Source organism: Dermacentor silvarum, chromosome 1 (genome assembly GCF_013339745.2).
Source record: "Dermacentor silvarum isolate Dsil-2018 chromosome 1, BIME_Dsil_1.4, whole genome shotgun sequence".
NCBI lineage: Eukaryota > Metazoa > Arthropoda > Arachnida > Ixodida > Ixodidae > Dermacentor > Dermacentor silvarum.
In genome coordinates, this window is record NC_051154.1 from 131,452,638 (window position 1) to 131,740,467 (window position 287,830).

Sequence of the window (287,830 nt, forward strand, 5' to 3'; positions counted from 1 at the left end):
TTTTCTTACTAGTATTGTATGCAACTATTCGAACATGTTCTTTTCAATCACATCATGACAAATTTGAATACAAAGTCTTTGCTGTTTCCGCAACAGCATGGTTTCCGTAGTGGCCGCTCTTTTGTCACCCAATTTAGGGAGCTAATACATGAATTAACAAGTGCACTTGATAAGGGTGTCTTAGTTGATGCAATATTTATTGATGTCACAACGGCACTCGAGCTTGTTCGTCACTCTTCATTACCCGAAAAATTAGCATGGCACAATATAAAATAGATAAGTTATCGCATCGAATAAACAGTACTTAGCTGCACGAAGTCAGGGGGTAATTGTTAATAACGTGCTCTCTAATGAGGTTGGCGTGACGTCAGGGGTAATACAGGGCTCTGTGTTGGGTCCTTTGTTATTTTTTATTTTCAAGGATAAGGAAGCTGCGCAGAGCGTGACTGCTGATTTTTGGTTTATACTCGCAGGGCGTCATTCATTCACCGACTTGCAAGGCCCACGACACGATCGAACTTCTTTCCTGTTCCCGAGAAACTACCACAGCAAGACCAGCATGTCGGCATCATACTGCAGTACTGGTAGATGCTCTTCACGCGCTTTTTACTAAGCTGCAGGCACCGTCAGCTCGAAGCGCCTTACAAGTACTGGGCGTGCTGAATCCAGTGCTCGCAAGCCTTCAGTAAACAACGTGGATTGCTCGTTGTCATAATTTCGGAGAGAATTCAGAAGATTATCGATGTGCCGGTGGAACGCCAGACGCATCATGTCTCCCATTTCATCCTTACGTCGGCACGTTTTCACAAATCGGCTTCCAACCTAACCTATCAAGTTCAATTACAATATCGGCTACTAACCCGCCAACTCTTCAATATCCGGTGCACAAACCAATGACCATTTGTAGCTGCACAAACCACTCTTATGTTTCACCAACTCTTCAACGTGCGGCGACCACAGCTGAGTGATCACGAACATGTGGTGCCATGAAACTAACTAATATCTCAAGCTCAGTAACCGACATCTACAGACCTCAGTGACCAATTGTTGGTGTCGATGCGCACCTCCGGATATAGCGGCACCCTCAGTCTTCTCTCTCCTCCATTTCCTTCTTTTTATCCCTTGACTTCATCTCAGACAGTGTATGCGTTAGCAAACCGGATGCGCGTCTGGTTGACTTCTCTGCCTTTCTTCTCTGCCTTTCTTCTCTCCCTCTCTCTCTCTCTCATGAACGATATGCGCAATGCTCTGTCGTCTTCTGTGCGCTTATTCGCAGATGACTGTGTTTTATACCGAGTGACCCAAGCGACTGCGCTACTTTACAAGAGGACCAAGATAATTTCCTAGGTAAACTTGACTGTGGCGCGAAATGCATTTTGTGAAAAGGGGACCGAAGAGAGGAGACAGTGAAGCGCCAAACTACCAACTGTTTAATGACAGCGTCAGAACATACAGAAAAAAAAGTTAACTTCCGCGCGTGCGCAGAGAGCCGAGGTATGACATGGAACTAACTACATGGTCATGATAACATTTTATCAAGAAAGCACATTTCTGCAGAATACAATGTGAGGATGTGTCACTAACACAATCAGACCCTTTCTTTTTAATAAAGAAAGCTTCCAACAACTCCCTCGAAGTTTTGTCGCCACTTTTGCCCAGAATCGACACTTGCTTATTACCTAGGAAATATCAGCACCAACTTGCCCAAGAAGTTCTTTTGTACCAAGATAAAGCTGTTCAATTGGTGCAAAAATTGGAATAAGCACAGAATTTTGAGAAGACTGTAAGAATGTCATTTACCCTAAATCAAATTACGCATTAGTAATATTATATAATATAAATGACAATGACATTACTCCGGTAAGTGAGTTGAATTAGCTAGGCGTATTTTGAACCACACATTTCTCATGGCACCGCCATATCTAGTACATCACAGCCTAAGTGTGTAGGGTATTATGTTTATTTCTGCGAAACAGCGAAACATTTCCCAATAGAAACTAAGCAGCTTCTATACCAATCTAATGTTCGGTCCATACTTGAGTACCCTTGTACAGTATGAGATCCGTGATTAAAAAAAAAAAGAAAAAAAAACGGCAGAAAACTAGGAAGTGTGCAAATATTAGTAATAAGGTTCGTTTTTAAGAGTTACAGAAGGAATTTTAGGCGTGCCCCTTGCGAAGGAGTGATGGGAAGAAAAGAGGAAGAAAAAACTAAGACTAAAAGTGTTTCAGAATATTTTTTTCCAGAATAGGCATTGAAAAGGACAACTACATATTTCAACCTTTTACTACGTCTCTCCACGAGTAGATCATGCTAACAAGCTTAGGAAATACAAGTGCAATATTGATATTTTAAGAAATTCTTTTTTATTTTCCAGCCGCAATTTCAGAATGGAATCGCCTAACGGACAATGTTGCCACCAATAATTCTAATGCTGTTTTTTACTCCCCGCTGTAGCTTTCTTTTTTCTTCCCGAACCCTGTTTATGATGCTTGTTAATTAATGCGATAAATGCTTTTTTTCTAAAAAATTCTGTATTTCATGATTATTAATGTGTCATGATATGTTTTCATTCTCGAATAAGTATTTGACGCTTGTTAGTTAACATTATATGAAACGCTTTCTTTTATTTGAATCCAGTATTTGATGATTGTTACTTGATGTGATATGACATGATTTATTTTATTTTAATTATGAATCCAGTATTTATGTTTGCTTTTGATATTCATGCGCTCCCTATACATTTCCCATGATTTCAAATTATGCACGGTGAGCCCCCTATAACAATATCCGCAACGGGAACCTCTAATAGATAACAGCTGCGCCTTAGATATGCGGTTTTCATTGAAGTGCTTCGAACTTTTTACTACAAGCACGGAATGACTGTTGTGCATCAAAAATCCACGGCCGTTTATTTTTTTCTGCGCTAATTGCTACGTCTGTAGTTAATTACAAGAAACTACTTTGGGCGAAACGCTTGGGAGTATTATAGCGACATTGCTATAGCGGCCAGGTGCGGTGGAGATTGTCCGCTCCAGAACCCTGTCTTCAAAACGGTTCAAATGTCCACTGGAAAGGTTGTCGGACATTTATTTAGAGAACCATTGAGGCTATAGGCGCAATGAAATATGGAGAGGTTGTTAGGCTTGTCAAGAAGGGTTTGCGAGCAAATTTATTAGCGTACGGGATAATTAGTCACGTTGTGGGAACTTACCAACTCCGACCTCCACCCGGGATTCACCGACGTGAGGCATCGCTTCTATACCGGCTGTGGTTGGGAGTGGCTTTCACGAAGGCGTACTGTGCTTTAATTGGAATGCCCGAAAGTGCTGCGTGCGACGTCTGCGGCAGCGAAGAGAACATCGAACATTTATTGTGTCACAGCGATCGATTTCAGTCGGAAAGACAATCATTATCGAACGCATTGCGACGGCTGGACGATCGGCCGTTGTCCGTGCAGGTGCTGCTTGAAGACCGTCCCCATCGCTCGTCGGCCCACAAAGCTGTGAACGCACTGTTGTCTTTCTTGAGGGCGACTGGGCTATGTGAACGCCTTCGAATTGCTCAGGCCCTCAGCGTGCGTGCGCAAGCTCACCGTGTCCTTGCAAGCTCACCGGCCGCAGCGGTCGGGATTCGATCCCGTGACCTCGTGCTCAGTAGCGCAACGCCTTAGCTAACTGAGCCACCGCGGCGGGTATATTCCCTCTTTCCCGTCCCCCAGAGTAGGGTAGCCAACCAGGAGCATTTCTGGTTAACATCCCTGCCTTCTCTCTTTCTCTACTCCTCCTCCTACGAAAGTTGCGTTAATTACGATTTGGAGCTCTCAGCGGCGCGTCGCTTCGAGACTACCCAATGTATCGAGATGAAACTTGATGTGCTTTGGCGGTGCCGTAGAAAAAATTGAAATTTATGCTAATGGTGCTCCTCTCCACGCATGCTTGCTAATGGACGCCTTCCACGTGAGTACGTGATTTCTTCTCTGTGCGCATAGTTCGCGCAATGCTGTATGCAAAGGGATCATCATTTCAGCTAGAAACTCTGCACAGATACACGGGCGACTCTCTGCGCCTAGAATTATATAGCGCTGAAGGTATCTTACTAGGTTCAGAAGCATTAATTTGCGAGCATCAATGGTAAACAGTCGTGCGTTCAACGCCACCGGCGAAACATATTGACATTTTTCGCGGCGATCCCGTGGTCGCTGCCATGTTTGATCACGTGGTGACGCGTTTATTGCTTGCCTGAACTGTTTCCATTGCCCCCTTGTTTACGATGGAAGTGTATGACGCGAGCACGACTTAGAAAACCTTTGTTTTCGGATATATCCTAGACGGTGACTAGATGGACGACACGAAGCTTTGATCACAGCTTCAGAGAACAATTCAAAAACGCTTTCGGAGCTGATTAAGTTATGTCCAAACGGCGCAACCAGCGTATATGGTGCTTGTTCTAAAAGCGGGGCTAAATATGTATTTCAAGCTATCCAAACATTCCGCTCATAAATTCAGTCAGGATTAGTGTGTTTTGCATTTTGTTCTTTATTCGGCAAATATTTTGAAGCAGTGGCTTGTCAGTTCTGACTCAGTGAAGTTTCTCGGTGCGGCCACTATCTGATTATTTTCTGCCTAATCGCTCACGGGTGTGCTCAGTTACGATAGATTTGTTCTTGCTGCGCACAAGGCTTGAAACGTAGCTGTTCTGTACATTGTAATACCTTGTAGCAAATATATATTACAGCTAGAAACTCGCTTACTCTTGTGGACCGTCACGAAACATTCAGCTTCGACCATTAATTCGTGTGCCATCGGTGTAGTCCGTCATATATTGTGCGTATACAGTGCGCATATATTCAAGTGTGCGCCCATTCACTTATTCTTGATACGTCGGCGATAGAATGGGCGTAAGTTTTCCTTCCAGATACGACAAACGCGTGCGAAACTTACTGTGACAGGAGGAGGCGCTACTCCCTTTGTCATTGTTTAACGAGTGGTACTCACTCTTGCCGACGTTCTGGGGATGAAGCCCAATTTCTTTGAAGGTTAGCGATACAAGGATGAGAAAGTTTCTGTATCTCGAGGAAAGCCGTACATCTCGGAAGTGCCGGTAACACGTTCGGACAGTTGCAGCAGCGGTTCGCGAACTTGGCCACACAGATTCCTTAACATGCCAGTCACTATTTTTGCAGCCAACTACTGCACACGTCTTCAATCCACATGATTCAATCTAGCATGATTGGAGCAAAGTGTACCCGCCAGGGTGGCTCAGTCAGCTAAGGCGTTGCGCTGATGAGCACGAGATCGCGGGATCGAATCCCGGCCCCGGCGGCCGCATTTCGATGAAGGCGAAATGCAAAAACGCCCGTGTGCTTGCGTTGTAGTGCACGTTAAAGAACCCCAGGTGGTCAAAATTAATCCGGAGCCCTCCACTACGGCATGCCTCATAATCAGAACTGGTTTTGGCACGTAAAACCCCAGAAAGAAGAAAGAAGAAGAAGGAGCAAAGTGCGTTAGCGAAAACTCAGTTGCATTTCCGACAGCTGATCGCACAGAAGCAAGGTAGAAGCGGTAATGGCTTCGTATTCGTGCGCGGTCGCTGATGAGACGCATGGCGCCCCGCCGTGAGCGCCATCTCGTTTCTCTAAAACAAACTGGTCCGCGAAAAGGGTCAATATACGGCTCGACTCGGCTTGCGGAGGTAGTGAAGAAAGTACACGAAGGGCTGCGAAAAAGTTCAACGGGAACCGGAAATGTCATTCTGCCGGTAAAACTCCAGCGCTTGCCGTAGGCCCTTCGCCATCTTTGTCTCGAATTGCTGATTGTGAGTTTACACGATCGCATAAGTCTGCTCTGATATATTTTTTAACAGGGTGCGCGTGTTTATTGGAGACCGTGGTAATTTGGACCTGTTCCAGAATGTACCGAACAGGCGAACTTTCACACTTTCTCCTGGTTAAAGTAGTTGATGAATTCATGCTTTGAGCCACTGAATTTTTCTAATTTTGCTTTCGAATGCTTTCAAGCTCGGTTTGCTATTCATTTGAGAGTGTATTGTTTGAGACAAAACAATGAGGCCCTTTATAGTTATGATATATAAATAAATAAATATTTATTAATATACTTATAAGCATTTGTTTCACATGCGAATTTTTATTCTGTACATTGAAGTTAATTGTATACATTGAGCACATCTCCTCTATTTCCTGCTCTCAGTAGTCTGGCGGGAAGCAAGTGACAAACAATAGCGACATTGCGAAAGTGACAGCGACAAAGACCTTACGAAGTGTATAAGTCATCTCACTCAGCTTCCTACGTGTAAAGTTCTCTAATGGCTTATGAAGTTCTCCAACAGCGTCATATGATCAGCCGCATACAACGAAATCGCATAGGAACTAACTTATTTACTAACTCTGTAGGCCAAGGTGGCCAGCCTTATAGTGTTAATTAGCTGACCTTTCCGTCCCTTTATCATCAGTTCTCGGAAATTACACACTTTTTATACTTGTACACGCCACCTCCGCTGCATTAAATTTTCAGCATACTATACGTATCGGTGACGGCAGAAATATCGAGAAAACAGCGCAAACGTTGGTGCACGCGTCCTGTCAATTACACGGTGCAGCAACGAGCCGTGACGCTGAGTTCGTCGTACGAATTTTTCGAAAGATATACCGCTGGCGACGCGACTTGTGCAGACTAGGTTGGCTCGTACGTTATACTTTTCTAAAGAGATCATCTAAAAAGAGGTGATGCAAGGGGTCGCGTAGAGAGCCGAGTATGAAATTGCTCAACGTTATGAGAGGGCGCAGCTCCCGTACCGAGCGGAGTAATGTCATCGAGCGATCTGCGGCGGCCGTAGCAAGTGAGAGGGGCCGATGAAGGAGGTGGGGGGTCCATCGTAATGAATCCGTAGAAAGGGGTGCACACGGGCGAACAAGACTTCCGCTCCTGTAATCGTCATGCGATCTCCACTCAGCGAGAGCCATTTAAGATAGGCTCCTTTCGAGCAGCCAGCGTCGTCGGAGAGGATCCGCGGACGGGAAATCGCCTAATTATACCCCTGGCCGCAGGGCTCCTGCGCGCCCGCTCTCTCTCTCTCTCTCTCACACACACACCGCTGCTGCCTGCGCTGTCGCCACCAACTGCCACCGTAGTGCTGTGGCCGCGAGCCAGTCAACTCCGCCCATTAATCAGGGCGAAGCTCGCGCCGCTGTCACGCTAGATGACACGCACACATTTAAAACACGCAATATGTGCTCGCGGGGCTTAGAATCATGTAGCTGCAGTGATGTGGGGGCCCACCCGGGAACGTGAAATTAGCGCATGCAACGTCGTGAGCGTGCTCTGGCTGCACTGTAGTCGTTCACCATTTGTTGGCAAACTTCTTCAGGCGACAACTCTTTGTAGAAATATAGTAGTTGGCAGTGCGCATAAATATTGGTTAGTGAGCGTTGTGCATGCTTGGCGAGTAGAACAGTAGAATTTCAGAAGTTAACGTGCTGCTTATTTGCAAGAGTAAGCTGTCTATAGCTGACCGGTGATACGATTTCCGTGGGAGGCGCAAAATGCTCCCTTGTTTACGAGGTGAGAATAAAAAAATACCATTAAGGATTAATGTTCCGTATTCTGTCTGCGCGATCAGCCGAATACGTGTTATGACTGTAATACGGGGTGTTACAGCTAACACGGAGTGAGTTAAATAGAAAGCAAAACCTTCTATATAAATGAGACCAGTGTTATATGTTGTTAGCAACCACTTGAAGATACCTTCTTATTTTAGTGTTCTCCTTAAAGAAATAATTAGTAGTGATTAATTACCTAACTTTGTAGCTTTTAACTTTACGTCCATGATGTCAGTGCAAGGTTAGGTTTGTAAAGGGGATTTGTAAACATCACGTTCAGTTGTTTGCAGCGCGCTACCTATCGCGTAGGTACTTCTTCACATTTAAAAGAAATTCCGCAAATATCCTAAAGGTCGACGTATAGCCCGCCGCTTGCATGTGTTTTCCTGAAAGACAAACTGTCTGAATTTTCGAATTTGCAACATATTGTCTACATTTTTATTCTTGTACTGGTATTATTGTTACTGGGGCATCGTCAAGTCCAATGTGCCTTTATTTCTTGTATGTTTCTCTGAAATGTATTCCGATCAACGAAGCACATAACACTGCGTCACGATCTCCCGCATTTCTTGTGTTCTGGAAGCCTTCTTCGTTGACCGTAACTCTAGCTTTGTGCTCGCAAGACGGTCAGTAGCACCACTGCCTGCTACGCCGAGGTGCGAAGGTGAGCACTGAAAAACAATGGTAAAACCCACGCTGCGTAATCGTTTAGCTGTAGGTGCCGAGCGCTGGATGCCCTTGTCTATATGGGTTTCTTCCAGAGTGTGTGACTGCTTTCCAGCAGCATCTGAGTGCTCAAGATAGCCTCCTCAATTTGATAGGCCACATCGAACGCCAACATGCTTATGGCTTTTCTACACTGGCTATCTTTCGTGAAGTATGAAATGCGTATGATAGCGTTCACCAGGGCTCAATAATTGGTCAGCTGGTGGACATGGCCATCACGGGTCACCTTTAGCTTTCACGCGATTACCGTTCTTAGGATATTTCACGCACTTTCTGGTATCAGTGTTTCTATCTATGTCTTTAGCCATTTTCCCGCCAACTTGGGTCACTGGGTAGTCCGCGGTCTAATGGGTGGAACACTGGGCTGCTGTACGGAGGGAACCATGTTCGAAACCAACTCTCAGACCAACTTGGGTCACTAGGTATGTGCCCGTATGTGCGTGCCGCTCTCCAATGGACGTCTTTGACGCCAACTTGGGTCACTGCTGGGTATGTGCCACTGGGTTTGTGACGCGTATCAATGAACCACCTTGACGCCAACTCCTTGACACGTGTCCACGCGTGGAATTCGCGATGGCGCGGCTAGATGGCGCACCGTGTCCAAAGGGATGCACGATATAGGAGCCTGGCTACATACACGCCTCATACATGACGCGTTTAGGTGGTGGCAATACGGGCCGTCGCTACATTGCGTCAGTGCCGATCGCATAAACGTCGACGTTAATTGGGAGACGGTTTTTGTAAATAGGCTAATCAATGACCGACAGAAGCAGGGGAAATTCGGGACGACAATGTGTACCACGACAGCAATCTCGCAAGGCGTCCCACAGTCAAGTGTGTTGTTCTCCATGACATCTATAATGTTGCCATGAATGGATTCCTAGATGCACTGAGGAGTATGTAAGACTGCACACTTGATAATATATGCAGATGGCACATGCCTTTGGCTTTCTAGATAACAATACCAGCACCTGGAAGTGATGGCTTAACGGACGGCTGTGTCTCCGCAAGCCTACCTTGCATCGGTAGGTTCGACCATCTCAGCGGACAAGTCTCATTTTGTACTGTTTTCTGAGCTGCAGTGCAGAGTAATGTAGATGATCTGTAAAGGAGGCACGTCAAATCAACAAGCTAACGTCGTACAATGTTTTGGCATCGTACTTGGCTCCAGCATGTACTGGCGATGCACTGGAGGATCCAGAAGCGTGCTCTGCCCCCCCCCCCCCTTCCCCTCTTTCTTTCGTGGATGAGGGCCACCTATATGGAGCCTGCCCTGAATCCGCCCCTGTGGACACCATCGTTTTGACACTCGAACCATGTCTTAATGCAATACGAAGAATGCCTGGGCCGGTATTTTGTAGCGATGCCTTTAAAGTAATAATGCCTTTTCGCGCTTATCGCGCTTTGTCAGTGGTCAGAGCGACGGTCCGCTCGCGTTATCAACGTTGATATCGTGAGCGGACCGTCGTTCTGACCACTGACAAAGCGTGATAAGCGCGAAAAGGCTTTGTTACTTTAAAGGCATCGCTACAAAATACCGGCCCTGGTGTACGCTGAGGAAATCCTCCTTCTTTGATGTTGAAGTTACATTAATAATGGTGAACTGTGCTCTCTTTCAGTTGCTTCTAATATCGTCGTCCAAGTCCTGGCTCGATTGCCTGGAGCCACCGTGTGGGAGAGGCCTCATGACAGGCTCTTCCTGTGCTACAGAGAGCTGCCAGCAACAAGGTTCTGCGCCAGTCTCAGTAATCTCACCTCCACTGCCTGGCTTCTCAACGATTGTTCTTGCATTTGTGCCGCCTCAGTGATAGCAAATTCAGGGACAGTTTTTATCCAGAGACTTCGGAGACGGACTGAAGCTCACGCTTTTGTGGCACTCAACACACCTCCCGTATACTTAGCATGCGATTTCATAGAAAACTAGAACTTCGGGAGCCACCGTAATCATACAAGAGTGTGGAATCTCAGCTAAATATTCCTAACATTCACACCAAGCGCCTTAAACCTATGGCGCAAGCAAGATATCTGGTTTTAGAACACCTTGAAACGACTTACGACCGTTATCACAACTTATACAACGACGGTTCTGTTGGCAAATAAAGTGGACCTATACTGCATGTGGGCTTAAGTCATTCCGGTTCTTAAGATATCATGGGCTGCAGGCTTAACCGCGTCGTGTACCCTACGGTGTGTGAAAGCGTCGCCATTCAAGCAGCCTTGCAAAAACTGAAGTCCTACCTGGCACAGGTTGTTTTCTTTTCAGACAGCAAGGCAGCAGCTGCAATTACTGCAACGCGAATTCATCGACATCGAATTTTGTGCAAGGTTTAGAACACTGCAAGCTAGTCAAATATTTTACTTTGTTTTTGTGAACGACGCTACTGATCGCGCGTGAAGCGTCTGGGAGCTAGCACGGTCGCAAAAAGAGTGTGTAGGCAGCCTATAGTTGTGAGATATTGCTCACTTTCTATTATGGCATGTATTTTGTGTACACAGGTTGTATTTACGATGCAGCGCTGCGCTTCCCTTTCACTGATACAAGACGCCACCATGGAGCGGGAGCCATTTAGCTTTCTTCATTCGAAAACAGATGGGGGTGTGAGAAGAGGGGCGACATTGCTCGTAAGAACTAGTGGAGTTTCAACATCAGACCTCTCTGTTCGGTATTCAGCAAACAGAGAAAAAAAAGAAAAAGAAAAAAACGAGGGTTCCACAAAAAAAGTCCAACAACGCTATTTACCTAAGAGAGCGCTAGGCTCGAGGAAAAGCTGTATATTAAAGTATATCTCTCTTTTTCCCTCTGGAAAGCATGCTTTCGGAGTAGTTTCAAGCATGCACCGAGGGTGGGGAACGATCGAGAGAACAGCACGTTGGAAACCGCGTTAACCTGGGGTGGAATTCACTAAGCGAACTTACGAACAAATTTTGGCGTAAGAAAAATCTTAGTACAAAAGCGTATTCACAAAGCTAAAACTGTTCGTAAGATCAGCAAGGCTGCGATGCCCGTCGCGGCAAAGACGAAAGCTGTAGTCGAAAAAATGCGTATATGTAAGGGTAGCACATGTGCGAACTTCAGTACTTCCGCCAATAGTAAGCGTAAGTGGATTCACAAAACCTAACGACCGTCGCAGATGACGATTTAAGAAGAAAAATAACTACGATACGGGAGTAGCAGTCTTACGAACATCATTATGTGTATCTGCGCCGCTCGAGCTGACGCACGTAAGTGTTGGAACGCGCTGTTACAGCTGATTAGCCAGAGGCCGCAACTGATAGCCGAGGATGGCGCGTGCTTGTATCTTTGTTGCGTGCTCTGATTTGTCATCTCAAAGTGCATTGAGCAGTTTCAGTGCATAATTGTACTGAGCGTGTGCTGCTGTGGAAGGCAGTAACATTAATGCTGTGCGGCGAACTTCTGCCTGACGTCTGATAGGCTGTGTTTCTGTATGCGCACAGTAAAGTCTGAATTTTCATACTCGTCATGACACTCTATTGAGTGTTAGCGAACATAAGTACGTCCCTGACAACTGCCAAATTTGTCATTGATGTGTTTGGAGCCCAATTATATCGTATTTTTTATTCTAGTTTGAGCTTTCTCTTGCTCATAGGGCTGCGAAGGATTATTAATTTTTCCAACGCTTTGAGGCTATAATTCTCCATGCAAGTTGAAACAATGAAAAAAAAGTTAAAACATTTCCAATTAGCAAAACTTGTTGCTGCTGCACTTTGCTGTCATCTTCCGTGCTGTTAGCTATATAACTCATAGATTTAATTCAGCACAAAGTTGAAGCGACGTAGTGTCTGTGGCCTATAAGGTGTGAACCAAAGTATGCGCACGACGGATGGCAATCCTGTCTACTATGAAATGAAGCGGGACGTCAATACGATAACATAAAAGGAAGAAATGGCGAATAAAATCCCCTACCACCACTGATACGAAAATCATGTGGACTGCTTGAACAACAGTAATGCTGTGAAATAAAATACACCTCACGAACGTAGCGAACAATTGTCGCATGTGATAAGACACACACACACACACACACACACACACACACACACACACACACACACACACACACACACACACACACACACACACACACACACACACACACACACACACACACACACACACACACACACACACACACACACACACACACACACACACACACACACACCACACACACACACACACACACACACACACACACACACACACACACACACACACACACACACACACACACACACACACACACACACACACACACACACACACACACACACACACACACACACACACACACACACACACACACACACACACACACACACACACACACACACACACACACACACACACACACACACACACACACACACACACACACACACACACACACACACACACACACACACACACACACACACACACACACACACACACACACACACACACACAGTGTGTATCTTGGCGTGCCCCAGAGGCCAGTCCTTTCTGGAGCAGCTGTTCCCTCAATGCGGCCTTCATCAAACCCCCTACCAGTGCCCCTGCAGCAGCAAACTGGCGGCTCGGTGAGTGCTGAATGTCATTAAATAAAGCAACGAAATAACCATACCGAGTACGTGCGCAACTTTCTACGCTTGTTCTGTCGGGAACATCGTCGCCTGGCGGACCGGACGCTTCGCCTTCCGTCGACGAAAACGAAGCTCTGCTTTCCGCCGGCGAGGCCGGCGGCTCACCGCCATCGCACGCGGAAACACCTACCGCTCGAGCACGGAGGATCGTTTCGCGCTCTGTTTCACTGAATATCGCTGAAATGCAGTCCTGTTTCCCTGGCGAGCTCTTCGTTGCAAGGTTCAGCGGCAGCAACGGTATCCATCGCGGCGAACGCAAACGCAGCGACCATGCATGCAGCCATGATGCATCCAGCGCCTCAGCCGCTTACGCAAGCGGTGACGTATCATGGCGCATTCTGATTTGCTGAGAGCAATGAAATCTGTGACGACAATGCTTCAGCGCCAAATCTGAGGTGAGAGAAATTGAGGAAGAGATATTTGGTCTTTGTTTCCGAATTTCTCCGCTAATAACTCATATTTTTGCAGCCAACAAAAACTGCATGCATTCCTGAAGGTCCCTCTTTTATTCCAGCTGAACTTCCTCTTTCTCTTTAGTGTCCCTTTAAGTTGCCGCAACCGACAAGGCGCCGGCTAAATGCTTTTTTTTTTTTTTTTTTTTTTTTTTTTTTTTTTTTTACCATCCGGCGAGCGCAAACGCTTGCTGCACACTTGGTATTTGCGCCGTCTCGCATCGTCGCGTTTCTACTTCCAAAACGGCATTATTAGGGCCAGTTACTGACTGACGAAGCAAAATCGCACCTCAATAACTGCTCCGTAGGGCGCGATCCAAGTTTTCCGCGGATTTCCTCTGGTAGCGCGTTATGGCCCATACGCGCTCAATCCGCACGCCCGCTCCGCACGCCTCCGCCCTCTTGCGGACCAGGGCGGAAGGCCAAAAGGCGGATCGTGTCGAAAAAGTCGTCGTTCGCTGCATCCGCACTAGACTGATCTGCACGAGCGGATTGCACGCGCACTCCGATTGGACGACGCGGTCTGTTGACAGCTGGCAACCATTCGGCGGAGCAAAGTGTTCAAGGTTGGCAACTACCTTTGACAGCAGACGACACTGGCATATTTTTGCAGATGCGACTTCAAGTTTCCGCGTCACGGTGAAAATGCGACTCTAGGCTGTCACATTCTGTTCTGCAGCCGCATGTGTTGCATTGGCGCCGTCATCCAAACACCGCATAATCATCCTATCTGCGCCACCTTTAAAAAATGTATTGCAATCGCCTCATGTCGCAACATGGGACGTATTCTCGCACTATCACTTTTAGTGCACGCTGCCTTGGCTGGTTGAGCAAAACCTCTAGAATCATCCAACGTGCCGCGTTCTACGTTACGCGAAAGCGATAGTATCGCCGAGCGATTCGACCAAATACCCCGTGTTCGGTGCGATGGCGCTGTTTCTGTAGTGCTAGTGACAGTTTGCAAGAAAAGAGAACACACGCACAACTGTCACGGAATACAGCTGCGTAGTCGACACGACACCCCTCTTTACTATTCAGCACGCGTCTGAGGCTCCGAGTACACTTTGCTGATATTGACACGTGTACAGTGGTGAGCACTCTTAGGGTGAACACCTCATTAGTATTCTAGTTGTTATAACTTCAACATACCTCCTACTTCAGGGGGGGAATGTGCCGAATAGGACGCCTGATGATGATGCCTATAAAATAAATACTAGTTTCCTTTATTGTGTGCCACACATCAACTGCTATAGGCTCGTCAATACTAATGAGGTGTTCACCCTAACAGTGCTCACCACTGTACGTGTTTATCTTTCACCGGTGACCGCTTTTCACCGACTACCAAATGTTAAACGTTATAGCTAGGCGCAGGACGAGCCTGCATGTTTCCGAAGTTTCTCGAACGTTATCGATGCTTCTATCCGTTGTCTGTTGTCACCGACGCTTACGCAATGTGATAGCATGACGGATGCGAATTGTCTAGAACTTCCTGGAAGACAAGCGGGCACCAGGGAATAATCTGGAACCTTCGATGACTCATGCGTAAAAGCCGACGCGTTTCGCCGCTGATCAGATTTTCGACGATCGCCGAGTGTGTTCGCCGCTATCGTTGTGCTTCGAGTGTAAATACTTGCGTTTGTGGGCATAGGTTCGCCCAATAAAGAATCAGTTTCGTCATACAGTTTTACGACTGTGCAAGCAAATGCTTGCATCTGCTTGTTCATGCTTTTTTTTGCATATATAAAACCACCGAAGACGAAGCGCGGCATAAAACGTGCCTCTCAGAAATTGAATACTTGCTGCTTGTAAGCTTTCCAAACAAAATAAAACCTTAGATGGGCTCAGTCATGGATGAAGTTCTCACAGTGTGTAAAAAGGTTGTGCATAAGTGCTTAACTTGACGCAGCAAGGAATTGAAGGTTAAGCAGCAAGTGTACAATTCATTACGACGGGCATAAAAGCAATATGTAGTCCGTTTCACACTTAGGGGGAAAACGGGCGCTCCAAGTTTTCCCTTTAGTGTGAAACAGACTGTACGTATAGTGGTCACCTTATGCAGACACATACTCATGAGATGTTTTCAAGCAGAATATTTATTTGAAAGCTAATAATAATTTATATTGCTGATAAGACAACTTATTTCGAGTGAAATCAAATAATTACATTCTTTCTTGTCAGCCTGGGTGGCCAATCTGTTGCCCCTTTACTATTTAGAGAGAGAGAGAGAAAGCTCTTTATTGAAAATTCAGAGTGTTCAGCAAGAATATTTTTGCCTACATGCTACTCTGCAGCGAATGGGACGAAGAAGTAAGGCCGTAGAAAAGGGTAAGCAGAAGAAAAATGAAAAAAAAAAAAACATGCAGCTCGTGTCATGTTAGCAATAGAGTAAGTGTTCGAGGTGATGAAGGTAGATGGCCAATGCAAAAGAAAATAAGATAACAGTCCTGATGAGACGATGCGCATGAGTCTTAGTATATACAGCAAACCTTAATACATTAAAGCAATAAGTCCAGGGCTTAGTGCTGTTTTGATGGGCAAAGCCAGGAACCCAACACCCATGTCAATGGGCCTTGGTCGAGCTTTTCTATGTTCATTTTATATCAATGTCGCTCGTCTCTTTAAGCTGGGCACTCCAGCAAGATGTGCTCTAGAGATTGCACGATGCCACATGTAGTTGTCACAACATGGGTTTGTGGACTGGCCATTGCAAAAAAGATTGTTCATGTATGCAACATTCAGTTGAAGCCGGTGAAACAAGGTCTCCAGATGCCGTGGTAGACATTGTGGTAGCCTTGATTGGCGTTCTGTGTTGATGTAGAACAAAAATTTGCAATTACCTGAAGTTGAAGACCATCTTCTATGCCGTTCATTAAGTACATATCGGCTCGCCAAAGCTGAAGCCTCACTTTTAGTGAAAAACACTTTTATAAATTTTATGTGATCATGTCCTTTGCGGGCTAACTCATCCGCCTTTTCATTACCTATTATACTGCACTTATACTAATTCAGCATTTACACAATGTAAAACACATTACCAAAGTGCACAAAAATTAACCAGTACCATGATAGTACCAACAGTACCATGAAAAAAATGCATACCATAACAAACAGTTGGCCAGTACCTGTATTTTATTTGACAGCAAACCAAGATTATTAAATGACTTAGCTTCGCAGTGAGCTCAGTGATCACTCGTGGTGTGAAAAGGTATCTGATGTAGTAAGTGGTTTTGTTTTTGTCTTTCTTAATTAGTAGCTGCTTTAACATGCACATGACAATGAATTGAAGCAATTTAACATGCACATGACAATTTAACATGCACATGACAATGATATGGTGGAAGACAGGCCCGCACAAAAAGTGAGGAAACATTTATTGCCAATTTTTAGTTTCATAACAAACCAACGAATGGTTATTTTGGTTCAGCTTTGTGAATAATGCGCAACGTGTTCTGCCTAAAAGTGCAAGATTGGTGCGCTCCATTATCTATCTATTCACTATTCAAGTAGCCAAATGAATGGTACCCCCATGAACACCGTGAAAGAGATCACTGAAATTTGTAGTCAGGAGGCCACAGTGGCTCAGCCCCTGTACAAAACATAAAATTGTTCCAGAAGAAAACAATACTGGTGAATTGGGTATGCATTCACATGTACTATTCAAATCCGCACATCACAAGTAATCTTTCATTGCTTGCTGCATTGCTCACCATTGTACAGACTTTATTGCAGCGCTGTGTGTTTGTGCAGTAAAATAACTTGACAAATCAAAGCTGTGGCTTTTCAGTACACTGAAAGCAACTTTGTGTGTGGCTTAGGTAATATAATGCTCCTACATATGGGTCAGCTTAGTATCAGTCGATTTCTTTACTAGTTGTTCGCTATTACGCTTGGAACTATACGGTGCCACCAGGCATGCGAGAACAGCTTGGCTATGCACAAACATCCCTTTCCATCACACTTAAATTAAGGTGGTGCAGATTTGCTGGCAAAATGTGCTTATCATCATAACTGCCTAGCATTCAAAAATGCGTTTGAAATGTAAGGGTGATTGCTGGTGTGACATTTTACATTTATAGTGCAAAACCACATCACTGAACAGGAAGGACACCACACAAATACTCGTGTTGTGACCTCTCAGTCATAATGCAAGTAGTTTCCCGAGGTTTCCTCTGTGGTTTTTAGCTGTAAACATGTGAAGCAATCTGTAAATTCGAAAGTGTATTAAGTAAACTAAGACACTATGAAATGCACCATAGCACTGCACGACAAGCAATATAACACTCAGGTGTAAACAATGTTTTGTCACATCAGCTCTTTGTGGTGCATATATATATGCACTATTTGTAGCTGAAAACAGCATGCATTTCACATTTAGAGCTCAAAATGATCAGTGCAAGAGATTTTTAATGCGTCAGACATTGACACGGTCACTTGTCCATTGCTTTGCAAATTGATAGCTGTGTTTGGTGCAACTTGAGTAGCATACATATAATGGACTGCTACATACAACACCCGTTTTTCACTTCTACTTTGACATTCTACCCTCCGACACAGAAGACAAAAGTAGACTGGAATTTTTATTCACATCAATATTCAAAAGGCAAGCAGGTTTTCGGCACCATACGTCTCCATTTTTCTCACATGGCACTTATTGCATGTTCTGAATGTGCATACATTGCCGGTGGAATATCTTCTAATGTGTTCTTTGTTTGACGTATTTACACCTGTATATTTTTTTACTTACCCATAAATTCTCTCTGCTCTACATGTACAGATACCTCCTTCAGTAGGGGTACGTGTGCAGTGCCTTCATTAGTGCAGTAACCGTTATGAAAGCTGTGAATTCATAACATAGAAAGGCTATTAAATATAAACAAGAAACCAACAGGCAAGAGCATCATGACAAGCCAGCTGAGATGGTGGCACTATTGTACAGCTTATTACCCCCTTGTGCTGTCATACGGTTGCAATCCGATAAGCTCACAAAGGTTTGGGTCATTCCCATTTCAAGTGATGAGTGACAGTTGCATAAGTACATCTACATCTGCCTATATCAATGACTTAACTATATGTAGCAGCTTCAGCTGTGTGATTATTGGTGTAGCTGAAGTGATGTATCATACATAGTTTCCGCACACAATCTGATTGGATAAAAGCATGCAGGAATTCGTCTTGGAGCTATTGGTTCAGTGGTAGCTTTCCACTAAATTCGCTGTTGGATAGATTTCACTTCATCGAAAGGCCCAAGTGAAAATGAGCCTAGAAGTCATGACACCAAATGCAGTCACCATTTATGATTGAAGAACATGTGACAGAACGATGATCAGTGGAAATATCTCACTAGTGTGCAAAGTAGTGCAGCTGTGTTCAGTATTTCAGTGCTGGTATACTAAACACAGAACTTTATACGAGTTGTTTAGACGGCATAATCAACAAGACCCCTCTAATAAGTGATGGCAAAGGATAAATAAAAAGCTGCTGCCTCAGGTACTGTCATTGGCCAAAAATATGCATTCTCACATGCAGCAGATACAGTTCATAAACTGGTTTACATACAGGTAAGAAATGTAACCGCATCACGTGATAAAATTTAAATAAGACCAGCTGAGTACCATATAGAGCATCTTTCATGGGGTTAAGTTGTAGTGACAGGTCTTGATATTAGAAGTTGTGCTGTTTTATTCACACGCATGCATGTAAACGCAATGTACGCATGCAATTTGTGTTTACGTGTTACTGTGTGCATAAAATGAACAGCACAATTTACACAATCAATACGTAAATACGAATAAGTTTTTTTACTGGATTAATCACTATTAGTTTCGCAATGATTTCTCACATGCAGCAACTCAACTGCATGCATACGTTAAGCTGATGTTGCTAATATATGCTGGGCTTGGCTACCATTTCCAAAATATGACAAAATAAAGAAATGTCCATGTGTATGACTAAAATTGATGGTTTGACAATATCTTATCTGCCTGGGTAGTAAACTTGTGCAAAAAAAAAATGCAGCACACTGACCAAAACATTGCGGCTAATATAACATAGGGAGCAAATATTCTGCCGGCAGAGTCACTTGGAAAATTTTGCCACCAATTCATTCTCATTGGCTCTCTTCAATCACATATCTAGTGCTGACATAATTGTGAAATTTCTGTTTAGAATATTCTCATGACAGCCAATAGGCACCCTTTTTATTGTGATAGCAGCTTAATTCTCAGGTGCAATGCACTGTGGCCATGAAAATGCTTAAGAATGATGAGGTGAGGCACTTCTTTCCATAGTCTGGCAGCGCAGCTGAAGAATGTTCAGTTAATGAGTGGAAGCATGGCCTGTGCAAAATAAAGATCACCGAGATGGCCACTCATAGCGTCCAACATCCTACATCCACGAATAATAGGTAGCAGTACACTTACAGCTAGATGAAAATGCACCGGAAAAACACCTAATGGACATACTTTGCAGGCTCAAGTCAGTTTAACACACATTGTTTGGTAATGACTGTGGGCAGAACGAACAACAGGATAAAAAATATAGCACTTCCTAGTCAGATAATGCTGGTCCCTGTGATAAATAATGTTTGCATTAAACTGAAGGCTTGTGCCAAAACAGGTGACACGAACCAGAGAACGAAATAGGGTGGATGCACACAGTAACGGCAAACTTTCGTTTAGCTTATTCTGCCTGCATTACTAACGTGACCATAGCTAGCCAGTGAGGAAGAACTCTGGGCAAAATTTCTTGCATGCGGTTCTGCTGGCTGCTAGCAGAATATATCACCACACCTGTGTTGTCTTATTTTTTTTTACATGCATATTGCTTTTTGTCAGGGAACGTAAATTTGTACTTAATCATAAGGAAGTATCCAATACTCATTCATACCATATTCATCTACAATACCACTGGTTTCTTCACAGACTCCGCTTAGTCACCAGCAAAAACCAAGCAGTTAGCATTCTTGGGTATGCAAGCCACTTGCATCACAAAATATAAAGCTATTTCCTTCGTGCAATCTAGAAGTACCTGATATTCACAACACTGCCTACATGATACAAATCAAGGCTGCTAGAAATTTGCATTCACAGCATTAGTGCTCAGGCGCATCCACATTTCAGGACAGCACAGTATGTCTTGACGTATGTAACTATTATGATGTTCCCTATATTACCCTCACCGATAGAAGCATCTTCAAAAGTGCCGTAACAACTTTTGCAACAAACGACACATGTACGAAGCAGAAAGGTCGGTGTGATAGGGCTTCTCTTTCGGGGTACTACGTAAGAAAACGCGATCGGCAACACTTATGCACAGTTCACTTCTTAGCATACGCACATCACATAAAACGAGCACATTTACGCCTAGTACCACTGCGGAACATATATATCCCCGATTTGTAGCTTGCGAACACTTCGTAACAGCAACAACAGAGCTCGAACGTCGCGGTCACCACGGCGCATCGCAGGCGGCAAAACGGCTCACGCAGTATAGCACACGAGGAATGACAGCGATAACGAGGAAACAAATCTTATCGCTACTGATCTTGTCATCACTTCTAAAGGTTGTAAAGGACTGGCGTTTACCACTGCGCGGCAACAAACTGCATACACAGAACACATACAAGTCGCGTACGCTTTGTGCCGATCGGACACTTTTCACTTCGCCACGCCCTGAATATGTGTTGTATACTCAGAACACACGGGTATGTGATGGCCTTCTCGTTTGCAATTCACACGCGAAGCACGGCACAAGAAATCACGAAGTCGACGGCTTGAAATATTTCTTCCGACGCTCGCGCAAACACAACACACTTGCTCCGCTCCGTCTGATTCTGTCGGCGATCGCCCGCACTGATGAAGCCTGGGAGGGTACACCGGCTTGCTGCCTTCAACGACTATCTTCGTGGGTGCTGGATAACTCTAGTAAGAATCACAAGAACGAGCAAAATAGACTGTTTCTGACGCGGCTGTAGCCTAGGCCTCGCGTCACCGCTTCGCTTCGCTTCGAGCAAGCGCCATGTTTGCCGTGATGACGTCCTACGCCGTCCGCCTCGTACCAGCCAATGAGAGACGAGCAGGCATGCGGATGGAAAAGTGCGTCCGCCCGTCCAGACGATCGGACAGGCTTCCGCCCCAGTCCGCATGCATGCGGAGCGGGCGTGCGGATTGAGCGCGTATGGGCCATTAGCTGTCGTCTGCCACGGCAGGCCCGACGTACGCGGCGCCACTGTCGATATCGCGCCTCGATCTCGCTGGCCGCGCCGAGCGCGACAGCGGAACGAAGGAGGAGGGAAGCGGATGGCGCTACTTTTTATATATAGGGGTTTTAGGCTGGTATTTTGTAGCGATGCCTTTCATGTAATAATGCCTTTTCGCGCTTATCGCGCTTTGTCAGTCGTCGGAGCGACAGTCCGCTCGCGTTATCAACGGGATCAGCCGGCCGTGAGCGGTGGATGATAAGACTAGAGTAGAATAAGTCATAATGCCTCGCTATACAAAATCGCGGCCCTGGTCAACATAACGACATGAACAACATAACGAATGGACAGTGGCCTGGGCCAGTATTTTGTAGCGATGCCTTTTATGTAATAATGCCTTTTCGCGTTAATAATGCCTTTTCGCGTTTATCGCGCTTTGTGAGTGGTCGGAGTGACGGTCCGCTCGCGTTATCAACGGGATCAGCAGGCCGTGAGCGGTGGATGATAAGACTAGAGTAGAATAAGTCATAATGCCTCGCTACGAAATCGCCGCCCTGATATCGCGAAATGAACAGTGTGAAGCGTGCACGGCGCTAAGCGCAACCACTAACACGCGTCGTATCAACAAGATCGGCATTGACGTCGCTCAAATTATGCTGCCTCCTGCGCTCTCCCGCTGGCACACAGTTCGATCGCTTAATTCAGTGCGTTTGGATAAAGCTGCGACATTTGTGTGTAATCAGCGGTGTAAGTGTATATCGTATGAATGGTACTGAAGGACTGAACAAATTTCACATCGATGCCATGGTGCTTGTATCATACGGCTGACAACTCAATAATTACTTTATTTATGCGTTTAGCCACAGCGCACGTATCCGCAACTTCTCAGGCTTCGACTCTGCCTAGGTGATAATTCTGGCTTCACATATTTTAATTACCCGCCAGGAAAGGGGATAAATACTAATCGAGAAAGCTATCAGGCAATGAGACACAATCTCTACAATCATATTAATTGCATACTTAGAACAAGTAATTATTTATTTATTTAGAAAGACCTCACAGGCCTACGAATTAAGAGGCATAGGGTGAGGGGGGCCTATATTACAATAGAATACAATTGGTTAAAATATATCGATGCGACTAGGAATCAAACATTGGTACAAAACAAAGAAATTTGCATATAACAAAAACCAGACAGATCTTAAAAAATACAGAAGAAAAAGAAATGAGCAGATAGGCATTGCATAAAAACAGCAAGAAGTAAAAAAAAGTTCCAGTGTAACTATGGTACATAGTTACACATGACTTTATACATTGCGTATTATTGAAAAAGCGAAAAAGAGGAAAAAAAAATAACACAGGCGCAACGCGTAACAATGCATTGAAAATGTAATCGGATTGATAAGTAACCATATACTAACTGACTGCGATCAGTGTGAAGAAAAATGTTTCGTGAAGTTACAACAAAAGGCGTCCTGATTTATGAGCAACGCAATGCTATCCGGAAGGCTGTTCCAGAGACGGTAGCGCGAATTATTGTGCAATCTGTGCGATGTGAAGACGCGGTGTTTCAAGCATGGTAGGGATATTCCGTCAGAGTGAATGAGTTTATGGAATAATGACAGCAATAAAATATCACGGCGAGTACTCAACGACTGCAACGATATTTCGTCTTTGATCTGCGTTATGCTAGACTGGGAGCTGCAATCATTGCCCTATTGTGAATTATTTCTAATGCGTCAATTAGGTATTCCTGATGTGGTGACCAAATGGGAGACGCGTACTCAAGCTGGGGTCGCACGAATGTTAAATAAGCCAGTTTATGCAAGGCAGATAGAACACTGCGCAAGTTCCGGCGCAAGAACCCCAATGATTTGGATGCATTGGCAGAGACACACGTAATGTGCTCAGAGCGTGTTAGGTTAGGTGTACGGTGCACGCCAAGATACTTATATTGTGCAGTCGGGGATATAATACTATTGTTAATGTGGTAGATAAACTGCGAATTAACAGGTTGACAGGTGAAGGACATTGTTTTACATTTTGACACGTTTAGTGTCATGAGCCATATATTACACCACTGGTTCACGATATCTAGGTCTCATTGGAATGCTATATGATCATCACAGTTGGTTATTTGGCGGTAGATTGTGCAATCATCGGCGAGTATTCGTATGCAAGACGATATGTGGTTAGGCAGATCATTTATATAGATTAAAAACAACAGAGGCTATTAGGCTGCGAATGATCAATGGCGATGATCAACGGCGAATATCTGAACAACCTTCAGCTTGCCGATGACGTTGTCCTCTTCAGCAACGCTGGGGACACATTGCAACACTTGATTGAGGACCTTAACAAAGGTAATGTTGAATAACCTGTCAAACGAACAAGGATTCATCATCGGCTGTCAGGCTCCAGAGTCAGGCTCTACGGCCGGCATTACCAAATTGTAACCGGGAGCTCACCGCTGTCGTTGAAAAAAAAAGTACAATCATTCCATTCTTCAAGTACTATCATATCAGGCAGAAACTTCGAGGTTAACAACGAAGCGTGAGGACCGCTGAAACAAGCAATGGAACGAAAAATGTTAGGCCTAACCCTAAGAGAGAGGAAGAGAGCGGTCTGGATTAGAGAGCAAACGATCGCTAGTGGTAGTTGAAATTAAGAGGAAAAATAGGAGCTGGGCAGGCCCCAGCTCCGTAATTTATAGGGCATATAATCGGGGGTCCATCGGAAGTACAGAGTCGGAGCTAGGGGAAAGGGAGCGCTGTTGACGACGGCGGAAAATTAGGTGGGGTAATGAAATGAGGAAATTTGCAGGCATAACTTGAAATCAGCTAGCGCAAGTCAGGGGTAATTAGAGATCGCTGGGAGAGGCCTTCGTCCTGCAGCGAACATAAAAGTACGCTGATGACATTTTACAACATCCAAAATGCGTCCGGAATTGTAACTAACTGTTGTTCTTGAGCCGCAGCTCGCTTCGTACTGCCAGGCCGCATTCGCATGTTTATAGAACGGCGTCTGCGACCGCTTCGATACCACCTTGGCCACGTACTACATGTGCAGTGGCGGCTCCGAACAAAGTGCGTCAGTGTCGCAAGAACGACGACTTGAACCGATTTGATCCGAAACAAGCGAGAATGTCGAACCGCTATATATATATATATATATATATATATATATATATATATATATATATATATGAACGAGAAGAAAGTGAGCCGAGGGGCCCGATTTTTATTAATCATATCATAAGAAGCCAACAAACAATGACACCAAGGACAACATAGGGGAAATTACTTCTACTTACTAATTGAATTAAAGAAATGATAAATTGATGGAAATGAAAACGGATGAAAAAACAACTGTCCGTAGGTGGGGAACGAACCCACGTCTTCGCATTACGCGTGCGATGCTCTCACCATTGAGCTACCGCGGAGCCGTTTTCCCATCCACTTTCTGGGGTATTTATGTTTTACAACTAGAACTAACTCTGGGAGTGTTAGCCAGCGCCACCACTCTCTCTCTCTCTCTCTCTCTCTCTCTCTCTCTCTCTCTCTATATATATATATATATATATATATATATATATATATATATATGCGTGCTTCGTGGACGGTGATGCGCAGTATTCTGACGTGCACTTGAGCGTGCATTCTTATGAGGCACTTATGGCAACGTTGGCGCTGAGCATCGCGGTGATGTTGACTGATTAGCCATCACTTCTATGAGGTACCACTTGGGATATGGCAGACAGTGTAGTTAGAGCTCCAAGCCCTGACATCGCCAGCCTATGATTTATTACCGCCTCCAAATTGAAGTGTGCGCGCATTTGTGCATTTCGCCTCTGTCGGAATGCGGCCGCCTGAAACTGCAAGAACAAACCCTTGACCTGGTGCGAGGCATTATCGCGTTTTATGAGCTGATGAGAAGCCAAGCAGACGCGATCAACGCTGATGCGATGTCAAAGCGTGATAGGCAGCGAAACTTGCAGGTGGTTGTTACGTAGCGAAGTTTTCTTTCATAATTTGGGAGTGTCAATAGCCACAGCTTCTTTCTGCATTTTTTTTTTGAGGGCAGCTTTAATAGCTCTCCGTGCCCTCGACAGTGATCCTATGGGAAGGAAGTGCGCGTTCCGTCGCCGGTTGGCGCTTGACGACGTCGTCGACCAGCCCCATAGACGGTACGGGCTGGCGAGGGAGCTGATATTGAGCTTATGCGCGGCATGAGATGAGAACCGCACCTGCAACCGTGTGCCGCGCGATCACATACCGTCGCGGTGGACGTACGGGTGCAGTGCCCCTTGCCTTGAGGTCATACGAACTGCATATCAGGGAGTTTTGTTTTTCATTTCCGTAATTAGTATCGAAATAAAGACATTTTTTGGCTTTGTAGTATGGTGGTGGTGGAGGTGTTGATGTTGCTGCAGGTGGGGTTAGCCTGGCAGACTTGGCCAGGAAATGCTCCGACTGAGCGTGTCTTTCTGCGCCAAATATGTCACCATATGTCCATTGGTCCTGTCTCTCGCAGAAATGTGAGCCGAATGCGGAACACTTTCACTGAAATTCTTTTGACGGCGGTGCGGTGAACGGGCGAGAGCGGTTGTACTTATCGGCGCTGTAGCAGTCGCCCGGAAAAGGAAGCTGTCGAATAGGTGTGTGCAGTGATTTGCCGTAAGAATATAGCCTCGACTACAGATGCATGTTGTGCGATCATGCTATCAGCTGACCGCACTTATTTAATTTCTTGTCGTTTAGTCCGAGCTCTGTTTCCTCCTCGCTCTCATACGACATCGTAAGTTAAATGCGCTGCCACTTCGGTTGCACCCTTACCTCAGCGTAAGAACTTTTTCGCGAAGAAATTGCGTGCGAACAGCGCAGCTTAGAGAATTCCGCCCCTGTTTCGTGCGCCCGCTTTGACAACGAGCACCACCACCTCAGTAACGGTGTTCAAATTTTGCATAGAAGGCCATTTTTAAAGTTTGGATAGTGTATATTCTGGAAGCGAACGTGAAAGTTAACATTTGGTGGCCATCTTGAGCGGTATTATAGAGCAGAGCACGTTCAAAGACAGATCGGTGAAAAATAGAATAATAATTATAAAAAAAGGCACTGCATGATTTTGCATACGTGACTAACCTAGTGATGTTCCACTTGCTGAAATGGGTGCGCCCAGCCCAATGTAACGTATTTGGAATGCCATGATTAGAGGGAAAGCAAATAAAAGCGAGAGGTGTCGCCAGACCAGGACAATCTGGCACAAGCTTATTGTTGCCGTTGTCAAGAAAACAATTAGTAGGCCAGTTCGCTCCTGCGAGGAATCCGATGAAGACACAGAATACCTCCTCCAACGCTGTAACTGCATATTTTAGGTGTATATTTGACTGCTTGTGTAGATAAAACTTCAGAATAGTGTTTGCCAGAGCTCGTTGGTTGCACAAAGCACGAAGGGTTTCCAGCAGAAAACACTGACAAGGACAGCGTGTGTTGTCGTCCCTTTCTGTACTTGTCAGTGTTTTCTGCTGGAAACCCTTCGTGCTTTGTCTAGATAAGTTTATATTCAAAGTGTTCATTGTGTTTATTGTGTTCAGTTGAATGTCGCGTATGCTAGTTTTGTTTGTAAAACAGCAAATACTGTTTTGATTTAAACAAGTGACTTTTGTAGATATCTGGTTGTAGGCAAACGCCTATTTCATTCCTCGCACCAGGGCGTACGAATACACATCATGATTTGAGAAGTTTAAGCACTGCTCCGATGTTGCCTGTACAGGGTGTTTCACTTCCCTTGAGCCAAGCTTTAAAAATATGCAAATTCTATATAGCTGGACAGAACCAAGGTAGTGTTGTTAACGTCGCTTGGAGACACTTAGATTATTTTTTGCATACCACCTAATTAGATAATTAGTCTTAATTAATTAATAATTGTAGTAGCGTGCGGCAGCCGAGTAGGCGGCAGCCGTACTCAAAGAAACAGCCGTGGCAGGTGCAGAACAAGATGTGTGCGTTTATTCGTTTGACGCACTTTTATAGGCAGCGGTTGCTTATCCGCTGCTGATATCAGTGCACGCGATAACGCAGTGGCGCGTCAGCGCTTGACGTTATCACATTCCTTCCCCCCCAGATCATAGTCTTTATTGATTGGCTTCAGTGACGGAAATCGCGGGAGGCATATCAGTCTGGTGGTTTCCGGGCACGCTGGCTTCTGCGCAGGGTTGGCGGGGAGACGGAAGACTCTTCAGCTTGCGTCTGAGGATGTTCGTTGTCCGCAGCGGGCAGTTGCAATTCCTGCCCGTCTGGTGGTGGCGGGTCCGGGGTTGTTGCGTCATCCGGAAGGGGAGGTAATGCCGTGTCAGCCTCATGATGCGCCTGCTGGGGTGCGGTTTGGGCGGCCTCCTGATGACGTACAAGGTCCTCGGTCCCGGGTGGTCTCGAGGCTTCTGCCCCAATGTCACATCCTGCATGTCGGAAACTGCGCGAGCGCAAATGGTCAACATGAACGTGCCGGACTGTGTTCTGAGTCTCTACCAGATAGGTCACAGGGCTGACTAGCCGCACTACACGCCCTTCCGTCCATGAAACCTTCTCGTGCCTGACCGTCTTCACGTATACCCAGTCTCCTTCCCTGAATGAACGGAAAGTAGATCTCCGTCGGTCATGCTGCCGTTTTACCACTTCTTGCTTGGTCTGCATGTCATCCCGAAACGATGGCCTCAGCAATGACAGTTTCGTGCGCGGCATTCGTTTCAGAAACAGTTCGGCGGGACACTTGCCTGTTGTCGTGTTTGGTGTTGTCCGATACGCCAGCAAGAAATCGTCCAGTCTCGACCGCATTGGTCTGCAGGTGTCTCCTTTCTTGTCGTGCATTAACTGCCTGCGAAGGCCCCTCTTAACAGTTTGCACCGACCTTTCGGCAGCCCCGTTGGATTCCGGATGGTATGGCGGGCTGTACGTGCGTCGGATGCCACAGGCATCGAGGAAATCCTGGAACTCCTGCGACGAAAACTGAGGGCCATTATCAGAAATCAGTTGTTCAGGAAATCCGTAAGCAGCAAACAGACTACGCAAGCGCTCGATAGTCTTCGTAGCTGTAGTAGTACGCATAGGAAACACTTCGATCCACTTTGAAAACGAGTCTACGCACAAGAGGAATGTAGTTTTTTCAAAGTCAAAAAAGTCCACATGCACTCTCTGCCAGCAGCGGGCGGGAAACGGCCATGGCTCAAGCGGAGAACGGGGAGCACTGTTTTGCATCTCTTGGCAAATGCTGCACATTTTTACCGCTCTTTCTATGTCTGCGTCTAGTCCTGGCCACCATAGCAGGCTACGTGCGAGCATCTTCATGCGTGACGCCCCAGGGTGTTCTGCGTGCAACAGTCCCAACACCGCGTCGTGCAACTTTGTTGGCACAATAACACGACTTCCCCATGTGACGCATCCTGCTTCCAGCGATAGCTCCGCACGTCTGTTATAGTACGGTACAAGTTCAGTGTCTTTGACTTGTGCTGGCCATCCTTCCAATGTATATCGGTAGACCTTGCTGAGCGTCGCGTCATACTTGCTCGCTTTAGCAACATCCTTAGCCATCAGTGGCGTAGTCTCAAAAACACAGCAGGCGCATCATCTCAAAAACCGCACCCCAGCAGGCGCATCATGAGGCTGACACGGCATTACCTCCCCTTCCGGATGACGCAACAACCCCGGACCCGCCACCACCAGACGGGCAGGAATTGCAACTGCCCGCTGCGGACAACGAACATCCTCAGACGCAAGCTGAAGAGTCTTCCGTCTCCCCGCCAACCCTGCGCAGAAGCCAGCGTGCCCGGAAACCCCCAGACCGATATGCCTCCCGCGATTTCCGTCACTGAAGCCAATCAATAAAGACTATGATCTGGGGGGGGGAAGGAATGTGATAACGTCAAGCGCTGACGCGCCACTGCGTTATCGCGTGCACTGATATCAGCAGCGGATAAGCAACCGCTGCCTATAAAAGTGCGTCAAACGAATAAACGCACACATCTTGTTCTGCACCTGCCACGGCTGTTTCTTTGAGTACGGCTGCCGTCTCTTGCTCAAGTTGCACTCTTCGGTTAAATCGGCACCTTTCCGCGATCACGGCCTTTCGGGGACTGTAGTGGGTTTTCAACAGAGTCGTGACCTCGTCATACGTTCTGCTGGCTGGGGAGTGAGGTATTAGCAGGTTCTTCAATACTTCATACACTCGAGGTCCTACTACCGTCAAGAATACAGCTAGTTTCTTGCCTTCAGCCACATCATTTGCCAAGACGTAAAGCTCAAATCTTTCCAAGTAGGACTCGAAGCTCTCACTCTTTTCATCAAAATTATCAATTTTTCCCACCTTCGCCATTGCAGCGCCGGCCAGGCTGTCGTCGTCTTCAGCAGCAACAGCAGAAGCAAGTGGCAAGCCGCCGGGATCCCATCCTCGTCGCCAGTAGATGTAGTAGCGTGCGGCAGCCGAGTAGGCGGCAGCCGCACTCAAAGAAACAGCCGTGGCAGGTGCAGAACAAGATGTGTGCGTTTATTCGTTTGACGCACTTTTATAGGCAGCGGTTGCTTATCCGCTGCTGATATCAGTGCACGCGATAACGCAGTGGCGCGTCAGCGCTTGACGTTATCACAATAATCTTCTCAGTTATTATATTTGAATGAAAAGTGTCAATGAGAAATTTATAGAGCAACATGAGAAACTCCCGGTACAGCTTTCTGTTGCTCAATACGTGCTACATAGAAGTGTTTTTCCGAGCGTGAAAGATTCCCGCGAAAACACGCAAAGTGCCTCAAGTGGCCAGTCGCGCGGCAATTTTGCGTGTATTCGCGGGCTTCTTATTGAGCAACAGAAGGCTGTATCGGTAGTTTTTCACGTTGCGCTACAATTTTACATTGACAGTTTTCACCTAATTATAATATTCTTTTACAAAAACAGTGCTCCCCTTCGCCCCCCTTTTAAAAATGATAATAAATATGTATTTCAAGGTGCAAAAAATCCAAAATAGGTTTTGATAGGCACAAAAGGGAAAAACAGGCATTTACATAAAGGGTGTTTCACGTAACTTGAGCCAAGCTTTAAAACTATGCAAATGTCACGTATCTGGACAGAACCAAGGTAATGTTGTTTGCTGTCGCTTGGAGATACTCAGATTATTTTTTGCATACCGCCTAATTACAGCACATGATGTTTTTGTAAAAGAAGCTAATTGCCCGTAAAAGAGAACGCGCTGTGCGTCTTTTAGGTAGAAACGTGCAAAGTCCACTGGGAGGAGGAGGAGAAACCCTTAAACATTGCTGTGTGCGTGTCGCTCTATCGTGTCCCTGTTATTTTTGCGCTGTTTTTTTTTTTCCAATGAATCACCAACACGCCCAAGCTTCCACGCAAAGTCCTTAAAGAGCGAATGTTTTTCACAATAACTTCGATGGCTGCAAACAAAGCGCGGACAATCAGTCCGCTTTCAGCACACACATTCTGAACCAAGAGACATATTTATAATAAAGGGGCTCCCATATTACCAATGCATGGCAAGAAACTGGTCCACAAATTACACCCAATTATCCTGATGTGTTGATGAGCCGCACTCTGCTGCCTGTGTTCCTTACATGGCAAAAATATAGTTTGTGCAGTATCAATAGCCTATACGTAACACAGGAAATTGAAGTCAGAGTCAAGTAAACTGTCAAATATCATAAATTGCAAGAAAGAAAAATGAAACTATACTTCATAATACTCGCAAGGCTAACATTGATGCATGTGATTCATTTCAATTTTCAATTTCTTACCTGTTCTAGGCTACAAATATGCTGCCCAGATGTTAAACACAATTTAATTTTGTAAAAATAACTAAGAATTTTGTCCTCCAACATGTGTTCCCGTTGGTCATGCATATTTTTTTTCCATCATATATATGGTCTGAATTGTGAATTATTTCAATGTTAAACTGGCTTCTCCACATGTAGGGGAAATGCCATAGGCACTTGAGAATGTAATAACACACAATTGTTTGTTTGCATAAACTTCCGGGCTATAGGCATGGAATGAAAATATCAAATATATTGCACCGCTTTGTCTTTTCGGAGCACATTTCCTCCACTGCATTTATAAAACAATGCGCGTTTTGTTTTTATTTTAACGCGTGAGTCTAAAGATACATAAGGAATTTATTTTCAGAGATAATTCGCAATTGCGACGTAAGTTTCAAGAGCTCGTTGATTAGGTTGTCATTTCAGTAATTATTATTATTATTATTATTATTATTATTATTATTATTATTATTATTATTATTATTATTATTATTATTATTATTATAATTATTATTATTATTATTATTTCTTTTTAAAACATATATACATTTAATAAGAAAGGAAAGGCGAGGAGTAGGCTGGCAACTGCCACCGGAAGGGGCACAACGCCTGCCTACTCTTCAGAAAGGAGGAGAAGACGAGAGACCTTCATGCACAGACAAAATAAGCGGATAAGATTGACAAACGATTCGTTATTTCGAAAGGAAAAACTGAGTTTAGCTATGTGGTGTTTAACTATGTAGCTTTAAGGAATGCACATATTGTATACATCGCCGGACAGGGATAATTGGAGATCACTGGGAGAGGCCTTCGTCCTGCAGTGGAAATAAAAATAGGCTGCTGCTGTTGCTAATGATGATGATACATCGCCGGAGGTGACCGCCCCTCATCCAAGAAATACTTTTTACAGTTTTCAAATGTATTTATTTACGCCGTCAGCGCTCGAAGGCATTACAGAAGGGAGCAGGTTGAGCAGGATAAACAAATAATAAAATTATTGAAAAGTAACGTTCCAATCATACAACTTTAGCTGATGGTAAATTTAAAAAAAGTCAGTGCACAATCAGGAAGGCAGCTTTACAATTAAACGCTATTATCTGATATTGCAAACAATTAAAAAGGAACATTAACACATTCAGATTACACAACGTACGCTAGGTAATGTTGTATGAAACTTGCGTTTATTAGTACTCTTTAGGATTTCTTAGGGGAGGCGATTCCATTCAAGGGATGGAATCGGCCAAAAAAAAAAAGCTTAAGAAAGTTAATGTGACTAGATTCGATACATGCTTTATACAGCTGATCAATACGACTCGAACCGCTCGAAAACGTAAACGTATGCTAAACGCCGTAAGTGTAGTTCAAGTTGTGTAGCACTTACCTGAAGTGCCAAAAGCCGTTAGATGTGGTCAAAAATTGGAGGGGCCATGTAGAGGGTTATCAAGGATTATTCTCATTGAAATGAAACTAAAAAAAAAAGAAAAAATATTTATTCACCTTAGCATGGTTGATGGCTACACCTTTTCACATAACAGTAATAATAACAATGGCGTAAATTAAGAATAAACGCTACAAGTTTAGAAAATCAAGCACAATGAGAGCTTAAAACAGTAAGCGAGGTCCTGATGTGATTCCGTATATGCAGTAGCATATAGTTTCCTGGAAGCAGGCAACTGAGAAAGTCGAACGAACGAACGAACGAACGAACGAACGAACGAACGAACGAACGAACGAACGAACGAACGAACGAACGAACGAACGAACGAACGAACGAACGAACGAACGAACGAACGAACGAACGAACGAACGAACGAACGAACGAACGAACGAACGAACGAACGAACGAACGAACGAACGAACGAACGAACGAACGAACGAACGAACGAACGAACGAACGAACGAACGAACGAACGAACGAACGAACGAACGAACGAACGAACGAACGAACGAACGAACGAACGAACGAACGAACGAACGAACGAACGAACGAACGAACGAACGAACGAACGAACGAACGAACGAACGAAATTATTATTATTATTATTTGATTTGTACACATATACACACAAGGACATAAAGGGATTAAGGAGGGAGCAAGCTGACAACTGCCACCGAGAGGGGCACAACGCCTGCCTACTCTTTTAGGAGGAGGGAATAAAGGAAATGAAAATATGAGGAAAGAAATGACGGAGACACAGACAGAACAAAACAAACTACAAATAATGTCTATAAACGCGAGGCCAAGTCAGTGTCCTTCAGAAAAGTTAGCAGGACCTAATTAAGAAAGAAAGAAACAAACATAAATATATATATGTATATATATATATATATATATATATATAAGGCGACAGCCAAGCTGCAGTATAAACAGTACATTATACACTGTCTCAAAACGAGCTGAAGAGGCTTGTGAGGTTTTGATGTGAGCTAATACGCCAATATTTTTACAAAATGTGAAATCAGCCTTCACTATACGAAACGTTACCCACTGTTTCGCGCTGTGTCACAGGACACTTTCACTAACTGCACAGTACATTGCGTAGAACACATAGTGCGGTAACTGATGCATGTGTCTTTAAAAAGAAGAAAAAGAAAGTCGCATGCACGTGCATTGTTTTTCACTGTAATGTGCTTTCGATGACCATGGGCCCAGCAGTTTGGTGAGGGTAATGTATTGGTAAACTTACAAGTGGGGCTGGTAATGAATGCGTTGTGGAAAATTATCCAACTTTTTTTTTCGTTAATTCCTTGTTTAACCCATTTTGAGGATTCCAAAAAGCACCACTGGAGGATTGTTTTGTGCATCGGGTTGAAACTTGGTAAGAACATACTCTGCTGGACGAAGAATCTGCTGGCGAAATTTTAATGTTGTTGGTTGAATGAAAGAACCACAAGGAATTATCAAGGTCCTACTAACGGGTGAGCTCCTTGAGGCTTACTGAGAAACTAAAACATTTGCTGTAAAATAATCATTAGGTATACCATACTAAAATGTGTATAAATATCGCGTGTGCTTTAAAAAAACAAGCTGCTAAAATTTCAGAGTCCTGTGAAAAGTAAAAATAAGACCGCTAAATGAACCAAGTTCCGTGGAAATTGGCGCTTTATAATGTCCCCCCCCCCCCCCACCCCGCTTTTTTTTTTTTTTTTTTTGGAATGATGTACATATTTCTAACTGAAACGTTGCGCACCTGCAGCTCGGACCCTCTGTGTGCTGACACACACACAGGTTCCTTTGGTAGTTCGAAGACGTTAATTTCAGTGCCGTAATTGCATAAGTTGCGTTTTCAAGGTCACCGATGTCGGAGGAACAGCTGCAGTGCGCCGAGGAATAATCAAGTCTTGCCGGCCGTCGGAGGAGCAGCGGCAGCGAACTCGCGCAGCAAGTGACGTCAGCGGTCAAAAAAAAGTATGCCACAGCCAGGCTGCGCGTACTGCAGATTGGCTGCGAGTAAGCAAGCAGCAGCAACGCTGGAGCTGACGTCTTGCGTCCGGCAAACGGAATGAAGGTTTAGGCGGCAAAATTGGTGCCCGCTTCTGCGTAGTCTGTGTATCGAATTGAAAGATTATAGATATGTATATTTGTAGAACATGCTGGCAAAATGTCAGTGTTGTAGGATATTTGCAGGAGCTTTGGAAGCACGGTGTTCAAGAAAGTTCGGCGGAGGGGTGCTAGTCGCACTAACACCTTTGGTAGAAATTGGGTTGTGATTTTGAATGGTCGCACAAGCCTGCCGGGTTTCTGTGTGCCTCTATTGCCTTATTCTTCGTTTACCGTTCTCTAGTTTCTCTTATTCTTTGTTTCTTTCTTGCATCGGAACAGAGACGTAGCCGGCGCCTCTAAGCTAAGAGGCGCGAACCTCCCCATACATACATAAAATAATAGAGAAGAATTAAGGCATGGATTATAGTAGACGGTACTCAGCTTCTGCCTCTCTGAGTACTTAATTAACATCATGGTTGTGTGCAATATATGAGGCCCAATAACAACAACATTATAACTGCAACAATTAGAAGTGAGCGTTTTATATCTCTATAAAGCCATAATAATAACAACACAAAGTTATTCATTCCCTCGGACGCCAGAGACGTTATAGTTAAACCAATAACTGTACCATTAACATGATAGACATAACAAAGGTAGCAGGACTATACTGTCACCTAAGTTTTCGTCCTGTCCTCTTTTATGTGTCTGTCGTGGTAAGGCTACGGCTGTAAGTGAGAACCGACTATAGTATGAGAACATGCTCTGCAGATACCCTAGTGCAGGTAACGTTAGAAGACTTTACTTTGGAGAAGATGTACTTGCAGATGAAATACTAATGAGCGGCCAGTTACGTTTCAGGAAAGAAGCAAATAATCAAAATGAAGTACGCGTGGTGCTCTTTCCATCGGTAAAGACGTTGAAAGAAGGATATGCAGCTTTTGTCGTAGGCATACCAGCCGTCCATTGCCACCGTCAAGTGCGCAGTCAGTGGCCCGTACGTGTGCTGCGAATACTGTAGCACTCCCTGTGTTTCAGCCGTTCATAAATTGAGGACCGTTTTTGTCGTTTTCTGAAAATTCGGGGTACCATGGAGGTTTCATGTATGTGCGCCGCCACACCACCTGACGACAGGGACAGTTTTGCAAACACGCGCGGTGGCATGTCAACTTTTCCACGAAATGTTTAAAATTACACTGCTATGACATCGCGGTAGGTTGCTTGCCTGTATCAGCTACCGAAGCTCATGAGTTCAGCACCCACTGTTGCCAATGCTCATCAGCCGAAATATTTAAGTACAATAGCGCCCACAGACCCATAGCGCTCGTTTATTTTGGCAGTCAGTTGCTTACCTAGCTGTCAATACTCTGGATTCTGGATTCTCTTCACTTCAGAAAAGTTCTACCGCATAATTTACAGCAGTGCACTTCACCGAGCGTAATCTTCTGTATATACTGCACAATACTATGTTCTGTTTTCCATTCACAAAACATATTCTTATATGTTTATCTTGACGCCTGATTCGTCTGTGTTCATTTCACAACATCACCACTGTTCCATGAAGTGGCCAGTGATGTTGAAGAAGGACAATGTGTTTATCTTGACGTCTGATTCGTCTGTGTTTATTTCACAACATCGCCACTGTTCCATGAAGTGGCCAGTGATGTTGAAGAAGGACAATGTGCTACTCATGAAATCGCCTGAACTGAGGCTGCTTTTGTGTGTGTGTGTGTGTGTGTGTGTGTGTGTGTGTATGTGTGCGCGCGTGTGTGCGTGTGCGTGTGCGTGTGTGTGTGTGTGTGTGTGTGTGTGTGCGTGTGTGTGTGTGTGTGTGTGTGTGTGTGTGTGTGTGGTTGTGTGTGTGTGTGTGTGTGTGTGTGTGTGTGTGTTGTGTGTGTGTCCTGCTGTGTTGTTCTTAGATTTAGGTGCGACACGTGGTTCCAAACATAAGCCAGAGCGTGAAGCTTGCAACTGAGAGGGTTTCGATCATCCACCGACAAAAAAAGGTCGACACGCAAGGGGCAGCGCTGAGCTGACCGCAAGGAAGGGAGAAAAAAGAAGGACCGTGGCGGGCAGGCACTTCAGACGCGCGTGTGTTTGATGTATTTTGTTTTCGTGTCTTGGCAGTTTGGCCCGAAGCAAAGGCGATCTTCATCGGCAGATAGAGTGCGGCCAGCCCGGGGCGCCCGACACAAATTCTGGCTGACGGAAGGGGGAGAAGGCGAGGTGGAGGGAGTCCGTCCACAGTGCATCTACGCACTCAGTGGACGGTCGAAGTGGTGGTCCGCGTCGGCGCGCGTCCGCGCGCGTTATATTCATACTAAACTCAGCGGCGTCGGCAGCGGCTCTCCCTCGCGCTCCTTCCCATTGGTCCACTGGGCTCGGGTTTCGCCGGACAAGGGCTCCGGCCCCGGACCCCGGGCTGCAGCTCTCTTCGCGCCGTTCGGGAGGAGGGAACGGAAGGGCGCTTCCGGTAGCCACTTCCGGTACAAGGGCGCGTTGCTGGGCAACGCCGCCGGACCGACCACGCCACGACGCCTGCGGCCCGTCGGCCGCCAAGCGCCACCTCGGCCAGACAAGTGAGGCGGGACCTAGCGGGGACACGGCGGCAAGAAGCATAGACGAAGAACCACTGGGGCACCGATAAACGAGAACTCTGCCAAAAGAGAAAGCTGTAGGGCAGATTGTGATACGCCATTCTTGTTCATATACACCACAAGGCGCTCTCGGGAGAGCTCACCACGTTTTGAAAAAAAAAAAAAAAAAAAAAAAGAAGGTTCTGTTTAGAACCATTAAACTGCTGCAGTTATCCGGATCTCACCGTGATCATGAACCATGTACGGCTCGATTTCATATTCTGCGACGTCCAACGGTTCCCATATGATTGAATTTTGGAGAGCACGCAGAATTCACTGCGTCTTTTTTTTCTCTTTTTTTTTTAGCGGTGCATCAAAGTTATTCAGCGGAAAAAGATCAGTGATAGTGGTTTTAATTTAGTTCTGAACTAGGAAGTTCTACAACTAGAACTTTATTTCTTAATTACACTTGTCTTTTGTGATTGTTGGTCATATGTTTGGTTAGCTGTTTGTAATATTTAGTTAATGACGTAACCTATAGCATTTCACCAATATTTCACCTGCTCGAGTGAAATACAATTGAACAGTATGAGAACTCTGATCCACCATTCGTTTTTTTTTTTTTTTTTTTTGTATACACTATTTAGGATGTTCTACTGGAACTGCACGCGCGCCCTGAGACCGTGCTACTTTTTTATTTTCATTTCAATTGGTAGTTCGCGACACGCTTCTGGAAGGAACGGTCGTCACACTTTGATCTTATCCGAAAGCCAAGCAGAGAAGATCAAAGTGGGCTAGATGTGAAACGCTCAAGTTGCTGAAGCGTTCCGCGAGCTGTCCAGTGAAAGAGTGCATCTTGAAACCTGGCTTATGTGTATTTATGTGGCCTGATTACGTTTGCGTGTCATACATATATGACTTTTTTATCATTCTTGCTACCTTTAGCTCAGTGCCACCTTGTTCCTGCATTTTTAACAGCGGAGCTGTTTAAGCCGAGCGTTAGTCCGTGCAGAGCGAACAGAAAGTGTGGGCCGATCCTGGCGGTAGTGCAGAAAGGGTCCAAGCACAATCGCACATACTCCTGTGAATTAGCGAAGGTGTTTAAGTCTAGCCCAAATACGTGGCCAATACCTTGCGATAGCCAATCGATAGCCAGCCAATAGCTAATCGATAATCGATCATTAATCAATAAATTCCAGGAAATGCTGGGAATGACTTGGTAGTGCTTAGCCTAGCCCAAATACGTGGTCAATACCTTGCGATAGCCAATTGATAGCCCATCAATAGCTAATCGATAATCAATAAATAATAGATAAATTGCTGAAAAGGCTCGGGATGACTTGGTAGTGCTAGGTGCCGATCAGCTCCGCTGTTTCTTTAGCCTTGCGCCACCAGTGCAAGCTACCGTAATTTTTTTTTGTGTACACATGAATTCTAAGTGAGAAAAAGTAGTCGATGTTGATTAATGGTAGCATGTCCTAAAAACTGCATATATATATATATATATATATATATACCGGCGGACCGTGGCCGGACCCCGACCGAAGCGTCGAAATTAAATGTTTTTGCTTTTCTACGTGCGCCTTCACTACTTTTCATTTATATACAGGGTGTCCCGACTATCATGCGTCCAGATTTAAAAATATGGAGAGAGAGAGAGAGAGAGAGAGAGAGAGTGATCGGCTCTTCATTAGAAAAACAGAGATTTTTGCCGGCGCGTATGTAACCGCTGGCATGCTACTTTGTAGAGGGATGAGAAATGGGATTAAAAGATTCCAGAGGAGCGTGGGGAAAAAAGAGAATAAAAATAAATATGAAATGCGCAAGTGGACCTGATACTAATACTTACAGGTAAGATGGCGGGTAAATTTAGGCTTTTCTATATGAAATGGTGATTCTTTAAAGCTTTCTAATTAAACCAATTTCTCACAGGAATTTGAACAATAAATACAAAACCCGCCACTGTTTTGAAGGGCCGGGCATTGGACCTAAGATGCTGGGTAACGTTAACGGATCGTGGCAAATCATGTTCATTTGTTGCTCAAAAAATTGTCTCTCGTCGTGTACGCGGGGCATTCTAGTAATATGTGCTCCATTGTCTCTAAGTTGCCACAGTGATCACAGTAGGGATTAGTGGTACGCCATATGCGGTACAGATAATTGTTCGTGTATGCCATCGTTCAGTCGAAGACGATGGTACAATGTCTCTAAGTGTCGAGGAAGTGGTCGTGGAATTTTGGATCTTATTTCTGGATCAATATAACGCAGAAAGTTATCTTGGTGAAGTGGCAGATTCCAGAGGCGGTCTTTTTCTTGATAGGCAAATATGGAAATGCCACGTAGCTGGACAGAACCAAGGTAATGTTGTTTGCCCTCGCTTGGAGATACTCAGATTATTTCTTGTATTCCGCCTGATTACATAATCAGTCCTAATTAATTAATCAACTTACTAAATATTATAATTACATGAAAATTGTCAATGAGAAAAGTGTAGAGCAACGCGAAAAACTCCTGATACACTTTACTGTTTCTCAATACGTGCTACATAAAAGGGTTTTTCCGAGCGTGAAAGAGCGTGAAAGAAGTCCGCGCGCGTACACGCAATATAGCCGCGCGACTGCCCGCTCGAGGCAATTGCCGTAGCTGAGTTGGTTAAGAGCATCGCACGCGTAATGCGAAGACGTTGGATCGTTCCCCACCTGCGGACAGTTGTTTTTTCATCCACTTTCATTTCCATTAATTTATCGTTTATTTAATTCAATTAGTAGGAACAAGTAATGTCCCCTATGTTGTCCTTGGTGTCGGTGTTTGCTGGCTTATTATATGATTAATAAAAATCGGTTCGCTCGGTTCTCTTTTTGCTCGTTCACACACACACACACACACACACACACACACACACACACACACACACACACACACACACACACACACACACACACACACACACACACACACACACACACACACACACACACACACACACACACACACACACACACACACACACACACACACACACACACACACACACACACACACACACACACACACACACACACACACACACACATATATATATATATATATATATATATATATATATATATAAATAACTCGTACCTCACATATCACTTATGTGCCCCTCTTCAGCGAACCTCTGTCAGCCGACATAGGTCACTGTAGACGCGGTACTCTGTAGGTACCGCTATTCGAAGAAACCTTTTGTCGCCGACTTGGAGTGCCGGGTATGTGCCATTACGTCTGTGCTGTTCTAAAATGCACTTCTTTGATGCTAACTTGGATCACTGCGTATGTGCCAGTAGGTGCGTGCCGCTCCGCAATGATCGTCTTTGACGCCAACTTGGGTAACTAGGTATGAACTACTAGGAATGTGCCGCGCTACGATGACGAGAAAGATCCCTTAAATGTATCTGATTGTGAGCGGAATCCAACCCACGTCACAAGGGTTCCTCGAGGACAGCAACCAGACCCATTAGCTGCGCCACGCCACAAAGGCAGTGGGTACGTGCCGCTCTTCAATAAACCTCTCGCCAACTTGGGTCACTGAGTATGTTCCACTGGGTTTGCGGCAAGTGTGGGAACAATTCTCAGCATTCGCGGGCACCGGTGCGCGGCCCGCTTCTCGTCTCGGTGGCCACGCGTGGAATTCTCGGCAGCGCCAGTAGATGGCACAGCCTGTCCAGAAAGAAGCGCGAGAGAGGAGTGCGGCTGCCGCCGCATGACGAGTTTCGCAGCGTTCGCACGCACTCGCGCGCCAGGTATTGTGGAGGCCACGCGCAGGCTTCGCAGCGGTGGCGCTAGATATTCTCAGGGAAGCACGAAACAGGAGTCCCGATGCCGTATACACGCCTCATACATAACTCGTTTCGACGATGGCAATACCTTGTGTCGCTATAGTGATTCAATGCTCGCGCATTACCATCGACAGTCATCGTGCAGTCATCAGGTGCGATCCAAGCGCCATCTGTTTATAGTGCGCGAACTAACCAGGCGAAAAAGGTCTGCGTAAACTAAAGCGGCACATTGCAAGATCATTGCGCATGAGTTGTTGACTCAACTTGCTGAAAGTGAAGGCTGCGCCTGTAGCAATGTACGATGACGCAACGTAATAGCTAAGATGAGGGTACCGTATTTTGTAATGACTTTTTTCAAGATCCATTCTTCTTGAATTTTTATCATTGCTCCGCCCGTAGCCACGCCTCCGCTAACGCCGGGATGGGCCACTCGGCGGGATGGTTTACAATAAATGAGTTGAATCGAAGGCAAATAATTATCCTACAAACAACAGCTTTAAACAGCGTGACACAGGACACGGAAAAAGAAACTCAGGACCGATTGCTGTCCTTTGTTTCTTTTGCTGTGTCCTGTGTCGCGCTGTTTCAACTTCTTGTTTACAGGACGTGCAAACCAGCCCAAATGAACACGCTGTTAAAGAATTATCCTAACGTGACATGACCCCAGATTTAGGGTTGGATGCATGCATTCAGGTGTGCGCATAAGCAGTCACTCACAATTTCTTTTCAAGAGACACAGTCCTTGCTTCTCATTCGAGTGAATTTGCCGCCTCGTTATTTCCTACTTTGCGACGCATAAAACATCTGTTTTGGCAAGCTCGCTTTCATACATCTCATCATATGCAAGGTGGTCGTGCTGTTGACATGTTGACATGTGATTTGTTATAAAACATGTAAAACGATTTTCGTGATGACGTAAAACATGCTATTTGCGTGCAATGCTAGATCAGGCCGTTAGGTTACCCTTAGTCTAAGCAGCTTCACTCATTTGTGGACGAAAATATTGTTGTTACCCGACTTGCATTATTTTGTTCTGCACTGTTTCGTTTACTCTGCCGGTTTTGAAAGTCGCGTATTGTATTTTGTTATGTCACTTTAAAACAACATTACAAATAGTTACTTCCTCAAGGTGCAATCACACGGGGATGTGATGCCTTGATAAAAAGCAGCGCATGGCGTACTACTAATATTACTGAATTGCTAATGCTGTAAGAATGTCTTCGTTTATGCTTATGTGCCGGTATGAGTATACGAAGATATTTCCTGAAACAAAATGGGAATTATTCTTTTTCCAAGCGCATGGACACTTTCTTCAGAAAAGTGAAGTGCTACCTTGATGGCTACGTGAAGAAAACATTAGGAAAGAAAGGCCACCATGGCTAGCTTTCGTCGGCAAAATTTTACAGACTTATTATACCCCGACGCGTTAAATTATGGGGTTTTACGTGCCAAAACCACCATCTGATTATGAGGCACGCCGTAGTGGGGGACTCCGGATTAATTTGGACCACCTGCCGTTCTTTAACGTGCACCTAAATCGAAGTACACGATACCCCGTCACGTTATTGAACTAAATGAACATTGGTAAATTAACATATATTTTGAATATACCTCCGACGTTCTCTCAGTAGAACTGAACTCCAGACAAATATATTATTTTTCAGCGGCTAGTACATTGTGCAACCACAGTGTGTATCACCTGTCGTCTGAGTATAAGTGCTACCCCAAAAGAGGAGCCATATCGATGTATATCGTCTACTCGGTTTCGCTATGAAATAGCGTGGTGTATGGGCACTGATCTGTGCACGCGGCTATTCGTATACTGCCTCCTGGCAACAACAGGGTCGAAGCGAATGCCAACACAGATACAGGACTAGAAGGGAAAATAGAAACGTAATATAGCGTTTGTAGCCGGTGACGAAAAAGCCCTACAGCTGAGAGCGAAATAAAAATAAAGCGAGAAGACAGGGGGAGCCCTTTTGTCTGAAGAAGCGTCTTAGGCGCCGTCGCCTAACGACCCTGATAGATGGCACTGTCCGCTCTCGGACCCAACGACTTCCGGTAGGCCCCCTGGTGGCGGCAGCGCACGACCGGAAGTAACGACGGAGCCCTCTTTCCGCCCTTCCCCACCACCCCTTTCCGATCCTTTGGACCCCTAGTCCGTCCTCACGGCAGACTTGAAGATGGCGTGGCACAGTGCAGGCTGCAGTTTTGATGATAGCAAGAAGAAAACGTTTTAGGCTCGCTTCCGGACTGCGGGTGGTGAACAGGAGGAGGGTAATGACGGCCGCCCCCATCGCAACCAGCGAGTGCAAAGTTCGTTTTTCATTTTGGCCCACGAGTCTGTCAGGGCGGCGTTTTACTCCAGTGACGCCGGTCGAAGCCACCGCTTTGTGCGCGCGGCCACTTGTGCGCGGGGAAAGGCATCAAAGGCGCGTTCTGACTCACGACGAGCCTGGGAAGCGGCACCACCCCCTTCTCCCTGTCAAAAACGCGGCCACCTCCTCCCATGACTTGTTTACAAACACGCGCTGGCCATCCGTCTCAGTCGCGCCCGTCTAAAGTCGGCCTGTTGAGTCCCGCAAGGCTGCCCGCGGGAGAAAGGAAAACTGCCGCGCCGTTATTTCTTGCGGTCGGGCTCTTCAATGCCGGAGAAGGCAGAGCGGATAGATTAGAAACGCAAAGATGAAAAGGAACGGTGCCTCCGGTGTGCTTCTTGTCTTTTTGGCAGGCTTACGGCTCCGCTGATCATGAGAAGGAAATTTACAGAAGAATAAAATTGGGTTGGGGTGCATATACGGCAGGCATTACCAAATCCTGACTGGGAGCTTAACACTGTCGTTGAAAAGAAAAGTGTACAATCATTGCATTCTAGCGGTGCTAACATATGGGGCAGAAACTTGGAGGTTAACAAAGAAGCTCGAGAACAAGTTAAGGAACGCACAAAGAGCGATGGGACGAAAAATGTTAGGCCTAACGTTAAGAGACAGGTAGAGAGCGCTGTGGATCATAGAGGAAACGGGGATAGCCGATATTCTAATGGACATTAAGGGGGAAATAGAGCTGGGTAGGCCATGTAATGTGTAGGATGGATAACCGGTGGACCATTAAAGTTACAGAATGGATACCGAGAAAAGGCAAGCGCAGTCGAGGACACCAGAAAACTAGGTGAGGTGATGAAGTTAGGAAATTTGCAGGCGCAAGTTGGAATGAGCTAGCGCAAGACAGGAGTAATTGGAGATCGCAATCGTCCTGCAGTGGACATGAATATAGGCTGATGATGATTATGATGACGGCTCCGCTGCGATTCACGTTTGCGTCATGAAAGAGAGAATTCTCGTCACATCAGTCATTAGGGCATTGCTAGCACATGATTGAAGCTGTAATCTTTTTGAAATTAGGTTGTAACTTTTCTGAGGTGAATAAACTTAAATAAAGTAAGGAGTCGCACCGGAAAACAAGAAAATATGGCAGCCAACAAGAAATGCAATAAAGGGCGAACTTTCTTTAAAAGATGTAGGGGACGGGTGGGAGTAGGTAGGTAGGCAGAAGTTAAGTAGAAGAGAATAATACTTTCAAAACATATACCTCCTATTTCCAGACGCACAGTAGAACGACTGTTCAGTTTAAATCTTTCACTGTACTTAGTTGAACGTCTATTATACTTTTATTATGCAAGAGAGGCCCAGCAATATTCTTCTCCGAATCAGGTTTAGGTTTGACGTTGACTGTAAGTTCTGTTTTCTAGAATAGACTGGAAACCGGGTTGCGATAAGGGGCACAAGGTAGATAAGCCCATCGACTGATTTATAATGTGGAGAGCAGATGCGACGCAAAAAAGTAGGGCGGAATTCGCCCTTACTTCCCGCCGTTCGTACGCAATTTTTTAGCCAAAAAAAGTTCTTACGCTAAGATAAAGGTGTAACAGAAGTGGCAGCGCATTCAATTGATGGCGTCGTACGAGAGCGAGGAGGAAAGAAAGCTTGGAATAAATGACAAGGAATGAAGGAAGCGCGGTCAACTGATAGCATGATCTCACATCATGCATCTGTAGTTGAGGTTATATTCTCACAGCAAAGCCCTGCCCACTTCTTTGTTGACAGCTTCCGTTTCCGAGCGTCTGCTACAGCGTCGACAAGCGAAACCACGCTCGCCCGTTCCCCGCACCGCCGTCAAAAGAACGGCAGCGCAATTGTCACGCATTCTTCTCACACGTCTGCGCAAGACAGGACTGATGGACACATGGTGACATATTTGGCGCAGAAAGAGATGCTCAGGCGGAGCAATTGCTGGTCAGGTCTGCCAGGCAACCCCGCCTGTAGCAACATGACCACCACCACCACCACCACCACCACCACCACCACCACCACCACCACCACCACCACCACCACCACCACCACCACCACCACCACCACCACCACCACCACCATTGAGCATATTTCAAAGCGACTAAATGTCTTTATTTCGATACTAATTAAGGAAAGGACAAATAACTGCATAATAAATAGTTCATATGACCTCAAGGCGAGGCCAGCAGCACTTGCGTGTTCATCGGGATGGTATGTGATCAAGCTGCACACGGCTGGCTGCAAGTGCGACTCTAATGCCGCGTATAGGCTCAATTTCAGCGTCCTCGGCAGCCGGTACACTGTCCAAGTACTGTCGACGATGTCGTCGGCGCCAACCGACAAAGAAACGCGCGCTCCCTTCGCATAGGATTCCTGTCGAGGGCACAAATAGCTATGAAAACAGCCCTGAAAGACCAAGGCAGAAAGAAGCCGTGGCTACTGACACTCCCAAAATTATGACAGAAAACTTCGCTGCGTAACATCCGCACGTGCAGGTTTCGCTGCCTATCACATTTTAACGTATTATCAGCGTTTATCGCATCTTGGCTTCTACTCAACTGATAAAACACGATGATGCCTCGCACCAAGTCAAGAGTTCGTTTTTCAGGTTCAGGCGGCCGCATTCCGGCAGAGGCAGAATGCACAAAGGCGCGTGCACTTCAATTTTGGAGCCCGGTAATAAATCATAGGTTGGTGACGTGAATGCCTAGAGCCACTAACTACGGTGTCGGTCATAGCCCAAGTGGCACCTCATAGAAATGAAGGCTAATCAGTCAACATCACTACAATGATCAGCACGAAAGTTTCCATAAATTTACCAGCCTTACAAGAACACACGCTCAAGTGCACGTCATGCAGAATACTGCGCGGCACCGCACAAGAAGCACATAACGGTTCAACATTCTAGCTGGTTTCGGATCAAATCGGTTCAAGATGTTGATCTTGCTACACCGACGAACTTTATTCGGAGCTTTCACTGCACATATATGCAGGGTGTTTCAGCGAACATTGTTCAAACTTTTTGCACAAAAAATTGAAATGCATAATAAACTACTTAACAAAAATTCACTAATTTAGTTTTAACTAATTACCTTATTGCAATTTACAATTGCAACTAATTACCCACATTGCAATTTACAAATTCTGGTCGCGGAGTTCGCAAGGCGGTTTCATTTGTAACGAATTCTCAGGATGACACCAGTTTCGAGTTCATAATTGCCGAACTTTGCGGACGAATGCATTGGAGTTTCCGTTACTTTCGTGTTTCAATGCATAAAACGACGTTTTCTTAAGAAGGAAGGAAGAAAGGAAGGAAGGAAGAAAGAAAGAGAAAGACAGAAGGCAGGGAGGTTAACCAGAATAACGTCAGGTTGGCTACACTACACCGGGGGAATGGGAAAGGGGAACACAAAGATGACAGGGAGAGAGAGGAGGGAAGGAAAGAAGGAAATTAGCGGTGAATTCGCTGACGCGTGTGGTATTGCACTATTAGTCAAAGACGTCACACAAGCCCGTCGTCCTCAAGAAGCACAAAAGTGCCTTGACCGCTTTGTGGGCCGACGAGCGATGGGGGCGGTGTTTCAGCAGCACCTGCACGGAAAGCGGCCTATTGTCCAGTTTTTATAGCACGTTAGCAAGTTTTTGTCTTTCTGAGGTATATATCGTGGACAGTGGCACAGCAGGTGGTCGATAGTTTCTTCGGTGCCACAGACCTCGCATGCTGCACTGTCAGTCGCTCCAATAAATGTAGAGTATGCCTTTGTGAAGGCAACTCCTAACCAAAGGCGACAGAGAAACGAAGCTTCACGTCGAGAAAGTCCAAATGGAGGTCGGAGTTGCCGTGAGGGATTTAATTGATGCAGTAGTGTATGTCTTAAGTTTGGCGAGTTCCTCTTGGTCAGTGAGACACTTCGTGCCAGGTGTCGAAGCTGCCTTGCGACGTCTGCCCTTATATAAAGCTGAATTGGAAAGCTGTGGTCTTCTTGATGTGTTGTGCGAGCAGCGTTATCTGCGGAATCATTGTCACTAATTCTACAATGACCAGGTACCCACTGAAAGACTACCTCGCGGCCTTTTTGTTGGACGTGGTGGTAAAGTTTCACGATTTCGATATCAGAGCTGTTCATGACAACCTTCGTTTTATGCATTGAACGTCATTTTAAGCATTGAAGCACAAAAGTAACTGGCGTTACAGTTACTTTTGCGCTTCAATGCATAAAACGACGGTTTTTTTTAAAGAAAGTAACTGGAACGCCAATGCATTTCTCCACAAAGTTGGGGAATTAATATCTCGATCGAAACTGGTGTCAGTCTGAGAATTCGTTCCAAGTGGATCCACCTTGCGAACGCCATGACTAGAATTTGTAAATTGCAATATGGGAAATAAGGTAATTCGTTAAAAACTTAAATACTGAATTTTTGCTAATTAGTCAAATATGCATTTCAATTTTTTGTGCAAGTAATGTCCGCCTCTTCGAGTAGACCGGCTCATGAACTAGAATTGTGCTATCTGCCACAGGCAACCTTTAAAATTTTTGAATGTGTTCGCTGAAACGCCCTGTAAGCACGTGGCCAAGGTAGGGGTGGTGGTTTTTGAAGCGGTGGCAGACGCCGCTCTGTAAACATGCGAATGCGGCCTGGCAGTACGAAACGAGCTGCGGCTCAAGAGTAACAGAGCGTTGAAATTCCGGACGAATTTCGCATGTTGTGAAACTTCATAAGCGTATTTTTAGATCCACTGCAGGACGAAGGGCCCAACGATCTCTAATTATCCCTGACCTGCGCTAGCTGATTCCAAGTTCTGCCTGCAAATTTCCTGATTTGATTACCCCACCTAATTTTCTGCCGTCTTCGACAGCGCTTCCTTTCCCCTAGCACCCACTGTGTATTTTTATTGAACCGCCGATTATCTGCCCGACGAAATACGTTGCCTGCCTAGCTATAATTTTTCGTCTTAATGTCAACTACCGCTACCCCCGTTTGGTCTCTTATCCACACCGCTCTCTTCCTGTCTCTTAAAGTTATGCCTAACATTTTTTTTTGTAACATCGTTCATTGCGCGGTCCTTAACTCGTTCTCAAGCTTCTTTATTAACCTCCAAGTTTCTGCCCCATATGTTAGCACCGGTACAATGCATTGATGGCACAGAGAGAAAGAGATAAACGGGGTGACAAAAGGCAGGGAGGTTAACTCGAAAAGATTCTGGTTTGCTAACCTGCACTAGGAGAAGGGTAAGGGGAAATGAAAGGCGGAAAGAACAGACGAGATAAAAAGCAGACCCGAAAAAAAAATAGAGGAGGTTGGAAACGTCTATGAGAACTATAGTCTGCCAGATAGTCCACTCGAACGCAAAAACTTCAAGACTGGCTTGACTTACTTGAAGTGTGACGACTGTATAGGCCGGCGTTCCTGGACTGTCTGCTTCGAAAGCAGCCGGTCGTCAAAACGCGAGACAGCTGGGTAGTCACTCGCGACCACGCTGGCAATGATGGTACACTTTTCTTTTCAACGACTGTGATGAGCTCCCGGTCATTATTTGGTAATGGCTGCGGTATGCAATCTGACTCATTTTCATTCTTCTGTAAAAAGCACAAAAGACAGCATAATTCGATCGCTAAATAAATAACAATTTAGAAGTAGGGAAATATTATAGGTCTCTCATAAGCACACATAAGTGCCCTGATATGAGGTGGTACCCTGTATGGTGCAGTTCTTTTTACATCGAACGCACGTTACCAATTTAGAGCAATGAAAGGTTGGCGTCATGTAACATTCTGTATATTGGATCGCAGGTCAGTTTACGACGACACCCTGCTGACCTGTTACACGACACTTCATGGTGGCTTGGATCTTTGAAGTCCATTAGAATGGATAGGGAAAGACCAACCTGACAGGTGCTATTCGCGCAAAGGTTGTTACCCACACATAAGAATATTCGTACGCTTTCCTTTAACACGATTGGCTACAAGAGGATTCATGCGACAAATATTCGCTCCGTACATGAGATGTATTTTATTTCACCGCATCCCGATTGTTCAAGCAGTCCACATGATTTTTGTATCAATAGTGGTACGTGATTTTATTTGCCATTTCTTTTTTTATGGCATCGTATTGACGTTCTGTTTATATCATATACAGGATTGTCGTCCGTCGTACGCATACATTCGCTCACACCATATACTAAATAATGAGCAAAACCGTGGGCACAGACACTACGTCGCTTCGACTTAGAGCTGAATTGAAACTATGAGCAGTATGATAGAAGGCTGAGAACAGCACGGAAGACTACGGCAAATTGTCCAAAAGCAACAAGTTTTAATAATTGGAAACATTCAGGCGTCTTTTTTTTTTCATCCCCCGTGGAGAATTTTTCATCTCGCGCGCCTCAAAAGCGTCTGGAAATAGTGAGAGCGCCAAACATTCTTTAGAACCCCAAGAATGCAATCAGCATTCCCTTTAGGGCAATCCACAAGACTCCATACCAAGCCTGTGGAATTCATAGTCTTACTCGCGACGAAGCGACGTTGTTGTGCCGCATCAGAATTGACTGCGCGTACACCCCAGTTTGGTTATTCTAAACTGGACGCTGCGCTTCCTGGCTCTGTACCTTCTGGGGTGACATTGGCGACATCGAACATATCATTTGACATTGCCCGCAGTTCGACACTGAAAAAAAAAAAAGCGATGGTAGACAGCCTGCAAAAGAGTGGTCTTACGCACAGGACCTTTGAAAACGTCGTTTTCTCTGGAGGGCCGGCGGCAATCACAGCGCAACGACTGCTTATTGTCTTCCTGTAAGACACGGGGCTCATCGACACCCCTGCTCTCAACTCATAGGAGGCTCAGGCGAAACAATTGCCGGCTACGTATGCCAGGCTAACCCCGCCTGCTGCAACACCACCACCATAACCATGCGTAGCCCAATGAGGAGGAAAAGGTCAAACTAGAAAAAAACAACGATAGAAGTGCTCAAAACACATCAATAGCAAACTTGACGGTCGTCAGGGACGGCGACCACACTTTTATTTGCTACAACTCAATAGAGTGTGACGACGAGTAGGAAAAGTCAGGCTATTGAGCGCATAAAGAAACACAGCCTATCAGAGATTAAGCAGAAGCTCGCTGCACAGCATTCTTTTTACTGCCTTCCACAGCAGCGCACGCTCAATACAATTATGCGCTAAATCTGCTCAATGCTCTTCCAGATGACAAATAAGAGCGCATCCCGAAGATATAAGCACGCAAATACCTCGGCTATCATTCGTGAACTCTGGCCAGTCGGCCGCAATAGCGCGTTCCCCCGCTTACCCGCGTCAGCTCGAGCGATGCAGATAGACATAATTACGTTCGCAAGACTGCTACCCTCCTGTTGTAGAAATTTATTCTTGCGTCAGCAGCTGCCAGGTTTGTTTAAATTTTGTGAATCGACTTACGCTTACTATTGGCGCAAGTACTGAAGTTCGCACATGTGCTACCATTACATACACGCCTTTTTTTCGACTACAGCGCTCGTATTGGCAACGGCGGGCATCGCAGGCTTGCTCATGATCTTACAAAGAGTTCTAACTTTGTGAATACAATTTTTTCGTAAGATCTTTTTACGCCAAAATTTGTTCTGAAGTTCGCTTAGTGTATTCCGCCCCATATAACTAAAATAACAAATAAAGAAAAAAGAAAAGATGCTCGAAGGAGCGACCAGCTGTTTATGGGGTTTTGCATATACAGGGTGTTTCAGCGAACTGGTGTCATCTTGATAATTCGTTCCAAGAGGATCCGCCTTGCGAACTCCTCGGCTAAAATTTGTAAATTGCAATATGGGCCATAGGGTAATTAGTTAAAAACTGAATTAGTCGATTTTTGTTAATAAGTTGATTATGTATTTGAATTTTTTGTGCAAGTAATGTCCGCCTCTTTGAGTAGACCAACCAGATCATGAACTAGAATTGTGCTACCTGTCACAGGCAGCCTTTAGAAAATTTTGAAAGCGTTCGCTGAAACACCCGGTATAAACACTTATTGTTGCCTCATGTGAATGGCGTCATACACGTTTCACTCGTGCTATAGCCATGATTGCAGTGCGGCGTACCTATACATGGGCAATGTAGGCAGCTAATGGTAGGCATGACTCTTACATTCACTTTTTTAGAAATGCACAAAACAGCCCATGTAAGATGAAATTTGCGTGAAAAGGGACTCAGATGACGTAGGGTTGTTATCGAGTATCTATATTTATAGGTGGAATGGGAAATGGGTGAAATGGATTAGCCCTGCAGAGTGCATTTAGTCCTATTGAGGTTTCTTTCCTTTTTTTTTCTTTATCCTTTTTATTTCATGTGATCGTGTTGTTTGGGGGGGGGGGGGGGGGGGGACTTAGGAGAAACTAGCTCTTGGGAGTTGATGCTGCGATATGAAATGTATATAGTAGAAGTGCAGTAATTGTGCTTGATGTTTCGGTGCCTTCGGGAGGGCTAAAATTGTAATATTTTTTTATTATTTCATTCCTCTCGACAATTTTTTTTTGCGCTAGAATGGTGTCATTGGCCGCATGGACGCAAATTGCAAAACATTACTGCAGCTCGTACGCTGTCAGAGAAGTTGATCTGCCGTAGCAGTTTATACTCACGTTCAGTTGTATATGCAGTTGAGCGCCTCTACAACAAACGTCTCAACAACGAAATGACCTGTGTAACGAATGAATCATTCTTTCCCGGTTCTATCGTTAGCTGCGTGGTGCGTGGCTTTTACAATGAAGTGACCTGTATAACGAATGATTCTGGAGGACCCAAGCACTTCGTTATAAAGGCTTTCGTCAAAACGGCCTCTTGTGCTTTTTTAGGGGGGGGGGGGGGGGGGGCGTGCATTAACAGAAATTTCTGCAGATCCAACGCACGTCTTGGGATCTACGTGAAGTGAAGCCTCCGGGAAACGGTTACTCAAATGCTACAGATTCGGCCATTGCATTCACGCGTCCTTGGCGTAAGGGACACGCCCGTATGTACTCTCGCGCACCCGCGCTACACAACGTGACACACGCGGAGATCACCTCAAAGAGCTAGTTGACCTTGGTACGATAAAAGTATACGTGCGATTCTGGCCCAATGGTTACCGCATCAGGCTGCTGTGCTGGGGGACCGAGGTTCGAACGCACCATCGGTCACGTCGTTTTATGCGTGAGCTATTCGGAAAGACAGCGGCAACAGCCATGGTCAGGAAATTCCAGAAGCGATCGTAAAAAAAAAAAAAAAAAAAAAAATCGCGCGCCTGCACTTCATGACTGCCCGTCACGGTTTTTAACCTCGCGCGCTGCTTAACGCCAATTTAAATCAGAGAGGTTTTCCCACGTTGCTATGCCAATCTTTATTACGTGTCTGCGATGCTCGGCTGCAATTGAAAGGAAACAAGAATATCGGAAGAGTGGTAAAGAAAGCAAAAAAAAAAAAAACATGAAAATTTGAGCGAAGTGCAGTTTTTCACTTGCCTGTCAATTGCAAACACTAAGTTGAAGATCGATTCACAAACTTTCGTTCACGTGCACCGGTTATTTTTGTTATTTCATTCGCCTTTTTTCATTGCGCGCATCTTTGTGAGACACCAAGAATACATAGACTTCAAAAAAAGAAAAAAGAAAAAAAAATCTCGTGGCATAACAAATTTATTGCAAAATCGTTCCCAAAATCGCAGCTGGACAGAGGACCTCGCTAACGACGAATATGTAATAAGCATTGCACTGCGCGTCAAGCTCGGCCATTGTTATCTCTTTTGCATCTGCAGTAATAGCTGGAGTTTCACTACCTAAAGCAACAACTGAGCTATGAGAGACAACGTTTTCGCCCACCTCGTGTTCTTTGGCGTGCAACAAAACACTCGTCACATGGGAATTCCTGTGCTCTGCCTTTATTCTAATACAACTACCGTGGCCGGGAGTCTTAAGTAAGATAACAATAGAGTGGTATCTACGGGAATGCTAGTGAAAGACACACCTACAATTGGCTGAACACACGAAAGCTACGCAGAATTAACACTCAGAAATTATACTGGTCTTCTTCACTGCATAAGCTCTAATGATGTGACGAAGCCAACTTAAAGCTTATGCAGCACGGCTGTTGAGTAACGTGACCAAAGCGCGGAATGATTATCGACCGAGCTCACTTGCAATACTTCAAAATAGAAAAAATAGATTAACGGAACCAAAAAACACACAGACACACAGACACCCACACACACACAGACACACGCGCACGCACGCACGCACACACACGCACACACACAAGCACGCACGCACGCGCGCGCGCGCGCAGGCAGGCACTGCTGATTAAACAACCTTTGCCTCGCACGACATATGAGTAATGCAGTAAAACATCAAATTGACTGATACCGAAGTTAAAATGGGGATAATTTTTATTTGTCTTGACGTAGTATTCCCCATTCGAAATTGATAGCTGATGGAATGATCCTTGCACTAGCATGATAATAACTCAAGCGCCATAACGTTCACTCCTGTCTATGCCACGCTTTTCTATATGCCCCGCTTGCGGTGGGGCTGTTCCTCCATTGACAACGTTATCGACCTTACAACATAACATTTGCCCAGAAAAAAAGGGAGAAAAATGAAACTGCTGAATAGTCCTTGCTATGTTTTCCAATGTCAGTGGCGCATATAACAATGTTGTCCTTGAAGCCATTCACAGCTTTTCGGAAGTTGTTAGAACTGGTGGGCAGCTGTTTCGATGGTCGTTCAACCATTTTACGCGATTTTGTTTTTTTCACAGACCGAAAATAATCCCGCAGTTGAACATTAAACATGATGTGGTGTCCAATAGAACATGGTATTTAGCCATTAAATGTTAGCCTGATCGGCCCTGCTAAATTTTGAAAGAAGACAGTTCAGCTTTTAATATTTACCGAGAGAACATTTACGTTTGGACTTCTGCATATACTATATTGTGTCAGGAGTCCATGTGGCTCCAGCGAACCGCAGCCTAAAGTCATTGCATAACCAAACACATGGCTTGACCATCTCCACCGCACTGTGCGCGTTAACTGCATTTGCTACCAGTTTCTTCTTATGGAGAGACTGCCCCTTATGAAAGAACTAATCGATTCTTCGGTATTAATTCATTAACAAAACCTACTGTGGAGGGTCCACTGCGTATAGCTAAAGAAAGTGAGTGTCTTTCAAGACGCACATGCTGAAATTAGTGTATAAAGGAAATACGGGCCCCACCTGTCGGCACCATGCAGCTGGTATATATTGCTGTGTTCCGAGCATCTTTACGATACTGGCTGTTGGCATTGTCCCATACATGGAAGTGTAATATTCGCTCACTCAAAGATTTATATATTCAGGCAAATTCTGTAAACATATGTAGTTTACAGAATTGCAATACTTCCGTTTGTTGAGAACTTACATGATTGTAAAATACATGTTAATTCTGTTTGTTTGTTTTTTCGACAGCGATAACTGGTAAACACTCGAAACGGTGTTTTGTTGTGTCGGTCAGTTCGTGGCGTCCTTTCGGTAATGCCGTCGTCATCAGGCCCCCACGTCATCTTCAGCTTCACATTCGCCATACGGTGAAGCCCACCACCGGCGATCGAACTGACGCCATTGCGGCTATACGCAGTTGCGTGCGGGACGCGCTAACCACTGAGCAATTGCCCAGCTTTCGCGCTTGGTAATTTGTGCGGGGTTTTGTGCATCGCGAGAGGCTCTGAGAGTGGTGACGTCTGCGCATGCACTTCGGAGGGCACAGCAGGCGATATTCTGGCGAATGAACACGACATAGTCCCCATCGCGAAGAGGTTATTTTTAAGAAGATAGCGACATTTATTGAGGAGCAAGCAAGCATGCAATCAAGATGGCGGCGCTCAGTGCGAGAAACTGCTGTTGTCGAAACAAAAAAGTTCAGAGCAGAAGGAATATCTGAATTCTGTTGATTTTGTTTGCTTGTTTCAACTTCTGCAACTTTTGTTGTTTTTTGTAAACGTAAATGCCTGATAAAAAGCCTACTTCGAAGAGACACTAAGTTTAAGAGACACTAACTGGGAGAAATTTTGTTTAAAGTGGTCCTGTATTTGAGTGATGGGAGCATTTATGCATAAACTACGTATTTGAATAGATGAGGCCCCAGCTATAGCTTGCACGTACAATAACACGGACTGGTTCGCATACAGTTTTTGTACTTGCACCGTAATCTCGCCACCAAAGAGAGAAACGGGGTGAAGATACACCAAGCCTGTGAGGAAATTAGGTTAGACTGACTTCTAAAAGGGCGTGCGTTTGCTTCTCAACTACTTACAAACTTTGTGTGTGCGTGTGTGTGTGTGTGTGTGTGTGTGTGTGTGTGTGTGTGTGTGTGTGTGTGTGTGTGTGTGTGTGTGTGTGTGTGTGTGTGTGTGTGTGTGTGTGTGTGTGTGTGTGTGTGCGTGCGTGTGTGCGTGCGTGCGTGCGTGCGTGCGTGCGTGCGTGCGTGCGTGCGTGCGTGTGTGCATGTGTGTGACCAGGCAAGAAACGTGATATACTCTCGTTCAAGCGAAGAGTATGACAGTCGGACGAGGAATGCACTCACGGTGTCAGATTCAGTTCATACTGTTAGCTTTGTGTACTATGAAACAAACAAACTAACATACTTCTACTACAGTGGTAGCAAGCATTGAGTGCATGCGGACTGTCGAAGGCAATATCTCAATCTCATGAAGGATACCGGCTTACGGTAGCTACGTGCGAGATGGTGGTATATGTTGAAGATCAATGCCGACAGGCGCCGACGGGGAGGAGAAGAGAAGAAAAGGAAGAAGAGGGTCACGAGCAATAAAATGAATGAATGGAATGCTTGGGCTAGGGCTCGGGTCTTTATTACGCGACAGTGCACAGGTAACGATGACTACTTAAGTTGTCACGGTGGCGAAGGCAAGGGGTGCCTGTGAAATTACCCGGCAGGTTGATTTCACAAGAGGCCTAAGGCTTGAAATTTTGGTGCGGAATAAAGCAGCCGACATGGTACAAATTAATAGGGAACTTTCCATCATGCGGTGTCAAGGTTCAAAGAAGCTGCTGGATAGACCCGCCATGGTCTACAATTATTGTGCTGATCGATTTGGGAAATAAATTGATTGATTTGAGGCTACAGAGTTCGGCTGCTGACCACGATTTCATGGTTCACGTGAAAGCAGCGAAATTGTGTGTCATCAAACGCAAACGTGGCTGCATTCTCAAACGTGGCTGCATACCATCCCGTACAGAGCATGGTAAAAAAAGAAGGGGGGGGGGGAGCGGCTATGTATTAAAGTCGCAATCTAGCTGTAGTGAGGGGGCTCTAAATTAAATCGGAGCATTGTTTTGTACCCGTTGTTTAACGTGTACGTAATATTTGGTACACAAACATTTTGCATTCGGTCCCATCGGAATGCGATCGCCGCGGCCGGGAATCAAGCCCGCGACCTTGTGCCGAGCTGCTGAACACCCACTCAGTCACCGCGGCGATTACGGCATGACTGCTTCTACAAACACCGCGATTAAGCAGTACCGTGGTGGGCAAGTTATCGTTGCGTAAATTTTACCCTCGTTGTCTAGTGCCGTAGAGAGCGGCGAAGTATTCCACCCTGTTGAATAACGTCCGGAAGCGTGCTCCGCTCAGCGGCCTAAACCTCTCGCAATGTCGTCGATGCCCCTTGAGCAGTCTCAAAGTGCCCACCGGTTTTAAAACTGCGCCGGCTTATGAAAGCGCGTCTTCCCATCGCGGCGCGCGCGCAGTGCGCGCCGAGAGACGAGGGGGCCGTGCCCAAAGGGTCGAGGAGGGAGGCGCGGCGAGGGAGGCGAGGCCGGGAGGAGCCGCGGGGGAGAGGGGGCGCAATGGCGAGGAGCCGCTACTAGAGTCCCATCCGGCGCGCTTAGGAAGGAAGGAAGCACCGGATTGGCTCCGGAGGAAATTCCGCCCGGCGCCGGGGGCGCACAACAACGCCGCCGACGCGAGTTGAGCCCGACCGACGGCAGCGACCGCGGCCGGGACCCCTCGCGGCTGCCGGCACCACGCACGCTGACGACGACGCCCCCGACCAGCGCGTGGTGAGTACGTCGCACGGAGCGCGTGCGGATCGCGAGCCGCGGTCCGAGATGTGCTCGCTCCAAGGTTTTGCCCTGGCGCCGTTGTCGATGGGTGAACGTGCGTTTTCGACGCCGAATTGCGTGACATTCGGAAGCTCACCGTCGTTGCACGAGGTCAGTCGGTCATCGCTGGTTCAGCGTCAGCCGTGTAGTAGCCCTGCTCTGAGCTATAGTTAAAAAATTGTCCCGAAGTTCGACTCCCTCCACCTGTCAAAGGAAGCATGTAAGTACTTTGCCGAGAGCGCGCCGTCTTTGGTTGTTCAGGGCACGAAGGAAAACATAAACGCGCCCTAAGCATCCTCAAAGATGACAAAAAATATTATTTATTACCGCTGATGTATTTTAAGTGGCAATATATTTGCACGTCTGTTTTACCTCTCACAAATTTGCACAGCATGCAACATAGAGCAGTCAGTCATGTGCGTGATTCACCTAAAACAGCCATGTGTTTGTTTGAACCCTTTTGGCACGTGTAATTACTTCTGACCGTTATAGACGCCAGAGCTAAGATACTGCATATATATATATATATACATATATATTCGAATATATATAATATATATTCGGGAAAATTTAGAGATACTTACGGTAGGGAGGCATTGGCAGTAGCCGTGAATATGGCGCAGCCTGTCGCACCCGAATCGCACAAGTAAACAGCGAAGACAAAGAGAAGAAGGTATATTTTAAGAAACTTGTATATCTGAGGAATAAGCAGCGTTTCAATACCGCCTCGATAAGTTGTGACAAGTGAATTTCAGTCACTATTTACCGTAGATGTTATCGAGTCTTAAAAACGTTTTATGTACTTGAACTGAACCTTTTAGACTGATGTCATGACATATACGTCATGCAAGTGCGCCGTCTATTCTTGATTTGTTTTCTCACGGTTCAGAACAGCAAATGACGCGATTGAAACAATTACAATAATAATTTGTCCATTTTTATCGCGAGACATTTGGGTCGGCATCGGCCATTCAGATCTGGTGAAGGATGCTTGCTATCACAAATCAGCTCATAGAATCAACATCTCGCGTGAACGGATGATTGAAAATTTGATGGCACGTGACGGTAAGGTTGTATGCGTCTTTTCCTATTAAATGCGATGAATGCTTCTCCTGTATAATCTCTTCTTGAGGTGAAGCGAGCGACCTGAGATACATTAAAGAAATCTCCTTTTTGGCGTTTCTTCTTGGAGGGAGTTCCTGCAGTTATTCGCGCTATAAGAACATCTTCAAATATCTTATACAGCGGCATACGCACCTTGGTACTGCGCATTCCTCAATAGACACTGGTGCGAAGCATGAGGTGGTGACTGAACAAAGATGGAACTGTCATGTTAAGCTCGACAACGTCATACAAGTTTAGGCAGAACATATCTGAACCTTCATGAACTATCAAGACTCGTGCAAATTAAAACGAGCGCAAGAAAAATATTACTGTTCGCGCTACACTTGTTTCGGCAGCGCCAGGAATCAAATGTATGTTTAAAAACAACGTAGCCGTTGCACCTGACTCGCGAATGTTCGTAATAACAATACCAAAATAGCGCTTCATGCGGCTGGCGAGCGTATAGTTATGATCACTGGGGCTGCGATTAACGGTGTTTTACTGTGAGACAGGTAGAGAACAGGGATATTGAGATTTCTAAAGACCACATACATTTAGTCAAGATCACTTCAGTGGTATTCAGTCATTATATTCTGAAAAAGAAATAAGCATGGTTATTATTGCGGCGTGGCACTTACATGGCGTTCAATTACGCAACAGCACTGGCGGTTAGTCGCGATTGTCTGTCTTGTCATTTTGGGGCTGCGTTCGCGCTTTAACATGTAACAGATGGAACGAAGTGATAAGAAAGGGGCTCTGATACATTAATACTTCACTCGTACCGTATGACTCGGTAATCTGAAAATGCAGACGCTAACCAGAATTAGATGCCATCGCGAATGCATCCCATATTTTTCCATGCGATCACGCACCATGCTTTTGCTGTGGCATCAGTATGTCACAGTCATTATGAATAATTCTAGTCAAACATTAACGTTTCCTCTGAAAGGATATAAAAACACCGAACACATGTGTAATCTCTTCTAAAAAGAGCATTGCAGGCTGCTAATGTATTTGGTAGCAATTATGCGTAATGCTCTGTAACGTAAAAAAAAAATCGAGAGAGAAAGAAAGCATGCCACAACGATTGAGTCCAAATAAGCACTTGCTGTTTTGAGTAAACCCCCAAATAAAGCTATGAATAACTTCCCGATATACAAGGTACTCTTGCTTCTTTTTTATGCGTGTTTGACGACAAGGGAGTTAGGGTAATGATAAATTGGGCAATATCATGCTGGTTCATAAATTTAACAAAAGCGCAGATTTGCAACATGCAGCTCTGTAACGCTCACCCACACACTTTTCCCGTTCGTTATGCATCATAACGCATGGAGGTCTTGTAGGGATACATATCTCTGGCGACATGTTTGCGACCTGTGAACTGCTACCGCGATGTTGTCTGTTATTTGTCACTGTTAACACACAGACTAAAAGATATCGTAAAAAGAGATCTACGTTTGTGCAACGTATTCGCATACGGCAGCGCCAGTATAATGTAACGATTTTTTTCGTCCACTGTTCCGTTTAGTAACCCTTCAATCTGACCAGCCGATTGTCTTTATATGCACCGAGCGCCGCTCGAGCCAATGAATAAAGGCGAAAATGAACACAACTGGATTAGGTTCACTATATTGTTTCAGCTCAAGGGTGCCAGGAGCAGGAGCCGCAGTATACAGCAGGCCGGCACGACCTTTATTGTTCCCTGGCCGCCGTGTTTCTCAAAACCAGTGTCACGTACTTGCCGCAAACTGCCATACTGCTGCGCAACAAATGCAGCCAGCCGCAGGCTCCGCTCTACGTTACTTTTTACGAATACTAATAGATATAGTTAGCAGATGTCCTATCGCTGCTTCACAAAGGTGAAGCGAGTGCTCACTGTAGGTGACGAAGGAGGTGCAAGGGCGCCGAGACACACCAAGTGCGCGTGCAGCATCTCAGTGTAAAGGTTTCGAAATAAATTTGACGTCACTTTTTTACAGCTTTTAAACATGACCACACTACTGCATAGGTGGCGTCTCTCATTTCCACGAGAGATATGCGCTTTCGGAGGAGTAAAGTGCAATACTTGCTCGCTACATTGGGCACGCTAGTGAAACATGGATCGTCATATGAACCAGCAGGCGTGAATTACGCTTTCGAGGGAGCAAAAGAAAGGCCGCAGCTCGTTTCTTCGTAGTTTTACGGCCTGCAGACCGCCGCCCATCACCTTTGTGCGCCCCGGAGAACGAGCCGGAAATGTGCATCCTATTGTGACGGTGTCGATCATTCGCCCTTCTCATTTCACACGAGCGGTCCGATAAGCGAATGAAGCGTTTTCTTTTACGCCCTGTCGCAAGAAAGAGGCCGGTGGAGTGGGGGCACCCGAAACACAGACGAAATGCAAAAGAATGTGAATTTAGCCTTTGCTTGAAAAGTGACGTTCGCCTCTCGCACTTGGTACACGAACACATCCAACAATTGGGCGAACAGTGAATTTGTTGCTGCTCGGCGCCCTTCCAGCCCGGGTAACACGGCGGAAGTATATAACGTGAGGCGGGCAACGCTGCGCGCGTGTTATGCGAGCGATAAGCACGCCATCGAAGGCACGTTTTTTTTTTGTTTTTTTTTTCCATTTCCGGTTCTAGAAATGCGGATAAGCGGTGCGCATCGAGACCGTTCCCCACCGACTGCGAACAGCGACGCGACGGGGCCATAGCGCGGCTTGGTTATAATGACGTATGAAACCGGGCTAGCGTTGGCCATGATGAGACAACTGACGAAGTTCGAGAATCTGAATAAATAAATTTTGGTCATTGCGAGACATTGGGCCTGAGAGATGATTTCTTCTCGTGCATGCTTGATGACGGCTCAGAGGCATAAGGCGCAGGGCATCACAAAACACGCACGTAAAAAATCTATGTATGTATATTTATAGTGAAAGAAAGAGCAATGCTGATCGTTTGAAATAGGTATTTGGGAAGTAGCCCTACAACGTCCTTGGTTGTTCTGTCTTGTGTTTCAGCCCTGTTTTATAGTTACTGGCCTCTTTCGCATCATAGTGTGCATAAGAACGTCACTGAATATGAAAGCAACGAGTGACAGAAGTATCAAAGCAAAACACACACACGCACTAAAAATAAAATAAAAAAGAGAAAAACGTCCAAGGAAGATTGGAGCTGAATTCCCGAAGATTTACGCTCGTATTTTCCACTGGCCGGCCGCCTTCGGTAATAACATTTCTAGCATCATGACAGGACAAAATTTGTTCTTATGAACAATTCTAGAGTGATAGCCCTTTGTTAATAGGGGCCCTGTTGTCACACGGTTGACCGAGTGTCGCCGAGCTCACCTGTACTGCGCCGGCGCTAAGAAGTTGGAGGGCAGGGAGAAAGCAAAACAGGCACCTGCATCTGCTAAACAGTCACGTAATGACTTTATGAAAGCTGGAGAAGTTAGCCTGGCTGCATGCAGGCCCGTCATGCTACTCTAGATGAGAAACAGGTCGAAGATGACGCGACACACATTTCATGAACACGCACACACAGCACACGAAAACATACCCAAGCTATTCACGAAAAGGTGTTTCATACAGGCGTAAATAGTGATGGGCCGCTTCCGTATCCTCTGATCATCCAAGACATAGTATAATAATTTGTTTGGTGTCTGAGGACTGCTCCGGCATTTGCAGTTTTTTGGGGCTACGTGAGCGGGTTTCGTTTTTCCCCTGGTATCCATATATTGTTCGTTATTCGCATGTCTTCGCTGGTCATTTGTTGGGTCTAGAACGCGTGTGTATTAGCAACTTGTGCGTACTCTGTTTTTCTTTTGAAACGAGCCCGCATAACATCCACACATGAACAACCCGCCGTGGTGGCTCAGTGGATATGTCGTTCTGCTGCTGAGGTATAGTGGTTTCTATTCCCGGCTGCGGCAGTCGCATTTCGATGGCGCTGGAATGCAAAATGGTCGTGTATACTTAGATTTAGGTGCACGGTACCCCAGGTGGTCAAAACTAACCTGGCGTGCTACGGCGTCTCTCATAGCTCATGTGTTGCTTTGGCAAGTTGAACCTCACAATTTAATTTCTTGGCGCATAAACAGTCCCCAGTACACTTGCCTATAGCGCGGGAGCGGTGTGCGGAAGCATGCGTTTGTGCCGTTCAGTGGAGGTCGCTGAGTAGCGTCAATTTCCTTCTCAGCGAGTGGTGCAGTGCGCAGTCGCGCTACAAAGACAGCGGCTGCAGTGAGCGATAAGTCACGCGAGGCGATAAGGCACGCCATCAATTTCCATTTTGGCGAATGCCGAGGCTCGCTTGGCCTAAAGCGTAGAGCTTCTACTAAAATTACTAGAGAAAACTCTGACGCCGCGATCGTTCAGCTAGCATGGGAATTATGGTTAGTACATGGATTTGACGAAACTTCGTGCTTGTGGCTTCAAACATTCCTGCGGCTTTATTCCTGCGGCTTTAGCAGATCGAGCTGCGCTTTGTCTGCCTTTATTGGCCTAAATTTTGAAGCAATCCTACATCTCGAAACGCAGAAGGCAAGGAGACTTTGCGCACATATAGAATTATTGGAAATTGTTGGATATAAAGCGCATTGTTTTGTTGAAAATGAACAATTTGCCAAGTCACAAGGTCGTTTGAAACCACAAGGATGAAATTTAGGCAAATCCTTGTACTAAGCATGATTCATATGCTGGTTGAGCCGCCATGCTTGCAGCTCCCATAGACACAATAGAGCCACAGTTCCCTCTAGTAATATTTCTAGGAAACTCTTGGCCAATATATAGGGCGGTGTCGCTGATGAAATAGAGCAGTTAAATCACCAACTTAACGCAAAACTATAATGCATGGCTGCTTGCATACGTTGTGAAAGTCCAGTACTAACTTCTGACACGAGCAATTCCACCTGTTGAAAGGCAAAATAGCAGCGGCTGGATGAAGCTTACAACACAGGCTTGAAGAAAGTGGAAGTGACCAAGCAACGGTCAAATGTCCCGACAACATCACCTACTGGGCTTGAATAAGTGTACAGTGTATTGGACAGTGACTCTGCAATGCCAGAAATACATTTTCTGGCTCGTGGGCGCTGCTGGCAACCTCATAGAACCTGTGTCATAGCAACCAGCCCACCATAGGAGCCTCTACTCCGTAGATATATACAAGCTCTCCATGGAGGGCATCGACACCATTGGTGACCAGGGCCGGTATTTTGTAGCGATGCCTTTAAAGTAATAATGCCTTTTCGCGCTTATCGCGCTTTGTCAGTGGTCGGAGCGACGGTCCGCTCACGATATCAACGTTGATAACGCGAGCGGACCGTCGCTCTGACCACTGACAAAGCGCGATAAGCACGAAAAGGCATTATGACATTAAAGGCATCGCTACAAAATACCGGCCCAGATCGCCAACTTCTTGCAACAGTCGCCATTAGGTGCAACACTGAAATCAGATGAAGTATTGATAAAGCAACAGAGTAGCTCGCACGACTGCTTTTTCTTTACCGAGCAAAGCGGATGACAGCATCTGTAATGATGAGTGCGGGGCGCGCAACTTTCCCAAAATCAAGCATTGGAATTGAATGAAATGGTTTTGCCCGGAATGCAGATGAGCCAAGGAGAACTAAACAGTCTATATCAGGAACGAAGTTCGAAGCTGGGCTAGTTTGTTTGCATTCAACATGGCCAACAGTGCACACTGAAGGGAAAAGAGGGAATCGCAACACAGGCGCTGTTTCAACGATTTTCAGCGCATGTCTGTTTTACTTGCCCCATCACTTCACCATTTCTCACGTTGAGTCTTTTTCGGGGCTGCCAAATGTAGTGGTAGAAAGACGTAGCACATGTTGCAAACCAGTCCTTCTCGAAGCTTCATAAATACACATACAGGACGATCTCAATAAACTAACAAATGATGTAAGCAGAGGGTCATGTGAGTTACTGAGTCGAAAACAAAAACCATAGTGCTTAAAGCGTAAAACAATGTCGGTTGAACGTAAAGGCTAATTAAATACCATGTTGATTGAAGACAATTTGAATGAATGACAATGATTGAAGACAAGGGAGTAAATTGGGCTACTTGAGTACGATGAAGCGCGATATACGGGAAAAAGGAAGGGGAGACAGACGGGACAAGCGCTACTAACAACTGTGAACGTTTATTGTAAAATGTCGCTGCATCAGGACAATGCGCGCGTGCGCCCAAGACACTCTGATACCAGCGACAAAAAAAGAGCAGGCGCAAAAAACAAGGCGAAACGGCAAAAATTACATACAACGCGTGAAGAGATTCTATTGTTACAATGGTGAAGAGATCATGTACGTGAAAAGAAAACGCCTTTTGTAACTCCTGATGGGCTTTACCAGTTCAAGGTCATGCCTTTCGGTCTGTGTAATGCCCGAGACACATTCGAGCGAATGATGGAACTTCTGCGTCATGAGTTAGAGTGGTGTACATGCTTGTGTTATTTAGACGACGTAATTGTGATGTAATATGGCAGCGCACTTCGATACAAGGACGTAACACAGTGGTCAAACACGAGCGCTGTACTGTGTTACGTCCTTGTATCGAAGTGCACTGCCATATTACATCATGATTAACCAACTAGCCCACTAGTATGTCTTAAGACATATGTGTTTTTGCCTGCGTTTGATACACACCTCGAACACCTCTCAGCAATTCTTGGCGTGTTCCGCAATGCCGGACTTCAGCTGAGTTCATCGAAGTGCCGTTTTGGCCATCGCCGCATTACGATCCTTGGCCATATTGTGGACGCTGCCGGCATACAACCTGACCCAGAGAAAATTCGAGCCGTGAAAGATTTCCCCGTGCCCTAAGACTGCCATAGATGTTATCAGCTTTGTGGGACTCTGCTCCTATTTTCAAAAAAAAAAATTAAATTATGGGGTTTTACGCGCCAAAACCAGTTCTGATTATGACGCACGCCGTAGTGGGGGACTGCGGAAATTTTGACCACCTGGGGTTCTTTAACGTGCACCTAAATCTAAGTACACGGGTGTTTTCGCATTTCGCCCCCATCGAAATGCTATTTTCGCTGGTTTGTGAAGAAGTTTCCAGTGATTGCGAAACCACTCACAGATCTTCTTAAAACAAGACTCCCCTTTTACCTGGGGTCCTGCACAAGCCACAGCTTTCTGCGAGTTAACTACACTCTTCACAACGCCTCCCATTTTGGCCCACTTCGACCCATCAGCCCAAACCGAAGTCCGCACTGACGCGAGTGTTTACGGAATAAGCGTTGTCTTGGCCGAATCAACGTGGAGCGAACTACGTCATCGCTTATGCCAGGAGGCTGCTGTCCACATCGGAGCGAAATTACTCAATTACAGTACGTAAGTGTCTCGCTCTTGCACAGGCACTCGCAAAATTTCGCCCTTATCTATTTGACCGACCGTTCACAGTAATTTCCGACCACCATGCTCTCTGTTGGCTCGCCTTTTTGAAAGATCTTACAGGCAGACTCGCTCGGTGGGCACTGCTCCTGCAAGAGTATATACCTACACGGTCGTATACAAGACCATGTAGACCATGTATACTGCACAAAGATGCGGACTATTTGTCCCGCTATACCCTGTGCTGCGGCCGACTGTGACGCTTCGCGCACTGAATCCCTTGATTGTGTCTTTTCCGTGAGCCAGTTTCTTAACACCGCTGACGAACAGCGTCGGGATGCCTACTTAAGAGAAATAATCGAGCGCCTGGAATCCTTTCCCAGCGACGCCTCTGTGCGCATGTTCACCCTGAAGGATGGTACCTTATTTTGGCGTAATGTGTATCCTGACGGTCCTGATCTTCTCTTATAGTTATACCATACCACCTGCGCTCCACAGTTCTTCGTGAGCTTCACGACGCCCCAACCACTGGTCACCTTGGTGTTGCTCGCATAAATGACCGCGTTCGCCGTCGTTTCTATTGGCCTGGCCCAGCCCGCTCATTGCGGCTTTATGTCAGCGCCTGTGAGCTCTGACGACGCCGAAAGACACCGTGTACGCTTTATGCTGGGTATCTTCTACCCATCGACGTTCCACCTGAGCCCTTCATCTGTGTCAGCTTGGACCTTCTCGGACTCTTTCCTTCATATGCTTCAGGAAACAAATGGGTTGCCGTTGCTACCGATTACGCGACGCGCTACGCAATGGCATGAGCGCTGGCGACCAGTTGTGCTACAGACTTGGCGGACTTTCTCCTCCGACGTAATTTTAGTGTATGGTGCCCCACGTCAATTGTTGACTGACCGAGGCCGTATGCTTCTGTCGAAAGTCATCGACCATTTGCTGCGCTGCTGTTCCACGCACGTAGAGCAGCATATAATTCCTCCCGCGACGACACTGCTGGATACTTTCCCTTTTAAGCGAAAGTTCATAGGCTCACTTGTGTCGGGGTCGGTGTACGAGTACGCGGTATCATCATCAGCATTGGCTCGAGCGTCGTCTTCTTCCGCAGCTGGCTCGTTGGCGCCCCTCGAGTTGCGCTCGTGGCCGTGCTCTGCACGCGCTCGTGCCACTGCTCCCGCGTTCGTCGTCGTCGTCGTCTTCTTCCACAGCTGGCTTCGTTGTCGCTCATCATTCCAGCGTAGAATTTCACTTCTCATCTGTCGTCGTAATGGGAAGGCTGCGTTTACGGGGGTATGAGCCATTGCTTAAGGGGGCATGAGCCATTCGTTGTCTTACGTGACGGACAGATTTATTTTTGAAGTAATTTCATTTCGAGGAATCGCAAGCGGCAATGGCAGGCGAATGCTGCTAACCACGCCACCGAGCAAACTCGAGACATCGAACAGAAGCGAAAATAGCGACGAGCAGAGAACCGTACAGCGCAACGAAAGGAAAAGTTGCACGAAACAGAAGGAAAAGTTGCACGAAAGGGAAGGAAAAGTAGCAGGTCAGGTAAACACACGACAACCTTCGCTTACCCCCATTTTCGCGACAGGGGAAAGGCTGGTGATTTTTTACCTTTTGTTCTGACGTGAACCGACTTTACCGTTGCACACATTTCTTCCTTCCCCTGCAACTTCGAGTAGTGAATGTGCACTCGATGCCATTGCCCGGACTGATTACGCATGGTAGATAGCCCGTAGTAGGCTTGCTGCTTCCCAAGACAATCAGAAGCGCCTTTACGAACAGCGACACCGCGACGAACATTTTGCTCCGGGTGCCCTCGTGCTACTCTGGTACCCCGCCTGACGTGTGGGTCTTTCTGAAAAGCTCCTCGATCGCTACCCGGGCCCATACCGCGTCCTTCGACAAGTGACTGACGTCACGTACGAGATTGTGTCTGCCAGTCCCACTACATCTTCTGTTCCATTGTCCAGCGACTTCGTCCACGTTTAGAGCATTACGACCCTTCCTCTGCTGTGGGTCCTCAGTGCTTGTGCGGGCTGACCCACTCAAACTTATAGAGCCTTATAATTATAGAGCTCAGGGGTCGATCACGGATGTCGAAAATGTCGCTGTAGGAGGCCAAAACCCGGCAGAGAGCGTCGGCCTGGTCAAGCGAAAGGTCAGATCCAATCATATTTCGAGAAATGGTGTCATCAGAACTTGGTGACCGGGAAACGTCAGCTTCTTCAGGAGCAGTTATGGCGACAACCTTGACGTCATGCTCTTGACAACCTTGATGTTATAGAGCCAGTCGTCGATATTGAGAGTGTCTGTGCCACGAAAGGTTCCAAGATAACGGGGCTGCGACAAGATGACGAAAAGCTTGGTCGTTGATGCTGAAGTCAAAGCGCCGCTCTGTACCCATGGCCGAAGGTAGCACGAGTAGCGCCTGTGACGTGTGTCTGTGTATCTTCTTTGTAATTGTGCCTTCGCGATACAATATGTCGTTATGCACTGTGGAGTTCCGTATTGATTTGAATTATACCGCCCCTGCCCCCTAATGTTACGGAGAAGACAGTACGGGGGAATATATTTAAAAAGACTATTTAGAAGTACTATTTACATAGCAAATTTAGATTGAACATGGTACTGTGGCAAGCCAACCATGATCCAGCAGCCAACGAGTAGCATCTTCGTTCAAACTCGAGTGCAGTGTCCCGGAGTTTGCCATATCAGTGCAAACTGTCAATGATGATGAGATACACGGGCGTACTGAGAAAGTGTTCGATACGGCACAAATTTTATAGTATATGGTGTTTGGCCTTCAAAGAATCATGCACCGCAGGCATCAGTGTGCGAGCAACGCACAGAGGAGACACGGACCGCAGCCGCCAGCGCACGTAGCAGCAGCGCCAGCGCCTCGTGCGGGGGCATGCTGGAGGCGAGCAGCGCGTGTCCGCTCGGCGACTTGGGCAAAGTGGTGAAGCTCGAGGAGTGGGCCGCGGCGGCCGCGGCCCCGCCGGGCGCCTACCGCTACCCGCACCACCACCTGCACCCGCCGACGCCGCAGCCTGGACCAGCACCGGCTGGCCGACAGGTGGGCCGCTACGCCACCAGCGCGGGGGTGCCCGGGGAGCCGACACTCAAGGGCTCCCCGGGTCCCGTGGACTCCTCATTGTTGGCCAGCTTCAGGGACAGGTGAGCCCCACTCAACGTTTCCCTTTCGGCAACTGATCTACATTAGCCAAAGGGCAGCACCCGTACACGAGCATGAGAAGCGACAGTGCAGTGCCGTTCCCCTCGCCGCGCACCTGGTTTAATGTACTTGGTCACATGGGCAACATTGTAAGAATGGCTTCTATGTCGTACGCCAATAACCTATCAGTGACACGCCATGCAATGGGAAATAACGGCGTTTTTTTTTCTTTAGTCTTCGTAAATAATGATGCATTGGCAATAGCTGTAGGACTTCGGTGCTCGAAAGACAACTTCTAGGCTTCATTTCTATACTTCCTTTCTATGGTTCTTGCCCGTGCTTGAGGACGTCTATACTTCCTCTCGGGGGATTGTATGGACGCTTACTCTGCCCGCTTTTTATATTTCGGTAAGTGCATTCTTCTCATGGAGGATTGGTTATGGGGTGCGAGCGGCCGAGCGCAGAAACGTGCCAGAGGCACCGGTACTCTTTCAACCAAACCGCCGCTCTGTAAGATTTGTGTGCTGCCCACCACAAACGCTGAACTTCCACCCAAGCTCGCGCTCTTCTACAGAACATGCAATTGCCGTAAACTGTGTCTACACCCTTCTCCGTTTTTCCCTGACGTATCTTAATTTCCTAAGTTCACTTCATCCTGTGTTCTTTTATTCCCCTGTTGGTCCTTGCGGACTCGCTGCGTGATCGCCATATGTCCACTGCTTCCTTTCGCCTTCTCTACCTGTTGCGCTTCTGCACAGTTTCCATACGGTTACAGCGGCCGTTAACGCCATCGCTCAGACCAACCGAAAATTTAGGCTGGAAACGAAACTAATATTTGCTATTATACTAGTAAAATAAAATAAACAGTATAAAATGCGCGAGAGGGAGAGAAGAAACATCCTTGTTAAGCACCCAGTGCTTTGCCTTGTATCTCCGGGACGGCCCTGATATGGTCCATATCTTATGAAACTGTAAAATATTGGAGACCAATAAGGATGCTCCCCTGCGGCGTAATTACATGTTGGTGATGCGTGACGATGGCCTAAGATATAGTGGAGTTCTGACTAACGGCTGTCACTTGTGACTCATCTAATGCGAGGTAAAGCAAAGAACCGAGTGTCATGTTGCTGCCTGCATCCTCAGCGACATTGTCTGTCTTCTAGGCGCGTGTAGGCCTAATGCGATCATGGTTGGTCGTGCGCAGGTACTTGGGTGCTTCGGCTCCCCCCTTCGGGGGCATGGGTCCGTTCCTGGGACCACCGCCACCCCCGCACTTCCTGGGCTCCGCGGCCGAGTCCGCGGCCTCCAAGGGCACCTCCGAGGTGGCACGAAGACCCGCGGGCCGTGGATCGGCATCGGCCAGCCCTGCGAGCCCCGCTGGAGGATCGTTGGCCCCTCCACACGTCACCAGGCCCGCACTGCCACCCACCGCAACTTCGGCTGCGGGGACAGACAAGAGATCTTTTGCAGCCAATGAACCTTCGTCCGGTGAGTAGCATTTCCACTGTCTCTGGCTCACGCGATGTGACGCACGCACGTCGGCTGTTGTACTGAATGCCATACGTTACATCTCGGGTGCTTGATCTGGATGCTTCTTCAACTCGACGCAGACAGAGACACGTAGCACCCACCCAATAACCAGTATTTGCCGGCACATTTTGGATGTTCGGGTTTCTCCTCGTGTGGGCTTTATTACATTTATCCGCGTACCGTAAAAAAAAAAAAAAAGACGAACAAAAACTGCTTTTGTTTGATAGTAGTGAGTACAGTCAGCCTTATAGGTTACAATTTACAGTTTATACTCTGAACAATACTTTAAAAAGTAATTCCTATTAAAATGCATGTCTTTAGATATAGTACATCGTAATTCGCCCGCTGAATCACGAATTTCAATCTCAGTATTCAACACACACCAAGGTCTAATATTTGGTGTAAATAATCAACTACGGCATACTTTGTGTCTCTGGATGTGCTTCGAGTTACCGATTGGGCTTCCGCAGAATGATTTGCCATATTCTGTATCCCTGTGCTTGGAGTTCTAAATTCGGCCCCACTATGAGATATGCTATCCTCTTGCTTTGCTCAGATGGCAGAGCGATGACCCGCTGCGGTGACTTAGCGGCTATGGTGCTACGCTGTTGAACACGAGGTCGCGGGTTCGAATCCCCGACCGCGACAGCCGCATTTCGATGGGGGCAAAATACACGATGACTAGTGTATATAGATTTAGGTGCACGTTAAAGAACTCGAAGTCGTGAAAATTATTCCAGAGCCTCCACACTACGGCGTGCCTCATAATCATATGCATGGTTTTGCGCTTAACACCCAAGAATATAACCTTTTTTTTTTTCAATGATAAAGCGATCGCCCCGGAAAAGCGTTGGTAACGGGTTAAATCGCCGGAGCAAGACGAATTTCGTTTCAACTGCAAAGTTTTCTCTCTGAGAAACCCGTATGTGGTTCCTTTGATGATTCGTGCTACAGTCGGGTGGTTGACAATTTGCCCTTTCCCAACGAAGAATGCTGCCGTTGACATTTTTAATTTGGCCCGTACTAATAATTTTCATGGGGAAAGACGACTGCAGTTTATTGGCACAAACGCGTGGTGTAGTTTACCATGAGAACTGAAAATGTCAGAAAACCTTACTTCGGCAATAAAAACAAACAAAAAGTAACAGCTCCCGTAAGCATGATGCACAACTTTAATTTTGTCTTCGTTTCCGAAGTTTCAGCTGTATTCCGGATATTTTCCGTGACATTTACTTTTCCGTGATGTGCCTATACCGTTTTTTTTTATTATATGGTATTTAGGCGATGTTGTCGCCTTTAATTGGCGCCGGCTACTCTTTTTCACATAGAGATATGAAAAAAATTTAAAAGAACTACAAAAAGAACTAACAGTCGACTCCAAATCCCATTAACACAAAGTCCATTCACATAAGTACACTAATGCCACACTAATACTGAAAGTCAACTCAGAAACACAGCAACACAGTTACTTCTCCATGATTGCATTCTTGTTTGTTCCACGCTGTATCCACTTACTGTTGTTCTTCACTTCTTCACAATTATCGTCAATGATGCTAGCGTTATGTGCTCATATTCGGTTGCTGACACGTCTTATTTTGTAATAATGATGATATTATTTTAATTATACTCACATTGGTTACTACATGCATGCTGGACATTGTACATGTTTTGCCTGCATGTAATTAATTGTAAACTTGGACCCATGGCTAGTGAATGACAATGGGTCTAAAAAGTGATGTATATGTTCTAAAAAATTATGAAACTGAAAAAAAAACAAATTTACAGACCTGCACGTGTGATCTCGCGGTGACGTAATTCTCTCGGCGATCTACGAGGTTCTGAGCTTTTACGTTGATTACCCTCTCATTGTATTAATGAAGATAAATGTAAGATCTACAGGTAAGAAATACGTTAAGCATAAAAATAAATTAGCGCGTCTTCCCTTCATCGAGGGAGATTTTGTGAAAGCAATGGTAATGGTGCGAAGAATTGCAGGGGAAAAATTAATCTGACACCTTTATACTAGTTAAAGAAACGTAAACGAGTTAAAACTGAAATATTAGCATGTGTGGCATAAGAACACTATAAGCAGTGAACTTGAGTGACTCGCCCGCCTACAAAACAAAAGCCGCCTGCGTACATTTCACGACAGAATTAAGCAACCGAACAAAAACGCTGAATTTTATTCTATTTAGCACATAGGCTGGAAATGAGAGCCGATTGCAGCTGCAGCAGTTCGAGGCTACCTGAGGCACTGCGGCGTCGTTGCTGCAGTACTACAATACCAAGCAATGCGAACATGTCTTGACATGTTGTTTGGAAGTGTGCTTCACCCTCATGACATGGTGCATTTACTGGCAGTGCAGTCAAGCTGAACTAAGGGCTACGGATATCTTGCGACCGAACCAGACTTTTGAATAAAGTTGCTCTTGAGGTGTGCTCACGTGGATAATAGTGTGCAGGGGTGGACTGACGAAACAGCTGAGCGAATCCTTAGACGCCTTCACATGGGTATTTCTCCACCTCGGACCAGTTGCGTCTATGTCGGTGGGAGTACAAGATACGCTAGTAGAACATAAGATTGATCCCTTCATATCATCTGCCTGTCAGTATATGACAGAAACTATATATATATATATATATATATATATATATATGTAAGAATTAAACACGGCGTACGTGGAAACAAATTACTTTTTACTGTGAAACGTTCCGGCTGGTGGGCCAGCCTTCGTCAGTGTGACACACACACACACACACGCCTGTGTGCGTGCGTGCGTGCGTGTGTCTGTACAGATATAATGCTGCTGACGTCCTTACAGTTTTCCTATTTCCACGAAGCACCTGTGAGCTTCCGTTATACGCCCGCGGTTGTCGTAATCTCCTACCGCGGTGAGCGCCGCAAATCACTGAGCGCAAGCGAGAAGTCGCTTGAACAGAGCGGGCCTTTTTATTGACCTTTTCTTTTTCGATGGCGATGGCTCATAAATTCAGCGAAACGACCGCGCCCATTCAGCGGCAGGGTGCGGAGGTCGCCCACGCCCGCGCGCTCTCCCCCGCGTTATGCTCACCGTCAACGCCAGGTGCCGCTGTCAACCTGCGCTGGCGTCACGCGATAGGTCGCCACGTCCAATACGCCGCCGACGCTGCGGTAACAAATGTGGTTGATGCCGCGGGTGCGCGCCGGGTGGCACCGAGCGCTTTGCCGGGAGCCGCGGTTGCCATCTCTACCTGCGCCGTCGCTTCCGTCGCATCACGCGACGACCTCTGGCGATCGGTGAACAACAAAAGGTGCGCTTTGTGCGCTAGCAAGGTTCCCCCCCCCCCCCCCCCCCCCTTTACGCTCTATTCCCCCCTACCCAATCCTCCAAACCGCAACATCCTCTAAAAAAAAAACCCCAGATGCTCCCGCAGCGCGCGTTTATCGAGCGGGGTCATCAGAAGGCCAGGTGAAATATGCCTGGTGGCAAAACGCTGTGCCCACCTCACCAACATTAATCACGGGACTCGAACCGCACATCACTCTCGTGAACGTCGCGCGCACGCTACTGCTCGCGCCAGACTGGCACCGCGCGCAGTCTAGCGTCCGCCCTCTCGCACGTCCCCGTCGGCACTGCGGTGTGTCACGGCACGATATTCGGTGCATTTTTTCTCCTACTACTGTATACACTATACCTCGACTGAGACTTATCGTATTGAGCGGAAATTGTCGACCTGTTTACATTAATCGTTCGTCACTCGACGCACGAGGCACATAGGTATGTAGAACCAAACTCAAGGATATGCATGTCACATATTTAAAGAAGCTCTCTGAAGGTTCCCGTCCATTCATCATCATCAAACGAGCTAGTTGTCCTCTATAGCGCTGCTTCATCGGTGAGCGCTGCTCTGAAAGCACCACTGAAATTGTGAGAGATAAAAGAATTTGAGCTTACACCAGTGTCCACATTTTGTTTAGGTGTCTAAAGGAAGTTGACGAAGTCATTTCATGTCACTCCTTCATTATATTCAACTCAATACATCAGAAAAAAAAGGAAACTTTTATCCTCCATCAAATGCAAGGCATCAATTGTGGTCACGGATGCTTTATGAATACCACGTTTCGCTTTGAAGATACAATGAAGAATGGCAACAATTCTGAATGCACCTGATTCATAATGAACGAAAAATCGCACGTGGAAAAAAAAAAATAAGCTCATGCTCGATTTGAAGTTGTCTCATTTCGTGTTTCGATACAGGATACTCATTTTTTTTTATTTACAGGTGAATCACATGAATGGTTTATCCTTGACCCAGGAGTAATTTTGCACCCTTGTCCGTAAGGCCTTAATCAGGCAAGGTTGGAGTTTGTGTCTAATCGCAACCGACCACTGGTCAAAAAAAAAAAATATATTGGCCTAAGCTTATTTCGCGACGTTGGCGCACCTTCTGTCCTTGTATGTTTTTTAAAATTCTTATCACGGGACGAACCTCACTTACGTTCTGTTATATTTCTTATGAGAGAGAGAGAGAGAGAGAGAGAGACAGAAGCAAGGAAAGGCAGGAATGTTAACTATAGACGCACGTCCGGTTCGCTAGCCTACACTGGGAAAAGGGGATATGGTGAATAAAATAAAGAAATAAGGAGAGAGAAAAAGCACTAGTTGACGCGCACACGTGTAGGCGCGCACCGAGTGTATAAATGGTGCCATTCGTCTTGAGAAACTTTAGTAACGCCTTCGTTGCTTTCTGCGTCAGCTAGAGCACTGCACTTGCCGATTTTTTCAGCCCGGGCCCTGCCCGGGCCCGTTTTTACGTTGGGCTGCCCGCCCGAGCCTGACCAAAAGCTTTATGGTGAGACCCGGGCCCGGCCCGGGCCCGGAAATAATCTACGTTACCCGCCCGGCCCGGCCCGTCACTCCTTTATCTTAGGCCCGAGCCCGGTCCGAGACCCAAAAAGATCACCGAGCGGCATTAAAAAAATAAAATAACGAAGAGAGTGAAAGGAACGTATTTTTAAGGCATAAATACATGTCATATGCAATTAGGAACACCATTTGAGCGGTCTGAACACAAATACCAGCGCGCGTAGTAGTATATAATTGCTTGCCTCAACTGCCTCCGTTGCCTCCGTGTTTACAATGGATGCGTATGACGCCGGTGCGGCTCAGAAAACCTCTGTTTCAGGATATATACCGTAGACGGTGACTGGGTGGACGACACGAAGCTTTCACCGCAGTTTCAGAGAACATGCAAAATCGCTTTCGGAGCTGATTAACCTATGTCCAAACGGCGCGAGCAGCGTATATGGTGCTTGCTCTAAAAACAGGGCTAAATAGGTATTCGTAGCTATTCAAACTTTCCGCTCATGAATTGAATCAGGATTGTGGTGTTTTGGTGTTCGTTCTTTATTTGGCAAATATTTTGAGTCAGTGGCTTGTCACGTTTCTGACTAAGTATAAGGTTCCTCGGTGCCCGGTCACAATACCATCATTTTCTGCCTAATCACTCGTGGGTGTGCTCAGTTCCGTTAGATTTGTTCTTGATGCGCACAAGGCTTGAAACGTAGCTGTTCTGCAGATTGTAATGCCTTGTAGCAAATGCGTATTATCGCTAGTAACTCGCTTACTCTTGTGGGCCGTCACGAAACATTCAGCTTCGACCATTCGTGCACTATCGGTGTAGTACCGTCACTCAATGTGCGTATATAGTGCGCTTATACTCAAGTGTGCACCCATTCACTTATTCTTGACATGTTGGAGAAAGAGTGGGTGTAAGTTTTCGTGCTGGTTGGGGTAGATGTGTGTAGATACTGTGCGCGAAACCTGCTATGACAGGAAGCGGCGCTACTCCCGTTAGCATTGTTTAACGGGCAGTACTCACTCTTGCCGACATACCGGGGCTGAAACCCTTGCTTTGAAGGTTAGCAATACAACGCTGGCGGATGAGCACATTTGCGTATTCTAAAGGAAAGCCGTACATCTCACAGTGCCGGAAACATGCACGGACAGTTGCAGCGGCGGTCCGCGAACTTGGCCCTACATATTCATTAAATTCCTTAATATGCCAGTCACTGTTTTTACATCAATCTACTGCACACGTCTTCAATCCACATGATTCAAATCAGCATGAATGGAGCACAGTGCGCTAGCGAAAACTCAGTTGCATTTCCGACAGCTGATCGAATAGAAGAAAGGTAGAAGCGGTAATGGTTCGTATTAGGGCGCGGTCGCTGAGGAGATGTATGGCGTGCCGCCGTAAGTGCCATCTCGTTTATCTAGAACAAGCTGCTCCGCGAAAAGGGTCAATTCTAGTACACTATAGCTGAAGCGCAGCCATGACCGGTCGTGAGCGCAGCGCATGGATGGAGTAAATGGAGAAAGAAAGCTTCTCCTTCTTCCATGGTGCAGCGTAATGCACTGCTGCTAGGCGGCTGGTTGAGAACATTCGTGCAATCATATATGGACGCAGTGCCATATTTCAGCCGCATGACGTATTATCTTATCTTACCACTCATCGTTTTCCAATTCGCCTTTGAAAAATCAGCAAGTCGTGAACGTACGCGCTTGCGCCGCGCTGTAAGCATTAATTCCATTTATTTAGGTAAGGAATACAATGACATCCTTTGGTTTGAGGCGACTTCGGTCTTCCTGGACATTTACATTGTGTTCGAACAGCGCAAAATACGACGGAAGAAGAAAAGGGAAGTACACAGGAGTAGCACTGCTAGCTTCTAGCTGCGCTGGGGCAACAGGTTTTTCAGAGTCAGGACGCGCGAGGATAACTCGCTGCACGTTACATGCACACCACCATAAAGTCCGAGCCCGGCCCGGGCCCGCGTCAAAATACCCGAGCCCGGCCCGGGCCCGAGTCAAAAAGCACATGCCGTGCCCGAGCCCGGCCCGAGCCAGAGAAAAAACTGCCCTACCCGGCCCTGCCCGGGCTTTCGGGTAAGCCCGAGCCCGTGCAGTGCTCTAGCGTCAGCGACGCGCACGACCATGATCTAATTAGGATCTTCGCTTTCTTATGACAGCTTTCTGTCAGTATGTGGTTTCACAGACTGGTAAGCGCTATCAAGTTTGAGCTACTGCCATGTTCTGACTATATATAGCTTATCATCGTTTCACAGCAGAAATAACTAAATTCAGCACACGGGAAAAGGTGTGAGGATTTCTGAAGGTATACAGTATTCACATTTGAATCTGCAGTCAAGTGAAGAGGCAATAAACGAATCAGAAATATTGAGCAGTATTGGGCAAATCAGTTCGCGAAATCCCGCAAGGCGGAGAAGAGAGAGAGAGAGAGAGCAAGGAGAGGAAAGGCAGGGAGGTCAACCAGAAGAGCATCCGGTTTGCTACCCTGCACTAGGGGTAAGGGAAAGGGGCGATAGAAAGAGAAAAATAGAGAGAGAATGAGCACTGAGTACACGTGGGACGATGTACAGGGACACTATAGGCGGTCTCTTAAACCGGTGCACTTCAAATACAGTACTAATGCACGCAACGCTTTTTGTGCCAGTGACGGGTGTAGCCACGGTCCGAGTATTTTTGCCTCAGAAAACGGTCTCGAGTCCAGCTGGTTTAAAGTTGTCCTGAGAGAGAGCCGTTGTACGTTGTAGCGAGGACAGGTACACAATAGGTGCTCGATGGTTTCCTCGCACATACAGGAGTCACACATCGGGCTCTCGGCCATTCCCATACGATGTGAGTAAGCGTTCGTGAACGCCTCTCCGAAGCCACAAGCGGCACAGTAAGGTTGCTTCGCCGTGGGAAAGGCTAGATGGCAGTTGTAGCCGTAGCAAGGGGTCCAACTTATATAATCGGCAATTGAAGGCACTTGAACTCCATAAAGCTTGGGACGTTTTGCGTGCAAGCAGATGCAAGCGGAGAAGGTTTCATAAAAGGGAAGATTGTCATCCACATTCGGGTGGATGAAAGTATTCCCTTTCATAAAGCATTATTAACACAAGGAATAGATTTACTTATACGTGCTAGTGGTGTCGAAGTATTGATCACGAGGTGTTTCCTATACATATGAGGCATCCTTTGGGATGCTGTATACGTAGTATGACCATCCTAACACATTATGACCATAGTGATATCGAGTATACAATAGTGCAGTCATCGGTCTGCGCGTCGTATACACCGGCTGACTGTTTTCCATTGCAGGCATTTCTGATGGGTGACGTGTGTCGTACGAGAACATTGAACTTGCTAATTTGATAGCTAAACGTAGTCCTTGCATGTAAAGGTTAAATGTCAGATATCCTTTTTTTATATTCTTCAGGGGGTCTCGCACGGACATTAATGATAGCTGCAACAAAAGAGCTGTAGCTAGAAGACACAAATCAAATGCTTTGTTTATCGACTGAATGGAGCATAGACATTCTCGCTTCATTCCATCACCCGGTGGGCAAGCGGTTTGCTTCCTGTGTCGCTGGCTCAATATTGTGCGCTGTCGTAAGTTCCTTCTTGTGTTGCGAACTTGGAAAGTCCGAGCGTTTCCCATATTCAGTGCTTTGCACATCCGCTTCTTCTTGCTTGGTATTTCCCAGCTGTGAGGAAACCGCGGAAAAGCACGTACCCTCCAGCTCCTGCCGTCCTACTAAATGAACCAAGGCCTAATTTCGTAGCTTTGACCACCGCATTGTAATAGCCATGCGCTGGTCATCTGCAGTGATGGCCTCTGATAAAGCTAATGACGCACTATAAGTAATAAAGAAAGGGTCATGAGGCAGACCCTCGGAATAGTGGATTCTGTCGACCGTGAAGTGCTATATGCGTGGCACTGGGACAACGCAGTCTTTCCGTAGCGTCGTTGTAAGGGCGTTGGTTAAGTTCATAGACACCGTATTTATAACAATGAAAATACTAACAGGGAGAAGTTTAGGCGATGTCTCTTCACTTAGGGCAGAATTCTGAGATCTTGCTTTGCCCAGACCCCGTCCTTATTTTAGGCGATGAGCCCTTCATGCTTCCTAACTTTACGGCGCCCTTGGAGGGTACCAATGTATTATGACATGATATAAATCTATCTTCACTCTGGCTTACCAAAGTTCAGGAGCTGGTGAAGAACTCCTGAGTAAGCTGAGGAGCGCATGCCGCACGTGTGCGTCTGAATTTGCGTATGAAATATTTAAATCGCAAACCTTTACGAGGCTAAGAAACACTAGTCACGTTTTACATTTTGGGTATATACGTTTATTTTAATAAGTGCGATTGAGTGGATTTTGAGTTTCGCATGCTTTGAGATTACAAAAAACTTGATAATAATTGGGTAATTAATCTGCGTCTAGGCAACGACGTATGATTAACTGTCGGAGGCTGCAGTGCAAGCTATGAGCATTTGGAGACAACGTAAGAAAGTATGCTGCTTGCTTTTCGTTGTTTCAGTGTATTTCTCAGAAGTAGTTTCTCAGTTCGATGTGGAAGTTAACCCAAGTTAACCCAAGTTATGGTAAGCCTAAATGAGTGGAAGAGAGCCGAAGTGAGTCTGAGTCAGTCGAGGTGAGTAGGCGTACATATGAGTTTGTCTGAATCTCACCGAGTCGAGCCGAGTCGAGGTGGGCCTTGGTCATAGTCTTGGTCAGAGTGAGCCCCAATGAATTCGAGCTTGTGAATTCGACGTCCCAGAGCACAAGGCTGTAACGGGACCTGAGTGACTTCAAGTAACTCTGAGTCGCATGCGCTTCCAATTGTTCTTAGTCCACGAGACTTTATGCGCTGATGAGTTCACATAATCACGCGTGAATCTGACTCTGTGCATTCACGAGGATGACTGAGCCCATGATTCCGTAAGTCTGAGTGAGTCGTTGATTCCGTGAACTGGAGTGAGGCCGAGAGAGTATAATCTACTTTGATGTAGCGCAGTCAGAACGACCGGACACACAGAAAGGCACATTAGACAACACAAAGCGCTTTGTGTTGTCTTATGTGCCTTTCTGTGTGCCCGGTCGTTCTGCCTGCGCTACATCAAAGTAGCAGATGCCAACTAACAAGCCCATATAGCTACATTCATCAGAGGTAGTATCACTACGTGAGCCTCTGAACCTGAATCAGATTTTGGTTAGAGTGACTCCCAGTCAGTTCGGAGGGGCCTGATTCTTTGGGTAAGTTTGGGTCTGAGCGACTCCACAGCTTAAGGTATATCTTGTGAGGGAGTCTGAGTGGCTTCTGTTTACTTCGCCGACACAGGCGGGCTGGAATAACGGAGCGCAGTGGCAGCTTTTTACATGTGCAGTCGTGTGGTTGTCGTTACCATTTTTCGCTGGAAGTTTGTGTTCTCGTACCTATCATTGGGACTGCAGCCCCTTTCAAAGAACGACCGACTTCCTTCCACAAGCGCTCATTTAAAGTTGATGAAAATGAAAATTGTTTTCAGCCTGCTTGAGTTACTCGCTGGCGAAAACATGTGTCCGTCAGCGCTCGCACGCATCAGCTAGCCAAGTTGGCCACATTTCTCGCGCAAGTTATCCCCTCACCCTGATCTCCAGAGTGAGCAAGAGAATTTCACCACAATTCAAGGGCACTTCTAGAAGATACGAAAGTGTGTGAAGCATATATCGACCGCGTAGGCGTTCGTGTGTAAAAACGTGCCAATTAAATAAAATCTGAACAGTGTTCTTTCTGCGCTATGTAAGCTGTCTAGGGTATTCGTCACGATGACTGAAGGCTGCTTTATTAACTTACATGAGCGTTCTAATATTTGAGCCTTGAACTCACGTTGTTGTTTCTTGTTACAGCTTTTAACGTGAATGTGGCATGTGCCTGGCTACAGTGTAAATCGGATTTCAGAAAAAGAAATATTTCTGTGATGTAACAAATACGTGCGACGTTGAGTAGAATCGACAGAGAGATCCTCCAATCTCAAGCCAGGAGTTGTAACTTCTAGGCGATCACCAACCCTTACCGAAGAGCACAAAAAAGTTCTTTTGTTGGATTGTCCTGCCATAATTTTCAATGAATCAAATATTAAGTTGCACAGCGCACAACAATGTATTAAATACATCCACCAAATCTCGGCGTTGAGAAGGTTGCGACGCCGACAAGCCAAGTTAAGGAAATGTACGCGCTCGTCAAACGAGAGAGGCACCGTTATGGTTCGTCTAAATATACTAAAACACTCACTGGGGACAGCGCCCGTCGCAAGCGGCAAGTGACTTGCTGCCGACATTAGTTTATGCGAAACGCCGACATCTCGAGCGAAGCATCTCGTCAACTGGACGTCGTGTTGAGGTCCCACCGCGAGTACGCGACCACTTATACACCACAGCAGGTACAAGTGGTGAGGCCGCCAAAGTGTTCTTTTTCTGATGCTTGTGGATGTAGGATGTAAGCCACCCATGACATGCCCACGGTATATATATATATATATATATATATATATATATATATATATATATATATATACAGGGTGTTTCAGCGAACACTTTCAAAACTTATTTAAGGTTGCCTGTGGCAGATAGCCCAATTCTAGTTAATGAGCTGGTCTACTCGAAGAGGCGGTCATTACTTGCACAAAAAAATTGAAATGTATAATCGACTAATCAGCAAAAATTCACTAATTAAGTTTTTAACTAATTACCTGATGGCCCATATTGCAATTTACAAATTGTAGCCGTGGAGTTCGCAAGGCGGATCCACTTGGAATTAATTCTCAGGATGACACCAGTTTCGAGATATTAATTCTCGAACTTTGCGGAGAAATGCATTGGCGTTCTAGTTAATTTTGTGCTTCAATGCATAATGCGACGTTTTGTTAAGGAACTAACTGGAAAGTCAACGCATTTCTCCGCAAAGTTCGGGAATTAATATCTCGAAACTGGTGTCATCCAGAGAATTCGTTCCAAGTGGATCCGCCTTGCGAACTCCACGGCTACAATTTGTAAATTGCAATATGGACCATCAGGTAATTAGTTAAAAGCTGAATTAGTGATTTTTTTTAATTCTTCCATTATACATTTCAATTGTTTTGTGCAAGTAATGTCCGCGTCTTTGAGTAGACCAGCACCTGAACTAGAATTTTACTGTCTCCCACAGGCAGCCTTTAAAAAGTTTTGAAAGTGTTCGCTCAAACACCCCGTATAGAGTGTTCGACTTTAAACCAGCATAGTTTCTAGAGCATATTCTCTTACACAATTATGTTGCAACAAATTTCTTGTTATGTTAAAAAAGTTTGAATAATTAACTACGCCAATCAATTTCGAATATGGCCAGTATGCTTAAGCTTGGAGTGTGCTGCAGTTGTACGTGGTAATGCGTTTTCGCTGACGCAAGCCCCAGCTGCCCATATGCGCATTGCACAGCTCGCATCTGACGCTCACAATTGCCAACGTGGCGTAGAGGCTTCGCGTCGCTCGCCGAGTTGTAATAATTGCAGAGAGCGCCATGATTATCGCACAGTATGTGTTCTTTCAAATAGTCAGATTTGTAGCAAGTCTGAACGTGTTATTGAAGAGATCGCTAATTCCATGCAGTTGAAGTTATTGTGTGGAAAGGTTGCTTACGCAGTCTTATGGCTGCAAAGATAACGTATCCTTGGTTTGAGTAAATAATTTCTTTCCGCCCTAGTTCTATAAAACCGGCATTGTTAGCGTCGTTTTATTCCGGATCTGATATACACTTTTTAACCAAACCACATCTTCCTCTGCATTTCACTTTCTGTTTTGCCAGAAAGTCATCATCATCATCATCATCATCATCATCATCATCATCATCATTATCAGCCTATATTTTATGTCCTCTGCAGGACAAAGGCATGTCCCTGCGATCTCCAATTACCCCTGTCTTGCGCTAGCGTATTCCAACTTGCGCCTGCAAATTTCCTAACTTCATCATCACATCTGGTTTTCTGCCGACCTCGACTGCGCTTCCCTTCTCTTGGTATCCATTCTGTAACCCTAATGGTCCACCGGTTATCCATCATACGCATTACATGGCCTGCCCCGCTCCATTTCTTCCGCTTAATGTCAACTATAGAATATCGGCTATGCCCGTTTGTTCTCTGATCCACACCGCTCTCTTCCTGTCTCTTAACGTTAGACCTAACATTTTTCGTTCCATCCCTCTTTGTGCGGTCCTCAACTTGTTCTCGAGCTTCTTTGTTAACCTCCAAGTTTTGGCCCCTATGTCAGCACCGGTAGAATACAATGATTGTACACTTTTCTTTTCAACGACAGTGGTAAGCTCTAAGTGAGTATTTGGCAATACCTGCCGTATGCACTCCAACCCAATTTTATTCTTCTGTAAATTTCCTTCTCATGATCAGAGTCCCCTGTGAGTAATTGACTTAGATAAACGTACTCCTTTACAGACTCAAGAGGCTGACTGGCGATCCTGAATTCTTGTTCCCTAGCCAGGCTATTGAACATTATCTTTGTCTTCTGCATATTAATCTTCAACCCCACTCTTACACTTTCTCGGTTAAGGTCCTCAATCATTTGTCTTAATTCGTCCCCTTTGTTGCTGAATAGGGCAATGTCATCTGCAAACAGAAGGTTGCTGAGATATTCGCCGTTGATCCTCACTGCTAAGCCTTCGCAGTCTAAGAGCTTGAATACTTCTAAGCATGCAGTGAATAGCATGGGAGAGATTGTGTCTCCTTGCCTGACCACTTTTTTAATAGTTAACTTTCTACCTTTCATGTTGCCAAGGTTGCTGTGCAATCTTTGTAGATATTTGTCAATATATTCACGCATGTCTACTGTACTCCTTGATTACACAATACCTCTACGACTGCTGGTATCTCTATTGAATCAAATGCCTTTTCATAATCTATGAAAGCCATATAGAGAGGTTGATTGTACTCCGCAGATTTCTCTATTACCTGATTGGTGACATGGATCGTAGAATATCCCTTCCCATCGTAGAACCTCCCTTCCTGGAGCCAGCCTGTTCTCTTGGTTGACTGAAGTCAAGTGTTGCCCGGATTCTATTGGAAATTATCTTGGTGAATATTTTATGCAGTACTGAAAGCAAGATATTGGGTATATAATTCTTCAATTCTTTAACGTCTCCCTGCTTATGGATGAGTATAATGTTGGTGTTCTTCCAGCTCTCTGGTACACTTGAAGTCGTGAGGCATTGCGTATAAAGGTCCACAAGCTTTTGAAGCATGATATCTCCTCCATCTATGATTAATGGACTGTTATTTCATCTTCTCCAGCAGGTTTTCCCCAGGTCATGTCTTGTAAGGCCCTTCTAACTTGATCGCTAGTTATAGAAGGTGCCTCTGTACCCTCTTCCTCACAACTTCGAATTAAAGTAGCTTGACTGTTCTGGGAGCTGTACAGGTCAGTATAGAATTCTTCCGCTGCTTTTACTATGTCATCGAAATTGCTGATGATATTACCCTGCTTTTCTTTCAGTGCATACATCTTTCCTTGTCCTATGCCAAGTTTTCTTCTCACTGATTTCATGCTGCGTCCAAATTGTACTGCTTCCTCAATCTTTTCCACGTTATAATTTGGAATATCCCTTACTTTCTTTTGATGAATTTTTACATTTCAGCGAATTCTATCTGGTTTCTTGAGTTTGACATTTTCATGCTTTGTCGTTTCTTTATTAGGTCTTTTGTTGCTTGGGAGAATTTACGTCCTGGTTGCATTGGCACCTTACCTCCCACTTGAATTGCTGCCTCTGAGATCAGCCTAGTTACGGTCTCATTCATTACCTATATGTTGTCTTCACCTTCCTGTTCTAAAGCTGCATATTTGTTGGCGAGCACCAGCCTGAATTGGTCTGCTTTTAGCCTTACTGCGTGTAGGTTGACCTGCTTCTTGACTAAATCTACTCTTTCTCTCTTCAAATTGAGAGGAATCCTAGACCTCACTAATCTATGGCCAGGAAGTTATACATACCCACAATTCGTAGAATTTAGCTTTTCACTGTATGTACTAGCTCATAGTAGGTGTGCTTTCGGTGAAGCCCTTGTAAGTTGTAGTTGTAAGTTGCAGTGCATGTCCCACAGCACATGCACTGACGGGACACTTACTGGACGAATGGTTTCGACATTCCGTGCTGCTTTCAGTGTGAAATTTTGAGTAAATTACAGCATAGGTTTAAAGGCATGCAGTTCAATGAGCTTTGGGGCTAAGAGAGATAGAAAGAAAGGAGAGAGACGGCAATGAGGTCAACCTGACGAACGTGTGGTTTGCTACCCTACACTAGGGGTAAGGGAAAGGGGTAATAGAAAGAGGAAAATAGAAAGAGAGTGAGTGCTGAGTGCACGTGGGAATATGCACAGGAGCACTATAAGCGGTCTTTCAAACCGGTGCACTTCATAGGAAGTGTCGGGGCTAAACTTTCCATTCAAGGAATGACGTCGAATTAGTTATAATTTTCATGCACTGAACCGTTCGAACCGACACAAGGGTAATTATGTCTAATCATGGCGTCATGACTAACCGGCGCCACATTGCTGACCAAGAATGTTGCCATCACTTGATGGTAATAGCTATAATATCTGCTCAGATTCTGTTTGCGCTGCGTATGTTCAAGGTCACGTACAGGTCTCTCAAGCAGCCAGTCCACTTTATATCCGCCTGGCGCTTTTTCGTCGCATTCTAGGGGTGCACGCAACCACAGTCGTGCGCCTCTTTGTGGTCAGGAAGAAGGCAGGAAGGAAACAGGATGGGCTCACAATCATCTGCGTTGGTGACTGCACGGAGGGGCGACATCCGTTTTAAGCTTCCGTGAAAGGCGAATTTGATGCTTATTTTATTTATTTATTTATTTATTTATTTATTTATTTATTTATTTATTTATTTATTTATTTATTTATTTATTTATTTATTTATTTATTTATTTATTTATTTATTTATTTATTTATTTATTTATTTATTTATTTATTTATTTATTTATTTATTTATTTATTTGACCCTAAAGGCCTGAGCGCATTACAGAGCTACGGGAGTGGTAAAACGGGAAGCATAGCAATAAACTACGAAAAATAAAATAAACAATGTAATATATTAGTAAGTTCCTAATTATAGAATGTTATGTAATGTCATGTCTGATATTTTGCAAGTACGCCAAATAATCTAAAGAAAACAACATCTTGATAATTACTGTTAATGCAATGTTAGCTAAGGTCATCCTCAATCATTTGTAAATACTGCAAATAAATGAAATAACATTCAGAATTTCTAATTATACAATGTTAGCTACGAAAGAGTTTGTTATCGACAATGGCGATAATTTCACCGGGAAGGTGTTGGTGTGATAATATGGGGAAAAAAAGACTGACTGAAAGTGTTAGTGCTGCCTCTTTGAATTCCGACTTTCCACAGCGAACAGGCGAAGGCGGCCGTGTATTTAGAGACCGAAATCATGGCGGCACTCGTAGGGAAAAGAAAACATAAGATGCCCCTCCGAACAAGTGCACGAGCTTCAAGATACCTGTAGGGCACCCTCTTTTGTTTCGTACACATTTGCGTATACGGGTAAGCCGTTGTGATCGTCGAGAGCAGTGCATCTGAATTTAGAGAGAGGCACGCGTAAGCTGTAAAAATGGGGTGTTAAAACAAGATATAGGCACCGTAAAACCAGTCATAAGAAGCACACATACTGTTAAACGTATACGGGGTGACCATTTTTGAGATTTCCGTAATTTTAACAACTCCCTGTGGCAGAAAGCACAATTTTTGTCCTTGAGCTGGATTATTCGAAGAGGTGGTCCAGCACAGGAAATCGAAACACATATTCAACTAATTCACAAAATTTCACTAATAACTTCATTATTTTTTACGGCACATATTGAAATTTACGAATTTTAGACGGTGAATTTCAGGCACCGTTCCACTTGAAATGAATCTTTAGAAAATCTTTTGTCATTAAATTGGATCCTAGATTGTTGATTGAAGGATGACTGTAACTATCTCTCTCTTATATCTTTATACGAGTGTTGTTGGTAACGGTGGTGGTGAATTGTAGCAACAGGCGTGTTTAGCCTGGCGATCAAGGAAGGCAATAGCTCCACCCGAGCGTATCTTCCAGTATTGCTGCTGGGTTTCACCATATGTCCACCAAACCAGTCTCTCTTAAGAATTAGATAAGGAGACGTGAACTTTCTTTGCGGGCTATAACTGATCCTTCGGGAAATACAAGGTGTTGCAGGCACGCATGCGGAAGGTCCTTTTTTTTTGTAGATTCTCCAGGAGAGCGTCCCTTTAACTTGGAATTGCGGGTACGACCGCAGAAAGCGTTCAATATCTCCTGTCTCGTCACATGCCGTACAGTTCGTAGAATTGATTCGTCCCGTCTTAAATAACCAGGCCGGTGTACTAGCAGATCCTGTCCTATTCGATATAAAAGTGAGGCTTCCTCTCGATTAAATCTTTTGGTTACGCAGGGCATATGTGGTGGAACCCAAAGCGACCCAAAGTGATTTCGAATGTCCGATTTTTTCACTTGATTACTCTTCGGAGCATTGACTTTGGCGCATCAGATTTTTCGTTGCCAGTAATACCAATGTGGGAGGGAATACACTGAAACTTTACCGTGAAGCCTTTGTTCTTGAGTTCTTTCACAAGGGCTAGTGATTTGCGTGGGAACTTTATGGACGTCAGACCACGGTAGAGTCGTTCTGCGGAGGCAAAGTCTTTAGTTTGCGCAGAGCAGCAGCTATTGCCACGCCTTCCCCAACTGTCGACGAGGCTATACAGTGCGGACGGCCAGACCACGTATATCTGCAGCTATGAATAAACTAGTTTCAAGTAGCGCATAGCCTGTGTCTTTCTTTTCGTCTTCATTCAAAGTGTGCAATTATTTAGACCTGAAAGCCTTTATAGGGTCGATGCGTGAACTTTTCACCCGACTGTTCAAGAGACCACACTCACGCTATCCCAAGTGCCACTGGAACGAAGCGCACGAGGCTTTTGTGTTCGCGGTATTAGGCACTCAATGCTGCAAATTCCTTTTCATCGCTATAAAAACACGTGCCTTAATCTATTGTGCTGTCGACTGCTTCTATACAGAATTTTATTTCGCGACAGCGCTGGAAGCCCTTGAAAGGGTATTGTTGTGATTCTTATAACGTGCGATGAAGTGTATACGCTTGTTTAAGAAAAGAAGTATAATTATCAGATGAAACAAACAAGGCCCCCCTTTTCAACAAAATGGGAAGAGAGGAGCCACTTGGTGCATGAAGTGATAGAGTTTTGAACCCGCGAAACACTCATTAGAACCTGGGTGCCCGTTCCTTGCTGAGACCATCAATATCTGTATGCACAGAGCCCCAGTGCCAAGTGCACGCGCCTACTGGCATGGTGGGAGATGTAGCGACAAGAACGACAACGGGAAAGAAAAATAAGAAATTTCCGGCAGAGCGCAATGATATCAACTGCTGCGGAAGTTTGCAACACAAGCGGGGCCGCGCAGTTTGCAGCGCAGCCTGGAGAAACGCGTGCAGTTCGCGGCAGGAAGCGCATCGCTTCCGAGAAGAAAAACAGCGACATCCGGTTTTGTTTCCGGTTCGCTTCCGGTAGAGAAACATCCCCGCGCTCTCTCCCGTTCCGTTCGCATTTCTTCTACTTGCGAAATGATCCGGCGCGCATTCGGTATCGGCGGCCGCCTGAATAGCGAAGGAGTTTGTGTGTATAACACGCGGAAAAAGAGACGCGAAATTCGGGCCCATCCACTGACGGCACGCGTCGGCGAGCTCAGGTCTTTTGCAACCCTCCTCCTGCAGCCTTTCTTTGGTTTTAGCTTTCTTTCATTTTTTTCTTTTTTTTTGCATTCTACGCACGTTCATCACAATGGCACACGGGGGGCTTTACAGAACTTTGAAGGCTGCTTGGAATCCGAGAAATCAGATCGTGCGTGATTCGCCACTGTATATGTAACGCTGGTCTCTCCAAAGCCGTTAATGTTACGGGTACTAGGCATAATTTAATACTTTTCACGAAATAACCAAAACACAAGACCATGCCCAAGGAAGATAGTCAAACTTACTATTCTAACAAAGTTGGACTCGGTATTTACATGTAAAATGGAGCACGATGTGTACAAGATGAAGGCAATGTAAAAATGAAGTTCGGTCATTGTACCGTTTACACGGTATTTCTTAAAATTTGTCAAGCAAGCAACTGTCGCGAAGGTAAGCAAACAAATTTTAAGCTTGACGCTGCCTAGGAAGACAAAGCATTAAAAATGTGCTTCTCAGCGCCAGTGGTGCCTGAATAATTTTGTCAGTTTGGCTTTCAGAAAATGTTTTCCGATCTTTATTGGCTGGACATCCTAAACATATATGCTCAACCGTTTATACAGGACCACAATTGTCACAATAGGGGTTGCTACGTTGTCCCTCCTAGAGCCTTTCAATCCCTCATTCCCTTCCCCATGCAGAGGAGGAGATAGGCGACTGATCTACGCGCAGACAGTGATCTCTGCGTTTCATTGTAGAACTCTCTCTTTTACTGGTTTCTTCAGTGAACAGCTGTTAATGCCGCACTTCGCGCCATAGCTGCCCTGCCATGCCCACAATCAGATGTCCGCACGAGAAACGATCATCATCATGACGACGATGATCGTCGAAATACAAGGAACTCATTTACGAATAGCTGCTAATGCCGCACTCTGTGCGAAAGTTATCCAGCATTGTCCCATCGGCAACAAAAGATGATCATCATTATGTCGTCATGATGAAGATAACATATATTAGTTTGAACAAAAGAAAGCACCGAAACCGCTATGTATCGAACGAGGGACATCTGACTCCAGCTAACTTTTCTTTTTTCATGATATATGCAGTCAAACTCTGATTTACCGAAACCTGATTGAACAAAATGTTTGATTTTGTGAAATGTTTTTGTTCCCGACACATATTCATAGAACATTTTATGCCGTAAATCTCCAAGTAATGAAGGGAACTGAACGGCTCGCCTGATTTAATGAAGGTTTGAGGGAAAATATCGGGGAAATATGCGGAAAATATGGGTATGCCGTGTTCAGGTCATGCATGTCATTAAAGTATGTCGCCTTCCTTGAAAGAACACAGGCCGTGGTCAAAGGATCCGTTGTCTTCGATAAGTGCGCACGCGTGCTGATGGCAAAGCCCAGGCAGCTATATGCACAATTTCTCGCTCTTGAGTAAGCATATTACTCGCTTCTCACGAACCGACATTTTGGCAGTATGCCCTTATTCTAAATTCTGCAATGAAAGTGAAACTATAGAACCCTTCTTTATAACGTGCCGCAGGAATTTCGTTACAAGGGAAGTGCCTTCTGGGTGGTCTTCTTTGTCAGCGTGGGATAGGCCTTATTTCAGAACTGGGCCCTTATTCATGAAACAGCTCTTGCGCTAAAGCACCTGGGTAAATTAAAGTTGAGCGCAGGCATTCGACAACGCAACCTCGTAATCCATACTTGGGACTTTCACGCGGGACACCACCTGCTGCGCCAAGGGGAGAAAAAGTCCTGAAAATCAGAGCTGCATATTGTGCAGCAGCTGTTTGCGAGTTACCACTCTTCTCTACTGAAGGTTAAGAGGAAATACAGTATACAGCAAGAGGAGGGATGTTAGTAGAATTCGCGGAAAGGAATAGGCTCCGAATAATGAATACCTTCTTCAGGAAGCGCAGGAACAGGAAGTGGACCTGGAAAAGCCCTAATGGAGAAACAAGGAATGAAATAGATTTCATACTCTCTGCCGATCCAAGCATAGTGCAGGGTGTAGAAGTGTTAGGTAAGGTAAAGTGCAGTGACCATAGGTTAGTGAGGTCTAGGATTTCTCTCAATTTGAAGAGAGAAAGAGTGAAATTAGTACAAGAGGAAACAGGCCAATCTAGAGGCAGTAAGGGTAACAGCAGACCAATTCAGGCTGGTGCTCGCAAGAAAATATGCAACTTTAGAAAAGGAAGATAAAGACAACATAGAGGTAATGAATGAAACCGTAACTAGGTTGATCTCGGAAGCAGCAATTGAAGTGTGAGGTAAGGCACCAAGGCAACCAGTAGGTAAGGTCTCCCAAGGAACAAAGGACCTAATAAAGAAACGACAAAACATGAAAATGTCCAACTCAAGAGATCAGATAGAATTCGCTGAACTGTCAAAACTGATCAACAAGAAGAAAGTAAAAGGATATTCGAAAAACAACGTGGGAAAGATTGAGGAAGCCGTAAAATATGGACGCAGCATTAAATCAGTAAGAAGAAAGCTTGGCATAGGACAAGGAAAGATGTATGCACTGAAAGATAAGCATGGTAATATCATCAGCAATTTCGATGACATAGTCAAAGCAGCGGAAGAATTCTATACTGACCTGTACAGTGCCCAAAACAGCCAAGCTACTTTAATTCGAAATAGTGATAAACCGGATACCGAGGCTCCTTCTATAACTAGCGATGAAGTTAGAAGGGCCTTGAAAGACATGACCAGGGTAAAAGCTGCTGGAGAAGATGGAATAACAGTAGATTTAATCAAAGACGGAGGAAATATCATGCTTGAAAAGCTTGCGGCCCTTCATACGCTATGCCTCACAACTTCAAGTGTACCAGAAAGCTGGAAGAACGCCAACGTTATACTAATCCATAAGAAGGGAGACGTTAAATAATTGAAGAATTATAGACCTAGTAGCTTGCTTTCAGTATTGTATAAAATATTCACCAAGATAATTTCCAAAAAGAATCAGGGCAACACTTGACTTCAGCCAACCAAGAGAACAGGCTGGCTTCAGGAAGGGATATTCTACGATGGATCATATCCATGTCATCAATCAGGTAATCGAGAAATCTGCGGAGTACAATCAGCCTCTCTATATGGCTTTCATAGATTATGAAAAGGCATTTGATTCAGTAGAGATACCAGCAGTCGTAGAGGCATTGCGTAATCAAGGAGTACAGGAGGCATACGTGAATATCTTAGCAAACATCTACAAGGATTCCACAGCTACCTTGGTTCTCCAAAAGAAAAGTAGAAAGCTACCTATCAAGAAAGGGGTGAGGCAAGGAGACACAATCTCTCCAATGCTATTCACTGCATGCTTAGAAGAAGTATTCAAGCTCTTAGACTGCGAAGGCTTAGGAGTGAGGATCAACGGCGAATATCTCAGCAACCTTCGGTTTGCAGATGACATTGTCCTATTCAGCAACAATGGAGACGAATTACAGCAAATGATTCAGGACCTTAACCGAGAAAGTGTAAGAATTGGGCTGAAGATTAATATGCAGAAGACAAAGATCATGTTCAATAGCCTGGCAAGGGAACAAAATTTCAGGATCACTAGTCAGCCTCTAGAGTCTGTAAAGGAGTGCGTTTATCTAGGTACACACAGGGTACCCTGATCACGAGAAAGAAGTTTACAGAAGAATAAAATTGGGTTGGAGTGCATACGGCAGGCATTGCCAAATCCTGACAGGGAGCTTACCACTGTCGTTGAAAAGAAAAGTGTACAATCATTGCATTCTACCGGTGCCAGCATATGGGGCAGAAACTTGGAGGTTAACAAAGAAGCTCGAGAACAAGTTAAGGACCGCACAAAGAGCGATAGAACGAAAAGTGTTAGGCCTAACGTTAAGAGACAGGAAGAGAGCGGTGTGGATCAGAGAACAAACGGGGATAGCCGATATTCTAGTTGACATTAAGCGGAAGAAATGGAGCTGGGCAGGCCATGTAATGTGTAGGATGGTTAACCGGTGGACCATTAGGGCTACAGAATGGATACCAAGAGAGGGGAAGTGCAGTCGATGTCGGCAGAAAACCAGATGCGATGATGAAGTTAGGAAATTTGCAGGCGCAAGTTGGAATCAGCTAGCGCAAGACAGGGGTAATTGGAGATCGCAGGGAGAGGCCTTCGTCCTGCAGTGGACATAAAATATAGGCTGATGATGATGACAGTATGCAGCCCTTACTCGTCACACACCGCACTTGAGGTGACTGACCACCATCGATTGAGGCAGCTAACTACGGTTTTGCTCTAGCCAATAATCGCTACCTTTCCTTCTCTCTCTCTCTCTGTCATGGTGCGCGCGGCAGCAATAAGCGTCCTACGTTACGCGGTGCACGTTCGCTATCTGTGATCTTAAAATTAATTAATTAAATTATGGGGTTTTACGTGCCATAACCACGATCTGATTATGAGGCACGCCGTAGTGGGGGACTCGGAAGTTTGGACCACCTGGGGTTCTTTAACGTGCACCTAAAGCTAAGTGCACGGGTGTTTTCGCATTTCGCCCCTATTGAAATGCGGCCGCCGTGGCCGGGATTCGATCCCGCGACCTCGTGCTCAGCAGCCCAACACCATAGCCACTGAGCAACCACGGCGGGTTATCTGTGATGTGTAGCTACTGAAACTTGCGCAGATCTCCGCGAATTTTTCGACGCATGATTGAGCATTTGGAGTGAGTTTTCTTTCCGAATATGCCGATACGATTCGAAAATATGGTTATTTGCACATATTTGGTCGTCACCGTGAGAACAGTTGCGGAGGCGGCGTTCTTGTCGCCGTTCGCCATGGCTTTCACTTCCGCTCTAGAATTTTTTTTTTTTCATCGAGGCCGTTCATTTTCACGGCGTCATTGGTGCCTAGTGTTCGACTATTTCTGGACGTCTGTGTGATTTGTCGCCCAATATTTGCCATAACCAATAGCCTTGTGCCCCGAAACGATTTGCTAAAATTATAGGAATGGCGTTGCAACTGGCTAATGCTTGTCAACACGAAGTTTTCTTTCCATGGACATCATAGCTACTCGGCATATATTTACTCGCTTATTGGCAACGATATTTGTTCACACCTTTGAACAAAGTACCTAGAAATTAATATTTCACACAACATTACGTGAAGAATGGACATAAGCATAGTTACTGTAGTGTTGCCAGCTGAACTCTTAATTGGCTGCCTAAACAGAAATGTAGGTCTGGCCTCCCCAGCGGTATAACTAACAAGTTTCCTAACCTAAACAAGAATATGCAAGCTCCGTCATGGTATCCTGTGGAGAACTTGTTCCAAACGATGTCATTGAATACATTCAGAAAGGCGTGCACAAGATTCCTTTATTCACATTACTTTTAAACTGCCCGCGTATCGCACCTAACTCCAAAGAAAAAGCAGACGTGCCCAGTCTTTATTCCCTTGATCATAAATTCATTCATGCGTTACGCGGCGCAGCTCTCACATCAACCCAGCTCATCCAATCTCTCAACGCATCAGTCACGCTAAAACCGCCACGCATCTTCAGTCGTTCTTTGCCAAGACAGCCATCGAATGAAACACGTCACCATCACGACGCGTCATCCATCACGACAGCCCTCCCACCTTCAATGTCTCCAAATGATAACTTTTTGTCGACCTTATTATTCTCCTAACTGTTAAGTAAAACCATGTAAATACATAAAATGAATTAATATAGCCTGTTATAAAACACAAAGTAGTACTTATAAAACACTCGAGAAGTACTGTCCTAATTATCAAAGTGCCAATGAGAAAGTTGTAGAGCAGCAGGAAAAACTCCCGATAAAGCTTTCTGTTGCTCAATACTTGCTACATAAATGTGTTTTTCTGAGTGTGAAAGAAGCCCGCGAATACACGCGGAATTGCCGCACGACTGGCTGCTCGAGGCACTTTGCGTGTATTCGCGGGCGTCTTTCATGCTCGGAAAAACACTTTTACGTAGCACGTATTGAGCAACGGAAAACTGTATCGGGAGTTTTTCATGATGCTCTACAACTTTCTCATTGACACTTTGATAATTAGGACAGTACTTCTCGAGTTAGGTAATTAATTACATTTAATTAATTAATTATCAGTAACGACAAAGATACTGGCGGCTACTCCGCTGTACTGGAAACAATACGCACTAGGTTTTCTTCGCGTAACGCCGTTCCTCTTTTTTTAAATCGTGCTGCGTGATAGCTGGGACACCCTGTATATTTATTGTGAAGATGAAATTAACTTGGGCTCGGGCACTCGCAAAGCGGGCCCGAAGAGAGAGAACAGAAAGAGAATAGAACAGCCGGCCCAGTGAACGGGTGCTAGTGTCTCTGTCTCCTTGATTCCATTACAATGGCGCAGTCGACAGGATTCGAACCTGTGCCGGTCGACCAAATCCCAGCCTTAAGGCGTTCCAGCCTTAAGTGCCTCGCATGGTTCTTCGGCGTCCCTCCTTCCCAGGAACGCCGGACAGGCATGTACTCGGATGTACTCGGACAGGGCTGTACCGATGCCCTCGTCCACGCCATCGCCGAGCTGACACAACAGCTCCAGGGTATGACGACCGCCTTCGCATCCGTCAGCGGTTGCGTCCTGCCTGGGAACGCCGTCCACGCTTCCCTGCAGCCGGCTTTCGTGGAAATACCGGCGTTCCGATGGTTGCGACAAAACGACTTTGCGGTGCCGCCAAGGCATGGGAAAACTACGAAGGCATCAAGCAGCGGTCCGGGCCTGAATGGCGTGCAGCTCTGATCGCTGCTTTCGGCCCGCTTACGTATGCCTGCGACGAGCCCGGGCAGCACTGCTCTGCTGCCGGAGCTCCTCTGGAGCACCACCTTGACGCGGCAGTAGTGCCCAGTAACGCCTGGACGGAGAGGTCCGCAGGCTGCCCCGCCGCAGAAGCCGGCTCCCCGAGTGTCGTCGCGGGTCCCATCGCAGACGGTGGGATGCGCACGGCGACTACCGCTCCCGTTTCGAGTCACCACCGAGTGGCAGGTCCCAAACCGGCATCATCGGCTCCACCACAACCCATAAACATGCAGCAGAACACCGCTGCTAACTTCGACTTGGCATTCTACTGGTACCCGGGACTTGGCACCCGCAAAGGTTTTGGCAGATTGCCTCGCCTCCAGCCCCGCTGTAGACCCAGAATGCGAGCCATTTTCACCTCGGACTCTGCGTCGACCACTTCTGACTAATCACTTCCAGAGACCAATACCACTTTCGGTCCACAGCCGTCAGTGAAACGGCTCCCAAACACATCAACGCCGGGGCGCATGGAGGCGCCGGCGCTACCACTCCAGGCACCCGACCTGTACACGGACACCCGCCGTGGTTGCTCAGTGGCTATGATGTTGGGCTGCTGAGCACGAGGTCGCGGGATCGAACCCCGGCCACGGCGGCCGCATTTCGATGGGGGCGAAATGCGAAAACACCCGTGTACTTAGATTTAGGTGCACCTTAAAGAACCCCAGGGGGTCCAAATTTCCGGAGTCCCCCACTACGGCGTGCCTCATAATCAGATCGTGGTTTTGGCACGTAAAACCCCATAATTAAATTATTAATTGTCCAGGGATCGCCGCAGGGACATGAATCCTGACTCGTCGGAGCCACATCGTTGCATGTCCCCGCAGTCATTGGCCGAATTCGCGGCCGTTTACAGCGCACGGAGGGAGGCCTGGCTGAAGGTCATCATCATCAAAAACCTCCCGCACGCGAAAGACGCCCAAAGAGACGCGCATAAGGCGAGTCACGCAGCGCTCGCGGTTTTTCGTCTAGCGCGGCTGATTCAAGCGCAACGACGAAACTATACATAACTCAGCGGCAACAGTGCAAAGACGCATGCAACAGCTGAGCAGAGCAGCTGTTCATCGTCCAGATTCTACTGCCCTGCAACGCACATCTGCAATGGTCTAATCGTCGGCGAGACCTGCGACCAGCGCGCTGCAGACCAGCGCGGTGCAGTCAGTGCCGCCCGCCAGAGAAGCTGGTTGCGCGCTGGACGGCTCACCAACGACGACCTCACTCCCCGGACAAGTGGCCTGGTTGCAAGCGCGCCGGTAACTTGCAGCGTGGCCGAATGTGAAGATGAAGTGAACTTGGGCTCGGGCGCTTGCACAGCGGGCGCGAAGAGAGAGAAGAGAAAGAGAACAGAGCAGCATATATATATATATATATATATATATATATATATATATATATATATATATATATATATATGGTGTTTCAGCGAACACTTCAAAATTTATTTAAGGTTGCCTGTGGCAGATAGCCCAATTTTGTTAATCAGCTGGTCTTCTCGAAGCGGCGGATATTACTTGCGCAAAAAATTGAAATGCATAATCAACTAATTAATAAAAATTCACTAATTAAGTTTTTAACTAATTACATGATGGCCCATATTGTAATTTACAAATTGTAGCCGTGGAGTTCGCAAGGCGGATCCACTTGGAACGAATTCCCGGGTTGACACCGATTTCGAGATATTAATTCCCGAAATTTGCGAAGAAATGCATTGGCGTTCCAGTTAGTTTCTTAAGAAAACGTCGCTTTATGCATTGAAGCACAAAATTAACTGGAACGCCAATGCATTTCTCCGCAAAGTTCGGGAATTAATATCCCGAAACTGGTGTCATCCCGAGAATTCGTTCCAAGTGGATCTGTCTTGCGAACTCCACGACTACAATTTGTAGATTACAATATGGGCCATCAGGTAATTAGTTAAAACTTAATTAGTGTATTTTTATTAATTAGTCGATTATGCATTTAAATTTTTTCCGCAAGTAATGTCCGCCGCTTCGAGCAGACCGGCTCATTAACTAGAATTGGGCTATCCGCCACAGGTAAACTTTAAGAATTTTTGAAAGTGTTCGCTGAAACACCCTGTATTGTTTGAATGGCAGTACATACGTACTGCCATTCAAACATGATGCCAATTCTGGGGAAACTATACTCACAGATTTCGTATTCGCGTTTGAGTATACCATGCCATGCGGTACTACCACAAATGCATGCGATTAGGTTCCAAAATTAACTTATGGTACATTTATATTCATCGTTAATCACAGATAGCGTTCTATATTTCTCTTTATATAGAGCAAAATCGGTGCTGACATGTAAAAATCAATAAAAAAATCGATTGAAGAAAGCATCCAAGCACTCCGCCATTTTGTGCAGGCACATAAATAGCTGGTAGTTATACCAGTATAATAAGAAAAGTCGCCCAGGCTTAAAGCCACTGTCTTCGAAGTGCTCTCTACCTGAGGTGCTCACTAGACGTAAATAGAAAACCCCACAGAAATAGCTTGTGCATTGAGTAAAAAAGTCGGACACTCGGACGTCCCAGACCCGTCCTTGAAAACAATGTCATTATTTACAAAGTCATTCTTGATGCAATAAATTTCCGTTCACAAGCTTTGTGGCATTGGTCCATTATAGTGCAAATATAGCACTTGCGCAACCTTGAGACGTGTCGTTTGATGACCGATGTTCAGAGTGAAATATAAGGCACGCGAATAACGGTTGCGACGCGTAACATTCTCAGAAGACTTCAATATTGTACGGTGTCGTAAGCGCGCTGCATTGTCTTTTATACATATACATAACGCAGGACAACAGCGCCGAAACGTTCATCGAAGCGGGGCGCGACGGGCCAGCGGTGACCGCACAACGAAAACAAAACCAAACTGCTCCTCATTTGTGATTGGCGAAGCGCCAACCAATCGGAAGTCGCCATTTCCCCTCTCATCTCTGCAAAGAACAAAAAAAAATGTGTGTGTGTGTGGGGGGGGGGGGGGGGAGGAGAACGAGCGCGGTAGGGAAGAAGAACCGGCTTTCCCGACGCCGAAACAGTGGCATGAGGGAAAAAAAAAGTCTCCCCCCCCTTCCCCACTCCGCGAAAGACGCGCGCCGCTTTGCTGCCTTCGGGGAGCAAAGTACACGGCAAAAGAGCAAGACCGGCGAGTTTAATAGGGACCAATGGGAGCGGGGGACTCGTGTGACGTCGTGCAACCAATCGGAAGAAGGGAGAAAGGGAGACGTCAGGAAGTTGCCGGGAGAACGAAGGAGTCGCCCGGCGCGCGCGCGCGCTCCTCTAAACGGGGGAAAGAATGAAAAGGGACGCCGAGGGCTTGACGTGAATGCATCCCCGAATTTCCGTTAATTTCGCGGGCCGAGAAAATTAACGCTAGGCGTTCGTTCACCGCGCTGATAAAGCCTTTTTGGGGCGCGAGCGAACTCCGTGGCTGCTCCGCAAGCGCAGGAGAAACGGGGACGCGAGCGGCTGCTGCTTTCGCGCGGCATTAAAGCGGCCAGCGAGGCACAAAGCGCTTCGGTTTCGCGCCCAGCGATAAGAAGTGCGCGTCGGCCCAGCGCGTTCCGCCTGCAGCTTGCTGCCACTGTTTTCCCAACCCGGTGTGCTGGAAGCCGCGCTGCCGCTTCAAGGAAGAAAATTTCAGCATTTGAGCGGGGCCGGAGGAAAATTAATGCGCGTGGCTTCACATGCCGGGCGATAGGGGGCGGTCGGAACAATAGAATGCCAGGGGCGAGAGTGTGGCAATCGATACGCGGATCTATTGTTTCCGAGCGGCCTGCCCATTGTTCCTGGCGAAAAGCGTAGAAAGCGACGGAACCGTAAAGTGTGCCCGCGATCCGTTGCTTGTGTGTTTGCTTTTGCTTTGTGTTTCCGCCTTGCGCGTTTGTTGAAGAGGACTTACAGAACACAGCGAGATTGCCGTCGACAGTCAAAAACAAAGAAATGTCGACATGTTTGAATTAAGTTTGTCGCTGCCTTTGTGCTAACACGAAGTGATTGTTGGCTCCAAGTGGTTAATATATTTTTATTTGTTTCTGCCGTACTCCTGTTGTGAGCAGGCGTAATAAATCGTCATTTGAATATGTAAATGCTGCAGCAAAGATGACTACTTGCAATTATTCTATGTTAGCAACAGAGAAATGGAGAATCGACGACGTAGATGTATTAAGCTGACGTCGCCTACGTGGCTCGAGGGCGTTGTCCCCGAAGCAAAGATTTAGTTTAGCTTATGCAGTTATGATCAGATGAAAGTGCACAGTGTCTGTTGTCGTCACGAGTGATCATGAGCAATTTATAGCGTTCGTACCTGCCAATGCCATCACTATCATAAATATCTCTAAAGATGTCATTAAAAGAACTTTGAAATAGTTTTGTACATCAATAATAGAAAATATCAATACGAAGCCAAGAGAAGATGACGCCAGGGAAAGCACAGTTGGTATTAACTGTCTTAAATATAAATGTTAGACTAATAAGGAAAACGGAACTAAAAATGGCTCAATTGGCAGAGCATCACACGCGTCATGTAGAGGTTTTGGATTCGGCTCCCTTCGGTGTCAAATTGCATTTTCTTCCGTTTTCATTTTCCTTTTCCTTATTAACTTTACGTTTCAATTAAAAGCCGTCAATTCCTCCTATGCCTTCCTTGGTTTCATTGTCTGTTGGCTTCATGACCTTCTACTTAACAATGAACCTTCTTAGTTTCCCTGAATCTACTCGTTCAATATGAAATTTTATTTTGACATTGTAAGACACCGCTATACTTCTTGCTGCTGGGCGATGCATACTGTGTGCGTGCGTGCGTGCGTGCGTGCGTGCGCGCGTCCTTCAAAATAGATTATTCAAAAGAAATTATGTGTGTCAGTTCGCTCAGTAACAAGTTTCACTAATTGACTATTGCAGTGTTCTCTCTAAGGCACATATTGCCATTGTGAATTTGAAAAATGGTCTTAACCGCTTAGTAGAAGTGACGACCGCAGTTCCTCTACCTTCGCGCAGTGCTGTAGCTCTAATGTACATTTTGTCAGATGAAATACGGATCAGGAAGGATATCTGAAAACCGGTGCTAGTCTCGCGATTTCTGCTAAGCGGATATGACTCCGTTATTACCCGGCTTCACTTTAGCAATTGTAATATCTGCCCTGAATTCAATAAAATAAATGTTAACCATTGAAACTTGGCGAATTAGCAAACTAAAGTTTGCGATTTCTTGTTACCCATATATCTAATGTCCGTCTCTTCCAAGTATTTAACGAGAAGAGGCGTATGTGGCGCACGTTTAACGCTCCTCAATGAACCTCTTTACCCCTAACTTGGGTGACTTGGTATGTGGAACTATAGGTATGTGCCACACTCAATTAACTTCTTTCATGTCAATTATGGCCACTGCATGACTTTGTGGAAGTGGGTATGTGCCACTTGTTCTGCGCTGCTTTTCAAAGAACATGACGCCAACTTGGGCCACTGGTATTTTCCACTAGGTATGTTCCGCTGCTCAAAAAGCTCTTTAAGGCCAGTGAGTGAGCATGTAAGATTGCGTACGTGGCGCACTTCAATGGCATCAGTTAACGCTCGTCAATAAACCTCTTTCATCCCAACTTGGGTTACTGGGTGTGTGCCGGTATAGGCTCCCGATTGCAGAGGGTTCTGTTGCGATAGCAGTGACCAGAATAGAGCGATTGTCCCAGGTCCTTGCGTACAAGGGTCCCGATGACGCTGTAACGCTATTGGCACCAACACATTTTAGTTTACTTTGTATAGCATATTTCTTTATGGTCGTAGCATGCTTCGCTAACCACTGTCATATTTTAATGCGGATATATGTTACACAACTTACAGCGACTATTCCTCTATGCAGCCAAGTTACACCTACCATTGTCATTGAACAACCATAAACTATACGCCGTATCATCTCTTGGTGCTCTTTGGCTATCCCTGGCCCTTGCACAAAAAAAAAAAAACATTTGCTATTATTTTTATCACGTGCCAGTAGTGTGTTCTGTTCGTCAATGAAAGTCTACGACGTCAAGTTGGATACCTACGTATGTGCCACAGGGTATGTGCCGCTCTACAATGATAAAAATGAACGTTTACGTTGCTTCATTTCTAACCGCATTAACGTCGAGATCGGTTCTGCCGAATTTCTTTTTTTCTGTGCTCTCTTAACGCCCGATTATTGGTCAATCCCCTGTGATTAACTTATTGGATAACCTGGAACAATGACAACAAACATTTTTTTTGTCCGTTGCCATCATCGTTGCAAATGAAATATTATCAACATTAGCTGGCGGTTTAGCAAAAAGCATTCATAGCCTATAAACTATAATTTGGCGGCACTTCGTGCAGCAGTCAACAAATACTTCCCTTGATGGCCACATAGTCCTCAGAGTCGCAGTACACATGAACTGAAATTTAAATGGTTTGTGTACGATTAACCGTATTTCCATTGACTTTAATTGTAAAACCCTGCTGTTGGCCTCGCGCGCAGCTGAAGGATATATGCAGAACCAGCCTGTGGAATGTACTCTATTGCCAACAGAAAAAAAAAGGAAGCGTTTAGACAAAATCAACCTAAAAAGAGATTCTAGATAAACAAGCTTAAACGAGATTAATATATTAGGACACCAGAGTTGTAAACCGGTCACTTATATCGTCAGTGGAGATATACCATGCCAGATGGGACGTGCTCCTCAAAATCAAAATTTTAGAGACATGCTCAATAAAATGAAAGATCCTCCTAGAATTCTCCTAAAGGCACCTCTCTCCCTCCACAGTTCCTAAGAGGGAAATTTATTGACTATAGCGTCATGCGCCTCTGTATAGGATATGGCAGTGCAAGAATTGCCAATTTACGAAATTATCGTTTTTTTATATATCGAGAATCTTTTGTTTTCGTGTCGGCATGATAGACAGTTCCTCTTGCAACTTTTGTAATTGCGACGGGACTATATTACATATGCTCATTCACTGCACTTCTTTTGATGATGAAAGACGTTACCTAAGGCTTTAAGCAGACTGGACTACAGCGCATTCCCAGAAGATGCTGAGACCATGTACTCGACCGTCATCGGAGCACACAAAGATACCAGAGCACTGCTGCATTATTTTGAAGGCGACTGGGCTGTAGGACTACCTTTAATTGCACGGTGACTGCTGTTGTGTGAGCGGGAGCATCACTTGTTCTTCATTTTCTTGTCTCTCCCTTTCTTTTTCCTGCCAACGTCTCCCTCCCGCAGTGTAGATTAACAAACCAGGTGCAGCATGGTTAACCTCCCTGCCGTTCCTTTTCTTTCTCTATATTGTGAAAATATTAGTTATCGTTAAACGACTGTCAGTAGAATAATCAGTCAACAGTGAAAGCAGTTTAACGAACGCTGTCGAATTATGCCCCCGAAGGTGAATTCTAGGTCGAAACACGCTTATTGCACCATTACTTTTTCTAAAAATTTTATACATGAGTGTACTCGTTAACAAAACACCGTTAGAGAACCCTTTCATTAATTTCAAAGTGCTAAAAGGGTGGTTTGTTAGAAACCATAGGCCTTACAGAATTTAAGCGTGCTGGCCAACTTCAACAATTCGAGCAAGTAAAAAGCCATACGTGTTTATTTTCCAGCGGTAAGTGCTAAGTCGCAGTCAGTGAACGTCATATGGTCACATGCGCCTATGGATGTCATCCTGCTACTTCATGTATATGGCGTCCCAGGTGGGGAAGTGGATAGACAGACCTGTTTGTTTTGTTTCCTATCCTGTATTTTGCTTTTTACCGCTGGATTCGTTTAAATTGATTCAACTCGATGTATTTTTATGTAGACCAGCTGCCAAGCGTCCGATCAGAGCGTTACACTTGGACAACACTTAAAAACACGTTGCTGACGAAGACATCTTGCAGCGTCGGTCCTCGCTTGCTGGTAGTGGCAGCGTGTGCCCGACTTCGCATACGCGTTCAAGGCGCGGCAACACTGGGACGATACGAGACCGACAAGACGCGGACGCTTACGATTGGCCGACCATTCAGCACTGTGTCGCGGAGACCATTTTATCATACCAGGCCTATACAAGACGTAACCGACGAGAGCGAGTTGTACTGCGACGGGCTTTCTTGTCGACGGCACCGATAAAATCAGCGTGCCGACCATCAGACCGAACCCCGCGCGATCGGCCGTCGAACCGATAACGCAATAGCCGCAACGCCTTCGTTGGCATATATAAATAATCGTGCTCCAAATGAGTCAATACATGCCTACGAAGTTGAAATGCACAAGATTCGACCCTCTCAATCCGTGCACATAAGTTTGAGCCAATGTTGATCCTGTTCAGCGGAGGTTAGGCCTGGCGCCGTCGAGTTCGCGCACCCGCTACCGGCGGACCTGTACTGAAAAGTAAGCAAGTTAGGATGAAGGAAAGTGATTTTATAGTACAGTTCTAGCTTTAGCGATTTGAAATAAACTACTCTTCGCGTCGATCGCCGCGTACACAATAAGTTGCAAGCGGGGACACAGCGCTGTGCCCAACGCCTGTGCCAACATCTGTACGCCACCGTTCCCGTAGGCTGCCGGTCGTATTCGCAACGTAGATGGGTGGGTTTTTACGTGTTGGCATGCTGACACATTTCTTAATTCCTGAGATGTACTCTTTATCTCTGCGTAAAACCCGTCAGCGAATCATAGCGCGTCAGCCAATCATAGTTCTTCAGGCGCACGTGATTTCTGGTGCAGCATCGTCGCCGGCACAGCGCAGTAAGTCTTAGATTTTTTTTTGTGCAGTACCGGTTGGAATCAACATTCGCAGGTGTATGCGGATCATTCTGCTATACCGATAAGAACGCAGCATTTACTGCGGAGGGAGCGCGCCCTGTTCGTAAAGCGAGGAGACATTGTCTCCTCCTCTCTCCTTCCGCCTTTCAGGTCTTACTGCTAGCTTCGCTTAAATTTTTGCGCCTTGGTACTGGTTCAAAATAACTGCAATCCACGAAACGCACAACCGATGCGCCCTTAACACGGGCGCAGGTTCACATATCAACCGGCGAAAGCCCCAGCCCCCTACCAAAACGTTTCCAGCGGCGCGCGGCAGAGGGCAGCACAGGAAAATGAAAAAGGCGGATTCCGACTAGCAACCTGTAGTTTGAATCTAGGTTGAGTGCACCGCGGCTTTCTTTTTTCGCTTTATTGTCTACAAACGTCTCGGAAAGCAATTCGAGATTTCTTCGGTGGACATCCGGAAGACTAGGGTATTGATATAAGATATGGCTGTAAAATGCAAACGTAGCGGGAATTTCGACAAAACACCCACTGGTGGAAAGGGTGCAATTCCGAAAATTGCCCTTTTATATGGGTGTGTATTAGTTCGCTCAAACAACATTTTCTATTGGCGTAAGGGGGTGAGTTCATAGGCACAAGAAAACACCCTTAGGGTGCAAGTTTTCTTAGTGAGTGTAGTGAACATCCGAAGCTAATATGAAGCTTCTGTTTAAAACTACGAGTGTTAAAATTACTGTTTATGCCGAAAGCGACATCGTTTATACAGGATCTTTTATTTTCATCTTTACAGAATATTACATATTGTTTTCAGAATCACATTTTAAGAATTTCATTATAATCAGGCTTTAGAAATCTTTCACTTAAGCTGGATTGCTCGAAGAGGGGGACATTACTTGCAATAGAAATTAAAATGCATAATAAACTGCTTAACCAAGTTGCACTAACTTTGTTTTAACTAATCACATTCGGGGACATATTGTATTTTACGAATTAGAGCCGGAGATTTCAAAGGCATATGGAATTAAAAGAAATTCTGAGGCTGGCACCAGTTTCGAGATATGCGTTGCCAAATTGTGTGACAAAACGCATCGGTATTGCATTTCAATTTTTCCTGCACTTCTTAACAAGGCCTCTTGTTAAAAAAAAAAGAAGCGTAAGCTACAACAATGCATTCGGCCTAAAATTAAAGTTGCGCTGGACTTAAAATTCCTTCGAAGTAATCGTGTCAGAGATCACCTGCTTCAACTCATAAATTGCAATATGTGCCCCAATGTGATTTGTTAAAAAAGTAATAGTTTTTAATTAGCCATTTATGCATTATGAATTCAGTAGCATTTAGTTATATGCCACAAGCGATTTTTGAAATTCTGTTACGATTGACGTAAAATATTTTGCATATACCATACCTTTTCTTCTCATTTTTTTTTTTCTATACTGATTTTTTTTAAAGATCAGCTGGTCCCAGCGTTAGTCCGCTCTTTTATGTGCTTTTTTTCGAAGAGGCGGTAATTACCCGCATAAAACTATGACTACTCAGGCAGCTAATAACTTGATTATCAAAATAATATTTTCATTATTCACTACTTCTGCTGCTGAGCACAAGGTTATGGATACGATTCCCGGCCGCTTGGGCCGTGTTCCGATGAGAGCATCATACCAAGACGATATGGCCACGGCGGCCGCATTTCGATGGGGGCGAAATGCCAAAACACCTGTGTACTTTGAATTAGGTGCAAGTTACATAACCTCAGGTGGTCGAAGTTATTCTGGAGTCCCCAATTACGGCGTGCCTCATAATCAGATTGTGGTTTTGCACGTAAAACCCCATGTTTAATTTCATTTCTTTAATAAAACAGCGTTTTCTTAAAAAAGTAAGTGGAACAACAGTGTATTTTTACCGCAAGTTTGACAGCGCATATTTCGAAGCCGGTGGCATCCTCGGAATTCGTTCCAAGTCGGTATGCCTTGCAAACTCACTAGCTACAATTCGTAGAAAGAAATAAGTGCCATAAAAATAATTAAATAAGTTCATTAGTGCAATTTTGCTGATTATTAAGTTAAGCATTTTGATTTCTCGTAGAAGTAGTGGCCAACTCATTGAGTAATTTAGCTTAGAATTGTGCGATCTGCTACAGGCAATTTTTTTAATTCAGTGCAGATAAAAAAGACACCCTACATATAATCTGAATGAACCGAACTGAAACAGCACAAAAGTCACGTTGCACTGCACACGAGGGATCATAACTTGTCTTCGTTGACGCATAATAGGTGGAGGACAGCCTTGATATTTTATCAGGTGAAATAATTTTAAACTGCGTAATTACTTCTCAAAAACGAGCTTGCACATCGCGCCATTGTAGAGTTAGAAGCTTTAACAACGCAGCTGCGTGAAACTTTCTTTTTTGGCATGGTCTGCCGGTAATCCGGCACCTCTAAGCACTTTGGCTCTTGCGGCCTTAGTCCCTGAACACAGCCAAAGCATCCGCTGCAGACGCGGATCACTTTGGGAACTTCACAGGGTCTTGAGGTGCTAGGGTTTTGTTGCGTTATTGATGCTAATAAAGGTATAGCACCATGGCGGTCGGTCATCAAATGGCATGTTGATGGAGGGATATCCGTTGAACTGGGAACGACGAGCCGCCACTGATTGAATGACCGTGGTTTTAGCTGTCTTGCTTGCTCGAGTTGAATGACAAGCTCCGCAGTTCTGTTAAGCTGGGCATGCTCTTGGAGTGTCGTGATTTAGGTAAACGCGGTAGCGCCGTTACTTGCCTCGTGGCTTTTATTTTTTGATGACCTCAAGTCTATAGCCCACTGTTGAGCAGTGAGTTAATCGAATTGGGCTTCGTATATAATGCGTGATTGTGGCACAGAACGCACAAGCTGTCGAGCCTCCTTAGTGCGAGCACCGCCACTCATTGGCAGAATCCTGCGAACGAAGTGCGGAGTTGAGGCCGATGACTTGCGGACGTGCTTAAATCAGTTCGCGGAAGAGCTCGAATGATGTATTTCAAGGACAAAGGCCCATATCTCTTCAGTTTTTGTTATGACTGATGGGCCAATCTGAACTGAAAGCCAGCACGGAGAGCGACTTTTTGATCCGAAAGCGTCAAATGGCCCATCCAGCGAAAAGGCAGGCGTCTGTCGTCGGTAGCAGGGAAACGGCAGGTAAATTCCCATTGGCTGCGACAGCCCGTCAGGAGCGCGCCTCGACGGAGCACAGCGGGCGAAAGGGCACACCTGCTTTGTGCTAGCGCGCCAGGTGTTGCATGAGGGGAGAGGGCATCGCCGCCAGGCCACGTCACCCTCGCTCTCGGAAGCCTGTGTCATCCGCGCGTTCCTTGTCCGCGCAAGCTCTTGCCTGCATGCGTTCTAACTGCGCCTCGGTAAAGCCAGATCAAAACCCGCCAAGCGTCTCAACGCGCTAGCTTGCCCGCAAGGAGTGCTCAGCGGCGTTCAATTGGACATTAATGCTTTCGCATTCACAACTCATAATAAGTGCTTGGGTGTCCTCGGATTCTTGCGGGACTTGTTAGCAGCATGAATGTACCAGGACTTTTCTGTTGCTATATAGTTGGAGGGCAGCGGTCCGTACGTATGGGCTGATCGAGGACATCGAGAAAGGCTTGTTGCTTTTTGCGTTGCTTATCAAGATGGGTATATTGTGATGTCGTCAGCATAGATAAAGAATTTGATGGTATGTTTACTGCACAGAGTACGGGATTTCACAGAAACAGTAAGTATTGTAGTCATTAGGAATACACAACAGTTTCCGCAAATAAAACGCTGACAATACGATTCATCATACTATGGTACGTCGAGTTCATTGTAGTTGTCAATAATCCCAGAAGTTGTAAGCATGCCGATGTCTTGCTGACAAATTTACAGCAGGGCGCCCCTGCGGGACCAAAATGTTTTTGAAAAGTATACGCTTACGGACATGTCCCCGCCGTTGGTAACATCGATCGAAAGGAAATGTGCTGCGTCGTAGACAGCATCGAATGTCACCGCACATCCCGAAAAAATATTTGCGTGCGGTATTAAATTAGCAGTGCGCACCATCAGTTTTCGGAAAGCACACTGATTATATCCTGAAATTCACACGAGGCTCGGCATCTGAGGCGCGCGTTCGTGCCTGAAGCTCTGCGCGCCTATAAAAGAGCCGAGTACTTAAGCGTGCAGTCTCGAGGCAATAGAGTCATTTGCAAGGCTGCCTACATTTCGCGATAACGGCAGGTAGTGCACAATGTGTAGCCTACGCTTTGTTTCCGATGTTTGCAAGCGAGGACGCTGAGGGAGCGGCTAACTTCGCTGCAGGAGTTCCGGGATTCAAAAAAGAGTGAGGTCATCCCTCACTGTCAGAGAGTTAACAAGAGCGCGGGTCTCGACTTTGGGTCACAGCCGCGGCGCCATCGACTTCTCATTCAACTGCCATTGGCGAGGCGGCGCCCTCGGCTCGCGACGCGCAGTCAACGCTCTGCGCCCCCGCTGGTGGCGGTAATTGCCGCTACTTGCGTCCCTGCGCCGCCACCATGCACGCAGCGCGACCGGGGAGCGACCTCTCGTTACGGGGTGCTGCCTTGAAGCGCTGGTCTCGTGGGAACTCAACTGGAAGTCGACAGCGCTCGATTGTGCGCCCCCAAGTGTCGCGCCAATGGACCCCGGCGCGGCGGCGAGCGGGGAAAGCGCGTGGCCTGCCACGCGTGTCCCCCACTACTACCGTTCGCTGGAAACTGATCGGCCGTGTGGCACTTTGGGGTCGCAATGATTTCGGACTCTCTTCCGCCTTGGGAAGCTCGCCGCCGCTCTCCCCGCTGCTCGTCTTCTCCGTCGCGGTCCTCTCATTCTTTTTGCGACCCCTCACATGCGCGCGTGAGTTATCGTCACGCACGCGGAGGGAATTTATTTGCTGCGCGCACAATGCAGCCTCGGCATACGCTGCGCGCACATCATCGGCGACAACGTGTCGCGTGTCGGCTAAACGAGCTGGCTTGTGGGCGCATGTAGTATATGCCGTGCAGGATCGCCGATAGCTGCGCGGCTCGTGCGGGAGGGGCGCCGGTTCGCGCGCACAATGGTGCTCGCGGGAGTCTGGGGAGCTGTTACGAGCTGCACCGAACACGAGACCGCTGCGGTGTGTTGCTCGCTCGCCGAGCATCTTTTTTCTCGTAGCGTTCATTGACAAACATGAAGCCCTCTGGGACAAGCTAAGCGATCATAACTTTTTTTCCTCTTGACGGCTGAAGGATCCGGAGCAAATGTTTTCTGGCTGAGCGAGGCCAAATCACGGGGCTGATCCTTCGTTATCTCTGTATTCAATATACGCGGTACCGTTAAATGCTGTTTTACATATATTGAAATGGGTATGGACGATGGCACCCAGAAACCATGTCTTAGTAGCTTTGCGTTACGATAGGCCATAACTCTTGAAGTGCTCCAGCGTAGATGCTTTCGTGGTTATCACCAAGAACATTTTTTTTCTCGCTTGCTTGTTTGTGAGCAAATCTGCCCAGTGTAAGGGGGAGGGGATGGGGGTGGAATGCACATTTTCGGGTTCCGCCCTGGTCGCATGCTCCATCGCTACCACGGATCGTACCCGTGACCTTCTGCAGGACGTCTTAAGCCAATATTGTGTATTTTCATTCTACTCTCGAGGACGGGAAATCGTATAGACAGAAAGTAGTTTTCTTGCTTGCAAAAAGCAACGCATCGTTTGCAGCGAGCATGTTACGTTCCGATTTGATTTCCAGTTGCAAGTCTACGCATATATATGTCGTGAAGCATTAAAAAGAAAAAGAAGAAGAAAAAAAAAGCCTAAGTTTGCATTTTGCACTGTAGTACACGTCATGCTGCGCATTTCCAAATGCGGTGCGGTGTGATCTGTCTATTACACTCTCTTAAGCGCAAAAATCTGGCTTAAACACCAATGGCACATCAACCAGTGGACGTAAGTGCTTTCTGAAAGCTCAGGGGACTTAAGTACAAATCAACGCTTTTATTTTTTGTGCGCACCTACACACACGTTATGAAAAGATGCGAAAACTTTCGTAATTTCTCGTTATCTGCCCAACCAGAAATTGTAAGATAAAGCGACGTGAGCCTGTAAGATGAAGCGACGTGCAACGACGCAACGTGCTCAATAGGAAGAACGAAACGTCGGACAGGACGAGCGGAATTAAGAGATACGAAGACAGGTGACTACAGCCTCGTGAACCATGCCGCTGTGAGGGGCGAGGGCTGTACAACGCTTGCTTTTTATCTTCACTGATGAGGATACGTTTGTATCATAGCGAATGCCTCATCGCCATAGCGGGATAAAGGACGCGGGCAAATAGAAGTCGTAGGCGGGGCCAACTGTCGAAAAATGTCCCCACTCGTTTATATCATGCAGAGGATGCCACACACTCTCCTCCTTCCCTCGATTGCGCAGCTAATGGCTACAACTGTCCACGAGGGCTTCGCGATTCACAAGTACGCCTCCGTTTCTTTCTTTCACCTCCATTCTATCGCCTCGTTGATGGTTAAATACTGTCTCACGTACTCGGAGGCGAACCAGAAGTGGTATACTCCTATCCTCCTATCCCTCGCCGATGATGTGGCGCACTTGGGTGAGCTACAATGCGCAGAGGGAGAGAGAAATCCCTTGTTTGAACTCGGTTTCGGTGCTTTCCTTTTTCAAACTTCCATATTTCAATTAATCCTCGACATTACGACATCCATGGTGATAGTTTTTTGTTGGGGTTGTGCATGGGACATAGCTGTACGCGTTTATGGAGAATCGCTGCTACAGTATACACTTCTTTCGCTAATTCCGTAAGGGCCCGCGCGCAACGTCATTGTGGGGTGAAGCACGCTTGCACCTAATGAAAGAAATGCACAACTATGGGACATTCGGGGACCACTGACACAGTCAATTTCCATATTTAAGAAATGCAGAAAACAGGGGATCTCGCGTAGAAAAAAAAATTGAGACATGTCGTGGATTCTGCGGCATGATCTCTAAATTCATTTTTTAATGAGTAGCCTGTTAGCGTTTATAGTCAGTTTGTCGGGACATCCTGGGAACATGGTATATAATACTCATTAATATATTCGCTCCGCAGTCCGAAGTTCTTTAAGCGAAAGATCGCGAGAGAAAAAAAAATCACCAAGGGGAAAACTAAGAGCACAAACTGGGGCTCTGGCCGTACCCGCGACACGCTCAATATAGATGCAACGCCAACTGGGCCGCCGAATGCATGCAGCGGCAACTGATAGTGTTTGCGCTGTTGCGTGCTCGCAGGCGCTGGCAGCGCGGGTTCAAACAACGACGGCCCAGGGGGTCGAACTACTGCGAAGGCCTACGCGTCGACACCCGACAGTCACCCGCTGCGGCTGATCAAGGACGGTGAGTGTTTGCCCGGGTGCAGCATCTGGGTGCCGCACAAGGCACGCACTGGCGTGTACGCGATCATCGGAGAACCGCTCTCAGAAGCAGTGCTCTCCGCATGTGCTGCGCAATAGTATAAACCATGCAGATAAGAAAAAGCAAGGGCATCTGCATGCGCAGCAAAACAGCCCGAACAAATGTCCGGGCTGTTTTGTGAGCGCTACGGACGCTACCACTCACAGTCTTGGCGGCGGATGTAGAACATCCTTGGAAGGCTGTGGCTAACACTCCCAGGTTTAGTTCTAGTAGATGAGCATAAATACCCCAGAAAGTGGATGGGAAAACGGCGCCGCGGCGCGGTAGCTCAATTAGTAAGAGCATCCTACACTTAATTCGAAGACGTGGGTTCGTATCCCACCTGCGGCCAGTTGTTATTCCATCCACCTTCATTTCCAGTTATTTATAATTTATTTAATTCAATTAAGAACTGCAGATAATTTCCCCTACGCTCTACTTGTCATTTTTTGTTGGCTTCTTATGGCACGACTAATAAAAATCGGGCTCGTCTGGCTCTGCTATACAATTATTTATTGAATGTGTAGCACTTTGTCAGATGGTCTGTACGAAGTACTACAGGAGCTTTCCACATCTGTGTCTCACGCCTAGGGCAAGTTGCGAAAGCGTCCCCTGAGCTGACTCAGTGTATACTATAGCTCCCCCTCCCCCAACCCCTCATACTATGGCTATTTGCAGCCGCAACGCTATCGGTGACAGTATGTCATCACGCCGTAGAGGGACATGTCCATCACAAAAGCCGTTCACACAGCGTCTGACAGTGTAAGCTCGTTAAATAAAAATAAAATTAAAAGAAGACAGAAGAGAGTGTGTTCAATTCCACGATAAAGGCAAGGAGCGAGAAAAGATAGCTTCCCGAAACAATGGACCACCCCGAAAAGAGCATCAGCGGAAAGTGTGCTGAACCATGAATTTCGCTAGGAGACGCGCCCCATTCACGAGCCGATGGCACGCAACTGAGACACAGAAAAAGTCCGGATCATCCCAAAACACAAAAGACGGCAGCGGTCCGTGCGCGTGGCAGAAATGGGGGGGTCTGCCACAGTGACCAGGTTCATTCGTCATGCAAAGCGCACTGTTCGTAATTAGGCGCACGCGATGCCGCTTCTTCGTGGGCTGACAGCAACACGGCGAGTTCGGGAGTGCCCGGGGAGGTCACGTGCCAAAGCGCGCTTCCGAATCCGGCCGCGTGCCACCGATCACGCGTGGCGCCATCCCACGGCCATGGTCGCAACCGTGACACGTGCATTGCTACATCGTTCAATGCGGTGTCGACGCTAGCAGTGATGGTGGCTTGCGAGGGAAATATGGCCTCGGTAGTCGTCCCCACCTCTCAGTCATTACCCCCTCTCCCATTTGCTGCTATTTTCCAGTCTCTTCCGATTGGCATCTTTCAACTTTTTTATTACATTCGCAGTGCCTTCAGTCAGTAAAAATACCAAATATTTTCTGCTCATCTCCGAACGCTCTCGTCTTATTAGTCTACCTCTGATCCTCCTTGGTTCAGTGCTGAGAAGCAATCGGGAGTTTATCATTCAAAATGCAGAGGATGCGTGGTGCATCCCGGTATAGTTCAGCTTCTGTCGAATGCCTGTTGAAGTATAGCGAAGGGACTGTCCCTATTGGGAGGCCGAGAGATACGGAAAGTAGTTCCGACATTTCAATGCATGACGCTGAACTGCGCTGTTGCCTAATATTGCCTCGACGGTTCACTGTGGAATAACGAAATGGCCGAGGGGTGTTCAGATCTCGAATAAGCTGTTAAATTACTACATTCTGTAATCAGCGTTCTTTCTACCGTTGCAGGACTGTTAGCACCATTACACCGTATAACGATGCATTGGACAAGACAAATTCCTGTGACTACTGGCAATGTATTGCGTCCCGGCGTACGTTCTTATGTCTTTTATGATCTCTCATTTTAAGTAGGCGGTAGAGATTTCTCGAGGCAGATTACCTTTCTAGCTGGGTCATTCGAAAACATTCTAGACATTTTGCAATATGCAGTATCAGTGCCGAATTGTAAGGTTCAAAAGCGGCCTATACTTCGAATGGGTTTCTCCGTTATGCACCCCCGCATATTTATTGAAATTATATTTTGAAAAACAGCTTTGTTTAAAACATGCCTTTAACGTGCTGGCTTTTGGACACAGAAACAAGTTTCGCGAAACAAGAACGTATACATATATAGTTGCGCTGCCGACAATGTGTCGAAATTACTTTCGATAAACATGGAGCGCGTTAGGCTATGGGTATATGTATGTCTGTATCACATGATATTTCCTTATATTTCGACAATCACCTTCCTCGATCAAGCTAACTCGATAGTCACTATTTCTATCTGTGGTGCATGGTCTTTGCTTGACAGTTTTTTTCTTGATGCTTAATTAAACATCATTTGCGACAGCACTTGCTCTCACGAATGACGTGATCATGCGAAGGCTAATAAAGGTACGTTAGTCTGGAAGTAACGTTGATTGTAAATGCCATATTATATCGACACATTGCGCTTTTTCTTTTCGTAATTTCAACGTACACAATTCCTAATCTCATCGATATGCCAACGTTCCAACACCACAAACGAGGCAAACACCGTGTCTGTTCCTCATCTGCGTATAGGCACATACATAGCCGTGGTTCGTCCCTTGCTGATGAGCGACCTCCGCCGTGCGACTGGTGACGGATGGCCGCGTTTGCGAGTGATGAGGTCAGGCGAGTCGCATGCGCTGAGCAGCTGTCAGACGCTGAGCGCTCAGCGGTTCTCTCCGCTAAACGGGCACGTAATCCGAGCGCCCTCGTCGGCGGCGCGCGTCGCAGTCACGCAAGTCACGACAGTCGATCCACGACCTGCCAAGGCGCCACGCGAACCCCTCGCCGATCCACTGCCCTTATCAAATTCCCACGCAAATGCAGGATTTTTTTCCGACTGCGCTTCTCACTCGTGTTGCACGAGCACTGTGCTTTCCCTTTATGGGAGAACACGCGAGAAGGGTAAGCAGGAAGGGCAATGTTAAAAAACACACACACAAAAAAAAAACACTAACAAATTGATGACATTGTGTTTCCATGCATTTGTGAGTCACAAATTTCGGACCTCACCTTTCCGAACCGTCATCAGGCTTCGGCTGCTTCATGTCGTTTAAGTTATCGGTCAGGCCTTGAAATGGCATTTGGGGATATACTCAATTCGTGGAAACTGATGTGCTATTGGCGAATAGTTGAGCTTTAAAGGTAAATCGAGTTCGTCTTTCCGAAATGAGCAAGTAATGTAACCTTCTGTTCTTGTGTAGCTCACTGTGCACTGGCGTCCGGTGCTCTCGGTTGATACCTTTCGAGGGTGCACCCTATCACTGGTGTACTATTAAGTGCTTGACACGACTCCTCATCTAGAACTACTGTCCTCTTGCCAATGGATTAGCGAATGCCCATACCAACGTGTCCTGAAAGAGAGGTATCCTCTCAAGTCATCGACAGAGAATAAGGCCCCGCTGATATATGCGAAAACAAACGCTATAAGCTTCGTTTAATACATGTGTTCTACGCGAAATTTATGGCGGCAAGAGCGAACGTTCTTGAATAGCAACAAAGGCAAGCCGGATAAAGCCACTGAACATTCCTCTCGAGTTATACAGTGCAACGATCGTACTTGAATTTCATGTTCTTCTTCTTCCACGAGTCAACAACGTTAGACAAACACAGATGCGTAGACGAACAAGATGTCACCAGCGCGGACAAAGCCGGCGTCGACCGGCGTGCCCCGTTCCGCACGCACGGCTTCCCGCGCTAAACGCCTATCGCGGGCCCGCGTTGACCGCAGTGCGCCCACGCAAACGCGCCGCAGTTCATAAGCGGCCGCCTTTCGCCTCATCCACCGGTGATTGCACGCCGCGATGGGCTCGCGGGGAGAACCGTATCGCGTGCTTCTCCAATTTCGTGGTTCGTTAGCGGCGCCAGCTAACGCGGGGCGCGCCCAGCGCAGCGTTATCGCCCGTTGATCCCCGCCAGCCCGGGTCCCCGTGACACACACACACACCGAACGGCTCGCGTTGATGGAGGCGCGCTCGGGGAGAGCCGTCGCCGAGCGTGCCCATCCAGGCTGACACGTCGGGAGCGAGGAGGGTCGCGCGATACCGCGCGGGGCGGCGGCGGCGGCGGCCTCCGGTCCGCCCCACGGCGGCCTGCCGAGCCCCGGTCGCCGCTTCCGCTCGCGATAACGGGGCACCAGGGGAACGCCGGGTCCGCCGGACCCGGCGTGCCAGGATGAGCGGTGCGCCGAACAAAAGTGAGAAGAAATCCGCGAAGACGGAAGCGGGTTGCGTGTATGTGAACGCGTCTGTTTGGCTCCGGCACGGACCGTCGGGAATCCTTTGCTGGTGCCGGACAGGAGGGAGCAACTGATACGCTTATAGCTTGTTGATAACGAGCTAAAAATACGCTAACACGAGCTGGCAGAGAAATCGCAAAGGTAAATGGAATAGAAGTTTCTTCTCTGACAATCTTGTTTCTTTCTCGTCTTTATTTCGTGTACATGCATTGATATGCACATGATACCCAAAGCAATGAAATAGCAAGTAGTAAAGATTTTCGCACTATGAAAGATGCGCAATCAACACTAAACTGCTGATCCCTTGATCATTGCAGCGAAGCTTTTCTCGACAGAGCAAACAGTACTAACGGCTGCCCTATGGCTCATAAGTTCCAGTGCATCTGGCCCGGGGCTTCTGTGTATCTATACACAAGGCGCGGAGTTAACAACGCATCGCTGCTCAGGCCTGCCAAGACAAGCCAGCTGCCCAGACTGGCCCGTCTGTGCACGCGTGAGTGGAAAGTAGTCCAAACATGTCGCTCCGAAATGCAAACGTCTGAGCTACGCTGGCTCTGTAAACAGTGAAGCTTGCAAACATCGTAGGCTTTGCATGTGAGCAGCTGCGCGTGCTGACCCGACGGAACACCAAAGACAGCGACCTCGTCTGTCGATGAAGCCAATGCAGTTTTGTCGCCACGTGCTGTCTGGGTCGCGCACGTGCAAGGTGCGCGTTGCGTCAAGAGTTTGTAGTGATGCAGTTTTCTCCCCAAGAACGTATTATCTCTACTTGTTTCGTTTATGTCTACTGCCACGGCTGGCTTGCGAACCAGCTGGACTGGTTTGCGGTGATCCACAGCTCGGGGGAAATCTTAATAGCAGCGTAATTCAGCTAAACAATGGAGACAGTAATGCGTTTACTCGGTGCTCGTGTTACTTTGACTCACACACACACAAAAAAGGACATATACAAAACAGGCCACATATAACTAGTACACTGTGCCTTCGTCCTTTATGCTCCGTTTACGTATAAGTCGATGGATTACAGACCAAAGTATCCCTCGGCTTTAAGTTTTTTTTTTTTTTTGATAACTAACAAAACGAAACATCAGTGCATGAGAACTGTACTGCTCATGTTCAAGAAAACAAAGACTCAAGCTGAAAAGTGAACCACAATGTTAAGAACCTGCCAGCAAACGAATACAGAAACACTCTGTGTATGCGCTCCTTGTACGTGCTCGTCCTTCATTATTTTCTTTTATTGCAGACATTTAAACACTGCGAATCCCATGGAACATTTTCTTGCTCTTAACAGACCGTAGGTAAATACTGCGGTACAAATTTATGAGAACAATAATATCAGGTGAGGAAAGCTACAATGAATTCCTAATAACGTATTATATACCAAAGCGGAGTCAGAAAAGTAAAATTCTGCTTTTATTTCCTTCGTGGAGCCTTATATTTCCTACACGCAATCTCCACTGCACCAGTATCGGCTTGATGTACGAAGCATAATTCAGGCAAGCAAGCTGCCAGGGTATTTTGGCTCTCATGCATTGTAAGAACAAAGGGAGCATTGGCAACTCCTTTATGCGGGAGTAACTGCTTTTCTTGAATTCAACTCCATTTCGCAGAGCTCTCTTACTCCCTAGTGGAGCACCTTTACTCCTCTTTTACTCGATATAGAGCGAATGCACTTGAGTGTAGGAATAAAATAAAAATAATAATAGATAACTAGGTCCGAATTCAGCACCAATTCTCGAATGGTACCTCCGAATGGTCGCTCTGATCCCGCGGGCGGACCGATTCCGGAGCCACGCAGGATCCAAGTAGGAGGTATCTTGCGCCAACCAAAAAGTTGGAAGCTTTTCGGAGCAGTGAGATGGAAGACAACGAAAGCTGAGGGGAACTTCCGGAAACGCGGCCAGCGCCGATGCCCAGTTGCGTTAAGATGGCGTTTAGATCAACATGGCGGCGTACGAACGGAATGAGAGTTCCTCATTCGTAAGCGCAACTGCAGGAACGGGTGGGATCGCGTGACCGGAAACCGAACAGATTTCTCGGTTACTCCTACGGCAATACTTGGAGCGCTTTTCAGTGCTCTCACCTAGTGTCGGGCAATCGGAAAGAGCCAACCGAATGTAGCCGTAGCGCCCCTTGTCGACCATCCGAACAAGATCAGCCTTTTGGGAGCGCTTTAGACCGCTGGAAAACGGCCACCGGAAGATGCCATACGTATACGATAGCATACTTATATTGTGATGATTGTGACGACTGTTTAAAGCTGCGCGCGCATTCGTCAGGGGTGCTATCTTGCACACTCTCATTTATCAAAGTCATGTTTCTATATCTTGTGTCTCTAACAATCTTACGATTCCGTGCACACTGTGGTGCGGGGTGCGCTCGCGTACGCTCAACACATTACTGTCATTCATTCATTCATTCATTCATTCATTCATTCATTCATTCATTCATTCATTCATTCATTCATTCATTCATTCATTCATTCATTCATTCATTACAGGCTCCTATTTGGCGTATTGTGTGAGGACGAACGGTATACATGGATATTAAAAAAAAATACAAAGCACATTGAAACAAGAAAACATATATTATACAAAGGCTAAAGGCAGTAACAAGAACGGGCTTTAGTTATTGTAAAACATGTCAATGCGCAAAAAAAAAACAGAAAATAGTTATTATATAGATTTCAAATGAGAAATTACGCAAGAGCCATATAGCATTATGAATAAGTAAACAGCGCTATAGGTTGTTAATAATGCTTTTGATAACGTAACATGATCGTGAATTTTAGAAATATTTCTGGGTGATTAATGCAGGAATTAATTACACGCGGCAGCACAGACATATTGAATGCTTACGTTCAGCCAAAAAGCCGCCCAAAACTCTTTGGGTTGTGCAGCCCGTATGACGCACGATGAGGCGGTGCTGTTCGTAATGCATTTTTAAATGCATACTTCAAAAGGAGTAAACAAACGAGAGTTGTCTTTCGTCGTGATTCTGGGGATGAAATTGCGAATAAGGACTTCATGTTAGGCACACTAGGGTGACGATCATAATCCATGGCGATGAAATGGGCTGCGCTGCTTTTCGCCTATTCTAGTGAATTGATTAGGTAGGTTTGATGCGGTGACCAGATGGGTGATACAAACGCGAGTTGTGGACGAAAGAATGTTTGGTAAGCTGTATAGCTATTGTGTAACGGAAGGCAACCCGTGAATGTTTCAAGTACCGTAGTGTACGCGACTGGCTTAGCAATAATGTTCTCGCTGTGAGTTGTCCAAGACAAGTTTGATGTGAAGGGAGGAGGTAAAGTTAGGCCCCTCCAAAGGTGCTTAACTTTACCTCCGTCTTCCAGCAAACCTCTGTCTTCTAGCAGAGCCACCCAATGCCCTAACCATCAGGCCGCGATCGCGCGCATGCTTCTCTCGTACCAAAGTCGCTCTTGGAAGCATCTGGCGCGTGCGTCACGTGACAGTTTGTCGCATTCTTTCCTCGTGACAGCTAGCGCTTTGAGATGCTGTGTCAGATTGCACAGCCTTCGGGATCGGCCCATATTTTCTGTCAGGCACTTCCAAAGTGGGTGAAGTCCGATTATAATGATATTGCATTACGGGTCAATCATTCAGTCAGTCAATCAATCAATCATTCAATCAATCAATCAACCAACCAAATTCATTGATGTGCTCAGGAACAACCTGGTGGTCTTGGTGCTGCCACACGTGAGAAATGGTATAACATACATACACAGATATGCAGGGTGTTTCAGCGAACACTTCCAAAAATTCTTAAAGGTTGACTGTGGCAGGTAGCACAGTTGTAGTTCATGAGCTGGTCTACTCGAAGAGGCGGACATGCACACGAAATTGAAATACACAATCGACTAATCAACAAAAATTCACCAATTAACTTTTTAACTAATTACCAGATGGCCCATATTGCAATTTACGAATTGTAGCCGTGGAGTTCGCAAGGCGGATCCACTTGGAATGAATTCTCAGGATGACAGCAGTTTCAAGATATTAATTCCCGAACTTTGCGGAGAAATGCATTGGCGTTCCAGTTAGTTTCTTACCAAAACGTCCCTTTATGCATTGAAGCACAAAATTAACTGGAACACCAATGCATTTCTCCGCAAAGTTCGGGAATTAATATCTTGAAACTGCTGTCATCCTGAGAATTCATTCCAAGTGGATCCGCCTTGCGAACTCCACGGCTACAATTCGTAAATTGCAATATGGGCCATCTGGTAATTAGTTAAAAAGTTAATTGGTGAATTTTTGTTGATTAGTCGATTGTGTATTTAAATTTTTTGTGCAAGTAATGTCCGCCTCATCGAGTAGACCAGCTCATTAACTAGAATTGGGCTATCTGCCACAGGCAACCTTAAATAAATTTTGAAAGTGTTCGCTGAAACACCCTGTACATGCATCAACAAACAGGAATAAAAAGTGCACATTCTATACAATTGCGGATTACAATACGGGGAGATCATTTTTAAGCTCGACGGAACTTTTAAAAATCGCCTCTGGTAGGTACGTAGCATAGTTATTTTCCTTGAGCTGGATTATTCCAACAGACGGACATTACTAGCACGAGAAATATTAACACACATTCTAGTAATTAACAAAAATTCAGTAATTAACTTCTTACTTAATTACTTTACGGCACATATTGCAATTTACGAATTGTAGCCGGAGTTTGCAAGACATATCCACTTGAAATGAATTTCCAGGATGGCACCACTTTCGAGGTATTACTTCCCAAAGTATGGGACGAAATGCATGAGCGTTCAAGTTACTTTTGGGCTTCAGTGCATAAAACAGCGTATTGTTAAAAAAGTGGAACAACAGTGCCAGTTTACGGCGAGTTTGATGGCGCATATCTCCAAAGTGGTCTCATTCTGGAAATTCATACCAAGTGGATGCGCCTTGCAAACTCACCGGCTACAAATCGTAAATTGACATACATGCCGTAAAGCAATCAATTATTAAATTAACTAGTGATTTCATTAAATTTGTTCACTATGTGTTTATATTTCTCGTACAAGTAATGTTCGCCTCTCTGAAGAATCCAGCTCAAGGATTGCAATTATCTTATCTGCAATAGATTATTTTTAAAAGTTCCGTAAAACCTAACGATGATCACCCCGTAGATAACATACATATAATATAACACACCATAGCATAACAGCACAACGTAGCATAACATAAAGTATAACGTATAACATACAAAAACCAAACAAAAAAAAAACAATCATTGAGATCGCTCGAAGTCTGGACACTTAGCACACGGTAGAGCACTGCACGGGCACGGGCTTACCCGAAAGTCCGGGCCCGGCCCGGCCCGGCCCACGGGCCGGGCCGGGTAGAGCAGTTTTTTCACGGGCTCGGCTGGGCTCGGGCACGGCGTGTGCTTTTTGACCCGGGCCTGGGCCGGGCTCGGGTTTTTTGACGCGGGCCCGGGCCGGGCTCGGGCTTTCTGCGAGTTATTCTCGAGCTTCTCAACTCTGACAAACATGTATTTTTCGGTCTCGGGCCGGGTTCGGGCCGGTTGCGAGCCGGGCTCGGGCCGGGCTCGGGCTTAAGTTATAGGGGTGGCGGGCCGGGCCGGGCGGGTAACGTAGATTATTTCCGGACCCGGGCCGGGCCCGGGTCTCACCATAAAGTTTTGATCGGGCTCGGGCGGGCCGCCCAATGTAAAAACGGGCCCGGGCCGGGCCCTGGCCGCAAAAATCGGCCCGTGCAGTGCTCTAGCACACGTTACCCTTCACATGGAACAAGGCGGACACATACATACGAAAAAGCAAGAATAAAGATTACACATTCCATACACCAACCGTCCATCACATAATGTACAAAAAGAACATTGACATTTCTGGAAGTAGGTCATGAAATGGATTCGAGTTCTGCTTGGAAAGTGGGAAAATGTCTGTGGAACATGTCCATTTCGTGTGAGTGTTCGTTGCAGGCCTGCAGAATCCTGACTAAGGGATTCTTTGAGGCGCCAGAATTAGATACATGAAAAGGTATAGACACCCTAGTTACTTTTTCGCGTAATTATTTATACTAACGTTATCCAATATTTCTGCACAATCAATGAGACGATTTACAACCTTGAATAAAAAAGTAGTCAGCTTTGGTGTCGAGGTCTTCTAGACCAAGCGAGGACTGCAGAGCGAGGCTGTTGTTCACGGCCGACCTGCCTAGAGCACCGATATCGATGTACAGACAAATTTCCTTTGAACTCTGCCTACTCGATCGTTGTTAGACCGGCAAGTACTGTTCCAAACAAAAGCGGCATATTCCAGCAGAGGTCGGCAGAGGGATGTGTACAGCTTAAGAAATACACCTCGAGATTCGACTTGCTGTGCCCAGGGTTCGCAGGCCACGCTTAGTGATATATTCTGTGGGGCGAGAAGGTGAGCCTGGAATCAAAGACGATTCCAAGGTAGGTAACTTCGCACTTCCGAGAGAGTGTGGCTTCGCCCAGGTGGTAATGAAAACTGAGCTCATCTGTCTTGCGTGTAGATGACATTACTTTCGTCTTTTTTTCTTTTTTTTTGGGGGGGGGGGGGCATTTAGCACTAGGTGGTTTTGCACGCTCCAGTCGGCAAAGGAAGATACGTCTTGTGGAAGTAGAATGCAATCACGAAGGCTGTTAATTTCTTTTAATACCTTTATGTCATCTGCATAAAGCAAGAAAGCAAGTTCTTAGCGAGTTCTTGATGACTTTGGATACAATTTAATAAGAGACAGAAGAGAAGCGATTCAAGGACAGTGCCCTGTGGCACACCACTGGTATACCTATGTACGAGCTTGATGACTCCGTTGGAGGTGACATGGAATTGTCAGTCTGACAGGTAGTTCCGAACGCCGGTTTCATAGAGTTTTGGGAGCAACAGGGCATGACTGACGACATCAAACGCCTTGCTTAGGTCACAGTAAACAGCGTTGACTCCTGTTCTCGACCGCTTCCGATGCGTGGGCCATAAAGGTTACGAGGCTCGTTGTTGTTCACCGTCCGGTATAAATCCATGCGCTTTTTCTAGTTTAGTCATTTGTTTCTCTATCTTTATCTCTCTCCCTTCCTGCAGCTATCGTTCAAAATTTGTGCACAATGACATGTCTGTTGTATGTACCCACATGCTACTTCTCTACAATCGATCGATCAATCAATCGATCAGTCAGTCTATGAATCAATAAATCAGTAAATAACTAGATAACTATTGCTGCCAAAACATGTATTGCAGGCCGTTCCATAGAACCCATGTAAGGATGCGTTTGGATCAAGTAAGAGGCGTTTGGCCCATGGGATAAGCAATTGTCACAATGTACAGGAATGACAAGGTTATTATTACCAAAGTTCTCGAAATACTGCTCTAATACTGCTTATTTTAGTTGATGTTGTTGGGAAGACAATGTCAGCGGTAATATGCGTCGTGTGCTTATGACACGAGCTGCTAAACTTTCACGGAGAAACTGTGCACTTTTATTGCGATAGCAATTATATGGACACTCAAAAGCAGATTTCTGCCGTCGGCGTCGCCGTCGCCGTCGCCGTCGCCGTGAGGTTCCGTATGACGTCATTTGGAGAAGAAATCGTCGCCGCGCGCCGAACGCTGTATGTGCGAGTGAAAGGGCGCGAGGGGCCCGTCTTTCACGGGGAGTGAACGCACGGCGGAGAACAAACGCGCGTTCTGCGCCGTGCTCGCTTAAGGGCTGCAGAAGTAGGCGTCTCTTTTCTCCTTTACAATCACCATATATGTAGAGAAAACGCGCCTTCTTCCGACGCGCGAGAGGCCGTGGAGGAGGGGGAGGGAAGGGAGGCGACGTTTAGCTGCGGCACGAAGTGCCTATTTATATCAAGGCTCCGGCAACAGTCACCAACGCCGCACGCATTTTGAGCGAACGCGGGCAAAACGCCGATGGCGTCGACAACAGTTCTGCGTGTTGCCGATGCTGCTGCATGTCCAAGTTTATACAGCTGATAAAGCTAATATCATTACTCCGTATAGCTCTCTACAAGTTTGCTATCGCAATTGATGCTTCGCCTTTCAGGTGAAACTGCGACAACTTTTTCCAAGGAGCAGGATTCCTAGCTCTCCTAGTGATGGTGATAGCACTGATTATAACAGACCAAACTCATTGACGCCCTTTCCAGTACCATAGACGGGAGAGCGCCTTTTATGTAAGGCTTTCTAGAAATTGCGCTCAGCACAATTCAATATAATTTGATGGGATCCAACGATAACCCATTTAAAGCTGGAGAAAGACATTGTCAAAGAAGGCCAAGAAATCTACATGCAGAAATTTACCACCGGGTGTTGTGCTGCAAGAACCAAATGGCGCTGTTTACACGCTGTTTCCGAGTGCAATTAATCAGAACTTTAAATGTGAGCTTCTGCGGATATTACTAATTGAAGAATTTCGAAGCTCTGTGATATCTAGAGGCGCTCCGGACGGCCATTGTCCTGACCACCTCTCGGTAGAGAGCCGACAGTGCATTTTAAAACTGCGTCACTAGTGCTGCAAGGTATAGTTTGAGAACGATTCCGAAAATTCGGGGTAGGGATGAACGATTGCCATGTTAATTACAAGTTAGAATACTACGCCATTTCGCTTGCATCTGAAATTTCAAACAATGTTCTTTTTTTTTCGGTCGCTAAAGCAGAACATTTCTAGGATTGAAGTTATATATACTACAATGCCCTTCCTTACAGCATCTACGCAATCTGAAACTGTTGGGAACAGCAAACGCCGAACACATTAGCAGCTTACTACAAGCTACGAGAGGCAGTGTGCACGCTTTGCCGGGTCAACGAACTTTTTTTTACAACAGACAACTCAATTAATGAGACCAGTCACGCTCAATGTTTACGCTTTCTTTTTTATCGATACGGAAAACGATACATAGCTACGCTGCGACATCGCTCTCACCATGTCCACTTACGTTCAAAAAGAGTGGCGGTAGCAAACGTGCAGGACAGGAAAAGCAGCGGTCCAACGGAAGTTAAAATTTTTGCAGACGGTATGCGTGTCAGAGCTTTTAACTTTTAAAGGCTTAACTTTTATATTTGTGCTTATAATTGTGATTTCAGGCCCCATGCTCGCTCAGTCCATGTCAAGCCACATCGTCGACTTGTTTATTAGCGCTGGAGAGAGACAAAGCAAAGCTAATCAATGAGAACTTTCGTGTCAATAAGGATGCAGCGACTGCTATCCTCGAAAAAAAATCGATATAAACAATCAATAGCACTGAATCGACCGTTAATTAAACTGCGTTCTCCACTTTCCAAACAAGCACGCAACTTTTCAGTGATGTGTTTTGCACGAAGTTGAACTTCGCGAAGAAGATGCAATAAAGAATAAATAGTGCATGTAGTACAGAAATATCATTGTTTCACTTGAGCGCCTGACAACACGGCCCGATATATAGTTATACCTTGAACAGGGAACACACAAAAAAGAACAGCTAACAGAATAAAAAGGATAAGTTATTTGCTGTGTTTTTTTGACATACTCCCCGGTGCCGCAGCGTGTTTTCATTATACCGGAAGGATGATATTTGGGAGTCCTACGCACCTATCCTGTCACTGATTTACGGTTTCATGAGAATGACGATAACGTGTCTTTTAGAGAAAGCAAGGAGACGTCGGGAATATGTCTAAACTGAACAGTTCTAGTTCTCTGGTGCTTTCATTGTGCTTGTGCGTTCGCGTCCAGCTTATTCACAATTGAAGAGTTCGTTACTTGCTCTCTTTCAACTGCCTGCAAAATGGTACGTGTGTACGGCAGCTTGCATATTGAAACGCTCGTTCGTCGAGTTTTAAGTGTCAGCAAGTTTCACATGCGAGTGACTATGCCAGTCTGCACTGGACCACAAAATTAGAAAGGACAGATTGGATTGGATTGGATTGGATTTATTGGCCTCGCCCTTTGTAACGGGTGGGCATCGCCGTGAAAAAGTAGCGACGCCCGAATTCGCGACATTCAGCGGCGCCTTGAGGCCACTGAAAGAACCAATTGCATGTGCCTCCCTCTCTAGCTGATAGATGGCGCAGGCGTCGTGCGAGCACTTCGCGGCCGCTGAGCGGCCGGCCTAGCGCTCGCTTTAGCGCTCGCGGCACGCCGGTACAAGTTCCGAGTTTTTTGCTGGCTCCCTTGCATTTTAGGTAGAGGTCGGCGAATATGAACTTTTTTGATACGAATAGCAAGCATCGAATATCGAATCGAATATGGAATAGTCAAACGCGGATGCATAATTTACAACAGCAATATTTATTTCGGTGTCATTAGGTACCACGCCCGTAATGACACGGGGATAAGAAAAATAGCTATTAGGGATAAACGATCAATTCTAAACACACAATCAGTGATTTCATTAACAGAAAAAAAAACTGCATGAATAGCCCGAAAAAAATGTTCGAGCCTGGTTGCAAACAAGCTTCTTAGGAAAAATTGGTTTCTGTATCACTAGCTACCAAAAACCGCTAAATATATGGTTGCAAAAAAAAAAAAAAATCATAAGTTGAAAAAAAAAAAAGAAAGCTGCTGAAGGGCTTCTGTGCCGTAGACCCGTACATGTAAGAGGACTCCCTGCGACGAAAGCATCCCAGATTGCAGCGTAATAGATAAAAATGCTACATGGCTGGTCTGGTCGCTGGTCACATGCACACCATAAACCGCGGAAGTCGTGAAAATATCAAACTTGTTATTGTATTGTCAACATACGCTCCATTTATTTGCGTAAGCTGAGCTGTACTTCATTATTTTTTAATCGTTCTAGTTTTTCTGTGTGTAATTCAGTAATACTGTGCACTTGCATTACACAAGGAACTTGTTGCAAAATGCACTGTGGAACTTATGCCCGCCTATATGTCTTTAGCTATAAACTCTAATCGCTAAAGACATGTTTTCAAACAAACTCTTCGAGTTTGTTTGAACTCAAAATTTGCCTTATTGGCCTACCCAGAAAATGTCTGTAGAACGTATGTAAGCTAATGTTACTTTTCTATATGCTATATATATGCGTATTACTCTGCGCGCCTGTCAAGAACTTGGCTGCTATTTCTTCAGCACAAAGTTTGCTATAAGAATTCCATCAGCCGAAATGAAACAAGTATGTGCGTGCGTGCGTGCGTGCGTTTCTTTGAATGTGTGTTATGGAGGTCAACCAGACGAGCGTGCGGTTTGCTACCCTACAATGGCAAGAAGTGAAAGGGCTAATAAAAGAGGGAACGAGTGAGCACTGCGCATACGCAGGAGGACGCACGGGAGGATTATAAACAGTACACATGCCCGTTCCCTTGAAGAACTCCACTCGTGCTCTAATAGCTTTTTGCGCCAGCGATGGATGTTGACACGGTCTGCAGTCTACCTGGCTTAAAGGTGTCTGGAGAGGTTGGCATTGTACACCGTACCGAGGACAGGTACACAAGAAGTGCTCAGTGGTTTCCTATAGCACCTGCAGAAGTCGCCTATCGGCTATCGGCCATTAAGCGTTCGTAAACGCCATTCCCAGCCATAAGTGGCACAGTAATGTTGCTTCGCAGCGAAAGAGGTCAGTTGCAGCCGTAGCGAAGGGTTACGCCCAGCATTTGCAAAACTCGGAGATGCGGGAATATGCATTATGCTGCTATCTGTGCGGGCAGTCTCAAGGAGCATTAGGCTGTTGTCCGCCTGTGTGTCTCCCAGCGAGTCCGATTTAAGAAGAATGAAGTTTTGATAGATCGATTGATTGTGCAAAACATTATGTACAGTGATAATGTCATGAATGCTTACTTTTTTGTATAGAACCTTAATATTCGATCATGGGCTCTTGCTAATTAATGCCTGCGATACCTGCGAAGTCGTGATGCGTTCTCGTCTATTTACTATCTACAGCTTCTTTCTTGACGTTTATGCAATTGCGATATTTCGCGCTGTTTTTCAAATAGTGGCGATCATATTTTTCTGGCTCCAGCTTTCTGTGTTTTCGGCCCCAGCCTCTAGCGGCACCGAACGCGGAATGCATCAGCGTGTAACTTCGGTCGAGCAGGTCGATTTGTCACCTTCTTCGTGCGCTTTCCTGTTATAGTGATGTCTGTCGCTCATGACTTTCTTTAAATTTCCCGGGCTTGAAAACATTTAACCACTGCGCTGCTGAAGCAGGAACCGACTTTTGCAAGAGAAACGAAACCACTATGAGCAAGAGTGCCGCTGCCTATGCTGGCTGCGTCGTGTCACGTCGCGTCCATGTTATTCCTGGCGCTGAAAAGGTTTGCAAAGTGGGAGTTGGCTCCATCCTCCACAGCTATAGTGCAGTGCGGGTGCAGCAGGAAGATAATTACGCGTTTTTGGAGTTGGCTGTGGTCAAACAAGCAGTGACTTCGTTTATATTGGCAAAGGCTCAAAAACTCGGCGCTCAATGTAAGAGCGTGGCACTGTGTCCTCCTACGCGCGCGCTATATGAAACATCTGTAAATAGTTCTTAATTATCCCCTTCCCTCTTTCTCACCTCAGGCCACTGTTCAGGTGTCAGTGCCACATTAGACAGCTACGGTATAGTGCGGTCAACTTGATGTTCTTTCTTTTCTCATATTGACATTCAGTAGCAATATACAACTAAACAGTGCTTTAATTAATAATTTATGTATCTATTCGTGCGGACGCATCATTAACGGCTTCGTTTGATGTCTATATGCAGTACATGTAGGTTTAAGAAACAATGTCGATGCGTTCTCACTAAATTGGACTTTACAAATATAACGAAATAGAACGATTTGTTCGGAAATATAATCTTTGTGTTTTTTTTTTGTTTTTTTTGTAGCTCAGCGAAACCAGGCGAAACTGAGAATCACAGTGGAATATGTGTAATGCACTTCCTTCTTAACTGGTTTCCGTCTGAACGCACATGTCTTTTTTTTTTTTTCCCCGCTCATTAGAGAGATGTTATTTTCCAAGCTTAAAATCTTGCTGCAGCCCTTGTAAAAGTAGCATTTCTGCTAATTATTTTAGCCATTCGCTGCTTTCAGAGTAAACGCAGTTAGCGACAGCCGTGGAAAAGCTGATAATGGAGAGCTCTAGGGGAAAGAACAAAAGAAAAAGAAAAACTGAAACATTTGCCGTGAAGGCCGTCCGGAGGGTAGATGTGGGGCAAGGGGAGCTTGGTTGAGTATGGAGGTGGTTTAAATAACTCAGTTGACTAAGCCACTCTTGGCCAGGAACAAGTTCGGCCGCTCACCCGCACGCATAACACGACCGCCACCCGTACCATCTACAGGCCCCAATGAAAACTTCGCCCTCAATCAAACACGCACAGGCGTCGCACTTTGCGCAACAAAAGCGTCGATGTGACAAGTCCCATATTCGTTTCCCAGCCGGGTGACTGAGCTGCAACAACGACGTGACCCCGCTCGATGACGCGCAGCGCCCAGAATTCATCAACTAGGGCCTCGCGACGCACGCGAGAGGGAAAGATAGGGAGAGGGCAGGTTGTACGGGGTGGAAGGCTGAAGGCGTCCATCAAACCCACTCCAGGCGAACGCCACATAAACACCGGCCGAATCGGCTGCACCGGCCGCACGCCATTGTGCGCTCGACACTGGTGCGCGACCCGCGGCGCTGCCACACAGTGGCTATTCATCGAAGCTCGGCTGCCGGCGACCCATTTTGTTCGGAGCTACGGCTCGTGTCTCCGCCGCCACGGGGCGCCACGGGGAGGGCCGCGGTCTGGGCCGCGAGCCGTGGGATTTTCGGGTCCGCCGTCCTCTCCGGACTGCGAAAACAGGGCGCGCAGTAATTGCGGACGCCGCGAGAGCGCGTTGTTGCAGCGGCGGCTGTAAGGGCGACTAGCGCCTCTCAGATACTACTCTGTTGTGCATGCCTCTGAATGCACTCCGACGACCGAAAAGCGGCCACGCGACCGGCACGCGCTTCGCGAGCGTGAATGGAGCTCGCTACAAATGTGCGAGCGCGGTTGCGCATTTTTCGGGCGTCGACTGCAGAACGCCGCAACTCCGCGCGACGGCATGAGTGCTCGAAACAATCGTGAGAATACGTCGTATCTGTAATTACGTCTTGCGAGTATACCAATGCCGTGACCACGTTAGTAGCCGGAATGTGACGTCAGTATCGTCGTGAAGGCGTATGGTAACTGTGCTCAAGAGTTGAAAGTTAACAAGAGACGAAAATCAGCGCGTGTATGCCTGTCACAATTATTTCCTATTTAAGATGCGTGCACCTTATCTCTGTATAGTGCTATTGGCGTGGAACTTTTAACTGCGTGCTGCAATCTGTCAGCGGCCCTCCACAATACTTCCACGCAGACTTGATCTAAAACGCTTTCATTCTACGCGAGGGCTCACCTTTGAACCTCGGCGTCTTCAATGTCGTCGCCTGTGAAACTCAAAATGCCTTCTGTAAACTACACGAAGCCAACAGACAGTGAAGCCAGGAAAACATGGGGGAAATTAACTGTTATTATTATTATTATTATTATTATTATTATTATTATTATTATTATTATTATTATTATTATTATTATTATTATTATTATTATTATTATTATTATTATTATTATTATTATTATTATTATTGGAGTGCAGGAAGGAAGCAAAAATGAAAGTGAACGGAAAGACAACTTGCAGCATGTGGGAGCCGTGCTTTCTGCATTACGCATGCGACGCTCGACCATTGAGCTACCGCGGCCGCCGCCCTCCCGTACGCTTTCTTGTGTATGTGTCGTAGACCTAGCCCTGGTAAACGCCAGTCAGCGCCACTCACGGCCATAGCATGGCGGATGTGGAGCAGCCTTTCGTACTTTTGAACAGGGATGTTAAAACAATCCTTGTCCCCCAATGTAACCGCCTTCCGACGCGCTTACTGAAGTTATAAGGACAGTCCTTAACTTAAATCAACGTTCCATGCAAATTGAAAATCAAAAGACTGCTTGAAACCATCTGTGAGCTCAAAAACAGGCAAGAGACGATATCTGAAACGACATCGCAAATCATGAAAGGCTACAAACCGTAGAATCATGAACAGCTAATCTTGATAAAGTGCAGACGGATATGGGTGAGCTGCGTGATGCGATTAATAGGGTCACAAAAGATTGCTACCTTAAGTTCTCGACTAGACGTCGCAGAAGACCACTCTCGTCGAAATAACTTGCTTTTTATACGGTGCACCGGACGGCGCCACAGATACCGCTGCTCAGTAGGAAGAAAAAATAATAAATACCCTCGTGAATATTGCAGCACTTAGCATATCGAGTGACAACCTAGCTCGGGCGCATCTTATCGGGAAGTTCTCTGCTGGAAAATTGTCATGAAATTTTTTAAAATTTCGTTGCTTATAAAACCAAAGAACTTGTTTTTGTTTTCCCAAACGCTCAAAGAAAAACAAGTAACTATGAGCAAAGACTTCAGCAAAGCAACACGTCACGATAGAAAAGTTGTTCTCGAGTGTGGTAAATCACTGAACTTGCCTTTGAAGTTTCCAGTGGGACATACACTCGGTCTTTAAAGTCAAATCGTAATAATTCTGCAGCATGGCAACAGGAAAGCGAGAGGGGCGAGGCCACTGTGCCTAAGATATCTAATATTCCCACGCTGATTACGAATACCCGTAGTCTTCTGACAAAAAAAAAATCTTATCTGTGTAGCTTGATTAACGATTCTGACGCTGACATAATTGCACCAGCAGAAACATGGCTAACCAATAGGGTCTCATGCTCTGAGTTGTTTTATTGAAATAAAAAGTTTAACGTTTTCCGCTCTGACTGGACTAAAAGCACCAGACGGTGGCGTTTTTTAAGCTATTAATGAATGTTTTGACTGTTTTTCTGTGCCTATGACGTAACATTGAAAGTGTATGGTTCTGTATTATTGTTGATTATGAAAAGGCTCTTATTGGTACTTGCTGCCACTCACCTCCAAGTGGCGAATCATTTTACGACAGTTTGCACGATTGCCTGTATCAGGTGACGGTTCAGTTTCATAATGCGCATATTCTGACTTTAATTTTCTAAAATTTCCTGTTCAGAAACGTGTCCAGTTTCGCACTCTTTCTTTGCTGATGCAAACCGTTTTATCAACAGATGTGCAGATTTCAATTCACACCAAACTGTTAACTTTCCTATACACGTGTTACAAATACCACATCATCCATGCTACACCTAGTTCTTACGTCATCAAGTGATTTCGTTTCTTCTGTGACGCTCTCGCCCGGCTTGAGCGAACACTCCGCTTTGCATTTTTCACTGAAACTGTCACAGCCACGGTCACTTCACCGTTTCAAAATCATCCGAGATTATAAGAACACGAACTTTGCAGCTATTAACAACGAACTTGCTTCTTGACTCATTCCTACTTAAGTTCTCTGAACACTCAGTACAGGATAACTGGAATATGTTCGAGTCAAAAATACTTAACATTAATAGCCCAATTCATTCCCATTAAACGTGTTTCTTTTTTCTTCAAATAGCAATGCGGCATGGTATAACATGTCTCTAAATCGCCTTTCCAATAGAAAAAGGCGACTTTTTCGAATAGCGCCGACAAAACCAAGCTCAGTGGGTCACTTATAAAGAAGCTGCACCAGCTTACTCGTCCGCATCAAAAAGTATCAAATTCTCATTATTTAACCCTTTAAGGACGAGACATATAAATACCCAGAAAAAATTTTTTTCGATCTAAATGTGCAAGACACGACAAGAATAAGCATAATAAAAAACATTGTGGAAAGATTTTCAGCAATAGGGGGAAAACCCCAAGCAGGAAACTGGGAGTGGGCTTCACCCCAAGCCACCTAAAATTTTGTTTTCAATGTGTATAGATAGCTCTCATCATATGTGAACCTTAAGTGTACATTTCATTTGCTTCGCATTACATGTGTGACACCACTGCAGCTGGATATCTTGCATAGGCCTGTCTCCTTTGACCTTGTTTTCAAAAGAGAGTAGGTCGCATGCCAGACTTCTTCCTCTTCAGTATTCCTACTCTAAACCAACAAATGACGCTTGCTGCCTATCATTCAGTGTTGGCCGATGACATTTAGCCAGAAACTTCTTACTCAATACTGAAACTCGACAATAATTTTTTTTTTCTTTCTGGTATATTGGCTGTGGGCAACGCCGGATGGTTGGAAAGCCGGATGGTTGGATCTTGCCGGATGGTTGGAAAGCCGGCAATATTGTATCAATACACAAAGCTGGTGCAACTCACAATCCATTTAATTATAGGCCAATCTCTCTTACTTAAGTACCTTGCAAAGTAATGGAACATATAATTTTTTCACATCTATTTAACTTGCTTGATGATAATAGCTTTTTTTTTCTAATTGTCAACACGGATTCCGCAAATTCTTCTCCTGTGATACTCAGTTACTAACGTTCACTCAAGATTTGCATGTATATCTTGACAGTGGATTTCTCATTGACTGCATGTTTCTTGATTTTTCTAAAGCCTTTGACAAAGTTAACCACCCATTACTCTTCAACAAACTAAGCGTTCTTAATATCGCGACGGGAATATTCAACTGGACACGTGCAGTCCTATTATCTCGCGTCCAGTTTGTTACTACTAACGAATCTACCTCCGATATGGCCCCACTTGAATCAGGCGTACCCCAAGCATCGGTTCTTGGTCCTCTTTCATTTTTAATATACATAAACTGTTTAGCCAACAACATATCTTCACAAGTTTGTTTATGTGCAGATGACTGCGTTATTTATCGCAAAATAACTAACACTTCTGATGTTGTATTCCTTCAGTCTGGCTTAAGTAAAGTCCATGACGGGTGTCATACTTGGCAGATGTAACTTAACGTTGACAAATGCAAAACTATGCGGATCTCTCGTATTAGCACAGCCTACCCAACCTATGTACTGAATGATTTCCCATTGCAGTCTGTAACATCGTACCGTTACCTTGGCATCCACATAGCGAACAATCTGTCCTGGAAACAACACATACAACGCATAGTACCTAAAGCAAGCCGTACCTTAGGCTACTTAAAAATAAATTTTCGCCTAGCTCCAATTTCAGTAAAACTACTGCTGTACACTACATACGTCCGTCCACAGCTGGAATACGCTTCATCTATATGGGACCGACATCAATCCACAATTATAGATGCGCTTGAAGAAGTACAGTATCGCTCCATTCACGTCACCTTGTCAATTTTCCGTCGAATGCGGGTGTAACGCAAATGAAGGACACTTTTGGTGTTTCATTACTTTCTCTTCGTCGCAAACAATCCCGCATTTCCATTTTCCAGAAGATATACTATAACAACACAGCTCTTCGCTCCCCCCGTCTGCATTCATTCAGCGCCATTTCTTTCAACCCCTCGAGACCACCAGCATAAGATCCACATACTCCGATTAACACCGTCACAGATTCCCAGTAATTTTTTCAACGAACATCCCATGAACCGTACACTTCACGTAGTACGTGAACTTAGGACTACGCATTACACTGGTCAACCAATCCCCTAAGCTACCTGATGGCTTCAAGACTGCCAAATTCGAGGCCTTCGCTACGCACTGAGCGATAAGAAGATAAATCTATGAAAGCTTGTTTATTTTATTGCGATAGCAATTATATGGACACTCAAAAGCTGATTTCTGCCGTCGGCGTCGCCGTCGCCGTCGCCGTCGCCGTCGCCGTCGCCGTGAGGTTCCGTATGACGTCATTTAGAGAAGAAATCGTCGCCGCGCGCCGAACGCTGTATGTGCGAGTGAAAGGGCGCGAGGGGCGCGTCTTTCACGGGGAGTGAACGCACGGCGGAGAACAAACGCGCGTTCCGCGCCGTGCTCGCTTAAGGGCTGCAGAAGTAGGCGTCTCTTTTCTCCTTTACAATCACCATATATGTAGAGCAAACGCACCTTCTTCCGACGCGCGAGAAGCCGTGGGGGAGGGGGAGGGAAGGGAGGCGACGTTTAGCTGCGGCACCAAGTGCCTATTTATATCACAGGCTCCGGCAACAGTCACCAACGCCGCACGCATTTTGAGCGAACGCGGGCAAAACGCCGATGGCGTCGACAACAGTTCTGCGTGTTGCCGATGCTGCTGCATGTCCAAGTTTATACAGCTGATAAAGCTAATATCATTACTCCGTATAGCTCTCTACAAGTTTGCTATCGCAATTGATGCTTCGCCTTTCAGGTGAAACTGCGACCACTTTTTTTTATTTTTATTCACCACCACACGAAGATACCAGACAATGAAGCCAGCGAAGCATAAGGGAAATGAACTGTTCCTTTTTCAATTGAAAAGTTGAATAATAAGGAAAAAGGAAATGAATAGGTGCCAAAAGAGAACTTGCTGCAGGCAGGAGCCGGACCTACATCTGACCCAGGGGACTTATTGGCCAGTTGTGGCCAGTTGTCTTCACGGGCCCATGAAGGAGGTGCATGTAACAGCGCGCTGCGATTCTGGTTACGAGAAAGTAAGCGTCGCGGCACCTTAACTCTCTTGCGTGTGTCCAGTTTGATTGGTTTGAGTTCTCACAGACTTTCCCCACCTCTGCTATATTTTTTACCGCCTTTCCTTTATCTCTCCATTACTATTTTCGTCTTTCTTTTCCCTTTGCCCTTCCTCCAGTGCAGGGTAGCAAACCAGAAGCTCTTCCGGTTAACCTCCCTTCCTTTACCACACGATTTCTCTCTCTCATCGCAATTTGGTTGTAGAATTCACCATATTTTGCCAAACATCGTTTACACTTAATTAGCCCATGAATGTAACTGCAGTTTCTTGCATGGCTGAAAGCTGCGTTTCCACACACACATTCACTCCTAGCTGGAATGACAGACAGTGCTATTGGAACGGCTGCAGCTGCGACTAAACTATAAACCATCGTTTATGCAACTCTTCTTCCTCTGGCGGTCATAACTCTTTACATTATGAGGTAAGAAGTCGGTTAAGACGAAATACCTTTCGCGAGAAGGAAGTGCCACATCTATGGCATCGCAAGTCGACGGCTCAGAGAGCCACAGCGACAATGCTTAAAAGTCAACTGGCTTTAATGCGCATTCTTGTGACTACGTGATGAACACTCTAGCGAGTGTATGCGTGATCGCATTGTTGAAGTCTGATGGTGAAAGAACGCAGGAGGGGTAATTGCTTCCAGCAAGTTTAGATAGGCAAGTTCCTGTGGTGTTAATAAAGTGGTTGCGAATTGGGAACAATTCAGTTTGAGCAGTAAACATGTTAAGCTTCGCTGACATAAAAATGGCTATGTTTGGGAAAAAAGTGTTAGTGTATCCTGGACAGAGCTATTAAATTGACCATGCACCAGCAGTATTATAAAACTGCAGCTCATTAAATGCATATTTTTCTTGCTAAATGAATCAGTGTCTTTTCTGTTGAAGTGCGGAAAGATGCACCGTGCGGGAAAGCTCTAAACACTGAGCGTAGCTCTATGTACAAACGAATGTGGTGATGCTTGATAGCCGTTATTTTTTTTAAAGAAAACTTTAGGATGATACTACGACAGTACTGGCAACGATAAGGGCAACTTCGCGTCACTGTAGTGTAGTAGTAATCTCTATTAGCCTCAGGAGAGAGATGTGGCTATGCAGCAGCGTTTTATGCCCCACCGCGAAGGCACACTGTGTACTGTCATGCAACTGCCTGTACGGCTGCAGACTACGCCGGCGCCAACGCTGGCCGGGGCTTTGCACTGCTGCGATGGGCTCTTATACGTGGTGATCGCACTGTGACCGGAGAGAGCGCATGCGTGCGCGTATAATATTGCGCGTATAAGTGCGCGCATGCGTGCGTATATAATATTAATATTGTACCATTGTATGTATCATTTTATCAATGTTTTTATTATCATGTATCTGCCCCTCCTGCTTGGGCCCCCAAGTTGGCCAGCAGTATTTTCAAATAATAATAAAAAAAATTATTGTGAATACGTTCTAGGCCCCGTGACAGTGCCCGCTTTCCATTCTTGGTATGCTTTGCTGCATGGCTAAAATGCTTCACCGTAGTACATGATTGCGTGTATGCTTCACTGCAGAATATTTTTGTGTTGTGGCGAAGCTGACTATAAGGAATGTACCATTATGAGCTGTCAACGACAGGAAAATAACGCACGCTTATTATACCATAAATAGAATCAGTGCACTTGAAGTAGCTCGCTCAATACATCACCGGTAAATATTCCTTGTGTGATTAACGCCCGATATCGCATCATCGAGCGCATAGTATTTCTTCACGCACGGCGTCATGCGAAGTGCCACTGAACCGGAAGTACGACCCGCCCGACGTGGTTCGTATGTAATTACTCATCGACTAAAGACGAGGTTACAATGAGTCCAATGGTTACAATGAGACGAGGTTACAATGAGGTTACAATGTCCTAGGCAATGGTTTAAACTACCCCCTATTGCGATTGATGAGAGAGAGGAACCAATAAACGTATTCAAACATCCAGTCAACATTCTAGCGCAACCGCAGTGCTCCAAACGCCGCGGTCACGCGTGGATTAAGTGCCGCGCGCACTTGACATATGCACAGACAGTATACTTTCCAGTAGACATGTATCTGCACGCGTTGCAAATATAATGGCACTCGGACAATGTTTCAGCTACCAAGTCGCGGGCAAGGTAAGCCTACGGTTTCACGAAATGTCTATATGTATTGATTTAAATGAAAGGTGCACGAAAAAAGACATACGTCAGACTAAATGGGATGATCGCTCTTGTGGAATAGCCAAATATATAGCGTAAATAAATTCCGCAGTGGTGAGGCCACACTCGAAATTTCGACACAGCTCCTTTTCTTAGCACGATCACTGAGATACTTTTGTTACGTTAGTGCATATTCTTTTCCGGCGCCGTTCATATACCACGGTAGCGCAGTGACAGTATTCGCTATTGTTAATTATTTTTCTCGCCCCAAACAACTTCAAGCCCTGCCAGCACTGCCGCGTAATCGATCGCTTTCGTTCATTATTGTGGTCTCCGATCTCGGCGCCGCTGATGTCAGTCATTGAGAGGGAGATGCCACGCATTCGTTGTTTGTGCGCGAAAATTTAACTTTGAACTCCTATTGACATTTCCTCCGCTCATTGGTACGTTTCTTTCTTTCTTTCTTTCTTTCTTTCTTTCTTTCTTTCTTTCTTTCTTTCTTTCTTTCTTTCTTTCTTTCTTTCTTTCTTTTCAGCCGAACAAACTGTGAGGGAAGGTCAGAAGAGTGTTCTGCAAGTCTCACATGACGTAACTTTTCTATAAAGCGTATATTTCAATATAAGCGTACATTAAATTAATGTAATCCTACAAAAAACAAAAGAAACGGTTACTGCTTAGTATGTAGACTCACCAAATAACGCTCCCGATTTATATATTACTTGTTCTATAGGATTTATATGTTATGCTGGGGCCGTGTTATGCAAGAATTCTCTTCATTTTCCATTCTAATTTGCCATTCACCATTAGGTCTCATGAAGCCCTGCCTGTGCTATCGCCAGTAACGGCAGCTCGATGGGCGGGTGATTCGAACTAAATAGAAAAAAAAGAAAAGAAAAAAACTTGCGTAATACGGCACCTGTTTCCTTTTTTCTCTCCCTCTCTCTCTCTAAGGAGATGTTTTCAGCTTATAAATACTACACGTACAATGTGATATGCCACGCGCCAATTTGTAGTTTTTCTGCCTTTTTCATTACTTTTGGCTGTAATATTTTACTAGTGGACTTAGGAGGAAAGCAAATGGTGCCGATGACAACGACCGTGACAAAGACAACGAGGGTGCATAAACCGTTCCTAAGTATGCGACTAAACAAAAACATAACTGCCACAAGCAACCGCTTGGTGCAGCAGCAGCAACAAATTTTGTACTCAAACTCATACGTGCATTGTTATGCCTTTGGCAACAAGTCAAGTCACATGCGCGTAAAGTCGAAGGAGCTGTTAATTCAGAAGTGCCTTGGGCTCCATTCTTAACGAACTCTACAAAAAAGCAAGCAAGCAATATAACGAACGAATGATTCGAAAAACAGAACGTGTAAACAACACAAAGAGTGAAAGGAGGAAGCAAACTTAAGGCGTGAATCCATGCACTCGTACAGAGTGTGTTAACTGCTTTTTGGCCATTGCTTCGGAGCAATTGCTCGGCCCTGACGCGCACGAGCGCACCGATCCGCTGAGAATCGGCTCCCACGCATCGGCTAGCGCACACAATGGCAACCAGATCCGCGAAACACAGCGCCGGCAACAAATCGCTGCTTATCAATCTAAGAGGGAAAATAACAACCGTAAGGCAAGATTATATATATATATATATATATATATATGTGTGTGTGTGTGTGTGTGTGTGTGTGTGTGTGTGTGTGTGTGTGTGTGTGTGTGTGTGTGTGTGTGTGTGTGTGTGTGTGTGTGTGTGTGTGTGTGTGTGTGTGTGTGTGTGTGTGTGTGTGTGTGTGGACTGGAGGGATGGGGAGCGTGAAGATGAAGTTGAGACCACGAACGTTGGAAGAAAGCGAAAATACTCACCACAGTAAGAGAAGGAAGTTGCTAAAAAGAAGAAAAGAAAAAAAAGCGCGGATGGCATCATGAAAAACAAGAAAAGCGATACAAAACAAAACAAAAAAGCAAAAGCACGGGCGTCCCAGTTGAGCTGTCGCGCTCGCATCCTCACACGTACGCTTTGCGGTGGAAATCGTCTTTTGACATTCGATACCCCCGAAGGGGGCTTTCATATCAACGATCATTCGGTTTGCTCTTCCTGCTTCCACATTACGTGTACAACCACTTTTTTTTTCTTTTCTTTTTCTGTCCTGTTGGGGATGTTTGCAGTTTCGCTAGGGAACTATAAGTACCTGCGGCCGTGAGTGCTTGAAGAGAAAAAGAAGATGTGAACATAAAAAAAACATTATATATATTATATATATATATATATATATATATATATATATATATATATATATATATATATATATATATTCAACGCACATCGCATAAAGACAAGGTACAGCACGAGTTGTGCGACGAGTGGCCATGAGTAGTAATGCATTAGGGTCGCCTAACTAAACCGTGGTTTAACTTCCAGCCCAGCGAACGGCGGTACACGGCCGCTTCTGAAAACAAGTCTATTTATGGAAGCGTTTGTTCCCGCACTGTCGAACACTATACTTCCGCCCTCCCACAGTGAAAGAAAAGAAAAAGTGTGACAGCAAAAGAAAAAAAAAATGGCCCACTTCTGTTCCCGTGCCGCTGCTGTTTATGATTGACAGATATATTTCTGCTCCCCCCATCGCGGCTGCAGGCCCTGATCGTGTATATCCCAGGCAGTTGAGTTTTTAAGATTATTGTTATGACTTGTCCGAGCCAGCGGAGCAAGCGGGGAGGACAGGCCGTACATAAAGCGGCACGTGCGTCCCGAAAGCGCGCATTAGCGGTGCGCTGCACGCGCGCCACCGGCGGCGGCCACCGGAAGCGCATCCCGCCGAGGCGCGCCGCACGCCACGGGCCGAATATAGATCTCCCCGGCGAGACGAGAGAGGGCGCTGCCGGAGACTGGCGCGCCGGCGAAGCGTCGCAGGATCAGCGCAGGTCGACAAAGCGTTGCCGCACGCGACTACCGATGCGACTCGCCGACCAGGCTGTTCTATTAAACAGAGCGTAGCTGTTTGATGCGCGCTATAAGCGGTTGCATTCCTCTTTGCATTTTTTTTTCTTTTTTGCCCCGCAGCTTCGCCCTACGTGCGCCAACAGCTCTTGGAGAACGGCGGGCAGCCATATCCTAACCCGTCTACTGGAAGCTGGGTACCCAGTATTATCTTCCTCAGAGAAAGGACGCGACCGAAGCGCGGGCTCTCGTTTAATAAGAATCGCGGTGCCAAAGGACACATTCGCCGCTATAAAGGAGAGCCAAGCGAGCGAGGCAACTATAAAACAACGAAGCGCCAGATAGAGAACAGGCAGGGGCGCTCAGTGGAAACCTCCTCGAGTAGACGTCGCATCCAACCGAGCGAAACGGGGCTCGCGTTTTCGGGCAGAGGGGTGCGACCATAGCGGGAACGTGCGAGCAGGGGAAGATATTTCCACGCGGGGGAACTGTGTTATCCTTATTGCCGCTATTATACGATGGGCGGTAGCCGGCACGCCGGGGCCGCTCCCAGCGCCGGTCGAGAGAAAGCGCGCGAGATGGCTAAAAAGAAGACACCCTCGTGTCAATCTCTGCGGCTTTTTTCCCCTATTTTAGTCGCCGTCTCTTTCTGTTTTCGTTGCGCAGGTCGTTGCTGCTGATGGCGGACTTTTAGTGCCAGCGACTTTTTTTTTTTTTTTTTTTTCTTTCATTCAACGTCCCCGTTCGGCCTTTCTCCCCCGTTCCTTTTTTTTTTTTTTTTTTTTCTGACGGCGCGTGCAAAGCCGCCAAGAGGGAAGTGAGCGAGGTGACTCGCGGGATATGGATATGGATCGGTTTCCCACAGAGCCGTTGGCGCGGCCCCGCCGAGGGAGAGAGAGCGCGAGTCCCCGCAGAGTTGGGCGCCGCTGACGGAAACTGACCGTGTCTTGCGTGGCGCACGCGCGTCGGTCGCCCGATGTTTGCATTCGCCGAGAGCCGAAGCGAATCGCTTAACGTGGCGCCCTCGGCGCCACTCCAGGCTGCGCAAGGACGCCGTGCTTCTGACCGGCGACGCGTCCTGCGCGACGATGGAGCGCGAAGTGGAACGCGTGCAAAAATCTCGGTGAACGACGGGAACCGAGGGGCGAGATGTCGAAACCCTGGCGGTAATAGTCGCGGAGCGCGAGCCGCAGAGTGGTGCCGCGCTGGCACTTTAGCAATAAGGAGGAAAGGTGGGAGAGATAAATTTTGTTTGGGCTGATTCGGGATAGCTTCGTGGTGTTAGAAAGTGATGCACTGCTGCCGTTGCCTCAGCAGACGATCGCCATGGTACATTTTTCTAATAAGGATGTTTTCAAGCAACGTTACGCGTGTCTTTTTCTCACGTTTTGCGTGCGTGGGGAAACATTAGGCTGCTGTAATTAAAGTCAAAACGCATTGTCAGCCTAAAGGCGGATACTTGTACAGTACCATATCTGTAGCAATATTACTGCCACTCAAAGCGCCCATATGACAAATATGTGTAAATCCCCCCCCCCCCCCCGATCATCATCATCATCATCATCATCATCAGCCTATATTTATGCCCACTGCAAGACGAAGGCCTCTCCCTGCGATCTCCAATTCGTTCCGTAATCAAAGCGCGTATGACAGAAAGAGAGAAAGAAAGCATGTATCGAAAATCATGGAGGTTAACTGGAGGTATAGTTCTGATTGGCTACACTGCGCGGGGATAAGGGGATCGAAACCTAGAGGAGTACAAGCGAAGTGAACCGCCGCGTACACAATCCAGCGGTAGCACGCAGCGTTCTGCTTGCTCTTGCATGGAGTCTTGCATGGAGTTCCGTTGAGAACTCGGGGCCATAGATATGTTCTTATTGGTGACGATTGTCCAGCTTGTCAAGCATTGCACATGTCCCTTGTCTCTTCCCCACTATAGCGTGGACAGAGGCAGAGAATGTGTGTGAATGTCTCGCAACAGCTGCATGTGTCGCAGGCGGGGCTGTCGGTCATTCCAATGAGGAAGCTAGGCATACGTGTTCGTAGATGCGACGCCGAGCCACAAAGCGTACAACGTGGTCTGTTCGCGTCTTGGTGACCGAGGTGGTAGACGTTGCACGTCTGGGGACATCGAGAGTAGACGAGACTTGTAAATATGTTGAAGTCCCACAGGGGCAATGCAAATTCATGGGATATCGAGCGTATATAGCCCAGCGGCGGCTTTAGTTAGCTAAAGCGAGATCAAAACGTACTGACTGCTCTCATAGGAAGATCTGGTGGCTTCGTCAGCGGAGTCGTTCCCACTAATACCGCAGTGTCCTGGTAGTCATATACAAGTACGTAATGTCCCTTGCTTGTCATGATTGCGGTGATGACCGACAGGCTCAAGCAGTTTCGCGTGGGGGGCGTTTATGCATTCCCTGTTTCCCTTTTGTCTCGTGAGACCCAGCAGTGGGTTGAGATTGTGGAGTGAAAAAAAGAAAAGAAAACAACAGAAAGCGAGAGACCAACATGGTCTTTTAAAGAGGAGGTTATTGCGATTCAGACATAGAGAAGAAGAAAAAAACGTTAAGAAAATAGATCTCAAAGGGGGAAGACTGTTGATAGTGCATCTTCTGTGCCCGGCGACGTTGCGGAGCACTACTTACAGAAGAAATAAAAAAAAAAGCAGAAATGTCTCGACATAAACATTCGCGAGGCAATAAACAAGCTGAGAAGCACAACGAGAGTGCAGACTCCTCTCCCGATGCAGAGAGAGGAGTCGTGCACAAAGCGGAGGAGGCGAGGCAACGCCGCGTTGCGTATCGGATATAGGCCTATCAGAAGGAACGGATGTCCATTCTTCTCTTTTCGCATTCCCTGCTTCTCCCCACGCCGCTCGCTCTTACATTACGTTCTATTTTCGTTGACGTTAGCGCTGACGTCGCCGCGTCCCCTTAATGACGCCCAACGCACACAATCTTGATATACAGTCGCGTTCAATATCAGCTGCAACACGGTGCCCGTGGTCAAAGGAGCTCGAAGACTGCACGGCGGCGCCGACATGCGAAAGATTGGCGTAATATATACCAGCCATTGGACCGGTGTATAGTTCCCCAATTCTTGGTATGTCGGCGCCGCCGTGCAGTCATGGGGGCCCCTTCGACTACGAGTAGCGTTGCAGCTCATATTGAACGCGACTGTATACAGCCATTGGTGACGCTCCTTGTTCTGAGCTGAGGCAGTGCGTATATGTGCAGTAAGCCCCTGCACAGCACAGAGGGTTACGTGCACGAGCGTGTAGGCGAATAAAATAAGGGAGGAAGGCGGGTTGTGGAAATGTTAAAGAGGAAAACGGTAAAATAGTAAGAGCAGGCACTTTCCAACACCACACGCACCACTTCGCACTCGCAGACAGAGAAGGGCGTTCACTTGTCAACGCAGGGCGTTTCCGAATAAATGAAAAGGCTGGCGCGCCGGCGTGTGCATACGTATACCCGCCGCCGGCTGAGGTCGTCATCCTGCGTTTTGTAGGAGCTGGCGAAAACGCGGACGTTTCTTGAAAACCTGCGCATCCACGTCTCGACGCTTCCGCCACTATGCCCATTCCGCCTCCGGCGAAATAGCGGTTGTGGTATATACAGAACGTCGTGCCTTGAAATAGAGATATATCTTCACATATTTCTTGCCTCCATTTGTTCGCTGAGTATAGTAGCTGCCACTATTTTCTTTTCTGACCCTTTCTCTATTTTGTACCCTTTCTTTTCTTCTTCGGGAAGTTAGGGGGGGGGGGGGGGGTTTACTACGTGGAGTGATGTGTTCTTTAGATTCCGTTTCTTTGCCTCCCATTACGACACCGTGTTGTTGATACAGTTGGGTGATACTACGGAGCTTCATCGCCTACAATCTCAGAAGAAAAAGTCCGTTGTATTTACTAGCTATATAAGTTAGAAATTGTTAGTCAGATATGTTAGTAAAGTGTTAGTAACTTCACTTAGTAACAGTAGCGTTAGTGACATCTACTAACTACAAAAGGTAGTAACAGTTAATAATGGGGCTTGTTACTGTACTCCAAAACATATAGTAACCGTTACTAACGTACCCATGTACGCTACTAACGCATCATGCTCACCAGTATAGTGGGGTCGATCCGGTGTATAAGCGCCGCTTCATTGGCAGTAATTAGGTCGCTTGTATTCTAAAAAGGAAAGCCAATAATAAAAAGCAGGGGGACCTCATTTTTTACAAAGTATTTTGCGTCATTACGCCATCAATTAACAATACGTCATGGGCATACCGAGGAAATTAAATGGCGGGCGGCAACGCATCGCACAATGCAACGAACAGACTACGACGAAACATGCCAAATTTAAGCGTATGGCGTTTTCCCCCTCACCAGGATATAGCTATAAGGTAGCTCGATTCTATTCCTTTCTTATCGTCCACTGCTCGAGACTGGCAGATCCGGGTGAGAACGAAGACAGAACGTATATATTTCGTACCACTGACGGAGAGTGAAGAGGAAAAGAATAGAAATAGAATCGCTACGTTATTCTGGACCAGATAAAGCAAGAAATCCCAAAGCAAGAAATCAGAGCGATACGCTTTAAATGAGCTCTCTAGTGCTAGGCGGAGCCAGTTTGAACGCAATACAGAATGGTATAGCATGTTCACGATTAATTCCTTCGACCACACAGGGTTGATACCGAGGTTTGCGGAGCATCCTCACAGCACAACTGACTCGGAAGTGATGTTTGGTGAGGCCAAAGCGTGAAACGGTCCAGATAGCTGCAACCGCACGACGATGTGGTCCAACCAAGTCGGTGTACACGGCGTTGAAGTGTAGGCTGGGTGCAGGAACGGTGTGAGCGCATGGTCTTGGTCGTCACTTGGTCGCGTCACTTGGTCGTGCTGGCATGGCTTACAAATCTGGGCCCAGTGAAGAATGTCAGTGTTCAGGTGGCCAAAAGTAATCCGGAGCCCTCCACTACGGTGTGCCTCATAATCAGAACTGGTTTTGGCACGTAAAACCCCAGAAAGAAGAAGTGTTCATGTGAAGTCAGACTTGGCGCTCTTTGATGAGTGTCTGAGTCTCTCAGCTTCCAGGGTGGCAAACGTGCCAAGAGAAAAGCAGGGCACACGCTCCCTGCGTGTTGGTAAGATACCTGACCTTATCTTACTAACACACTAGGAACATTGATTAGCATGAAAAAGTCTGACACGTTGCTTACATGTGTTTGTTCTTGATATAAATGGCTCTTTTTGTAAACATACATACGTATGTTAGATAAAAAAATTTCTTAAATACGCGAGCAGCTCTATAACACTGAATGCAAAACTTTGCCTTTCAGCGTCTTTAGTTTTCTCGCCATAATCTTCTGGAGTTGGCGACCAGAAAATGCCGTTTAGAGCATAAGTTATGGTGCTACACTTAAAAAAATTTACCAAATTCCAACAGAATTTCTAGTGAGTGTTTATTACAGGCCATGTATAAATTTGACAGGAGCGATTTCTTAGAGGTTAATTTAGTGTAGGAGTATGTGTACGGCTTGGTGGTTACAAACTTGACTGCTATTTCGCCACACATGCGCATGAACACACACAAAAAGAAAAAAAAAAAGAAAGAGAAAAGGACATGGTGCACTGAGGTTTACTAGACTTAGCAGACTGCGTCTTTTATGTGCAGTGCACATTTAATAAGCGTGCAGTACCACCTATCTAACCCCGTTCATCGCTATACCTTTGAAGATGTCCCCCCCCTTTTTTTTATTGACTCCAATTCGCCTACCTTGTATACTCGCCCGTAAGTTTACCTACATTCTGTTACGCTTTTCACGCATGAATAAAGAACCATGGGGCCAGATTCACAAAACTTTTCTTTCGTAAGTGCTCTTTGTCATTGGCCGGCCGCATTAAATAATAATATGTCTTGCATCCGGATTGGCTGAAATTCTTTCTTACGAACTATTCAAGCGTAAGAAGTTTTTGTGAATTCGGGCCCATGAGAATAGTGTCTGAATATACAGGAAGCCGTAGTATGTCATTGCATATTTACCATTTTCTGGTCTACATCCATCGTGATGGGCGCGTTAGCCTGCATGCTATACACGATATATCCACCACCAGCTCTTCGTCTCCAGACGTGCATACGAGTGCACATATAACTTTAGCCTGACGTACACGTATTACGGTTACCGTATTACCGCGATGCTGAGAGACGTATAATCACAAAGCGGTTGCGACATCTATTGGTTCAGTGTTTAACGAAGGCGTGCTAAATACGCTCATTGCATTGTGCGACTCATTGATCGTTTTTGTCGATCAAGCCAGCAGACAAGCCTATCGGGGTCAACCACCGTACTATGAGGCTGCACGCGCTTGTAATAAAGCACTAGTATTCCAAGGCTGTGCAGTTCGTCTTGCTTAATATTGTTACGCGAAGAACGAGTCAGTAAGACGGGCAACTATTTACAGGTTGTATTTACAACAGCGGTTGCAGCGCTGACCGGTTAGGTTCACAGCGCGAGCCCAGCTCGTTCTTCCTCTTCTTTTCTCGAGTGATGGCGCCCACGCGCCTCGGTCAAACAATCAAATACCACACGCGTGTTGCATAATCCCCCGGCGGCAGAAGCGACGTCCCGGAGCGTCTAAATGTCATCACTGGGAGGGTGATACTGCTTCAGTCGTGTAACGTGCACGATATCGCTGAACTGGGAAGCAGATGGGGCGTCAGGGGCGATCTCGTATGTGACGGGAGTCACGGCACGAAGCACTCGGTATGGGCCTGTGTAACGCGACAGCAGTTTTTCTGACAGGCCGACCTGACGCGACGGAGACCATAGAAGCACCAAAGAACCAGGCGGGAAGTGCACGTCTCGGTGTCGCTGGTCGTACAAACGCCTTTGACTCTCTTGGGAGTTCAGAAGGCGGTCACGGGCAATTTCCCTTGCGTGAGCAGCGCGGGCGACGGCATCAAGTGCATATTCACTGGTGGGTGCCGCGTGAACAGGGAGAGTTGTGTCGAGGGGCAGTGCTGGTTCTCGGCCGAACAGGAGGAAAAATGGGGAATAGCCGGCTGTGTCGTGGCGCGAGGAATTATAGGCAAAGGTGACAAACGGCAGAGTGAGGTCCCAGTCTGTGTGGTCTGAAGAGACATACTTCGCGAGCATGTCTGTGAGAGTGCGATTAAGACGCTCCGTGAGGCCATTAGTTTGCGTATGGTATGACGTGGATAGCTTGTGCCTCGTGGCACAGGACTGCAGGATGTCCGCGATAACTTTTGACAGGAATGTCCGGCCACGGTCTGTGAGAAGTTGTCGCGGAGCTCCATGTAATAAAATCACGTCGCGTAAAAGAAAATCGGCAACATCTGTGGCGCAGCTTGTAGGGAGCGCTCGGGTGATGGCGTAGCGCGTGGCGTAATCTGTGGCCACAGCGATCCACCTGTTCCCAGAGGTAGAAAGAGGAAAGGGACCAAGTAAATCTAAACCAACCCGAAAGAATGGCTCCGCGGGAATGTCGATTGGTTGTAGGTACCCAGCAGGTAGCGTCGATGGTGTCTTGCGTCGCTGGCATTTATCACACGCAGCTACGTATCTTCGAACGGAGCGAGCAAGCCCAGGCCAAAAGAAGCGTCGGCGGATCCGGTCGTAGATACGTGACACACCGAGGTGACCGGCAGTGGGGAGGTCGTGAAGTTCGTGGAGAACAGCCGAGCGAAGGTGTTTAGGGATCACAAGGAGTAATGCTGGACCGTCGGGGGGAACGTTGTGGCGGTAGAGTACGCCATCTTGAAGTGTGAATAAGCGAAGGGAACTGTCGGCAAGTGGAGATTCCAGGCGGTCAATGATGACACGCAAGGACGGGTCACGGCGCTGCTCGTCGGCGACATGGACCAGTGGAAAAACAGAGAGAACGCAGGCGTCGGTGTCAGGCTCAGACGTAGAGGTCGGGTCTTCGACTGGGTAGCGAGAGAGGCAATCTGCGTCCTGGTGTTGGCGTCCCGACTTGTGCGTCACTGTGCAGGGATATTCTTGCAGTCGGAGAGCCCAACGACCGAGCCGGCCAGTAGGATCCTTGAGCGACGAAAGCCAACACAGCGCATGATGGTCTGTGATTACTGAGAAGGGCTTGCCATATAAATATGGGCGGAACTTTGAAACAGCCCAGACGAGAGCAAGACATTCGCGCTCGGTAATCGAATAGTTGCGCTCTGCAGTTGTCAGGAGTCGGCTAGCGTAGGCTATAACGCGGTCGTGTCCGTGTTGGCGTTGCGCTAAGACGGCGCCGATCCTATAACCACTGGCATCGGTTCGGACCTCTGTTGGTGCGGACGGGTCAAAGTGGGCCAAGATCGGTGGATTAGTCAGAATCGTGATAACGCGTGAAAATGCGGCAGCCTGAGGGGAACCCCACGTAAAAGGCACGTCTTTCTTCATAAGTTCTGTGAGTGGTTGAGCGATTGCTGCGAAATCTTTCACGAACCGTCTGAAATAAGAACAGAGCCCCACAAAACTCCGGACGTCTTTGACAGACTGAGGTACAGGGAAAGCCGTTACTGCTCGAACCTTCTCCGGGTCGGGTTGTACTCCGGAAGCATCGACGAGATGGCCGAGCACTGTAATCTGTCGGCGCCCGAAGTGGCACTTCGATGAGTTTAATTGGAGCCCAGCCTTGCGGAAGACGTCAAGGATGGCTGCAACGCGCTCAAGGTGCGTCTCAAATGTAGGAGAAAACACAAGGACGTCGTCGAGGTAACAAAGGCAAGTTGACCATTTGAAACCTTGAAGCAGAGAGTCCATCATCCGTTCGAACGTGGCGGGGGCATTGCATAAACCGAACGGCATAACCTTAAATTGGTAGAGGCCATCTGGAGTGACGAAAGCGGTCTTTTCTTGATCTTGCTCATCGACGGAAATCTGCCAATAACCAGATCGAAGGTCAATGGACGAAAAGTATTTGGCACCGTGAAGACAATCAAGAGCGTCGTCAATTCGTGGTAAAGGGTAAACGTCCTTCTTAGTGATTCGGTTTAGGTGGCGGTAATCAACGCAGAAACGCCACATGCCATCTTTCTTTTTGACGAGCACGACCGGCGACGCCCAAGGACTCGACGAGGGCTCAACAATGCCTTTGGCGAGCATCTTGTATACTTCCTGCTGAATAACTTGCCGCTCAGCCGTGGACACACGATACGGTCGGCGGTGAATGGGAACAGCATCACCAGTGTTTATCCGATGCTGAACAAGGGACGTCTGACCAAGTGGGCGATTTTCAGTGTCAAATATGTCGCGGTAGGACAACAAAAGGCGATATATATAGGGCGGCTGCTTGGTCAGGGGCGAGGTCCGGAGCGACCATGGGACGTAATGGGCCGTCGAGGTTCAAGGCATCCTGCAGGAGGATCTGGAGACGCGTCGGCTGCAAAAGCAGTGATGTGGTCGCCTGTCACAGACCGGAGCGTGGCCACCACTATGCCTTCAGGTAACACTTGCTTCGTCAAGCCAAAATTGATGACGGGGAGACACATCCGATTAGCGGCAAGGGTAACGACGGAGTGTGGCACAGAGACGTCGCGCGCCAGGAGGACGTCACGAATAGGTGCAACGACATAGTCGCCATCAGGCACGGTTGCCGTTGAGGCCAATTCGACGAAGGTTAGGGCTTTTGGAGGTAACCGAACAAACGCTGTAGTGCAGAGGGTGTTCGGTTGTTCGGGGCAAACGTCGGAAACAAGAGGAAGCTCGAGGCACAGCGTACCGGTGGAACAGTCGATGAGGGCAGAATGCGTCGTCAGAAAGTCGAGCCCGAAGATGAGGTCGTGAGGGCAACTGGTCAGCACGGTGAACAGGACTGGAACGTGGAGGCCAGCAATTCCTACGCGCGCAGTGCACATACCACTGACGGCAACAGTGGCGCCATTGGCGACGCGTACGGCCCGAGTGATGGCGCCCGCGCGCCTCGGTCAAACAATCAAATACCACACGCGTGTAGCAATATTTCCGCAACATTATATGTATATAAACTGCAGAGAAAGAATTCATCTGACTATAAAAATGTCTTCGGTGTGCCTTCAATACAGTTGAAGACCCATCACAAGATATAAAACAGCTGCTATGACTCTGGGAATCGCCTTTTAAAATACCGTTGAAATAGGGCACACATGCACTTTAAGCTAAAATTCTCTAATGAATATCAAATGAAGGTGTCCGGGGCCGGCAATTTTTTGTCCAAAGGGCGCCGCCGGCCACGGCCACCTCTCCGCGCTGACAGCGGCTCGCCGAACCCCTCACTTCTTTCATACCAAATATACAGGGATGCTATACTCCAAAGCTCGCGAGCACCGCCTGTCAGTTTGCGATGAACTCGTTGTAGAAAGCGAATCCCCCCGCAAATAAGAAGAGCGCGGCCCCCGGAGGCTGCAGTCAGAGCCCGCAGAATCCAATTTGCATGATGAGTTTGATTCACGGCACCGCGCGTCGGAGTGGCGCGGGTACGTCACAGCTCGGGTAACTCGTTGACCGGCCCTGATTATCTGGCACGTTGTCGCGAGCGCTCAGAATCACGCGGTCTTTCCTCTTCTTTCACACTCGCGTTCTTTCTTGCCCAATTACAGACCCTGTTTTGTCGGCTGCACAAACGGCACAGGCAGACGAGCCCACCCTTCGACTCTCTCCCTTCCCGTTCGACTGCGCGGGTCCTTCTCTTTTAACGGCAAACACGACTTGTTTCAATCCAGACAAGTCACTTAACGACGTTTCATTTGAATGACTGCGTCAACAATACAATTTGAGGATTGTGCCGTGCTGCTTCATTTCCATTAGATTTTTCTTCGTTATTTTATTATTATGATTATCACTCCCTTTGCATTCAAAGAGCCCGTCCGGCACTCGTTTGCGGGCGGAGAGAATTTGAAGCCAATTTACTTTTTTAGTTCCCTTTTTGAGTCTATCTGTTGCTGTAGAGCTCGAGCCTGAAGACCCAGATGTTCGATTATCATCGTTCCCGGATTCGAGCCGCCCATTGTCACTAGACACATGTTGCTTGGCGTCGAAAAAGATGAAAGAACTGAGCCGGAGAAAAACAACACTCAAAGCAAAGAAGCGCGGAAAATACGCAGCCCCGCAGGAGCGCGAACTGCGAGGAAGCTACTTTTCGTATTTAACTGCGTCCCGCTACGCAGACCGAGCGCCGATCCCAAATGTAATTTTCCGTAAACTCTCCGCCCACCGGGCTGCCAAACGAGGGAAGGCAAGCCTGAGCCAGAACTGGAGCGACGAACAAAGCGACAGCAGACATTTCGAGCATCACCCTGGACGCTAACACGAGCGAGCAAGCGCGTTCACGACGACCTGTGATTTCGGGAGCCCGCGTTACAGGCCCCGCTCGCGCGTAGTCTGTCTCCCCTCGCCGATCCCGGCGCTTTGTCGTTTGCCGGCGCTGCTGTGTGGCGCTTGGAGACATCATTATAGAGCGTGGCGCAAATGCTCGCCGTCCATTCATTCACCCCGAACCTGAACGAATGGCGGACTCTATACCGCCGTCCATGTCTGCGTGAGGCGCTTGGCTTTTTAACGCATCTCCCGTCTGCGCCTGCAGCGTCATGTTCTTTCAAGCCTCGTGCTCGTCGTGAAGAGCCAATAAGGACAGAAAATGCCATGCTCGCCGACACGCGCCATCTCAACAAGTCTGCTTGTCACGGCAGCCTCCAACAGGTTTTCTCTATCTATTTATTTACGCGTGCTACCGTTACAGCGCGCAGCGGTCACTCCAGCAATGTTTAGAGATTCATTTTAAACGACATTACGAACACATCTTTATGGCTACACACTCCTGCCCCTCTTCAATTAGTTTTGGTTTATAGAGCACCAAATTGCGCCTCCTCGCATGGCAGTTATAGTTTTTGCATTCGCTAAATTGACATCACACAACTGGAATGTACAGCGAGGTGGTTCATCGGCGTATAGACTTCATTTTAGGGCTGCGTGCTTCCCTGTAAGTACAAAACACTCAACAGCGGTATATTCCAATAAGATGATCCGCAGCGCAGTATTATTCTGTGACTTCCTGCTGGTAATATATTAGTGATTTATAAAGTGCGACACTGTAAGTACAACTATTCGCACTATTCCAGTACAGATGAGCAAGAAACAAATAAATGTCAGTAATATCCGGCACACTGCACTTAAATAAGGTGCATACCTGACCAAGAATTATAAACTAAAGTGTGAGTGGAAAGACGAGTACTGAGCGGTATATGTTATTGTCACACGACGCACAGAGTAAGTAGCAAGGGCAAATGTCTCCTCATTGTCTCCGTAGTGTAAACGAAGGAGTTTATGACAAAATACTTATTCACATATATTGCAACTATACAGCAGTCGCAAAAATATTGTGCGAATCGCGAGCAACGCCCGTGAAAGTGAAGGTTATGCGCATTGCGCGACTATATACTTCGAAGCTGTCACCACTGTCTCCACATATGGACATATGCGGTCTTCACCGTCTTTCACCTTCGTGTAAAGTATCATAAAACCAAAAAAAAAAGTTTTTTCTCGTCAGTGCCGTATTCAACCGCATTTTTTAAAAATGGAATAACTAATAGATGCAAATTGGCAAATGGCGATGTGAGGTCAATAAGAACAGGGAACACTGCTTCTGGGGGCGATTTTATTTATGTGCATTGCACGGCATACACAAAAGGTGCAAAGAAAAGTAAAAAAAAAAAGAGCCTGTAGTGTCAGGTATTTAAACTTGAATTTTCCCCAGCCAGCAGGGAAGTTTATAGAAGTATAGCTGTTTTCGCCGAGTGGTTGCGAAAGCAGCAGCCGTTGCACGAATGGATAGAGGCCCCTTAAACTATAAAGATACAGACCTTCCTTAAGCAGACGCTGCCAGCTGCGAAACGTAGCCGGCAGCTGAAAAGGTGCAAGAAATAAGGAAACAAGGTAGCACGCTTAAATTAGAACGAGAACTGCATCACGCAGGGTGGCAGCGGCGTGCGGTTCGAAGTTTGCCCCAAGGGCAGGAGGAATATAAAGGCGGCCGCATTCTAATTAGTGATGAGCGAACCAACCACCTGACACGAAGCGGCGTGAAGGTGGGGAAACGCCGGCCGCTCATCCAGTTCTGATGCAACGCACGAGAGAGAGAGGCGCGCGCGGCGGCGCCGGAAGACGCGCTCCTCCGAAGGCGCCGCTGCAACCGAATCCCTCGCGCCCGCCTCCCTTCTGCGACTCCAATTTGCAAAGTGTTTTGGCGCGCCTCTCCTCGCCTTGTTCCCAGTTAGCATTTCCTCTCCGATTTCCCGCGCGCATAACAAGACGAATTCGCGCACACCGAGTGCCGCGCGCGCCAGAGTGGTGATCCCTTTGAATACGCCGTCTTGTTAACGGGTTATCTGCCTATCCCTCCCCCAGTTCGGCGGCGGGGTGAGTGGCGGCCTTTTTCTTTCGTTCCTTCTCGTTCTTCTTGACTCTGGCCGTTCCAGTTCTTGCAGCGCTGAAAGAATCGACGAAAGTTCTTTAAAGTGCGCGAAGGAACAGCGCAAGTGCGACGTGTTGCAAGCTGAAGCTTATAGTACGTGCGTGGAGAGTCGACTTATATGCGTACTGCGTTGCTTCATCCTGCGCTCGACCCTTGACGACCAGAAACGCGCGTTTTCGATCGTCTCGCCGTGTTATGGAGAAGGCAAGTGTGAGAGCCTCGCCTTCCCTTCCGCATTCAGAAGATGTCAACAGGCCTAGAAAGCAAAGGCAGCTGCAGGAGAAGCAACAAAAGCATTTTAAAAATAGTTTCCCTCTAAGTCTATCTACAGTGATAATTTTATTTATGCAATACATCATTTATTTATAAATAAAAAATCATTAATTAACTTTTTTATTAGTGCTTTAGGGGTAGTTATTTAAGTGACGAAATTGAAGAAGTTTCAGGTGCTTTATATTATATCAGACCAAAACGCCCCGTGACGACAAGCACCAGGAAGTTTGAAACTGAACGTCTCGGCCAGTCGAGACAGCTATATACTAACACGGCAGGCTTTGCCTGGCAAGCATGTGCGGCTGTGTCGGGTCAGTATTTTTGCCTTGGCATGCTATCATTCACACTTCGCCCCACACTTTCTAACGGGGGGCGTTGCCGTCTGACGCGCAGCGGGACGCGCTCGGTCTCGATATTACCGGGACGCGTGGCCTTCAATTTCAATGATTACGTGTGATTTTCTGGATTTCTAGAAAGTGGGTATGCCATAAATTGTGACCCCCTACAAGTTTTTCATATAAACAATTCTGCCCTCAATTGAATAATAAAAAGTCAATCAACACAGTTTTGTTAATAAACCTTGTCAGAGTAACGTAAACAGCGGCAAAGTATTTCCGCCGGGCCGTATAGCTCGTATGCGAAGACGACAGGTGTCTCACGGTCACAGCCTTAATATATATATATATATATATATATATATATATATTATTTTGTCTAAACACAAAAACAAAAAAAAACACTTGCATATGCATAAAACTATGCACGCTGACGCGACCAATGTCAGCGCTTTTTTTCTTCTTTTTTTTTTCCGAGTACCAGAAACCGTGTGCGGCAACATTTTGAAGGAAATCGAATCTTCTATTAAAACAGTGGAGCGACGTATCGATTGCTGAATACCTATAGGCTTGTACTAATCTTGTATTAACAATCAGCGACCAAATTGTATCAATGCCGAACGCAGATATTGAAATTGTGCAGCTATTGAGATTAGGGGGAAAACTTAGGCCATATAACATAACACCGCTAACTCTCTCAGTATGAGATATCGTACTTATAGACTGCGACGACTGTGACGTCTCGACAGCTGCACGCGCGTGCCTCACAGGCGACCTTGCACGCTCTCATTTATCAAAGTGACGTTTCACTACCTCGTGTCTTTTACCAACTTTATTTCGAGAGCACTGTGACGCGTACGCTCACAATACGACTCGTGTTTTTCTGTTACATACCTCCAAAGTGGATGAAGTTCGTTTATAATACTGTAAAGAAATGCATGACCGATGGTGAGATCGAACCTCGTGTCTTCCATGGAGCACAGCAGCCCAATGCTTTAACCATCAGTCCACGATCGCACTTATGCTTGGCTCGTGCCCTAAGTCGCTCTTAGAAACGTCTGACTTTAGCGTTACGAGCCACTTTCTGGCATTCTTCTCTCGTGACAGCTATACAATTGAGACGCTGCGTTATATACTGCATTGCCTTTGAGATCGGCCCATATTTTTCGCCAGGTGGTAACTAGAAGTGGAGGAGTTCCGTGTATAATGCTATCGCATGGTTATAGATAAGCTGAAAACATGTCCCTCTTTTGTCACCTCTTCTTCCTTCTTATGCCTTTCTTTTCACACCTCTTCGTTCTGTTCTGTTCGAGGGCGAAGGAAGACGCTGCCGCATGGGCACTTTGCTGCAACTTCCCAACAACATAGAGACTATTAACCGGTCCTGACGAAAAGAGTTCCGCACTCGAAGCTGTTGGGGAAATACATTTCAAAGTTTTAGAATTAAACAACGCTTCATTGTCTTGTTGAAAGTAAGAACGGCCCCATTGAAGTTCTGCCTTCTGCTTATATATATGCTATATGCGCGGGTGTGCGTGTTTAAACATGTTGCCTTCTGTTCGTCATTCCTTCTCTATAGCAGAATAAACAACTGCTGCCCTTAGCAGAACCTAACGCTAGTAACGAGCAGGTTTCGAGCTTTTCCGTTCACGCATACACGAGTAAGTGTAGCCGCACTGAGTCGAGCAGGCGGCGCGGGAGTCTGAAAACGCTAATGCGTAAAGCAACAAGCTAGCGCACCCTCGCTCGTGCCCCCCCACTGGACTCCATTGAATGCTTCACGCCCCCCGGTTTGCACAATTTTGAATCCCCCGCGACGCGCGTTCTCAATGGCATTTCCTTTCTCGTGTTTCCTTTTTCTGCCAGCCGGGGGGGAGAAAGCAGTGGCGCGCTTTCCGGCCGTTTCCTTCGGCCGTCCGTTTCCCCAAAACGAGGTCACGAAACGCTCCAAGGACGCGCGGCTGCCACGCGACTCCGCGCAGCGTGGTCCATCGGCGGCGACATCGCGGATTCCGAGAGTGAATCGCGTTATGATGTATGGCTCAGTCGGGTTTTTCCATATCAAATGACCGAACGGGCATCTCCTCGGCTGCCCACGGCCGAGCTGTCCCCTGCGGTGACGGATGGACGCGTACACGGCAACGGTCAGTCCGCAATTGGCACTGCCGCGTCCGCACGCGCCGCGCGATGACCGATGCTTCTTATATATATATACTTGCTCTCAGCAGTACCATTGTCAGAGTGGCACGACTTTTGGCGCCATGCGGCGCGGACATAAATATCAAAGCGCGGCCGCTGTGCCAGACTACTACGTCGTACGCGGGCGTCGACGGTGAGCGACGCAACGGCGTGCCCGACGCAAGATGGCCGCGTGTGCATGTTCGGTTGAGGCCGCTGCCTTTTCAGCCGCAAACGGTCGAGGCTACGACCTTGAGAATGACTGACAAACGCTCACGCGATGGCTCCATGGAGTGTACTCGCGGCGTATGCGCAGCGTATTTCATGCGCAAGCTAGAAAACGGTGAAATTGTCATGAAAAGCACAGTGTGTTGCCTTCTATATACGATTGCGGTGGAAACATATTCTGGCCAACATGGCAAACAGCACAGTCGCGATGTGTTCGCATCTGTCCTCTTGGTGGGCCTCTGGTCTCGTCGTATGTGCTGCTTGCCATGCATAACAACGCTGTTCAGTGACGGTCCTTTTTTCCTCTAGTTAACAGCCACAATCATTGCGAAATGGTTCTCACATTACTGCCTGCACTAAAATCTCTCTCTCTCTCTCTCTCTCTCTATATATATATATATATATATATATATATATATATATATTTTCCTGCGTTAACAAAAACCCTGAAACGGCAAGCATGCGAACAATAAACAAGTCTTGCTGCAAAGGTGTTCGCCAGGCTGCATTTGTTTTCATGCTCACTTTTTCATTAATTTCTATATTTTTCATTAATTTCTATAGAGCGGAAGAACGAAAAATACGCGTACTACTCCTTTTTTTTGGGCGTGTATAGTTTCTTTTCTTCTTTCTCTATTACTTCATTAATTAATTAATTTATTTATTTATTTATTTATTTATTTATTTATTTATTTATTTATTTATTTATTTATTTATTTATTTATTTATTTATTTATTTATTACATTGCAGTGCCTTAGTTTTATGCTTTCTTAATTCTTTGTTTCGATGGCAAGCATTATTCCTTATAGTATTAATATTGTCTCGCGGGAGAAGGGCTTCACTGGAACGCGGCAGCGGCAGGCCTAAGCAATGAAGGCGATTGTTCGTTGTCTTTCAATTCTCGGTGTAGTTGAAACCCTCTCACAGCACATGCGACTGGTCAGCTTTGACGAGCCACTGTGCGTACAGTTTAATGAAGATGCACTATTTTAGGTTTAGTTATTCGGTTTATCCCCAGATAACGAAGCCCTGAGACCGGCCTTACTCCTCGGCGGGCTACGACGAGTTTCATTGACTCAAAACATAGGGAATATACGGGACTATCGCACATCCGTTATGTTAACCTTGTGTATTGTTATAATTATTTTATGCTATTCCTTTCCACTCTTCTAACTTGCGTTAATGCTACATCACTATTGGTAAGCTTCGTTATCCCCCCCCCCCCCCCCAAACCCCCTTTTTTATTTAATATACTAATGAACAAATATCTTTCACGAAAGGCAGTGCACTACGTTGCTAACGCTCTGGTTCCTCTCTAAGTTCTTTTGTTTCTTCTTCTCTTTTTTTTTTCTTTTTCGTCTGCGCGGCAGCGAATCGCACAGTGTTACTGGCACGACTCGAGTAAGAGCACAAAAACCTGGGAAATAACGAAACGAGAGCGACTGCGTGCACTTCCCACTCATTTGGCTGAGCTTCTCCACTCAGCAGTATTCCTTCATATTTCCTAACCTCTCGGATGGTGGGGCGATGGCGAAAGGGAAAGAGAAGCCGGAAGGGATCGTCTCGTTTGGCCAACGCTCAAACAATGCACTGTTTCGCCCGCGTAAACGCCAACAAAGCCGCGTGGAAGCCTAAACCTCCCTACGCGGCCTTCGGCTGCGCTCGTGGAAAATTCTCGCCCAAAGAGGAACAATAGCGACGCTTATAAAGTGCGCAGGAGCCCCGTAGGGCATCTCGCCTACATCACGAACGGCCGACAAGAACGCTTTTTGGATCCAGTAGAGTGAGATGATGGGCTCCGATTTGCTGTTGCCTCGCGTCTGCATATTCATTAAGTTTGGGATGTGGGAGTGGCGTTCCTTGTTTTAATGCGCTTTAACGGCGCTGCGTCCCCACGCGCTCGTACGTTAGTCCTCCTTGAAGACGATTTATTTTGAGAAAAAAGAAGGAAGAAAAGGTGCAAATCAGAGGGAAAAAAGAAAAGAACGAAGGGATGGTGTTAGGTAGAGAGAGAGAGAGCAGGCGCCGTGGAGTTAAAATTAGGAGCATTCAAGTGCGAGCTGGTCTTTCCATAACGTTACCACAACAAGATATGCATCAGTAGCGTAATAGGCATTTTTTAACGACATTGGCCACTGTCAGCGCAGAAACATTCTAAAAAGTGTGACTGGTACGAAGCCCTTTGTTGCCCGCCTCTAATGAAACAGTTACAGTGTCCACTGTCAAGTACTTTTCCTCTTTTCCACGAGCAACCACTTCCTCCTTCGTGTGACAGAGAATCGGCTTCCGGGAGGCATGCTGAAAAGTACCAGCTCAAGCGAAAAATCACTATCGTTATTACATTAATACGAAAAAACGAAGCCGAAAAAAAATTGAAAAAGAATGATGACACGTGGGTTAGCAACGTACGTACATGAACTAGTGCATATAGAGTGTTTGCAGGAGCATTATATACTCTGGGCGGAAGCCACGAAAGATAGAGCACTCAATATAAGTTCAATTTCTCTTCGATGAGCCAAGCAATGTATATCACCGACTCTTTGCAACAGTCAGTATACTGAGTTCTTCGTTTGCTGTTATCTCTGAGCACCTGCTCAAAAGCCACGTCCAGTATACATGTATACAGGACCCGCCTTCTGCGCCCGCTTGCAACAGCCGACGTGTACGTGCTCTGAAGCCTGAATGTAAACAGTTGAAAGGCCCATAGACATTACGATCCCGCAGGGAGTCTTTCTCACACACCTCCCTCTGTTCAACTAAGATGGTCGTGCTCATGCTCGAATCGCTGTCGACGGTGCAGGTCGCGTGCCGGGAGCAAGGAAGGGAGGGTAAAACCAACCTGTAGGCGCGCGCCTCGCTTTTGCTTGAAGCGCGACATTCTCGGTTCGCTTGCGCGTACACGCCGATGGAGATGTGTGGGAAGAACAGACCAGTAAGGCGCCATTCCCTTAGGTTAAGTGGCAGATATGTTTATATATATATATATATATATATATATATATATATATATATAAATCAGTCATATTAGTTGGAATGTGTGCATTCTCACCCTAAAGTGTGCGAAAATGCTGCCAAATTCTTTAATGTGGGAGACAGACCACTCGACTTCCTTGTATAGATAAAATGAGCACATCTGTAGGGGATGGGGTGAAGGAGAGATGCGCCGCTTTTTGCAGTTGTCAGTGCAACGCCGTTCTTTCGCTCTCTCGCTCTTTAAACTCTTGGTTAGTGCGAGGCGTCTCACGCGAAGACGCATTGGGATGGTTTCCTTCTCGAAGTTTGTTTCTTTTACTTGAAGGCTCGCTCTCCTTCAGCTAGCTAGCTTTCAGGCGTGGCTGGCAGTCTGCCAGACGATAACTGTCTGGCACGGTAATATTTGGATTCCTATTGGAGCCTGGCCAAACTCCCACTTACGCGGTACGGATATGTTCGGATTCCGGTCTCAATCTATAACCAGGCCGCCACAGGCATGTTCGCTGATATGCCCGCACTCCGCTTGGAGAGGCGGAGCCAAGTGGATTACAAATATTTCATGCGACATTGCTCGGGAATACTGGTAGCGCAATCGGGCGTACAAAGAGTTTATTTTTACGACGATGGAAAGAGATCGTGTAGAGCATGCGAGACAAACGAACTGTTGTGGCCACCGAACAATAATACCTTTGTGGCGATGAACAAGACAGTTTCAGTGTGAAAATTGTAGGTAAATGCAAGCGACACGACCAAACTGGTGAATAGTCGGGAAAGAGCTGCACACGTACCGTTATGTGCCTCAACTTCAATTAGCTTTCCTTCAGGGTTGCTTCGGTGAGCCGGTGTTTATGCCCATGAAGCAAAGCAAGTTAGCCCAATTAACGTGACTCAAATAATTAAGTTACACCTTTACTTTCTTTCTTTCTTCACTCAAGACAATTCGACGTGAATGCACAGAAGTCAAGAACTTTGTCAGGGAACTACACACACCAATATGCTCTAAAATTACCGGTGGCAAGGCGCTTATAGCAGCCGCGTCCTAAAGATGGAAATTATGCAGCACTGCCACAATCGTCCCCGATAAGTGTCATGAGCACTTTAAGAGGTGCTGACATATACTTCTTTATTCAACGTCATGTCAACCTGGGCGAAGTGGTAGCACGCCTATGCGTCAAGATGTTGGCAGACGCTAAAGGATAGCTGTATGGTCACACGTTGCTTCTGAATGTCCGTAACACCACCTATCATTATTGATAGTATTCAGTGGTGTGTACGCAGGAACTAGCTTCCAAGATAAACATCGAAGTTCTGGTTCACTTGGACTTAAAATAGGACGTGCCATTCGTGTCTCACAGGATGAATAAACATAACTTTACCACACTGCAGCTGCAGTTGCTGGCGCAAGGTAAATTTTCGTGGCAGTTGTTTTGTCTGCAACGTTTCGCAGCAGTGACGGTGAAAAGTATATGGCACCCCGCCGAAGTCGCCTGCACTGTGATCGAGGAAGCCAAATAGAGTAGGGGAACAAACGCTTCCTCCTACAGCCAGCATTACGTGCTTCACGCACACACGTGCACCATTAATTCAACCAGCAGTGTCTGAATATTCTTGTATGTTTATGTTGTTGTTGAAGTACGCTCATTCGAATGCTTCTCCACTCTTATTTTCATGTCAATATATACCTGCCGCGGGTCGTTCCTGTAAAAGTCTGCGCTCAGTTTCAGGACCATGCATGATCCTTTTTTCCCGCCGCGACGGAACAAATCAAGCTCGAGGCCGTAAAACCTAATGCGCACGCGAGTATGCGCTTTCATTGCGGATGCAGAAAGAGGCTGTGCGGTCTCGTAACTGTCGACTCAATGTCACGTATAGATCTTCCAGCGAACAGCGAGCACGGGCTGCTGTAACCTGCGAAACGTCTTTTCGGCAGGCGTTAAACAGTTCGGTGCGCTGTCCCACGCCGTTCCACCGGCGGGCCCCCCTTTATTTATCCTGCGCGTGTCGGTGTGCGCTCAGCCACCGAGCACTCAGCGGGCCGGAGCGCGCGCTGGGCACACAACGCCGGTATGCCATGCCGGCTGCAGCGGCGAGCGACGGCGACCGATTCATCAGCGCCGCGTCGATGGTAGTGGCGCTATCTGCGGCGCAGGGGCGCCTATTGTCGTCAGCCGGAGAGAAAGGGGCCCCCGCCGCTGTCACAAAGGGGCAACGTGGGCGCGCGACAAAGAGCGCGGAACACCGCCGACGGCGTCCCCGAGAGAGCGCCGTTTCTCTCTCCTGCTTTGGCTTCCGCGCGCACTCCGTCGCTTTGCGCTTTGGCCAGCGAACCCTCTTTGCTCGGCTGCGCGCGCACTCACTTTATGTATGTATGTATGTATGTATGTATGTATGTATGTATGTATGTATGTATGTATGTATGTATGTATGTATGTATGTATGTATGTATGTATGTATGTATGTATGTATGTATGTATGTATGTATGTATGTATGTATGTATGTATGTATGTATGTATGTATGTATGTATGTATGACTTGCAGCGCATTACAAGGACGCGACGGCTCATCATTGCCTACGGCCTTCTACTGCTGAGCACGATGTCGAGCGTTCAATTACATGCCGCGGCGGCTGCATCGACAGGAACGGAATTTACTAAACTGTGCGTGCTTAGATTTGGGTGCACGTTAAACAACACCAGCGGGTCAAAATTAATCTGTAACCACCCTTCCCCTTGCGCCCACAGCGTCATTTATAACCCAGTGTGCGGCTTTGGCACCTAAAACCTCGTCAATTATTACTAACAAAGATGCACGAAAACAATACATAGATCAATAAGGTGTCGGTTTGTACGAGTGAGAAACCCGTGATTTCTCTTTCTTTCTTTGTGGTATTGATTTTATGTGAGATGAAGGTGTTAACGGTAGCTTTTAGCCCAGGAGGACGTTTCTAGTGTATATATATATATATATATATTATAAAGTTGAAGTTGATAAGATTTTGTGATATATAATATATATAAGTAGAGTTGAAGTTGATACGATTCTGTGATATATCTTATATATCTCACTATAAATAATGCGAATAGGCGAATTGAGAGTGAGTTGGAAGTACAGCTCCTCTGTGTGTCCCTTCTTGTTTACTTTGGTGCTATGCAATAAGAAAAAGTAAACATAGACACAGCTCCGTCTTTGAGCCTTTGACCCCTAGTGGCATTAATTGGCTGGTGTACCAACTTGCCCTTAATTTTAATTAGTAGTATCGCATACAGCGATGACAACCACGAGTAGCAGTACGATAACGGGGTATTTTTATTCGCACGATAAGCAAGTAAGGTTCGTAGCTCCTTGACAAAGCAGTAGGTGTACTTCCTCTATGCGCGCTCAATATAAAACAGGCAGAGGGGCATATTCGTGTCAACGAGTGAAAATAAATAAATAAATAAATAAATAAATAAATAAATAAATAAATAAATAAATAAATAAATAAAGAGCCTAAACCACCAAGTCTAGTGAGGTTGTTTCTGTTTCCCTGCAATACACACGGATTGCATTGACTAATTACTTGACTAATTAGCTAACGAACTTTAACAGACGGGCGAATTCGCCTAATTTTATCATTTGATTACAGCCTACCGTATTTTTATGTGCGCGTTCAGAAGTTGGTCGTTGTGTTAAATACATTTCTTATTCAGCTCAAACACAAGCGCATGAGAAAAAGCCGCAATGAAGGAGAGAAAAATAAAGTGCGCGTGCCTGTGTGCATTAGAGCACTGCACGGGCCGATTTTTTCAGCCTGAGCCTTGCCCGGGCCCGTTTTTACGTTGGGCGGCCCGCCCGAGCCCGATCAAAACTTTTATGGCGAGACCCGGGCCCGGCCCGGGCCCGGAAATAATCTACGTTACCCGCCCGGCCCGGCCCGCCACCCCTTTACCTTAAGCCCGAGCCCGGCCCGAGCCCGACTCGAAACCGGCCCGAACCCGGCCCGAGACCGAAAAATAATGTTTTTCAGAGTTGAGACGCCCGAGAATAACTCGCTGCACGTTACATGCACATCACCAGAAAGCCCGAGCCCGGCCCGGGCCCGGGTCAAAAAGCACACGCCGTGCCCGAGCCCGGCCCGAGCCCGTGAAAAAACTGTTCTACCCGGCCCGGCCCGGCCCACGGGCCGGGCCGGGCTCGGGCTTTCGGGTAAGCCCGAGCCCGTGCAGTGCTCTAGTGTGCATGCGTGGGCGATGGCTGGTGGGATGCTTTTATGTACGCAAGTGCCAGAGGCACTGCAGTGGAAGATTATTAAATAATTATATCAGAGTGGAAATTCTGTCCCCGTCCGAAGAAAGATACAGCGTGAAGACAACAACGTGTATGTGCAGAGTTCTCCAATGTGGTTGTGAGTACGCGCAGTGGCTCCCAGCTTGTGCCGCATGTCAAACCGTTATCGCATACCCCACCGCATCTTGCAACACTCTCGTAGCAAGATAACACCGTGAGACATGTCCGTCACTTGACGACCGTCACACCGGCACATGGCGGTGATGGCCGAGGGAGGAAGTCGTCGTATTCCACGGTCTGGCTGTCTTAGTAAACGTGCGGAACACATGTAGTTGATGCAACTCTGCAGACCGTCTCGCTGCGGACAACCCAACGTGTCAGCCTCCTGTCCAAGTCACTGAAGGTCGCTACGGAGTTCAGCATTACCGAACTGCAAACCAGTATTTGAAAAGTATATGTGTGTGACCGAAGCTGACTTCGCATGCGCTGGCAGGACGACGGGGTTATAGAAAGTGTGAAAAGCTATTGCCTTCTTCACCACTTCATATATACAGACCGAAGTGTACCTCCAGTCACGCAACGAAGTACACCTGGTCAACTGCATTTCGTAAGTGCCATTCGTGTGCGGTTTTCTGATTTCTGAGCCACATTTCTTCCTCCTTTTTTTGTATAAACACTTTCGAGATAGCATGTGTCGACACTAGCACTTCATGGTAGCAGGCACTATCAACACTGTTTCGTGAGAACGTGCGATAAAGTTGCCGTCGCATCACAGCCGCCATTAAGATGCGACAGTGCAAGCTGCATATATGCAGTGGTTAGGCTAACAACTGAAGTGCCTAAATGAAGTAAAACTCAGCCACGGGAAGTGACGGAATATATCAATGCCACCTGCACACAAAACAGGCAAATAGGGAAAAAGTGATTTCTGGAGATATTGTGCTTGCATACATATTGTAAGGAAAACGCTGCAGTTTAGGCGGGAACCTGGCATGGATATCACGCGATGACCGCGAGTGATTCGTGCTCACTGAACCTTCAAATCATTTTACTCAAAACTTTCTAACAAAATGAAATTCGGTAGGGTGTTAGTATTTTAATCATGTCATGTAGCGGGATACACACACGAAAAACTGAAAAGGAATAAAAAAAGAAGAATTTCGTAGCATGCTACATACATCGGCAACACATACAATCACCACATTCGAAGACCTGGAGCACACCGGAAAAACCAGACGTTGACACTCGGGTTACTCTTGGAAAGGGTGCACGAGGCACACGAACAGCGGGCGCGCGCGCAACCTTTGTGTCGTGTTTGTGATCCCGTCCGAAAAAGAAAAAGAGAAATAAAGAAAGGGCACCGCCGCCGCTGATACGGCTGCTCACGCGAACAGTGAAGAATCGAGCGGGATCGTCGATGTCGCCCGCGATAGCGCACCGCAAACCGGGACAAAGGGATTTGCCTTTGACCCTCCGAGAGAGCCGCGGCCGCGTGGGGCACGCGCTCTTCGGGCCACATAGCGGTCTGCCTTCTGGCCCCGCGAGACCAGTGCGTCAACCGCGGCCGCGGGATTACGTCCACTGTGTGTCGAACGGACTTGGAGTCTAATCCGCTTCGCGCTCTGTTTGCGTTCGTTGTTCGGTTTGTTTGTTGCTCCTTGGCGTTATCTTAAAGCTGTTTACGAGAGACTGCCCCGTCTGCCTCCTGACCCGCGATCACGCGCGGGCCGCAATCCGTGCGCTGACAATGCTCCCCCAACGGACAAGCTTTTTCCGCCGCAGGGTCAGGCGCGCGCGCGCTGTACAGTTGCGTTCGCGCCGGACACGAGCCAACCACGCATGCAGTTAGAGTATAGCTGCCCTCACGCCTCGCACGAAAGCCTCGGCTTTGACCACCTTCCTGTGTGCGTGTGTGCGTAGTTTCGATCGCTTGTAAGGACAAAAGCTGTGGCCTGTGCGCTCGCCTTTGCAATCGTGGCCACGACTCGAAGATACATTATAGTTTGATCATGCGATCTCGCGGTCAGGTATAGCCCACACAAGCCGCAGACGTTATATTTGGTCAACTAAGGTACACTTGACGTAATATGGGCTGGGAAATAGCGGATGTCGTGTTGATTGCGTTTTATTTCGTATATTCTACTGAATACCGAGCCTTGGGTACGAATTAACTTCAGCTTTTCTTTCGCCTTCTTGTTTTCTACGCACGCTCTCGGCACAGTCATCTTCTTGTCTCATTTACAAGTTAAGCTAGACTGATGGAAAGGTTTTCAGCAGGAAACACTGACAAGGACAGAAGGGACGACGGCACACACTTGAAAACACTATTATGTAATGAAGTCAGAATCGCACGGGAAGGCCGAGATGGAAGCGCCCGAACACGGGCTTCAGAATGTATAAAACTTGAGACTTTATAAAGATTCTTCTTAGTCTTACACACACACACACACACACACACACACACACACACACACACACACACACACACACACACACACACACACACACACACACACACACACACACACACACACACACACACACACACACACACACACACACACACACACACACACACACACACACACACACACACACACACACACACACACACACACACACACACACCACACACACACACACACACACACACACACACACACACACACACACACACACACACACACACAAAATTGTCTTTTTGCGTGTATATGTGTCTGTCTGTGTGTGTGTGGGGGGGGGGGTGTATTGTGGGGGTATAGGCCATTTTTGTGCGTTCCACATCCACCCGTGTACTTATAGTGTGCGCCGCATTCGAGCGGCCCAAGATGGTGCTGGGGTCCCCCTCCTCGGCCGCTCTCCTCGACAGCCATCGATCCGCGGTGCAGGAGTGGGGTCCGCGCCCGCCGCGGGCCCTGCTGCTCCATCGGCTGCGCGGGACGCACTCGCGCAGCGCTCTTCGGGCCGCTGAGACGCTGGCGACGCGCGATCCCCCTCCCTCGCGGCGGCATCCGTCGGAGCGCGGACAATGGCGAGGCCGGAAGGGTCCGGCCGTCCATTTCCGCCCAGCCCTTTGAGCCCCGCGCGTCTCCGGCTCCCGCGGCCTGAACAGGTCGGCGGCGCAGCACTCGGCGGGAATGTGGCCCGTTGATATAGACGGCGCGCCAGCGCGCCTGTATAGCTGCAGTGCACGCGTTATACCATATAGCCCTGCTTCTTTGGGTTACTCTGTCGCTCATGGATTAGTTGACGCACAAATGCGCCACGTGCAAGAGAGATGGGATGACACGTTTTTTTTTTTTTTTTTTTTCGTCTTTTGAGTCTGGCTAAAATGCTTTTTTTTTTTTTTTTTCGTCGGAGGTGATCTCATGCCGTGAGAAGACGAACCCAAGTCTGCTCTCATCATACCTTGCATTGGTCGTGAACTTGATTTGTGGTATATCGCGATGCGCGTAAGCCACCTTCTATATACAAAGGAAACTTTGCAAAGACTCCGCAAGAGTACAACGTACATATGCCGGAACCAAGATTTCTGGGTATCTGCCACCATTTCTCACGGTGCGAAGCAACAGGAATGGGCGTTCTTTCATGTCTGCAGTGCTATTGAGTGTAGGTGTATACACAACGAAAGCAACCTTACCTATAGCATGCACTTAATGAGGTATTCGTTCTCACGCGTTCCCACTGGGAAGGTTATGTAGCAGTCACTGTGCATTAGTCCCATATGTATAAAGTTTCCGTATCGACACGCACCGAACAAGCAGACTCGCCTCACTCTGTGGAGGGACGACGTCAGACGATGCTTTGCCAAAGTTTCACGCTATAACCAAGTGAGCCTCATGGCAAAAAAAAAAAAAAAAAAAAAAAAAAGATTAAAAAAAAAAGCAGTGTTCAGGCCGCAGGCGATTCCGAAGCTGTGATGCCTGTTGGATAAGGCGCTCCACATGAATTATTGCATATATATATATATATATATATATATATATATATATATATATATATATATAGGCGTGCGTGCGCACGCATCCGGCGGCATATCGCATCGCACGGCTGCGTGCAACAGTTGAACCTCTACATTAAATTCTTGGGATTTTGTTTGTCAAAACCACGTCTGATTATGAGGCACGCCATAGTGCGGGGACTCTACAGATTAATTTTGATCACCTGGGGTTCTTTACCGTGCTCCCACTGCATGGTACTCGCGAGCGCATTCCGGCGCGCTCGGACCGCTGCTGGCGGGATAGAACCCACGACCTTTGGCTGCAAAAACAACGCTATAGCCACTGAGCCACCATCGCGGGTAGCTGCACGGTTTCCCTTCACATATATCACCGTCTTTCACTCATGCAACAATTTAACCTTGTGGAGAAGCCGTACTGCATTTGTCGCCAACATTTCCAGTGCCATCACAAATCAGTCAATCAATGGGGACTGCATGCAGCGGGAAGTTGCTAAGCTGGAGGCCCGTGAACCGACGGCGGCTTCGAGGGGGTGGGACCATAGTTGCGCAACTTCGTCTTGGTTCGTCGGGGGATGTTGGGAGGCGAGCATCGTGGGTGCGAGAGATCTGCCGACGGCAAGGGTGATTCCGGCGTTGAGCGGCGGGGTGGGACGGAGGGCGCCGTGGTTCAGGGATCGCTCTCTGGGCCACAGCCTCGCGCAGTCCATCAGCGCGTGGCTTGCGCAACCGTGACTAAGGATGATGTACGACGACGGAGGGCGTCTCTAGCTGCTGCGCACACGCGCGGCCCGTATGCAGCGCTGCACGCCCTCGACGGGGCTGCTTTCGAAGCGCTCTTGAGCCCGAGTCGCGCTCCAGAAAGGGCGGAGGCATATATATACTTTCGCGGCTGCGAAGAGGCATCAATTTTGTTGCGATGGAAAGGAAAAGGAAGATTTATGTGGACGAAAGGGGTGCGGTAACGAGTCATTGAAGTGATTGCACTGTTTCTGGAACTCAAAACTGACTTGCTTCATGCGAAGCGTTTGAAGGCTGCTGGATGATTCATCCTGCTGCTCCGCGGTCAAGCCTCCCATATGAGCGAAAGGCGAAGGAATGACGTATTCAGCGCAAAAGTTAACTGCGAGTAACTTCAAAAAACGGCGAAGCAACATTTAGTTTCTTCTCTTGACCGCGGAATTCGCTCTGAATGTATACGGCGTGTCTTGTGCGCTTGACGAAACCACATGAAGCTACCTGTAGTCTGAAAGCACTACATGAGGGAGCCCGGTTGTGCCAGTAAGCAATGCGATGGTTAGCCCTGTTAATAATGTTCCGATTCCGTTCTAAGTTGTAACATTGTAATGCAACATTTGGGGAGATAAATCAGCGAATGGCGCCTCAGAGCACAGCACAATATAGCTAAAATTCGTGTTCTTCAGGTTTTACACTCAAAATCACGTAGAGAAACTGGACTCTTTTGCAAAAATGTTAGCACTTGGGAACCAATCATTTTTGTAAATGTAGTGCTGGATGTTTTAGCGCGCAGGACTCTGTGCGCGGGCGCTTGTGTGGTGTTTGATGCTAAATAAGGTCTCGACTGATTACCGAAGAAAAATACATCCCGATACGAGTATATCGTCACTCGGAGCAAAGGAAATCACCGAAAAGAAAGTTACTGTAGTAAACAAGATACCGTTGTGCTCATCGCTATAAGGAGGTGTCTTGCAGGAAATTGTTGTGCAGCTGCGAGAGCTAGCTTGCTGTTGTCGCAGAAAATTAGTTCGAATATCGGCGTCAGAGGAATCACTGAAGACTTAATTTCTTTCAACATCTGAGAAAAAAATAATAATGCAGATATCGCACATTGTGGAAATCGGTTTACTTGAAGCTTCCATGAGCTATCGAAGCAAAATGACGCATTAGGACAAGAGACGCGCTGCAGGTTTCAGAGACGTACGCGTTCCTCAGGCCCCATGGGGGACCTTGCAGGGAAAGCGGAGCTTTTATTCAGCATTAAAACACGGTGAATGACAAAACACGACGTGGTTTACCTAGTAGTAACGCGCCAGACATACGTTGATATATATATATATATATATATATATATATATATATATATATATATATATATATATATATATATATCGTAAAAGTGCCGAGCGTGAAAGAAGCCCGCGAATACACGCAAAGTGCCTCGAGCGGCCAGTCACGCTGCCCTTCTGCGTGTATATTCGCGGACTTCTTTCCCACTCGGAAAAACACTTTTATGTAGCCCGTACGAAGCAACAGAAAGCTGTATCGGGAGTTTTTCATGTTGCTCTACAATTTTCTCATTGACACTTTTATAATTAGGACAGTACTTCTAGAGTTAGATAATGAATTACAACTACCTAATCAAATCTCAGTAACGAAAAAATTACTGGCGGCTACTCCACTGTACTGGAAACAATGCACACTAGGTTTGCTTCGCGTAACGCCGTTCCTCTTTTTTTAAATCGTGCTGCGGGATAGCTGGGACACCCTGTATATATATACATTATATTGTTCAAATACAATCACGTCGAGTCTTGTGATTCAAGGTGTTTTAATGCTGCATAAAAGTTCCGACAGAAACATACATACATACAACAAATTGGGGGCAGAGCTAAAGAAAGCAATCTCTTTATAAGTGAAACTGAACGGAAGTTGGATTTGATTGATCGAATCTCGACTTTTCGCGGTCAATGTCATATGGACCGTAGGTCATATCCTAAACCAATTCACTAAAGAAAAGATCATCCCATTGTTCTCGTGAGCAAAGGGGATCTGTTTTCTCTTGTGAGTTATTACCCTCGTTTGTTCTTTTTTCGTTGCATATTTATATTTATTGGCTCTAACACCCGATAGTAGAATTGCTCGGCGTAATGCATCCATTTAAAACCAGTTAAACAGCGGATGGCTGGTGAGTCGGAGGACGACATAGCTCCTGTCCGCCATGCTTCACGAGAGAGAGAATTTGAAGAGAGGAAAGGCAGGGAGGTTAACCAAACAGACGTCCGGTTTGCTGTACCCTACACTTGGGGAGATGGGATATATGGATGAAAAGAGTGAGAGAGAGGAGATACTGAGAGCACAGCTTCGCGCACATTTGAAAATTTGCACCGAGTCTACACACGGTCGCCAGGACCTGCTGACTTGAGGTACTGAAACAACGCTTTCGTCGCTTTCTGTGCCATCGACGCGTACGGCCACGGTCCAAGGAAGACCATACTTCACGAGTGTGCGCATGCAAAGTGATGTGCTGTAATTTAGGCCTTGTAATTTCTGCGCTCCTTGCTGGTATAGCCAGAACACCACTTCAAGCACGCAGCCTTATTCCTTACAAATGCAGCTCCAGGCAATGGAATTCTAACATAAAGAAAAAAGAGCCACGATGAATCGATAATTGCCCGCGCGGTCGAAGTCTCACGCGTTGAAGGGGGAACCGTTCGAGACTGGCGCGAAAGGCAGTGCGCGTTAACGGTCTCCCAATGACCACGCCACTCATGCAATGCGCGGCCAGGTGTCGTGCGGCGGAAGGAATCACGTGGAAGGCGAGCGGCGGTCTCCTTCTGACGGTGTGCTAGCGACGGAGAAGAAAAAAAAAGGGGGGGGGGGGAACAGAAATAAAGAAAAAAAAAAGAATAAAAAGTAACGGCGAGGCGCCTGGGAGTTTGCCCGTTGCTCGGTTCCTGTCCGGACTTCCGCGTCCTTAGCGGCCGTTTAGAAACCTCGCACCGCAGTGACGCTTCCCCGAAACAAGCGTTCCGCCGATCAAGTCGGTCGGACGACTGACGTACTACCCCGGGCCGGCGCGCCAGTGCTTCTTTTCGAGGCTCGTTACGGACCCTTTTGTGTTTCCATGGAGGGTCTTCTCTAGTTTTTTTCCGGCGCACTCCTTCGCCGACCTCCGGTGGTCGGAAATCGTCTGGTTCCGGCGGATTTCTCGCGCCACTCCTGGCAACAAGAACCGGCGCCCGCCCTTCCGGCCCCCGGATTCGCGCATAATGTACCGCATCCGGATTCCATTGGTCGGCGCCGGCCGGAGCCCTCTCCCCGGGTCTCTCAGTCGCGCTCTCCCATTGGCCGTCGTGCCGCGCCAATGGCGGGCCTCTCGGATCGAGAGCGAGGAGGCCCGAAAGCGATGGGCGCCCAGCACGCCAGGCTCGCTCAGCAGGCCCACCGAAGCGGTCCAGCGCACCGTGTGACAAGTCGCGTGACAAGCCAGCGTGGCATGACTGTAGGTGACGAGGCCGGGCGTGACGCGGGTGGCGGCAGACCGTGAGTGACGTGGCGTGATTGGCGTGGAGGCATCGTGGCTCGCGACGTGGCCGCCGACTGCCGGCAGCCTCAGCCGAGGTTCGGGCACGCGGTCGCGGCGGCGGCTGAGGTCTGCCGCCTGTGGATGACTTCAGGAAAACGCGTGCCTCCGACGGATCACATGCTCAACAACGCCGCCTCCGTCACAAACCTCACCATGCTGTTCACCGGTAAACTGCCTCTGACGTTCGCGCCCGCGCTTCGGCGGGGAGCATGCGGTCGAAGGTGCATGCTGTCTCGTGCGCTGTTTGTGTAATCTGCATGCGAGCGGACGTGCACGAATCGCGCAGTTGCCTGAGGCGTTGCTGGAGAACGCCTCACGCAGCTGTGCCCCCTGTATACATGCACCATCGTCAGGTCACGTGCTATCCGAATATACGGCGCTCGTGCGCGCTTTCCGACGGCTGGTGCAGAATGACAATGGCATGGCACATCAATACTTAGCCGTCGATAAAGTAGGCGTTTTGCATGATGTTTGACAATAGATGATTGCCTTAAACTCGCTTTATATCAACGTCGAACACGGCTATGTTCTTCGTCTCATAGTGTCAACATTACATTGTACTAAAATTAAACACGGGAAAGAGCGAGATCCTATATAGTGCCCTAACCACAGTGAAATCTTACTCAACTACGCAATTATGAGTAGAGTTTGATCAGTTTTAGCGTACAGTTCGCTTGGTGCAAGGTATATAGTGTATACGGTCTGTCGTTAATTCCTGCACGAATTAAATGTATATATATATATATATATATATATATATATATATATATATATATATATATATAATTATATATAGTTCACTGCAATGTAGCAACAGAAGATGCCAGGTGATAAACTTTAAGCATATATTACTCGGAAAGCAACACATTCCTTAACACTTTGATCTGCATTTGTTATATACATTTCTATGAGGTTCATTAGCAAACAAAACATATCGCTTAACAGACACAAACGAATGAAGTAACAGGACAAGACACACTTGCGTGTTCCCGCGACTCCTCCTCGCTCAAAGAAGGAAGAAGAAAAAAACGAGGGAGTGAAGATGCAAATAACGAGCAGTTTCCATTACACCCGGAACTCGAAACAGGACGTTCCACACCGAAGTCGAAAGATTTCGCAAAGTGAATCAACAGTAAAGGAAAATATCGCTGCTCTTGATGTCGCCTATCGTTTCCGTCGTTGGTTGTAAGCTTTCCGCAAAACTTCGCCGGAAGTGTTTCGTTGCTTTACTGCATGTACATGTTTCTTTTTCTATTTTACGAGGAAGTGAGTGACGTGGCTAACTTTTAGTAAATTTGGCGCCAGACGTTCGCGTTTCATAACAGTTACTTGTTTCATTGTTCTCGCTTCTTGACCGCTCGTGACTGTTACTGCATGTGACGAGCGAGCAGTATGCAGAATACTCACCTTCTTTATTTGCTCTTCTTGAACTGTAGAAGAACAGCTTCTTTTAATGCTGCTGGTTGTCGATCGGATGTAGAGACTGGAAGTGTACTGCATGTGTCGCGCTATTTAGTATAGTACAACGTGCTTCCCCGTTAAATACAAAATCACCAGTGATGTGCAACATTGGTCTGAAAAAGCATTACTTATTCAAAGTACACAAAAAAGATGCGTCTCTCAACGAGCCTTATTTGGACGAGTACCATTGGCAGCGGCTTTTGAAGCCTCAATGAAGGTGAGGAGATTACGGTTCGAGACCTGTCTCTGGGTATGTTATACATAGGCAGCTGTGGCAGAGCCAAAACTCAAATGAACAATTGCCGTACGCGACACTTGGGGCCAGAAATCATGCTGTGTAGCTCAACGACGTACTCTCCAAGCTAAACTGAACCTGTTAGATGACCAGAGTGCTCTTGAAAAAAAAAAAAAAAAAAAAAAAAAAACATCCTTGGGCCATGGCCTATGCATTTTTGCATGGACAAGGCCACAGAAGCCCTTCTGCAGTTCGTGAAGGACACTGGATTATACGACCGCTTTTGACAGCGGAGATTCCTCTGTGACTGACTCTGCGAATGACGGACTTACTTTTTAAGCGAAGCTTTATAGGCTCACAAGTTTCGGCGGAGGTGGTGGTGGTGTCACGCTGAAAAGTGGGCCGATCCTGGTGATAGTGCAGAAGGTGTCCAAGCTCAATGGCACATATACCCCTGTGGGCTCGGGGACCTGTAACGCGCCCTTGAACTACCCTTGTCGCACGTGGGACTCAAAGAGACAAAATCGCCACCCCTTAATTCCCTTGTCGATAAAATGGGGGTAAGCGAAGCTTGTCGTCCAATTTTTGCGTGAGGGCTTCCGAAGCTCTGGCGAAACGTCAGCGAGGAGCCGCGGACCCCGAGTTGAGGGAGCGCGACGTTGAGGCCAAACGTCTTCAGCGAATAGCCGCCGACCCTGAGTTTAGGGCAAACGAAGCGGAGCGCCTGCGACAGTGTCATCTTCCCACAAGCTTCGCTTACCCCCATTTTCTCGGCAGGGGCAGGGCTGGTGATTTCATTTTATCTCCTTATCTATTCTTCCCCTTTCCCCCTCCCAAAGTTTAGGGCAGCCAACCGGGCACGTCCTTGGTTAACCTCCCTACCTTTCCCTCTTCGTTTCTCTCTCTCTCTCTCTCTGATATGAGCTGATACGAGATAGCGTGTCCGGCCAGTCGGCGATGTTCAAGATTGTACGACTCAGTAAGCGCAACATCTAGCGCACACGAGAAGTTGCATGCAATGAAAAAAAAAAAAAAAAATACAAGCAGTGCTTCAATGTGGGCGTCATCTATTGCGCTTTCCAAATTCTTCAGTCATTCATCATTTGATGCGGAAGTCATTAGTCGATCTTTTACGTTAACAAACGCAACCAAAATGTGCAACACTATCTCATCACCCTTTGCCTACAACAGGCTTCGCACAGCATTAGTGAGTGGCCGAAAATATCAGAATATCGATGGTGCGATCAGTAGCGTGTTCTTCCCAGCTGTCTTGTGAAGCTACCGGTCTTTATTTCTATCTAAAGCAGGTAAACGTATGACACGCTTCTTGGGAGGACTTGTCACAACGTCTTAGAATGAACTCGTCTGACATAAGTGAATTTGAGTAAACTGGTCCTTTGGGTCATTCCAAGGCGTTCTGTGAGTCCGTCTCACGCAGCGACCTATTAGCACGGAAGCTCACTGCCTATGTCGCAGGGTAACTAAACACAAAAGTCTCCATGGAGTAACTCGGCGTAAAAAGTTTTTTTTTCTCTTCTTTTTTTCGTCATGGGTGATCCCAGCTACTGCTTCTCGCTTAGCCAAACAATACATAACAAAGTTATGCCGGCTGAGACAAACATACGAACAATACAGAATATTAAAATAAAACTAAAATAAAAGTTGGAACTCGCTAGCACATAGTTCGCGGAAAATTAAAATTAGCGCATTGTATGTCAGAACACATGCAATTTGCACAGTAATTAATAAAAGGGCCTAAAAATGAAGTAACAGACATTATAGCGCAGTCACTTGCAGTTTACATCTCGCTCAAATAACAAGTCTATATACAACACAATATACATAATGTCAGTCATTCAACAAGAAACAAAACGGTCTGACATTACATGAACTATACACCATGTGACGTGGCTAAGAAAATCCGCACTGCCAACGATGCAAATAATTTAAATTCGACATATTGACAAATTGTACCATCGCACAAAATAACAGTACTTTTTCGGGCAACCAGTGAGAATTGACATTGTACATTGTTCTTTTGTTCACATGCGCTTCAGGAGTGCAAACACATGGAAGGGTAATAACTGCCAGTCGTTAAATGTCACATTCAGTGACGCCATTCAATGAGACACCAATAAGCGTTTGCTCTGCCATAGCGTATCTGTTAAAAAAATAACCGCGCTTTATACACGAAAACGCATAAAAACTATGCGCGTGCAGAAAAGGGGGGGGATAGGAAATTGGGAATAACCATATATGACTGGCGCAACACCTTTTTGGTTCTGTACCGACAACAAATTATAATATCACACTTCATCATTGCTGTCACAAAAAACAAAACAACAACAACAAAATTATATCACGGACGGGTTGGCAAGCGCCTCTAGAAGGAGCACAACCGCCACCTGCCTCAACGGGGGAGGGGGGAGGCAGGATTCATCCTCTTCTCGGTGCTTTAATAGGATGCCTTGAAATGTAAACGTGATCGTTTGTTTTGCACTTTCTATAAGTGCACCATAAAAAGAAAACCCCTAACCCACAAGAAAAAAGTCGCCTCAAATAGCACTTCTACTTATTGGCTGTCGACCCGTTGTATAATCTGCGAAAACCCCCCAGACTATTTATAGAACTACCTCTGCGTAGCTGTATATATCTTTTGAATACTTGTGTTCTCTGCCAATGATCCAGGGGGCGCGGGTGTTCTTTCCTCAGAATTCGTAACTGAAATTTCAATATGGTCACTTGAACGCCATATCGCAGTTCCATTGTTTAAAATAACAATGAGGTAACTCCCAATCCACATGTAATGACAGTCGCCATGTCATGCTGGTGAAACGAGAAGACGCGTTGTTAATTGTCCGTGAAGTGGCGCAAGTCCTCAGCTCTCAATGTTGACTTCGTTGGCTTTGCCCAAGTGATTACTGCATGGTGCATCAGTACATATGCCGATGACTTATGGGAGTCCAGACCTACTGGACCACAAGTGTGCGCAAGACTTTAGCGAGCTGTGTCCAAAGCGCCTTATGTGTCGCTGTCCAATTACTATCAATGATAATGTGCGACCTTGTGTGACCCACAAATGATACCTCGACATTGTCACTGACTGCGGAATTTTATGATCAAAGCATGTCACAATTTTAAGAGAACAAATTGCGGGACTTGCACAAGCTCTTTGCTTACTGGTCGGTATGAAGGGGGGCCCGTTTGATCATTCGCTACTACGGCGATACCAGGATTTCTTCATCGGCTACATTCGGTATAGCGTGCTGGTCATTCCTAGCATGAACCAGTCTTATCTGCGTACGTTGCAAAAGGCCTATAGGCACAGGTGATACGAACATGCCGCGTTATACACTTAGACTGATGACACGATATAGGAAGTTCGCGTCACTCCCGTGCCGACGATTCTGCGCATTCGAGTGCTCATGCGGTTGCTCTCCCATCACGGACGCCACGCTCTATCAACACTTCCCGACATTCGGCCTGACTGCACTTTTTCGAGAGTCATTAAATGACATGAATCTACATATCGCCACACTTTACCTCCACTAAACTATAAAACATGCCCCCATGGGTCAAGCCCACAGTACGGCACTCTATTTCCGGCATCTCCAAGAAATAGTGGATACTACACTGTGGGCCTCAGACAACTCACACTTGACGATGTCATCAGCCGCATCAGCTGCAACTTTCGTTGTACCAGCACATCATGTCACTTGACGGCTTCGTCTACGTAAAAAAGTGACGTCGACATCCATTGAACTTGTGGCAATCCGAGAGGCACTTCTTTACATTTCGGAGCAACCTCATCAACTATGCAGAGTATTCAGTGATCGAAATTGGCTCTGAAGCTACTTATAGGTGTAATTAAAGAAAGCCACTACTAAGCATTGGTTCTTCACACTGCCGAGCATCACACTTGAGCGGAAGAGTGCGGCCACCCTATTACATATTAATGGATGCCCAGTAACGGTGGTCTGCGTGGCAATGCACTTGCCGATGCCGAAATGAAGAAGGCTCTCGACAACACACACACACTACTAATGATTCTCTCTTCAAGAGCGCAAGCCAACTGCCTGCCTTTTTTCGGGTCTTATATGAAAAGTAACAGAAAAGCACACGTGCCATCCAGAAAATCACCATAGACGCCATCCAAAGACTGGCCAAAAGATATAATTTAGGCTACTACGAAATATTTAGCGCAGCAGTGCCAGTCCTCTGCACCGGCTTAAGTTGGGACTGGCGCTCACACGTCGTTACGTGCACTTCATGAGACATGCTGATTCTCCAGACTGTAAGGTGGGTCATGAGCGTGAGTCCGTAACCCATGTACTATGTGATTGCCTTCAATACATGTAAGATCGACTAAGGTTAGCTGATACTCTTGCCCGACTCGACAGCCAACCGTTATCAGAGGGCATTATATTTGGTCATTGGCGTGATTGCAAGAATAGTTTTCAGGCCGTGCAGACTTAATCTGACTTTTTTTTTTTTTGTAACAGCGAAGCTGTTTAAGCCAGCCGTAATTTGTGGTTTGTGGTTCGTATCAAGAAAATATCAAGAATTAAAACAAAATTTTTTGGCAAGGCGGGATTCGAACCCGCATACCCATGGTCCCAAGGCGAGCGTCGATAACCACTAGGCTATACAGCCGCGCTTGCAGAACGTGCATTTATGCGAATCATATGATTGCGTTCGAGCGTCGTCGCCTTTGCCCACAGCTGGCGCGTTCGCACGCTCGTGCTCTGCGAGGTGAAGAAGAGGTTTTGCGCGCTATGAGAGCGAGAGAAAGAGAGATACGCATTCATGGAGCGGGTCTGCTGGAACGCGTTGTCGGCATTGTAACGCGGTGTCGGCGTTGCAAGCTGCGCTATTCAAGCTTCGCTATTTCAAGCGTTGCGCGGCCGAGTGCAATGTTAAGCATCTTTAGTACAAGCCTTGACTAAAGGCTATTTCTAGACCTGTGTGTGAGGTGCTTTGCCTCTTCCTTCTGTCGTCATCGTCTCCCGTCTTGTGCCTCGCTATTTTTTTTTTTTTTTTTGCCAGTGCAAATGCTTTATTTTTTTTCACGTAATCATGATTATACAGATATCTGGACCGATTGCCAAGGAAGGCTAGTTTGCGGTCCAGTGTCAAAATATAACAGACAGGTTAGGTGCAGATTTTAACAGCAAATCATTCCGCAACACGTCATGATTTATAGGAGACTAGAAACATTCAGAAATACTCCTAATTAATCAATGCAATTAAGTTCGATGGTTATCAAGAAAAAAGAATTTGCTACACTGCTTTAAATTTCCTTTCCCCACAGCATATGGTATAACTGGATAGATGAATGTGCCTCAGGCCGACCTCTTTGCCTTTCTTGTGATTAAACTTTTCTCTATGTGTCGGTAAAATAGCGTTGATGCAGCTCACAATGCGTACGTATGAGATCGCAGGCCAAATTCACAAAACCTTTGGCTCGCTGCATTCGCTAACAATACGCCTGCAGTCTCAGGATTGGCTGCAGCTTGGTCTTGCGAACAATTCTAACATAAGAGTTTTTTCTGAATGCGGGCACGGGCGTTTTCAGGCGGTGGTTTTGCCTGCGCGTTATACTTGACTCATTTTGCAGTCTGACTGACTGCCAGAGAGGCTGTGCTTGTACTGTACGCTTTCTACAGGCCATCTGCGGTGTCTGCAGCTGCACCGCCTTCCCCTGCACGCCTTTTCATTTAGGTCTTTATATCATCTGCGCTTGCCATAAGAAAGTTATCCTTAAAGTAGGCTTCTTCGGGCGCTTATGGGCTGAGAAGGAAGCTATTTCTCCAAAAGACGGAACTATTTATTCAGTGCATTTCCCTTTACATAAGTTACAAGAAATAAAATGAAAGCCTCGGTCAACAGAAGCGCAGAGCTCATATATGAAGAGCTCAAGCAGAACAGTAAGAAAAATACCAACACAGAGGGAAGAATGCGGCGCGTGTATCCGGGGAGGGGGCGTCCTCCCCTGTGAGTGAAAGGGAATACGCGATCGGCGAGAAACAAGTTATCTTGGCGCGCGAGCAACGAGCAGGCCCTTTAGGTTCGTGATGCGCCAATCTTGGTTCCTATAAGCCTGCTGCGAAAGCGTAGAGTAGTCGAAAAGTGCAAGAAATGAAATAGTGTGATTTCGAGAATTCGGTGCGGCGAAGACATAACATACGAAAGTCGTCAACCACCTCTCAGTCAATTGTGCGTTGTTGTTGTTGTTTTTTTCCGCTGGCGCAAATTGTGGTTTACTTTCGCTGGTCACGAACAATATGGAAGGTACTGGTGCTCGACCACCTATAGTATGCAATAATTTATACCATGCAATAATGCTGTTGCAAACATCTTCATTTTGTCAGGGCCCGCGTAGGCAGGAGACCGGGTGCTCTTCAATGACCTGGTGTTTCCTTTTATATAGTATAGACTGTTTTTGATGCTCAAAAAGTGAGCGCTCCATTGCGCTTCACTGCATGCGACAAGGTTCCATTCCAGCATTGACTAAATCACCTCCCCTCCTCCTCATAAATTCTCTCATTAAACTATAGTTAAACAGATGATGCGGGCTATGAAGAATATTATTCCACTGTTGTAACATCCCCGCTGAATTTCGTTTGGAGGAATCGCGAATTAAACTTAATAGTTAACGCAAGAAATAGTGGGCTATTTGTTCAAGCATTGTTAAGCAGCTGAAACGTGATACGATGTCGCGTGCAATCTACCGCGCGATTAATCATACCAACAAGCGCATGTAACAAGTTTACAACAGCATCCATCGCGTTCAAGCACCCGGAGCAGCTTTCAGACGTGTCGCACGTTGTATCGGGCGCCCCTTCAAGTGTGCCCTGCTATAAGAGGACACGAAAGTGAATACATGCCCAGTCGCGTCCGCAGGTGCGCTTGATCAGACCTGCGCACGCTTATGCGTAGATTTAGCGCGAAACTTTTATTTACGCTTATGTTAAAAAAAAAAAGAAGCGATGGAATACGGGTTCTTAACGTTGAGAGAATGATCATTGAACGAACGGCACTGTATTGTCACGTTGTAGTGACGTTGAAGAACCAGACAGTAGCAAAACTGTGAGACAGAATTTTAACGCTGTATTCTGCAAACTTGTGCCCAGAAAGACAGGTGACATTCAAAGCACTACGATAGCGGCTATCGTAGTCGTCAGTTGTCGAAATCGTATCTACGAGTCAAGCCCGTGGGCTTTTTATACATGACCCATGGTACATTCCAGCGTAATCTCTGGTGCTCGCGTGCGTTCTAGAATGTAAACCACTGTTCGCGTTGCGCATGCTATCTGATTACAGACAAGATTCTTTCGCTATAGAATCGGCGACAATATTCGAGAAAATTCCGGTACATGAAGGCACGTCCTGCGCCGAGCGATAACTTTGCAACAATTGTTAGTCAGTGATAAACGATCCCCGAAAAAAAAAAGATAAACAAGAACGCGCGTCAATATTTTTGAAGAATCGTGTCGCTATAGTATAGCAGAGGCACCTGAACACATGTATCTATTGCCACCACCAATAACAGACGTCATTACTTCATCCTAATCCACTAAAAGCGACCAAAGAGATAGTAGCATTATATTACATCATTATCAGCAGACAAAGGATTAGTTTTACAATCCCGTTCTGTGACACAAAAGTCGCTTGCCTTTGTTTGTTTGCTTGCCCCCCCCCCCCTCCCCTCCCCCCAACATGGTAATTTGGCAGCAGCACAACGAAAAACGCTAATTTGACTACGTGTACCTAGTACTGCCACGAAGACGGAGACTGCAAAGAGCTATTGTTGATTATGTAAGCTTAATTATTTCATGGCTTTGAAGATTATCGTAAGAATCCTTGCACCGCAAGAAACCTGAAGCAATATTTGACATAGAAAGACAAAAGAAAAAAAAGGAATAACTGAGCTAGCCATAACTGTCAGAAATAAAAAAAGCACACTATTACTTAACGACACATGTGTGCATGTATTTTACCAATAGTAATAAACGTTAAAAGCCGTAAAGTATATAGTCGTTTTCTGCGAAACGGATCTCAGCGGGCTTCAGCGTGGTGGGAGGTAAGGTGATTACAGATATGAAATAAAGAAAGGAGTTTGGAAAGTAGACAAGAAAAAGGGGAGAAATAGTTCTGGAGACCTGGTGGCCCCGTTTCTTTAGCGGAAATATCCGGTGCTATCGCGCTGTCAGGCATTGCACATCGTGAAGCGCTGCAGTGCCTGCAACGCCACTGGCGGCGCTGCTTATCACGCCAACGTACTGAAACGCGCCTGAGACGCAGGGCGCTACCAGTTGCCTCGCGTGCATGCTGCGTCACGCCAACGTGTCGCCCCCGCGTATTATTAGAACACTGTCTGAGGAGCTTCAGCGCAACGCTAATCGGTTTAGCTATTGAATTTTTTCTTTATTTTTTGCCGTAAATGTGTTTTTAAAGTGTTGCTGCTATAGTACTTATATGTACCGATACTGCCGCGTGTCTGCGACACCATGTTTGATAACGTTATCACCTTTTATGTTTATATATACGTTTTTTGACCAGTAAAATTAAGTTACAGTGCCTTGTGTTTGTATACCTCTTTCCGCTAACCACCACACCTAGCTTCCCGCACTTTTGTGGTTTGCGCTGCCATTTACGCGATGAACTTAAACCAACTCGCGCAAATCGCTATCCTAATCAAATGCAATGCGAAACCTTGCGATGGCTTTCAATGATTCGCCTTTGGAATGCTTCGCCTTTGCCTTTCAGAACTGCCAACCTTTTTTTCCATAAACCAACAGGTCCAAATGAGTTGAGCTGCTGTTTGAATCGCATAAATTTCCGGACTGCGGCATGCACCAAGCAGAGTTTTATGTGTAGCGTTTCAACCTGTTCAGCCAGCTGCGAGTAAATCTTGCACTGAATCACCTGTCTCAAAGTTATTTTGAAACGAAGCAGTATTTTGGCAGCGAATTTGCGATTAACTTGAGAGACGTTCCTGCATAAAACAAAAACAAAGTAAGATTAAAAAATGAACATAGTAAAATCGAATTAGAATAAACTTTTTTTTTGCATTTCAGGCATCTATCAGAAATTATATTAAAGAGTTGTTGAGGAGAAATTGGATTTCAGAGCGAGGCAAGAGCTAGGAAGTATTCTTTCTGTTCGAGGCCGCTTTTTTTTTTTGCGCCAGCGTTTAACAAAAGAAAGCTTGTTGTGGGTGGAAAAGGAAAAAAAATGATTTAGTCTAGTGATTTCCTGGTGTCCAGAGAAATCGCGCGAGCATGAGGAGAAAGAATAACAAGATGAGTTAGAGGCGTACAAATTCTCGCGTTATCCTCCCATTAAGGGGACATTAACTCTGGTTGTTTCTTGACTGGTAGCTTGCTTTATAGGAAAACTTAATATGTGACTTTTACTGACAGAAAAATATTCGTGTACCAGAACGGCGGTACGGGCGAGAGATCTGTGGCGACGCTACATTGAAATTGCAGCACCCATGACATCGTAGTTCCTGGCAACATATGGCCGATGTTACGTATTAGATTATTTGTTTATTAAAGGGAATTTTATTGCACGCGGAAAGGAGCAATAACTCTCCCTGGCAATTTTCGTTGGATTTCCTAGAAACAAGAGGGACGCTAAAATTCGTGGAACTTTTCAGAATGGTGTCACAGTAGGCGCTGTTTGGGAGCTAGACTCAAATAGACTCAAATACGGGCGCTTGGCCTTTGTTAGGTCTGGAAATTATTCAACCTTTGCCCTTTTAACAACTGCAGGAGGAACTTCGAAGGAATAATTTATCAGTGCAGAATGTCTTGCTGCTTTTTTTTTTAGTGTTCCTTTTAACCATGCAGAGAGAGAGAGATAAAACATTTATTTGGACCATCGAGGTCGTTGATCTTGAGGACGAGTGGGTGGTGTCCTCATTCTAGAACTCCACTGATTAAAGAGAAATGCGAAGCCTCCTGTTCAATTGCTTTTACATTTAAACAAAGTAAGAAAATCAGAAGGGAAAAAGGCTTTGAGCACTCATAAACGGCCTAATAATAAATGTACATATGCTTAACTTTTTTTTTACGTCACAGTGAAATTGAGCACGGCCTGTAACCAACTAGACGTAAACTGTGTAGAGTTTGTATGGAGCCCCGGACCCAGTTAGGTGCAAGGAAGCACTCTAATTAGTCCGCGGGACCCTTTGGTTTCTTGTTTGAGGAAACTAGATGACAACGAATTAAGAAATATATAAATACTGCAATATCGCACTTAACAATTGGCTGTTGGAAGCATCCCTTCACCGCATGTGAACAGTTTTATTTAGCACAGCGTCTCCGTACATGTACTACTTTTCGCAATAAAAATAATCTTTTGGGTGCGTTTATTTCGTGTGCGACGCATTTTTTATGCATAAACTGACTGTTGATTACAGATATATCTGTATTGCCATGCAATGGCGCTGTGAGGTATACATCACAGGTGTACAACTTTATCTGATTATTACGAAGTGTGTTGCATTGCCAGCGTTGGGGGACGCGTTGATGGTACATATATAGTTGTAAAGCTCGCCATGCGCACGCTCTTCAACTTTTGTTTACGACCGCTGCACAATGAAAGTAAATGCAGGACAGCCAGCGCGCCCGGTTCCCCACGTGACATATTCGCTGCAGTCTTGACAGAATTCAACCGGACGTTGCCTTCGTTGAAAAGAAACGCCGCGATGGCTTAACGGCTATGCTGTTTTGCCGAGTATCACGATGTCGCGAGGTTTACAGTCCGCAGTGGGCCCGCGAAGCAGTATGCAAAAAAAAAAGAACTAAAAGTAAGCAACGCAGGTCCTTAGGCATGCGAGCATTGGCGCACTTTAATTCATGGCTTGCGCAGATTTCACTTTCCTCACGCGTATGCATCAGCAAAGTGGATGCGCACGAGCACGCCATACAGCTTCTGATTTACGGCAAGGGTCAGTCTGCTTAGAACACATAATACCTTATATTCGAAAGTTGGCTAAGTACATCTTTGCAAATCACGAAACCAATCCCTTCTTCCTTAGTCCCGACGAGTGAGTGAATGGGTGGTGTTTTTTTTTTCTTTATTCATTTACAACATACGGCCGTCTTCAGGTGAAGACCAAGCAGGTTTCTTTCTGCTTCTTATTATAACTTCCACGCTTTGAATAAATCGAGTGACCTTTTATTACACTTATCGGCGTAGGAGACTTTTAATTTCAGCTTCGTTCCACTGACACACGAAGCTCCATTTACCTATCTTTACATGCAGCTCGAACGCTTTCATTGCACCCCTCGGCCGTTACAAAGGGTCGAAACAAGCTGAAACACACGCTATATATGCACTCCTAAAGTGCCGAAATGTATACGAATCGGGCGACACCAGAGCGCCAAGGCTCTTCGCGTGCACTTGCCGAGGCGCGCGTGAAACGGGACGAAGCGGCGAAAACGAGCCGGACCCTGCGCTCGCACGCGACACGCTCCGAGAGCAAACAAACAAACAGACAAAAAAACATGCGGGTCGCACGCAGCGCGACGCGCTCTAATGGCCACGCGCCCGCCGAACCAACGCGACCTGCGAAACACCCGAGCGAACTGCGCGCAGAGTGCACGACCGGGCGTCATGTGCACGAGGCGGAGCGGCGAGACGCTGGAGAGAATAAAGAGCGCACCAGCGAGTCAGCCGCCACGATCTCCATTAGCGCTGACCGGTGCTTTCTTTGTTCTCGCAAACATCGGCTCCGCGTAAAACACCAGGAGCTTTGGTTGTTTGTGCGTTTGTTTCATGCGCCGATTCAAGGCAAGCGTAGAGGCGCAAACGCGACGAGTGGCGCGATCAGCGCAACAGCCTACGTGCGACTGCTGCGCTTTGAACACTGTCAACTATCGCGCCGGCACGTGCGTGTGCATGAGTGCGCGCACCTGAAATAGATTTGTTTTACCGAGTGGAAAGAGCTTACGCTAGCAGCGCCTGCTCAAAAATGACCGTTACTGTCTGTATACGCCCCCGACATGCATTTGCCGGCGCGCAGACTATAGTTTGTTGTTTAGGCTGGCCAAGGAAGTAATTTTCTCATCAAGAACTATATGGAGGGGCAGTAAAATATGCAAATACCTTTTCTTTCTTTTTTCTTTTAGTTCAGGAAATCATGCATGACTGTTGCACATATTTTGTACTTGTCTTTCTTAGGTCACTAATCCCTGCATTCTCGTCCAGCGGTTTGAGCTTTCAAACCGTGGAGGATGAGCTGATTGACGCATCCAGTCGGGACAATATTGTTGTCGTTATATTACGTGAACTAATGTGCGTCTTCATCGTTTTACATGTGATTTGAGTCGAAAAGCACACTTTCGTGATAGGGGCTGATACCCGCCCAATAAATGTATATATAACTCGGACACGCACACACAAATTTACGGAGCACCTGTATGGACGATGTTCCCCCCTTCCCTGGGCTATATGTAGGAAGAAAACTTAAAGAAAGCTGCTGCGTAACTGATACTGCAACCCACGCAAAGACCAAATGTGCTTCTTAGCATATTCTTGTACAAAAAGAACAAAGAAAATGGTATATTTTATAGAATATTTCGAAAGAACACGGCTTCCCAGCAGTCCAGGAAGATGTGTTATATGGCATCAAGCGTGCGACATAGCATACCCCTCAGGGAACAAACATTCCCTTTCCTGCATTTATAGTTTAATTCGTAGTGTGAACATGAAGAAAAAAAATTGTCGTAGTTCCACCCGAAAGGTGAAGCATCAATTGCGATAGCAAATTAGTAGAGAGCTATACGGAGTAAGCATAGTAGTTCTATCAGCTGTATAAACTTGGACATGCAGCAGCACCAGAAACACGCAGAACTGTTGTCGACGCCGTCGGCGTGTTGCCCGCGTTCGCACCGAACGCGCGCGGCGTTGGTGACTGTTGCCGGTGCCTCTGGGGACGGCTCGGAGGTTTTCGACGAGATCAGAACGGGACACTCGTCGAGCAGCGTCGGAAGTCTTTACCACGTTCTCGCCTCGCAACGTTTTTATACAAATAGAAATTTGGTGCCGCAGCTAAACGTCGCCTCCCTTCCCTCCCTCCCGTTCCCCCCACGGCCTTTCGCTCGACGGAAGCAGTCGCGTTTTCTCTCTATATATATGTAATTGTAAAGGAGGAAATAGACGCTCAATTCTGCAGCCCTTCATGGAGCACGGCGCAGAACGCGCGTTTGTTCTCCGCCGTGCGTTCGCTCCCCGTGAAAGCGCGCTTCCCTCGCGCCCTTTCACTCGCACATACAGCATACGGCGCGTGGCGACGATTTCATCGCCGTTGACGTCATACGGAACCTCACGGCGACGGCGACAGCGACGGCGACGCCGACGGCGACGCCGACGGCAGAAATCCGCTTTGGAGTGTCCATATAATTGCTATCGCAATAAGAGCCTAGGTGCCGAAGGATACAAGCATTTCTTGCTCGTTTTTACTCGTCGCTTAACATCTTTCCCTGAATTTCCCTCAAACATAGCGGTTGCACGACGGCAGTTCAGTTGAAACGGCTATACAGCGTACGAAGATATTATGCAGCTCGACGCGCGTGCTTCCCGGATAACTACACGCTGGCGTTAGAAGCATTGGAACGCTAAGTCTGACAGTGAAATTGTAGATATTTTCCTGTGTGCGGCAAGATTCCTTGCGAGACGAACAATAAATCTGGTAAGACTTGTCAGAAGGCCAAAATGGCAATGAGTGACCGGCCTCTACACGTTGTAATACAGTACGTGTCAACTCAATGTAAATGACATAAACGCATTGTGACGTGAATGTGTAAACAAGCAGTACCAGATGACGTGGGTGCGCCTCTGCTACCACGAGTACATCTCATTTGCTCTCAGTCTTAAGCAAAGAGTCTCGTAGCTTTCTTTGGATGACGTCGCATGCGCATAAGTCTGACGGTTAAATATGCAAGCTCTTTTCTTTCACATGCATGCTCTATGGTGGCATATGTGAGCAGGTTTTACAGCGGATATTCATGTCCACGGCTTGATAACGACAACGCTCGCTAAGCACAGCTGCCGCTGTAGTGGCAGCGCTCATGGTTGCAGCTCTAAAGATTACATAATTGCGCGTAGTGTTTACGTGGTTTCTGGTGATGGACTCAATATTCTGTTCATTTGATTCTCTTTGTCCTGTGACTACCACCTATTGCAATTAACGAGCCATGTTAGACACAATAGGCGGGGTATTCGTTCCTTCAACCAAAATACTGTACTAGTTGAGCGTTGAGGTCCCTCTACAGTGTCTACACTCTTGATGACCTTAAAGGTTTGTTACGGGTTACGCGAAATATGGCAGCTGCTATTTGAAGTACAGAAACCAAGCGCTTAATTTTATTCCCACTGTGAATGCTGATAGATATAGCTTTAAGATTATTATCAGGTTCCTGGCCTGGCTACCCATGTCGTTACGCGTTTCAACTTTACATATAGTGCTGCGTGGACTGGTGCGAGGCTTTACCGCGGCGTGCCCCCAGGTGCGAATGAAGCTAACTTTGAAGTCACTGCGGTGTGCTGTGACGCTTCGCATTCCTTTCAGTGAAACGGACAACAAATTTCTGTTTGATCTTCATTTAATCCCACACGTACATCGAGTACAGTAATATGCGTTTTATTATGTGAACGCTATACTGAGGCAGAATTCACTTCCGCAACGCTTCCTCACTGTCTTAACGTGAAGCAAGCGCTGTCCGCCGTGCAAAGACACAGCATTATTTCTTTTATTCGCCTCTCTCTATTTCTCTCTGTTATCCAAGCACGTCTACAGAGAGAATTTCCCAAAGAGTACGCGTCGTTCAAGAGCGCAAAAGTGCGGATTGGCGAGAAAAAAAAAATGAAGTGAAAGAAGAGTGACGAGCAGAACGCAACGTAAATTTTGCATGCAACGCGCCACTTCGCTGTCAGCGTAGCATTCTAAGAAATCATCGTGCGGACCGTGCGTAGACGTTATGTAGGCTCTCTGCACAGAGCAAAATGCATACATTGGCACCGCCACTTGGAAAGCGGCAGCTCGCGGTTGCGCAAGTCTGGCACTATATACCACCGAAGAGCCAAGGCCTGCTTCCGTAGAAGAGGAAGCGCGCGCAAAAGAAATGGGACTAGGCAAATGGCGTAGGCAGACGTGTGTAGCCAGGAGGCACAGCCGATGTCCGCGGACCAGAGAGTCGATGCGACGCAGCTCGCAGCTCGATACACACGAGCGCCTCGAGTGCCTTCTCTCGGAGCAGATTTTACTGGCTGGAAGCACGATCGATACGCACATTTCCTTCACTTTCTTCTCGAGACCGCCTTCGGCGTCTTCACGGACTTCCTTTCTTTTCTTTTTATTTTACTTTCTACCTCCTTCCAGTCAATTCTGTCTTCTCCAGGCCATCTATATTCAAGCCTTGCTGACAGTCGCAAAAGAAAACAAGCGTCAGAAAATTTGCCTTGACCACTTTTTTTATTATGCAAAAAGCAAAACAAATCTCGAATCACTCTTTAAAACAGGGGACAGAAGAAATATAAAAAAAAACGCCGATAAAAGCATGTACTCCTTTCTTTTTTCCTCTCTACCATGCATGAACCCGTAGCTGCGTTTTCAGGCACTTTTTCTCTCACTCTCATCTCGCTTTGACAAACAGGGATAAAAACATGAAAAGATGTACAAAAGTAATGCTGCGCTAGAATGATGGGTGAAACGAAATTTCGCCATCACCGGCAAGCCTTTGTCGAAATTATGTTTTACGCGATTGTGCTTCGTTAAATTCGCATTATAAGCCTCTCCTTTTCGGCAATTTCACACTCACCTTTATTGGCTGTCGTCAAAGGCTTTAGTGCTTTTTCAGAAACCACGCAGTCAAGAAATGCTTGACAAGGCTGCATTCTCCAAACGCGCTCCGTTCAATCATTTATGTTATTAAGTCTGCCATGTCCTCCAAACATACAGAGTGCAATAGACAACGCGTCAGGTAGGTCCAAGAAACGAATCAGGGTTCGCGCGTCTGCTTTTATTCAGCCTCGACTTTATAGCTCCGAAGTCTGCCGTGCTCTCGCGAGTTATAAATGAAGTCCTGTCTTCCATGCAGGATTGCTTGACAGCGGTGCTTTTATACGAGACATAACTGTGCGTTACTGAGATTACATGAAGGCGGTGACGGTCAGACGCGACTCCGAGATGCACGAAATAATGTACAATTCACCATGCCACAGCCCTCGCATCAAAATCGAAAGAAAGTTATGCTTCTGTAACAATAATGACACAATTCTGTCTTCGTAATCATTATTTGCAAACAGTACGTAAAAGCAGTAAATTCTGTCGCCTGCTTTTACTTTGCGGAGCGTATTCTGGCAAAGCTATTTTGAGAACGACTAATGAGTAGTCAGCCGGCACACAAAGTATCCAGAAAATTTCACGACAATATTCGTCTTTTCATACATAGTGCACAGGTTATTGGTACAATTTGATTAGATTTGTAACGACCTTATTAAGCGCAATAAATTGCATCAAGCACAATGAACATCAATAGCATCTGCAAAACTACTTGCGATGGCCATGGCTGTTCGTGTTATTGTAGACGGTCCCCTTACAGACGATGGCCTGAACCGCATTTATCATATCGATGAGCTTAGCCTCTAAAGAGCCGATGTTTTCATGTTCGCTGTGTCGAGGATAAATTCAATATTTCGGAGTGATTAGGTTGATTTCTCGGTACAAAGCTTGCCAACGAAGACAACCGACTCCGTATGCCATCTTCTTCTTTCTGAGGTTTGACGTGACAAAGCCAGTTCCAGACTCCGTATGCCATACATAACTGTGGGGGAGCGCATGTGCGATCGAAAGATGACTAACTGACGAACTCGCGCGAACAGGATCGCATTACGTACTTTAAAGTGTCGTGTGTTTTCGAGCTTTATTATGTAAATCTATTACCTTTTGGATTGTCTTATGGTGCATAATTCTTCAAAGCCATCATTTAAAGAAAGTGGTCAGTAATAACTATAGTGATGTGTAATGTATTTCAGCGTGAATTGCATTTCTTATGCTCAAGAATGCTTTGCATCGTGTGCATAGTGAACAATTGTGACATCACCTCTTCAAACAAAGAGGGGTGCTGTAATCTAGAAATGGATTAAATAACGTATTCTATGCTGCGCCTTTCGTTCCAGAAACGTCGTACAAGGCCGCATGGGGATCACCATCTCCAACTCAAGCACAAGGTGAGTACAAGTTAATTTACTCTTATTCACACATTATGGCGTTACGTAAAGGTTTTGCGCGTGTCACTTTTCAAAAACTAACGAAAAAAAAAAGACAGCTTTGACCTGCGTCTCCCTGATGTTAACAAATGTAACTCGCAACGTGAGTCAAAGTAATTACAAGCATGCAAGCTTCTCCTTCACAAAAAAAACAACAACTTTTTTTTTTCTTTCGCGCTATTTTACGTATATCATTGTCATCAGGTATAATAAGCATTTTCGCCATGAAACTTCATTTTAGCCCCATTGAACAGTAGTCCAGTATACTTCCACATGAATTCTATGAAAAATATACAATAGATACCGAATTCAATACCTTCAAGGGCTTTCGTGAATTATACATATAAACATGCCTACGTTTTGCACTGGTAGTTCTCCCTCGGAGACGCTTGTGCATTCATCTTCAGTAGATTTTGTTTACTTTTCGTTTTGTTTCGTTGTCGTATTTTCACTCTATGAGTACTCAAACTTTAGCAGATCTACCCCCATTACCGCTACGTATATCTGCGTTTTCGTTTTCTTGCTGTATGTTTATCCGAACGTACGCTGTTGTTGTTGTAGTAGCTAATATTCAAGTCTATACTTCTGTACACTGCTGTGAAACCTTGGGGGCAGCCGCCTCGTCAAGATGCTGTAGGTAACTGCTATTATGCTGCTGTTCCTTTCTTTTGATGAAGGAAAATAAACATGACTGAACTGCGGAGAACGTGATGAACGTTGCAGGATTGGCACATGCGTTACCCTTGTAAAGGCGAGGTGCTACAACTATAATTGCAGTCCCAATGTCTTGGTATACGGTCTGACTTCGAATGAAGTTAATTAGTTGTAATCAGAGTACGTGAGTTACAGCGTATACGTGAATTACATGTGACTGGCTGGCTGAGCCTTCAGTGTGACAGTCCGCAGACACGTAGATGGTTACCGCATCACGGATTTCCCTCTTATTGCGTGTTGTTTTTGTGTTTTCATGTGTCTCAGAATCAGTGTAAATGAAGTGTGCGGGCTCTGCCTACGAGAAATATGTGACAATTCTCTCTTTCTTTATTTCCTTCCTATCTTCCTTCCTTCCTTCTTTCTTTCTTTATCTGTGGTCCCTGGCCCATACTCGCATATCCAATGCGGATATGCGCCACACGTGATTTTCTTATCGTTAGTCGTGACGTAACTGACGACCATGTGATGTTATTGATGTCATGACCTATAGTCATGTTAGTCATACATTCGTACCCTGGTATGCCAATTTTGGTACATACCAAGTGAACGAGACGCCATAAAACGATACGCCACAAGATTGTTGCCTACTTCCGGTGTACACGGACGCGATCTCCTGGAACCTAGCCCTTAACAGCTTCGCAGTAATAACTGACCAAAAGGAATTAAGCTGTGAGCGGATTTTAGCTGTCGTGGCTCTCTTTCAGAGTACAAGTATAGGCAAACTCTCGCTTCACCTGTGCTGGTAAGAAACAGAAGGGGCTGCATTTGAGCAACATTTTTTTAAAACTTTGTAGGCGTTTGCGGTATAGCATTATACAGGAAAGTTTCTGACAGCACCATGCAGACATGCAGCACCGTTTGTTCCTCTTCAATGTGGCAGCAGTTATCATTCGTCACAGCAATTACCTTCAGACGAGGTGCTTCGACGAGTGTGTAGCCAAAACTAGCCAATTTTCAGATACTTTCTGAGGCTAAGTCTAGCCACCAAAGACGTCTTACGCGCCTGCTTTTACATCGTACAGTACGTAACCGCACAAGACCACGTGAAACCGATGGGCATGAACTAGTCTGTGAAATAGAGAGAATATGAATGGATAAAGATATATTGGGTGGTTGGGTGAAAAAGCGTATGGTTGGCGACCGTACACAGAAGAAAGGGCAGGAAAGAAGAGTAATATAAGAGAGCAAAACTGCGGATAAAATCCTAAATCTTATTCATGGCGGGTAAAAAATACGCGGTCAAAAGAACAAAATACACCACCTTCCTTTCCAGCCTTAGTCAGTCAGTGGAATATCTGAAAGAAAAAAGTTAAGCACCCCAATCAAGTCATGCATCTGTCTTTACGACATCAAGCTTAACGTTCTCAGTGAGCAGAGCACCTAAAGCACCTTTTCAGTACCGGTGTTTTTCGTCCTTTAGAGAAGCACACAAGAACACCTAAATTTCTCTCGTGCATAGTGCCCATCAACTAGCGTCGGATATTACCCTAAGGCACAAATAGTGCAGCTCAGCTCCTACGGCGAATGTACGACAAAATGCTTACCTTCAGACCTTGTGGAACAAGTGATCTGAAGGACATGATTTTGCGGCAGCCCAATATTGCCTTAAAGCTTGTTCCGATGGTCTCGCCCCCGAGATTTGATTTTATATTACCCTAGCTCAAAGATAAAGGAAAACAAAAATCAAAGAACCAAGACACGCGGACAAGCGACCAGCTACACAAAGCTTCCCCAGCCCAATCGCGAAAACTAAGACCAAGCTCAGAACACGCTTTCGCTATTCGGAAAAGCAAATCCAACTGTTAAAAAGCGAGCAGACGGGCCGTCGTTGGAATGAGTGCGGGGAAGCCAGCATGCCGGCAAGCGACACGGTTCCATCGGCCGCCGCGCCGCTCGACCGACCAGAAAGTCGCGGCAGCATGTGCGGTCATGTCGACACCTCCAGCGCTCCGCTGTTCCTTCCTTAGCCGAGCCCGCGCTCTTCGATGCGCAGCAACACCGGGAACTGGGCTAGGCAACTTGCAAATTTCACTCCCCATCCTCTCAGCCGAGCGAATTCGAGAAGCGCCAGTGTCATCTGCTTCTCGCTGCAAAACAGTGCGGTTAACTCGCGCCAATTCTGTCGCGCTTCTTTGTGTGCTATCGCTTCGAATTTGTTCACGCCTCTCTTTTCGTTTTGCAAGCTGCTTCGCTCTCCCTCCGCGCGGGCGTAAAAGCCGGCAGTCGGGTCGGGGGTTGCCCGACACAAGCGTGCGCAGTTGTCGCGGTGCCGATAAGCGGGGTCATTGGGAAAAAAGGGAGGGGGACGTGTCCCCGAAGGGTGTCCCGCGGTACTCACCCGACCTGAGCTTTTTGATTACCCGATGTCGTCGCAGCACGCCCGACAAAGCTTGCCACCGCACGTTCATTGACTTTCATGAGGCCGACAGGGGTCGACCCGCAGCCGCGCCTGCTGCGGCGGCGGCGGCAAAAACCCTCCTGGGACGACGTCGGGCGCCAACAAATCGCTGTCACCGCCCAGGACGCCTCTCGCTCGCGCTCCGCTGGACGACCCGGTCGGCGCTGCTCGACTCCGTCCCGTCTCTCCTCCGCTCGATCCGGAGCGTTACACATGCTCCCTTTCATCCAAACCGGCCCGCTCGCCCTCCGCCGAGCTGCTGCTTTTATCGACGCCTGTAAAACTGCTACGGGAACAAGTGACTCGCGGCGGTCGTCGGAATGTTTGGTAATCAATAAGCGCGTCCGCTGAAACGTCAGAGTGTGTTTGACCAGGAAGCTTTTAGTAAGCAGAGTGCGTTTTAACTCCCATAGGATACAAGGATGAGCAGACGGCACAGTGTGCGTTGTGTCCTATAAAATCTGACGTATGGTATCTCAGCGCTGTCTATCAATTATGAGCTTAACTCCTCATGATGTAAACTGTGTAGTCGCAGCTACATCCAAGAACGCCTGGCGTCGACGCGTCTCGTCGCGTACGCGTCAGCGTTGGGAGAATGGTGCCAGCGCGTGTGCCGTCCAGTCATGTCGCATTGCACGTTGGTTCGCCCCAAACATCTTTTTTGGGGAAGTCGACTCATTATGGCCTGTGAGTGTCCCGTGGGCGAGCGCTTGCTATTTCTTATATTTCAGACGCCCACAATTTCAGTTGATTTAATACAAACAAGCTGTTCTCGGATGTCACTGCACCACTTTTTAATTGGATACCTAATTGGTTTACGCAAACGGCTCACATGAAGAGATCAAGCCAAAGGAAACCGCGGGAAGCAGGTGCCGAAACCGAAGCGTTCATAACCTCTGCACTACTTTTCCTCCTCTGCTGAGCAATCATGCCTTGTCGTTACTCAGCTCTTGCTGTTACTCAGAACTGAAAGCTTGTCTACGCCGTCAGGTCACATTCTGGAAGCAGGAAATCTTACTGAACTCATATGTGGCAGTTTCTTCGGGCTCGTTGACCATCATTCCTGGACTGAACGATACACGAGCTAGTTACTGCGCACATAAAAAGGAACAAAACTACACCGATTAAGGCTGAGGTACTTTTCGATTCCAGAGCGGCTCCTGCGCTCGCTGAAAAATTGTATTTGCCTCGTTATCTAAAGAAATCAAAGAGACATAATAACGGTTACACGCATCAGCACAAGTCGCATTATCTCGTATCGAACCAAAATCGCTTTTCTCAGCTTATATATATGAAGAAGGAGGGGGAAAAAAGTCACGAACAATAATTCCTTTTTACGTTCCTGTGAGTTGCGAAATGATGGCACCGTTTGAAGAGCACTAAGACAAATGGTGGCACACACTGCGATGTCATTAATGGGAACATTTCGCGAGACACTAATGGCGGCTTCATGAATGATTTCCCTTAATGATTCTACACAATCACCGCTCTTAATTATTTCGTGCAAAAATCACCCTCTCAGTGTTCATCTTTTACGCATAGGTCCATAATCCTTAAGACATTTGCTTTAATTCGTCTCTTGCGTACACTTTAGATGTGTACTTTTGGCGGACCAATTACGCGTGTCCGTCGATGGAAGCGTTCAGTAAGGGTGGCCTTGTTCATCCTTATAAGAGAGCTTCCGTATACAATTCTAAGCACTTTCCGCAATAGGAGCGCAGGTATGAAACACTTCAGAAGTTGTTGACCTCGCAACTCCTGAAGGTATCCTGCACTGCATGGAATAACTAAAAGAAAGCACAAATGCGGAAGAACGGACTGTTGTATTTTTGTAATTACTATAACTTTCTTTCGCAATTAACTCTTTTTTTATTTCGTGTTCGCTGTAAGCGGAAGCTTTAGCTCGGGCCCAACTCCGATGCCGCCTATTCAAATACATGTGAAACGCAGAAAAGTTTTTATGAGATAACCACTGGTCTGATTTTAATGAGATGTGGCATTTCAGACGGAAAGTTAAATTCTAGTGACTGTTGGAAGCTGAATTTCGATTTAGGGCCTGACATTTTAAAAAGGAATTTTAAAAAATTCGTAAGTTTGAAAAACTAGAAACCCGAAGTTTTGCACCAACAAGAGATATCGCAGTTATGTAAACTGCATTCATTAGATCATGCGAAGCGGACAAATTTGATATGTGAATTTATATCTTACGTGAACTTGTTACGTTGTGTACAAGGGTTTTGCGAGAGCTCTACTCATATATTACTCGTTTTATTGAGAGCCATGTGTAATATATCAATTTTGTCCACTTTAAATGTACTATTAGGTGTAATTCACAAAAAGTTGATATCCCTTATCAATGCTTAGTTACGGAGTTGTAAACATGATAGTTTTGTTTTCTAAGAATTTTCCATTTTTACCAATTTTTAATAAAACATTGACGACATCAATAAAACTTCGCTACCAACAGTCACTAGATTCTAACTTTTTTTTTTAATGCAACAAACCTCATCAAATTTGCATCAGTAGTTGCCGAGGAAACAATTCCTCCTTTCCCATGTATTTAGAAAGGAGCACTCGAGCTAAGCGCGACGATATCTGTAAACGAAAACTTCGACATACGAGTTTGCAGAGGCGGGAATGGCGAATTCGTGCATGTCTGGGGAAAATATACCGCAGTAACTGCAGAAATGTGCCAGCTATTTAGGAAGGAGTAAAACGGGGTTTGTGAATAATGCTCTACAGTCGTCCACATGCTTAACCATAGCGCCCAACACAGGCAGGCTTTGTGAAACACTTCAAGGCTACAAAAATCGGACAGACAATGAATAAAGCTGTCTCATGCACGACGCTGTCACCTATAAACTCACCTCACTTGGCAGGTGTAGGTAGGGTAGTGTGAACTGGGGTCAAAACGAAAGGGTTAGAACGTGCAGAGTGTGGGGAAGAGCCCTGGCACAGATCCTTGCAGTCGTCCCACTGCGCCCACTTAGCAAATTCCAGTAAATCCTGATGTTGCAAATATCGTAAGCAAAAGCGGCTGGTCAGTGGCAAGAAGCTTTCACGAATGAAAAGCCTTGTGAATTCGGGCCCATATATTCACCGAAAATAACCAATAAGGTCGAAGAGAAAAAATTATCCACTCGCAGCGTTCGCAAATAAAATGTCCAGCATGAGCACTGGCTGGAATTTTCTCTTACGAACAATTCTAGCATAAGAGCGTTTTGTGAATACGGGCCCTGTAGCGCTATTGAGGAATTCGCTTAAAACATCGGTGCACACGGTATCTTTACAGATGCTAAGAAAATAATTTATTATTTCCTTCTTTCTCATTGTTGCAACAGTTGCTCTTGCGTTAAAGTTCGTAACTTCGACATGTGTTTTTTGTGCAGTAGAGATGTGCAAGGGTTAATCCTCAGTCCGACGCGAACATTTCTACTCGATGGCTCGTCTACGTCAGCGTTATCCAAACTCAGCCCAACATGATTGCTATGCACGTGCTATGAAGAAATACACGAAAATAAAAAAAAATGTACATCTATATGATATGCAATAATTGTATACTGGAGAGCACTCTTTTCAGCACTACTGGATCAGTTACGTTTGCTTGTTATGCGGAAAGGTGATTTCAGTCCTCCTAGCTGTCGAGACTGCAAGAAAGACAGCAATCACATATCGATCCTGAGACGTGGCACATAAACTTAGAGGTGAGGATCGCGGCGAGCAGAGCGAAAATGAGCTCGGACTAAACCACAGTGACCGTTGAGTTACGTCTTCAAAATATATGAAAAGTGCAATGGCTACAGATATTTCAGGCTATTTGTGAAATAGCTGTTTCACAAACAGCTATATTATAGTTACAGATGTATTTGTAAAATATTATAGCTCACAAAGCTATTTGTTCGTAAGTGCTGTTTGCCATCAGCCGGCTGCCTTCGCTAACAATATCTCAGACATCACGATTGGCTGGCATCTTTTCTTAGGAACAATCTTAGTGCATAATAACTTTTTGTGAATACTGGTCCAGGTGCACGTTTACTGTAACTCTCCATTTAATTGTTCCATTATTTGGTAAACCATACATTTCAATCCTTGAATATTTCGAGGAAAAAAATATACTGACAGACCGTCATTGACGTAAGTGGCACGCAGATTCATTGCATTTATTCGCATTTACTTAAATGACCTTGCGAAGTCGCAGTGCAAACTAATGACGGCAAGGACACTGGGGGACGTGAATCTTGTGATTCTTGGTTCCGTAAAATGTTCTACTTTAATAATGATGCGTGATCATTTGGACCATGACAGTGCGCAGGAAGTGAAGAAGTGAATTCTTTGCTTTGAAAGCATGCCCTGGCATTATGAGGTAATAACTTTAACAAGGCTACATATCTCTGGAAAATATTTAATTTCAGTAGGTTTTCATCACTTCAGCACGTCTTCGTTTGTTGTATTAGAATATAAGCCATAAAAGACAGAATAAAACACAGAAACATTCAAAAGCTGCGGTTTATCAGACTCTGATTCACTTCTTCAGGCTACAATATTGCAACTCGTAATGTTGCAGTAAAGACTGATTGATTGATTGATTGATTGATTGATTGATTGATTGATTGAGCAATTGATTTGTTGATTGGATACCATAAGCCGTTGAATGTGCGCATCCAGAAAATACAGAGAAGCAACTTCGAAAAAAATATTAACATTTTAGCCAAAATACTAAATCCAAGAACCATTACTTGTGGCAACGAGGGCGTTTAAAATGAAGAACACACAAGTACCTACGTGGGAGTCACAAGCTCAAACAACACGTAGGAGTCAAGCAGCGCCTGAAGAAATGGTATAGCAGCCCACCGACTGAGGTCCAAATGAACCTCGCTGGTTTTCTTTTCTGCCAATAGAAGAAATTTTCTTGAGTTGCATTTTTTTTTCTCGCCTCCTCTTTTTCCGGTTCCTTCCGAAGACTGGGTTCTTGCCCGAACGCATGATTGTGTTCGTCATCGGATAGGAGTAACACAAACGCGTATCTCGCATAGACGAATAACAGGCGGACACAAAAAATCCCTCGACGTCTAACCTATTTGCCACTGATTGGGGATGGAGGCCTGTAGTCAGGTGTTCCACGGTGAGCAGACAGAAAATGTAAAGGGGGAAGAAAAAAAAGCAAGAACAAGAATGCAGCGTTCCACGAACAAGGTGGGCAGTCGGACACAGGGATACGAGCGCAAGCGCGCACACGAAAGAGAAGTGCCGACAACTGAGAATCAGGCCGGCGCGCGAAAATGCAATTGCCAGGAGGAGCCAATGCGATTGTTTCCTATCGGCCGCCTTTTCCTGCTGAGACGAGAAGTGAAACGACAATAAGTGCCGGCGCAGAATGCAACGCGTACCAGAACCGACAAGCAGAGCGAGAGGAAGAAAAGCACGTGTAGAAAACATCTAAAGTGCACGGTCAGGCGCCTGCCGGACACTGGCTACAAATAAGTGAGTCAGAATCTGCAGTGTCAGGCGCTGTTGTGCTTCTCTTTGCTGGCGGTGCCCTTGTTAGGGCGGAAAGAACTCCCGCACAATTCAGCGCATTGCGTGTGTACGTGCAAACTCTGCGTGGGTCCGAGCGTGCATGTGCCTATCCTGTTTTCGTTGCATTTGTTGGTGCATTTGTGCGTGTGTGCGTGTGTGTGTGTGTGCGTGTGTGCGTGTGTGTGTGTGTGTGTGTGTGTGTGTGTGTGTGTGTGTGTGTGTGTGTGTGTGTGTGTGTGTGTGTGTGTGTGTGTGTGTGTGTGTGTGTGTGTGTGTGTGTGCGTGCGTGCGTGCGTGCGTGCGTGCGTGCGTGTGTGTGTGTGTGTGTGTGTGTGTGTTTGCGTGTGTATGTGCGTGTGTGCGTGCGTGCGTTCATTCCATTGTACCTTAAACCATAAAGTTGCGCCTATCTGTTTATTCTAGCTTAACAAAGAAAGATGCGCGCAGGAAAATGCATGTGAATTCGGATGGGTACAGCGTAAGGACGCCGACAAAGGTTAAGGTACATTGAAAACGACATGGTGCGAACCGTGTCGTTTTCAATGTACCTTAACATCTGTCCGCGTCCTTCGCGCTGCAGCCATTCGAATATGTACAACCAACTAGCTGATGTCTCCACTTTAGCATGAGAACTCTTTTGGGAAATCACAAAACTAAGTCACATGGGCGACAATGGCGATCTCTTTATGAAATGCAAATACGTCACATCAAAAACATCACTTAGTATCGATTTAACTTTCGAATTCATCAGCACAAAGATGCAAAATACACTACGCAATGCATGTGTAACACATCTCTAACCTTCGCAATAGGTGGCCCAATCGGCAGTGTTTCCCGATATCTGCATCTAATTCTTTCCTGTAAAGCGGGTTCTGCCTTCTTCAAGCGTGCTAAAGGTTGAGCCAACTCAAGAGCGCGTTCTTCGATATTGTGAACGATCATCAGTAAAGGTCTTCATTTTTTACTGGCAGAATTGGCAAGCGGGTGTCCACGAGATAATGAAAGAGGGACAAAAACCAGGTGCCGGAGAGAAAAAAAGAAACTGCCCTTAATTCGTGTACGTGTCAGTGATAGCGAAGTAATCTGCAGCGAATAGCTATGCTATTTGCACTCATTCACGTGCAATCTGACACGCAGAGGCCTTGCATTGCATTGAGGTAACTTGCATTTTGTATGAAATGAGTGACTGCAGCACTTAGGAAGCGATGCAAAAAACAGTGTTAAAATTTTCCGTCTAAGCTGATCAATCGATAAAATTTCTACAAGAGTTGTTGTCCAAACACAGAAAATCCTCGAAGGCGTCCCACGTAATTTGTACATTTACAACATATTGTTGCACGTGGTAACAAACGTTGATACTTTCAGCACTGATGGTGGCGCCTTGTGAGGGCATAAATGTGTCTGTCCCAAGCAGACTTAGTAAGCCTGTACTTCTGAAATACCACGCATTTCACTAGGGTGATATTGGGCGTGCGTGTGCATAGGGGGTTGGGCGGTTATATGACTGGCGGTGGCACCGTTGTGTCTAATATGTTGTTAAGAAACAAGACTACTATGTATATTCACATTATCTTTATTGGAGGCATGGATAAAGTAGTCGTAACTAAAAATGGTTTGTGTAAAATTGAGATGTGACTTTACATTTCATAACAGAAGCTTAACAAGCGCGACAAAGTGGGGTGTACAATTTAACTTTCAGTGAAGCACTCCGACATCTAGCCGTTATTTATCTTTTTCGTAAGAACTTCTCCCTCTAAAGAACAACAATCACTTTCACCGCATTTATATGGGCAGAGTGGGAAGTCATTACAGTTCTCACGTCCTAAAAAATATTGAGAAAAGACGCCCACAACTTCAGTATGAGATTATCGTGCTTTATAGAAACTGAGAATTGAACCGTTGGCTGTTGAACCGCTTCAAATCCTCGGCGTAACCAGTGACTCGTTAGGTTATAAACACATTAAAACTCACTTTCTTTTCTGACCACACAAGAAGCGCAGATATCTGGCCGTGAAGTGTCGTCTATCAACGAGAGCTCGGCGACGGTCTGACATCGCGTTCGTAAACAACGCATACCGCAATCGCGCTGCCAGTGAAACGCCCCGCGACCCGCGGAGCACTCGGGTTTCAGTCCGTATCAGCAGCCTTTGTCGGGGCAGGCACTCGAGAAACATGCCGACACTGGGACCATTGTCAGTGCCACCAGCGATGCAGAGAAACTTAACGACCCAGGAGCAAGCGCGTACATAAGTCACTGCGGCGCGTTTGCAAACAACCGCATCAGGAACGGAAACATATCGTTTTCTTCGCTCCTGTTTTCAGTGCGCGTGAAAAGAAAGATAGACTTTCTCGGTGGCATCTAATAAGTGTCATATCTAGATAATCGCATAAAGCAAACTAACCGCGAACAAAATGCGAACGCCTTTCAAGTCGGCGGAGCAAGAGAATCGTTCTTTTTCACGGCCTGACGTTGCTTTCGAAGTTCCCTTTTCAATTCGCACGCTTTTTTTATGTCTGTGTTTCTGTTTGTACGTGTTCCTCTTTTCACGCGTACACGAGTGCTAGAAACGCTGAACTCGACGCCAGCAGCAGCAGCATTGTGAGCGGCGACGCGCGCTCACACACTGCATCACTACTGCTCGGCGAACATCGCTCCTTTGACCCCGCAGTCGTTTTAATAAAGACGACTCCATTCCGTGCCGCTTTTCATTTTTGCTTTGCGCGTCACCGTCTTCGTTGTCCGAATTTAGTTTATTTTCCTGGGCGCCTTCAAGAGAGACGTTCATTGAAACTCGTATTTTACTTTTGCGTTGCAGCTTTATTTTCCCGCTCGTCTGCTCGCCTCGTGTGCTTTATTTTACGGACTTCACCCTCACCCTTTTGTTTTATTTTCTTGCGATGGCTGTCGATGTGCTGCTTTTATTAGCGATGGCAAGAACGTTTTTTCTCTTTCTGTTCGTAAGTCGCGACCAGTTCTTGTGTTAAATTGTTTTTACTGATATCTCCTCAGCGACTCGAAGAAGTTACAAAAGCGCTCGCTGGTGGGGTGCACACTAGGCACTTCATATTTAAACTAGACCTCAAGGATCTTTCTAGTGCAAATCATGATAAAGTTTAAGTGTACGGGGAACATTGCTTCATCTATACTCTTACACAAACCTTTGCGTTGAAACAGTATATATTTAAGTAGCTAGGCAAAAAGTTACGTTAACGATTGTCTGTTACGCAGTGATTTATTCGCGTTCATCTGGTTCTGAATTCACAAAGTTCCTCATTGTTAGTAATTATCTGTCATTCGCAGGCCACCCTCGCTAATGGTATTTTCACTATCCCGATTGGCCACCGACGGACCGCTGTAGCGCACGAACTGCTTTGGCACTGTTCTCCAAGCAGCCGTCTAGACACAAGAATCCGTCCATGTCGCAGCAGCCGACATTCATGCTCAAGTTTACGTGTAAAGAAAACAGGGCCGCTATTTTGTATATAGCGATGCCTTTTCTCATGCTATTGTTTTTCGCGCTGTTCGCGCTTCGTCAATGGTCAGAGCAACGCTCCGCCCACATCAACAGGATGAGCCGGCTATGAGCGGTGGACGAATGGCATCGCTACAATATCACGGTCCAGGATATGAATTCACAAAAAAAAGATGTTATCATGAATTCCGTGCATATTTTTTCAAGGAAGCGAATTCAGGGGGCTGTTTGTTTTGAACGTGCACTTGGTATCAGGTTTTCGGAATTGAGGCCATATCCTTACCACCACGAAAACAATTATATTTACTTCTTCTGTACTACGTAGAGTAATTTCAATGACGTCATCAGTTTGCAACTGTTATCAAATTGTTACTTACTTCATTGTTGTCATTGTGAAGTAAACAAGAACTAGAGCTTCTTGCACGCCTTTTGAAGTGGACGTTAACAATTTGACAAAGGGCGCGTTGCAATTTTGGTCTTGGTGCCATTAATTTTGCTTTATAAAACACTCTTTTCACAGACATTAAAGAATTGCATTAAGCTCGTTGACATTCAGGAAAAGCCTAAATATTCCTAATAACGGACGCTGTTTTAATTGCCTAATCATCTGGGGAAGACAATGCTATAACTCAGTGAACTAACCAGTTGGCGCTTAAAAACCAGTGGCCAATCTCACTCATACAAGTAAGTTGGTCATGCAAGCGCATACCCACTGGCCCCGTTTTATGCTAAAACCAAGCCGTGAAAACGTCGCCCGTTCATCGCAAAAAAAAAAAAAGGACAGAAAGGGAAAAGAAAGAAGAAAAAAAGAAGACAAAAGGGAAAGTGATACGCAACCTGCGGCAACGAGACGCTCCGGCCAAGAGGAGAAGGAGAAACAGGCCGTGCTCGCGCGAAGGGAGATAAGGGCAACGTGCGCGTACCCTACGCTACGCTGCTCGGCAGCAGTGGTAGCGGCAGCAGCCGAGAGCGGCGCAGCGATGCGCAGGCATCCCCAACGCAGGCGCCCGTCCAGTCTTCGGAGCGTATCGGGGATCGGTTCCTGGGGTGGGCGAGAGGGAAGAGGGGGCTCATTAGCTCTCCTTTGTGTCCCGCGTGCAGAGCAAGAGGCGGCCCACGTCGCCAGCGGCCACCGCGATCGTCCTCAGCTGGAGGGGAGCACGCCGCCGGCCCGATAAAGACCGCAGTCGCTGCTATACACGCAGGCGGCCGCTTTCTCTGCGAGCTCCGGCGCCTCTGTTCAGCCTCGGATGGTCCGCAACGCTGGGGTCGCGGCTCACAGCCATGGGCATGCAGAATTGCGCCCAAGGGTATATGCGGAGGGAAACGCAACATTTTGGCGCACAAGCAGGTGTAACCAAAGAGCAAGGACAGAGAGAGTGGCGCCTGTAGTTTTTCTGTTGCTCTTTTTTTTTTTTCCTTCATTGATCATAAAGTTTCGATCTCTCGGAGAGACGCAAGAAATTGGTAGCGCTGAACTTGTATTTCATCCCTCTTTCAGCTCGAACGGGGAGCTGCTTCACATGGATCAACGCAGGTGACGTAAATTCGGCGCCAATAATGTGCACACACGTCATCTAACACTGTTCAGCACGCACATGCAATCAGAGTGAATAATATATTTGGCGGTATAAAGAAAGATGATTATGCGCCGAAGCTTGTTGGTATTGACTCGGTGCAGCAGCAGGTTCATCTGTGCCAAGTAGTCGAAGGTAAAACTAATACCGAGAAAGAATTTTTCGGACAAATAAAAGTTTAGCTGGATCCCACATGGTAGGCCCTACCAAGTTACGAAGGGCAGCTCACCAATATCTTTCCAAAGAACAAGAAGTATAGGGGGTACATATTAGCGCGACGGGAAACCAATATTTAGAAGGAGGCAGTAGGAAAGAACAGAGCGAGCGCTCGTAGAGCGAAGTAACAGGAATGCAACACATGCGTGCAGCTGTCACGTTAAAAACGTTACAGCATTGCGTCAAACAGTTGGAACTCGTTTCCAGCGAGATAAAGAAGAATTTTACGTGACCGCTGCGCGCATGCGCAGGTGTTGTATTCCTGTAGCATCGCTCTACTAATCAACATTTGAAGTTTAGTGCTCGCTCTGTTCCTTCTTGCTACCTCCACTAGATCTTTGTTTTCACGTCGCGCTAATCTGTGACCCCTAGACTTGAACCAACTCGCCCAGCAACATATCTTAAAAAAAAAAAAAGTATGCAGCCGGTGCATTTACCAGAACCTTGGAGGAAAGCGAACAAACTTCAGAAGAAGCTAAAGACCGCGCAACCAGTGGTGGAAGTGGAGATAATGCGCCTAACACTAAGGGACAGGAAGACGTTAGTATAGATGAGAGATCAAGAGAGTGTAACTGATAAGTTAATTAAATTAAGAGGAAGGAGTGCAGCACTGCAGGTCATGCAACGCGTACGGCAGATAACCGGCGATCTACTACAGTCACAGGATGAGTGCCAGGGATAAAAAGAAAGCACAACAGACGATTGTAGAGAATGAGGTAGTGAAATGAGATTAGGGGTCGTATCCGCAGAAAGCTCTGCTTTCGTAAGAGCTGTTTGTTACTGGCCAGCTGCCTTCGCTAATATGTTCTCTATTACCATTGGAATTTGGCTCGTACTTTTTACGAACTGCTCCAGCGTAAGAACGGCCTCTTGAATATGAGACTAGGAAATTGGCACACATATGACGGAGTTGGGTGACGCAAGACAGGCGCCCTTATTTTCCCGTCAAGAACGCTATTCCACGTTTAGACGCCCGCCGCATTCGTCCCTGGAAACTGCCGAGCGCACAGTATTGGAGAAAGCAAGGTACAAGACATGAGTGATCGTGAACGGATCAAAGCAAGGATAGGGATAGGAGCAAGGATAGGAAAGGCAGGCACCCAGGGCACTTTTCAACCACCCACGCGCTGCATGACAACGTGGTGTCACCGCCAATCGACAGCTAGCACATGGAATCGTTTGCAAATAAAGCTATTCTCTCTCTCACGAATTCTACCTCCATCTGGCGCCTTAGTAGTAGGGTATTACTGCCGATCTTCTGTACACCACGTTGAGCCGTCCGTGGTGAAACACACGGTAAAGGAGCCTGACACCTACCTGAAATGGCGGCGTCTATACGCGCTGTAAAAATGCACAAAAGCTATAAGTGATGCCATATTTCCCCGCCCTGTATAATGAAGACAAATGCTAGTTCTATTTGCGTGAAGAGGAAAATTGGAATATTTTTTTCCAGTATCCAGCGTAGGCTACGTTTACTGCTGTCTCCGACGCTAACGTCTCTATGGAGCTACTTTTTCAGTGGGCGCATAACCAACGTGGCGTCTCCGTTTTTGCCATGTGCAGCGAGCGGCACACGCCGGCACGTGCGGTCGCTCGATACGGGCGTCCCGTGACGCGCATTTACCTTGGACCTGCTTGTCCTTCTCTTCCCCCCCCCCCCCCCCACCTTTTTTTTTTTTTTTTGCTCCATTAATGAGGCCTGATTACGCCAGTCGGATCCAAAAGGTGCCCCTCTCCTGCCGACGTTGCTCGCTCCCTTAATGGAGTCGCGTGACGTCACGGCTAGATCGCTCGCACGCACTCCCTTCTCCCGGCAGCGCTTCCGGCTGGTGTCGGGTGCCGCCCGAAACGCGATCGTCTTGCCCGTCTCGCGTGCACGGCGTGGGCTCCCACGCCGCTTACGCGCCCCGTGTGCTTACGCGCATCGATGGAGTAGGTTTCGCATTTTGTATTTCGCTTTGCCGCGGCGAGTATCGGCGCTGAAAGTTCCGCCTGTGTTTTCTTTTTTTTTTTTTTTTTTCATACCGAGCTCTTCTATATTCGGAAACGCCGCAACTACCCCACTGCACGCGCAGAAAAATGAAGCATCAAAGACAAGTCACACTGTCACTGCCGAACTTCGGAGAACGGAAAACAGAAATAATAATAATAATAATAATAATAATAATAATAATAATAATAATAATAATAATAATAATAATAATAATAATAATAATAATAATAATAATAAGAAGAAGAAGAAGAAGAAGAAGAAGAAGAAGAAGAAGAAGAAGAAGAAGTAAAGGGCCCAGGATGTGTAGAGCATGACGATCATACGGCAGTCATTGGCACGTGAGTTGACGTTGCCAGGCTACTCATCTAACAGCTTCGCTATGAGGAACACGGCTGCTTCGATTTCCAAGAATGAGATAGTGCGCATGGGCACCCTTGGAACGAGCGCGGTGCAACAAAGCACCGGCTTCACGAGTCACGGAATGAATTTCCTCGTTAATCGCAGAATGGTTGGGGACAATCCGGCAAAAGGGATCAGAGGCGCATAAGTTCTTCCACCGTGTAAAAAAACAGGTGCCTCCACGGAACCTCTCTCTGTGATTCGGCACAAGCAACACGTATATAGGGAGTCAACCCTTAGTCAACCTGCCCACAAGATTTTTTTAGAATGCGGACATTGCGAAATAGATTAAATACTTTGCGGCCTACGCACAGCAGCTTATAGATTTAAGAGGAAGCTTTAGCTAGGGCGCTCTTGTAGGTATAAATACATGCGAATGGAATAATAGTTTTTTCTCGGCAATCACTGCACTGAATTTTATAAAAATTGGTTGCATTTAAAAGAAAAATGATAAATCTAGTGACTGTAGGCAAGAAACTTTTTATTTAGGCGGTCATTTATTTTATAAAATTATTCGAAATTTCCATTTTGAAAAAAGAGAACTCAAGTATCAAGTTCAGAACACTGTAACTCGCCAATAAAGAGCCGTATCACAGTTCTGTAAACTTCTGCTAATAATACATATAAACGGACAAAATTCATGTATTATGCACAGCTCTGGAATATACCACTAATATGTGAGTAGGACAATTGCAAGACCCTCGTAAACATTCTAACAGTTTCACTGAAGCTGTAAATTCATAAATAAGATTCGTCCGCTTTAGGTGCTCTAATGGATGCAGTTTACAAAACTATGGTAGTTGTTTTTGGTGCAAAATTATGCATTTGAAAATTTCGTGTATCAATTTTTTTTATTTGACAGTTTTCGGGAATTTTCACAATATACTCCAAGCCCTAAATCAATATTCTGCTTCCTGTCGTCACTAGAATGTAACATTTTCTCATAAACGCAACAAAGTCCGTTCAAATCGGTCATGCGGTTGTCTCATAAAAGCATTGCTGCGTATTGTACTTCTGCGTACCTGTATTTCAATAGGAAAAATCGGAGTCGAGCTAAAGCTTCCTCTGAACAGCTGCAATTAGTAGGCCCCAAGTTCATCTGCAAAATGCAAGCCTTTGTTGCATTCTGCATGGTCAGTTTCTGCACATTCCGCATTCCAGCAATTTGTGCGGGCAACTGAATAGGCAGTTTTAGTTTAGCGTACGCTATGCCATTACGTACGTTATAAAATAGCAGATCATCACTGCGCATGCGCTATGCGACCCATAGCGTATAGCGTACGCACGCTATTTCTCAGATTTAGCGTTACCGTCTTTGCGTGGTTTGCGTAGTTTACGTAAACATGGCGGCGGCCCCGCTGCCCGCTCCGAATTGAATTTGGCATGGGTTTTGTAGAATTATCTTCGTTCGTAGCAAATGAGGGCCTAAACGGCTGTCGCTTAGACTCGGGCCGCCTCGACAACAGTGTATTATGGATAACCCTGTGGAGTTTTCGAGATCGCTTCTCGTTTCGAACGACACGAAGCCTAACGAGGGAAACCGATGATGATGATGATTTATTGGCATCCCCTTTGAAACGGGGCGGCGACAAATAGTCACCTAGCCTGCTTGACTTAATCAGGTATACTATACATGTTCTTTATGTAGCATTTTTGTATACCTCTCATTATTTGTCTTTTTTCAAAAATTTACCTTGTACCGCTACCTATGATTTTAAGAGATCAGGTCGTATCCATCTTTTCCCTGCTTTTTTTCCACCAGTACTCTAATCGTCTCTTGCTTATATCTACGGCTGATCTGTTGAGATGCCTTCGAGATATGTCAGCGCCACCTATCGGTGAAGTCGAGAGATAGGCGCGACGATGGCATATGGCCTCTGAAATCGGAAGATCTCTCAGGCCAACTAAAACTGTAATAAACGTGCGCTGTTTAGCGTACGCTGTACTATAGCGTATAGCGTACGCTATTAGTTGCGTACGCTATACTAAAACTGTCTAATATCGTAGTGGAGAGCCCAAGGCGCTAACACTTGAGCCTCTTTAACGTCCACCGAATGCCTGCGTATACCAGAGCTTCTTGTATATTCCACCCAAGTAGAAATGCCGTCGCTGCGTGTGGGAAAGCCTTTGCGTCGCCGCAGTCAACGCTTTGGATGTGCTCAGATGTAACAGACTATAGAAAAGCAGTCTACTAATTTGCGCTCGTGCCGTCTTGTCCCTCCCTCCGTCTGTGTGTTTGGAGCGTAAGCCAAAGTATAAATACGAGCAGTCTACTAATTTCGACCGCGGGCGCAGGTACAAATCTCATAGGACGTTAGGTAGGTTTTTAAGTCTGGATATACCAAAAAGACATTCCAAAAAGCGGAGAATTGGGCAAATTCGTTTAAATTCATGGTTGCGGCCGGCGCAAGAAACGAGAGATAAAGCGAGAAGACATCAGCGCCGTGTTTGTCGTCTCGCTTTCTTCCTCCCCGCCTCTTGCGCTGCCCGCATCCATGAACGAAGACATGCATAATGATCGATTCTGTTCTCCCCTTACAACTCAGTCCCTGATTGAAAACCATTATTTATATGCATTAGCACAAACCTCATACCCGCAATGTATAGATAATTGCTTTCAAATATGCTCCAAGGCTTGCATGCACTAAGCATTTTACCCATGGGCGCCCTTCGCGAAAAGGACCGTAAGTAGCCACGCATACAAATGGGGAAGTGGAAAGGGTAAATGGATTCGCGCACGTGTCACGTCTTTGCCATTCGACGATGTTCTGTGCGGCAACTTACTAGCAGTTGCGCAAAACTTTTCAAGTGGAGTACATTTACCACCGGTTCTTCCGTGATCAGTCGGACCGTTGATTAATCCCAGAGTAACATTCCATGTTCGCGCCGAAATATTTCCGCAAAATGCAGTGTTAGACGTTTTGAACCTGCTGCTGTCCTAATAGTGAATATAACTGCGTACAGCGAATACGATTTTTTTTTAGATTGACACTGTATAGCGGCCGCTCACTCAGCAAGGATAGCACTACCCATCCTATATACGCAATCTCAAGACAGCAGGACGGCTCAACTGTTTTGCCTAGACTGTTTTCCACCTCTACAGAACATTAAATGTCAAGGGGAATTCTTAGAGCAATTCTTTTCCGAAATACAAATACATATGACACCGTTAGTCGCAATAATTATCTCTAAAAACGAGCAATGCGGTGCATTCGAGGACGTATTCTACATGTCATACCAAGTTTCTGTGAAAGTAGGTAGATAATTGTATAACAGACTGCGGTAAAACTTGCGAAAACGCCGTGTCACAGGGAACAGCTTAAGGAAGTGTGCTCAGACTTCAGTGACGGAACAATTACCACCGCAGCTTTCATTAACTATCTCGTAGATGATGATGATGATCATCATCATCATCAGTGTATTTTTGTGTCCACTGCAGGACGAAGGCCTCTCCCAGCGATCTTCAATTATCCATGTTTTGCGCTAGCTGATTCCAACTTGCTACTGGAAGTTTCCTAATTTCATCCCCCCCCACCTAATTTTCTTCCGTCCTCGACTGCATTTCCCTTCCCTTGGCACCCATTCTGCAACTCTTTTACTAAAGCCTACTCATTCCTTATTGGAATGTCCGACACACCTACCTGATTCATGCAACTGTGAAGAGACGATCAAGCACGTGTTGTGTTTTTGCGATCTTTATGACATTGACCGCGCACGTTCTTCGGAGTGTGTTAAACCGTTTAGACAGCAGACCATTTTCAGAGGCAAAGATTCTTGGACCATGGGCCCACGCGTCGCATGCTTACAAAGCGACGCGGGCATTGCTACCGATAATGAAATTGACTGGCCTCAGTGACCGATTGTAGGCGTGAAGTGATCGACAACCGCATGTGTTCGCACTGAGAGTACTTTCTTCCCTCCCTCTCCTTTCTTTTCATCCCTTAAACCCCTTCCCCAGTGTAGGGTAGTAAACCGGACGTGCGTCTGGTTGACCTCCCTGCGTTTCCTTCCTTCTTTTCCTCCTCCTCCTCCTAATGGTCCACCTTTTATCTGCCCTACGCATTACATGGCCCCATGCCCAGCTCCATTTTTTCTTTTAATGTCAACTAGAATATCGGCTATCCCTGTTTGATATCTGATCCACACCGCTCTCTTCCTGTCTCTTAACTTTACGCTTAACATTTTTCGTTCCATCGCTCTTCGCACGGTCCTTAACTTGTTATCGAGCTTCTTTGTTAACCTCGAAGTTTCTGCCCGTAGATTATACCTACATTTAAATAGCCGCACTTCCATTGAACGTTATTATTTAGCGCTGCGTTCCTAATTACCCACAGTCACGATGTAAGATCATGTTTTATACACCGTGACCACGATGAATAGTTTTCTTCGGGAGCGTGGTATGAGTATCAACTAAAAATTAGACCTAGCTACATAAAATGCCGAAGTGCTTTAACTTTTTTTAGTGCGGTCAATATTTCGATTGATGGTCACAGTTTCGAAACTGTCAAGAGCCTCCGATTTATTAGAACGTTCTGCATATGCGCATGGCCTGGGCGTTACTTGGTGTAAACGATGGAGATAAGAGTCAACAACGTTGTGGGTGTGCTGAACTAACGGACAAGTGCACTGTGCATGGAAAAGTTATGCTGACACTATATTGGGAAAGTTATGCGAAAATACAGTATGCATTTTATGCGGTCTGCACTGGAATGCTATAGGTGCTCATACTGCAAGGATACTCGTGACAAGAGCAGGGCAAGTTACAGTTGGCAATGCGCACGAATGTTTGTGTGTCTTGGATGTCAAAGGCGAAAGTGCCGAGGCACGCTGGTCGATAGAACTAGGATCACCTGTTTCCGTTTTGCGATTCCAAGAAAATATAACCACGCCCGCTCTTACAGAATAGATATGCCATCCTCTGTCGCTCGCGTTACTTCGAAAATACGATTGCCATGCACATCCAGACAATGCCTTAGCAGATATTAAGCAAGTGTTTCTGACTGCAAAGCCAAGCACCATCACGTATTTATCTGCGGCCATAAGTATGGATGTTTTTTCTTCTTCGTTTGTTGCTCTAAGCTCCTACGTCAGCTTATCGAGAAATACGACGACAGAAAGCAGGGCCTGCATTCACAAAACTTCTAATAAATAAGTGGATTTCGCAAGTGTCTATTGCCGTGTTGATCATCTCGTTATCAGGCCGATTACTATCATGAGTGGTGAGCGCGTGAACATTATCTAATGAGGAAACGCGCATATATACGTAAGAGAAGTGTAGTGAATATGAGCTCTGTTGGTCGTTTAATTGGGGATGGCAGAATGCTTGTTCGAGGTTTTTTTTTTTTTTCGACGTTATCATGTATACCAGCGCTGCATGTGATCCTGGAAACAACAAAGTCTCTTTCCAGATTAAAAGTGCCCGGAAAGAGGATATGCCGGGCTTCTGTGAAACAATTAAACTAGAAGCGCATGCATTCGCATCGTTGCCTTAATAATAGAATATGTTCGCGGTGCGATATCTCGTGGTGATGAAACCCTATTTTAGTGGCTACCCAGTAATCATTTGCCTGTATGGTAATCATTATAAGGGCAGACGAAATTTCGTAAGCGGCTACTTGAATACGGCGAGCTAAACGCTGTTACACTGTTTAGTCATGACACACGGTGAAGAACGTTTCTGCTAACTATATTCACCAACACGCCTCAACAATGCAGCAAACAGATCAGCGCTCAATGCTGCAGTACCGCATTAAAAATATATGCTTTGTGGTAACTTACTGCGAAACATCTAAAGCCGGTTTCGTTTACTCTGGAAAGGTGTTGCCACTGCCGGGTATTTTCTGGATGTGAAATTGAACGTCCGGATTTGAAATAATGGCCATGGGAGGGGGGGGGGGGGGGGGGTGAAGAAAACGAGCATATCTCTTTTAGGTACTTATAAAAAGTCCGCTTTGTGACTAGAAGACGCGGAAACTGCGTCTCAAGCTTAGAGTGATGAGAAGTCATATGCCGTCTTCAGGGGCTAATCTTGCACCGCAGCATTTTCTGAACTTTGAAAAAGGTCACATTTTCAATGATCATGCGCGAACTTTAGTTACTTCTGAAATATCTGCAGGGCACGTGGCGTAAGACTTGCCGAACTCCGCTCTGTCTCTCTCTCTCTCTCTCTCTTTCTATCGTTTTTTTTTCTTTTTTTTTCTTTTTTTACTTGTGTAGATTTTACCTCTGTCCTCTAATAACTTTTTAGCATAATTCATAGCACCTGATTTCTTCTATTCCTGGTGCCTAACGTGTGTTACATGAGTTTGGGCGTTGGATTCCCCTATGCATTCACGAGCTAAATGGCGTAACCGGAAGCAAGAGCTCCCAACCTCTTCACCCGATCCCTCAGTTATCCTTACCTTGCCATACATATCTACCAGGTGCTGCGGGGATGTGTATAGATAACGCAGGTTACATGCTTCGCTTCTCTTTTGCATGATAGTGCTTAGGTAATGGTATTTCAATGAGGATAGCAATCTAGCTAACGTGAAACCAAATTGCATTGTGATTGTACATAGTAACGCAAGCATGAAGTAATGTAACTATCGTTAACTTGTACTTAGGTGCTCTATTCAACTATTCAGCTCACGAGGCATGAAATAAGAAGAAAGGACAAAGTGACGGGTTGCGTTTCGTATTCAGGAAACTTCACATGTGAAGCAGAGAGTTAGGCATGCTCGAGAATTTTCTGGCTCATGCAAGAGTGGGGGAACCATTATGAAACATCAACGTGATGCCAAAGTGAAAAAGTTAGCGAATGCGATTTTCTTGTTGCGTCCTTGTTCTTGAAGCAAACTGGTTGCTCTGGAGATACCAGGGAAAAAAATAACACTCAGCTACTTTGTTCTGCTCTGTTCTGCTGCAAGAAAGAAAAAATAAAGTAGAAAGGCAGAGAATTGCATTGTTGGTGCAACGCGTGCCTCAAAAATAACAGCAGTCCAGTCATCGTTCTTGTTGTTGAAGTGCTGTTTCGAGAAACCGTATTTGTGTCGCTGTGATGGTCTTTCGCTGTACTTTTGGGATGCTTGCTGCCTTGCGGGTTACTCGCGAAATAAAAGCCCGGTTCTGACTTAGTTGATGCGCTATGCTAGAGTAACAGCACAGACCTTGAAGGCGGCGGTGAAAAGAAGATGATGTAGCAATGTCCCTTCGGCCTTCTTCTCGTGTCGTGTTGACGATTTACCTCTACCAGTAAGCAAATTTACAATTCGTTTTTTTTTTCTCGCCCTACGTTTAGTGTCCGTCCACGAGTAAGTTCACGGATTCCCCTCTACTCTTAAGCATACGTGTAATTACTGCATTTGCGGAGCCAGTATTGCTGACATGCGTAGGAGGATTGCGGTGTGAGGCCGTATTATTCCTGAATTGTACTAACGCCGGAATTCGCCCCTGAACTGGCATTGTACCTTAAAAAAACGAGAAAAAAAAACGCAGATACAACGCAATGTTGGAATCCATATGGCGTGATGCTTGTTTGAGTAGGCGAGATAGCAGCAGCAGTGGGCGACGCTATAGCAACGCCTTGATGCCTGTAGCTGTTAAACCGTCAGCGACGGAGGCGATGCATGATGCTTGTTTGGGGGAAAAATATTGATGATAGGTGCATGGGGCACAGAGATGTACGACACGCATCTAAATAGACTTAACGCTTCATGCCCCTTTTGTAACAGTGGTCCATTCATTCTGTGGGATTAGCCAAGAATGGGCAAGTACCCAGTGACCCAAGTTGTCTACTAGGTCAGACAGCGGCCAGTAGCAAGTTGTCTATTCGTGCACGTATTCAGTGGCCCGACTTTTCTACTCGGCAAGACAGCCCATGCCGAGTGGCCCAAGTTGTCTCTCTCTCTATCTCTCTCTATATATATATATATATATATATATATATATATATATATATATTCACAATATATCCGGTGACGAACACCAAACCCCTGGGACGAGGCAAGGAAAGCTTCGCTTTAAGAACAGAGGCTGTAGACACAGCTCCTGTGACGAAGCTGGGTCTCTATTCACAAAATAGTGCTTACGCCATAACTGTTCGTAAGGGAAAATGCTAGCCAATCGTGATGACGGACGTACCATAAGCGAAGGCTGCTGGCCAATGGGAAACAGCACTTGTGAACGAAAAGCTGCGTGAATTCGGATCCTGTTTTGTATGCCGTCGTATGGTAACATCAAGGCTATAACTGTTATACAACCACTCCATTTGAGTTTAAAGGGATGTGTTCTCCTCTGAGCACGGTGTAGACATGTGCCTATAGCCCCAAGACTTTAAGGTCAGTGTTTCGGTGATTTGTGTTCCACCATCACCATACCGTATCTTGTTAGAAGCACTCGCTCATCAGCTTAAACAGACTGTCTTATGAGAAAAGGTAGGCAGCCACTCAGATAATACTCTGATTTCAAGAAACTCAGAGTGTAAAGCTTTCAATAATATTTTATTGCATCTAGCGTGCCAAAGCTACACATCGGGTATAGCCTATAATAAACATCGTAGTCAGGGACACAGGGTTAATTTTGACAGATTTTTTTTTTCCTTTTTATTTTACGTCCAGCAAGATGTTACAACACAGGTGATCTTTTTTTTTTTCGTCGCCATTGAAATTCCGCTGTCGTAGAGAATGGAACCAACGACCTCGTCAACAGCACCACAACGCCATAACAACATAACCACATTGGTGGGTCGTGCATAGCTTTTGTACAGGCGAGACTGTTGCCCAAGTTAGCACACACAAAATTTGTCAGGACCTTCAAGCTGGCTCAGTAAGCAAAGCTGGCACGTTGCCACTTTCAGCTTGAGCATGGAATTTTGTATGTATATACTTAATGGAACTTTATGCGGCATACGTTCCTCGAAGGACACGAAGAAAAGGGTGCAGCAATGCATTGTGCCAGTGTTGCCGGGGAACGTTGTGAAACTCACTGCGTGTCACCCATCGGCTGTACATAGTCGTTGGATGCATTACAGATAGCGAGTATGCTCCATAATAACATGGCCGCGTTGCGTGCATCAGTTCAGTATATATTATCTAACGTGAGATACTCGTACTCAATTCCGCTGTATGGGAAATAACGATTTATTTATTTATTTATTTATTTATTTATTTATTTATTTATTTATTTATTTATTTATTTATTTTAGTATTGGAAATGCTAGCAAAGGATGATGTGAGGTGACATGAATAATTACAGTTAATAAGCACTTCGTTACCACACACGAAACAAAATAGCGCCGCGAACATTCAGAATTGCATTTCAGAAGTGTCTTTCTGTAGCACATCTCTATATTCAACATTAGTTTAGACGAACTACTTGAAAGAAGAATGCCACCGAAGCACGCCTGGAAAGACTCATCCGGACGTGCAAGTAGCACGTGTACGTGGTAACCCGAAAGTATGCTCCCCGCATACTAAGCGCACTGTAACGTCGTGATCAAATGTAGTACTAACAGGACAATTCAAGCCGGAAACAATATTCAGCGTTGATGGATGTCACATAAACGCGCTGCTTGGTTTTTCCTACAGTTCTCTATCGCACGTCGATGTTCCCCGAATCAAGCATACAAACATATCCTCCAACTCAAGCAAAACCATTTGATTTCAACTTATTCATTCCATTCCTCTATAGGATTGCGTCTGAACTATAACCACCGTCCGTTTTCCTCGTCCAGCTGCCAACCAACGTGCAAGAACGCAACTTTTTTTTTCCTCCCTGGCTCCGATATCTGTCATTAAGGGACTACTACTATCTCCTTAACCAAGTAAAGTTCCCATTCCATCGCCGAGTCGCCTCGGCCAGTCGCCCGATTAAAGCGACAAGCGAGGGCACGCGACCAAGCCGCGGGGTGGCTGGTACATAGTGCCGCGGATAAGAGCACGCCACGCTCTTTTTGTTCTCCGCCGCTCGGTTTCGATTATGGGCGGCCAGGGCAGGGAGCCGCGCGCCGCGGAACACCCGAAACGTCTGCTGTCCCCAAGACGAGATAACGCGCTCGAGAGCACTCCAAAAGGGGGACCGCGCGTGTCCGCTCAGGCGAATCGCCAGAAGTGGCCCGCGCGATAGCCGTGCCTCGTCCGGGCCAGCGCTCGCATTCGGGCTCTGTCTCCTGGCCGCGCGGACAACGTCTTTTCCCCCCTCCTTCCCTTCGCTCCCTCTTGGTCCCGCAGTCCTTATTTCTTCCGTTCGCGCTTCACCGCGCCTTTGTGGTCCATCTGAAGGATGGCTCCGATCGCAGTCTTTGTTAGCGATCTTGTCGGAAAGCGAGGAAAGTGTCCCGAGGACGACCGCCCGTGGGCACACCGTCCTCTGACGTTTCCTCTCGGTGTGTAATTCCACGTTCACGTCGCAGTAGCGGTGGCAAGCTGTCTCGTTCGATTTCGCCGTGGCATTCGGCTAAGTGTTTTCTTTTATTTCTTTTGCGGGTCTCTCGCAAAACCTTCCGATTCGCTCTCTCTTGCTTGACAGAACAGAGTCCAGTTGCGTTTTAGTTATTTTTTTTTTTTTACTTTCGGGTAATTTGGAGCGTCGACACCGTTGTACTAGCTCATTGCGCGTTTGAAAAAAAAATGGCCTGGTGGCATTCAGCTGCACAATTAGGGGAAACATACAACTCCTTCACAGATACTTAAAAAAAAAAGCTTCCCTATATCTCCTTACACAATTGCAAGAAAGACTTCTGACCCTTTTAGTTCTGCATTCGCTTATGCTAATCTAAGATGACGAGAACGCTGGCTCTAATCATGCTTATGCTTTGTTATTAAGCTAAATGTAACCGCACACGCCTTCAGATAAAATACGTATTACTCCGGTAGAGAGTTCCTGGTCCTCAGAAAGGCAGAGTGTGAATGTGAAAGCAGCAAGACGACAGTGCAACTTGGTATTACAACGAAGCTGTTAAGGGCTAGTTCCCCCAGGATCGTGTCCGCGTGTAGAAAAAAGCTATCATCAGTAGCATTGGCTCAAGCGTCGTCGTCTTCTTCCGCAGCTGGCTTGTTGGCGCCCCACGGATTGCGCTCGTGCCGTTGGATGCCGTGTCGAGCACAAGTGCATGCTCGGCACGCACTCATGCCACTGCTCCCGCGTTCGTCGTCGTCGTCTGCTTCCACAGCTGGCTGCGTTGCCGCTAATCATTCCAGCGTAGAATTTCGCTTCTCTTCTGTCGTCGTAACGGGGAGGCCGCGTTTACGGGGGTATGAGCCATTGATTAAGGGAGTATGAACCATTCATGAGCAACTGACGACGTGTCCTAACGCGTTTGAGCAACGCCGCCGCGAACGTGCTCGGGAAAGCGCTCGTCGTCGAAGTGCCGATTCCAGCGTGAGGGCTTCCTGAAGCCCAGGCGAAACGTTAGCGAAGAGCCGTGGACCCCGAGTTGAGGGAGCGCGATGTTGAGGGCAAACGTAAGTGAAGAGCCGCCGACCCCGAGTTGCGGGAGCGTGATGTTGAGGCCAAACGTCAGCGTCGTCTTGCCTTCCAGGAACCCGACAACGGTGGTGCACGCTCGGCAACGCTAGTGCCAACTTCCCCGGTGCCAAGACCACATTTCAACGCGAGTTTCTCAGCCGAAACGTTCATGATAGACATGTTCGGTTGAGAGATGCCCAACGACGATACGCCCATTCTCATCGGGGGAAGGGGGGGGGGGGGGGGCAATATTCACTACAGCAGACCCAACATAGTCACAGCTTCGCTGGCTTCCGTCTTCACAGTAGTGTAAGGGCTCTGTATTTTTTTATAGCCATGGTAGCTACTGGGCCAATGAGAGAGAAGCGAAATTTACTAGTATACCTCTCGGAACAAAGAACTTTAGGGTATTATTCAGGGCCCCACTAGCTGCATGCCATATATATATATATATATATATATATATATATATATATTATATATATATATATATATAAATCAAACTATTTGGCTTCTCAACAAATTTAAGGTTGTGGCCACCCTGAGTCGTACGAGAATTTCTTGCTCTATTATGTGCCGCTCGCTGAATTGATCTTTCTTTCTCGTTAGATTAGCATCTTGTTTTGATTTATAACGGAAACATTGTGTATCTATGCGACAACGTTTAAAAACTGCACACTGGCAAGGTAAAGGCCACAAACAACGCACAACCCATCAAAAAAGAAAAAAAAAAGAGGGGGGGGGGGGGGGAAGGCACGCTAGGCAAGTGAAGTCAAGTTTTGCGGTTTGGTGCTGCGACCTATCGGTTCCTTTTCTACGATTTCTTTTAAGAAGCCGGCCCTTGTCAGCCTCTTTAATGGAAGTGTCGGCATCAGAAACAAAAGTTAAGTTTACGAACAGTGGTACATTTGCAGAACGGCTTGAAACAAAAGCAATACTAAGAAGTGAAGCAATCTGGCCCAATTTACTGACCGCAGATGTTAGGAACCTTTAATTATCTCGGCTACTGACTATCTCTTACAACTGTCTCGTAAGCTTTAAATCCTTATCTAGAGTCCGGTCAGGGTTGCATCCTCGTTCATCTGACAGGCTTCACTTCGCGTGCGGCCGGTATAGTTGAAGTCAGCTACCAGATCTGCCTTCAGGCTTTAAGTATTGTGTGCCCCCTCTATCGTGATAGATTTAACTTGCTGCCTGCGTTGCGACCGTCGATAGCCACACGCACATGGCGCCGCGGGCTCAACTTACAGTGCCGTCACTGTGTGCCCGCTTTTAAATATCTTAATTTCCTTTCATTTATCAGACAAAAGTAATGAAAAAAAAATCATTGAAATGACGGGCGCGAGTTGTTCGAAAACATTTCTTTAGGGTTCACTCACTCCTCAGAACAAAAACAGCAGAAGCCTTCTTTTCAGCTATATTGAACTCTTTTTCACACCCTGTGGAGCTTTTTAAACACACCTTCTGATAGATGAAATTCAAGTGACAAGGGCTAAAACAGGACAGGGACAAAGTCAACCACGTAGATAAGCGCTAACTTCTACCTGAATTCATTCAAGATGGACCAATATTTTATGCTACTAGAGCCAAAAAAAAAAATAATAAGTTCCATCGATATAAAACCTTAGATATAAGTTACTTGCTACCTAGCCACCGAAGCGAGCAACCAAGCCAGTGCTACTCGACACCTATTTCATTGGGCTCTAGTTATGCTAGTTTCCTACTTAATAGATTAATTGATGCCGTACTTACGTGTTCTCTTTTGATTTCAACTGACTCTTCAATCTCACGGTTTCACTGACACATAGGTATTAAGACACTGAATCACGTTTTGTGTTCCATGTGCGACAGTGCGCCCCTAGATGACCAAAGACAGAAAAAGAAAAACCGCTAAGGAAAACCAAACTTATAGAGCCAGACTGAAATCATTCAGAAGACGAGCATCCAGCAATTCATTTGCTGTATTTAGTATTTTGCTTTCTATTCCAAACAGGTTACCCACACAACGCCCTGCCAGCTATGCCAAAGAATGCTCTTGACGCTCATACCCACAATCATCTGCGCAACATGCAAGGTGAGTAAACCGCCGGTAGAATTTGTAGAACAGTCGAGTTATTCTTACTGAAGTGTCAGTTCTTTACTGCGTGTTAGTTCGTAGACGGGATGTCACCCGTCTGAAAAAGCCTTAGAAACATTGGCGCGTTTTCATGAATTGAAAATAAAGCCGCGACCGGTGCAAAGAAACCACATGGATAGTCTTAGTGAGAAAGCTTCGTAAGACGCTCTCTGCGGCCAAACGTATGGCAGCGGTGATCATGGAACGCGGAAGGCATCATCCTGACTGGTTGCCACAGGTAACAATGGTCAAAAGTGCTGCTTATGTTGAGACCCACTCGCGATTACATCGCGCCATTCAGGATACGCCACCAGTGGTGTGCACGAAATTGACTGTTTCAAGATTACAGTGCCTACCACCGCACAAGCGAGAAAACAAATGGTGCGCCGCGGTAAAAGCTCAAAGTGCTGCGCCATATCCCTGTATGCATGTCGCGTTGTTGTGGTTTCCACACTCTTGGCACTACGGAAAGTGTTTTCGAAAATACCACAGTGTAACCACCTATGAAACGAAGGAAGTTCAGAATATGGTGCCGCACTCATAATAAAAAAAAAAAAAAGCTGGCCCCGTAAGCCCGCCTAGTCTTTCACGCCGGTGGTGCAACTGCACTAGTATCCTGAGGAGGTTTATCCACAGAGCTCACGAATTAAAGGTCTCAGTTTCAAAAGCTAAATTGAACATCATATTGAGTTCTTGTACATATCCAATCAGAGACAATGAAAAGGTTCTTTCCTTTAACGTGCGCTCTTTTCTCGAAGTTTTTATAACGTTGTGTACGCGTTGGTACATGCAATCGGCGTCACAATTTTCGTCTTCTTTCTGGGGTTTTACGTGCCGAAACGAGATCTGATTATGAGGCACGCCGTAGTGGAGGGCTCCGGATTAATTTTGACCACCTGGGGTTCTTTAACGTGCACTACAACGCAAGCACATGGGCGTTTTTGCATTTCACCTCCATCGAAATGCGGCCGTCGTCGCCGGGATTCGATCCCGCGATCTCGTGCTCAGCATCGGAACGCCTTAGCTGACCTTAGCCTTGGCATGCAGACTGGTATACTGATTTCTAGCCTATTGCACGCGAAAAAGCATAGAGCTGTACGGTTCTACCAGCTACTTTCACACAATGCTCGAACAATCAACGCTTTCTCAGATCCCGCGATCCGTAAACTCTTGACGTTGACCGTACTTTCTCAAATGAGTAAAGATACTTCACCGTAAGATTTACGTTTAGCCACATCATTATTGCTTCGTTGGGCATTCAAACAGTATGACGTTTTTGTAAAGGCTAAAAGGTGCCCGGTGAAAACCAAACCCTTCAGACGTACTCTCAATTAAAATGAGAGGCACCAGGGCATAAATTCTGTCGTCTGTAAGTCTCTTGAAACGCACCCTTTCTTCCGTTTTAATGCGATAGCAATTATATGGACGGTCGAGGCGCGTTCGCGCCATCTTTGTTGTTGTGCTGTCTAGCTATTTACGGTGCATGCGCCGCTCTCTCGCGTCGATTTAGATGGTCTCCAGAGACGTTTGGCGTGCGTTTGGCTGCAAAAAACGACGAAGCGAAGCGGACACGCCGTCAATGATCCGCTCAATCGCCTCAGTGCATGGCGGCGCCAGGATAGCGTTCTGTTTTCCACTACTGGCAAGAGCATTGTGCGCACGCATACTATAAGCGCACTAGCGTTCCTGCTTAGCTGCTGTGTGTATGCACTGGTCTGAGTGACAGACAACATCCAGCCAACGTTATCTAATATTCCACTGGGTGCTGGCAAACGCTGACGGTTATTCCCGTTGGTCTCATCTCGTGCGCCATCGAAGAGCGACGCTGTGGCGCTCCTCATCAAACCAGCGTCGTGAAATTCCCGGTAGCTCCCAGGGTGTTGTTCCTTCTGCCTAGCAGCAGTTGTCTTAGGTGCTGCGTCGTGCCATATCGCACCGGCGTATAGTTAAAACACCGTCCGAGGAGCTTGTGCGCAACGCTATCGCTATCAGGGCGAAACACGGACATGGTGAAACTGACAAATGTTTTCTGGCTACCCAGGCTCACTCGATGGGCGTTGCGATTTAGCTTCCAACATTTATTGAGGTAATTCTAACGTTGCAGTGTCGAGTTCACTTGACTGGAGCGACCAGTTTTAACGTCCTTCGAAGCGTGCTTTTCCGCAATTGTTCTCACCACGTGGCGAAGCATACCCAACGGCACAGATGTACTCCTTGCTTTTTTCTTTCTTTACTCTCTCTTTTCTTTGCGACGTTCCTTCGTTTTATTTTGCCGTAACAAATCCGACTCTCTGACCCTGTGACCCACGACGTTTCTACAAGAACACTGTGCGTAAAAAAACAAAAAAAAATATTGTGCGCGCTACACAGCAGCGTGTGTAGGAAATGCTATAAGCAATCACTGTACAGTGAGCGACGCACGCGAACAACGGTGGGCGGCGTTAAACGGGCCGCTGGTTGGCATGAACTATATGCTCGGGCTAATAATCTCGGCTTTCGTCCCGGCGCTTCTCTGCCGCCGCAGTCGGGCGGCCGATAGGATCGCGTAACAGGATCAATGGCGCGGCGTCCACCACTGCGTGTCTCCGCCGCTCTAACCCCGCGCTCGTCGGCGTTTTGGTGCCGGGGCTCGCGCGCGCATCGCAGTGAACGGCGGCTCCGGAGACGTGTTTGCCTCGGGCATGATGCGCTTTTCGCGGCGCTCAGGCGCGCTCCGGAAATTGACTGCGCGCCCTCCTCGCCTCGAGCCGCTCCGGCGGTCGACGCTTCCAAGGACGACCCACGCGATAGCAGCGCGTGCTGCTCGACAATCTGCTCCTCTCTCCGGCATCATCCTCGGATGAGATTGCTTTCGGCGCTGTCCCCCTTTCCCCCTTTTTCTTTTTTTAATGTTCTCGTCCGTTCTCGTCGCCTCGTGAGTGGTCGATGTTGGCGCTTCTTTTCTTTTGATCTCTCACCTGAGCCTCGGTGTTTCCCTCCGTTTCTAGCTACGTGTCTAGTTAGGTTATCACGCGTATTAAGTCTCGTCAGTCGAGCTAACGCTTTGCTGTAGGGGCGGTTTGTAGGAGGAAGGTCGCTCGCGCGTAGGAAGGCTCGGCAAGGATACGACTGACGTCAGGCTCAGAGCAGTCACCATACCTGGACGAGACGTATGTCCACATGGAGCTTGCGTCAATTCATAAAGAATTTAACCGAGCAACAGTAGGACGCAAATAATTTTAACGATCATCAAAGAAAAGGCATCTGCGTCCATCAACGTTAACGTTTATTTCACACACAATTTGAGCGGCAGTCCAGTGGTGAAAGCACCTGAAATGAAGGCTTCCCCATTTAGGTAACGGAAAAGTTTCACTGAAGTTTCTATGAGTTCAACCGCTTATAAGAAAAAAAAACATTTTTTAGTTCTTCCTTCAAATAGAATTTGAGCGCAAGAAAGGTCTGCTGCTTTGATGCACGCAGCTTGAGAGACTGGAAATTACGGATGCACACCTGAACGTTGAAGCTTCTCATTTAGCTTTTTTCTTAAGCCAATTTATTTTTTATCGCTTCATGTGCTTCGCGCCATCTGATCTTTAGTATCATGTGCAGCATGGAAGCAATTTCTGTCTTATTATTTAATAGGCGTTTGCATAAAAAACACCACCCTTCCTATCGCTCTCGCTCATTGCGTCGAGCATACCTTAATTGTGATATACGCTCGTTCGTTAGGGTTTAGATATATCGTTGAAGTGGCCTAATTGCTCATTACTCAATTAGATTTTCTTTTACAAGTGCCTCTCGTTCGTTCCTAAGTATTTCCCGCGACGTGTATATTTATCTATTGATCATGTCTTGCTTTCCAAGTGCGTTAATGGGAGCTTAGAAGAGATGAAAAGAGTCTTTGTGACCATGTCTCACCATTCTCAAGGCCATGTCAAAGTCAGTATAAGTTTGAGGTACTAGGGAGACGGAATCCTTTGCTGGGCAACCAAAAATTATTGGTAAATATAATGTCCGGACACATTAACAGCAAAGAGACGAACAAAATTAAAATGGCTTAGCCATGTTCCAAAAACGGCAGAGTTTTCCTAGAGAACAAAAAAAAAAGTGCAATAGCACCAGTTGACAAAAGGTTTGGAGACCCGCCGTGTAATAAAGCACAAATTGACAAGGAGTAAGCGCACGAGGCAGTACATATTTGTGAAGCGGAGGGCGCCGGTGGAAAGCCACTTCTGGCACGCTCCTTTCTCGGAGCCCTGGGCTCGTCCTCCTCCGCTCCCTTTTTTTTTCGGCCTTCAGCTGCGGCAGCGCGCAGGACGCGCGGCGACCGAAGGTGAGCGACGGTTCGTGCCTTGCGCGCTTTAGCAAGACTCCTCCGGAAGTTAAATAGAGGGCGTCGGCGTCGCACCCCGGCAATGCGCCGCAAGCACACATCCAAACGCGCGGAGCGCCCGACGCGCCTGCGCTTCAAAATTGACCAATCACGCTCGATATTGGCAGTCCCCGAGGAGCGCAGCAGACAGCGCGAGCTCGACAGCGAGCAACCAGAGTCGAGCGAAATAAAAACAAAGCGTGCACCGGAGAGGCGTTAGAAGAGCGGGGCGCGACAAGGCCCGGGGAGAAACCAGCGGGGTTTGCGAAGAACTTTGGCCGCGCGTCGGAGGAGGGGGAGCAGTTTTGAAACGAGTTTGCTTGCGCGGTGGCAACAGCGCCGCCAGAAGGCCTACAGCCGCCGCCAACGACTGAGGCGCCAGAAATGCGCGAGGAGGGAAGCGAGAAGAAAAAAAAATAACGAGGAAAATGTAGGCGGGGAGGGGATTGAGTTAGGAGGGCGCGCGTGAGGCTCGTGTGGGCAGGAAGCAGCGCTCGAACCGTAGAGCGAGACAAAAAAAAAAAAAGGGGGGGGGGGGGGGGGGGAGGCATAGAAGCGTTAGGCAGAGGACAAGCCTTGATTACATGTAGGGGATGACTTTGTCGAAGTGCGAACATTTAGTTTTGTTTCGGCCAGTCTCGTCGCCCGCCGACCTGCTCGCAGCCTTTGCACTTTTGTATCGCCCTTTCGAAAAAGCGTTTTGCTTCTTGCGTCCGAGGTTTCGGAGGTTTTACCGCTGAGCGTCGCACGTCGAAGACACACATGGGCACCTTCTACGGAGAAAGCACACCCTCCTCACTGGCGGCTGTTGGCGACTGCCACCTCGTGTTCCGAAGTTGACACAACGGGGAGTGGCAGCCCGCCCGCGTATACCGCGGGCGTGCGCGACGCGTTGGCAGCAGGAACAGTTAGTTGCTTGCACCATCGCGCTCGCACTCCTCATCACGCTCTAAAGAGGTCGCGCTTTTAAAGGGAGGAAGTAACGGGAAGGCGTCCAAGCCAACGAATGCCACTCTTTAAGCATCTGATTATCACGCCTTTTCTCCTTTGAAGTAGTCGGCATCAACGGGGATGAACCAGTTCCGTCGATGAAAACTCCCGATGTACTTAACATGCATGGCACGCCACACTGATTTCTTTATATTTATTTTATTGCGATAGCAATTATATGGACACTTGAACCGGATTTCTGCCGTCGTCGCCGTCGCCGTCGCCGTGAGGTTCTCTATAGATAAAATCTTCGCCGCGCGCCGTATGCCCGAGAGGAAGCGTGCGGGGACGCGCGCTATCACGGAGAGCGAACGCACTCAATCTCCCACGCGCAAGCAAGGAAGCAGGAAGCCAGCGCCGGAGGGAGCAAGGGGGGGGGGGGGGGGGGGGGGGGCGCACTTCTCTGCCAACAACCGCGCTCGTCGCTCGCTCGCACCGTCTCTTATCTCCACGCGGCTCTGACCTTTAAGCGCCGGCGCATTCAGTTTCCGTTGAAGCGATAGACCGCACGTACCTTCGCCAGCTGCGGCGTATGCTTGCTGCCAGCGTTTTGACAGTCGTTGTCTGCTGTCATTCAGTGTGATCTCTTCGTGTTTGTGCGCGCTCACACCACGCTTGTTCATTCAGTTCGTAATAGTCGGGCCACATTTTCCACGCACGCTACACAGGCAATGCTGCCCGGATCGGCAGTGCAGCGCTACAGGTGTGTCCCTTCGCACGCGCGCTGCCCACGGGAAGCGCTTCTCGTCAACACCACCGTTTCACGCGCCTTCTCGTGGTCATCGAGTCTCTCTTCATGTCGGTCTACTTACGCCGCAGCACACTGCTTACTTAATCAGCTCATGTTTACTACAATTCATATTGCTACCAAAGCCGCTCACCTTACTTCGTATGACATTGCTGTGTTGCTATCGCATTCATTGCTTCGCCCTTAGGGCGAAACTGTGACATTTTTTTATTGGCATTCAAAGACAACGACAGGAGCGCGCGCACCCGTTTGGACATCATTTTTCTTAAACAATCACATCCTTGTCAGTTACGAAAGAATCTTCTTATAGCATAGCTGTGACGTCTTACACGCGAGTTTTAAGTAGACTGGGATGCACTGGTGCAAAGTAAATCTAGCCGAAATTTTATTCCTCAAAAAAAAAAAGGGGGGGGGGGGGGAGATCCCAACCCTTGTCATTTAACAGACTTATTCTCTGTGCAAACATTATAAATAAATTATAGCTAGAAATTTTCAGAACAACTGCAGCTCCATCTTCCTTCTCGTCCAACGCGCTGCACTAGAACTTCGCATGAACTTACATCGCTGCTCTCAATAAGCTCGCCCAAGTTTTTCTCGTTTTTCGAGAGACGGAAATTTTGATGGTTTTAATCGTTATCCATACCTCCGTTGGAAGACGCCTGCAACATTATCAAATCAAAGTTACTCTGCTTGGAGTCATCTTATGCGACCCTTAAGAAAACATATGCTACAAAGAAAAACTAAACGCGCAAAAAATAAGAAGATAAAAAGGGATTTACTACTGGGCGGGCAGCTTCGGACGAACGAGGAGCGAGATGCTGCATTAAATGCGGAAACGCCGTGTTGAGGGAGCGCCAACTGCGCCGGACCACGTCGAAGGCGACGCGCCGTGAACCGAAAGCCGTCCTCACACACGCACGCTAAATATTGGGAGAAGGGTCAAAGGACTCTCATTATTCGATTTCGCGTTCTGCGACGGTCCAAAGCCGAATGATGAATCTGTGTCGTCCTTTGTGCTCGCCAGTCGCGGCGTGGCCTCCGTTCCGCCGCACGCGCCCCCGCGCTTTGTCGCTGATGTTCGTCGCTAGCGGCCCTTTTTTTTTTTTCTTTGCTCCGGTTTTTTGTGCTGGTTCCTTGCTTTCTCCTTTCCTTTTCTCTCTTCTTTTCCAGTCATATGCGCCGTATTCTCGACAGTTTCGCTTTACTGGCTGCTAGACGGGCGTGTACGGCGCTTTATGTTTGGCTATCGAGCTATATCTTTTCTTTCCTTTTTAAGTTTTTTTTTTTTTTTTTTTTTTTTTTACCTACTCCTGTCTACACGAGAGCCGCATTACGAATGGCAACCGCGCCAGTCGAAATGGCTCGTTCTTTGGGACTTAAAAAGAAGTGGTATCGGAACGCTAAGGAACGCAGCTCGAAATGCCGTTGCCGTGCGTGGAAAATGGAAAGAGACGACACAGAGCACGAGCACAAATTCTGTCCAAGTTGGGAGACGCGACGCTGCCAAGGCTCCCACGCACAATATGCATGCGCGTACTGTTCTTTTTGCCGTGAATATTTTTTCAGAATATATATATATATATATATATATATATATATATATATATATATATATATAAGGGTGCGCACGTGCCGGAGCCGCATACTTTCGAGGGCTATCGTGCTTCCCAGCCTCGCCTCCTTGATTTTTTATTTTTTTTTTTTGGGGGGGGGGGGGGAAGGAGGGGGGGACTGAGATGAAGAGAAACCGCACGCCGCCAGCAACTGTTTAAAAGTAACGCAAAGAGTGCCTTTGAATTCGGGTACATGCGTTTGCCATGCGAAATAGCCGAGCAGTGCCAGCCCATCATTATAGGTCATGGTTGCTCGACCTAAAGCCGCGGTACGTATTGCAAGAGGCTAAAAAACTAAAATAATAAAACTAGAAAAAAAGTTAGGTAAAAAAAAAAGCAGCCAACTACGGGTATAACGCATCTTCAGACCAATATGGCTGCCGAAATATATATTTTTTTAAAGGAGGAATGAAGAGGTTGCAGTGATGGAAACCATACGCAGCGACTCTCGGTACTGAAAAGACTTACACGAAATATCGCTTAACTCTGCGAGCTCTACATAGGCAGAAGAAAGGGAAGAAGTAGAAGAGTGACTCCATTTTAGTTATGCTTGTCAATGCAAGCGGGGTGCATTCCTTTCAAAACAAGGTTCATTTATTCAGTATTTTACAAGCTGCCTTGTTTGATTTTAGGCTTGACGAGACACGTAGCATAAGCCACCCAGCAAGAGCGAAGGATTATGGGCAGACACGACTTTAACGACGCACTATTTCTGGCAGCTCGTTTCTTCGACGGCGGGTGTTCATACTGTTGACCTGTCAGATCTTCTGCTCCGTTGAAACAGCGACTAGTCATCCGGCGCTTATGTCCATACCAAAACTTTACGTACCAAACTAAACTCGCACCCTGATAAAACAACAAAAGTTGGCCCACTTGAGAAACAGGGACCAGATTCACAACGCTTTCCTTTCGTAAGTTGGCTTCCCTATTTGCTGGCCGCCTTCGCTAATGATATGTCTGGCATTCGGATTGGCTAAAATTCTTCCTTACGAAAAATTCAAGCGTAAGAAGTTTTTGTGAATTCGGGCCCAGATGTTTTCGGCAGTCCATACAAGTCTAAATGCGGCTACCCGAGCCACAACTCAAACATGGTCTGTTGTGACAAACCGTAGAATGCTCTAACTCCCGAATCCACGTGGCAGACAAAGAACAGTTTTGGTGTACACGTTTATTTGCAATCGGGGAACAGCAAACGTAACAGCGTATGGTACGCTCGTCTTACACTTGTTAAGATCTTGACAGTTAGTGCCGTAATTCAAGCACATACATGTCGTTTAACATGGTGAGCTTCGCGAAGACAATACTCAATTTAAAAGCGTGAAGACGTAGGTGCACTGGAAAGGAAAACTCAATGCTGAGTGCTGATGACCAAAGTTTCCACTCCGATTTCTGCAACAGCTTTAAATTTATTGTTGTTCCTGTAGGAGTGGTGTGCTGTTTTTGACTTGGCGATATAAAGCGTATGTAAAGAAGTGGACGTATGTCAACGTGTTTTAAATATGCTCTTACAGATCCGTACCAGGTTTTTGGACCCACGAGTAGCAGGCTGGCCAGCTCAGGTGAGCTCGCACCATTATTTATGCGACTGCACCATGCTGTGTTGTTATTACATTCGAAAATGAGTAGGCATTCCATAAATTATATTACCTGCCGAGTTTATTATAATCATTCAGGTAAATGTCGTGGTTATGCAACACGGTGACAAGCTTCATCGTACAGGTGCTTTTTTGTGGGTTTTTTTTTTGTTTGTTTCTCGGGACTATACAGCTTTTTTTATATATATAAAACGGATATAAGCGTAGCGAACGTGGCATTTCCGTAGAAAGATTCCTAGGCGAAGCGGACATACTATGCCGCTAATAACGTTTCGCAAATCAAGTTATTTTAGAACCTTGGGAGCAGTTTAATATATGGCAAATTGCGAGGCAGTCACATTTTAATGCAACCACATTTTTTTTATCTTGAAAATTGTACCTTATTCAAGATAATCATCATCAAATTGCGACGCTCAATCCAGGCAATAGCAAAATCGAGGATGAGGGGCGGAAACTGCACTCAAAACCGAGAGCGCCAGAATGCGCAGAAAAGGCCGCCACGCTAGCATATCAGACGTGAACGCCCTGTGAGTTTAAAATAGAACGTCACTGGCCAGTTACGGAATATATCAATACGGCACGTTTTGCCTGGCAAGCAGAATCCATTAGTCACGGGGCATTTCCGTCTGACGTATGCGGTGCTGCCTTTGCTCCACTCCCAGCGCGCTCGGTTTTATAATGCCTGAAATGAGCGTTGAAATTCGATTACGAACTAGATTAGGTGCGATTTTCAATATTTATTTTGATGGTGCATTACAATGCGACTGCCTCCCATTTTATCGTATCAACAACTCCTCCTAAGCTTCTAAAAAACAGTTAATTAACGCATTTATGGTTATTAGTCTTCGGAAGCTCACGTTATTAGAGGCAATATATGTCCGTCTCACCTAGGAACTCGGCAGCAAAAACGCTGTGTTCGCTACGTTCATGGCCGTATTACAAAAAAGCTGTATAGTCTTAAAAAAGAACATTCTGTATAATACAATAGTAGCGCTCGGGAAGAGTACGTTGCAATAGTTCAGTAAAAACAAAAGTTATATGTTACACTGAAGTTAATCAAGTTGGCATGCAATGTCACACTGTGCCCGGCATCTGCACCTGACGACTCTTATATTTGCAAAAAGGTTACACCAGTGCTGGCCGACGATACCTCTGGTCTCCAAGAATTCTCTTAAAAGCATCAAAAGCGCGTTTTTGAAGGGAACTTGTTGACCACGGCCCTAATAGCGCTCTATAGATTAAAAGAAAAGTTTACTCCAACAGAAAGCGGCGTTTGTGTTCTCCTTCTCGTTCTTCTTGTGCCTCTGTTTCTTACGCCCGCACGCCTTTCCGTACAACTAAAATATTTATAATGCTCATAGCTTCTGGGCTCACCCCACTTCTTTTTGACATCGGTGAGGGAATAAAATAAAGTAATGCAGGCCCTTTCTATGCAGGTATTTCAGTGGTGACTTATAAAATGTGTCATTCATTAGTAATCGCTCATAGTTGTGAGATTGCTCAGTCGGTGAGCCAATAATGCCGAGGCCCTTTTCGCGGACAGTCCCGGGTAACGTCCGTAATCGATGACGCGCATCCGCTACAGGCACAGGAGCAGAGCACTTTGGACATTGCCTTCGAATGGTAGATGACAAGTCAAAGTGACGGCATGAGTTTAAGGGCAGGGTCTCCCCGCCCCAAAGTATCCGTTGAGAGGCTCCCTCCGTTCGGTAAAGATTGCGGAGGAGGGAGCAGACACAGGGTTTATTTAGGGCGCGTCTCGCTCGTCCAAGGAGACTGATATCCTCGGCCACCGTGGTAAATCACGTTTGCGGCACTCAAATGGAAGGGAACGTACATCCTAATTTGCTCACGGCAATCAACGACGGGCCATATTTTGGGCAGGAAATTCAGTGCTGAAGTTGTCTCGTGTATAAGGCTGTGCCGAGAACTAAACGTTGGAGTAAGGTTTCAAGGTTTTTACTCTATTCAATTACTACATAAAACTCGATAAAATGCAAATGTATTAAATATCAGAACCGTCAAATACCAGAGCGCAAAAAACAACAGACGAACGTAAAGGGACATACACAGCGATGTGCTGTGCATGTCTTTTTACGTTCGTGCTTTGCTTTTTGCGCGCTAGTATTTGACGATCATGAATAACGAACTAGCCCGAATTTCAGCTCTAGTGAAATATCAAGGCACTTATTCACGAAACTTCTCGTACGCATGAGCGTTCCCTTCTTTGTTTCCTTCCCACCACACATGATAATGGTCGGTGCGATAACCAGACGATCACCACCGCAATGGCCAACCATGGACACTATATTTACGAAACATAAGCTTTGGGAATAAGAAACCAAAGCCCGTATTTAGAAAAACTTCTTACGGTAGATTTGTGCGTAAGAGAAAATTTCAGCCAATCCTGATGCTGGACATACCATTAGCGAAGCCGGTCGGCAAAGAACACTTACGAGCAAAAAGCGTCGTTTAATTTGTCTGACGATAAGCTTCGTGAATTCGGTCCCGGAACTGTTGTAATTACTATGGAACCACGATTTTAAATAGTATTGGCAAATTTGTCTAATAAAGGATGACGTAGTTCACACCGCGAAAGTATAGGAGACCGCGTGTGGCACATTGCTGGCGAACGTGTAACCACTGCCGCATCACCTTGCAATATATCCAGAAATGTTGCATTGTGCCTCGCCGTAACGCTGTTTTGCCTGCCGCCGCATGCATAGTAAGGTGCGTGATTTCTCACATGCCTTTTCATTAGTTTACGCAGCGTCACTGCGAGGCACAAGAATGGCGTTCATGGCATAGAGTGCGTTTGCGAGCGCGTACTCATGGCGCGCCCGTCGTGACATGCAGGCAGCGGCCAGATCCAACTGTGGCAGTTCCTGCTCGAGCTCCTGTCGGACAGCAGCAATGCCAGCTGCATTACCTGGGAAGGCACCAACGGCGAGTTCAAGCTCACCGACCCGGACGAAGTGGCGCGGCGCTGGGGCGAGCGCAAGAGCAAGCCCAACATGAACTACGACAAGCTTAGCAGGGCGCTTCGCTACTACTACGACAAGAACATCATGACCAAGGTGCACGGCAAGCGATACGCCTATCGCTTCGACTTCCAGGGCCTGGCACAGGCCACGCAGCCGCCGTCGGCCGCCGCCGCAGCCGCCGCGGCCGCCGACCCGGCGGCCTACAAGTACCACCACCACCAGTCGTCGGCCAGCGATCTGTTCGGCTACCACGCCAGCCCCAAGCTCAACTTTCCCTCCACCACGGGATCGCTGTTCCCGTCGCCTAGCCCGTACTGGACGTCGCCAAACAACCTGTACGCCTCATCGCACCACTCCATGCCGCACCCGGGACACATCGGCTCTTATCCGCACTACGCGTGACTCCCGATGTAAGCGGGCTTGCCGGACGCTGCGCGATCGGACCCCGAAGCGCAGCCCACGCTCGTGTATGTGTGTGTGCGCGCGCGCACCGGAACCTGGCGGCGCGTCGACCATGTACGGGGGTACCTGACCCCTGTGTACCATCATGCGAGCCCGCGCAGGTCATCCTAGTCGTGTATAAGCTGCGCAGCAACCCGATTGAGGCCGGTCCCGAGAAATGTAGCGGCTCAGCTGCCGCAAAGTAATTTCGACGGCTTAATCTGATTGCGGTTCTAGCCTGTGGCACAGTAAAAGCGACCGACAAGTGTGGTTCCGCTCGATGTTCCTGGTGAGGTCACGAATCTCCTATATTGTGACGCTGCAGAATCCCAGAAGTAAGTAAAATGAGATCATCGCTACGGTGATCTTTCATGCTGAAAGGACTAGGTTGCTATTTTTCCGGGAGTCATCGCTGTCGACGCTGCGGTCGTACGGAGGGGAACATTGGGTAACCCTAGTGCTTGAGGAACGTTCTTGTCGTGCTTTCGGCGCCGCCAAGCGACGAAGATGGCCTCGGAAAAAAGTTTGAGCAACCTCGGGGAGAGCGCATCATGCGCCCCCATCTAGCCTCCCGTGTTTCCACAAAATCGGGGCTTTCTCCTACTCGCAACTTCACCGCAGACTGCACGAAGTGCCGCCCTGCCGGCGGTCGATGCAGCAGAAGTGGGCGCTCGGCTGCGCCTACACCAGCGGTAGCGCCACTTTTTCGTGTGTGTGTTGGACGAATACGTACATACCCAGGGTTTTGCTGATAGCTGTCACATTGCAACGCCGTGTAACTTCTTGTACTCAACGGCAAAATATAAGTTTTGTAAATATTAGAGTATGTCGTCTAATGACTCCCGCCATCGAAGTCACCAGTACTTCGATTTTGTCTCCAAAAGCGTATCCGAAGTGAGACAAGAGAAAAAAAAATGTAACGTACAGGGATCGCGGTGGAATGGCTAAGTCATGCCCTGATGTTGGGCAGGTGGATCTAGATGTGGTATAATTGCGGAATCAAAAGTGATAGCCACAAAGTGATCCATTTAAAGTATGTAGTCGTACAGTGTTTCGGGTTGACCACTCCAGCTTTATGAAGAAAGAAAAAAAAAACAATTTCGTCCAGTGGTATAGTACTTTTCTATTCTTCTACACGTTTTGTTTTCGTGGTTTCTCGGTTAAGTTTAAGCGTTGAAACATGCGTTCCCATCAAACAGCATTGTTTGGAACAACAAAGCAAAACAAAAAACCCAAGTTTTTAGTATATGCATCTGTAGCACGTAGAATAAACAAGTAAAGAAAGAAATCTTCATGGTTATTTCATCAGTTCGCTGAAAAAGAACAAACTTGCTTTCTGTATTTCTCAGGTCTAGCGACACCCCCCCCCCCCCCCCCCAGCTTCTATAAACACTTGCTATTAGCTTTTTTTTTTCTATCTAAGTAGCACTATTGAGCTATAATGAAGAGGGGAACCATTTCTACACTTCAACTAAAATATCTGCAAATCTAGTGACTCGGCGCAGTACTGATAATGTCATAATCTGGGGACATCTAATGTGGTCAGCACTTGTATGTCACCATGCCAAAGAGAGCTCGCCTTTTAGCGCACGTGCACATTCAGAAAAAGGACAACATGGTCTCGCAGAGTTTATTTACTCGTTTGCTTTGTATCTAGTACCTCCTGTGATCTTTTTAGCAGCGCAATTTTCTGTGACATTTTGCAACTGTCATATGAGAAAGATCACTGTGATTTATGAACTGTGTTCACATGAAAACTGCTGCAAAATGAACTTTGCCTGTTTTGCTTTGATAAAGACTCAAAAGTTTCCACATATAAGCTTTCGTTTTTCTTTAACTACTGTATAAGCTCAAAGTGAGTCAAATGACTTAATGACCCATGCTAGTCACTCTCTACGTAAAGTTGCAACATTTACTTTCACAGTGAAGGGGTTTGGCGTTTTACAGAAAGTCAGTTTCTTGTCTGTTATTTCATTGTCGCTTCTCAATGTTTTTATGAAATGGGCCCTAAGTTAGGTTTGTAGTGTTCATTGCAGCATGATTCAGTTTTCATTGAGCGAATTTTGTCATACTGTATTGAAATGTCGAATATACCATTTTGATTGTCTAGTCACGCTTCTTGTGCTTGACTTTTAATTGATGCCTTTCTTCGAAGATCTCCATCGAATGTTGGCGAATGTCTACTAAAGTAGAGCCAAAGACGAATTTGCACTGTATGTTTACACTTTCCTTGTATTTTTTTTTCTTCTTGTGCCTAAATTTGGCTGTGCTTGAAGGTGAAGCATTGCGAAATATAACATCGCTTGGTTTTATATAAACAATTATTAACTACTGCATTGTAAATACATATCGACGGTTTTCCCTGCAATACCAAAACGCAACAAAGCTGCGAGGCGCTTCTGCAACAAGGCTAGTCAGTTTCTTTTTCTACATTTTTTTAAATACATAAGAGACGTTGACGCACCTAATTTCTTAACAACACTAAATCTGAAGTTCTACAGAACTATGAGCAGATAACCAACTAAATGTTATTCGTCATGTGCTGCTTCAAATTTCTGAAAAGATTATTTGCAGCCAAGCAACAGCATCATCATTGCAGAATTTTGGTTAGAGCATCATACTACCACCTCGCTTCCATTGGTCAGTTCAGTGTAGGAATCTAATATTTTGTCAACTGGCTCTTACTTTACTTCCAAGCACAGTGTTCAAATCTAAGTAGTTACCATGGAGAGCTCTTCAAAGTTTGCCGTGCGACGCTTAGCGACAAAAAAAATGATATTGTCATGAATACTTCTTTCTGAAGAGAAAGCCCTTGTTTTGAACAAACATTGTGCATGATTTAGATTTAATAAGTATCTTCGTATAGCCTATTGGCCTGTCTCCGTTTCAGTACCCATAAATACTGTGTGCGCTGTCAATAGCCGAGAAGTCGAAGCAGTTGCTTTAACATTTATAACGGCATACATTTGATACGCCATCTGTTCATAGACAGATCACGTGATACTTGAGTGACTAAATAAACACACTTCGCGCGCGTAAAGTGAAACATGACTTTCATTTATTCTGCGCTTTTACGAACGCGACGTCTACTGCGCTCTAAAAGCACCTGGTGGCTTTTGAACCATACTAATACGCTATAAAAGTAACCTAGGTGCAACGCTTACTCGCTTTCGGGTAAAGCAAAGACCAGATTTAGGCTTTATGTTGGCAGGGCACGTGGCTAGTCTTTCTGCATATCTTAATATTGTAAAGGAAAAAAAAGAAAAGGATTACATGAGCATCGTCGAATAGCGCCCAGCTTTACGGATCTCTAGAGGCTCAAGCACTGTGATTTCGAATGAGTGTAGTCTTGATATTAAATGTGAAATGATAGCCCCCAAATTTCGAGCAAGATATTACCAATTTAAGCTGGACCTTGTATTTGTATGCTGATTTATTTATTCGATTGTGTGTATTATAGTAATGCTGTACATTTTGTCACGAGCTGTGAAATCTTTTTGTTAACTTACTTTTGACTCACAATAAAAACAGTCAACCACGTTTTCTGTAAAAAAAAAAAAAAGATCTCTATGTGTTTCTTTGCATGATAGAATAATGTGTCCAAAAAGAGTTCATTGGGACTTAGACACGCTGTGATGTTCCACATGGCGTGTTCCAATTGGGGCACACTGACAGCCGGTCGAATCAATACACTGGGTCACCTAGAACGTGCGTGTTTTAAGCCACTGCGGCTGCGTTCTGTCTCACTGTGCGGTCTTGCCACTATATAAGTCTTACTTTTCTTTCTCTTCTTGTTCGTGCATTTCCCTATACTTCCACCTTTGGGAAACGATGCGGGTGCTCTGCGCGAAACCTTCCTGTCTTCATTAATTCATTTTTTTATTTAAAGCGAGATTTTCTTTGCCTTTTTTCGCATCTTTCAAAAGAGAAATTACTTACAGATAAGCCGAGCTAACTTATCAAAATATAGGAACACATGTGACTCTTATACAAGCAAATCTTGGGCAAGTAGTTATTACGCAGGGAGGACACAACAACAGTGATGTGCTTGCTGTCCCTCTACTTTTGCTTTTGTTTGCAGGTCATGCACCCACAGCGCCTATCCGATTTAAAGTTGTGGTTGCATAACTACACAGCAATGTGACAAGTAATGCAATGTAATGTGGCGTAACAGGCACATCCTCGCGCTCTGTGCTTACAAACGCGCAAGAGCGCAAGATGTCTTTAAAAATGCAATTCCGGCATTTTAGCACGCACCGCGAAGAGTGCTCCTGGCAAAAATCAGGAATAAAATCCCACCGAGGTATCAGAGTGCGCACTGCAAGGTGTGTGGTGGAAAATACATAATCAATAAAAGAACACGGCCACATGAGTTGGCCAACGGTGTCGTTCGTGTTCGTTGCAGACGCTTTCGCGCTGGACAGCATCACCATTGTTGTCAACGCCCTGGTGCAGTGTGACAGCATGTTTTGGTAACACAGAATTGTAGATCAACACGATAGCCAATCGTTGACGCAAGTTACCAGGCAAAGAAATTTACGTCTGTTACACAGTGTCAATAGGCCCTATCCGGCTCGTATGCCCACTCGCCTCATCCTCTTCTTTCAAGTATGGTGGCTAGATGGGGAGGTATGCGAAACGGCGCGCTGGAGAGGGAGCAGCACTTCAGGATGCAGCGGCGGCGATGCTGTCGGCATCAAGATCTGAGAGGCGCGCGCGTGGTTGCCTCCGCTGCAAGGATCTTGTCTCCGCAAGCATTAGAATCGCGTGCTCTGTCAGCAATTCTCGAGACTAATGATCGCGTACACGCCGCAGAGTTTACCTGCTACTACATACGCTTTCCCTAGTTAAGACGTTCGTACGCATCTAATACTATCTCGAGATCGAGATTGTATACGATGGACATAAAACACATATACCGGAATTTCCTAGTATGGTTATCGTGGCCCCTTTCTCTCTCCGTCTGTTGGATATGTTGACTTTATACACCAGGTCTGTGGATTAACGGTAGTATTTTAAGAGGGCGAGAATGCACGTTAGCCATTAAAAAGCTGACTGCGTGCAAGTGCAAGTTATCAGAGAATTGAGTTTTGGCACGTACTGGCTGCCTTACCATTCTGTTTGAAAAACACAGCAAGCCGCATATTCACACACAAGAGCTCTGGACAGTGACATGCTCAAAATTAATGTTTATTCAAGAAAGTTGAAATAAGAGAAAAAGTTTGTATTTATACAATTAACGTTCACAGCATAACTGCATGGACCTTTTGTAGTTCGCCTCATTTTAAGGTGCTTCATCTTGTCTCTGTTACCCTGTCGTGATGCGTTCTCGCCTGCTACAAGAAAATGAAGCCTAGTTATCACATAAAAGCTGATCACTTCATTTATATTCTGTACATTGTGCTGTGTACAGCCAACCGTGTTGAGCTTGTTGATAGAGAGGCAAGAGATGAGATATCTGATACTGTTGCTCTTCAGCTTGTTAAAGCTGAAACAGTTTGTAAAAGCATCTTCCATTTTCAAAACCAGCTCTTTCAATGCTTGGGACGGGTGCAGAAGTCCTTCTCTATCTGAGTGACTCGTCAAGCCGTCAAGAGTGACGCAGGCCCATGCTATCCGCTTTCAGCAGCAACTTGGCACAGTCATCGCACTTCGTTTTCTTCAACATTTTTCGTGCAAACAAACATAGGTCACACGTGAGTCACTTTTTGCCCCAAACAAATCACGGTGATCTGGTAGGGCGTCACATAGGCTTATCATCTCATAGACTTCATTGAGATGTCCAACATCTAAAAGGTCATCGAGCTTATTCTGCACGAACTCTAGGTCACAACTGTTGCGGGGATCAAGAAGGCTGTTTAATAGACCCAGCTCTGAAAACTCTGAAAGCTCTGAAAACTGAGGCAATTAGTGGAGATGAGGAATTGTGTTGGTGTCGATGGTCATTACATACATCTGTCTCAAGATGCCGAACAAGTTTTCAATGGGGTCTTGGTTAAGCGTGCTGTCAAGAGGTACTTGAAGCCCAAAGCCCCTGCCACATACTCTCGGAGCGACAGTGTGCTTGCAAGAGTTACACGCAAACCTTCAGCTGTAGATACACTCAAGAATCCCAGTTTGACTCCTGAGGATTTCAACTCATAGAAATACTCTAAACTTAATTGTGTGTTTTACCTGCTCATTACCTGGCCTCAGACCCTCTCTGCAGTGCCTTTATGCCATCATTGTAACAAACAGAGAAGTGGGTGCTGCACTCCCAGAGCCAAACTTCTTGTCTAATTCCTTTTTATACAGATAAATCCCTCTCAAGACTTCATCTCTAAAGAACCTGAAGGCTAGGTTCACGCACTGCTTTTAAATCCATGTGCTCTACAAACTGCCATGGATACGTCAAGCATCGCTCTCAGTGTGACAGTGCTTCGGCTGTCACAGTGAAATGCCTCTCATTACCAACCCTCCCCTCTGGTGTTAGGAGCCCTGTAGATGTGACAGCAGTTCTAACACATTTTACAAGGTGAGAAAAGTCGGAAACAAAATGGAGATAACGGTATGAGTCCACTGGGTGTTGCACTTTGCACACGATCTTTTCCAAGTTGCCAGTGATGCCAAAGATTCGCCTCATACTCCAGTTCCAGGAGGCACCGTCGCATATGACAAAGTCCACGAGAAGTCCACAGTTTTCTCCACAAATCACAGCATCAAGGATAATTTTTGACAGTACGTCAGCTTTTACATTGCCTCGAGAGCCAAGAACTCCAAGAATCTGTTGCCACTTGCCAGTTAGTGGCTAAAAAAGGAGAACAAGGCCATGATCACACACACCTTCTTGGTCTAGAGAGGTGTGGGCTGCGAGGTCAACAAAGCCATCAATTAGACCCTTCTTGGTGATAGCCAAGCTTTTCGAAAGTTTCATTTCGCCCACAGGTATACCACCATGCCGGTGGCAAGGTTCAATATCTTTGGCCTCCTCGGCAAGAGCAGCAAGTAACTTTTCACTAAATCCAAAGCCACCTTTGTACTTCCTGAGATATGTCTGCAGACACGAAGGGCTCGGCACTACCATGCGTTTGTGTGCACGAATATGCTGGTACAGCGGCGGACTCTTCATATGCATGATAATGCATTCAAGAACCCACCATTTGTGAAATTTAATTCCGTTTGTTGCTTTCCTTTTGGAGGCTTCAAAACATGCCCGCACTTGCATTTGCTGCTTAGTCGTGAGACTTTTCAGTTTGTCCTCAAAGTGTACAGCACTAATGACTTCGTTGTCGCGTTTAATCTTCTATATATTTTCTTCAAATTTGATAATGCTGCGCTTGTGCCGTCGAAGTTGTGCATTCTTCGCTGCCAGTTTGCGCGACTTGACAACAACATTTTTAGCTATTGCACGTTTATAGGAAGCTTGGCTTAAGAGCAGCTTGCGGACGTACTTGCACTGCGCACATCGACTGTTGCTCTGACAAATACCAAAACACTTCTTACTGTACGCCTTGCTTCCGTGAACCTTGTGGCTACTCGTGGCTTGCAGTTCGGTCTTTTTGACATCCATACCAAGTCCCTCACATGGGATCATGGATTTTTTTTATTTTTACATACTGCAGCCCTGTTAGGGCTGTGGCAGGATCAAGTAAAATTCATATCAAGTAAAAGCTCCTTCACAGCTTCTGAGCTGTTGACGTCCAGAGCTTTAACCACTGATTCCTGTACGTATGCGCTACAGTGAATGCCAGTTTCGGTAAGTGTACACAGCAACAGCTTTTGAAAGCAGAGTGTACCACCTTTCGACTCACAAACCGAAAACGTGCCGACGTCAGGAGCATCCGTAACCAAAGGCTTATAACAGTACTTATTCGGAAGGTCCTCATCTCCCCCGCTGTCCAACCCTCTTCGATGGTAGAACACGACGTCGACTCAGCGGTGGAGACCTCTAAACCCGGCTCACCTTCGGCAACACAGCTTTGACCGCCTTCACGGACAAGAACGCAGTCATTCTTCTTACGCTTTCGTGGTACACCACCATTCGACGCTGCAGTTTTTCTCTTCGGTGGGAGGTTCTTTGAAAGGTACGAAGAGACATTCTGGAAAACAGTCGGTATGGCGTCGGGAGTCAGGCGAGGACGTTCACGGGGAATTTCTACCGTCTCACCATTAATGACATGCCTGTAAGTCCGAATTACAAATCGTAGTAGGCCCGTAGTTTCCGCGGCTTTGCGGAAACTACGGGCCTTGTCTGCACGAGATGTCGTGGTGCTGACGGATTCCAAGTCAGCGTTACAGAGATTGCATCGTGGCCTACCTCTAGAGAAATTTACAAGGCAATCTCTGGCACTGATTAACAATCTAACAAGCAAAGGACTTAATATAAGATTCCAGTGGATACCATCACACGTAGGAATTGATGGAAACGAGAAAGCTGACGCCTTTGCACGCCTAGCGCTGACATGTGTCCCAAAAGTGAAAGCTCCAAAAGCTTTTCAGAACCCTAAGGGTGCAATCCGCCTTCACTTTAGGGAGATCCACAAGAATCCCCACGAAGCCTGTGTGACCCGCGAAGAAGCGACACTCTTATACCGCATCAGGACCGACTCCGCGTATACCACAGTTTGGTTATTCAAGACTGGGCTTCGCGCTTCCCCATTCTGTGCTTTCTGTGGTGACATTGGTGACATCGAACATTACATTTGGATATGCCCGCAGTTTGACAAAGAAAGAAAAGCGATGATCGACAGCCTACAAAAGAGCAGTCTTACGCACAGGACCTTTGAAGACGTCGTATTCCCCAGAGGGCCCGCGGCAATCAGGAAGAGAGCGAGACGACTGCTGCTGGCCTTGCTGCGAGACACGGGGCTCATAGACATTTGGTGACACACCCCTGATCTCAACTCGAAGGAGGATCAGGCGGAACAATTGCCGGCTATGTATGCCAGGCTAACCCCGCCTGCTTCAACATCATCACCACCACCACCCTACAAATCGTTTGTCGAAATGCGCTTCGCAAACGGCACAGTTTCTCTCCAGTGGCTTGTCTGCACGCGGGATCAAGCGTTCACAAGCCTTGCGTCATTCGTCGTCTGCAGGAACGGTGAAAAAGGATGCCTTGTTTCCTTTCTTTCTCGCGGAAACGTACCCAGCAGTGCATCCTGGAGCAAAGCAATGTCTCTGTCACTTTTCCATCACGGTAGGTGTAGCGGGCACGGCCACATATTCAGAAAATCGCTGAAACCAACGGCAGCACCATTAGTTTTCAGCGAATGACACCAGTTTGGAGATATGCGCCATCAAACTCGCCGTAAAAATGCACTGTTGTTTCGTTTACTTTTTTACCAAAATGCTCCTTTATACATTGAAGCACAAAAGTAACTAGAACGCCCATGTATTTCGGCCCAAACATTGGGAAATGATATCTCGAAACTGGTGTCATCCTGGAGACTTATTTCAAGTGGATGCGTCTTGCAAACTCACCGGCTACAATTGGTAAATTGCAATATGTGTCGTAAAGTAATTAACTAAAAAGTTCATTAGTCATTTTTGTTAATTAGTTGAATATGTGCTTCAATTTCTCGTGCTACTAATGTCCGCCTCTTCGAATAACCCAGCCCAACGAAAAGAATTATACTACGGGCCACAGGCGATTTTTTAAAATTCCGTAAAGCCTAATTTGAACACCCGCTATACAATCCGGCAGTTTTACGTGCAATATGTGCGAAAGCAAAACGTACGCTGAAGTGCGTTCGCCAGTTTTTAATAGCACAGCAACAAGAGCATAGGTGGTGCGCAGGTGATTATAGGGGTATGCTGTGTTCGAATTCGAGCGCCCCCCCCCCCCCCCCCAAACAAAAAGAAAGGCAAAGGTAAAGTCTTACCGATAGTCTTACATGACGTTCTACTGACGATATTTTTCTCATTCTACAGTTCTTGCGCAGGCATTTACGAAACTGGCCATGAACAGATCATATTTTACCACACCGAACTTCCACCCTCAGCGTGAGGCTGTTGGAAGGATGTTTAGGAGCGGCAGCGTAATGGGGCCGGAAATGTCACTGTATCGCAGTCAGAAAGAGCACAAAAGTAGCGCGAGTTGTAGTTTACGCCATCGCGGAATTGCCTGTTGTCACCACAAGGGGAGGTTCAATGGTTTATTTAATTTTAATTTACTTGTTTATGGTTGCCGGCTTAGAATGTTGGCAATGCATTTTGGCTTCAAGTTAGTAACTACGAGCCAAAAGTCAGTCGTCCCAACATCTGTGGCTGCGAAATACATCGTAACAATGATAACAAAACTAATAGAGCGATGTAAAATGGATAAAGTAAACCCTGATACCGTTCTTTCTTCGTATCGACTTATTTATACGCTGACGGTTTCTTATAGTCTCCTGACCATGTCCCAGTTTATTTCTAGCTCTTTAAAATAAAATGTATGTATTTGTGAAATAGACGTTACCTTATTACTGTGGTCTTTGAATATCTGTGTAAATTAAAAAAAGAAAAACGAATTTTTTTTTTCACGACAGCTACGAAAGCTGCATCCTTCACATCCACACTTGCATTCAGGTTTATGATAATTCTTCAGGTAAGTGATGAAAACCAAGCGTTCCGCTTGAAGAAAGAGAGAGAGAGAGATGTATAAGAAAAAGATGCAGAGAAGTTAACCACGGTAGCGTCTGGTTGGCTACCCTAAACGCGGGGAAGGAGTAAAGAAAGGTAAGAAGGACGGGGGAGAAGGAGAGTCACTTTGCGCGCACAGTCGCAACGGCTCATCCAGTCCGGTTGCCTTCAAGAAGCGTATTAGGGCTTTGGTGACCTTCTGCATACTAAAGATCTACGTCTAAGGTCCCAGGATCTTAGCTTCCGAGAGCAGTCTGTCGTTTAAGCAGCTAAGGCTTATATGCAGAACATGTAGTTGAGAGTCGTAGGTCGGAAGGTGGCACAGAATGTGTTCGATGGTTTCATTTCGTAGGCAAGAGTTGCATACGGCGCTGTTGGCCATTCCGATGAGGAATAAATAAGCGCTTGTGAATCCGACGCCCAACCACAGGCGGATCACTAAATTTGTTTTACGACGAGAGAGCCCGAGTAGTAGGCGAAGTCGCAAGTCAGGGTCCAGTGAATCGAATCAAGAGTTGGTGAAACCCTGCGTATTCCAATGTAAAGTGAAGTAAAGTGAAGTTTACTTTCTCTTTCATACAAAGGAGGATGCCGGGGCTAAAGGCTGGAATGCCTGACGAAGGCCTCGGCTTCCCTGTACAGTCTGACATCAGAATACACAAACACATAACTGAAAAAATATAACAATGTAAATGCAAAATCACCTGCACTTGCAAGTGTCACATGATGCAGTTATTTAAGCATACAACAGTAAAAACGGCGTTATACAATACAAAGACCGGAATCGATAAGATATTTCTTTGTTTCCCTTTTAAACATTTTGAATAAAACATCAAAATCAACATTTGTCGACATTTTATCAATAGCCGCAGTTACTTGATAATTTATTTTTGTTTTGGACCCGGTGAATTTGTTTTCGAAAATAGTATGCGTCATTAGACAAAGTATTGTTTCGAGTGTGTAATTTGTCGGTTTTAATATGCTGCCGCAAACGAAAAAGGTAGGCTTGGTTCGCTTTAAGCAAATCGTAACTGCGAAACAACGGCGGCGCGGAAAAATCTTTTGGTCTGCCATAGTAACTATGAATGCGCCGCAAAGCTCTCTTTTGAAGTACTAGTAGTTTCTGAACGTTAGCGGTCGTAGTTGTTCCCCATACTAGAATATACAATAGGTTAACTTAGAATATACAAGCGCATAATACATCTGTAGTCTCAACCACACTGGTACCAGTTTAGCTACTTTGTAAAGGCATCTAACACTTTTACTTATTTCAGATGCTAATTTTGATACATGCGTGTTCCAGGAAAGGTTCTGGTGGAACCAGACACCGAGAAATTTAATTTGATCAACTTCATGTATTATTACGCGTCCAAGTTGAATGTTGACCTTATAGAAATCAGCAGTATTAATTGGCCTAAAGATAATATAGCTGGTTTTGCATAAATTTAAAGAATACATGTTGCATTGTGGCCAGGATTGTAAGTTACCTAAGTCCCTGTTTACCATAGCCTCAGCTTGGACAAGAGATTTGGCTGTAAAGAATATGTTCGTGTCATCATCGTACATAATCATGTCATGAGAATCTGGTAGTTTGGTAATGTTATTGATATATATTAAAAACAATAGTGATCCTAATATAGAGCCCTGAGGGACTCCGCAAGTGACAGTCAGTCGGTCAGATGAAACGTCATTCACCCGTACGTATTGTATCCTATGGCGTAAATAATTCTGCACTAAGGTAAGTGTAATACCAGGTACACCATAGTAATTTAACTTAAGTAAGAGAATACCGTGCTGTACGCAGTCGAACGCCTTTCGAAAATCCAAGAATATACCAAGTGTGTAGTGCTTGTGCTCTATATTTTTAAGTATTTTATCCTTAATAACGAGTAGTGCTTGCTCTGTGGATTTTTTTTAAACCGTACTGGGAAACAGATATCAAGTTGTGTCCAGTAAAAGAACATTCAAGCCTGCAATTGATGACTCCTTAAAATACTTTAGAAAATACTGGTAACACAGAGATTGGTCGGTAGTTTGACATTTCCATTAGATTGCCACCTTTGTATATTGCACAGACCTTGGCTATTTTTAGGTCATCGGGAAACACGCCAGTAGTAAACATTAGGTTAGCAAGATAAGACAATACGTCAGATATTAAAGGCGCAACGTGCTTGATGGGAACAGATCTTATATCATCATGACCTGCAGATACATCATTTTTAACTTGTTCATTAAAGTCACTATTTCCTCAGAGGAAGTGGGTGAAAAAAACACAAACTTCGATAAAGAAGTAATATTGTTATTAAATGCATTGTCAGCTTCAGGTGCATCACCGAGCGGTTTACTAACATTGACAAAATACTTAATAAAAGCACAGGCTAAATCAAAACCAGACAACTTTCCATCCGGCGTACTGATTTCGTTCAGCACATTATATTTTCGTTTTGTTAGATTAGTTACTTCTCTCCATATACTTTACCACTGTCGTTTTGGACTCTTATAAAGCGCTCGATAAAATAATTTGTCTTTGCTGTCTTTAATTCTTTACTCGGTTGATTTCGATACTGCTTATACTCCTTTAGAAGGTTGGGATTCCGATCCTGAATAAAAAGGTGGTGCATCTTGTTCTTAGTGCAAATTTTTGCGTGTAAGTCTTTGTTTATCCACGGCTTCCTGTACTTCTCTCTGTTTAATTTCTGATTAGTGGGAAAGCATTACTATAGGCGTTTAAAAACTTCCTAATAAATTTTGGGTACGCCTTATTTACGTAACCGATATCGTATAGGGTGTATGCACTTGACGTCATCCGCGAGGAGGGCTACCGTCGTCCGCGGTTGCCACCATGTTGGCGGTCGCCGTCCTTAGGCGGCCTATAGGCCTAGGCACTGGCAGTAGCGCAACGGGCGATTCAGCGGAAGGTTGCACTTAAGTATTTATAGTCAATTGGTGTGTTTGGTGACTATAAGGCACTTAAGTGCACACGCACGCGGTTTAGATAAAGCTGAGCGATTGCGCTACGAAGAAAAAGTGCGCTTGTGCGGCGGCGTCGACCCACTTGAGCTGAAAGACGCTGAACTTCAGCGCGATGTCGGGCTGCTGCCTCGCGTGGATTTCACCGACATCAAGGACTATCTTGTGCACGGAACACGTTTTGTGTCGCGCGAGCAACTAAAATCATACAAATCCATGGAAGGCCATATTTATTTGACGAGCAGCAGCCGTTCGTCAAATTGTTGTTATCGTTGTTGTCGGAAAGGTGAGCAAGCTTCCGCCGTATATTTTTGTTCGCGTTTTTTCTTTTTTTGGTGAAATAGCAGTGTGAATTGTGTGCATCCAATAACCACGGTAATGGGATGTCGCGGTCGGAGAGGGATTAGATACAGCAGTTGCCAGTGGTTGTTTTCAAATGGTTTTTTAGACCTCCACAACCACTGCGTGCCATGCATGTGTTTGTTTAGTGCTGGTTAGAGACGCGCAGCTTTCGGAAAGAAACAAGTGTATTGTATTTGTAACTTCCTTCCTCTTTAATGGCCGTCAGCATTTACGCAGTCCCGTAAATGCCATTCATTGACGTCGTACAAATTAGCGTTAACGTTGTTTTATTTTGAAAAGTCGGTGCTCCAACTCGATCTGCAGCCACCACAATTTTCAAATTGAATTCAAATTTTTAGATCGCGACGCTTAAACTGTCTGTTTGTACTCGCAACTTCGTCATTCACAGTCATTCAATGAAAAGCTGCTCGCACCATGGCTTCTCATAAAAGACGACGGCGACACCGCGCAGTTCACCATTGTGCCGCTGCTGCATTGGCGTACAATCGCGGCACGTATAGTCTCTTCGTGCGCGCAGATACACTAATTCAAGTACTTTCTACGTAGTACCACGCCCTCACGGCTCCGCGCGCAAAACACTGCTGTGTGCGAACTCCCCACGACGGCTTGGACGATAGCGATCTCCAATACTTCCGCGACGCACGGACGAACCGACGACCGTAAACATGGCGCGGCTGCCCGGCGATGCTGTCGCCGCCTTTTCAGTGCATACCCCCTCCTATATGTTATGCCAATTTATATTCCGAACGAGGTATTGAAATTTGTTCAGATTTGTATCATTTATTTCCCGCGTTATATATCTGTCAACTGTAACCTTGGGTTTACGCACTCTGTTAATAAAGCAAGAGATTGGAATATGATCAATAATGTCCGAAGTCAGTAAGCCAGATTCAATATTACATGGTACAACGCTTGTAACACAAACATCTAAAAGGGTGGCTGTATCAATAGTAATTCTAGTAGGCAAAGTAATGTGATTGGAACATGCTAAGGATGAAATAACAGCGTTGAAATCTCTAGTGCTCTGATGGTCATGCAATAGAGTTATATTAGCATCACCCATAAGTACAAATGGAAGAGCAGTATAATTCAAGTTTTCAAGCAATTTTTCAAAGAAATCAAGAAACTGCCACCAACCAACCTCGCTGCCAACCGGCAGCAAGACCTCGGAGAAGATAACCTCGTGAGATTGGTACATGCGTTCGTAATGTGCCATTTCACTTACGTCGCGGCCATGCACAACGGGCAAAGATCGGAGCGGGATAAGCTCAACGCATTAATCAGCAAGGCAATCAAGAGAGCTCTCGGCCTCCCCATATACACACACACGGAAAGCTTACTTCAACTCGGCATGCATAACACGCTAGAGGAATTGGCGGAAGCGCAGGAGGGCCCAGTTCGTCAGGCTATCTATACCACACAAGCGGGAAGACACATCCTGCAGGAGCTGGGCGTTCCCCCCACAGTGGTCAAAACAAAGTTCTGCAGCATCCCTCGAGAGCAGCGGGACCGCATCACTGTCGCCCCGATCTCACGAAACGTCCATCCGGAACACAACGTGGGAAGACGTCGGGCGCGCGCGAAGGCCCTCCTGGAAAAGGCTCGTAAATGGGCTTCGGAGAACAGTTTCATAGACGCAGCGCGCTACGCCGACGGACAGGCCTTCGCTGCGGTTAGCGTAGACCATGAAAGTAAAGTAACGAACGCAATCTCGATTCGAACGACGTCCTCTGAGATCGCAGAGCAGGTTGCAATAGCGATGGCCTTATTGGACGACAAGAGGACATCAATCTACAGTGACTCGAGATCAGCCGTTCGAGCATTTGCCAAAGGAACCATATCCGAGCTGGCCCTAGGGATACTAGGAAGCAAGCAGATCAAGCCACACACAGTGATCTGGTTTCCAGCCCACATGGGACAGATCGAGGGTGCCCCGCCCAACCTCAATGAGTCGGCACACAATACTGCGCGAGGGATTATCAACCGCGTAGCTACGAGTACCGGGCAGCGTGACGTTGGAGGTACTGACAATCGGGACTCTCCTTCCTCGTACAACAAAATTACTAAGCACATTTACTTGGCTCGTAGGATCTACCCCCTCCCACATTGTAAACTCAATAGACCGCAGGCTTTAACACTAAGGCTTCTACAGACGGGGGCATACCCAAACCCCCTACTTCTTCACAAAATGTACCCCGAAATCCAGACAACCAATGCATGTGCGCTATGCAATGACTTAGCGAGCTTACCTCACATGCTCTGGCGGTGTCCCGCGTTACGCGGCGATGAAAGCAACACTTCTTCACGTTGGGATGCGGTTCTACGCAGCCCCGACCTCGAAGAACAGTTATGGGCTGTCCAACGGGCCCGCGACGCGGCGGAAAGGCTCGGCCTCTCTGTTCCGACGTGGGAGCGGCCCGCTGCGCGGTAGCGCGCGCCCTAAAGGACCCAAATAAAGTTATTCATCCATCCATCCATCAAGAAACTGTCGCTTATTTCCAGTCGGTGGCCTATAAATTGCCACAACAATTATATTGGGCAGTGATACAGTTAAACAGTCAACAATGGGACTCATTATTGAACAGTCGTCAAGAACAGAATGCGGGTAGCAGCATTTAACATATACAGAAAGGCTTCCACCTCTTCCACTGGGATGTAGAAGACCGTTATATGCGTAGTTATTGAAATGAAGAAGGTCATCATGTGCGAGCAACCAAGTCTCAGTAACTACTAACACATCAAATTCTGTTGTTAATTAGGTAAAAAAGTGATCAAGGCGGTCGCCTTTGTTTTTGATGCTTCTTATGTTAAAGTGTATAACAGACAGTTCCTGCTGCTGGTTACAGAATTTAGCGTTAAAAGACTCAGGGTTGTACAGAGAACAAGTCGGTATTTGTAACGTGGCCATGATCGCTTAAGCGAAAAATAATGCAACTATTGTGATATATTGCGCAAATCGCCCTCATCGGCAATCGTGATGGCATTGGAGGATTCGTTCTTTCTGGCGAAAATATTGCCCCCGCTCGTCCAAACGAATTTACAAGACATTTTTTTCTTTCGGACAATTTTGGCTCCCAGTAGTTGCTTATTAGCACGGGTTATATGCTCGTTAACATAAACCCGATCATGTCCAATCCCAATACCAAAGTGGGATGCAACGAGCAAGTGAGTAAAGTCGCCGCGCTGCATCGGTTCTCGACAGCGGTATTGGTACGCACTGATCTTGCTGGTAAGCCGAGCGCGCGGCTTCGTCTGCCCTGTCGTTGCCGGTAATTCCGCAGTAGCTCGGCAGCCACTGAAATATAATGTCCTGACCGTCTTCGAAAGCTTGGTGGTGAGTATGTCTAATTTTTTGTACTATCTGCTCATGGGAGCCATTACGCAAACCAAACATTGCTTATCGATTAGGCGGTTATTGAAGCACATAATCGCCGGCACCTTGAAGAGCCGCAAGTTGTGCGGCTGTCGATGTCATTACATGCGAAAGCTTGAGCTGTATAGTTACCGAGCTCAATGGGACAATCCCAGCTCCGGTAGAGCTATTGGAACTAGTACAACCGTCCGTGTAGTATGTGCGCGGTCAAAATGGGTCTTATTCATAAAAAAAAAAAATCAACAGTCGCGTCAAGGCTAGTGTCACAGCTAGGTATACGTATAAGGTTGTCGGACACACCACCATGCACATGTTGGGCGCTTGAAGCCAGATGGTAGTTAGTCTCGGTAATTGGCCACGACACCGGAGAATGTCGCCTGTACCCTCCACGCTGGCAAGCAAGCCAAGTGGTGTGATGGTAGCCTTGAAAGATGTCTCATGTGCTTTCTAAAGTCTGGAAAATAGGAGAAGAAAATGTTCCTGATAAAACGGCCAGCAGGAGCAGATGAAATCCCAATACAGCTAATCAAACAGCTGAGTTCAATGAGCAAGGCAAAGCTGACTAGTCATATGAACAAGCGATTAAAACAAAGAAAATCGCTGTTAGGTGGCGTGAGAGCAGAATTAACCTTATCTATTAAGACAAAGTTGATAAGGATAGGAAGAGCTCGTACAAACCAGTTACAGTAACGTCGATGATATATAGAATGGGAGTGGAAGCTATAAAATTAGGGCTGTCGAAGCGGATCGAGAAAATTATATTTTGGGGAGAGCGATGAAGAGAAAGGAAAGGGAGGGAGGTTAACCAGGCTGCACCTAGTTTGCTACCCTGCAATCAGGAGATGAAAGTGAGCAGAAAAAAAAAGGGGGGGGGGGGGGGGAAGAAAGGGAGAAAGGAATGAATGAATGAAAAACTTTATTTTCGCAAAGGAGGTTTCCCGGCGAAGGTGGAGCCCTCAGTCCAGGGCCCCTGTGGCCTTTGCCATCTTGCGAGCTCTGTCGATCAGCTTGAGCTGTAGAACAGGCGATGAGCGGGCGCACGTATAACATTGTTCACCGCGCTAACAGAGGCAGTCGGAGAGTTTAGTTGACTTCAAAAAGTGCAGTAGTGCAATTGTGGCCCGCAACGCGGCTGACGGTCGTGGGCATGGGGCCCACGTATTTCTTCTTACATGCCTGCTCTGTCGTCCTGTCGGCTCAAAGGGCCCCTCACCAGGCCACATAGCAAATTTTGGTTATACGCTGGAAGTTGTTACGTGCCCTCTAGGGAGCGTTCTACCACAAGAATTTTTTTTCTTCAAATTGGTTCATTAATAGCTGAGATAGAAATATTTCAGTGCTGCGAAACCATGCTTTCAAGAGGCGAGCGCCACTGACAAGAGACACACTCTGTTCCCTTGCCCCGTCTAGCCTCCGCAAGCGAAATTCCTTCCCTGCGTTCTCCCATGCCGAAGCTGGAGAATCGCGTGACGCATACGTCATGGGTCCAGCCTCTTTCTTTTTAAAGCAAAACTTTATATGTATAGGCGAAATCATATATGGCTAGGCGAAATCGCCTGTGTACAGAAAGCTATCATCATCAGCATTGGCTCGAGCGTCGTCGTCTTCTTCCGCAGCTGGCTCGTTGGCGCCCCTCGGGTTGCGCTCGTGCTCGTGCTCGGCACGCGCTCGTGCCATTGCTCACGCGTTCGTCGTCGTCGTCTTCTTCCACAGCTGGCTCCGTTGCCGCTCATAATTCCAGCGTATAATTTCACTTCTCTTCTGTCGTCGTAATGAGGAGGTCGTGTTTACGGGGGTATGAGCCAATGCTTAAGGGGGTATGAGCCATTCATGGTCGTACGTAGCGGAAAGATTTAATTTTGAAGCAATTTAATTTCAGAATCGCAAGCGGCAATGGCGGGCGAATGCTGCTAAGCATGCCGACATGGAACGCAAGCGACAACAGCAGACTGTGGGCATACCGTCAGTGACGTCATTGTCTCCGTCGCAGCCGAACGTGTGTGTAACCTCATAATTGAGAAATATTTTAATAAACCCTCGGGATTAAACCAATGATAAACAGCGGAGCCGCACGATTCAGCTTCGCTGGTTAACTGTCTTCACGGAGTGGAAGGGCCGACGAATTTTTATTATGTCTCGCATTTTTTGCTGCGCGGCGCACTTCCGGTGATGGCCTCGAGCGCGAGCTGTTTCGTTCGACTTCAATCCAGCAGCGCACGATTTTGCGCACTGTGCACGCGAGAAAGAGAGAGAGAGAAACCTTCATTGTCGCTCAGTGGATTACTAAGCAGGAGGCCTCAGCCCAGGCCGCCTCTGTCAGCGTGCTTAATGGCGGATGAGGTGTACGCTGCCAGGTATTCCTGTTCCTAATATTCAATGGCTGTAGTCAGCCACCCGGGGTTTGGTGGTAGGGATAAAGAGATGGGATAAGGAAGTCTAGGAGGAGGAGGGTGGCATATTCACAAGTTATTATTGGTGTTCAGGCGGTCGCCGCAGTGTATGCACGGAGGGGGATCGTCTGTGAGACCTTGGAGAAGGTGAAGGCGGGCTGGGGTTAGAAGGCTGTGCACGAGAACACCCAACTAGCGGTATAAGTCAGTGCTGCACGAACACTGAGGCAGACGCAAGCGGATCACAGAGCATGATCGCAGTAAAAAATGACATCATTTAGTTGTCAGCGTGCGTGACTGCACGACGTGGGAACAAGCAGACGAAACGGAAGTACGTCTCTCTTGCTGCGGTGCGAAGTAAAACAAGAACACGCAGGCATTCGGTTTGTATGTTTTATTATTTCTCTAAACTTTAATTCGTCTATTGAAGCAAGAGATTAAACAAATAACTGATGTTGCCTTGAATAATTCTCGAAGTCACGTGTCACTACAAGCAACGTCACAGCACTGCGATCTACGTATGCTCACTTGTGCGATATACGTCGACTCTCCGGCTGGCAGCGCGGCACCCGCGAGGAGAAGGGCAAACGGCGTTTAGATTGAAATGTGATCTGTTTCCGCGGCGCGTAGCGGTGTAATACTTAGCAGACACGATCGTTAGCGCGCATTGTATGCACTGCGCTTGTCAGCTCAATATGGCCAGACCTGGTGAGGGGCCCTTTGAAGAGGCACGCAATGTCTGTCTTTCATTTTCATAAGAGGGACGGTATGATCAGATATTTATTTATTTATTTATTGAAAATACTTTCAGGGCCCGAAGGCACTACAGAAAGGAGTGGGGAAAAAATGACAAGATGTGCAACTAACAAAAATGATACAAGGCATTTTGTAAAGCGATCTTGAACTCGTGATCATCAGTTATGCTTGCGATTGTGGAGGGAAGGTGGTTCCATGCGACGCTTGTCCTAGGAACAAAAGAGTCATTACACAATTTTGTGCGACAAGACGGTAGACCAACCTTGAAGCGATGATCGGTCCTTGAAGAAATATAATGAGGTGGATGAAACAGGATGTCCTTTAAATCGTTGTTATAATAATAGATTTTGTGAAAAAGATTAAGGCGAGATGACTTTCGACGCAACGAAAGGTCAGGCAAGTTTAGGGTTTTCTTCATAGACGTGACACTGGAATGACGTGAATAATTCGATAAGATGAAACGTGCTGCGCGATTCTGAATAGCTTCAAGAGTTTGAATGAGGGTGGTCTGAGTAGGATCCCATATGGCGCATGCGTACTCTAACTTAGAACGTACCAGGGTTTTGTAAAGTGTTAGCTTCAGAGACGATGGGGCATCAAAAAAATTTCGACGGAGATAGCCGAGCATGCGATTCGCGTTGTTAGCTACATATTCAACATGCGTATTCCACGAAAGGTTAGAAGAAATGTGAACACCAAGGTATTTATAACTGTCAACAGATGGTAATGGAATATTATTGAGGGAGTAAGTACGCGGACAATGAGTAGTAGCGTGGCGAGAAACTCGCATGCTTTTACATTTAGTTGGGTTAAGTGTCATGAGCCATTGATTGCACCATTCAAACACCCTATCTAGATCGTGTTGCAGATTGATATAATCAGCATGGTTAGTAATTTTCTGGTAAATTACACAGTCATCTGCAAACAGTCGCACAGTTGAGAAAGAAAGGCAAGTAGGAAGATCATTAATATAAATCAAGAAAAGTAGAGGGCCCAAAACGGACCCTTGCGGAACACCGGATGTTACGGGGGAATTAGGTGAACAAAGTCATTAGCTGTCACATACTGGCTACGGTTAGAGAGAAATTCCTTAATCCATGCAAGTACACTGGGGTCTATGTTAAGTTGATTAAGCTTGAATATAAGTAGGTCGTGTGAGACGGAGTCAAATGCTTTGGCAAAATCTAAATATATGCAATCAGTATCAACGTCATGGTCCGCGTTAATAAATAAGTCGTTGGTAAAACATAGCAATTGCGTTTCGCACGAAACTGTTTTACGGAATCCATGCTGATAAATACTGAAGAAGGAATTGGACTCAAGGAATTCGATGAGATGCGAGTATATTATATGCGCTAAGATTTTGACTGGGATGGATGTTAATGATATGGGACGGTAATTATTGGGGGAATGTACATCACCAGATTTATGCACAGGGACCACCTTCCCTATCTTCCAGTCAGAGGGCAGTGTCGACACCTGTAATGACTGTTCAAAAAGCTTGTTGAATCCTTTCGTCGCAATCACAAGCGCTGCACGAGGCACTGTCCATCATGCCTATACGAAAGCAGTATGCGTTCGTAAAGGCAACGCCCAACCACCAGCGATACAGTAAAGTTTCGTCGCATCTAGATAGACCAGAAGGTTGTCGAAGCTGCAATGAAGAATCAAGAAAGTGCAGTCGTGTGTTGGCATATTCCGGTGAATTCCAGTGTCATAAAGTACTGCGACACGCTAGTAGGGAAGTTGCCACGCTGCACCAGGCCTTGACAACGGCAGAGGCACAAGCTAGACTTCAAGGCCGGAACGCGCTCCTTCGTCGGCTCTTTCCTTGCCGATGAGGCTACAATGATCCATAAGCCACTGAAATCTGATTATATGTCCGTTTTAAACAACCTAGCGGTAAAATTCTGTGATCTCGGATCCCAGCTGTTCCTGAGGACCATGAAATAGGCTTGACGGCTGTGTTTGGAGGGCCGCCTTCGAATCACTGAATATGGCACACCGGTTAGGTGCCTGCTGCTGTGGGTATTGTTAACAGCGAGTTCAGATCCCGTTGGTGTTGTGGCATGGGAGCTTGCATTTGATCGATGCCGATTTTGATGGGCCTACCAACGCACCGGAGGAGCTGTTTCCAGTAACTTAGTCGTTTGTATATACATGCGCACAATCAGAGTATGTCTGGTGTACGTGCTGTAATGTGTAAGAGAACTACAGAATGTGTTAAGACCAAGCTTTTAGTACTAACTCAGTGCATAGAAATTTCAGTAGCTCAGAATAGTCCTTTATTCAACAGCAAGTCAACAGCAAGTCGTACCCACAGTCAAACAATATAAATACCTGGGTGTATACATAAACGAAGGAAAGGCCTACTCGAGCATCCACGAAGATAATGTAAAAATGAAGGGGAAGCGGAATGCAGCAATAATGAAACATCGAGCCCTTCGGGGCTGCAATTTAAATGAGGTGGTGCGAGGAATTTTTAAAGGAGTAATAATGCCAGCGCTAACGTTCGTAAATGCCATTGTGTGCTTAAAACCATAAATCTTGCCGGGGCTGGAAGTTAACCATAGGTTGGTGAGCCGATTGGTATTGGGAGCCCACGGTAAAGTCACAAATGATGCAGTGCCGGGTGACATAGGTTGGGCTTGTTTTGAAGTCCGAGAAGCGTAGAATAAAATTAGACTTGAAGTAAGACTCAGGAAAATGGGGGTAAAGAAATGGGCGGCTACAGTGCACAAATATCTGTACCTCAAAAGAGTCGACACAAAATGGAGGAAGAGGTAAAAAAAAACTTGGAAACCAAGTACAGGATAATTGAAAGTGTAAATAGACAGCCGGAGTCATCGAAAAGCCAGTAATAGAAACAGGGACCTAAAAATGGGTACAAAGGATAGAAAAAAAAAGGTCCATAGAAATTTAGAAATTCGTCAAAAAAAAAAATCACCAGCCCTTCCCTTGTCGAGAAAATGGGGGTAAGCGAAGCCTGTCGTGTGTGTATCTGACCTTCGTGGTGATTTCCTCTCTCTTCTCTCTCTCTCTCTCTCTCTCTCTTCTTTCTTTTTTGTCCCTGGTATGTGCCATTCAGCTTGGACCTTTTCTGCACTATCGCCAGAATCGGCCCACTTTTCAGCGTGACACCACCACCACCACCGCCACCGCCGACACTTGTGAGCCTATAAAGCTTCGCTTTAAAAACTCAGGAGGGAGAATCTGCTTGATAAAACAATGGGTAGTGCCTTGATATTTGAGGCCAGAGCTGCGGCCTCAAGACAAAAAACTACCAGAGCAAATATTCGCAACAAGATGAGGCATGTGTCTGCTGCAGCAAAAGTCCGGAAACGACTCTGCACACATGGAGAGCTAAGATATTCACCCAGCAAGACCTGTAGGGAGCGTCCACCATACAGAAGCGGATGGAAACATTAACCGGTCACCAATGGGGACCAGTTTAAGGAGACGTTTAGAGTATTGGTGGGAAAAAAGCAGGGAATATAGATTGGCAAAACCGGAGTCGTTACATATGCATAGGTAACTGTACAATATAGATATTGAGGTTTTAATGAAGACAGAAAAGATCAACGAGCGCTAGGCAAAGTGCTAGACTGCTATGCATGTATATGTATAATACTGAATAGCTCAAAAGGATAGGTTAAGTAGAACTTGTTGCTGGCCGCGTTGGTTGAGATCTGAGGAATACATGGTTGCGCTAACAGGAAAACAAAGACTTAGAAAGAAAAGTATGAAACGATAGGTCGGGCGCTGAACTTCAACTGTTTTATTCTTACAGCAGGGCAGGAGGGATTCAAGAAATGCGTATGCGTGTGTCAGTGTCGTCTAAAGCGATTACAGTGGCTTTTTTAACAGCTGCATTTCGTTGTCAAACAGAAAAACAGACGTATCACTAATACAACTCGTGCCTCTCTCTTTTATGTGATAAGCCTCCAAAAATTCTCTTGCTAACGTATCACCACTCCTGCCAATTATCTTAATGTCACGCAGTAGCAGTTCACATCTACCGGCCAAGCAAACCATGCAATGCGCAGGTAAGTGCGCATTACCTTTGTTCATGATGGACAATTCATGCTCCCGTGGCCGGTCATTGACATATCTCCCCGTTTGGCCCACGCATGACTTCCCACATTTCAGCGGTATCTCACACATAACGCCAGTAGCACATTTCACGTAAGGTGTGGTGTGGCTTTTCTGGCATCCTGACTTTTTAAACAATGCGGCTAATGCGCGGACACAGTCCAGCCAACTTGCGTGGCACCGAGAAAACAACAGGCACAGCCGCCCAAATCTTTCTAGCGTGCGCAAGCGGCGACTTTCTGTGCGCCAGAACCCTAAATTAGGAAACAAACTTACAAATGACTATGCTGTCTGACTATGCTCACAAAGCTCGTGAAGATAGCATAGTCATTTGTAAGTTTGTTCCTAATTTAAGGTGCTGGCGCACAGAAAGTCGCCGCTCGCGCACACTAGTTATAGATTTGGCCGGCTGTACACCAAACCGATTTGCGACTTTCTTCAAATTGTGGGAAAGTTTGGAAATTGCGGGCTTGCATCCTTTTTGGTTAGGGCTAGGCATATGCTTTTTGCCCTTCACCTTCTGGAGCAATGTTTTCGAGACCGCCCCTACGACCGAGCTCGGGTAGCGGGCTGTCTGTAGCCTCGCGAATTGGTTGTCAAAGCTAGCCTGCATCGCGTGCGGGCACGACTTCATGAGAGCAGACTCAATTGGGCAAAGAGTGGCTATTGCTCTTTTAACTAACTTTGAATGTGCCGAATGGTACGGCAGCAATTCCTTCTGTGCACGTGGGCTATACTGCCAACAGACGTGGTTTTTGTCAAGAACTAAAATCAGATCTAAAAACTGAAGATTACCACGGGAAGGGATTTCAGTGTGTAAATTGCATGCCCTTCCCATGTAGCCTAAAATCGCCTAAGACCTCGTTAATGCACTGGTCAACGGTAAAATGATGGTTACTTTTTATACAAATTAAGAAATCAACGTATCTAAAAGCTTTAAGGTAGAACCTGTCGTCAAGGGAACAGTGCAGGTCGCAGTCAATTGACGCCAAGGAAATGTCACAGAGCACCGGAGCGACGCAGGAACCAATGCATATTCCTTGCCGTTGAACATACAAGCCGTCGTTAAAAGAAATAAAAGTAGACTTTAAATAAAATTCCAACAAAACCATAAAACAGCATTACCTTGGTTCGGTCCAGCTACGTGGCATTTCGGTATTTTTAAAGTTTGGCCCAAGTTACGTGAAACACCCTGCATAGTGCAGTCTAACACGATGCCTCACAGCGCGATCTGTCACAAAAAAAAAATACGACAAAGTGGCACGAGCTGGCTGGCTTTGGAACCAGAGAAGCACGCTTGCAATCGTAGCCTACCATAAAGAAAAGAACAGTGCGATCGTGACCTAATGGTTAGAGCACCCGATTGCTGTGCTCGACTGCAGAGGCTGGATTCCCACATCGGTTACACATCATTTCATTTTTCTGAAAGCGAGACATGGACCTACCCACCGCAAAGTGCCAAGAATGAGACAAAGGATGCTTTAAATAAATAAATAAATAATCGAGGGCATTGTGATCAATTTCACGCTGAACATTTAAAGGGCCGATAAAGCATGTCAACCTGAACCGGAAGAGCGCGCATATATCGATCATGTTAACCTCCAGCAAAACCTCTTCCCCCGCACACGCAAAAGAAGCGTCGCGCAGAAGTCGCGTTGCGTGTTCGAATTTCGTGCACGTCCGTAGCCGCGCACTCCCTCCGACCTCTGGGCGCTCGGGCGAAGACGGGCGCGAATCCGATCCAGTGCACCCCGATCCGACGACACGTGCGGGCGCCGGGTACAAAACTCACTTAAGGCACTCCTGCGCTCAGCTTCTCTTTACGCCGCCGAAGCAAACAAAACGCCGCTCTCGCGCGCCAAAAGGGCAGAGAAGCATGCAGCGATCTCGCCCCGCTATTCGATTCCAATCGGCAACGACAACAGAACGCAACACGGCCACCTCTATCGCGTCGCGGGAGCCTTTGATTTATTGCGCAAGCCCGGCATCCCGGGCAGTAATCGCATACGCTAACAAACACATTCGGGGCGTCTGGGTCCGAGTACGGGGGCGAGGCCGGCAGGCAAGTAGCGAGAGTGGGCGAGCACCAATATGGCCGACGGGGCTCACTCCTCCGAACACGTGGGGGGGAGGAGGGGCGAATTAGTTTTCTAGTGAGCCACCCTCGCGGAACAGCGCATCGAAGCGAATCACGACGTGGGGCGTCATCGATCACGTGATGAGACCACGGTCGCGCGGAGACCGTCGTCTCTCCCCTGTTTTCTTCGGCTGAAAGAGTCGTAGCGCTAACAACACGCAAGCGACATCAGGCCCCTCTTTTTCCTTTTTTCTCCCCCTCCCCCCCACGTAAGACGGCGCATCGCCATCTTCGGCGCCCTTTATTTCTCCGTCTCTTGTGTCCCGGCTGATAATCGTGGTGCGTAAGCTTTTAATCACGTCAGTTGCCTCGGGTTCTACTCGCTGCTCCCACTTCCAGTAGGCGCAAAAAAAGTAGCTCCCCGCGACCCGAGAATCGAGAGCTTCGCGGAGTCCTTAATAGACAGCACGCGAAAGCTATCCGGAATGTGCAAACAGCAACTATGTTCGCTAGCAGTAGCGCAGTTTTTCTGTGCAGTTAGGAATGAACTATAATTTTTGTTGTAAAGTCTTTCACTAGCACCATATAGTCCTTGTCATTTTTTTTTTTTTTGTCAATAAGAACCGGTAATAATATACAGGGCGTCCCAGCTATCATGCACCGAGTTAAAAAAGGAAAGAAAAGAAACAACAGATTATGCTACGCAAATATGATAAAGTGCATGATGTTTAGAGTTGTTGAGAAACTAGCAGTAAATTTTTGAGTCCTTTACATCCACTTATTTATTTAAAAGTAATTAAATAAGTTTTATTTCTTGTTCGAATTGTCACGATGTCAATTAATCGGTTGTAGAGATTCGTAATACACGTCCAAATGAGGTGTTTCCAGCAAGGTACACATTGCGTGTTAACCTTTTCCGGGTAATAGGGAAAGCCTGCGAAATATGAAAAATATATTGTGACTGCATGCCCGCGCGCACGGGATAGTAGCGTCTTTTTGGCGGAGTTTTCAATAAATCGCCAGTTAGAGGTGAGCGCTCTTCCTGTCTACTTTTGTGCCGCTCATTTTTACGTTATATTGAGTTTTGATATCGCTATTTCCCATCCAAAAAAGAATGATGATGATGATGATGATGATGATGATGATGATGATGATGATGATGATGATGATGGTGATGATGATGATGATGATGATGATGATGATGATGATTATGATGATGATGATGATGATGATGATGATGGTGATGGTGATGATGATGGTGATGATGGTGGTGATGATGATGATGATGATAAGTGTGTCCCAGATGCGTCCATTTGCATCAATACATGTGTTCATACGGCCAGGCTTTTGGCATTTCCTGTTAGATTGGTATATCACCGATCAATCTATCATGCACTGCACACCCAGCGTCCTTCTGTACACTTCTGACAGTTTCAATAATTCGCATATCGAAAGTTGACAAGAATAAGTTTCATTGGTTGAACCTCCCTATCTTAGCTGCAATCGCAGAACGGCGCTTCGCCCATAGAGCCGTGATCTCTATGAGCTTCTGCTGCATGCTTGCGCACATAATTGTAAGCATTGTGGCAACAAGTTAAGGGAGGGCAACAGAAATAGCTAGTATATATAGGTTTGGGCGTCATATTCCTAACGACGAACATGTTTCGTGGGGTTATTTGCAAAGGCAGGTATTTCACGATACGCAGTTTGGATATAATAAACGCTCTGTTTGTCCTTATACAAAATGGAAGCGCTGACGTCGGGCGATGCCAAGTAGAATACGCGTAGAAGAATGTTTCATGTAGTTGCCACTTAATCCTTCTGAACGACAAGGACACTGATGCAGAGCGCCCTCAAGACAAATAGAAAATGATGTTGGGGAATACGAGCGCATCGCTGCCTGCGTCGATGGAAGAGCAAAAAAAAAAAAAAAACAAGAGCAAAGATGGTGATGGTAAAAGCAACAGCGTGCTTTAGACGCCCCGCGCGGCCCACCCACTTGTACGATGCGCTGCCCTAAGAGCTCAGGTAACCCGCCGCGGTAGCTTATAGTGGCTATGGCGTTCCGCTGCTGAGCTCGAGGTCGCGGGTGCGATCCCGGCCGCGGCAGCCGCATTTCGACGGAGGAGAAATGCAAAACAGCTCGTGTACTTAGATTTAGGAGCACGTTAAAGAACCTTAGGTGGTCAAAATTAATCCGGAGTTCTCCACTATGGCGTGCCTCATAATCATAGCGTGGCTTTGGCACGTAAAACCCGAGAATTTATTTTAACATTTAAAAGGTCAGATGGCTCGTGGCGTTGTGGCAGCTGAAGTAACTCGTGTCTCACAGTAGTAGATCACATTATTCGCCCGCGCCCTGGTGTGACAAGTGAAGAAGCGGAATATATGTCTAATCGAAAAGGAGCCGAGCAAGACGCTTCAGAAACGAGTCAGGTGTTCGAATCTGTTTCGCCATTTGGCAGTGGCTGCATATGCAACGGCCTGTACTTGTCATATACGCGGACGTCGGTTGTAGACTCATTTTCACTAAAGGCATCGAGCCCATTCGTCACTTCTCTCATCTTCTTATGGCAGTCAAAGTTACAAAATTAAATTTATTTTTCGCACATACGATCATTATTGTACTTTACACATCGAAGTAATGCAGCAAAACGTATTTCAAATTAAGTGAAAACCACTGTACGCGAGCAACTTAATTTTCACACACTTCCTCTGTCATATGTCCCCGCAGATATTTCGCTCCTTTAATTCAAAAAAGACTCCAAAGTTTCGACATGCGTAATCATCGACATACTAAAGCTTCAGTCAGTCTCGGTAAGGTTCACAATGGCCAGAACAACAATGTATAGCAGTGACATGAAGCCAGATAGCTCCTCAGTCAGCATTATTATATAGCAGTTACGTTGCGAAAAAATTTCCGGGGACCAGTTTTACTAACTCATGCCTGCTGAGAAACAAGCGGGCATGAGAATAGTTTGCTTAAGAAAATTGCTTTCGCTGTTTCCTAAGGTTGATTCTGGGTAAGTTTGTCGGTAAAAGAGCTATATCTAACATCTCTCACCCACACAGCCTTGTTCTATGCTTCCTGCATCATACCTCAGACACTATTTCTTCTATTTTAACATTTTTAGTAGCGTGAGCTGCAGTGACCGGCCCCACTGTGTGCGATCTGTGCTGCGTGTGACCTGTGCTGCGTGTGACCTGTGCTGTGGGTGTACCGCTTTATTTTGTAGCGTTAGCTACACTGGCCTAGCCAAGCCCGTTTCGCGCGGCACATCAAGAGCCGTGCTGCGCATGCGCAAGGATCAGTGATGTCACACGGCTTGCGCACCGGAGCCACCGGAGCCGGCACCTCTCGCGCACTCCGCCGCCGCCGCGCGCGACTCACCGCCGCCGGTCTGCGCATTCCAGAGGAGTGACGTCGTAGCCGTGGTAGACGCACTGGCGCCGGCGCGCGCTCGCTGTGCAGTCGCCGTCTGACACTGCGCTGGAGCCGCTGCGCTTCTGACTGGCGTTTGCCAGTGTGGTATAGCCACGGAGAAGGAGAGCGCAAATGCTGCTCAACAGCGCAGAAGAACGGAGAAGCTTGACTCATCGGATCCCGAAGTAGTTGCCTGGCAATTAGCGGTTGAGCGTAGGAGACAACCAGGAAAGCTAAGAATAATCAGCTGAACCTTTGCTAACGCTACGTATATCCTGGCATAGCCGAGCTAAGCCACTGCAACTTTTGTTGAGATTTGTCATGTTTCTCTTTCTTTTCTCTTTCCTTCCGTTCTTCCTATCTTCCATTTCTATGTTTATGTCTCCTCCTTTCTGAAGAGTAGGCAGGCGTTGTGCGCCTTCCGGTGGCAGTTGCCAGCCCGCCCCTTGCTTTCCCTTTCCTGTCATCTGTAAATATGTTTGCAGAACAACTAACAATAATCAATCAAGTTTTATTTTCACTGTGTAAAAGATACAGAAAGAAGGACTGTGACAAAAATCTGTTTGTCAGAACAGCTTGACTAGGTCACAGCTCCATAAATAATAATAATAATAATAATAATAATAATAATAATAATAATAATAATAGCCTTTATTGCGAGTTCTTTGGTACATGTATTTTTTGTGAGGTCTGCCGAAGCCTTCCAAGGGCTTGTGTGGCAGAGACCTGACAGTCGCGGCAAAATCACTATAATAATAATAATAATAATAATAATAATAATAATAATAATAATAATAATAATAATAATAATAATAATAATAATAATAATAATAATAATAATAATAATAATAATAATAATCGAGCCTCTTCAACCTTTCTTTCCTTTCAACTATTCCTCTGCTTTTGTGCTTTATCCACGTTGAACCGAAGGAATAGAGCGTATTACACGAAACAAAAGCTAATTAGTTCCCTTTTATACACCTCAGTGCAGATCTTTTTTTGTCGTTTCAGGCAGGCTAAGACAAAACTACAAACGCTGTTAGCGTTCCAACAAGTCCGAATTATTGGATTTGACTGCTCCTCCACTTCTGCGGATCGTGCAAAGCGAACCTCCACTGAACCTCCATTGAAGGAGGAGGAGTGTTGAAAGCTGCAGGCGGACCTAGTTTTGGTAAAGCTGCAGGCAGGTGATTATGATGCTGATGCTGACGGTGATGTGTCTATTCCCTTCGAATCGGGCGGTTACAAAGTATGTAGCCAAATCAAGTTATTGAAAAAAAAACGTTTACAAGTGCGGTAGATTTTGAAGTGTACTGTGCACTGTGCACATACCGGTTCACAGTGCATACAGGGAAGGCTAACGGCGAGTCACCGGGACTCAACCGGGACGTCCGGGACGCAACATGCTGCGCGCCATCCATTCCACTTCGTCTTGCTAGCCGGCCCACACAACTCACCATGCAAAGTTCAGTTCTGTATCGCAGAGGAATTTATAGAGGAGATGGAACACCTCCCTTCTAAATATTCGACGTCCTCGCGGGAACAAAATGTCCCTTGCGCTTGTGTGTGTGGAGTCATTCTACGCTTCTGGAGTAAACTCTGTGTAGTGCGGTCTGTAGGCAGATGCGTTGTGTTGAGAGCAGGTGCAGAAAAGGTATTCAATGGTTTCTTCAGATTCATAAGCATGGAAAGTTGGTCTATCGGCCATTCCAAATGGAGTAAGAAGCGGCGTTCGTAAATGCCGCTCCCACCGTAGGCAGTATAGCTATGTTGTATTGCAGCGGGAAAGACTAGTTGGACCTTGCAGCCGTGAAAAGTTCCAGGTTACGCAGCCGTTACTTTAAGATAATCGAAGCAGGCAAAGAAAGTTACCTTGCAGCGTTCGTTCTCGCCAAAGGAATCGGAAGTGTCTGGGAGCTTTCGGCCTACAGACCAAGCAGCCTTGTCAGCGAGGTCGTTATCGATTATTCCCCTACGTCTTTAGCACTGTGTACGACCGATGTAAAGAGGTGTGTAAGCAGCGCGCGGATGTTCCCAGCCTGCGCAATCAGCACGCTCACGGCGCTGTTTGCTAGCCTCTATCAGGTCCTGACGCTTCCTCTGGCAGCCGTTGATGTAGTTTTTCCCCGACGGATCTATTCAGGCTTGTAGTGAAACATCGCTAAATGTCGGTCAAAAAACTCTCACATGCTTTCACCAGTACTTCCAGTTGACGCAGCGTTCCCTCCGGAAGGAGCTATGCCGGTTTGCCACACCCCACTCGAAAGCTATACAAGTGTTCTGACGCGTTCGTGCGTTTTTGAGCGTCAATGAGCGTTTCAATAGTCCGAAGGCGCGAACTACAGTGAGCGAAGCAGGACGGAAAGGGTGAGAACTGTTCATGCGTTCCGCGCCTGCGTCTTTGAGCGTGTTGACCGTCGCGTTCCCATTCCTCTCTCAAGGAACAACGCTGCGAGACAGCTTGGCATCCTAGCACGCACACTTTCGTTAGCTGAGTGGAATACTGCACATACAAGGCGCACCAGACTGCACAGACTAAACCCTTCGCTGCAACTCGGACCTCCGGCCGGACTGCACCGACGCGAGGCGTCTCTTCTGTGTCGGTTGCGGTTGGAAGTTCCCTTTACGAAAGCTTATATTCAGCGCTAATAATGGCTGACAGTCCTGCATGTGATGTCTGCGGATGCGAGGAGAACATTGACCACTTATTGTGCCGCTGTCCTCAATTTGAAGCAGAAAGACAATCTATGATTAACGCATTCAGGAAACTAGATGATCGTCCTCTTAGTGAACAGATTATATACTAGAACACCGCCCCCACCGATCATCGGCTCAGAAAGCAGTGAAGGCACTTTTGTGCTTTCTGAGAGCGTCTGGTTTGTACAAGCGCCTTTGACTCTGTAGTCTCCATACCCCCGACCCTCTCTCTCTCTCCCTTCTTTCTCTTCCCCTTCTCCCTTCCCCCAGCGTAGGGTAGCCAACCGGAATCTTGACTGGTTAACATCCCTGCCTTCCTTATATCCCTCTCTCTCTTGACGCATTCGCTGGTGTCATCTCTCTCTCTCTCTTGACGCAGAGCTGGTGTCCAGCGTTTTTTTCTGTCTTCTACTCCTTTTGTGACCGCTCACTGGTCACGTACTCAGCGAAAGTAAGTGACCATGTTTGTCATCGTAAGCTCGTGACCATGATCAGAACTAAATGAAACTGGCATAAGCCTCCCAACGTCCATTAGAAGATTCTGCTACTGCTCACGTGGGAAAAGGAGGACGAACCGGCTGTCAAGCGTAGTATTTCGAGAAGACAGAGACGCAGACACCCTTACGTTATTACCAGCCGCAGTTACACAGTGGATATGTGGCGTTGCGCTGTCGAGCTCGAGGTCGCGAGTTCGATCCCGGCCACGGCGGCCGCATTTCGATGAGGGCGAAATGCAAAAACGTTCGTTTGACGTGCATATAGGGTGCGCGTAAAAGGACCCCCCGTGACCAAATTAATCCGAAGTCCTCCACTACGGCGTCCATTATAATCATTTTGTGGGTTTCTGCATTTCTCAGCTTTTAGCTGAGAAATGTAGTTGTATGCACGACGACGACGACTGCGGTATGAAGGCGACTGCACGACGACAAAGACGATAACCGCGGCATAACGATGACGACACGACGAGAAAGATGATCACGATGACGTCATTGGTGCCATGATGACGATGACACCATGACGCCACGACGATGATACTTCGTTGACTTGTATCTGAGACTCAGCCTCTGACTGAGGCTGAGTGAATTGGGCCTGAAGCCGTGCTGCAAATAAATGACCGCGCTTCACTTGGCATTCGATTGATCCGTCTTTAGCAATAATTCTGACCTTGCTAATTAACCCACGACATCTAAATGTTTCGAATATTTTCAGCTTTTCGAGTTATTCCATGCCAAATGTTATTACAGCATTTATTTTGTCCTGCCTGTGAGAACGATTTATTTGTGGGCCTATAGCGTCACGTTCCAGACGTTTCTACTCGGCCCCTTATACGACATTACTGCTCTGCACAATAAAAGTAACGACAGGGACCTACAACTACAATATAATTTTTATTATTTTTGTTTGTCTCATATTTCGAAACGAATATTGCGAACGCAGCTAGAGCAAAAGAGATTGAGTCTCTGGTCTATCAAAGCCGCATTAAACCGCAACATGGAGTGGGAAAAATCGCATCGCGTGTCATCTACTTACCACCTCCATAATCCTGCAGGAGCGCCTCAAGCGCGAGCCCCCGCACACTTGTGCAAAAGCGCAAGAAGAGGAGACAAAAAAAAAAGGAAAGCAAACAAAAGTGGCCCGAGCGCCGCCGCCACCTCCTACAGCACGCCCACCCATGCGCAATCGCAAACACGGATGGGGGTCGGGATCACAAGAGAGTCCTGCTCGGTGCAGGCGGAAACAACAAACGCTTGTGAATTCTATCGACGGATTTGTCCCTAATCCGGCTTAATCTCCGCCGGGCCCCGTGGCTTAGGAGATCACCGCGCGGTCTATTATACGCGCTGTGCGCCGACCTGCATTCAGCCAGTCCACTGCATTAAGCGGCTAGCCATAATCCTGTTGACGCAATGAAGATGCGTATCTGACGGAGCTTTGGCGAACGAAAAATAGCTATTACACGCACCACTCAGTGCTGCCTGCAAAAAAAGGAGAGCAGGAGTTTGATGGGGCGGCAGAAACTAGGAATCTGTATGAAGTATCCGTCGATAGCTTCGAACGACAAAGGCATAAATGTGAAAGCACTCTAGGCAGAGCAGTTGAAGATCTGCACTGGCATGGCCTCGGAAAAGACACAGCGTAGCGATTGGCATTGTGAGTATAGCTGTTATTGCGTCTGCCAAATAACTGGTGCTTAACTATGGACATCGCACTGTCGTCTATACATGGGTACATGCCGGCAATGCAAAGACTAAAGGCATATTTGAGTGGTCCTTTGAGAACGATCTGGATAAGCTACGAAGGCGGTGAAAACCAGCTTGGTAGCTGAATTTCGATAACAACCGGCTGTGTAAGTGATAATCCTGCTTTCTGATCAACACTCAAGCCCGCTTATGCTAGCAGTAAAGCTTAGTTTCGTGTTTACATTACCTTTGCAGCGCTGCCAGTGCGCCCTGAAACGACCACCCGAATATGTCATAAGAAAGAAGCGATCGGTGTACCCTCCCGGATTATTGAAGCAACACAAAGATTCGGAGAACTGCTGAAACAAATTGAAGCATTCTATCTTATGGAAGTATAAAACAATTACTGCTTGAAAAGAGGAGCTCATCCCACGACAAAGTTCGAATCAACAAAGTTATGATTTCGCCTTCCTAAACCGCAATCTTATGGTCTAAATATTCGCATTTAAATTGTCGAGTTAGTGATTCATTCGTCCGTAGCAGAGTGAGAAAAGAGCGCTGTAGGAATGTGCTTGGACAGTGCAGTTAGCACATCACAAGGTTGTATACTGCGCAGAGAAGATGAGGGAACACGAGCAAGCGCAGCCTTCTGCGCCGTATACCGTCCTTATACGTGTAGTTCGCATCGCTAAACATTGGAGAACAGACTGGCCAAACACGTAATGCGAAGTTAAGTTCCCTGTGCTTTCGGTAGTTACCATGGCGGTCAACTCTTTTCAACGTGGTCGAAGGCATAGCTACAACACCTATCAACTCCAGAGCGTCATAGATATAAGGTTGTAACCGTATAAGCCTCAAATCTAATGGCGCGTGCCGAGATCGACAATTCAACAATGGACGATATTTTATACTTCTGTGAACGCTTGCAGAATCGATACCACAGTTAAGAATTTAGCGCAGAATTAAAAGCTCCGTGCGCTCCGCAGAGTGCGATCAATTATGGACGCATTTTGCCTTTCATTTACAAAGTGGCGTTAGGTCAAAGTGAATGGAAACCCTTCTCCCATAAGAAAAAAATATTAAGGGGCGATATTTGCGCGGATTTAAACACTCGCTTCCTCCATCGAGGGCAGGCACACTCACATCACCGTAGGGAACCCCACGTGGTCGTTACAGTCGAAGATGCATCTTGATGTGAATATTTTTATTGCAGCGTATTCGTAAATTCGCTGTAAATTTACATTAAGCCTAGAAAGAAAACCTAACGAAAGGGATAGCTCGATATTCCATGTTGATCACCCGTGTTCGCTTACAGCCGTCAGGCAGTTTCGGACTCCTTTTCGCTCCACAATGTACACTTCGTGCGAAGGGGGCCTACTAAACCTGCCTATACGGGGGAGGGAGCGCACGCCAGCAGCGCAAACAGGTCTCCCGCGCGCGGAGCTCGCGACACGCGCTGTACGGCGTGACGGTGATGCAGATCGCGCGCAGAATTCCTCTCAGCGAGGCTTCAGGAGGCTTCATGGCTGCGTGGGGCGTATGGGAATGGCGGTGCGCGTACGCGAGAAACCGTATGGGGGAGCACAATTAAAGGGCCGTTAATCCGGGAGCTCATCCGATGGGTCAACAGGGCCGTGCCGTCACCGGCACGCGCCCACCGGTGGCGAGGCGGCCGGCTATCGCGCGCGGGACTGTTCCCCGATCAAACATGCAGCATGTGCGCGCGCCCTGACGCAGCTACCATTTCGCGCGTCTGTTTGCAGCTCTCACGATCCGCGTCGGTCGGTCACGCACTCGGCCATTTCGCCCTTCGCCCCGCGCGACTCTGGCAGTGACGTGCCCGCACTTGGGTGCCTGCCAGGCCGAGGTCTCTTCATGCTCGGTGCGCGTATACAGCGTCTGCCTTCTCTTCTTCACGTGTTCACGGTCCTTTGCATGCAATTGTATGTGTGTTTTTTTTTCTTGTTTATTTTTTTTTGTCTCTATCGCTCAGGGAATGCTGATACCATTTATTTCTTAACGGCTAGGTGGAGCGCGACTCCACTCAGTGTCATTTATCGGTTCAGTACTGTACTCCGTTCGCCCCCTGCTGCTCGCCTTTTCCTGTTTCGTACACTTCCACCGTAGAATTAAAGGACAACCGCCCGAAGTTGTTAATCTCGCTGAAGCTGAAGCTTGTTTCTCTGCACCGACGAATTCTAATTTATCATTCCTCACCCAAGGCGACCGCGTTGCTACAGATACAAAGAAATAACATAAATAATGCAAAAAAAGCCAGCAATCAGATGAGGAATTCGAAACGTTGGAGTATGTAAAATTGGACACTACGACATGCACAGCAATCGAAACCCTCTCAATTGGCGCATAGAGTGAAGATGAAGAGCGCAGTCATGCAAGGTCGTGCAAGTGATGCGTTCATCGATTGATAGATAGGGTAGGTGAACGGGACATGATTATAAAAGGCAACGATTGGTAAGCGGAGTAGGGGTAAATGAAAAGCGAAATGAACTACATTGAAGACAATTCATGCCTAGCCTACTACATGTCACATTTATGTAATGAAAAAAAAAAGAACGTTATCACGTACGAACAGAAACACGTATTCGTCACAATAAAAAATTAAGCAAGTAAATAAATAAAGAAATAAGTAAAGAAACGTGCGTAATTCACAGTTCATATAGCACATGGTAACATTTTAAATACATGTTCTACCTGATAGCACAGCTTTCAGTGAGAATGAATTGTTGCCCTCCGCTTAGAGTTTATTGCGTTATCTGGGCTCATAAATGGTGGTTATGGCCGTCTGCAGAAAGCAGGCATGAAATAGGCGAAAGTGTTCACCATGTCCGTCAATAGAGGAGATCGTACGTATAAACGCGCAAGTAACGCGCCCATATTTGGTGCTTGCGCAAGGAGTTTATGTGTGGGCATGTTATGTAGCAACTCGCGCACAAGCTATATACCGTCACCCAAATCTGTCAGATAGTTTTTTTCCGAAGCTTCTGACATAACACGACACAAAAGTTACCGTTTCACACGCAGACATTGCCGGAAGCTGTGCTGAAACATGAAAACCGATTGTTTGAGAGGATTTGACCCACCAGAAAGCAGGTAAGGATCCCTTGCAGAAACGCCTTTTGACTCGGATTGTCACAAAACAGCACTGAAGACGTCTTGCTACACAATGGCCTTATGTTGAAAGGGAACTTGTAGTAGCGGGAATTTGCGCGGAGCAGACACCGAGGCCCCGCCACCAGTGCAACGCACTGGTGGTGATTCAGGCGCGCATTAAAGAAGCTCGAGAGGTCCAAATTATTCCATAGTGCACCACTACACTGTGTCCCTCATAACCAACTCTGCAGTTTCGGGACGTTAAACCTGAGAATATTAATTAGTACCGCTCGGAAACACCAACATCCTAGCGCCACGTACAAGAACCGGCGAGGATTTAAAATAGCCTCACTGTATCCCTAAAATAGCCTGACAAGTGCCCCCCAATCGCACAGATGGCACCAGTGCCCATGAACCACCGTCTTCAACACATGGGCCTCTATACCTCGCTACCGCGTGTACATATGTCTTGGAATAGCCGGCACTCTCGGGACACACACAGTTATTAAACTTAACATTATCTCTACCGACTATAGGACACTCTGAACACAGGGTCCGTCCATGGTCAATATCTACGACAGTAAACAGCGGATGAACAAGTTTTGACTTGTGCAAGTAGAGCAGAGTAAGCAAGTCGGCCGCACAGCTCCCCTTTCATTGCGAAATTTCTGCCGAACCCGCACAAAGGCGACAGGAAAGCATGCGGACAAAGCACGTTGAAAACCGCGCCTTCTCGGCGTGAGCGGGAATCTCCACGTCAAGTGAAGCATACCAATCAGGCGGGCCAAAGGGGCATCGACGCAAGAGTGCGCGTGCGGACCTTTTTCCACAGGAGGGCCACGTCCGCGCCCTTTCCGGCCGAGCTGAGGATCATCGGGTTGGCCGGGACGCACGGGCTGCCTCGAACGATACGCATTAGCGCTGCTCCCGAGTGCACCGACTCATGTCTCGACTATTGCCGTATTTGGCGCCCAGCGCGGTGACCCCTCACGGCCTCGGACACCCTATCCTTTCAAACCCAAACCTCTTTACAAACCTTGACCGCACGCGAGAGCGTGGGGTACGCCGGGATCCAGGTGGGGGTAGCTCTGACCCCAGCCACCGACTCGGGGGTCAGAGGCACCAACGCCAGCAACGGGTTAAATGGATTGGAAACGGCCAGCGACCCCGCTCGTCCCTGTGCTTGGACCATGACAGCCTCGCGAAATAATCGCCGCGTCTGACAGCACAGCGCTCTCGCGCCTGCAACGCAGGCTGCCAGGGACCTGGCCGCCGTGTGTTCACGGCGATGAAAGCGTGGTTCAGCGGCCCTAAGTGAAGCCGCGTACAGAAAAGAATGACGTATCCCATCGTCCATTTGCACGAGTGCCTAAATCGCATGCATAGGCAGGAACATCCTAGTCGAACAACAACGAATGCGGCAGAGCCGTTGGTCGTCGTATAAAATCTGAAGCCTGTTTAAGCGACGTAACCGAATAAACGTATGTCTGGTAACGTGATATTGATTTCTTATAAGAGTAATTTCAAACCGAAAGCATCAGTCATCGAGCTTGATCGTCGTCGGTTTCTCCAAAAAAAAACACAAAAAAAACACGGAGTCATGAATTTTCACGTTTCGAAGAACATATTCTCAACATCCTTTATGTGAAAAGCATTTAATCTCTCAGCACCACTTTGATTTCACAGTTAAGGTAAAAAAATTGTTCACAAGAAAAAAGAACACTGCTGTTTCTTCAATAGCGAAAAGCGCATGAGCGGGGGGCCCCTTGTGCTATCTATATTCATGCTGGCCTCACGTGGAGAACGAACACCGAAAATGTTGTGGTTCATATGCTCGAAGTCATGGAAAATGAAACACGCGTGATTGGATTGCAGTGGCACACGGTCGCCGTGCTTTCTCGTATTCAGCTGCAGCACCTTTTACTGTCCCACCAGGCAAAGATGATCGCATGTCCCCGGACGCAAAAGAACGACGTTTGCGCATTTCCGTGTTTGGCGACTTCACGTGGCATGATTTATGGACTGGTACGGGCTCATTTGCCTGGTTTCTTTTGAAGTCCACGGGTATCCACCCGTGACCGCCGCAGGAACGCGAGGAGTTTATAAATAAAAACAAGCTGTGCACCACGCATATTCGAACTCTGGACACGCAGACCGACAGTCGAAAGTTTTACCAATAAGCCACTTTTTTTTCTTTGTTGCCCGAGCTTGACATCACATACATGAACACAAATGTGCAGATTTAGATATTATAGCTTAGTAGATAGCCGTCAGACAGATTAAAAATTGTTTTACATTTCTAGAATTCCTTAAGGGTTGTCAGGAGTTCCACCCTCGGCAACCATTCAGGAACACACTATGAATCTGCTTTTTGGACATCAACAAACCGTGATATGGCTTCTCTGAAATACATACGCGCAGACCATGCGTCCGGATCGCGATTATACCCAGCCATGCGGGAGTGCCATATACAGTGAAGGCCCAACATAGGCAGGTCAAAAGGCACAGAGGTACAGGTAGTGCACCTGATGTGTACAGGTAGTACACATCGTTATACTATTTCCTTTTTTTTTTTAACGGAAAAGAGATAGAGAGAGAAAGGATGCATAGAAATGCATGGAGGTTAACCAGAGGTAGTTCCGGTTGGCTACCCTGCACGGGGGGAAGGAGTAGGGGGATAAAAAAATAAAGAGAGTGAAAGGGGTATAGAGAGAGAAAGAGAGACGAGCACAAACAAACCGCGTACACTAGAGCGGTAGGGAGCGGCGTTCTTGAAGTCTGTCGTGAAGCCCCGTAGATCGCAGGAATCTTAGTAGCGCGAATGAGGCCATCTGCGCGGATGTTCTTTGGGAGTACTAGCCTAGAGCTTTCAGTTCGGGTAGTGGACGATTAGCATCTCATCACAACTGCATGTGTCGCACGTGGGGCTGTTGGCCATTCCAATAAGGAAGGCACAAGAGTTTGCATATGCTACGCCTAGCCACCGACGGTACAGCATGGTCTGTTCACATCGTGGTAACCCAGGCGGTAGATGCATCTGTATATGCGGAGACAACGAACGCAAACGACACATGGTGAAAACGTTCGAGTCACACAGGGGCAAAGTACATTCACGGGACATTTTTCGCGGGCCAGCCGCAGTGTCTGTTCGTGAAAGCGGAATCAAGACACGTTGACCACTTTCATGTGCAGATCGGGCGGCTTCGTCGGCGTGGTCATTCCCGCTGATGTTGCAATGCCCTGGAAGCCATTGAAAGATTATGTTGTGTCCCTTACCATGGCTGCGTTGATATATCTGTCGAATTTCTGAGGCCAGTTGTTCATTGGGTCCGTGGCGCATTGGGAAAGCGATACTCATAATAAAAGCGCGCTGACAAAAACCGTATATAGTCTCTATGATTTCCATGAAATAACCACGAACATTTACAACGGTGTTGGGCTGCTAAGCACGAGGTCGCGGGATCAAATCTCGGCCACGGCGGCCGCAGTTCGATGGGGGCGCTTAGATTTAGGTGCACGTTAAAGAACCCCAGGTGGTCCAAATTATTCCGGAGTCCCCCACTGCGGCATGCCCCATAATGAGATCGTGGTTTTGGCGCGTAAAACCCCATTATTTAATTTTTAAACATTTACAACAACTAGAGAAAATGGTGCATCTACAGGATGGCGAGCACCATATTGTCATATCCAATAACAACGAAGCTAGCAGATAGTACATACATAGAAAAGTAACATCGCGTGGGAAAGTCTGACACGATGTTACTTTTTTATGTATGTACTATCTGCTAGCCTCCAGTAGCCGGCGCCTTATTTGTGCGTCAACATTTCCTTATATCATAAAAAAGTAACGTCGTACAAGAGAGAGAGAACAGAAACAGAGAAGGCAGGGATGTTAACCAGAGAAGTGTGTGGTTGGCTACCCTACACAGGGGGAAGGAAAAGGGGGAATATGGAGAAGTGAGATAGAGAGAGAGAGGAATGAGGTGAAAGGTCGAACATGTGCTGATAGTACTACGCAGTCAAAGGCGCTCGCAGAAGCCAGCCGTTTTCAGAAAGTACAAAAGTGCCTTCACTGCCATCTGGGCGGATGATATGTGGGGACGGTGTTCCATTAGTGTCTGTCCGTTCAGTGGAGATCATCTGGTCATCTCTATGCATTGGATATAGATTGCCTTTGTATTTCAAATTGAGGACAGTGGCAAAATAGTTGGTCAATGTTCTCTTGACAGCCGCAGGTATCACATGCAGGACTGTCACCCATTCCGATTTTATGTTGAATAAGCGTTCGTAAAATCAACTCCAAACCACAACCTCGACAAAAGAGATACTTCGCGTCGGTGAAGTTCTGAGGGAGATCCGAGCTGCAGCGAAGGTTTGTCTGTGCAGTCTGGTGCGCCTTCATCATCATCAGCAGCAGCCTGTATTTTATGTCCACTGCAGGACGAAGGCTTCTCCCTGCGATCTCTAATTACCCCTGTCTTGCGCTAGCATATTCCAACTTGCGCCTGCAAATTTCTTAACTTCATCATCCCATCTGGTTTTCTGCCGACCTCGACTGCGCTTCCCTTCTCTTGGTATCCATTCTGTAACCCTAATTGTCCACCGGTTATCCATCCTATGCATTACATGGCCTGCCCAGCTCCATTTCTTCCGCTTAATGTCAACTACAATATCGGCTATCCCCGTTTGTTCTCTGATCCACACCGCTCTCTTCTTGTCTCTTAACGTTAGTTCTAAGATTTTTAGTTCCATCGCTCTTTGTGCGGTCCTTAACTTGTTCTCGAGCTTCTTTGTTAACCTCCAAGTTTCTGCCCCATATGTTAGCACCGGTATAATGCAATGATTGTACACTTTTCTTTTCAACGACAGTGGTAAGCTCCCTGTCAGGATTTGGCAATGCCTGCCGTATGCACTCCAACCCAATTTTATTCTTCTGTACATTTCTTTCTCGTGATCAGGGTCCCCTGTGAGTAATTGACCTAGATAAACGTACTCTTTTACAGACTCTAGACGGCTGACTGGCGATCCTGAATTCTTGTTCCCTTGCCAGGCTATTGAACATTATCTTTGTCTTCTGCATATTCATCTTCAACCCAATTCTTACACTTTCTCGGTTAAGGTCCTCAATCATTTGTTGCAATTCGTCTGCATTGTTGCTGAATAGGACAATGTCATCTGCAAGCCGAAGGTTGCTGAGATATTCGCCGTTGATCCTCACATCTAAGCCTTCCCAGTCTAAGAGCTTGAATACTTCTTCTAAGCATGCAGTGAATAGCATTGGAGAGATTGTGTCTCCTTGCCTGACCCCTTTCTTGATAGGTAACTTTCTACTTTTCTTGTGGAGATCGAACCAAGGTAGCTGTAGAATCTTTGTAGATGTTTGCAAAGGTATTCACGTATGCCTCCTGTACTCCTTGATTACGCAATGCCTCTATGACTACTGGTATCTCTACTGAATCAAATGCATTTTCATAATCTATGAAGGCCATATACAGAGGTTGATTGTACTCCGCAGATTTCTTGATTACCTTATTGATGACATGGATATGATCCATCGTATATTCCACTTAGCTAACAAGAGTGTGCGTGCCAGCAGGCGCAGCTGTCTCACAGCGTCTGTCCTAGAGAGTGGAATCGGGGCGCCGCGGTCTTCCTCATGTTATGTCCGAGCATCCTTGCGTGCGTCATCATTTCCAGTGACACCGCAATGGCCGGGCATCCATTGAAAAGGGCCTTTTTCTTTCAGGTGGTGGTTAAGTTCCACGATTTCCCACGTCAATTGGGCGTGAGTTAGATGTCGGAGGAACGACTCCATACATTGTAATGCCAGCTTTGAATCCCAAAGACCACCCATTTTCGAGGACTTTCTGTATTGATTATATGAAGTGCACTGAGGAGAGCCGCGAGCTCTGCAGCTGTAGACGTATAGCGACATGGAAGTCTTGAACTATCGAGTTATTTCTCTAGTCAGTATAACTACAGCGCCACCGGAAAATGTCGATGTAGTTGAGCCATCAGTGCAGATGTGTGTGCAGTAGTCGCTGTATTTCTCATACAAGAGGACCAAACTAAGTTAGTTCAGATGACGGTAAGTCCGACATTTTCTGATCGAAGTCCTAGGATTGTGAGGACGGCTCGCACACCATGGAAGAGTGAGTGAGTGAGTGTCAACTTTATTATTAGAAGGGGTAAGGGGTAAGGGAGACTAAGCTACGTAGGCTGCCAGGCTGTGTTTCATGATGGCGGCTTCAGCTCGTGCCAGGACCCGTGTCTGGATGTCTCGGTCGGTGCTGGAGAGAAGGGCCTCCCATTGTTCGTTGGTGGGGGGTGGCGAGACGAGGTCGGCGGGCGAGGGATCTTCCAGGCAGCCCCAGAGGATGTGGCTTAATGAAGCAACGTAGGGGGGCACAGAAATACACTACGGGGCACGGAAAGGTGCGAGTCTGGAGGCAACGCCAGGCGATCTCGGACCGCTTGGGAAGACTGCCATGTGGGGGTGGGTAGGCGTACCGTTCGAGGCGATAGTGCTGGGTAATGTCGTGGTAGGTGACCAGGGGCTCCAGCACCGAGGCGTCCGACGCGGAGGGGCCCACCGCTCGGTCGACGAATCCTCGAGCGCGCGTTGGTGAGCCGACTCGTTGCCGGGGTGGCCCGAGTGGGCGGGGACCCAGGTCAGTTCAATGCGACGCGGTTCGTCTTCCAGTAGGAGTGGACGAAGGAGCCGTAGGGTGGTAGGCGAGACGAGACCTAGGGCGAAATTGCAGATGGCGTGCTTGGAGTCGGACAGTATGACGCTGGCATCGGTCGAGGTGGCGGCTAAAGCGATCGCCGCCTCCTCAGCCTCGACGACGTAGGGTGTTCGAACGGTGGCTGCCGCGATTGTCGGCCCCGAGGGCGGCGAGGATGGCGAGACGGAGACGACTGCGAAGGCGTCGCCGGGCGAGGCGTATCGGGCCGCATCCACGTAGGCGACGGCCGGGTGGTCGGCGTACTTGGCATGAAGCATGGCTGCACGGGCTTGGCGGCGGGCGTCGTGGTGTCCCGCGAGCATATTCTTGGGTAGCGGCTTGATGGAGAAGGCTGCCCGAAGAGCATGCGGTAGTGAGACCAGGTCTGGCGGGTGAGAAGAGGTGTCATGACCGATGGAAGAGAGGATGGGGCGACCGGTCGGCGAACGATGAAGGCGTTGCACCTGAGCGGTGCGGTGAGCTTCGATCAATTCGTCGAGCGTGTTGTGGACTCCCAGGCGGAGGAGACGCGCCGTGGACGCGTTGGGTGGAAGGCCGAGGGCAGTCTTGTATGCCCGGCGGATGAGGACGTCGACCCTGTCACGTTCCGATTTGAGAAGACGAGTATAAGGAAGGCCGTACGTGAGACGGGAAACGACGAAAGCGTCGACTAGGCGGAGGAGATCGTGTTCGCGCATGCCCGTGCGCCGCGCTCGGACACGAGCGAGCATGCGCGCGGTTTGCTGAACCGAAAGCGAGAGCTGGTCGATGGTGTGAGCATTATGGCCGTTGGACTGTAGTATTAGCCCGAGCACGCGGAGATGAGAGACGACGGGAACGGGAGTGGAATTTGCGTGAATCGTAATCATGGAAAGAATCACAGGCCTGACCAAAGGTACGTATCCTGATGTAAGTGACGCACGATGCGCGACGGCAGATGCACTGAATATCGTGCTGGGACCTTTTGCTGTGAGGCTGGTAAGGTGGTGGGTAGGAGTCCAGGCGAAGTGTCTGATGTACACGCATTGTCACAACGGTAATGTGCGTTCTGATTGCGTTATCTTGAGTGATTACCATGGTTTCTGCCGTTGATGCGCCCCGCACTATACCAAGCCATATCTTAAGGACTTGGGCTCGGATACTTTGGATTGTACTCAGGTTGTACTCAGATTGTACTCAGATGACCGGTAGTCTGTACCATATTAATTCAATAAAACGGACCCTGTACAGGTGTAGCATGGAGTGTATTGAACTCCCCAGGTCTTTCCCGCTAGGAACCTAAACATGAAAAATTGCCGTCAGACGTTTTTTCACGTAATTCGCATAAGTGGTCCCAAAAATCTGTTACTTGTGCTGTACGAGATCAGCTGCCCATTGACGGATATCACGCATGGAGACATTGGTTTTCTGCTAAATTCTACCACTGCTCACGTTTCGCATGATATCTGCAGTCTTGTCTCCTCCTTTCTCAAGAGGCTGGCATTGTGCCCCTTCCGGTGGCAGTTTCAAGCCTGCTCCTCGCTTTCCTTTTCCTGTCTAGTGTATATATGTTTTCAAAAGAAATTATAATAATAATAATAATTGGCGAATGTAGGATGATGTTAAAACGGCTGCCTTCTGAAGCTGCGCACGAAGCCGAAGCCACGTCACACCCTACGTCCAAATACATATGTCGTCGGCGTAGATGGAGATCCGAACGGTGCATGTAAGGATGTCGGCGAGTGCAACGAGTGTTAGCTTGAAGAGCTCAGTACCCCGCCCTTAAGTACCCCACGGTTACTGTAATACTGGGGGGTTGGGCCATCTTCGGTAAGTTGAAAAAAGGCTATCGTTTGTAGGTATCTGCTTACCAGAAATAGATCTTTCCGCCAAGGCTTACTGCCTCTAAGATGGCTTCGCGTGTGACGTCATCATAAGCCATTTAAACATCCAGAGACAGGGCAGCAGATAATCGTTTACAGGATGTCCGGTTCTCGACGTACGTCACCACATCGACAATGTTGTCTATAGAAGAACGACCACGCCTGAATGCGGCCATTGCGTCTCTGTATACCTCGTAATGTTCGAGGTATCATTCTGATCGTGCTAGAACCATCCTCTCCATTAATGTTCCGGCGCAGCTGGCAAGCACAATTGGTCGGTATGATGATACAATGTCTACAGACGACTTGCGAGGCATGAGCAGCGCAATCAGGCGGCTAATCTTCCGTTCCTGTGCAACCGTGCCTGTCTGCCAGGAGTTGTTGGACAAGAGCACGAGTACTTTCCGAGCCTCTTCGCCAAAGCAACCATTCCTAGCACTAAGAGCTAGAAAGGAGCTAAAACTAAACAACTAATCAGACGTGGATACCAATCTGACAGGATCATCTTGATGTATTTTGTGTGCATAATAATCTTACTGAAATGTACTTTTGAAGAAACTATTGTTTCTGCATTTCGGTCTTGCATTCGAGTGTTCCAGAAGCTGTAAATTGAGTAAATGAGTTAATGAGTAAATTTTCTGTCATTCAGGTCCATCAGTGCGCAATAGTTTACATTCAACGCTTTCGATAATATTTGTTTTACATTTATATAATCTACTAGTTTTGAGCCTATGAGACATGATGATATTTTACGACCAGTTAATGCTGAATGGGCTAGGTCTGGTTTATTTGTGTATGCGACAGTTAGTCTCACAGTTCTTTTTTCCGGATACTGCGCGCTTTCTTGCAGGTTAACGTTGCCGATATCTTGTCAGATTTGGTTATTTGGTTATGTTTTCCAATTTTCTTTCTCGATCTTGTTTATTGGGCTCCATGCGTGATGCTACTTTTTCAGTTGTTTTTCAAAGTGTTCATTTTTCTTAAGAGTACTTGTACTCTGTATCGCGTAAAACGCTTCACAAATATAAAATATCAATGCTGTCCCCGCTGTCATTTTACCGCTCAACATACATCGGACTACCAGGACATAATATACTTGCAAGAGTTTGTAAAATGGCGCTTTTCTCATCCAGAAAAACTTTCTTTTATAAGTTCTCCACTGAAACCTTGCCAATTAAGACATGGCTTCAAAAGAAACTGATATTTCTTTTTCAGGTATTGATGGTCGCCTTTGTAATATGCCTGAACCTATTTAACACTGTTTTGTAAACTGTAAAGATGCCATTTTATTCTGGAATGTTCTCCATAGAAGTTAACAGAAAGAGTTTGATTTAAATTCTAACAGTATCCGGTTGCACCGTGTGATACCCCTTAGCCACTCCGCCAATGCTACAGCAGAAAAAAATATATACTGTGCGTGAAGAATGCGGTCGCGCCGCCAGCTGTTGTGATTAGCTGACGAACCATGGTGGATTGACGCCAAGTTCTGAAAGCTTATCCACATAAGCCAGCACCAAGATGAAAGCACTTGGACGAAGTCAGCCGTAAGAAGCGGAAATCGGGCTAGGTAAGAAGAGCAAGAAAAGGCCGTGTCTCCCCATTTCTTCACCACCAGGGAGCACCACTTGCGTAAACGAAGGCGATTCGGACCAGAATCGGTTGGTTGCTTGGTTTCCCTCTAAATATAGCGCATAACGACTATGGTGGAATGGCCAATAATAGGATGGAATTACATGAGACGCCACTGAATAAAGTTTTTTTCTGCTCTAACTGAGGTTGGCCGGTGCATCTGCGACTTTTTTTAGCAATCCGTCCCTGCTTCGCATTATGAACGAAACTGCAATTTTATTTTTATATTTTAGAAACTCGAAAATATTGTTCTTTGATATGCGACTAAGGCTATAATGAAAGCGCGCGTTTTTTTTGTGTGTTTTGTTTTTTGTATTCGTTTATAGCCAAACCCGCCATGGTTGCTTAGTGGCTATGGTGTTGGGCTGCTAAGCACGAGGTCGCGGGATCGAATCCCGACCACGGCGGCCACATTTAGATGGAGGCTAAATGTGAAAACACCTGTGTACTTAGATTTATGTGCACGTTAAAAAACCCCAGGTGGTCTAAATTATTCCGGAATCCCCCACTACGGCGTGCCTTATAATCAGATCGTGGTTTTGGCACGTAAAACACTATAATTTAATTGTTTATAGCCAAACAGAAAGGCACAACAAGGAAAAGATTTGAGATGTTTTTATAGAAACACTCGCAACTAATTCCCGAATTCTAAACAGCACCATTGTCAGTCCCTTCATTACGTCCGATCCATTGCGCTGTTCTTTCTGCTCAAGTCGTGAATCAACCAGCCTAAATACGTATTGCTCTGTCATCCCCAAATAATTTTCCGTGACTGTCATGAAAGCATAAATATTCCGCTATAGAAAAATCAGAGCTAGCCCGTCATGTTGGCTCCACAGGACAAAATCTTAATTTGAAAAGTAAAGACCACAAATTGCATTCTGAAGCCGTCTACGTTTAATTATGAGATATCCAGATAGTGGGCACGACAGAAGGATGCAGGAGAATGTATCTCAAGCAGTTTAACCAGAGGGGTTCTTGTTTTAACCAAAGTTTCATTCTGGTTAAATGTGGTTCACATGCAATTAGCCCGATATTAAGGTGGTATGTGCAATAAAAAACATGCTGCGTCTGATAGCAGGCTCCATTTAGGTAATTAAAAAGCTTTTTACGTTCGATTTCACGTCACTGCTCAACACTTAATCTTCAGTACTTGCCACATTGTGTGCTACAGAGTGACGGTGGGTGACGGAGTGGATGCTCGACAGTCAGTAGTGTTCGGATATTATGCAGCTGCATAGGATATAAATAAAGATATTCCGTGTACCTCGCTTTTCTTACTGGTTTTGGAAACTATCGACTAAAACACTCCCGCTTATTTGAGAAAGCAGCCATACAATACAACCTTTATAATCTCACACTGCACCAGCTGACTTCAAAAGCTTACTATGGCATTCCGCGCCCAAACACCTTGGTTGATTTGCGGCCATTTACAATATAAATTGAATACACAGACGTTGTTAAAAGCCAGGGCGAAACACGGCCACCGGTTGAAGCTTTCAGGGCAAAGCGTTACTTGCGTTTTGTTGTGAGCGAACGGCGTGGTGATGCGTTTTTCACTGACTCGGGCATTTATCAATTCCGCGGAGTACTGCGTCAGATCTGAATCGGTGTGCTCAGTGGGCACAATGCTTGAGAAACACGGATAGTTTACAGTTATATATGATCTGTCTTTGTTATCTAGCATTCACAGAACTTCATAATGCAAGGCACAGTATCACTGGCTGTCTAGAGATATAGAGGAGCAAAAGACAGCATCAAACATAAGAGGTGTCGTAGAACGCAATGTTATTGTAAACGAGACAGCACGCATATGCCTCGCATGCTTCCTCGTCGTGGATAAATAAAATGAAAATGTTTACGTCATATGATGAAAAACTGCACGATGCCGGCACTTCTTGTGGGTATGTATTTGCAGCTTGTGCCAACTCATATAGAGTTTCTTACCAAAATTCCTAGAGGGAGATCTAGCTCAAGTGTCTAAGGGAGCCGAAAGTATGGCACTTCAGCCCACGTGAGAATTATGGGTGGTACATATATATATAGTTGTCTAAACTTCGTCCTACTGGCTTCAAAGGACTTTGCTACTTTGCAAATTAATCGTTTCTTTACTACATTTCAACAAAGCATTCTGTTAATAGTGTAACAATTCGCAATGATTATGTGTGCGTGCATATAGTTACTGTCTTCATGTCTTTCGACAACTATGATATCCTGTAAATCTAGAAAAACAAAATGTGATACATAATGCCACAAACACGACGATTAAACAAATCTATGTACTATGCCCAGCGTTGGCGGCAACGCGTTACTTCTTTGGAAAGATAGGAATGTACTCATTGCCTTTTCCAAACTTTTCTAAACCTACATTAACATTATTCATTAACCTGAAAGGTCACGTTACTAGTTATTTTTCATTCCAATACTACTACTCACCCCCCCCCCCCCTCTTCCCACAAGAAAAAAAAAACGTATAGTCAAAGAACTAAAATGGCGTGGCAAATAAGCGAAATGTTTAGAAGCTATCGACAACGCTTCTCTCGGCTCCCAAGCATGCCACAAAATACATGCCTTTGACGATGCAGGTCGCAGAACTAAAGAAAGAGCAAACTACCCATGAAATGTTAACACGTGCACGCACGCACACACACATACACACACACAAACTATAGATGTATAAATAATGAATCAACTCCAAAATCGATGCGTGAGTAGGTGAGACGTGTTTGAAAACGTGGAAAGCTGGATCGGAAAGGGTGATTAACTTTGTGCGTGTAATTCCAGTACCACACCCCTTCGCAAGACAAAAAAAACGTTTAGCACGTCAACTTTTTGAACTACTTTGTGTAAGTCTTCTCGAACTGTCACTCCTCGTCACCAACTGAGGATGGGGAGCTTTCGCGATACCTTTTGGTGCAGCATGAATTTACGGTGAGTTATCGCAAAGAAAATGTTTCGCAAGTTAACCAAACCTTCTTGAAATACAGTTGCCCTATCCAGTGCATCCGTCAAATGCCTATTTAACGTGGGCACGGACGTATTTACCAAGAAGCGAGGCAAGCTGTCCAATGCCAACATTAAAATGTAACTATTGCCCAAGTTCAACACTTTGTAATCTTGGAAAGTTCTCCTAAAAGTTTGGACGCTGATAATGAATCTTGCTTTCAAAATAAATGTTGTTTTACTCAATTTGCACCTCTTACACTGCGTTTATGGTTATTCCTTAGCGAGCGACTCTGACCGAGGAGCACCTTAACATAAGCGTTCGCAATTTTCTGGGAAATAATTTCTGGTAAGGCCCACTATCTAAAATTTCTGAGCATGGAGTAACGGGAAAGTCACGTGCGTTACCTTTTTTTTTTCGTAAAAGTAATCGTAACGCGTTACCTTGATTTCTAGGTAACGTAGGGCGGTAACGGCGTTTTGAACGTAACGAGTAACATAATTCATTACTTTTCTTTTTCTTATTTTTTTAATACCTACAACACTGACAATAACCATCATTCTCATGGTGGGTGAACTATCTTGGAGCCAGATTTCCGTCGAGAAAGTTTAGTAGGAAAATGTATTTGGATGGTACCCTTGATTACGTTTTCATGTATGCGCATGCGTGCTCGTGCGCGACCATACTGTGCCTATGCTGCGTGCGCACGGACGCGTGTGTGCATGAGTGAATGCATACACGCGTGTGTGCACGCGTATGTGCGCACGAATCACTGAACAACAAGCTTCATGACTCGGTTAGTCGTAACAATGAACTGCGTGCGTAGCACAGCAAGCAATTCGAAGTCGTATTACGAACGCAGTTATATCACGGTGCTTAGCGCGTGAGAGCGTTGTTTCGAAAAATGTGTTACTGCCACACTCACCTTCGTGCGCATTCTCGGAATCCGGTTGCTTTGAAATGTGCTTGGGCAACCTGCAATGGACGAGGCAGTTGGTGCAGACTTGGTCAGCAGCCGGAGGCAACTCAGGAAACAAACTAACGAGACCGCGAAGATTTCTTCATACCGGTACTGCTACAAAGGTATATATTAACCTAGGCACTCTGCAAGTGCGCTCTCTGTATCACGAGTGCAAGAAAAGAGAAAAGAAAAAAATCGAAACAAAGAAAACAGCGGGATGAGTCCGAGAAGCGGTGACTGCCAGGAGACATTCAGTGCGGCAAAAAAACAACGCGAAGAGCTTCGATGCTGAGTGGAAGATGGAGGCGCAAAGTTTGGCGCGGGCAGAACCCGCAAATATTTTGACATGACGTTGCTGTAATAACAATGAGCAAAGCAGCCGAGCACCAAGCAAGCCGGGGAGTGCGCCCATTTCGATAAGGTCAACATTGCCGTGGGCGGGCCTTCGCCGGTGGCCGCGCTTTCGCGGCGCGCAGCCTCGGCTACCGTAGCTTCGGCCAAGTGGCCTCAGCCAAATACGTGCCCGAAATAACGCCGCCCAGCTTTCGGCCGAAAAACTTCACAGAGACAATAGAGGGATTCCCCAGGGGGCAAAAAGAACAGAGGAGAAAAGAAGGCGAGCGTTCGGTGCCATGCGCACTGGGCTTTGTAAACAACTCTTCTA

At 46.3% G+C, this 287,830-nt stretch overlaps 1 protein-coding gene across 1 annotated transcript; it reads left to right on the top strand.

Moving 5' to 3' along the window:
• Positions 1 to 57,612: 57,612 nt before the first annotated feature.
• LOC119436042 (DNA-binding protein D-ETS-3-like) lies at positions 57,613 to 238,558 on the top strand. Its single transcript, XM_037702778.2, has 8 exons — positions 57,613 to 57,740; positions 69,053 to 69,405; positions 70,608 to 70,891; positions 112,410 to 112,514; positions 192,345 to 192,395; positions 222,160 to 222,240; positions 231,496 to 231,543; positions 234,436 to 238,558. The coding sequence occupies exons 2-8, from the start codon at positions 69,140 to 69,142 to the stop codon at positions 234,963 to 234,965; spliced, it is 1,365 nt and encodes a 454-aa protein (XP_037558706.1). The 5' UTR covers positions 57,613 to 57,740; positions 69,053 to 69,139; the 3' UTR covers positions 234,966 to 238,558.
• The last annotated feature ends 49,272 nt before the right edge of the window (positions 238,559 to 287,830 follow it).

Bases quoted from the DNA above. Each gene is read 5' to 3' on its own strand.
- LOC119436042 (XM_037702778.2), top strand. From the start codon at position 69,140: ATGCTGGAGGCGAGCAGCGCGTGTCCGCTCGGCGACTTGGGCAAAGTG. The intron at 69,406-70,607 runs GTGAGCCCCACT...GGTCGTGCGCAG, and splicing joins TTGGCCAGCTTCAGGGACAG to GTACTTGGGTGCTTCGGCTC. The intron at 222,241-231,495 runs GTGAGTAAACCG...ATGCTCTTACAG, and splicing joins TCATCTGCGCAACATGCAAG to ATCCGTACCAGGTTTTTGGA.